The sequence below is a fragment of the Sorex fumeus genome, unplaced genomic scaffold (genome assembly GCF_029834395.1).
Source record: "Sorex fumeus unplaced genomic scaffold, SorFum_2.1 ptg000123l, whole genome shotgun sequence".
NCBI lineage: Eukaryota > Metazoa > Chordata > Mammalia > Eulipotyphla > Soricidae > Sorex > Sorex fumeus.
Window position 1 is genome coordinate 1,551,009 of NW_026606180.1, and position 288,358 is coordinate 1,839,366.

Here is a 288,358-nt window from a genome sequence, read left to right on the forward strand (position 1 = left end):
CATTTACTTTTTATTTTAAATATTTGTTAGTGAAACTCCATGAGGTACAGTTGTAGATTTACAATTTTTTGTGTATGGTTTCAATTGTGCAATGATCAAACACCCATCCCTCCACCAGTGCCGATTTTTCACCTCCACGGGTCCCAGTCTCCCTCCCACCCCCCATCCCCACATCCCTCCATCCCATCCTGCCTCTGTGGCAAGGTATTCCCTTTTGTTCTCTCTCTCCTTTTGGGTGTTGTGGTTTGCAAAAGAGGCATTGCGTGGCAATCATGTTTGGTCTATAATCTACTTTCAGCATGCTTCTCGCATCCTGGGAGGATCCTTTCAACACCTTTTATTTGGTGCTCCTTTCTCTATCTGAGCTCCCTTTTCCCCTAGAATATGTGACTGGCCTCCAAGACATGGAGCAAAACTCCTGGTACTAATCTCATCCACTCTTGGGTGTTAGTCTCCTGTTTTGTTACTTTATGCTCCCCAGATGAATGTTATCTTTCTATGTCTATCCTTCTCTTTCTGACTCATTCCGCTTAACATGATACTTTCCATGTAGTACCACTTGTATGTAAATTTCATGACTTTGTCTTTTCTAACAGCTACATAGTACTCCATTGTGTATATGTATCAAAATTTCTTTAACCAGTCATCTGTTCTCGGGCACTCAGGTTTTTTCCAGATTTTGGCTATTGTAAAGAGTGCTGCAATGAACAAACAAGTGCAGATGTCACTTCAACTATACTTTTTTTGCTTCTCTGGGATATATTTTCAGGAGTTGTATTGCTGGGTCAAATGGGAGCTCGATTTCTAATTTTTTGAGAATCGTCCATACTGTTTTCCAAAAGGGTTGAACCAGTCGGCATTCCCACCAGCAGTGAAGGAGGGTCCCTTTCTCGCCACATCCACGCCAGCACGGATTACTTTTGTTCTTTTGGATGTGGGCCAGTCTCTGTGGTGTGAAATGATATCTCATTGTGGTTTTGATCTGCATCTCCCTGATGATTAACGATGTAGAGCGTTTTCTCATGTGCCTTTTAGCCATTCGGATTTCTTCTTTGTGAAATTTTCTGTTCATTTCTTCCCCCCATTTTTTGATGGGGTTGGATGTTTTCTTTTTGTGGAGTTCAACCAGTACTTTGTATATCCTTGATATCAACCCCTTGTCTGATGTGTATTCAGTGAATATCCTTTCCCATTCTGTAAACTGTCTTTGTATTTTGGTCACTGTTTTTTTTTTTTTGAGATGCAGAAGCTTCTTAGTTTAAGATAGTCCCATTTGTCTATCTCTGTTTTCACTTGCTTGGCCAGTGGTGTGTCATATTTGAAGATACCATTAGCTTCAATATCATGGAGGGTTTTGCCAACTTTGTCTTCAATGTACCTTACGGATTCCAGTCTGATGTTGAGGTCTTCAATCCATTTTGATCATACTTTTGTACATGGCATTAGGCAGAAATCTGAGCCCAGTTTTTTGCATGTAGCTGTCCAGTTTTGCCAGCACAACTTGTTAAAGAGGTTTTCCTTGCTCCACTTCACTTTTCTTGCCCCCCACCCCTTATCGAAGATTAGATGATCATATGCTTGGGGGGAGATATCAGTATATTCAACCGTGTTCCATTGGTCTATAAATCTGCCTTTGTTCCAGTACCATGCTGTTTTAATTATTACTGCTTTGTAGTAGAGTTTGAAGTTAGGGAGGTTGATTCCTCCCATTTTTTTCCCCAAGGATTGCTTTAGCTATTCATGGGGGCTTATTGTTCTATATAAATTTCAAGAATGTTTGCTTCATTTCTTTGAAGAATGTCATGGGTATCCTTATAGGGATACAGGGATTGCATTGAATTTGTACAGTGCTTTGGGAAGTATTGCCATTTTGACAATGTTAATTCTCCCGATTCATGAACAGGGGATATTTTTCCATTTCCTCACGTCCTCTTTTATTTCCTGAAGCAACGTTTTGTAGTTTTCTTTGTACAGGTCCTTTACTTCCTTAGTTAAGCTAATTCCTAGGTAGTTGATTTTCTGGGGTACAGTTGTGAAAGGGATTGTTTTCTTCATGTCATTTTCTTTTCTCTCACTATTTGCGTATAGGAAAGCCATGGGCTTTTGGGTATTGATTTTATAGCCTGCAACTTTACTATACAAGTCTATCGTTTCTAGGAGTTTCTTGGTAGAGGTTTTAGGGTTCTCTAAGTATAGTATCATATCATCTGCGAATAGTGAGAGTTTGATTTCTTCCTTTCCTACCTGGATGCCCTTAATATCTCTTTCTTGCCTAATCGCTATTGCAAATACTTCCAGTACTATATTGAACAGTAGTGGAGAGAGTGGGCATCCTTCTTCATCCCTGATCTTAGGGGGAAGGGTCTCAGTTTTTCCCATTGAGGATGATGCTTGCTGTAGGCTTGTGGTAGATGGCTTTGACTATATTGAGGAAAGTCCCTTCTATCCCCATGTTGGCGAGGGTTTTCATCATAAACGGGTGCTGGATCTTGTCAAATGCTTTCTCCACATCTATTGATAAGATCATATGATTTTTATCTTTTCTTTTGTTGATATGATGGATTATGTTGATTGATTTCCGAATGTTAACCATACTTGCAACCCCGGGATGAATCCCACTTGGTCATGGTGTATCATCTTTTTGATGAGTTGTTGAATCCTATTTGCTAGTATTTTGTTCAGAATCTTCGCATCCATATTCATCAGGAATATCGGCCTGTAGTTTTCTTTTCTTGTGGTGTCTTTGGTATTAGGGAGATACGGGCTTCATAGAAACTGTTTTGGAGAGTTTCTGTTTTTTCAATTTCCTGGAAAAGGTTGAGAAGAACTGGCAATAGATCCTCTTTAAATGTTTGGAAAAAATCGCTGGTGAATCTATCTGGACCTGGGCTTTTGTTTTAGGGAAGACTTTTTAAAAAAATTTTATTAGTGACACATCATGAGGTACAGTTTTAATTTTCTTGATGTTAATAGGTCTATTCAGGTACTCTATGTCTTCTTGATTCAGCTTTGGGAGATTAGAGGTATTCAGGAATTTATCCATTTCTTCTAGGTTCTCTTGTTTCATGGCATACAAACTTTCAAAGTAGTTGCTGATGATCCTTTGAATTTCTTTGATTTCTGTTGTGATATCCCCATTCTTATTTCTGATTTGCTTTATTAGGGTTCGCTCTCTCTGTTTCTTTGTGAGTGTTGCGAGTGGTTTATCTATCTTATTTATTTTCTCGAAGAACCAGCTCTTGGTTTCATTGATCTTTTAGATTGTTTCTTTGGTTTCCATGCCATTGATTTCTGCTATAAGTTTTATGATCTCTGTCCTTCTGCCCTATTTGGGCTCCTTCTGTTGATCCTTTTCTAAGATCTTGAGCTGTGAAGTCAAGTTGTTTATGTGCATCCTTTCTTCTGTTCTGAGATATGCTTGCAGAGCTAGAAATTTTCCCCTTAATACGGCTTTAGCTGCATCCCATAAGTTCTGGTAGCTTGTGTCTTCATTCTCATTTGTTTCCAAGTATCTTTTGATTTCGTCCTTGACTTCCTTCCTGATCCACTCATTGTTCAGCATTGAGTTGTTTAATTTCCAGGTTTTTGATTTGGTTCTCTGGTCTGTGTGTGATTCACTTCTATTCTCTGTGCATCGTGGTCTGAAAAAGATTGTTGATACTATTTCTATCTTCCTGATTCTATTGAGGTATGTTTTGTGGCCTAGCACATGATCTATTTTGGAAAATGTTCCATGCACACTGGAGAAAAATGTGTATTCTTTCTTTTTGGGGTGTAAAGCCCCGTATAGATCTATAAGCCCTTTCTCTTCTATTTCTTCTTTCAAAGCCAATGTTTCCTTGCTGAGTTTTGTTCTTGTTGATCTATCCAGAGGTGATAAGGTGATGTTGCTACTATTGTATATATATATATATATATATATATATATATATATATTGTATATACTCCAGCTACTATTGTGTTGCTACAATGTCCTCCTTGAAATCGGTTAGCAGTTGTTTCAAGTATTTAGCTGTTCCCTCATTAGGTGCATATACATTTAAGAGTGTGATTTCTTCCTGTTGTACGTTTCCCTTGATGAAGAGAAAATAGCCTTCACTGTCCCTTCTAATATTTTTCAATATGAAATTAATGTTGTGGGATACTAGTATGGCCACCCCAGCTTTTTGAGGGAGTTGTTTGTTTGCAGGATTGTTTTCCATCCTTTCACTTTGAGTCTGTGTTTGCTCTGGTTGTTCAGATGAGTTTCTTGTAGGCAGCAGAATGTTGGGTTCTGTCTCTGACCCGTTTTGCCACTTTGTTTCTCTTAATTGGTGAATTTAGATCATTGACTTTGAGAGAGAGTATGGTTATGGGGTTTTGTGTCATCTTTCCGTAAGTGTGTTTTGTGCTTGTAGGGTTTGTCTTGTCTTGTAGTAGCCCCTTTAGCCCTTGTTTTAGGTTTGGTTTTGAGTATATGAAGTTCCTGAGCTGCTGTTTATCTAGAAAATAGTGTACCGTTCCTTCGATTTTGAGTGAGAATTTAGCTTGATAGAGTATTCTTGGTGAAGCATTCATTTCAGAGAGTTTTTTCACTATATCCCGCTATTGCTTTCAGGCTTTGAGGGTTTCCTCTTTTAGGTCTGCTGTGAATTGAAGGGGTGCTCCTTTGTATGTGATTTCCTTCTTTGACCTTGCTGCTTGCAGTATTGTATTTGTATCAGCAGCATCAATCATTCTAACTATGATATGTCTTGGAGTATTTTTGTTAGGGTCTCTTTTAGCCGGCACCCTTCGGGCTCCTTGAACCTGAATGCCTGCATTGTCGAGCTCTGGGAATTTTTCAGCAATGATTTGTTTAACCATGGTTTTTTCATTGGGATTGCTTCCCTGAGCTTCTGGTAGTCCAGTGATTCTAATGTTGTTCCTCTTGGAATCATCTCCTAGGACTCTGATTCTCTGTAGAGCTATTTTGAGGTCTCTTGCCACTGTTTGTTGTTGCCTGTTGGCTTGGTGCAGCTGAACTTCCAGCTCACTGATTCTTTCCTCAGCTGCGGTCATTCCACTGTTGAAGGCAGAGACTGAGGTTCTCATTTCATCTACGGAATCTTTTATTCGTGACATTTCTGCTCTTATTTCTTCCCTTAATTTGTCTATTTTTTCTGTCATGTTACTGGATATCTGTCTATTTCACTGAGTTGATTGAACATCTTCATGACTTTATATCTGAATTCTTTGTCAGATAGGTCACTTAGGTGAGCAGTATCTACAGAGTCTTCTGGATTCTTTTCGTTGTCCTCCCCATGTGGTGGGGATTTGTGTTGTTTCTTCATGTAGGTATAAGGACTAGATTTCTTGGTATGGGTAAATTATTTGTGGCTGCGTGAGCATTGGCCCACTGAAAAATAGACCACGCCCACTTCCACAGAAGCGACGCCCACTTCTGAAGAGGCCACTCCCCCACGGAAACCTGGTGTATGTGGGGAGGAAAGACTAGGTGGTGGAGAAGATCAGTACAGCTTGGGAGACGAAGAGGAAGAGGCAGAGGCTCAAAGCTGATTTTCTCCCAGCATCTGAGAGGACACCTGGGGGACTTGTAGGGAGAAATCCAAGTCCCGGGTTCGAGTGTTGGCAGATAAACTGACCTGGGTGGCGGAGAAGATGAGCACAGCTTGGAAGAGGGGGGAATCTCATTTATTGAGAAGAAACTGGGTAAGTTTAGAGCTTTCTAGAAAGTTAAAGAAGGCTAGTGCAGTCATCAAGAGAATGATAAATACAAGTTCAAATCCCAAGAAAGTATGAGGGGGCCACAAAAACACGAACTGTCATGGCCTCATGAACTCCCCAACCATAATGCCAGAGCTCAGCAGTGGTGGTAAAGGGAAAGAGAGCTGGAGGTAGGAAGATGAACTAAACAAGAATTTCAAAGTGCATTTTGACAAGGTGATGCTAGGTATTCTAGAAAGGTGTATAGATGTATAGAATGCTCTTTCAGAGCTGTTTCTTAAAGACTATTCAGTCAATGGTGTGTGTGGTGGGGTGGGGGGTGGGTTGAGTATGAAATACTCTATTGCCTAATAAATAAGTTTATGTTAGTGGAATGGTATGTAGTTTACCCTGAAGATAAACTGTCCCTGGAACATCTTTATGCCCTACTTTTGTTGCTCCCCAACTGTTCCCCCTGACTCCTGGATATTTCTCTCTTGTCTGATTCATCAGGGCTCAATGTAATTAACAAAAGTACACCTGCAACCCCATCTCTCCCCCTCACAAGTGGCTTTGAATTCAATCTACTCTCAAAATAGAAATTATTTTGTATTACATGCTGTTTGGAATTCTGTGAGCTTCCTCTTCTCTTCCATTGACACAGGTAATCAAAGTCAGGTTATATTTGATCTTCTTAAATAGCAGATATAATCATGCCAGCGGAGCAATCCTGTCTGCCTTTTGGATTTCACATCCTCATTTGTACCACAAGGGATGCAAAATAAGCTTTTGCCCAACTCTGATATTGTTTTCAGTCTCAGAACTTCAACAGACTTATCTAACACAGCCCATTCCAGTCCATTAGCCAGGAAAGTCCAACTTCCAACTCTAGCCTACACTCAACAGCATCAGAAGCTTCTGGAAAAGGACATACAGCATCCTTCCCGGTCTTGGATGCAAAGCTTATTTTAACCTCTCTGGTTGCAAAGACTCAGGAGAGCTGAGCAATTAACCTGGGTCAGAGGCTATAGATCCCTGCTTCCCACAGCTGGCCAGATAAGTCAAAATGGTGTGAAATTGTTGACAGACAAAGTCCAGGGAGGAATAATAATGAGATTTATGAGCTATGGGATTTTTTTTCACTCATTTACTCTTTTCCTCCACTCCTTACTCCATCTCCCACCAATTCAGTTCCACCAATTTCTGGGGGTGCAATCCACTGATAACAGCTGCTGGTGGTTGCAGAATGCGATCTTAGGATGGAATGGGAGCTAGGAGTTTCACTAAGAGATGAAGACATTGGTGGCTTGCAGTCCAACTCTGCCAAGTGTGACCTTCTCTAGGTCACTTCCCTTTCTGGGACTTTAATATTTATGTAAGATGGTTGATACAGATGAATGTTGTAGTTCCAAGCATATTGTCTTAGCCTAGATTTCCCAGAGGTGGATGCTGAGAGTAAGATTCAAATGCAATGCTGAAAGTAGACTATAGACCAAACATGATTGCCACTCAACGCCTCTTTTGCAAACCACAACACCCAAAAGGAGAGAGGGAACAAAGGGGAATGCCCTGCCACAGAGCCAGGGTGGGATGGGGGTGGGTGGGGGATGGGAGGGATACTGGGATCTGTGGTGGTGGGAAGTGGGCACTAGTGAAGGGATGGGTATTTGATCATTGTATAATTGAAACCCAAGCACAAAGTTTGTAAGTCTACAACTGTACCTCACGGTGTCTCACTAATAAAAATTGTAAAAAACGATTCAAATGCAATAGACTGTTGGGAAGGTAAACAGGGAAAGAAGCAGAAACAGTAAATAAGCCATCTACCACTATGTACAACTGGGGTTCAATCCCCTGGGAACTTCTGTGAGATTATGTAAATAGGGTTTCAGACTGTCTCTCAACCAGTAAGGGAGGGGGTTAAGGAAGTTAACCACTCTCACTCACTAATTTTGTTTGGGAGCTCCAGGTAGTACTTACTCCTTAGTACTTACCGTCTCCCATGTATGTATAGGTCGGGATGAACAGTGCAGGCATGGAGGCACTGCCAGAGCATGTCCTCATTCAGGAAGATTCAGGTGCTTGATACTCGCAATAGAAATGAAACCAAAAGGTGCTAGGGAACTGGGCCAGGACACTAATAGCATCTGCCATGTATATTTAATCTCCTTAAAATTTTATAATTTATTTTGGCCAAATCAAAAATGAAAAGAACCATCCATCTTGGAAGGCCTAGTAGAAAAAAGAGTTCTGGCCCTCTTCTATCTCAAGCGAGAAGCCCGCATGTTCTGAGAATCTTTCCTGGATTGAGAAGTAGAGGCTTATGTGATGGCCTCTGATTGCTAGTTACAAATATTTCCACCTTCCACACCTACAAAGAGAAAATATCAATACTACCTTGAAGAGGCAGCATATAATTAAAGCAGTGGCTGAGTAGGTGAAGAGGGTTAGATTGCTTTGGGGCTGGACTGACAGTACTTGTCTGACTCCTCCATTGAACTACAAGTAGTCCATGTGACAATAGAGAGGGGGAGGTAGGCAGCTGGAAGCAAATATGAGCAGCTTCTATGCCCAAGGTGACCACTAAACGTGACAGTGGGATACAACTGTAGACATCTGGTATTGAATTCCTATAGAGGTCTAACTAAGGCTCTAAGTGAGACGTCTTTTATTTTTTAAGCATTAGACATCAAATAAGAAAGTTCATAGGAAAAATAATTCTTAAGAGAGAGAAGCAACCATCAAAGTTGGCAAGCATGAGCTACAGAGATAGTACCATAGGAAGGAAACTTACCTTGCATACAGTCAAATATGCCCCAGCACAGTATATTTGATACCCCAAACACCTCCAGGAGTGATCCCTGAGCACAGATCCGGGAATAAGCTCTGAGTACAGCTGAGTGTGGCCCTAAAACCAAAAAACAAAGTTGGGAAGCATGATCCAACTTATTTAGTCCCCAAAAGAGAGCCACCCCCCACCCCCAAAGTAATGCTGGGGAGAAATGATGGACTTTGATGCAATATGTTGAAGTTTCTCGTCCAAAACTTTGCTTATAACTCAAGTATACATAAAAATTTTAACTGCGGGTTTGTTGTGGAAAAAGAAAGGAAAGCGCGAGAGGTACCGGAGCTGAGTCCTGAGACCCCAGGACTTGTTCAAACACAGTGGATTGTTGAAGTTCTAGGGCTGCAGATAAGCATCAGTTGAGCTTAGGAAAAAGGGTACCGGAAACCAGCACTGTAGTGGCATCCAGAGAAGAATCCCGAGAGTAAAGAAGCAGCAGGGAGAAAGCTCCAACAGGTGGCTGAGGCCTGTGAAGTGCTTTCAGATGCAAAACCAGGAGGTGGAGGAAGGTCTCACAGAGAGGGGCTGAGCTGCTGGCGGGGACCTTCTGGCCTTTGAGGATCCGGGCTGCGAGGCCTCGCCCATCCCGGCCTGGGCAGACCTGGGCGGGCCCTGAGAACGGGCCTGTATTGCCCTTGAGGAGGGGCCTGCGCTACCTCTCCCTGCCTGGCCTGGGCCGGCCTGTGCAGCCTTTCCCTCCTGGGCCTGTGCGGCTCCGAGGGCCCAGCCCCTCTGCGGCCTCTGCCTCCCTTGTCTGGGTGGGCCTGGGCGACCCCTCAGGACGGGCCTGGGCGGCCTCTTCCTCCAAGGCCAAAGGCAGCTCCGGGAAACTGTGCAGACTGGACGTTTCCACTGGCCTCCCTGAAGAGGGGAGGCGCCCCGACAGGACTCAGCCTGCAGCCTTTGGACCTCGCCTGGGGCCTGGAGGCACTCTCCTCCTTGCCTGCGGGGTAGTGGGATGGGCTCCCCCAGATCTGTATCGACTTCTACCAAAATACCACTGAGAGAAACGTAGGGAAGGGTCAGGGGAAAGTCGAAGGCGAAGCAGCTGGGTCAGGGAAGCTGCTGCCTCGGTCAGCAAGGAGTTCGACCCCATGCTGGACAGCAGCACCAGCTCCCACAAGCACCGAGTCAGGACCAACAGGAACACGCGTTGGATGATTTCAGACGAACTCGACTTTCGGTGTGACTCTCTTTAAGTGTTTATGAACAGCTCGTTGGAGCCCCGATTCATCATAGACTTTGAAGTTGATTGTTGCGACCACATAATAGACTTTTTTTTTTGCCTTTAAAATAGTTGTGAATCTCTGTATGCACTTTGCTTTTTTATTAATCGTGACCCAAGGTGCCATTGACTGTTTCATACACTAAGACCAGCACTGACCTGCTTTCCATTGTGTCCAAACGTGAGCCAAGTGGTGTCACCCTGCTTTGACGTTAACATTACCAACCAGAATGAATCGTCCACACAATAATTTCAATTTTTCAGTATTTAGTAGTGGAAGATATTAATGCATTGTTAGTAACACATTTCTGGTTTAATATAAATTGAGGATGTTTTTCTAGTTGTGCATGAATGCTGGCAATACAATAAGTCTTGACAATTGTTTAAATATGTAATGTTAAGCCTAGGTTTAAAAAGTAAAGTTGGTAAACTGGGTCTTTGTCATTTGCAAAAGAAAAGAAAAGAAAAAAGAAAAAACATTAAGTTCAGATATTATTTTTAGAAATATTCACTGTATCACTGTCATCCTGTTGTTCATCAATTTACTGGAGTGGGCACCAGTAACGTCTCTATTCCTCCCAGCCCTGAGATTTTAGCAATCTCTCCTTACTCATCTTTCCCAATGCTGCTGTTTAGGAGGCTCCTTCAGGGTCAGGGGAATGAGACCTGTTATTGTTACTGTTTTTGGCATATCTAGTACTGCCACAGGGAGCTTGCCAGGCTCTGCTGTGTGGGCGAGATACTCTCAGTAGCTTGCCGGGCTCTTCGAGGGGCATATGTTTGTGTGTGTGAGTGTGTGTGTGTGTGTGTGTGTGTGTGTGTGCGCATTATGGAAAATGGGTAGAGAGTGTCTTATGATGTGTTGCATGGCCACATGGTTCAGGAATATGTTCCTCATATGTGTGCCTCGTCATAAGCATGTGGAAAGCAGCCTGGAGCGTGGCGATGGTTGGGTCGCAGAGGTTGGCTGCCGAGGCTGGGTCCCTTGGGGTGAGGAGGGCTCTCACCCACCCCCCTATGGAGTGCCCCAAGGCAAAAACAGCCTAGTGTGGAGTCCAGGCATGGCTAAGGGGGACTCATTTTATGCTCCCTTCCAGGAGAAGCAGCTGTGAGAAATATTACATTATAAAATAAAGTTTGTTTAAAAAGATGAAAAAGAAAGAAAATTGTCTTTTCTTACTTCCTGCATGAAAATTAACAGTTTCATTCATACGGGGAGTAATATAATCACTTTGATCTAAGTAACAAAAAACAATCCAGTGCCAGATAGTGAGAAAGAATTCTCCTGTCTTATAATAATGTGCATGGACTTTTCCGAACACTAAAAAAGTAGTAATTTACTGGGAAGGTTCTAGAAGAGGGTCTCTAACAGTGTGACCCCTTGAATAAAAGGAGGGATAGGGTAAGGGATTAGGAAGTGGGTATGCCTATAGACTCTACCCTATTGAAAATGGATGTCATCGGGACAATTATATGTGAGAGAAGAACAGTGTCACTTAATGAATAGGCAAAAGAGAGAAAACAAGATAAATCGGTAGATTAAGGTTGAAAAGACTTGATATTTGCCGAGGAGTGAAGGAGTCTTCTCCAGAAGGACTAGTGAACAATACTGAGTGAATTTGGGAGCATCTCCTGATGAGAACTTTGTTGCCAGAAGTCATCTTTGCTAATCCCAGCACCTCAGCATGAAACTCGCCTAAGAGGCACTGGAATCTGATTCTTTGTAGTAGAAACCATATAAAACTGTGATGTATCATCTAATTTATCTTTTTCCAGGAGCTTTTTCACAAGCAGCAACAACAAACTACACTTGGCACAGATGGCATCAAGCAGATAAGAACAAAGGATGGATTTAGGAATAAGACCTTACCAATGTGGAGTTGCATATATAAGCAGGGATGGGGAACACCAAGGGAAAGAAAGAAAAACAAAGATAAGTGGGTAAAAATTAATGTTTTATACCAAAGAATAGATAGAGGAAGTTCTTTTTGGCAAGTCAGGTGTCTCTTGATATTTCATGATGAACAAGCAGAGCAATTATTGCTCTACTTGGCAGTGCACTATGCACCACACAGATGGAGCGTTGCCCATGACACCAAGGAAACTGTGCATAAAGAGCCATGCAGCACGCTCAGAAGAGACAGCCTTGCCCAAGGGTGGCAGACATCTGCCCCATTGTATGCGCACACACCATGAACCTACCCATCTGTGCTTCCACTAAACTCAGTGAGGCACCCTCACTGCTGCCCTCAGTACTCTGCATACAGCTCACTGTCAGCCTGTCTTCCCCGATACCAGACCTCTTTGAAAGCAACTGCCTTCCCTAAAATATTGTTTATTGCTGAGATGCTGAAATAACAAAGGCCTCCCTTCAACACAATGAGTGCTTAAATAGTCTTGAGAAGAAATAAGTCATTTATGCATATTTAAGGAATTCTGTGTGTGTGTGTGTGTGTGTGTGTGTGTGCACGTACTTGAGTGTGTGCATTGTATCAATGTGAGGGTGGGAGATGAGAGGGCAGAGATGTCATGGGTGAGGGCTTGGAAACTCAAGAAAAAAGTGATGATCCAAGGCAATATTTCTCAAACTCTACATCTGATGCACAAGAGCCAACCAGCTATTGGGGACACCTTCTCCTGGCCCTGTCCCAGGAACACTGAACTGGACTCCACAGTTGGCTCTGAGAGTCTCCACAGAATCCCCCGACAGGTGGTTCTGAAGGACAGCCAGTCTGGTCACCACAGTTCTACAGGCATCTATTGCATTGACAACACTTTTTTCATAGGAAGCCCCAAACACTGAAAGTTCCTTGTCAGTATCTGGAACAAATCTTTGCATTATAAACAAAACAAAAACCAAAAACAGGCTAGCAAGGAGATGGGTTTTACTGCAGTGCCACCCTGAGCCTGGGTCCTCAGGGAAGATTTCTCTATTATCAGCATAACTTTCTGGGTCCAGTTGAGATGGTCTCCCCCAAGACCTCGAGACTTCCCTGTGAAGCAGTGCTCTGTCCAGCACGGGGTGCCTCTGAAACACGCAGCCTTGCAAGTAGACAGACTCCTGCCACTGACACTGCAGTGCCCAGAGCGTCAGGGGCGGCCCCGCAGTGCAGAAGGGGGCAGTGCCAGCCGCCTGCCTCTGCCCTGCCCCAGCGTCCTCAGCACGCGGATCCCGCTGGAGTAGCAACCTAGCTCTTTCCTGGCACGTCCTAGGGCTTCAGGCTGGTTATAAATGGCCAGAGCGCCGAGATGGTGACCTCTGTCCCTGGCACGTTAGTCGTTAGTTTGCTGCTCGCTGATCGATTCCCCTGTTAAGGGACCACACCGGTAGAGGAAGTAGATTAAAATGTAATGTATTGCATTGAAATTTAACACAATGCTATACATAATTTTCAGCCAGATTTGCATATTCACATTTCCCCCCTCAATTTCTCCTGAAGATTCCCAGTGGGCCTTTCTTGATAAGCCTGCATCACCTCCAGACAAAAAATGTAATGACATGAGGGGCTAGATGGATGTTCAAAATGTCACATAATCCACCTCCAGGTTTCTGACCCAGGCATATTGAAATTCTGAACTCTGCCCTTAATCTTGGGGAAAAAAGAAAGAAAGAAGGCTAACATAAGATCTGCTGGGGTGGGGGGGGTCCATTCCATTTTTTTCACCCCTCTGCTGTGTCTTCTTTGCTAGGGTTTGTTCACCATCAAACCTTCTCTGAACTAGGAAAAATATCCTTCCTCCTCTTTGTCCTCTTCCTTGCCCCTCCCCCACAATTGCGCTCCTGGCCTGCAGACCACCTTTCTGAGCTCATTAGCACCTCTCTCTCTCTCTTTGCTGGGAACCAACTTATAGGAGATAATGTTAACCACCAAGTCCCCAGAGGCTTCAAATAGTGATAGGGCAGACACTGGAGAAAAGAACTCAGTGTGTTGAAAAGAATGACAGGCAAAGAATTCCACTTAATTTGACGGCACAATGAATATTTAAGGTTTTATAAAGAAATACAGAAAAGCAATCAGGCTTATTCAGGCATGTGCTCTGGGGAACAGAGTACTCTCCCCATGTGTTGGCAATATGGGGATGAGAGGAGAGGGTGGGGGTGGGGTGGGGAAATAGTCCATAGTCTTTCCCCTGAGGTGAAAAGGAGCTTACGAGCTCGGTTCAAGAAGAAGAGGGGAGGGAAAATCCTCCCAGATAATTATCAAAACGGTCTGACATCCTAAACAGTTTCTTCTTAAAATTGAATTTCTAATATCATCGCTTTGGAGATTATAATATTGAGACATGAATCCCTTGGCAAATGATTCAGGAACCATCCACGCTATGATAAAGGCACCTGTCACAGAAACAGGAGGAGACATAAATCTCCCACCGTGTGTGCCAAATGCTGAATGGTATCACCCCCTTCTCCCCACCCCCCACCCCAGAATGAGGTCATCAGAAGCTGTCACAGTGGCTCCTCTGAGGGCAGTATACTCATCATGAACATGCATTGGATATTTTCATCTTGCTTCCTCCCTTATGTCAAATTTCAGTGTCAGAGAACAAACGTGAGAGACAGCTCTACCTTCAGAAAGCTTCTAGTTGTAGAACCAGAGGTACAACTAGAAGGATGTAGGGCATTGCCTTGCATATGGTCTGGTCCTACCCCTGGCACCACAAATATTCCCCTGAGAGCCACCAGAAATGATTCCTGAGCATGGAGCCAAGATTAAGTCCTGAACTTTTGCAGTTATGACCCCGAATGCAATAAATAAATAACATAAGATAACATCATAAAGCACTTCCAGTCCTCTGGCAAGATAGGTGTATATGTGTGATGCAGGCACAAAGCCCAGACGTGACGAGAAGCTTAGGGTTAATGAGGCAGGGAGTAGGAAATCTGTCTATGCTAGTGGTGGGGGGAAAGGAAGGCATCATCTTAGTCACTGTGGTAGCTGCTCTCAGGGGCCCTGCTATTATCTCTGGAGCATCCACCTTTATACAATGGAGTTGCTACTCTGAGCACCTAAGATGCTCAGCCTCAGGGATTGTCCCTGACTGAGGGATCCAGTTATGCTGGAAAGTTAATATCCCTTGGAAGTTCTTAGTCAATGATAGATGGCAAATAGGTGGATATATATTTCAGTACCATGCCCTGGAGGGAACAATCCAGGCCATGCGTCTCGCTGCATCATATAGATTCCCATTGGGGATGGGCACTCTCTGAAAATACTTGTTTGATAATATACCCTTTACTGGTCCTTTGCCTTTTTAAAATTTTTCACTGCCTTATTGATAGTTTTAGATCACCTCCCCCCCCAAATACCTGCATTAAAGCACCTTCCTAAAAGGCTGCTTCTGGACTCCAAACTAGTTTAATACCAATAGCTGTCATTTAGCAAAAATCAACTGGATCAGACTCTGAGCTGGCTTCGCTGTGCCTTCTAATTCTCACTATTACTCTGAGAGGTAAGGGTTATTGCTTCCATTTTTACAGATGCAGAAACTGAGACTTGGGCAAAAAAAAGTATTTTTTCAAGGTTACAAAAATGGAAATAGAAACCTTGAAAAAATATTTTTAAACTCATCAGTAAGTGTTCTTTGACTCACCCGTGAATCTCTCCCAAGGCAAGGGATCAAGGATCTCTATGAAATTGTGACAAATAATTGTCTCCCTTTCTTGAAAAACAATTTTAGCACATATGCCCATGAATGGGAAGTTGATTATGAAAATTCAGGTGAAACATAGCTACCCCTTTAGAAATAACCCAACACCCGTGCAGAATCCATAACCTGAAGTATAGTGGAACAATTACTCTGTGGCTTCAACCTTTGACCTCTCAGTGTTTGCCTTCAGTCTCCCATGTCCCTCCTCCTCACTTCAGCCACCCATGGGCCCAGCCACTCCTCAACTTTTCATCAGATAAATTGCCTCACAGAGAAGAAGTTAATACAGGGGAATCACTATCAAAGATATCCAAAGCATTTTCAAAAGCAAAAATTATAAGGTTCTCAGAAATAATAAATTATGCAGAGACTGGAAACTTAAGCACAGACTGGCTTCTTTTTACTGTTGTTCCCAGGGTGACAAATTGCAGGACAAAATCCATAGACTTCCCGATGGTTTCGCTAGAGCATTAGCTGAACACCACCTCTCCCTCCTGCCTGAAATTTCTTATACTTTAGTGGTCTCTTCCCCAAGGGATGCCCCAAAGTCTCCCCTTAAGACCTCTTTCTTGCTTTTGTATCACTCAGTTTACAAGGTCATATAACATGTTCCTCTCCCATCAAGATCTTTATGCCTCTTTTTTCTCTGGATCATTTCCTCTGGTCTCTGCAGAAAGCCCTATCCTCTCTCTGGATTTGTGCCTACACCTCCTGCCCCTCCTCCCTCCATCGGAAGTCTCTTCTATCTTCTCCTAATCCGGTCTACTCAGCTCTGGCACAGCCCCAAGGTTTCCCACCCCCTTGAGAGTCTTTTCTACACTCTGATTTCTCCTGTACTTCCATCCCACCTTCCATCCTCCTTTCACAGCTAAACTTCTCAAAAGAGTATTATATGCTCACCGCCTCTACTTCCTCACCTCCTACTCAAATCCCAACCACTAGCAATCTGGTTTCCACACAGATAACATTTCAGAAATTGTGCTCATGGTGGTCAACCTTGATCTATGAACCTGCACAAACCAAAGAAATGTGCATCCCCCATCACTGCCCTCTGAGCCAACCCTGGTGTCAGGTCAAATGCACTATTCACCCAAAGCCTGAGCCACTCTCACTCCACCTTGGTGACTGGTATGTCATGATCACTTTGTGCTAGAGATAGGTCACAGGGAGGCTTGGGATGTACCATTGAGTTAGGACAGTGATTAAAATAAAGAAAATTGTTTCTAAACAACTGCTTGACCTTCTCTGGGTCCCCTTGTACGACCTGACTGCCAGGATGGACCTTAGTATGATGGACAAATTGGACAGGGTAATGATTAATATGGTGGGGGGGGGGTCCTGGATGTCCCTGGGTGTGCCAGTTGTTAACTGTTTCCAGTGGCCCTCTCCTCTTACAGGGCTGAGTGAGCCAGTGCTTGGAATAGTCTCCTGGACTCAGGAGAGGATGGGGGTTCGGCACAGCTACTACAAAACCCTCTGCAGAACATTTTCTGACAGGGGATGTGGCTTAGCTGGTATATTACAACTTGCTCAGCGTGTATGAGGCCTCGAGTTCCATACTTAGCAACGAATGACCACAAGCATCACTGGAATGGCCCTGATATAAATAAACAAATGAAATAATTTCCTTTGGGGCATGATTTTCTTGGCACTGTGACCTCAGAAAATCTCAAGCCCCCTCACATTCTTTAATTCCTGTGATAATATTCTGGTCCTTTGCATCAGTGTAGACCTCTACTCTGTCTCCCTGTCAGGGGCCTCTGATAAGGTGGCCTAGGACAAACTACTCCATCTGTTCGTCTGTTCATCTCTGAAATGGGATTAACTGGTGTTTGGCAGTGAGGATCACAGGGTAGCATGTGATTGTCCAGGCTCATGTGTGGAGTAGAGCTTAGTAGATTCTGAATCCTGTCCCTTCTCGCACCTCACCTTCTTCCTCCATGAGGATTCCCTCCATCCCCTGACCTACTGCCTCCATTCTACCCCTTTCCTCTCAAAATATGGCTTAATTTGTGACCTGCACATGAAGACATACATGTCTGCTGTGAACTCCTCATTGCTCACCTCTTCACTCTCAACTTTCTTCCATCTTCCCAGCATCTCTGAAGGACACTGACCCTTCTTCTTGTCACGAAGACTTCAAACCTCCTGTTCTTTGAATCCCAGAGTTGGTTCACTCGGGAGTCTAGTGCACGCTACTCTTCACATCCACCTCCTTCAAAAGTTGTCACTACTGTGACCTTTGGTCTGACTCCTCTCACCCATCCCTGGACTATTTCAGTCAATTTATAAAACCTTTCTTTTCCCTCAGGACCTTACCCAAGCAGCTTAGCTATCAACACCCTAAATGGGTCTGTCCCCGACACTGATTTTGGCCTGGCTATCTGCACAGAGCACTCAGAGCTGTTCCTTTCATGTTTAATCAAAGCAATGTACCAAGTTCTTCTTTCATTTTCTGCACTGTTTAATAATAATGACATAACAATAGCACCATCAACAAATCACACTTCTTGAAAATATGTGATATATCATGCAAATATTCTCAAGTATGGCAGCACCATTTCACTCTCTCATCCATCCCATGGCATGGTGCAGCAAAGACCCCATATTGCTATCTGAAAAATGGAAACACAGAGACAATTGCAGTGACTTACTCAATGCAAGTCATTTCCCTTATAGGTGGGATAGAAGTGAAGGTCCCAGTCTTTATTCAGGACTCACATTCCTAATCACAAGACAGCCTTCTGTCCCGGCTTTGATCACCCTAGATAGCTCCTCCACTCAACCCCATACTTAACATTGTGTTTCCCTGCTGTTGCCTGTACTATCCCCCTCCTGGCTTATTATTTCTTTACCTTCTCAAATGCAATCCATCTTTCAAGTGTCACTCAAATGTCAACATCTCCTTGAAGCTTTGTCTGATTCCCTTGCTCAGAAATGATCTCTATATTCTGGAAACACCGAATTTCCCCAGATTTTTTATGTTTACCTTTTGCCCTTCCCCACCATCATTTCAATATGTGGCTGGTTGGCTCCACTAGTCGTCCAGATGGGACCACCACCAGGGTCTCCTTTAATCCTTTCTGAAGTTTGCTCGTGAAAACTAAATAGGCACTTTTATTAGACATTGTTGAATAATTTCTCTGCTCAGGTCCAGGAATGAGTCTTATTCTGTTCTGTGCTTGTCTCTCCAAGTCCCTTTGTTTTATAAGCCTTGTTTCATGGTCACATCCCATGGTATTCAAGGATTACTCTCAGTGTGTTGCTGGGGATCCATGTTATGTTGGGGGTTTCTGCCTACAAAGCATGTGCTCTAGTCCTTCAAGTAATCTCCTGTCTTATTCTAGTCCCTTTGAAAGAATAGCCCAGGGCTTGATTAAGGCAAGGAGAGAATTTTGGAGTCAGTCAATTCCTGCTACAATAAATCTTGTGGGTGAAGGATGCTAAGGCAGGAACATAAATGACAATAGCTGTGCTTTCCAGAGTTGACTGGATTATAAAACAAACCACACACTTAGGATTATCACTTCCAGAAAATGCATAAAAGGCAGACAGAGTCAAGGGCTGAGAGAAAGGGAAGGTACTTGCTGTCCAGTTTCGAGATTAGAATAGTGGTTTGCCCAACCTGGGTTCTCTACATTACTTTCCAACCAACCCATCTAACATAAACTCTGAGTGGAAGCTCTGTAGTTAAAATTCCTCTGCTCCCTGACCACAATTTGGCATCACCAGTTACTCAACGTCTCTGGGCTTTGGTGTATAAATCTGAAAAATGCAGATCACATTAGCTACTCTCTAGACTTCCCTGAGAGCACACGCAATCACCTTAGTCCAGGGCATGAATGGCCAGCATCCAGTGTACCATAAATATAAGTGTCAGAGATAAGCCTGGGGAGTGGCACTGCAGTCTGGGGAAGTCCTGGATAAAGATACTCCAAGTAAGGGTCTTCATTGCTCTTCATTAGCTCTTAGAGAGCTTCTTAGTACTGACACTCCCATTTCAGAGATGGAGAGGTTGAGACTCAGAGAAAGAGAAACAAAGAGCATACATCCAGGTAACATGAAGGACAGAAATTAGATCCACTATCTTCCCCTTTGGTGGTCTTTCTCCCATGCTAAACCCCTTCCTCCCTGTTAGGTCTCCCAACTCCACAGTTGCAAACCTTCATGGTTCTTGCCTGGGCTGCTTTGGTCTCTCTTTTACTAGTCGTCCACTGCATTTGAAGCACCATCCTGTAATTCCCCACTTAAAGGCATTCAGCCTTCTATGTAAGCAAGAGGCCTGGGACAGCAGAAGGCTGAGTTTGAAAGCCAGTGTCCAGCCACTCCCTGAGCTACTCTGATAACTGATAGGACTTGGGGTATTTGTGAATGGGATAAGGTTGCTGTCAGGCAACTGTGAGTAGCATGGTTGCATCTGGTAGGGCTCATTCCAGACTGCTAGAGCTGCTCATCCTCAGGGCTCTACTCTCCAGAGAGAGGTTGTCTTCCCTTACCTTCCCTCTCCCCTACAGTCTCTAGCAAAGTGCTAGGAGATATAGAGCAGATACTCGGGAAGGAGTTCTTCAGTGGCACAAGGCCTCCCAGGATGGTCTTATCTTTGGATGCCTCTAGAACCTACCCAACCCTGGGACTGTAGCCAGAAAATGGTGGTGCTGTGGCAGGAAGCAGTGGGCCTGGGGGATGGGGAGAGGTAAACAGGGGCTAGATGACACAAAGTAAACTGGATTTAGAAAACAAACTTGAGCTAATGACTGTAGGTGGTGTTAGTCATTCTGTGAAGGAATTTGGGAATACATATGCATACTAATAAGGACGCATTTTGGATGCTTCTTACTCTAGCACTGGAAAGGGAGGAGGGGAAAGGGCATTGCAAGTAGCAGTTACGTTTATTCAAAATTCTCCCAAGGTATGTGGGGCATCAGATCAGATTGACTGTTACTCCTAGGAGTGTTGAGTGAAGGGGATAATAGACATTTGGAAGCAACTCTCAGATACTGTAGTAAACTAGGTGCTGGGTAATCTGGAGCTAATGGAAGACTGTACCTTAGGATTTGTCTTACTGCCTGCTCCACAATAGTCACTTTTTAGGCTGTGATGAGCCCAGGGAGACTCTGAGAAGCATCTACTGCATTCCAGAACTTTCTTTACATTGGAGGATTGGAGTTGTGTTCTGATGCCAGGGTTTGGCTGTGATATGCAGCATGCCATCCAGGCCCTGTTTTTTGTGCTGCATAGAGACATGTGTGTGAAAACATCCTTGAGCACCTGCTCGTAACTTTCTGGGAAATAATGTATCTGCCCTGTACCTTTGGTTTTACAGTGCTTTGACTGTAAAACCAAAATGAAGAACTATGTACAAGGAGCCTTGGGATGTCCCCGCCTTTCTGCCCAGTGATCCCACTTCTGGGAATCATCTAGCCCAAGAAAGAAGAATGCAGCCCAAGGCTTGAGTACTAAGATATTCATCACAGGGAAATTTAGAAATGTGAAATATAGAAGAATACAAAGGCCCCTCATTCCATCTTTTGAATAACTCATGTCTCTCTCTCTCTCTCTCTCTCTCTCTCTCTCTCTCTCTCTCTCACACACACACACACACACACACAAACACACACACACACAGAGCTCGGATTCCCTCATCTCTGTGGAAGGCCACCAGTGACAGCAGTCAGGTGGTCTAGCTGGTTGTCTAGTCTTTCCAGTCCACTCCAGGAAGTGTCGTTACTGCTGTCAGTTACTCTTCCAATTTTCCCATTGCTAAGTGTGGATTACTTTCTGGGAATGTCACATGGTGAATGGGGTCTTCAGACTGATTCTCTTGGCCTCCTAAGATGCATCTCTACCTTTCTCCATCTGCCAAGATCACTCAGGGTTCCTAGAGTCCAAACCCTTTGAAAGAAGTGACTTGCCACAGTGCTCAGCACTATAAAGACATGGTGAGTTTGGGGTCTATTACCTCACTCCCAGACCAATGCTCAGTTCTGGTGAAGTCCATATAATTTGAAAAGCAAACTACCGATCTTTACAATGACCTAAGATAGCAGATCCAGGTCTGGCTCTTCATGAAATTTCCACATTTCCTATTCTGAACTGAAAAAAAAACTTCCTAAAGGGGCTCGCTTTGAGGCAGTAACTAGATCATTCTTGGGTGTGTGGCCCCCTCCATGACGCCCTAATGTACATTTGGCTTCTGAGAGCAGCTCATCTCTGTTCTGAGCCCACTGGTTCTTCCATTGCCACAGGCTCTGGTGCTTTAATGGGGTACTGTGAGATAAGGAGCTAACAGAGCTTGCTACCCATGACCCTTCATGGGGACTCATACTCCAAGGAGCTTGCCGTCAAATTCCTCTTTTCGTTTCCACTCCCTCTCTGGGAGTTCCTGCCTGTGGTATTTCAAATTATAGGTAAGCAAGGAAGGAAACACTCTCCATTCTGAGCTGTCCTTCCTCCATCCTTTCCATTTCTGCTTCCCTTCACCACCTCCTCTTTCCAACCCCGACCTCCTTCTACTGCCCTCTCGCTCCCTCCTTGCTTATTTCTTCTCTTCTGCATGGCTGTGATTTTCAATCTCACTTTTCTTGTGCTAGCCCTCTCTGACACACATTGCCCTTCACCCTGGCCTCGCCTTTCATCTCCCAGGCTTTCTATAGGTAGTTCCATGGGGATCCAAACAGGCCGTTTTTCTTCGTGTCTTCCCATGATTGGGACCACGCTGCCCATGGAGAGGATGCCCCGCTAGGAATCTGCCCGCCTAGTTGTGAACAGACAGAGAAGAAGCAGGGTTTTCTATTAGACAATCCAGTGGAGCAATAACTGTGCCGAAGACACCTTCACATGTTCTCCTGGCTCTTCTGGATGTCTGGGTAGGGGGGAGAGTCATGGTAGCCACTGGGGGAGGACAGATGGATTGAGACATTCACCCTGGATACCAGCTGGAGTCCCAGCAAGAATTCTAACACTTCGGCTTCTTCAGTGCAAAAGGTACAGACCCCGTTGGGAAGTCCCCAGACAGAGCCTTTTCCACACTCTTCCCAGACACTGGTTGCTGATCCCTGTGGGCAGAGAGGAGAGCTACACCCACAACCAGCGGGAGTTGGGATCCAGCAAGCCACCACTTGCCTCAGACAGGTCCCTCTTCTGGGCCTCAGTTTCCTGATATGTCAAAAGGAAGTCAATGGAAGGTTGCAGCAAGAGGTGAGCAAGCCACTGCATATCTCTGGGATCCCTATGATATTCCGGAAAAGTCTAAGTGTAAGCTCGCACTGATTCCTCTTTAGAGTGTGGGAATGTGAGAGGGCTTAGCTGGAATTGATTCTCACACACACGCACACACATGCACACATGAGGACTTAATTCACACAGGGACTTAATTCACACACACACATACACACATGCACACACGCACACACACACATACACACACAAAGGCACACACAGGCACACACACAACACATACACTCACGTGCACACACGCACACGCAGGTACACACGCACGCACACACATATACACGCACACACACAGGCGCGCACACACATATACACGCGCACATACAGGCACACACACACACACACACACACACACACACACACACACACACACACACACACACACACACACACACTCCCCGCCTGCGGACCCAGGCTGCAGGGCGCTCTCCGCACGTGAGGCGGCAGCACCGGTGCGGGTTGCGGGTGGCTCGCCTGGCGCAGGGCTGCAGGGTTGCCCTCCGCCCGCCTGCCCTCTGCGGCCTCAGCCCACGCCCCGTCTCGCGGGTCCCCCCGGACACCCGCGGCCCTTCCCGTCGCCCTGCCAGCCCCCGCCCACGCCCCCCGGGACCGCGCGTCCCCGCAGCTTTCGCGGCGCTGGTGGCCAGCGGGGCGCGGGGCTCCGACTCCGGCGGATTCGCTGGTCCGGTAGCGGGAGAGCTCGGCCCCAGGCCGCTCGGCGTGCCCAGCCGCTGGGCAGTCCCTGCCGCCGTGCGCGCGGGTGTGCGCGGGGGCGCGCGGGCGCGCGGGGTGCGCGGTGCGGGGGAGCGAGTGTGCGCGGGGGCGAGTGCCCGGCTCCGTGTCGCCGACACGCACACACCCCGGCCGGCTGCTCCGGACTTGAAGGCACCCACGTTCCGAGATGTCCGAGGTTCCTGGGGATGCCCGGGGTTCTTAGAGCTGCAGAATCGCCCCGGAATCTTCCTAGGGAGGAATTGACTGGGTTTGGGGTTTTTGTTGTTGTTGTTGCTTTCTGTTTTTCCTTTTGTGTTTTTTGTTTGCTTTTTCAACCTGGAAAAGAAGAGAACAAGTTGTGCTTCTTCATTCCTCTTGCTCCATGCCGTGGATATAGCTGAATAAGCCGCGCCGGGCTCCCCCGGTGTGGCCGTCCGAGGCCACCACCCGCCTGCATTCGCCCGAGCGCGCTGGGTCTGGGAAGGATGCGAGGCCGAGCCGGGGAGCCCAGGCGCCCCGCAGAGCCGGCCTCCGCGCCTCCCAGCCGGGGCTAGATGCCGCCTCGCCCAGGTGAGTGGTCCCGGCGCCGCGTCCCCGACCCGGGCTATGCGTGGGGGGCTGGCGCTGACGGCACGCACCCGACAGAGCCGCCGAGCCCGGAACTTTGCCTCCTTTCCCGGTACCCCTCGAGGGCTCCCCTCGCCGGGTACTCAGCCTGGACACTGTCTTCTCTTTCCTCGTCTTTCTGCGGGAGGTTTCCTTTCATTTCCTGGTCCTGCTCCCCAGGCAGTGGCGGGTTCGGGGGGAGGGGGGGACTCTGGCGAGGGGCCCGAGGGCAGTCCCTGCAGGGCCGGGGCGCGGGAGCCAGAGCCGCGAGCCGCACGTACACGGAATGTGGCGAGCAGAACTTTGCCGCCAGACCACTGTTGCATCTCCGCACGCGAAGGCCTGGGGCAGTGATGTCTGGGGGACGGGGGGGCTGGCTCTGAAGCCAGGGCGCCCCAAGCTCTGTGAGCTGGGTGGGGTGGTGGGGCGGAAGGGCTGTTGATTCAGCGCTGATGGAGGGAAGAAAAGCTTCATGCAGTTTGGGGAGGCAGCTTGGGCGAATCAGCAATCAGCGACTCCCTCCTGGTTCTCCACGGAAGGCAGGGGCATCAGAGGGGGTTTATGTGGGATCGGCTTGGGCATCAGAATGGCATGATGAAGCAATATGGAAACTGGCATTAGCCATGCTTGCATGGTAGGTCTCGTGGTACCCACCCAGTCCTGCCCTGGTTCCAGAGCTGGCCTGGGCATGGAGGAGGGAAATCCCTGGACAGCTCCTTAGCTCTGCACGGAAGGTGAGGGTGGGTGTCCTGCCCCTCTTCCGTTCACCCCCGTACAAAAGCCCTGGCAGGGAGTTGTAGCCGGAGCCAAAGAGGGGGTGAGGGGGAGAGAGAAAGATACTCTGGAGGCTGAAGGGAGCCTGAGCAAGACTGCAGAGGGACTGAGGGAGCCAGGCCAGACCCAGTGCACGCAGAAGCACCACCAGACCCCTTCCAGGAGAGGGAGCTGGTCAGAGTTTGTCAGACATACTCTGGGCTGACTGGAGTTACAGGCATCACAGCCACACAGAGCATGAGCATGGGGTGTGTGCCTCTGTGTGTGTTGGGGGGGGGGGGCTTAGAAGGGGGGAGCTGGCCTGCTGTGACTACGATGTGGAGATGGCTGGATGAGACCTCCCCTTTCAGGAAACTGACACCCCCAGCTTTGGGCTGGGGGATGAGAGCTGGGGAGGGAGTCACAGGGCTCTATGATCTGAAGTTCCCAGGGACTTGCACAGAAGCTCTGGGTGGGGGCTGGGTCAGAATCCACCATGGGGAGACCAAGAAGGAGGAGATCACAGGGAGCGCGAGGGAGAAGGTCTGGTTCTTGTGCTTGTGTCAGAGCTCCTGGCCATCTGCTGTAAGTGGCTCTAGCCGACTGTGGGACTTGTTTGTGGGGTTCCCTTTGGAGGATGATGGGGGGGGCAGCGTTGTGCAGGGAAAACTAGGAAGCTCGGGAGGGCTTGCGCTTGGCGCCATCAGCCAGGCGAGCACTGTGCTGACTCTGGAATGTCATCCTTCCCTCGTTCCAGCTCTCCTAAGGCATCTCACATGCTCCTGCTCAGGCCCCAAGCCCAGCCCTTAATTTAGAGTTTCTGGTCTAATTCCTGCTCAGGAATGTGATTACTTATCTTCCTGCCCTGGCCCTGGGGAATACAAACAGCAAGCTTGGCGTTTCTGGCCCGGCTCTGGCCATGGTTCTTGGGGAGTTTGTCCATCTCCCACCCTGCTGATTGGGTCCCTGCCAGTTTCAGGGGCTCAGTTCTTTCCCCAGATCCAGGAATCCAAGGAGTTGGGGCATGTGGCTGGGGGGAGGGGGGAGGGGGAGGGCAAAAGGGGGAGAGCAGGGAGCTTTCAGGAGATGGAGATGAGGAGAAAAGGAAAAGTGAAGGGGCTAGGAGATGTGGCTGGAGGGCTTTTGGGCCACCAGTCCTGGTGTGACCATAGTTGGACTCGCCTTGCTGGTTTCAGCTGTAGCTCTGAAGTCCAGTCTCGGATCTGGGGGACTCTGGTCTCCTGGCAGGGCGTCAGGGTCAGGCTGTTGGATCTCTTGGGCCTGTAGAATTGATCCAGCAGGAAGGCTCACCTTTAGAAAGAGCCCAGCCAAGAGAGGAGACAAGCACAGTTCTGGGCCACTGGGACTTTGCCATTCTGAAGGGACAAAGGAAACATCAGCCAGAGACATCGAACAGGAACTAAACTCTGAACCAGAGCCACAGCCTATTGTGTATTTTGGCTGAAAAACAAAAAAGAAGCCAAAAAGAAACATGAGTCTGAGTAGAATTTTGGGGTCTGACTGGCTCGAAGAGATAGCGCTGCTGGAGAGGGGAGAGAAGAGCCTGGGTTCAAATCTGTTCATGAGTACTCCTAAACTCAGGATCCACGCTGGTCCGACATTGCTCCTGGCCCTGCTGCCAAGTAGGGGACACAGCCCAGGGCGTCTGGCTCAGATTTGGGTCTGATGAATGAACCCACTGAGAACCCACTGGGATAGGGATGTAAGAAGGGGGATCTAGCCATAAAAGGAAAGCCCATAAAAGGTACATTTTGGGACAGAGAGATGCAGCTGCTCTGGTTAAATCTCCAGCACCTTATAAGGTCTCCCAAGCACTGCTAGGAGTGATCCCTAAGCACAGAGCCAGGAGTAAGCCCTGAGCACTTCCGGGTGTGATCCCCAAACAGAAAAAAAAAAATTCAAGAACTGGAAGTCAGGTCTGAAAACAGGGACCAGGAATCAGGTCTGAAAACAGGGACCAGGAATTTTCAAGGATTGGGAAGTCATGTCTGAAGACAGGGACCAGGGAGATTACCCATATTTGGCCTGCTCAGAGTGAGGGAAACCAGGAGGACTTCCTGGAAGAGGCAAAGATATCAAGTGTTGCACCATCCCAAAAAGTCCATAAAAGGTGGATTCTGTTTTCTCTTTAGTGCTCAGTGGTGACAGGGGAGAGACTGAACAAGTAGAGAAGCTGTTGGGAGAAATTTCTTTAGATTTCACAGTAATTGGCTCCTTCAAAAGAGTCCTTGCTGAATGTCTTGCTCCGTTGGGCCTGCTTCCATTCGAGACTGGAGCCAACCAATGGAATGCCAGGCCATTCAAGTAGACCCTGGGCACTCTGGGGAACAAAGCAGGTGCAAAACATGCAGAAGAGAGATGGATGGAACGGGGAATTGGGGCGCTCAGCGATGGGACTTATGAAGGAGGCACTTTGGTTTCTAACATGCTCATTCTGTGATCAGGGGCCCCCCTTGAAGCTCTGGCACCGGAGTAGGCCAAAGGCATTTTCCTTGGTTGTTTCTCGACTTTCTGTCATTTCCAGCCAAGGAATCTTGTAGACACCTGCTTCCTAACTGTACTCCTATGGCATTTTATGATTCCTGATGTGGTGTATGTCTTTTCCTGTGCATTGTAGATGCCCCTCGCAGCACACATGTTTGCACCCTGGGGGGCGCTGTTGCCTCCACTGAGGAAGGAAGGCTTTTGTGCTGTAGACAGGATTAGAGAAGGAAGTAGACTAAGAGGCAGGGAGAATCCAGGTGTCATGGTGAGGAGAATATCACTTTGGCAGTTTACTACCCTAAGTGTGGCCTATTGACACACTAGATTAGCTTTGTCAAACACCGGCTCCCCCTGGGCGTCCTGATAAAATGGTAATGTCCATTCAGCAAGCTGGAGCTGGTAGACTACTGGAAGAGGGGAAAAGTGAAGACCAGAGGCAGCTATGCCCTGGGGCACCAGGTTGTTCAAACTCGGGGCTCAGGGGCTAGAGAGACAGTACAGTGTGCAGGGTGCTTACCTTGCATGCAGCTGACTCTGGTTCATTCCCCACCACTGTGTTTGGTCCCCGGAGCACCTCCAACAGTGACCCCTGAGCACAGAGCCAGGAGTAAGCCCTGAGCACTGCTAAGTATGGTCTTCAAAACCCAAAAGACCAAAGGAAGAAAAACTTTGCATTGTAAAAGCACTAAGCAGATTCAAACAGTACCACAGTCTCCATAGTCAGGTGACCATACATGTTGCTCTTTGTTCTTTCCCTAGTCCTATCCTTGTGTGGCAGCTGAAATTTGCGTCGAGTATGGGGTCTGCAGGGGAGCACAGGCTGGATCTGCCCTGCTTCCAGTTAGCAGCAGCCCAGAGAGTCTTTTATTTGGACAAACCTGGGCCTTCTGTCTTCACTCTCTGCCAGAGCCATGGCTCAGGGGGACCAGACTATGCTAGGGGAAAAATTGGGGCTGTGGAGACAAAACTTGGGTGGTAATCTGTGTGCAACTGGATTCAGTAATAGAACAGGGCTCTTGTCAGTTGCTGAGCTGCATGGCTTCTTCTGCAGTAGACTCAGGACTTCTGCAGTCCCCAAACAGGAAGGATGGAGACCCCAGAGTTGGGATCTTCAGTATTCAGTACACTTACTATTGGCATGTCCTCTGCTAACTGGGTCCCAGCCAAGCCCAAGAGGCACGCCAGTCACTGTGACCAGACCCAGCACAGAAGTAGGAAGCTGAGTCTCTCTCCAGCCCTTTACTCTGCATTTCTCTCCTGGGCACCCCCTCTCAACACATCCTTTCCTGTTGTACCCCGTTTCTGGGTAGGCGTGAACTGTCTTCCATCTTGATTTAACACATGTTTCAAGTGAAACTTCCAGGGATGCAAACTTGGGTCCCCCCACCTGTCTCCATTTCCCTGACACCCCCTTCCTGCCTCTCCTCACCCCAGGCTCTCCTCCTCAACTGCCTCTCCTGATCCAGTCCCCTAGCATGGCGGCGTTAGTCAAACAAGCAGGCAGTGGAGAGCTTGAAGGCCCAGAACAATATCGGGGAATGTGGAGGATCCTATTTTAGAGTAGTTGTAAGGCGTGTGTGTGTGTGTGTGTGGTGTGTGTGTGTGTGTATGTGTGTGTATGTGTGTGTGTGAGTGTGTAAAGGGGGCTTCACTGTTACTCAAATCTCTTGTGTCCTTCCAAATGTGTGAGACTTGGTCACTCAGCCTGTGGGACAGGAGCAAGCAGTGGCAGAGGTCTCTATGCCCCAGGAAATATGAGCGGCTCTTGGGAGAGTGGCTTTGTTGGGGGGTGGGGCGGTGCGTCTCTGAGCTCCTAGAAAGCTCTTCAAGGGCCTGTAGTCTTCCAGAGTAAGGGAGATTCCTGGAGGCCCAAGTTGACAGCGTGGCTCAGTGTCCCGCATACTAAGGCCCCACTTGGAGAGACTTCTTGGATAGCACAGGGAGGAGTAGAGGGGGGCCACAAGGTGAGTGAAAGGTTAGAGGTCATCACAGGGCTTTCAGCCCCAGGGCTGGTTGTGGAAGACTTGTGGAGAGCAGGGCAAGCTGACATGCCTTCCCGCTTCCAGTGTGGGGAACTTACCCTGAAACCTCTGTCCTCAAGCCCTTTCCAGTTGGGGCATTTGCAAATTTGACTTATAATTCCATCAACCAACCTTTGTGGGAGAGCCCTCTGCTGAGCCATCGGAGGCTGAAAGTGGGGTGTCTCCCCCAGCTTCCCTCTCACCTGCCCTCCTTCCAGACACTGCTGACCTGCTTGCTGTAGCCTCGGCCTACCCTTGGCTCTCACACACCCACCCCTTGCTCCTGCATGCTTACAGAGCTGCTAGTCAGACCACAGAATCCCAGGCTGCAGTGTGAACAGTGTACATACCCCCAACATGTGGTTGGATAACAGACACACACACACACACACACACACACACACACACACTATTCCCACAATGAACACATTCCACACATACACCCTCACACCCTCATGTACACATATACATTCCAACATGCTCACACATGCGCTCACACCCATGCACAGCGCCCTATGTCCCCCACCCTGAAGTATACACACATTCTTCATGCTCACACATGCATGCATGAACACATGCACTCCACTCCTACAGGCCTGCATACTCATACCCTCAACAGACACATGCTTGCATTTCTGCATGCTCAAACATGCACACCCCCCACAAGGACACAGTCCAACATACCACACTCAGCCACACACATATCCACAAACACACACATATGTCCACACTCTCAAATATATCCTACACTCAACACACATCCACACTTAACCATATGCATAGACACACCTGTCCAAAAGACAGCATACTCTCAGGTGTGCGTTTACATATTCACATACCCAGACACACATGCACACATTCCTGCACATGTGCAGGCACACACACACACACTGACATGCTCCTGTTGTCCACAGTCCCAGCTGATCCCTGTGCCACACTTACCTCACTTACCACAGAGAATTTCTTTTTCTTTTTCATTTATTTTCTTTTATGGGGAGGTGGGGCAAACATACCTAGCAATTTTCAGGGCTTACTCAAGGATTACCCCTAGTAGGGCTCAGGGGACCCTAGTGATTGAACCCAGTTTGGCCATACACAGCAAGCGTCATACCACTGTGCAATTGATATGGCCCCTCCCACAGAGCATTTCTATGCATGGTCTTACACAGTGACCATTTCCTTGTGAGCCCTGCAGGTCTGGCTTTGCCCTTCTTCTCCTACCTGTCTTGGAGAAACAGGATTAGATTCAAGTAAGGTCAGGTGGGCAGCAGAGCTATATGGGAGCCTGGATTTCTGGCCCCAGCACAGGAAGAATCCCTCATACCACGGAGTTTTGATGCCCCGGAGGACATGACTGAGGAGCAGTCTGGGAGACAGGATGACTATATTTCCTCCCCGTGGGAAAGGTGAGGAGTTGGGGCCTGGAGTCCCACAGCGGGTATGGGGGCTGGCACGGCTGCCATTTCTGCCCAGCTCTGTGCACAGTCCCATGGCTGCCTCCTTCTTGAGATTTGATTCTCACGATCCTCAGCAATTAAGAGGAGTTGAGGTCCTTCCAACCAAGGTCAAGTTCAGGAGAATACAGAGCTCACAGGGTCAAGGAAAAGTTCTCCTGGCCATTCCAGAAAGTCCATAGGACCCAGGGATCTCTGCCCATCATACCCTGATGCTAGAAGCTGGCTTCACTCTGGAAGGAGCTCCCTTCCATGCTTTATTTGGGGATGGGGGGTGCACAACCAGCAGCGCTTGGGATTACTCTGGCTGTCTGTGCTGGGGCTGTGGGGTTGGAACTGGTGGTGCCAGGAATGAAATCCTGGCTTCCTTCATGCAAAGCAGTGATCACTGAGCTGTCTCTGCAGCCCCCTTGTCTCCTATCTCCTGCTACCACTTTCAGCTGATGACAGGGACTCCTGCCTGAAAACCTGGTGATCAGGCTACACTGTCTCCTCCATCCTCTCTATCCTTGGCTGGCAGATCCAGTTTACTTGGAGCACTGATATAGAACACCTACTGTTTGTTACTCAGTTGGTGGCCAAATGCTTTAAAGACAAATAATTTCCCTAGCCTGGCCATGTACATAACCCTGCACTGCATCAATTATTTAATTTATCCTTTTGCCTGTGTATTCTGGGTCTTGGTGTAGGTGTAGGTGTGGGGTCATGGCACCCCCCCCCCCGTCTGGTTTCTGACTTGTTTTTAGAGCCCTCCCTCACCTGAATTTTCACATCTATGTGTGTACAGCTGAAGGTGACCCCTGATAAAGCTTTGCTGGGAAACTGACCATGGCAGTAATAAGGGAGATGTGTGGAAAGGCAGATATTGAGGAAATACAAGCTGCCCTCTGGTCTCTTCCGCCACACATAACCACGGCTAAGCTGGCATCCTCCCTCTCAGCCTAATACCAACTGACAGGCTGATGAGATTTGGGGGTTGTGGTCCCAATTTAGGGACAGCCTACCCTAAAGGAACCATTTAATCTTCCTCCTGGACTGCTCCTTGAGTCACTAAGGGATGAACCCAGGGGAGACTCTAGAATAGACATAAATCTGAGATCTTCTTCCTAAGGCAGGAGAGATAATTCAATGAGCTGAGTATAGGTTTTTCCTGCCGGATACCCAGGTCCTCACCCCAGCACCACAGGATTCTCTTGAGCACCACCAGGAAAGACTCCTGAGCACAGAGCTGAGAGTGTCCCTCCCCCCTCCCCCCAAAAAACCCATTTAACCTTTTCTGCTTGGTGGGCAGGAGATGTTATGATACTATCCATTTTCATTAGGGGAAACTGAGACACAGAATGTACCAAGATGTTCCTGGTCCAGTTGGGTTTTTTGTTTGTTTGTTTGTTTTTGTCATAACTTGGAACCACACTGTTCATTGGAGCAATTAGGGGAATTTCAGGAGGATCTTTTGAGTGAAGGTTGGGTGGTTGACAGGTTCAAGTATGGACAGCCCACCTGAGTCCTATTTGTGTGTCAGATGGTGAAAGATGTGAGCTACAGGGAGCAGGACGGTCCAGCCCTCTCCTGACTAAGCCTGCCTGGAGGATAGAGCACCATAAGGGAAGCACCAGGATATCTGCAGTGCAGGGCCTCTGGGGACGACACTGCTGGCAGATCCTAAAATAGGCTTCTGGGGATCCTTTGGAAACCTTCAAATGCTCTGGGACGGGGCTGGGGTGGAGTTGGGTGGGACTGTGCTGAATCCTGAAGGAGAATCAGGAAACCTCCTTCTGTCAAAGATGGAGGGAGAGGGTGCAACCTGGCCTGGCCATGGTGAGGGGCTAGAAAGGGACATCCACCAACCACTCGATCTCCCGGAGGGGTGAGTCTAAGGGGCTGAATCTGGTGGTGTGAGAGAAGCACCTCCTGAATGTTCTGGATTGACGGAGGCAGGAAAGCATTTTAGAGCACTCCAGCAAGGAGCACCCCGAGGAGAGAGGAATGCCAGGGTGTAGGAATGGGTTTGGGGTAAGTAACCAGAGCAGAAGCATGAAGTGGCCATCAGGGTTAGGGGGGTGAAGGGGACAGCATGGGTCAGAAGTCACAAGGGGTGGTTGTGGGAAAGAGGGCTGGATCTCGGCCAGCACAGAGACAGGCTGCCTGGAGCCCCGGCTGGTGCCCTTCTTTCAGGGGGAAAGGCCACCCCTTCTAGGCTGTGTCATCAGCCTGTGCCATAAATCTCAGGCCATGTAAATACCAACCCATAATTGGCAGGCACTGCAGGTAAGCCGGCTCCAGGAGAACCCCGGGGTAGGGAGAGAGGGCAATGGATCATGGCTTATGGCCAAGACTGGCGGGGGTGCGGGGACTGAGTGTGAGTTATCTCTGGCCAGGCCACCCTGCCCTGCTGCTATGCTGTGGTGCCCAGCTGATATTTACTGTATATTGGTTTTTAAATTACAGTACAACATTGATTCCCTGCTCTTGAAGTTCAGCCCTTGCTTGCTGCCCCCGTCTCAGCCTCTCTCTGCCTCCCTTCCTCTTCCCCATCTGTCTTGTCTCTCTCTAGCTCCAGTCAGGTTTTAGTGCAAGGCATTATCTTCCATCAGCCCATACCATCATATTTATACGGCTGTGTATTTATTAGCATATATGTCGTATCTGTCCCTGCCACATCTCCAGCTCTTGGTGGCTTGGAAAGCTGGAATTCAAACTATCCCTTTCTGTTCTGTCGGGGACCCCATGACCCTGAGGAAGTGGAATAACAGGGGAGCCACTGGAGCTGGTGTTCAGAGATGCTAATGGGCTGGGTCGGCTTCAGATTGGATTCTCTTTTATTAGGCCATCATAACTGATTAGTCGTGGGTACTGGGTATGCGCAGGGCTCCCTGCCTGTCCTTGATGCAAGATTTCTGTAGAATTTTATTTTTATTTATTTATCTTGCTTTTTGGGTCACACCTGGCGATGCACAGGGGTTAGTCCTGGCTCTGCACTCAGGAATCACTCCTGGCGGTGCTCAGGGAACCATATGAAATGCTGAGACTCGAACGTGGGTCTGCCACGTGCAAGGTAAACTCCCTACCCGCTGTGCTGTCGCTCTAGCCCCTTCTGTAGACTTTTAAACCTCCATACTTACTCTGGTGCAGGGGCTCCTACACTGTGATCAGCTCATTTTACAGGTGAGAAAAGAGAAACCCAGAGAAGTTAAGTCACTTGAGCCAAGTCATACAGCTAGTATGTATGACTACTAACTAGTATGTAACTCAGAGGACAGAGCTTGGACTTCACTTCCAGGAGCACAGTTCCTAAGTCCATATTTATACCCAGGATTCAGGCTGCCCCAAATTGGGGCCCCTACGTTGGGTGGGATGAAAGGCTGAGGAGGGTGGGGGGGGCCTCCTAAGTTTCCTGTAGTAGTTTCAGGGCACCCAGGGCAGAGCTAAGGAGTCCCTGGAAGCTAGAAATGTTCCCACAGTGAGGGGCACTTGCCTCAGGAACTCATGAAGCCCATTATCTGCAGGTGCATAGCAGGGCTGGGGGCCTGGCTGAGGGCTGGGAGTTCTGTTCCTCTCATTGTCCATGAGATGGGGTGTGGGTCTGCCCAGGAGTGGCTACCCCTCACTACTGTCTGCACACTTACTCTTGGCCTTTTGGGCTTCGTCTCCAAGCCAGGGAAAGCTACTTGGATCCGGCCCTGGGCTGAAGGTGGAGATTCAGGGGCCACAGCAGGCCAGGGGGCATTAGAGAAAGCCACAGATCTGAGGTCCCTGCCTGTTCTTGGGTCCAGCAACCTCCACCAGGGGGCTGTGGTCAGTGGGGAGCCCCTGCTGCATCACCAACCGGGCACTGGGAGTCCTGACTGAGCAGACATCAGGGACACGTGTCAATCCGATTCGAATGAGGCACCCTTGCTCTCTAGGCCCCTCACATCCCTTGGTCACCTTGTGGGACCAGCCCCAGCTCAGAGCCCAGCTCCCGGACCGTGAGTCTCACTCCTGGGGGAGAGGGAGACGATGTGGTGGGATGCAGGGACACCTTAGCAGCAGCAGGAAGGTCTGGGGGCACACTGAGGTGGCTGAGAGGTGCTGAACTGCAGAAGCCTTCCCGGAAGAAGGGCTCCACCTGTCTGCATTGCTCCGTACCTGCTCGTGTTCCTGTGCCTTGGAGGCCGTGGCACCTGCCCTTGCTAAGGGGACAGCTAGCAGGAACAGTCTCACGTGGGAGTAAAGGGACCCTGAGACTCTGTCACATGCCCTCAGAGTTATTGCTCAGACACCAAGCTGGACAGAGTTTGGGCCACCACTCAGTGGGGAGGTGGGTGTTTGCTTTCCTTGTTCATAATGTCTTCCTAGAACTCTTGTCTGTGGCTGTGGTTGGTGGTTTGGATTTTTTTAATCTTTTTTTGGGTTTCTCCCAGCAATGCTCAGGGGTTATTCCTGGATTTGGACTCAGGAATCACTCCTGGCAGAGCATGGATGGTGGGATCAAACCTAGGTCAGTCAAATACGAGACAGTTGCTCTCCTCCCTGTACTGTCCTTCCAGCCCCAAACTGTTGTCTGTGAAGGGAAGTGTGAACCCATGATTCGGGCCCAGCGACCAGGTAGTCTGAGCTTACATTTCAGTGATTCCATAGGGAAGCTGTGTGACCTTGGACAGGTGACATCTCCTGTGCCTCAGTTTGCCCATCTGTAAAATGAGAAGACTAGTACTTACCACCAGTACATCTCTCAGGGCCGTCAGCATGGTCCTAAGCAGGAAATTAAGGGCTGCCTCCACACGGTCAGTGTCTGGCCTGGGGTCTGTGAGCGGGGTGTTTTCTGGGGCCAGATCTGATAGTGCTCTTGTGACTCAGCCATGAAGCAACCAGTTGTTGCCTCCTTCACGCAGGTGTAGAAACAAGCTCATCACAGCCCTGGATTTGCTTGGGGTTCAGGAACTGAAGGGATCAATGGATGCAGGACCTCAGGTTTAAAATTTGGAAGGTCAGCTGGGGTAAATTGGCACCCTAAGGGACAGGGCTGCCTTAGTCTCTCCTGTCCAGGTGCCCCGCAGCTCAGAAATACCATCCTACTTCATCTTTACAAAACTTTATGAATGAGGACTGGAGAGATAGTACAGAGGGTAAGGCATTTACTTAGCACGCGGCTGACCCCAGCACCAAATATGGACCCTCCAGCACCACCAGGGGTGATGCTTGAGCACAGAACCAGGAGTAAGCCCTGAGCACAGATGAATGTTGTCCAGACCCGATGAATAAGAGTCATTTGTCGTGGGGGTTGGACCACACCTGGCTGTGCTCAAGGTTTACTCCTGGCTCAGTGCTCAGGGATTACTTTTTTTTTTGGAAGACCATATTCAGTTCCTGGTCAGCCACATGCAAAGCAAAGGCCTTACTTGCTGAAATATCTCTTTACCCATGTATTAAACATTCTTTCCCCATGTTCCCTAAGAGGAAACAGATATAGAAAAGGAAAGTAACTCAGGGTCACCCAGCCAGGAAATGGCCTAGCTGGCACTTGAACTGCCCTTATGACCACACTGTTCCTGAAGCTCCCCTGCTCAGAATATGGTCCTGTTTCTTTGCCCCGGGGTCTGTGGGGTAGACCGGGATAGACTCATTGAAACCAGGTGGCTTAGCTGGCACCACAGAGCATGTAGATGACAAAACAGGATGGGGCTCATCAGGGTCCTTGGTGGGAGCTTCTACTGTGCTTCCCTGGTCTGAAAACCAGGCTAGGAGCAGCCTCCTAATCTTGCCTTGTCCAGATTCCTAGAGAGCCTGGGGTTGCTGACCTCCCTGGTCCTACAGGCAGAGGGCCTCTTCCGCCTGGACACAGATCTGGTGGCTGCCCCCTGGCAGGTGGAGGAGACACCTGCCTGCTGTGAGGTGGCCCCCTGCCCTCCCTGGCAGCAGTAGAGTAGCCTTCCTCTTCCAGGGAGGCTGGCAGAGGCTCTGAGCAAGCCAGACTCACTTCGAGGCAATTAAATAAAAGAGTTGGGGTGGACAATGACAAGAGTCTATAATTCTCAGTGTTGTCCACATCTCAGCCTGGGCCCCAGGGCCCATAAAACCAGACAGTCAGCAGGGTTAAGGGTGATTTATAGGAACCGTTGTCATCTGCCCTACAGGTAGGGGATTCTTTTTATTTTTTTTAAACTTGTAAATTCTTGCCCTAGTTCTTGACCATGCATGACAGCCCTCAAGCCACTTATAGGGAGGAGCTACTCCTTTATTTAACCTATGGGGAGACTGAGGCACAAAGTTGGTGGATAATCTTCTAAGTTCTGTTGACTCTCGCCTAGGATGTTCTCTTTCAAACTTTGACCAAGTATTTAGTCCTTGTCAGGAACCATCCGGAGCCCATAGACCGAAACTTAGCGCCCCCAACCCTGGGACCTGGGCCTTAGTGTGTCACTCTCATTTCTACCAGTGATAAGAAAACTGAGGCAAAGTTGGAGTAACTTGACCAGACCCGTATCACTGGGAAGGGGCAGAATGGGGCTGGGTGCCGTCCTCTCACCATTGTACTACTCGCCAGAAGCAGGGTGCCTTGGGGTGGGAAGAGGGGCTCCCATACCCCCCAGGTTTGGAGTGTCTGCTTCTTGCCAGCACACAGGGGCACTCCTGTTTTAGGGGATATGAGTAGCTGCAGCAGCCCCCGATGGAGACATTCCCAAAGGGACAGTGAGAGCAGGTGAATGGTGGGAAGGGGGAGACCTCAACCTCAGGCTTGGAGTGCCAGGACCTGGGGGTCATCAGGCCTAACTCTGCCACTGGGTGATCTCTCTAAGCCTCCTTCTGCTTCTGCCTTCAAAGCAAGGTGGAGCCTTGCTTGGCTTCGGAGTCCCCCCAGTTGTGGTGAGAGCTGCAGGAGGACCGCAAAAGGGCCCGCCCTGACCCTGTCCTCACTATCAAACCTGGAGTAGCAGCCAGCACTGAAACAGCAGCAACACAACTGGGCTATTTAAAGCTTCTGGCGCCGCCTGGAATCTCGGGCTTGGCTATTTCTGGCAGGATCGAGGCTGTGGCCTTCTCTCTCCCCACTGCCATATCTTGGGCTGGGAAAGAGCTCCAAGGGCTGGATTGTGTGCTTTGCATCAGAATCCCTGATGCAAAATTCTGAGGAAGGGGGACTGAATGTGCCCCCAAGCACAAAAAGATGTGTGGGCTGCCCCCGCTAAAAGAAAAATCACCCTACCTAGTGGAATCTGGGTTTTTATGATCAGTACAGACAAGAAATGGAGTTTAGAGGACCAGAGCAATAGTAGGGCAGGTAGGGCCCTGGTCTTGGCATGTGGCCAACCTGGATTCAGTCCTAGCACACATGTGATCCCCCCAAGCCCTGGCAGGAGGGATCCCTAAGTGCAGAGCCAGGAGTAAGCCCTGAGCGTCACATCAGGTGTGGCCCCCTATTTTATTTAAATAAAACTAAAAATAAATGGTGTTTAGTGTGAGCAGATTAACTCTAGTCATTGCTCTTCTTTCCCATTAGGGTTAGAATTGGTGGGTGCTCAACAAGGAGGGGAGGGGAGGGATGCTGGTGGGTGTGGGCAGGGGGGGCCTGTAGCATCTACTCTGGCCAGAATCTTTGAAATGTCCACATGCCTGTGGTAGATGGTAGAAGGATGGCCACTTGTTCTCCCGCTTAGTTCCTTAGGCTGCTGGCCTGCCTTCCTTGGGGCAGCTCCATTTAGCTCACACATAGCCAATATTTAGCCAATATTTGCAGGGCATCTGGTATTGCTTAACTGCTGGATGATGTGGCCCCTGTCCTCCACTGCAAAGAGAGAGGTAATCCAGCTATTTAAACGCACTATGGCGGTGCTGATTGGAAGTGAAGAGCCTGAAGGGCTTCTAGAGGGAGGTGAGTTCATCCTGCTTCACTCCAGGTGCATCTAGCCAAAAGACAGCAACAGCGCCCTAAAGATCCCACCTCCCTGGTCTCCTGAATCCTGCTATTGAAGGCCTCTGCGCAGAGCGCTAAAAGCTCATTATTGCTTTCAGGGAAGAACCTCACTCGTTGGTAGCATGTGTAGTGCTGGTCTGTCTGCTTCTTGGCCTTACCTGCATTTCCCCATGACCCTTGTGGATTTCCTGTTTGTTGTTCAGTCAGGCATGCTCTTTCCCAGCTCTCAGTCTGCCTGAGCACTGGGGTACTGTGAGCACACCATCTCCCCATCCCTGCTTGCTGGTCCTTCTCAGGATCCAGTCTTCAGTTCCAATATTACTTTTAGTGTGGCCTAGGCTTGATCACTGTCATTTAGCTTTGGTGGTTTCCTTATCTGTCCTTCCCTGCTTCTGTCTTGAATCTGAGAACAGGAAAGGTACGGAGTGAAAGCTCTGGAGCCCAGTCGGCCTGTGTACTGTGTGAATCTGGGAAGATCGATTTACCTCTCTGGGTCCCAGGTATAAAATAGAAAAATAATAGTACCTACCTTCGCAGAGGTATTTTTTTTTAGTGAGTCATATATGCAAAACACTTGAAACAGTGTCTGATATAATGCAAGTGCTTAGTAAATATTAGCTCTCATTATTATTTTTATAACCAGTGCTTAAATAGTGGCCAACTCAATAAATACTTGATGATTACAGGAGATACCGTAGGCTGAATCTTCAATGGAAAAGGTCAGGGTTGGTAGAACAGAAAGCAGATTCTTAGCCCTGACTGCACATTCAATTCACAGAGTGGGGGTGGGTGGGGGGCTTGAAAACCCTTGATGTCTGGCCCCACTCCCAAAAAGGTCTGGGATTGGAGGTTTGGCCATTGGAGGTTTAAAGCTCCCCTGAGGTTCTGAACGAGAAGGGAAATGGAAGGCTTCCTTGATGATAACAACAGGCACCTGGGAGGGTCTTGCTGGAAGGAGTTTTCCAGGAGAAAACCACAGCTTGAGGGTGCAGTGTCGCCAGATGGTAGTACAGGAAGGCAGGGCCATGCCAGAAAGGGCGCTGCTGCCCTGCTAAGTGGTTGGACTTGGTGGGAAGCTGATGGGGACCCTGGAAGGCTGGGAGTGACATGGTCCGATTTGCCTTTAAGGAAATTGATTTGGGCAGGTGGATGTGTGGAGGATGGATTATTGCAAGTGAAATCAAGTGAAATTGAATGCAAGGAGTTATACCCAACCTTCTGCCAGGGTCAGAGCTGTTCCCAGCCAGGAAGCTAGAGAGAAGATGACTTGCTGGTCCCTTGTTCATTACTTTTTCCTCCTTGGTTTCTGAACGGGGCAAGCTGGTGGGTTCAGGGTTCCCCTGGTCCTTGCCTTACAGTGCAGTTGTCAGTGTTGTTGCCACCTATACTGTGGGATCACCTCATGGGGTGAAAGGACTTTTCCGCCAGAATTTTCATGATGGCACAGCCCTGACCTGACCCCCAAACAGGTTGTTCAACCTGGAAATGCTGTTAGCTCCACTCCCTCATGGCCTACTAGTTCAAGATTCTGACTCTTGTTATTGTTGCTGTTGTCAATTTCACCACCAATGTCGCTTCATTTTCCTAGTGTCTCAGTGTCCACCCTCCTTAAACTCCACTGTACTACCCTCACGTCCCACCTCCCCACGGAGTAAGCTCCTTTCTCTAGACCAGTTCACAGATTCTATTGCTTTGGGCGTTTGTTATTCTCTTCCTGTGCTTCTTTATATCCCACACATGGGAGTCACCACTCTGAATCTGTCCCTCTCCTCACTGACTTCACTCAGCCTCATACTCTACAGTTCTCTTTCCCCAGAGTCACTGGCATTAGGTCAAGCTGGAAGCAACAGGCTCCTCCCTACCCTGCCCCTTTCTCTGCATCCCCCCACAAATCTAAAAATCCCCCAATTTATCTTTTTGTTCTTTGGAGCTACCACACCTGACTGTGCTGAAGGCTTCCTTCTGCCTCTGTGCTCAGGCAGGGATCTCTCCTGGTGCTACTCTGGGGACCATGTGTGGTGTTGGAGGGTCAGCTATGTGCAAGAAAAGCGCCTTCTGACTGTACTATCTTTCTGGCCCTATATGAGTATTTTCTCAACCATCCTCTGTAGCTACCTCATCATAGGGGTTGCGCTTGCTACCTCCCATCTGCTAAGCTTGTTTCCTCGGATGGGTCCGTTGTTCTGCTTCTCACAGATGTGGGTCTCAGCACTGCCCTGAGGGGATGTGACACCAATATGAGTGTCACATCCCCTCCTCAGCTTCGAGGCATCGTAAATGGGTGCTCCAACCTGATTTTGCATGATCTGGGGCAAGTCATTTCATTCTCCCTCCATGCCTCATTTTTCTGATCTGTGAAACAGGAGTGAACGTGCAGAGACGGAATTAACCCATTGCTGCCAGTGACGACCACACACTGGTGGCTTTGTGGTTTGGAAGCTACAGCAAGCTGTCCTCTAGCTCCCAGGCAGAATTGGGGGCAGGGCAGTAAATATGTGTGACACAACCCTTTCCTTGGACCCTCAAAGGAGGCTCAGAAGGGAGTTTTGCTCTTCATCTTTGTGGGGCATGTTGACCAGCACGATGAGCTAAGTCCCACCTGAGCCTCCTCGGTGTAAAGAAGCTACAGCCATAATTCCCACCATTGTGAACAATTTTGTTTTATTGGGGATGAGGATCCCACGTTGTGCTCTGGAAGCCCAGGTGCCTATACTGGTGACTCAGCCAAATTGTCTAGGCAGTTCAATGCAAGGGCCTGAATATTCGGTGCTAGTCAGGCCCTGTGGTATCAGGATTCTAGAATCATCCATATCACATTACAGGTGGTCAGGACTCCAGAGGAGCTGCACCTGTTTGGGTATCCATGAAGTGTCAGGGATCAAACTAGGGTCAGGTACGTGCAAAGTCAACTCCGTGCCTTAAGCCCTGTACTATGTCTTTGGCCCCTGCTTACCATTTTAGATGCCCAGAGTACCCACCCAGAGGTCCCTGTGCCTGGATTGGGAGTTCCCCCTAGCTAGATAGTCACCAATACCACATGCCATATATACTATGTGTTATATGACATGTGCCTGGGATGGGGTCATCTTCCTGGGCTTCTCAGTCAGCCCAAGCTGCTGAGTTGATTGAGTCCTGATTGAGTCCTTGGTGCGTTTCTCTTCCGAGGGGACGGCAGACTGCTTCCAGCCACAAAGACCATCACCTGGTTTGTAAGACAGAGTAGTGAGGGAGCAGTTTCAGACCCTCTGGAAACAGTGAACCTTGCTTTCACATGTTGGGGGGTGTGCACATATCAGCTGGCAGCTGGCACCCTGAGTCTGGGGTGTATTCTTGCTCAGGCTCTCTGGGACCATCCAAGAGCTGAAGCACATTGTTTGAGATTTCCCAGAATAACCACAGACGTTCACCTTGGGGAAGGGGTATAGTTTTGTTGGGCACCTGTCAGTGCCACTTGCTTCTACCCACCCCCATGCCCAGGGCCAGGTCTGTACTTTTGGTTATCAGACCATTGCGGGAGCAGGGGGTGGAGAGGGGTGGCACTCTGGGGTTCCCTGGGTAAGTGTGAGGTCCTAGAAGAAGTGAAGAATGAGTGTTCATATGGAAATCAGTTCCCAGGAAGTGTTCAATAAATCCTAACAACCACCATTCTTTTCTGTCTCTGGGTCCCTCTCTGCTGGCCTCTCCAGCTGGCTTGCCAGGTGCCCTCCTTGGAGCTGAGAGGCAGAATGGGAAGAGGAAGTTGCGGGCAGCAGAGAAATCTAACCACCCCGGCAGCTTTGAAATTGTTGGTTTGAAGCTATAACCTGGTCAGCTTGCTCTCCTTGGGCCCTTGAGGGCCAGGCATGGAAGAGTTTTCTTTTTTCTCCTTTTAGTCTAGAAAGACTCTCTCTTAGACCCATAGTTTCCTGTCTTTTTTTTTTTTTGGTTTGGTTTCTAATGTGGAGGGTGACTAGAATCCCCAAGAAAGATGTGCTACTCTGTCCCTATTGAAGATTGCCTTTATTTGGTTTTGGTTTGGGGGCTACACCCACCAGTGCTCAGAGAATACACCCAGATCTGTGTAGGGAGTTTTTATGGCAGTGCTTAGGGATTATACAGTGTCTGGGGGCAATCCTGGTATTCCTGCATACAAAGTTCAGCGCGTTGAACTCTCTCTCTGGTTCTGAAGTAATTCGTCTAGAGGGGCTCTTCTCTCTACTTGCTTTTTCCCAGAAAGCCAGACAGCTAGGGAGGACTGAGGTGGATCCTGGCTGTTCTGGGAACTTGCAATTTGACTTTGATCAAAGAGGTCTTCTTTCTTGACTCTTCTGTTTCTTGTCTTTAAAATGCTCCTGCAATCACTGGAAATTTGTAATGTGCCTGTCAAGTTGACAGGTGGGGATGGGGTTGGGGCTGGGGAGGGACTATGGGAACACTGGTGGAGGGAAGTTGACACTGATGGTGGAATTGGTGTTGAGATATTATATGCCTAAGATTCAGTTATCAATAATTTGTAAATCACAGTTCTTTAATAGTTTTTTTTAAAAGTAAGGTGCCATTGCTGCAGATGCAGTATTCCAGGGACTCTAGAGCAGTGCTGTCTTCAGCCATCAGTCCACAGACCAGACGCTAGTTCAAAGGTATAAAAACTTTAAAGAAAGCCACTCTAGGGAAGTGGGCTAAATCCCTTCTTCTTAAAATATGGTCTTTGTGTTTCTTTCTAGGACTGTTCTCAAAGGTCATCATCCCAAGATTTGACTTGACTGTAAATGTTGAGGGATCCTGTCCAGTGATTGTCTTGGTCTCCACATTGTCCTGGTTGTTATACTTTCTGCCTTAGGGCAGGATGTCCAGTGCTCCCTTCAGCTCTGCCTGGAGTACTTTTCTTAAAGATAGAGGAAGTCTGGAAACTCCAGGTCAGCCTTCAGGCTCTTTGTATGAACAGACAGATGCCACAATGATGTGCCTCTGAGTCTATGTCTCTGATACTTAGAGCTAGCTGTCCCTGTTTTTGTCACAGGGATCAGTTCAGCTACTGTGGAGAAGATGCCTAAGGAAGGTTGTTGAGATGGTGAGGACTATGTGGTGGTAGAGGGACTGAATCTGAAGTTAGCTTAAGGGACATCAGCAGTGGTTCAAACCATGACTTTGGGCTTAGGAAGACCCCCATCTTTCCATCATGTATACTGACCTCCATACCCCAGGAAAGGCTCCCCTGCAGCCTGTTAAGGTGGGCCTGGTGAGGAGATATGGTGGAATTACAGTGGAAGTGGTGATTGTGGTCCAGGCATAAAAAGAAACTACAGATGAGACGCTTAAATGTTTTTGTTAGGAGCAATGGAAATACATTGGAAAATTAGAATTTAAAGGAAGGTAAATATGATTTACATTTTGAAAATCATGATGAAAAACTCCATAGTGGATGGTAAGAGTGTGCGGCTATGGACCAGTTAGGATGCTCTGGGAATGGGTCTGGGGAGACTTTGGTGGTTTGAAGGGGGATAGAAGCAAGGTAGAAAGAGTTGAGCAGATGCTGCAGCCAGTGGTGGTAAAATCAACAGCACTTGGTATTGATTGTTAAACACCTTGTTCAGGACTGGAGAGATAGTACAGGAGTAATGGCACTTGTAGACCCTGATTCAAATCTCCAGTCCTACATACAAGTGATCCCCCAGGGCATCTGTGATTCACACCCAGAAACTGGCCATCATACAGAAGGGCCACTCCTAAACACAAAACCAGGAATAGCCTCTGTATATTACGAGCTGTGGTCCCCAAACAAGAAAAAAAAAAACTCAAAAGAAAATGCCTGTTCAATTTGGGGGCAGGCGTTATACATGAATTTACTGTGAACAAGTAGGTCTCAAAGACGAGCCTGGGTTTCTGGCATAGATGGATTGTTTAGATTATGACTTCATGAGGACAGGACATTGGATCGGGGCTGAGCATCCTCCACCCAGATCCTCCAAATTCCAGTAGGCGGGGGTCACACCCACCAACTGGCCCCCTGGCACCGTGTAATCCCATCAACGGCCAAGACTCAGAGATTATAAAACCCAGCTCCCAGAAGAGAACAGCGCAGAGTCTCCTGCCCCGGCTCCTGGCTGTCCTCTCCGGGACCCCTTGGAGGGGAGCGGGTTGAGTTTTCCTCCCCGCCCCGACCAGGGCTCCAGCATCTGAAGACCTCCAGAACCAGCCACCACCATGCTGAGACCACTCTCCGCACACATGAAGGTACCGGCAGAGGAACAAAGGCACGCGGATCCCAGGGCTGAGATCTCCAAGCCTACTTGGATCGGGGCTGAGCATCCTCCACCCAGATCCTCCAAATTCCAGTAGGCGGGGGTCACACCCACCAACTGGCCCCCTGGCACCGTGTAATCCCATCAATGGTCAAGACTCAGAGACTATAAAACCCAGCTCCCGGAAGTGCGCAGCCGCATTTGCGGCCGTGCGACATCTTATCATCTCATTCCTACTTTGGACAAACTGGCAGGCTACCAAATGTAACCTGCCCACACAGCTGAGTCTGGCAAACTCCCCATGGCATACCCAGTATGCTAAATACCAGTAACAATGAAGGGTCTCATTCTCCTAACTCTGAAAGAGCCTTGATTATGGCACTTTTTAAAAAAATCTCAGGGCTAGGACGAAGGAGACGTTACTGGGGCCTACTCGAGGCAATTGACGAATAACAGGATGGTTGTGATTGATTGTGAGGACAGGACCTTTGGTTCATTTATGTCCCAAGGTCCTCAAATAGCAGCTGACACACAATGGAGCCCTTAGTGTCACTTGGACAACTTTTGCTGTTGATTCTTGGTCCTGGCTATGAAGGAAACTGCCTATTGCAATGTTAAGTTCCCATGTTCATTGGTCCCATGTCTGGACACTACAATCGCTCAGAGCAGACATGGAGTTGTTCATGGTTTACAGACTCGAACTCAGATCCAGATAAACCCCACTTTGCATCTCAGCTCTTTCCCATTACTAACTGCATAATGTGTGGGAATTTTTCTAAGCATCCTTAAGCCTCAATGAGGTCACCTCTAAAGTGGAGCTGGAAGGAACACTTCCCTCACTGGGTTTTCATCCTGATTAGTTGACACAATGCAGTGATTTCAATGTTGTAAAGCACTTAGCCCAGTTCCTGGGCTGGCACTGGTAAGTGAGCAAGTGGGGTGGTGTCATCTGTGATTCACACCCAGCATCTGACCAGCACACAGAGGGAGCACCCACAGAGTATCAGGAAGAGGAAGTAAATGAAAGCAGGGAAGCTATTGGAGACTTGGAGGTAAGGGCTAGGTGGGGGGAGCCCAGTTCATTTTCCACTTCCATTCTGTAGCTTCCACCTGATTTCACATTTTTTGTTGTTTTGTTTTGCTTTTGAGTAAGCCATGAGCACTCAGCTGTGCTCATGGCTTACTCCTGTTCAGTGCTCAGGGATCACTGCTGGCAGTGATAGGGGGACCACATGTGGTGCTGGGGATCAAAATGGGGCTAGGTACCTATATGCAAGACAAGCACTTTATCCTTGTGCTATCACTCCATGCCCACCTTTTCTTTATGCTAGTTTCTCCATGGTCGCAGAGATGAACCTGCTTGTGACATTGTCCCAATCCCTCTGCCCTCGAGGGAGAATGTCTGGGGACTCAGCTGCTTCACTCTCCACATTTGCCTCAGCCTAATCCCAGTTTAGTCACCAAGAAGTGTGTTTCAGAGAAACCACAGGTGCTCTTCCTGCGGGCGGAGCCCCTGGAAGCCCTTTTCCCTAATGGCCTTTGCACCAAGATATTGCACCAGAATTGACAGGGAGCCAGTGGCAGCTGCTGCTCCTGGGGCTTCTTTTCCCTTCGATGACAAAGATAAGAAAAGGACTCAGCAAGCCCAGGACTCTGCAGGGCTCCCAGAGGAGGCAGTGGAGGAAATGGGCAGACTCAGCAGCTGTCTCTGAGTGCTTTGGGGCTGGAGCAGGGAGTTAGATGACCCAGACACGAGCAATTCAGGCTACATAGAGAGAGCAGGGCACAGAATGCCGGTCGATGCCTGTGTCATCGGTGGGTACCCAGTAGTCATGGGCAGGGATCTGTGAGCATGGGGCCCTCAAGCCATCTGCTAGCTTGGAGTTAATCGTCAGGGAGACACCTGTGGAGCCAGGAATTGGCTGGAGGGCTTGGGGGGGGGGTTGCTCATCTGACCATTACTCTGACTTACTCTGCAACCCATGAAAAGGTAGCCTCTCGAAGGGTTCGGTTTAGGAAAGTCCCAAAGTGGGCCTCTTGGGAAAGAGAGAGAGAGAGAGAGAGAGAGAGAGAGAGAGAGAGAGATTATGCACCAGTGTTACATGAAAACATATGCCTTTGTATGTACTATAATTCCTTAATAGTCAATTATTAATGCATCATAGTACATACAAAGGCATCCCAGTAGTGACAAATCAATGGTTTTCCTATGGACCCACACCCATGTGTGTTTGTGAGACTAGGAAGCCCCTTTCTTGATGCTTCTCTGGGTCTGGGGTCCTACAAGGAGGCATCAGGGTAGACTCTCCCAAATTCCACCTCTGTCTAGAACCAGAAAAATGACCTGCGCTCCAGGAAGACTCCCCTTCCTCCTGGGGGTCTTGTCTCTTAGAACAGGGTCCCTGTCTTGCTGGCCGCCCCCCTACAATCTCCCACCCCCGATCTCTGTCCCATGCCCAGCCTGCCCTGATGGCCATTGGGAATCTTGTTTCTTTCAATGTCCCTCCTTTCTCTTTTCTCCTTTCCCTCCCTTGCACACACAGTTTACCTGGCAAATTCCCAGGGATTCCTACCTGTCCAAACCAAAAAGCCCCCCAGAAATGTCCCAGCTTTACATGTATGAACATGGTTCCTGCTGCCTGCTCAGACCTCATCTGTCTCTAACCCCCATCTCCAGAAAACCTGTGATTGCTTTAGCTGGACTTATGATTCCACCTCCTGTATCCTGTAGGCCCCCCACTCTGCCACTCCGTTTTGTTCTTATTGTTTAGGAGGAGCTTACAAGCAGTATTCAGGAGGCCCAGAGTCTCCTCCTTGAGATTCTTGGTCAATCAGTCCAGCAGTTCATTGCATGGGCCTGAGAATATGGTGCCGTTCAGGCCCTGCAGTGATGGGGTTCCCCTAGTCCCCCTGGCAGTGTTTGGGCGCCTCCAGAGCTGAAGTTGGCACATACAGCACATGCTCAGGGAACCATGCATCCTTCCAGAAACCAGACTGGGTCCTGGTGGTCACGGCAAGCACCTTACCTGCTGCTCTACTATCCCCAACCCCAGATGTTCCTTTGCAAATCATCCTTTTGTTTGTCACTGGCATTATCCTTAGCTAGCTGTGGGCAGATTCTGCGCTCGCTGCTCATTCATCTGTCAATCTATTCCTCAACTGCTTCTTAAATGCCTTGTCTTCTTTGGGCAGACACTGCTCTAGGCCCTGGACAAAAAAATAAATGGTTCTTGTTAGGGACTCCTCAACTCCAGGATAGCAGGAGGGATGCAGAGATGCCCTTGCTTGGGGTTCGGCAGGGAAAGTCCTGGATGAGAGAAAAGCTCCCCAGGAAGGTTGGAAACGTAAGCAGCTGTAGGTGAGCCTCTCTTCCTCCGTACAGATACTCATGAGACTGGCCTCTGCATCCTGAACCCCCAGCAGGGCAGAGCTGCGAGAGCTGGGTCCATCTTTCACTCTTGTCTGTCCACTCTGGAGCAGCATCTTCCTCTAGTTAGTCCAAGAAGAGACTTACAGTGAGTCCTGCCCTTCTCATCCCCCATGAGTTGGCAGAGCCCCTGCAAAGGAAAAGACACTGCCGTGTGGCCGCCACGGCAAACTGGGCATGGGACAGAGCTCAGGGGGAGTCAGCGATACAGGAACTCTGCTCTAAAGAGGTCAGTCTCCTGCCAACAATGATCCCCTCTGCGGGGCTTCAGTTTCTCTGGCTTTTAGAGCCCTCGGTGTCTCTGTGGCAGCACTCTGGTGTCAGTCCTAGCCCTGAGGACTAGGGACTCTATGGGTGAAATCCTGGGAAAGCTTGCCAAAAACCTCGGATACCTCATCTGTACTTTTTCTTGCCCTGAAAGTGAGAAACTGACTGCAGGGAGCATTAGGAGAGCAGAGGTTCTAGCTCCAGCTGCCCTTTCCTGAGGCCTGGGCTCCCAGAAATAAACTATAGACTGTTGGCTGTGTGTCGCTGGCTAAGAGCTCACAGATCATGAGCCCAGGAAGGACCTGGAAGGATGATCCTTAATGCCAGGGTACTCCAAAAGTTGCCAAATCAAACCACAGGGTGGGAGAAGGAGGCCCAGCAGATTAACCTAGGCTAGATGCAGACCACTTAGCTGAGTGACTCCAAATGTCTTTAATTTTAAGCTGAAAGAGCGCACAGGCCAAACGCATTCTCTTCATGTTGGCTCGTCATGCAGAAGCCCTGGGTTCGAGCCCTCAGCACTGCCAAGCACTGCACTAACCCCTGAGCACAGTACTGCAGTTGCCTTTGAGCACTGCTTCGTCAAATGGGATCGCCCAAATCCCAAACCTTTCCCTTCTAAAGAGAAGAAAGGCATTTTCAATGACCACACACCATGTTCTGATGACAGTCAATATCCAATACTTGTATTATGAAAATGACAACCTAAAGTCGTCCTTGCCCAGAATGCTGCCCTATTGTATCCCATCACACCTAGCTGCTTTCCTGCTGAGCTGCGGTCAGGGACTCCTGCACTGACTCCGTGACCCACCAACTGCTCACGAACTGCAATTTGATCCATACTGATCTAAGTGGTCCACAGCCAGTCCCTGGGCCTGTGTGGTCTGTAGAAACTCCTGCCACTTAACACATGGTATGCCTGGATCGCGTAGCAGAACATTACGAGCATCGATATATAAAATGGATACTTATATATTCTTACTATAAATAATGGTTTTTATTTCTGCCTTAGCAGCCTATAAAATAACTCTCCTATTTTCACAAGCATACAGGATTACAAAGATTGCAAAGCCCAGATCAGGAGAGATTGAGTGCTGTGGGGGAGGGCTGGAGATGCTCTGTCCTGGTGGCATGAATGACGGGATGGCTTTCCTGTCCTGCACCTTTGGGGGACCATCATGACAGAGCACTCCATTAACAGTGCCGGTACGTCAACCTGCAGAGATCCATCCCTTTTTCTGCTGCTTCTTTCCCCAGTGTTTTGGGCATTTCTGGATAGGGGGTTCCTGTCTCTAAGGGCTCCATTACCCAGTGGTGGGGTCTCGGCACTGTGCATCCCTTTCTGGTCCTGGGAGACCCTATACCTAGAGCTTGGCGTCCAGCTCAGCATGGCTTTTGCTGAGAGTACTGAGATAGCTGGAGCCTCGACCGGGCTCCCTGGGAAACCACCTCACAGACCATGGGTCACAGCCCATTCACAAACATGTCCGCAAGCGCCCCACATGTTCCCCTCACACACTGTGTCCTGGAAAGGACAGCACTTCCCCCAGTGTGACAGTTCTCCTTGAGCATAGGCTGGGCTGGCAGGGCAGTCGAGATTTAACAGCCCCAGGCCAAGCCCTGGGTACTCAGCCTCTCAAGATACGGGGTCAGAGGGTGCAGAGTGAGCTTCTTCAGCTCTGACTGGGGTATCCCTTGGGCATTGTGTATGAGGGGGGTCAGGGTGAATGGCAGGAAGGGATGGAGGGCCTGCAGTCAAGACTCAGGGAAACAGTGGGGATCTGCGGGTAGCCTGGACCCTGCACGTGGTTCTGAGGGAGGGTTGTGGGGAAGCGCAGAGCCTTGTCCTGAGCTGCTGCAGTCCAGCCCTTCCTGGACCTCCGAACCCTCACTCTTCCCAGAGGCTGCTTTGCAGAGTCAGCATATGGAGCTAACGGGGCTAAGGCACTTGTACAGGACTTGAGTCACTTGCCTTGCACACACCGCGTTTGACTTCCTGCACCGCTTAGTCCCCCCCAAGTCCCGCCAAGAATCAGTCGTGAACACAGCCAAGAATAGCCCTGAGCATGACTGGATGTGACCCCGAAATAAATAGCTAAAAATAAACAGGTACTTGAGGAGTCCTCAAGCCCTCTTGCCAACACCCCTGCTTCTACCCCCAGCCCAGCCCAGGGCCGTGTGGATGAGCTGTCCACACGCTCAGGACCCAGCCAGAATGGGAATCCCCAGGGCCGAGTGGGGTGGGGCTGCGACGTCTGCTGGCCCAGATCCGCTCGAGACAGGATTTACAGTGGCGAGTCATAAACTAAATTCGAGTAATGTCTCCAGCAGTGGCGTCACACAATAGACTGAGCGTGCGGAGGCCCTGTAATGGCTTTACTTAGGAGCTCTGATTTACAGCATCATCAGGAAGCTCACAGCCCCACGCTTCTCAGGAGGCTCAGTTAGACGCTCTTAGAAGCTGACCCCTCCTACCCAGCGCATTCCGCAGGAAACGCTGCAGAGTGGGCAGGCAGGCTGCTCACCCGCACCCCAGCCCACCTGGTCCCCAGGTACTCATCTCTCACCACCCTGAGAAGCTCCCCCTCCCCCATACACTACTTTTCCTGCTGCATTAATCCTCTTTCCTCCCCCACCCCAGCCCACCACTCCGCCCCCGGTCTCCTGGGCTTTTGATGCCAGCACAGCTGTGGATGGGTACTTCCGGGTCAAGATTAACGCTAGTGTGGTTCTTCCATAGTCATGGGTGACACTTGTGATGAATGTTTCTAGGTCAAGGTTAACTCCAGTGGGGGGGGGGGGGGGGTGTCTCTAGGTCAAGGTTAACCCCAGTGCTGGAGGTGTCTGTAGCTCAAGGTTAATTGCAGAATAGAGATGTCAAGGCTTTTCTCCCTTCATACTGGGTTTATGGGAGTAAATGAATAACTGCAATGATGTGTTTGGCAGGCAGTGTGGGGCCATTGATGCAGGGAGTAGCACTGGCAGTGATTATCCTGGACAGACTCTGACATCAGTAAACCGGCATCCCTCTCCAATCCCATGCTCTCGCTCCTGCCCTGCACCCGTTACCCATCTGATGCGGGAGGGCAGCCCCTTGCTTCTCTCAGCCCCTCCCTGCTTGCCTTCAATGCTGTCTGAGCCCCACAGGATGTAGGTGTCCAGATCCAGGAAGAGCCAGTGACTGACCCTGGCTATGGCCAGGGCTGGAGAGTTGATGGTGGCGTGGGCCACAGCGAGTGGTTCTCAGAGCTCACTCCTGACTCTGCACTCAGAGGTTCGCTCATGCCTATGTTCAGGGAACCATCCGTGGTGCTGGGGATCCACACAGGATTGGCCACATTCTATTCCCTGATGCATTTGCTCTGACTCTCCAGAGGGTAGAAGGACCCCAGTTTTTCTCTTCTACCCCCACCATCCTGGGAAAAGGCAGTTATGCCTTTGTGTCCTTCAAACGTGCAGCAGGGCTCTGAGTAGACAACCGTCCAGCCCTCTTAGAACTTGGGCTTGGAGGCCCGCACAGAGCAAGGCCATGGCTGGGTGGCAGAGGGCTGGGTGGCACAATGCAGCGTAGGGTCCCCCAGGATACTCCTGGTATCACTCCTGAGTGTTCATTATGACCCTGGCTATTATTTCGTCTCTTTTTCGTAAGAAGCTCTGAGTGCTTAAGCCAAGTTGAGAGATGCCAAGACCTGAACTGGGGCTGGGTTTGTGCCTTAGGAGATCCAGAAGCTGTAGTATCGGGGTTTCTCAGGTGGGGCCACACTCAGACACAAGACTGAGAGGTGAAGAAATCACCCATTTGGAAGAGAGCCTGAAGCACTTAGAAGAGTGTGTGGGGGGTGGGTGTTGGAGGTTGTGTGTTTGTGAGCATGTATGAGTTTATGAGAGTGTATGAGTGTGTGAATGTGCAATGTGTAAATTGTATTTATGTGTGTGTATGTGGTATATAGATGTGAGTATGTGTTTGAGTGTATGTTTTAAGTATTTATGTATTTAAGTATTTATGTATTTATGAGTATTTAAGTATTTATGTATTTATGAGTAAATTTAAGTATTTATGAGTGTCAGTATGTATGTGTATATGCGCGCATGAGTGTGTATATATGAGTGTATATTTGTGAGTGTGTGTGCATGTTTGTCAGTGAGTGAATGTATATACAAGTGTGTGTGTCAGTGTGTGTATGTGTGTTCTTATCTGTGTGTATGTGAGTCTGAGCATATATATGTTTCAGTGTGAGTGTATGTATGAGTGTGTATGTCATTGTGTATATATGAGTGTGTATATATAAGTGTGAGTGTACATGTTTGTCAGTGTGTGGTTGTGTATGTGAGTGCTTTTCAGTATGTGTGTATATGTGAGTTTGTGTATGTGAGAGTATGCACTTGTCAGTGTGGGTATATGTGAGTGTGCACATTTGTCAGTATGTATGTATATATGCGAGTGTGCATTTTTGTCAGTGTGAGAGTGCATTGTGTTTTTTAGTGTGTGCATATTTAAGTGTGAGTATATGCAAGTGAGTGCACGTGTTTGTCAGTGGTTGTGTATATGTGTGTGTATGTTTGCCAGTGTGTGAATGTGTATATGTGAATACGTGAGTGTGTGTGTTTGCTAGCGTGTCCATTTGAGTATGTGTGCATGTGACTATGTGTGGGTGGGTATGAGTGTGCGTGTTTGCCAGTATGCATGTGAGGGTGTGCGTGAGATGGAGGCTGGGTTCTTGTTTCCACCCATAGACCTGGTGCTATCCTTGTACCTTCCTTCAGAGTCACCTCCCGCCCTGAGGACAGGAAGTTTGCCTCCTGGGCACCAGCTCACTGTGGGTGGCATGTCCTGCAGTCAGGCAGTGGCTTGTAAGTCCATCGCAAGTAGGGAATGGCCACACTCCAGTTTTCTCTCTGCCTCTTCTGTCCAGCTTCTGACCCCACCTACTTCTCCCCTACCCTGGTCCCTCAGCCCAGCTCTAGATCAGCAACCCCTGGTGAGGCACGCAGGCTTCTGTCCAGGGCCCAGAATGCCTCCCTGCAGGGTCTGGCTCATGGTCTGTCTTCTGGAGATCCTGACTCTGTAGGCTGTAAAATTTGGCCAGACAGGAAAGCTGGCCACATGGGTGGTGGCAGTTCCAGGAAGGAAGCCTGGGAACCCAGGGAGCCTGCTGATGCCCGGGGATACCCCAAACACTCCAGGTCCCAAGGTTCACCAAGGTTCCAGTCCCAGTTCCTGCAACTGGTGGAGTCCTTCCCAGGAGGCCCAGGGGGCAGGGTAATTACAGATCAGGGGCATTTCTGCCCAGAGTGGAGGGCACAGCCTGGAACACAATCCCTTCTTGAGTGTCTCTTGAGTCATAGCTTGTTCTTGTTTTACGAGGGTCCCGGGCTGAGACGATTGAGGGGCAGGCAGAGTGGCACAGACAGCACAGCAGGGTCCCCAGGCTGAGGAAACAGCTGAGGCACAGCCTCCAGGTCCACGAAGCTGGGAGTGGGAGGGAAGGGAGAGTCCAAGCAGGGCACAGAGGCTGCTGCGACAGAGTCCCCACAGGAAGGAGGGGCTTACTAAGTCCCGAGAGAATGGGAAATGGGCTGAAGAGGAGAGGCAAGGTGGGGTGGGGGTTGTTGAGAGGAAGGACTTGCACACACAGAGCCCGAGGTCCTCCTTCTGGTCCCGGAACAGAGACCTGTGAGCAGAGATCTGATGTGGCGACATTTGCCTCTTAGTGCCCGGATATGGCCCAGACAGCCCATCAGCGGCCACTACTGTCCCTCTAAGATCAATACTCTGGAAAGCTTCCTGTATGCTGCAGTCTCAGTTTCACATGTGTGGGGGGGGAGCGGTGGGGGCTGGACCCCCACTCTTTCCCAGCAGGTGAGGTCATCTCTGTCCCAGTCTCCTCCCCAGGGTGGGGGCTGTCCTCCCCCCAGAAAGCTTTGCATTTTCCTGGTCTTTCTAAAATTGGCAAAGACAATGCCCCCCATTCCTGGAGCAAAGAGAAGGGGAATGATTTAATAGTTGTAAGGAAAGGGACGGAGCTCTGTAAGATGTCAGGAAGAACTTTCCACCAGCATGCAAGGAAAAGGCCTTTTCCTTTCATTCTAATTAATTATACATTATTGAAAATGGCTTTGTTAGAAACAGAATGTCGGCCTCACCTCCTGCTTTTGCTGTGGAAACCACTGTGCTTGTGGGTTGATTTACAGTGGGGTGAATTTTAACCAAGAAGCTGGCTGGAGGCAGAGAGAAAATATAGCTGGGAGAGATGTAAGTGAAAATCAGGACAAGATGGTTTTACGGGAAAAGGAAGTGGGGAGAGACAGAGGGAAGGAGACATGGAGAGAGGAAGGGAATGGGAGCATTCAGAAAGAAACTGAAAAATGAGTCTTTGGGCCAATTATCTGGTCTTCTGGGACTGCAGTTTATTTATATAAATAAGAGGGACAATTTTGGATTCTTCTTGTACTCTTATTCAAAATAGTTCGTTTTCTTTGCAGCTATGGTCATAATTTGATGGCCAGATTATAGGGTGGTGGTCTAGAGAGCAGTTATTGGGTCCCCTTTGCCTAGAATGATGGTTGTTTATGGAAGACAAGTGAAAGAGTGAAAATAGGTACCTATGCCCTTGGGACCTCTCTGCTTTCTCTCTGTCTGGCATGACTTCTCTCTATCATGCTGTTGCCCCGCCTACCTCTTTTTTATTTTTCCATCCATTCAGAAATGCTTGCCCTATTTATCTACCTACCTGTCCTATCACCCATCCATCCACACATACACCTATCCATTAACTCATCCACTCAGATCCTGCCCATTCCCTCACCCATGCACCCACCTGTACACGCACCCACACACCCATCTGTATACCCACCCATGCCTCACCCATATTCTCATCCATATACCCGCCCATACACCCAATCCATATGAAAGATGTAGGGGCTAAGGCAGCACCATGGCAGGCTCAGTAAGGAACCAGGCCTAAGTTTCGGTTTCCTAAGCTAAGTTAGTTTCCCAAAATGGTCTGGTCAGCCAGGACAACCAAACAGAAATGGCCACCAGGACAACCAAACGAATGACTGGGAAAGTCCCCAGCAGCAACCGCCTCAGCCTGCCTCCAGCTAATCAGAATTTACCAACTAGCTAGAAAGTCCCCAGACTGTTCCCAAAGACAAACCCCTGTTATGTAACTCTGGAAGATAAAATCCCTGCGCACCCATGGCAAGGAGCCACTCACTCCAAGGAAGCCGCTGTGTTGGTGGCCAGAGGGGGGCCCTAGTTCGAGCTAGCCAATAAAGAGCTAGCTTGTTACATCGCAGCTTGTCTTTGTGTGATTCCTCTGGGGAGAATTTGGCCTGGTTTAACACATATACCCACCCATGTACCCACCCATTAGTCCCCATCATGTTATCCCAAGTCTACTCTCTTGCTTTGACATGGGCCTCTGAGCTTTGTTTTCTTTTAAAAACACTTCCTTTTGCTTTGTGTGTCCCTTAAACCATACCTCTCCCTTTTAGAGCAGTCAGTGTAGGGACCTCTGTGTGTGTGTGTGTGTGTGTGTGTGTGTGTGTGTGTGTGTGTTATTCGGAACTATGATATTCATGATGCTGTTGAGACAGACTGGTGCATGGTCTCTTGCTGGGGTCACATAACAGAGCAGGGCTAAACCAGCATTTTTCCTAGGATACAGGTGCATGGGGAGACTACAAATGCGGACGGGGAGAGCCTGTGGAAAGGGGGTTGCAGGATCCCTGGGAGAAAAGACAAAAGATCGTTGTGTGCCCTGAGGAACAGGAAGGGGCTGGGCAGGAGAATGCTCGGGGGTGCACTGGAGGCACCCCTCGGATCTCCGCAAGAACGATCAAGCGAGGGGCTTTCCTGATTAGGAGAAATGAGAATAAGATAAGAGCACTCCAATATAGAATTATTCTAGTTCAAAAAACCCTATTGTACATCACAGGAACTGGTTTTCATCCTCTCTTTTTAAAAGGATACTTATGGATTGGAAAAATTATGCAAATATAAATAGGGACCAGACTGATTATGCTCAAGTGTTTTCCTTCCTTTCCTGTGCTAAAGATCCTTTAATTATTGTGGTTTTGTGGTTTTTTATGATGAAAAAAATGTTTTTGAGACAGGAAAGTAAGTTTTGAGATGTTATAGTCCTTTTTTTCCCTATTTTAGTGAGCAAACGTTTTCAACTACCAATGGATCCCCTTTTCATGGTGTGGGACTTTTCTGGGATACTACTTTGTCAGAGTGCCACGTGAGGGTGTCTGTCCAGCCATCTCTAGCAGCTCCCGTGGGTGATGGTGGGAACAGTGGCAGACAGCATTGAATACCAAGAGTTTAGAACTTCAGATGTTTGTCATAGGCCTTCAGCAGTGGTTTCACGTGAGAACCAGCTAGAAATAAAATTTCCTACAACCCCCGCCCCCCTCCAGCAACCCACTAAATTTGCACTAACATTTTAGCTGGATCCCCAATTAAACTGTATGCATATAGAAGATTAGAGAACCCTGGCTTGAGCCCACACCGGTGTCTCTGGAGGGCTGAGGAGAACCTCCAATGCTTGCTTGGGTACACTGCAGTTTCGGCTTCAGTGGTCTGGAGAACCTGCTTCACGCTGGGCTCCCTTTGTGTACTGCTTTAGCAGTATTCTCCTATTAGATGGATCCATGAACTTGGGCATTGCCTTTGGGTTTGAGTAATCAAAGGCCTCTGTCAGCTGGGCTTGACAGTGTAAGTCTCTCTAAAGACCTGAGATTTCCAGTCTGTTTACCGCCAAGTCAATACCATGTGCCAGTAATCACAGCCAAGAGATAGTGCTGAGTCAGTCCTAAGTTTGATTGTCTCCTAGCAACAGTCCTGCTTGCTGGCTAGTGCCCAGGCCCTTCTTCAGGGGTCCTGTCCCCAACAGGCTGTAACTCCTGAGAACCTGGGGAGGGGGAGGGGCCACACATGTCCCCTTTGCTCACTGCCCACACCTCACCTGCAGCCTTCCAGAGGCAGAGATTGATTGTTCTCCTGACCAGGAGGGGAGTTTATTTTAGAGCATTTGTGTGTGGTCCCAGGATTTAGACTTCCCGCGGATCCCAATCTCAGTTTGCACTGTAGTTGCCACCCCTTAGCTTTGCTCACACACAAGCTCATCACGACTCCTCCCCTGCCGGGCTCCCGATTACCATCATTTCAGGACATTTGGATTACAGGCCACAGGCAGCAGCAATAGCCTCCCTTAGCAAAGACAGATTTTCTTTGTCTCTGCTCTCAGTGGGCCACCTGGAACCAAAGGCCATCTTTTGATGGCAGAGCCTTCATTTTATTGAAGGTCACTAGCAGCAGCCAGAATATTCCCCCATCCGATTTCTTCTATTACTGCCTTCCACTGTTGGGTTGTCAGGCATGGGAGACATGAGAGCCACTCAGCCTTCCCTCCACTGCTGCACAACAAGCCTTGCTGATTCCCTGTCTGGAATGATAACTCTGCTGCCAGTCCCACTGAAATCATTGTGCCCGTTAGAAAAGCCTTCCCTAAATATAAAGTAACAGATTGGGAGACTTACACCAAAGAATCGTAGAGATGAGTACTAGGAGGATTGCTCCACGGCTTGGAAGCTGGCCTCACATGCTGGGGGAAAAGACAGCTCAGCTAGAGAAGGGGTCACCAAGTAAAGGGTGTTTAGAGGGCCCGCTTGGGATGGGAGATCTTAGTTGAAAGTACACTATAGACCTAACATGATGGCCAATCAATACCTGTATTGCAAACAACAACACCCAAAATGAGAGAGAGAGAGAGAGCAAAATGGAATGCCCTTCCATAGAGGTGGGGTGGGGGAGGATGGGGTGTGGGGGTGGTAGGATCATTGGTGGTGGAGAATGGGCACTGGTGGAGGGATGGATACTTGATCATTGTATAACTGAAACGTGAGCATGAAAGTTTGTAAGTCTGTAATTGTACCTCACGGTGATGCATTTAAAAATTTTTAAAAAATTCACTTGATCACTTGACATCCTGTTACTCAACGATTTATTTGAGTAGGTCAGTAGCATCTCCATTCGTCCCTGTCGCATGCTAGTGTAGCCTAATGGTGTCTGCTCGCTCCAGGAACACGAAGAGCCTCAAACCGATCGTTCAGGGTCTTGACAAAGAAGTCTGATCATCTTGTAGGTGGGTGGCCACGCAATCCTTTGACATCCCATGGAATCCAGTCAGTAATGGATCTAGTCAAGCAGTCATCCCCAAATCACATTACATGTCCAGCACATCTGATATTTGACGCCTTGGCAAACGAGATAGCATCCCTGATTCTCAATCATCAATGGAGGTCGGAACTTCAGATTCTTTCTCTCACTTGAATGAAGTGTGATACTCCAAGCATAGCTCTTTCGATTCTTCTTTCAGAGACCCAAATAGCGTTCTCATCCTGTTTTCATAGGGCCCAGATCTCTGAGGCATATATTAAAGCAGGAAGAATGGTAGAATCAAAGAGATGTGTCCAGAGCCAGAGGTTCTTCATCCTCTTAGCTATTTGTGCAACTCAGGTGCCGGGTCATTCGTCATGTTAAGTTCTCAATCTAGATACACATAACTATTGCATTCGGAGATGTTCATTCTGGTGGGAGTGAATGGAACGTCAGGAACAAGTCCGTTTCTCATAAACATTGTCTTCCTAAGATTCAGATGCATTCCAACCTTTCCACATTCATGGTCGAAGTTGGCCAGCATTTGTGCCACCTGGAAAATATTTGATGTTATTAAAAGAATATCATCAGCGAAGTGGAGGTGGTGTAATTGCCGACCGTCTATCTTTACTCACATTCCTTCCCATTCCAGTTGTCACATAACATTCTTGAGGGTGGCACTGAAGACTTTCGGTGAAATGGTATCACCCTGCCGAACCCCTCTCTTGACATCGATTATCACTTCCTTGTAGAATGGTGAATGAATCTGTAATACAACTCACAGAGGATCCTGATGTATTGAGTTAGAATACCCTGTTTGGCTAAAGCTTTGAAGACTGCTTCAGTCTCAACAGAATCAAAGGCCTTCTTTAAATCAATGAACGTTAGACAGAGTGGCATCTTGAACTCCCAAGAAACCTTAATGAGCTTGGTTACCGTTTGGATATGGTCGATCGTGCTGAATCACTTTGGGAACCCAGCTTGCTTGCGTGGTTGTCCTTCATCTAGTGTTCTGCCAATCCTATTCAGGATGACTTGAGTGAACACTTGTAGACAACAGACAACAGGCAGATCGGGCAATAGTTGCCAATGTCATGGATGTCTCCCTTCTTGTACAGTAGAACAGTCCTGCTGGTTTTCCATTGGGATGGAACCTTGCATTCAGATAGGTAGCGTATGAAGGGCCGAGCCCAGTGTATTGATGAGTACTGACGGCAGATTCTTCAGGTGTTCAGGTCTGACCTTGTCTGAACCGGGTGCTGTTCACTTCTTTACTGACAAAATGGCGTGTCGAATTTCAGAAGGGAGAACATTGGGAATGACATATGCATCCTGCGAAATTTGGTGTGTGGGCAGGTGGACGTGACTATCAAAGAGATCTGAGTAGAAATCATGGATAATCTTCTCCACGAAACTTCTGGAAGATGTGATAGATCCATCAGGACATCGAAGGGCAGTCATCTTGGTCTTGTAGTTGGCGAGGGACAGACGGGCATTATGAATACTTTTCCCGGCTTCTGCCACATCTACCAGCACTTCTGCTCTTCTCTCTTTGAGGTCTTCCTTGATCGCATCTCTGCACTGCTTTGTGAGCTCGGACGTGTGCTTGCGGTTGCCTGAGGCATGGGCCAAACCACGTTGGCGAATAAGCTCAAGAGTTTTTGAAGACAGGCATTTTTTTGTGGCTATCTCTCTCTTGGCATTCCTCGCACAATCATGGAGGTGCTGAACCAGTCGATCCTATTCCTTGTCAATGTTGTCAACAATGGCATCTTGCCATGTTGCCACAATAGTGCCAAAGAGTTCCCAGTTGGTGATCATTCTGGTAGTTCTCTTCTTAAACTTTGCATCCCTTTCTCCCCACTCTGTGATGTAGAATTTTGCACGAAGGAGATGGTGGTCCGATCCCGTTTGGAATTTTGGGACAGCAGCGACATCAGTCAGGCAAAACCATCGATTGAATATGATGTGGTCAATTTCATTGTGGAACTGTCCACCTGGAGACTCCCATGTCCAACGTTTAGATTCCAGCCTTCTGGAACTGTGAGTTACCATGGATGATCTTGGTTGACATGATGAACTCAGTCTCTCACCCTGTTCGTTCCGTTCTAGGCCATCGGTCCTGATATGGAGTTCCTCGGCCAATCTTCTCGGACCTATCTTGGCATTAACATTACCAACGATGATCTTATAGATAGTGTGATCTTCTTTATAGAACTTCTAAAGCTCCATGTAGAACTTATCAATTTTTTCTCATCATAGTTGGATGTTGGTGCATAGACAAGGAAGATAGAAACTGCTGGCAGTGAAACACATCTATTCAAGTGTAATCATCCAATTAATGTTGTTAGGCATTCAAATGAATCAATGCTAATGGCCAAGTTCATATTGACAAGGACACCAACACCACTGATGCCTCTTTTGTTGCATGTTCCGTGGAACAGTTCTTCTCCAGTGTCTAAAACTGCGTGATGTGACTGATGCCTTCTCGTCTGGGTCAGACCAATGATGTTGTACTCGATCTTTTGTGCTTGCACTATCAGGCCCTTGATGGATGCATCCGATGTCAGCATATGTGCATTGAAAGTACACATAGTCATTTTAGTCCTTCTTTGTTTTGTCAACCTAGTTCGGTCCTGAAATTTTATCAGCCTCTCCTTCCTCATCCTTCTTAATGCTGTCATATTGGGGGCTCTTTCAGGGTAAGGAGAATGAGACCCATTGTATTTACTGTTTTTGGAATATCGAGTAAGCCACGCATAGCTTGCCAGGCTCTGCCTTGCAGGCGGGATATTCTTGGTAGCTTGCCGGGCTTTCCGAGAAGGATGGAGGCTTTTTTTGTTTTTTTGCTTTTTGGGTCACACCCGCGATGCTCAGGGGTATGAGATGCTGGGAATCGAACCCGGATTGACCACGTGCAAGGCAAATGCCCTACCCGCTGTGCTATCACTCCAGCCCCAAGGATGGAGGCTTTTAGGGCAGCCTCTAATCGCCCTTGCAGGTGTTCCCATGGTTAAAATCATATTTGAACCCCATCAAATATGGTGTGGTAATCTTGGAAGATGGGTATTAAGTATCTTATGTTCATGGCTGCGTGGTCCAGAAAGGCTGGAGCATGGCGGCGACTGGGTAGTAGAGGTAGTGGAGATAGTGAAGGTCGGTCAATGAAGTATTTATCTGGTACCACCAGGGTGAGGCTTCTGGATGTGACCTCTGGGTCGCTGGAGATTTATGGAAGCAGGCAGGGCAGGGCAGGGCAGGATGGGGCTTCTGGGTTTGATACCTGGGTTGCCAAAAAAAAATTTTTTTTAAATAAATAAACTAAAAAGAAAAAAAAGAAAAGAAAAAAGAAAAGCCTTCCTTAGTCTGTCTCAGCTGCTGTGGGAGAAAACAGGTGGGATAGAGAAGGGACCACTATGACAAAAAAAGTTGGAAATGATCACTCTGAATAAGAACTGCGTGCTAAAGATGGGTAAAGGAACAAACATGATAACCTCTCAGTACCTGTATCATGAACCATAGTGCCCAAAAGGAGAGAGAGATGGAGACAGACCGGGGAGGGGGAGGGAAACTGGGGACACTGGTGGTCGGAAATGGAAATGGTCATTCATGGTGAACTGGGTGCTGGAACACTGTGTGACTGAAACCTGACCATGAATAGCTATGTAACTCTGTATCTCACGGTGGTTCAGGTTAAAAGAAAAGTCTTCCCCTTCTTCTTCCCTTTCTTCAGTCACTTTACTGCCATTCGCTAGAGAATTGCAAAGTTACAACTCTCTCCTGACCACAAATGTCAGTGCTGCCTGGGGTTGTGTAAGGCCAGATCTACAGTGGCCTAGGAAGCCCCTTTTTTGTGTGTTTACCAGCCCACCTTTTTGTCCTGTTCTGCCTGACACTGTAGGTTAAGTCCTTCAGCATCCCCGCTCTGCTACCCAAGTCTCAGTCTGCTACTGGTAGAGTCTGTGACCTTTAGACAAAACCCCAATTCCCACTTTAATATATAGGGAGTTACAGGGTGTTGTACAATACTAACAGCGTTTGGAAGATCAGCCGACTCCTGGTTCTGTCTGCGTCAGTGTTCAGAGGTACTAGGAGAACCAGGTGGAATCAAACTCAGGATTCAAGGCATGCAAGATCCTATGGCAACTCCAGTCCCCAAACTTAATTCAATCTGACTTCTGAATATGATTGGCTGGTCTAACACGAAGAAGGGAGATGTTAGGCACAGATTCCCCAGGGTGGGTCTCTGTGCTGGCTTGATTCTTTAATTTTTTATTCTTTTTGGGTCACACCCGGCAATACATGCGGGTTACTCCTGGCTTTGCACTCAAGAATTACTCCTGGCGATGCTCAGGGGACCATATGGGATGCTGGGACTCGAACCCAGGTCGGCCCCATGCAAGGCAAATGCCCTATCCGCTGTGCTATTGCTCCAGCCCTGCTGGCTTGATTCTTATACCTGCCTTCCTCGTGCAAGCAGTTCCACTGCAGTAGGTAGAGGCTGAGCATCTTGAAGAATAGTCCAGACTCTCCTTCTGATTGGACCTGTTTAGATCACGTGCTTCTCTCATTACCTATCACCACAGTCTCTGGAAGTAGATGTGACAATTGGACCCAGGGTGGGGAACTGATGTTCAACACCACATATTCTGTGCCCAATCTTCAACTGAAACCAGAGGCTTTGCTTTTGGGAAGAGAATCATATAGCTTCCTGATAAAAATATAAGGAGAACGTGCTGATGGCTATCATTTCTTGGGTCCTGTTACCTGTTGTATTGTGTTAAATTAACATCTAGTTACCCTTTTTTACCCATAATTTTCCTCCCATATAAAAAATAGATAAGAAGGGATGAAAGGAGAGGAGAATGGGTGAAGAGGCAAAGAGCCTGTTGGATTCCTGGCACCCCATATAGCCCCGAACACCAGAGGGGCTATCCCTGAGTGCAGGACCAAGAGTTAGTCCTGAGCACAGCTGGTGTAGTCATAAAATGAAACAGAACAAAAAATAAGAAAGTTTGAATTCTGACCTAAGTCATTGGATGGTAAAAGAACTAGATTTGCTTCCAAGCCTGCCTGACTTTAAAAATGTGATGCTTCTCTGGCTTTATGCTTCCTAAAGTGGCCAGTACCACTAAGAAGGTAGGAGGTGGTGACACTGATCTGGGCATCCTAGTAGTCTACAATGGAACAAGGGTGCTTAACAAAATAGAATTCCAGGGAAAGCAGAGTAATTCCTTTTTGTTTTTTGTTTGGTTTGGTTTGGTTTGGTTTGGTCTGAAAAGGTATCAGGAGCCAAACTAGTTTGCTTTCGGCCCAGGTAAAGCTGTGTGTTGATCCTGGTCCCCTCAGGAAATATATGCTTTCAAATGAGTTATCTTTTAAAAAACAAAAAATGGGGCTGGAAAGATAGTACAATGAGCAGGGTGTTTGCCTTGCATGCAGCCAACCTCAACACCTTATTTGGTTCCTGGAGCACTGCCAGGAATGGCCCCTGGGTGCAGAGCCAGGAGTAAGCCCTGAGCACCCCTGGGTATGACTCCAAAACAAAACAAAACAAAAACATGGAAAGATGCAGGGATGGGATGGAAATAATGCAGTATCCTGTGGCTAGCAAGGGTGGAGAGCTGTCGTACTCTGAACTGGAAGGGATGGAGACAGTACTCCTTGAGCCCCAGGGGCATGGCCACAGCACCAGAAAGGCTCTCCTACTACTCTTGCCTTTAACAGGGCCAGGTCGATTCTGCTGGAGGAATCTGGGATGGGGACAGAGCCTGAACTCTCTGATCCTGCCCAAGTCTCACTGTCTTCCCTGCCGACCTGCCCTTGCAGGGACAGCGAGCCTCTTGGATGGGGTCTGGGATCTGCATCTGTCCCCAGGGCTGTGGTCAGGAGAGGATGAGGGAGCAAGGGGGAGGATTAGCAAGACACACAGTCAGCCAAATGGCAGCACCAACAGAGGAGGATTCTGAACAGGACTGCTGCCAGGCTTTGGGGCCACTTGCTGACATTAATCAGGATTTGCTTTATTGCCATTTTTACCTCAGAATTACACTCGTAAATCAGGGAGAATGTCACAGCGTAGTTGATTGGCTGCCGCCTTTACAAGTACTTTGCCTGTGTTATTTCAAATCAGCTCACTAATTCTAGGAAGAAGATGCTGGAAGAAGGAGCCTTGCTTAGGAAGTGAGAACTCGAGGCCCCCAGAGATAGTCCTCGGACTGGGGTCGGCAGGAGACCCTGGAGGTGCCTTTTGAAGGAAAAGTCAAAAAAGAAAGAGTGATCCGCAGGAATCACCCTGCCCTTGGGTGCTGACATTTTGTTTTAGTTTATTTTTTTACTTATAGGCACTATGATTAATTATACTGCTAGTGATAGGGTTTCATGGATAAAACATTCCACACCGCAACTTACACCAGTCTCTGCTTCCCTTCATACTATTGTCCCAGTGTCACCCAACTCCTGCTTCCCCCAGCACCTCTGCTGTGGCAACACTTGCAGTCTTCGAGGAGGGTTTCCTCCTCCCTCAGCCCCTGCTCACTTTCCCTTTTTCCTCTTTTCTCTCCCTGCCCTTCCTGAGCTCCTCTTGAGAAGGACAAGGGGAAACAGGCCTGGAGAAACGACTATGGCCTAAAGAAGGGGTCACTGGCCCAGAATGTGCCTGATAATCTGGATGACTAACATCAGAAAATAATCATTTCAACACCAACCTACCTGCTTTAATCTTAGTTAAAAATGCTCACCCATCCACCTTGGACAAAGGGTTTTAAAAGGAGAAAGGTTTCTGCTTTTCTCTGGAATCCTGCTTAAGGAGACTCCTGTAGTCTGGGAACTTCCTGGCCTTTTCTCTTTCTTCTCTTTCTCCTAAATAAAATATTTTCTGTCCTGAATGCGGAGCCAGGAGTAATCCCTGTGCATCACTGGGTGTGACACAAAAAGCAATATATATATATATATATATATATATATATATATATATATGTGTGTGTGTGTGTGTGTGTGTGTGTGTATGATTTTTTTTTCTGAATCCTCCATTCCATCTCTGGTCCCTTGTTTTCAATTTTGACTTTAGAGGACAAGCCCCCAAGTGACTGACATTATACTCTCTCCCTACCTTCTTCATCTCTTCCAGCATCCTTCCATGACAGGGTGCCTAGTCCCACCCTCTCCAGATGCTGTGACTTCCTACCTCTACGTACTGCAGAACACAACTTCTGAACATGCTCTGGGGGAGTCCCAGCACCAGAATGTAGGAGCTGGAGGGAATATAACACAGGGATTCCCAGAACACTCTGGCTCAGTTATTGTTTCTGAAGTTGGGCTTTGGGGCAGGGGGTGGGGACTGAGATTCGAAAGCTTTGGCCGAGAGTAGAGTCATGAGTATGAGGCCCTACAAGGAAACACAGGTCCACGTCCAGGGTGTTGACTTAAATTTTCCCTGAAATGCTCAGCTGAAGGAACCCCAGGACTGTGGTTTTATTGCTCCTTGGGTTGCCCATGTAAGTTTGTGCTAAATAAAAAGCAAAAGCAGCTATAATAAACCGTCCTTTCGGGGGACTTCCAGGCCCAGCCTGTAGGAAGGATCAGACCCTACAGATTCCTGAACCTGCCCCCCTACCAGACCCCCACCCACCTCCCACTACCGCCAAATTGCTTCCTCCTTGGGAAGAATAGCACCTTCATGTAGGAGATCCAAGAAGCCCAGCATCTTACAGCGGGAGTGCAGGGAGCCATCAATGCCAGGTCCTGGAAGGAAGGCTAGAGTCCAGCGGGGTATTGGGGTAGGAAGAATGACAGGCCAGATCTCTAGGGTGTTTAGGACCTAGTTGGGGGTCATTGCTAGACCATGGACGAAGGACAGGAGGTGGCTCAGAAGCCAGGTCGGCCTCTCCCAAGGACAGGACTTAAGGAGAAGATACAGAGGCGGGAGCCCAGTTGCAACCCCTTTCCTTTCTGGCAGGTGTCTGGGGCGTGAGGCTGTGCTGAGGAAACAGAAAGTGTTCAAGCAAGGAAGACCCCCAAGGCCTGCAGCTGCTTCCGGCTCAGGACTTGACCCATAATTATAATCCCTTCACTTTGATTCTCTGTAAAAAGCTGCCACATTCTGGCTAGGCTTGGAGCTGGCAAAAAAAGCACCATGTAGAGCTTAAGAGATTTATAAACACAATGCGAAATCAAAGGCTTGTTTTTCCCCAGCTCATCTCCCCAGGTGAGTGGGGGTGGGGTAAGAGGGCTTCAGAGCTGGGTGGATGGGGTGGGGAGAAAGGAAGACGTGTGCCTGGGCCAGAGGCGGAAAGGAAGACGAGAACAGATCAGCTGTCAGCACCTCCGGCCCTGCCCCCGTAGGCCACACATAAGGCTCTGCTGCCTTGGCGAGTATGCAGAGGTGTAGACGCCCAAATCTCTGTCCAGAATGGACGGGTGGGGCTGGTGTACACCGAGAGAGTGTGCAGGAGGACCCGCCGTCCCTCTGGGTGCTGAACTCCTTGAAGTCACCTTGTACTCTCAGCCTAGGGCCATGTTCACATCTGGGAGGAGCCCAGCTATGCAGTCTTGCCCTTGCACCTGGCTGTGTCTGAAGAACATGGTTGTGGAATAGCACAGCCTGTGAAGCTTGCAGGGACGCAGGATGTTGAGAGACTGAGACTTGGGCAAGTGGCTTAGTACTCAGTCTGGCATCTAAGTAGCCAAGTAAGGGAACCAGGAATCAGCATCCCCCTTGCTGTGTCTGTTCGCTCTGCAGCGCCCCCTAGGTCTCCTAAGGAGAAAGGCTGACAGGTACCTTTGGAAGCAATAGCTTTTGTTGTGCCTGCAGGGATTTCAGGATCCCCTCCCTGAGGGCTGAGGTGGGCTCTGGGTAGCCTCACTGACGACCCCCCCTATTCTGATTGGGGTAAGAAAGCATGGAGAGGCGTCAGGACCACTTGCAGTTGTTGCAAAGGTCAAAGTTTGGGACAGGTCTAGAAGCCTCTCTCAGAGGCTGCTTCATACTCTCAGTCCACCCCACCTGGCACACTCAGTGGGGAAGGCATGCAGGGACACTGGGAGCTACTCTGGACTACTACAAGTGTGGTCTGAGGCCACACCTCTCTGGCCAGTGGCCAGCATTCCCAGTGGACACTCTCAGTCTGCAGCTCCTGCTCAAGTATCCCCAGGGCTTGGGAAGTTCAGTGCAGGGAGTGGGACTTCCCTGGCATGGTCCACCCTTGCCTCATGTTAGAACTGACTGAGTGCCCACAAGCATGCAGGCCAAAGCAGCAGGTGCAGGAAATACCGTGTGTGTATGTACATATGTGTATGTGTGTGTTTGTGCGTGTGCATGTGTATGTGTGTATCCATGTATGCATGTGTGCATGCATGTGTGGGCACATATGTGTGTGCCTGTGTGTGTATGTGCATGTGTGTGCATGTGTGCATGCTTGTGTGTGCACGTGTGTGCATGTGTGAATGTGTACGTGCATGGGTATGTGTGCATGTGTATGCATGTATGCGTGCATGTGTGCATGGACGTGTTTGCGTGTGTGCGCATGTGTGCACGAGTATGCACATGTGTGTGCATGTGTGTTCACGTGTATGTGTGTGTATGTGTGTGTATGTGTGCATGCCCTCCTCCTGAGTGCACATGCATGAGCATGTGAGTGCAGTCTGTAGGTGGACTATTGCTGATACTCCACAGGTGGAGCTGCACAGTCATTTCTGTAGCTATCATGGGCCTCCCTGGGGTCCATAGACAGGCTGGGTTGGCCCCATGGGGGAGGCGCATCTCCCCTGGCTGGTTCCTGCAGCATCTGATGGGACATGTGTTGGATGACATGAGACTCTCTCCATGGGCTGGAAGCCAACCTTTGGGTTGGGAATGTGGAACATGGTGTGCTGGAGCAGGGTAGGCTGTGTCTCTCTGGGCTGGGACGGTGTTTCAGCAGAGCCAAGTTCTCCAGCATCCTTTGCAATAAAAAGCATTTGTATTTGCTGCCACTGAGGCCTGTCCACTGTGCCTTGTTGCATGTGTCCTGGAGTTGGGACCTTGTTCATGAGCTCTGCCCCACTCCTTGAATCTTATCTGTGCCCCATTCATGTCCTGGGTGGGCACCAGAAGTCCCTTGTTTCCCTGTTTCATCAATACCTGATGTCTGCCCACTCCCCCGCACTCCATCCTGGATCTCAGGCACCACCCCCAGCCCTGTGTCTAGTCAGTGACCATCTCTCTAAGTCCCTCAGTTCGTGGTAAAGAAAACTGGCAAAGACCCCAGGAACACCTGCAGCCCTACACAGCACTGGCCCAGTAGGTGCTCCCAGGGGACCCTTTCCCTGTAATGGTCACAGGAGTGCCACTGCCCAGCTGTAGGGAGAGCCTTGGGTTATGGCCTGTCCAGTGTCAGTATCTGGCCTTGAGTGACTCTGGTGCATGAGACAGCCACAGAAGTGTTCTGCTGCTACTGCAGACTCAGGTCAGGGTATGGCATCAGGGGCCAGTGCTCATGGGGAACTAGCCTTGCCACCTCCAGTCACTAAAAGCATCTGGACAGAGCTGAGAAAGAGCTTTAATTTGCCCAAGTACCTCTCCCCCCCCACACACACACTCCAAAATGGAAAAGGAGAGGGTGATCTCCTCAGGCATCCCAGAGGCCTGCTGTGCTTGGCGTCTCTGGGGTGCAGGCATTTGTGTGTGGGGACAAGCAGCAGGAGCTTCCCCGTTTGGGAAAGGGAAGGAAGGAACATTACACTCTGCAGACCCACAGCCTCTCTCCCAGGTTCCCTTTCAGTGTTTGCTGCGCTCAACAATGCACCCCCCAGAGGTAACTGGCAGCCCCTGGGGGTGATATCTTCCTTCTTGGCACTGCCAGTCACAGTGAAAACCAGAAGTCCAAGCCTCTGCTGTCAGCTTCTCAGACCAGGCACCCCAGCAAGAGGCAAGAGGCTCCTGGCAGGAGGGAAGAGAGGCGACCAAGGCCCTGAGGTTTTCCACGCACAGGGCACAAGGGGAAGAAGTCCAGAGTTAGCAAAGCTTGGCGCCCAGAAGGGAGCCTCGATCTGCCCTGCTTCTTTTATGCAGGGAACCTCAGGAGCCAGGGAGAGCTGGGCTGGCCCAAGGCCACTTAGAAGCTCATCACCGCGCAGGTTTACAGAATTCTGAAGTGCCAGGCATTACATGGGCACTACATTTGATTTGTAGTAACTCCTAGGTGTTTGGTAGTATTTTTCCCACATTCTCCATGAGGACACTGAGGCAGAGAAGAAGGCTTTTGCTACCTGGGCAGTCATAGAACCAGGATTGAGACCCAAGCAGACTCCACGTCTGCTCTCTGGGCAATGTGGTCCCCTCTGCACCGCAAACAGGACTCCTGGCCCACGCTGTTTCTCCACTAGTGGAGGTTTGCAGAGTTCTGTCCCTGAATCTCCCAGCAGTCTGGGGAGGTGAGAGAGGAGGGAGAGGAGAAATGGAGGCTTACTCACCCCTGGATACAGGCAAGGAAACTGAGTCAGGAGAGCTATAGCCTGACTTGGGGTCAAGGACAGGGCTAAGTTCAATCTAAGATCCTGGCCTCACACACATTCGAAAGTGTTCTATCCAACACAGAAGTTCCCAGCATCATTTAAGATACAAAGATATCCCAAGCAGTTATCCTGGTTGCTAGCACCCTGGGACCCGCAAATCCTGTACTAATGAAGGAATGTGTGTATATGTGTGTCCAGGTTTACGTGAGTTGGATTGTGCCTCTCCCCAGTGGAAGTTTCTGGAGCAGCATTTCGGATCAGTTCTGAAACTGCCCCTGACAGAGCCTGGGCTAGGGTGACCTTTGTTGAATTGGTGACTGAGTTGAAACAGGGAGCTTCCAAGGCTGGTTCGTCATCACTGAGAACTCCCTGTCTTTATTTATTCCTCTGTTCTCCAAACAGTTCTGGCGTGCTCTGAACCCTTGTCAGTAGCTGTCAGAGAAGAAGCATCAAGATGATTAAAGTCGGGGAAATGGCACCTCTGGGGCACTGTTGACAGGATAGGGGTCAGTGACCCCTGAAGAGGGAAGGAGCCTCAGAGCTGTGTTTAGGAGGCTTGAAATGTTTGTTCTCCAGCCGCTCATCAGCCCCTGCCCTCTGAGGGGCAGGCAGGTGGGGAGGTGTTGTTTTTGCGGGGGCGGGGGGGGGGGGGGTTGGTTGGAAAACAGGTGGAGGCATTTCAGGCTCTCAGCTGCCCTATGTCCGTGGGCATGGAGGTGCCGGGGGCTGTTCTCAGACAGAAAACCACTTGAGAATGCCTGAGCACACAGGAGCTAGGGGCATACTTTGGGCACTGTTGGACAGAGGTTCCCAAACTGACTTGATTGACGTGTGGCCCCCTCTTCAGAGGAAATGAAAATGACTCATGGGACTGGGAGGTAGAACAGTGGCCGGTCAGGGCACATGCCTGACCTAGGTTCTATTCCAAGTGCCACATGGTCCCAGATCATCCTCCAGAGGGGTGGTGCTGGAGGCCCCATTACCACCAGGTGGTTTGTGTACCCTTGGTCCACAGGACCCAAGCAGCTTTGCATCCTCAGGCCATTGTTGAAGCTGCGGCCTGGTTGTCTGGGAATCACTGGATGGCATCCTGACCTCCTGAGCACTGCCGAGGAGGATCACTCTCCCAATTAAAAAAAAAATTCAGCGACCTTCCGGAAATGTGCCTTCCTTAAGTGATCAAGCAGTCACTGCCTCCCCATTGCACTGGAGGCTTCTGTAGGCCCCCAGGATCATTCCAGCAACCTCCAGGCTCTCAAGTTTTCCACTTTAGGAGACACTGATCTAAGGGGTTACCACAGGTAACTAAAAAGAAATAATCTTTCCATGCAGTATTTAATTTAATAAAATCCAAGCGGCTAGTTACAGTGAACGATGAAACGCAGCATAAAGGTGGCCGCGGTGCAGGGCTGCTGAAGATCAGCTTCTTTCCCCGCCAGGCTAGGCCTGCTCCTGGGCCAGGGAATGATGGGGTGTCCCAGGCTGTGGGGGAGGAGTCCTGGGCAGGCACAGCTGTGAGCTGCTCTGAGGGAGGGTTGTGCCGGGATTCCCTCTGACTAGGAGTTGTGGTGAGGGGCAAGCCAAGAGGTGAACATGGTCCCCAACTCACATGTGACTGGGAAGGAGGGGCAGAGGCAGGTTTCTCTCTGTGGGTCACCCAGAAGGAGCCGTTGTGTTTCTGGTAATCACACTGGGGTGCTGGAACCCTGAGCTGGGGTGATGGGGTCTTTCTGAGGGGAGGCAGTGCAGGGAGGGGTGTAGAGGGGGAGCTTGCAGAAAGGGAGTCCTGGATAGGGATCATACTGGGCCTGTGCGTCCATCACCCCACTCAGCCTCACCTTTTTCTTCTGCCCTCTTGGCAGCTTCTAGTTTCTGTCTCCTCACAGCCTGGAGGGCCCCGAACTCAGGTAATTGTTTCTCCTAGAACCCTTTCTCTAGCAAATAGCAAAAGAAAAACAGAAGAGTCATTCTCCCCAAGGCACAGAGAAGGGAGGGTAGGATCTCAGTGTTGGGGTGGAGCGAGGGTGTGTGAGAGGAGGTGAGAACTGGGGAGTGAGGGGGATCAGGATGGTCACTGCGCCCTAACCCCTTCCCTTGGCCTCAGAAGGCCACACAGGGAGTTTCCTCCTGAACTGTGCATTGTGACTTTGAGGCTGAAGGCACCGTGTGACCAGGTCTCAGCCTCCAGGGAGTGTATGTTTAAGTGCGGAGGTAGGTCACTGCCACAGACAAGAACAAACTCTGGGGCTGGAGCGAAAGCACAGTGGGTAGGGCGTTTGCCTTGCACGTGGTCTATGCAGATTTGCGGGCATCCCATAAGGTCCCCTGAGCACCGCCAGGGGTAATTCCTGAGTGCAGGAGCCAGGAGAAAACAGCTATTTTGAAAAAGAAAGAGGATTGCGGTAGGTACTCAGAAATGCTTCCTAGAGGAGGGAACCTTTGAACTGAGACTTGCTTTCAGAGTTGACAGCAGCCCCCTCAGCTCCTGGGGATTTTCTTTTTTTCATTTGGATTCCTGATACTCCTTTAAGCAGTTGGCCTTGTTCTGGAGTGGGTGGACGCTCAAGGGATGTTCCTACTGAAGTGTGCTTGTAACTGGTCATCGGTAAATTGTCCTCAACCATAAACCAGGTAGTTCTCAGTGTTCAGGATTCTGCTCTCTTGGGCCTTATACTTCTGGGGTACTACTAGTTGATCTGCAAACCACTGCTCTGGTTTGCAGATCATTCTAGAATGTTCTAGCAGTCAATCTAGCAAGCACCCCCAATCTTTCAGAGTAGTGAGTTCCTGGGCTATGGAAACAACTAAGTGGAGACTAAAGGACCACCTTCTCAGATGCAAATCCATGCTTTCTTCTGGACAGACTTCACAGCTCGGGAGGGGATAGTCATGCCTCTCTGTGCCTCAGTTCCCTCACTGGGAAAAACGCATTCTAGCACCAACTGCCTCGTGAAATGAGATGTTTCAGTGCCTTCATATGCAGCATGACAAGAACAACAGCATGATCCCCTGGAATTTCTCTTCGCCCCTTGTTTTTGTTCAGTACTTGGGAGGTACCATACCTTGCAGCCCCTGGCTTCTAGGCTGCCCTCTGGAGTGAGAATTTCTCCCGTCTCCCTCCTCAGCATGAATGCAGCCCCACAGAGTTCTTCCTGGGTGGCTTCCTGTTGCTCTGGGTGGGGTGCTCAGTCCCTGAAGCGATCTGCCTCCAAAGGTTCCCCAGGCCCCAGAACTGGCTCCTGTCATTCCCTGGACTCCATCCCTCCTATTTTCCACTGTCAGCTAATGCCCCAGTCTCCTCCACACACCCATGGGTTCATTCCATCTCCAAATTCGGCATAGCTGAGAAAAATTCACCCCTCATTCTTGTCATTCCGTTCAGTTCTCAGCACAGAAAGGTCACAGTGACCTTGGGGAGTAGTTAGCACAGATTTGATACATGCCTTGGGAATCTTCGGAGGGATGGTAGTGACCCTTACTCTTCTCTCATACTCAGCTCCCTGGAACTTCCTCCTTAACTGGGACTTCAGCGGATAGGGTTGAGTCCCCTCAGGCTGGGGCTCCCTAAGGCAGAACTGTGTTCTCTCTCAGGCTATTTCCTTTGGAGCTCTGGGGGAAATGTGATCTGCTTGCAGAGACAGTCCCGTGACTGCTCGGGGTGACTGCACAGGGCCCTTCGATGCCTTTCTTCCTGTCTTGTCTCCTGGTTCCTCCTCCAGGCCTGCAGGCCATCTATCTCCCTGACTTCCACTTTGGCCAGACCCATCTGCTTCTGCATCGCTGAGCCAGCTGCAAAACCAGGTCACCCTCCTTCTCCTTGTCTTTCTTGTCCCTTTTCCTTAATGGAATCACAGTCCTCTGTATTGTGTGTCAGACATTTACCAGAGGGGTGTGTGGGGGAGGGTGTCTCTGCTCACAGGAAACGCAGAGGCCAGTGATGAGCTGGGCAGAATTGGAGTTTGAATCAGCAAAGCACCTGTGCTCCATCCTGACCCTTTGTTAGCTTCAGGGTGACACACCTGACCACCACGAGGTCCCTGGGACAGTGGGAGCTGCCACCCCTGCCCCCTACTGAGAAGGTAACTGGCTTTCGGCAGGCAAATGGAAGCCTCTCACATGATGTTCGACAGGCCACAGCAGGCATGCCTCAAGTCGGAGATTCCTGTTCTCCGCCTTCCAGCCACCTCAGGGCACAGACAAGCCGGGTCCTGGCTGCCCTCCTCCCTCCCTTTCGACCTTTGCATCCAGGTCACGATTCCTGTTCCTGTTTCCCTGCACCTCCAGGCCTCTTCTGCCTGTCCACTGCCCTCGTAAGTCATGGCGAGCTGATGATACTAATCGCATAGTCTGCCTGGACAGAAACCTTTCATCATCTCTGTCTAGTTTGTTTATGATCACGTAGCCGGGCAGTGGTCACCCCAGCCTCTCTGTCCTCACTCATCGTGCTTTCTGGAGCGACTGGGAGTGACTGAAGAGAGGCAAACTAGAGGGGTGATGAGGAGCCCTTGGAGACAGACAGACCTCCATCCAGTCCCAGCTCAGCAGTAACCAGGCTGTGGCCCAGGTGAGGTGCTGAGGATGTGAATAGCACTGCTGGTCTAGGATTTAGAAGACAAGTGCAGAGGGACTAGTGCCTTGGCAGGTGTATCTTCCCAAGGCAGTCAGGCATCCCTCTTGGTCTGGTTTGAGAAGTCTGTTGTCCCTTCCTCTTTCTAAAATGCACCCATCAAAGTGGCTTATGCCCAGAGTCCCAAGATGAGTTGCTGCAGATGGCAGACGGTGGATCCAGACAAAAAGAAAAGTAATTCCCAGGGTTGGAGCAATAGCACAGTGGGTAGGCATTTGCCTTGCACACGGCCAACCCAGGTTCGATTCCCAGCATCCCATATGGTCCCCTGAGCACCACCAGAAGTAATTCCTGAGTGCAGAGCCAAGAGTAACCCCTGAACATTGCCAAGAATAACTCAAAAAGAAAAAAAGAAAGAAAGAAAAAAAGAAAAAGAAAGGAAAAGAAAAGAAAGAAAAGAAAAGAAAAGAAAAGAAAAGGAATTCCCAGTTTATAGGGTATCTGACTCAGATACATCACTGTCCCATGCAAGAGACAGTATAGAGATCTAGGCCCTTGCCTTGCAAATAGGTGGCCCAAGTTAAAATATCCAACAGTTCATATGATCTCCAAGCATCATCAGGGTGGTCTCTGAACACAGAGCCAGAGGTAACCCCTGAACATGATAGGGCATGGTTCAAACCTCCTCTAGCTCAAATAAAAGAAAAACAAAAGCAGTTGACACACATTTTCTTTGGGATTCTCAGTTTGGCACCTCTTGCTGTCTTAGACTCTCTGTGTAGGAAGTGAACTGACCATTCCTACTTTTTCTGACTTAACAGGGGGTGTGGAAATGCTGTTATCATTCATTTATATTGAAATCTTTGTGAAAATTCCCAGATTCTCCCCCAAATAATCTACCAAATAGAAGCCCTCTACTTTCAATATCAAGGGATACCTCATTCTGTTTCTTCTAGAAAACCCATTTTCTAGAAAGGAAACTGAGGCAAAGGGAAGTAACACAGTTGGCTTCAGAACCTACAGATGTCCTAGTGACTTAGGGGGTGGAGCCCAGGGAGTATGTGATAGAGCATATATTGGATCTTGGGACTTGCAGCCCTTGCAGGAACCAGAGTGGATCCTGGTTGAAACTGTCTGCTCCACCAGCCATGCTACCATGAGCAAGGGGCATGGTTCCCCTGTGCCTCTCTTTCATTTGGGAATGGGGAGAATGGCTGTCGGAACACTTGCAACAGGAGAATTCACGGAGCTGCTCCAAGCTAAAAACCCGAAAGGTGCTGGCAACCTCAAAGCGCTTGGCTAATTTGGCCACTCAGCATATTAGTGCAGCAACATTGGTATAATCGGGGCTCTCGGTGCTTCTTCTACCTGGCCCCCTCCCTCTTTTCCTTCCTCTATCCAGACTGAGTTTTGTCCACACCTTGACCTGAAGTCTCCTTCCTCCACATCTGCTTCCTAGCAACCCAGTTCCTAAAGGCCAAGTACCTCCCCCTCACTTTGGGTCTTTCAGGCTTGGGCTAATCGGTCCTTTCCTTTCCTCCCAAAGAAGGTTCGCCTGCACCTGTAGCATTTGGTCTAGCCAGCTTATCTGACATAGTAAAGGTAAAGGTAAAGGTAAAGGCCCTCCCGTTGATCGTCGATTTGCTCGAGCGGGCCCAGTAACGTCTCCATTGGAGACTTTGTTGTTACTGTGTCTGGCATATCGAATACTCTCGGTAGCTTGCCGGGCTCTCCGAGAGGGGTGGAGGAATCGAACTCGGGTCGGCCATGTTGGCCGCTTGTAAGGCGAACGCCCTACCGCTGTGTATAGTGTGTAAACTAAAAATAGGACAGCACAGCAGTGGCGGTGGCTGTCTCTCCTGCCGCCCACCTTCGGTAGTCTCACCCTGCTTCCCCGGGGTGGTCGATGGCAATGGGCAGGCGAAGGAAGGAAACGAGGGCCAGGCTGGTTGGTCTTAGTTGCAGTTTTTTCCAGTCTTCTCTCCATCCACTCCAGTCTCTCTCCTCTGCCTCCCCTCCTGCTTCTTCCTCCCCCACGCTACTTCATTCTCCTTCTCGATCTCCCTTCATCTTCCTTCTCTGGGGTCTGATTCTGATCCTGATCCCCCAGCCCACTCTTACAGTCTAATTAAATCCCAAAGCATGAGGGGTTGGGGCTTACACATAGGTGTGGTCACAACCAATAGGGTAGAATTCTTTCCCTCAGGGAAAGCCACTCCTAGGACAAATTCTCTCTCAGCAGGACGACCCACCCTAGAGCGAAATCCCATGGGTGTGTTTCTCCTCTCCTTGTCTGACAAGCATATAAGCATATATAATATAAATCATTTTGTATAGATACAGTAAGAAATATCTTAAACTTATAGAATTTCCCTCCAAGGGCCATCTCGATCTCAGACTACAGTGCTCAGGCCAGATAGTCTTTCACACCCCTAGCAGGATCCTAGTCTCATCGTTACTTTTTGATCATGACAGCATTTGTCTATGATCAAACTCTTAGCTTATAGTTAAGAATCTTGGCACTTTGGCCTGGCCCATTTCTTTGCCAGGGTAGCTCACCGCTTGCCCTGGGTTCATTCAGTCCCTCGTTGGGACCCTGCTTTTGGGGTATTAGGAACTGGGGTGTTAGGAACTGAGGGCAACCGAGTTAGGAACTGGGGTGTTAGGAACTGAGGGCAACTGAGGCTTAAGTCGAGAAAGCAGATGCCCAGGAGTGAATAATATTCAAAGCCAATTAAATCTTAAATTACAAAGCATAATGTTAACAGTCTTCATGTATCTATACAAAAGGGACATTGCTTTAAAGTAAACTATTCAAAAGATATAAGGAGAGGAGAAAGGCAATATTTCATTCATACATATAAAATTATAGATTTCTGAGGAATCTAACCTTACAAGTTAACAGAGTCTGATTAGGGGGAAAGCTGATTAAATGGTTGGGGAGGAGAGCATAGGAAAGAATTTACAGATAAATACAATGGAATGGAAGTGCCTCAGGAGCACTGTGATGGGTGTAACCAGATAAACCTAAGCTCCTTGTGGAGAAAGGGAGAAAGGACAAAGCAATGTCATCCTACAGTATAGGAAGTTTCACCTCACTTTTGGAGGGGCAAATGGAATGGAGGATCTTGCCTCTATCAGTAGCCCGGCAATGAACAGAAAGACTTACTGAGGGGTCCTGAAGAAAGGAAACCCAGTATATCTTTATCTCTGCCTTGTGTCTGTCTCTGTCTCCATCTCTTGCTCCCTCACTTTTCCCAACCACCCCCCGTGTATTTCAATCATGAGAGGAATAAAGTAGAAAACATCCCACTCACATACTTTTTAGAGCAGAGTACAGATAAAAAAAAATTGTTGGTACAACAAGTAATAGAAAATGTATTTTGGTCTTGTATTTTGTCCAATCGAGGGAAAGATAGAAAAAACTAGAAAGATGGAGAGAAGGAGGAAGAGAAGGAATAGGAAAGAGAGGGAGGCACACAGCAGGCAATATTAGTAAGTGATTACTAAGGTGCCCCAAAAAGAAGCATCTGTATCTGGTGGGAGTTTGACACTCTATCACTAAACACAGAACCATCCTCTGCTGCATTCTTAAAAACATCAGTGACCATCACCTCTTTGGTACCAGTCCAGCTGTCCCAGGTACTGAAGCCAAGCACTTGAATCACCCCAAAGTCCAAGAACACCCCCATGTCCGCTGGTCCTCTAGTACCAGCTGTTGGGCATCTGCTACTAAATGGACTGCCTTCACCCTTCATGAGCGCCAGCCCAGTGAGCGATGCAGACATGTAAATAACGGTTATAATAAAAGTCAGGCTGCTCTAATGACTCTCATCAAAGTTAAAACAAAGCCCAAAGAGGAGAGATGAATTAATCCTGACTAAGAAGTCCAGAATTACTTTGGAGAAAATATTGAATGAGGCATCTTGGAAGGAAGGGTGCAGGATTCATGTCTATGTGGCAGAAGCCATGGGGATGGGATGTATTTTGCATCAGACAGCTTAGATTCCTTTTTTGCCTGTGCAGATTTCTAGCTGTGTGCCAGGGATTCACTCTGTATCTATTCTTTCCATAAAATGAGAAACACAGTACATCTCTCGAGTGCTATTGCGTTCAGAGATAAAGCTTATGACAGTCTTGTAAATAGCAGCCAAACATACGAGTTCTGTGGACTTAATACAAGGCTCAGGGCTCATTGTGTGAGCCTGACCTGGGTTTGAGCCCTGGCACCACTACAAGGCTTGTTGAACATCTCTGGGTACAGTTCCGGAGACCCTTGAACCCTGCTGGGGTAGCTCTGGTGGACCCTGGCCCTTCAGGACCTGAGCAGCTGCATCCTTGGGCTGAAATTAAAAATGCATCCTGTACTCTTAAAAGTGACTCTGGAGCCCCTTGAGCACTATTTGGGATCCCCCAGCAAATAAATAACATGAGACACATGATTGTCAAAGTGTGATTGGTATGGTTGGTATACTCCATGTAGTACATAACAGGAGGTGGCATCTATGGGACAACGTTACCAGCATGTGCTGTTTTTAAGATTGCTGCACAGAGCTGGAGTCTCCGTGGCCCTTAGGTGGTTCGACTCTCCAGACCTTTGAGTTTATTTCTAGAATATGTGCAGCCCTTCCAGAGACCTGCAGACTCAGAGAGAGTCTGCTCTGGCCCCCAGGAAGCCAGATCTGCACTACTGGTGAAAAGAGGGTCTCCCTCTACACCAGTGGTTCTTCGGCTATTTTCAGGGGTGAGTTTCAATGCCAGTGGCACAATCTATATATCAGTCTTATGGTGAAGCTCCTGACCAAGTAATAATCCTCAAGACAGACATTCCTTAGCTGGAGGACATAACTGTCTCTTGGCAGACCATAACTTGGTGTTGGCATAGGGTGCTCAGGGTTTCTGGAGATCACCACGGCTATCACAAGCAGCGGGCTCCATTGTGCCGCGGATGGAATTTAGAGCCTCTCCCATGTTAGGCATGTGCTCTACCCACTTGCACGTGTCCTGGCCCCTTGTTCTGAATGCTGAGTGTTTCTTTTGTACAAGTCCACTGAGTTTATGAGACATAGACTTTATTCTCTATCATATTTTATTTTATATCATATTTTAGTCAACTATCTGCAGAGTATTCCTCTTCTTTGCTCCTCAAGAAGCGTAGTTCTGTACTCCAGAGCAAAGACAGTGATCCATGTCAGGAGCACGAAGGAGGCTGCTGGGGCAGAACTTCCTGGAAAAGGGAGCGGGGCTTGGATCTGGCTTTGCTGAGGGAACTGTAAGGCAGTCGTGGGATGGTGAATGGGGTCCTAGAAATCTGAATGGGAGCCTAGGCCAGGGCAGGACCCAGGCGGTGCATGACTGCAGAAGGTGGGGACCTGGGGAGCATCATAGTTCAGGCCAGAGGGGGTGAACCTCAAAGGCCAGAGTTGGGGGCACAGGTGATCAGGGGAGACCCAGGAGGGGCATTTCACTCTCATAGCATTACCTTTTGCAGAGACAATAGTGCTACCATTTGGGGGGTACTAGTCCCAAGCAAAGGTCATGAACTGGGGGATATACTCGGGGTTACTATAGAGGGATTAGTGCTTCTTTGCCTAGTGGTTTTGGGGGCTACCAAGTCCCCCTGGTGGTGCTGTGGGGGCCGTCCAGTGGTTTTCAAGGTGCCATGTAGAGGAAGGAATTAACTTGGGCCCCTGAGCATGCAAGACATGCATCAGTACCTCTCCACGTCCCAATGCCCCGCTCCACACTTCCCTCTTGCTCTTCTGGAATTGCATGGATCTAATGTGTAGCAGAGTTTTCTACATGTTCCTATTGCGGAGCACCTCCAGCTGTCTGAGCCCCAGAAAACGCCTAGGTTTTCCTGGACAGCCAGGGGTGTTGGTTTCTGTGTCCTAAAGCTCTGGATGGAATAGACGGCCTGCACCCTAATGAGAGGCCGGTTGCAGGAAACGATGGGGGTGGGGGGAGAGGTAGGTAGCTCGGTTCACACATTCAGGTGAGCAATGAATACCACACTTTTGTTTACTCTGTCCGCCCCTGAAACCCCATATCACCTCTTCTGCTGATGCTTTAGGAATTTTCATTTCTTCCCTGAAATGGAGCAGAATTTTATTCCCATGCAGCTCAGGGTGATGTCAAGGTCCTGGGGTACTCTGAAGAGCTGGCTAACCTTCCTCTTGGCCCTAGTGCCCTTTAAATTGCTCTATTTTTCCTGATCCCCATCCTGCCCCCTAAATTTCCTTACCAGAATTAATCCCCTTTTCTAAAAAAACGACAAAAAGGTTAGTGACCTCAGCCATCCTCTTTTCCCCTGAAGAACATTCCTGAAAGTGGGAAACCTGAAGAAAAAAAGAGGAGGCTCAGCCCAGTGTGTGTGTGTGTGTGTGTGTGTGTGTGTGTGTGTGTGTGTGTGTGTGTGTGTGTGTGTGTGTGTGTGTCCCCTGAAGGAACAGGAGCTGATAATACAGAGCCCTCCCAGATGGCAAGTAAAGCCCAGAATTCTGTGTTCTGGGGTATAGCTAAGGTGATCAGTTGGGGGTGACTGTTTTAGGAGGTATCCCCAAGAGTCCATGGGTATCTTGGGGTAGAGTGGACAGCCTAGAAGTCTGAGCTCATGGAAGGAGAAAGGAGCTGCTTTGACCTGAGCTGGGAGTTCTCCACACTGGAGTAACCATGCCTGTGACTTGCTGGGACTGAGGGGGTCACACCATGGGGCCCCCAGTAAAGCAGCAGTAAGCCTAACCCCTTGCTGTCAGAGAGAGGATAGGGGACAGAAATCTGGGCTCCCAGTATGAGGATGTGACATCCTTGAGGGTTTCAGGATGGGGAGTTCAATTCTCAGCTCTGGTCTTTATAAGGGCACTTAATTCCCTGGTTGATCAGCTAGTGACCTGCTGCTCTTTGAAAGGTCAGGGAGGAACAGTAGTGCCTTCTTGTTAGATCACTGTGTGGGGCTCACAGGGGTGTCTGAAGTCTCAGAAGCCTTCTGGTCTGCCACAGAGCTGGGGTGGCGAGCTAGGGTCCGGGATGGGGGGGTCTGTTTGGGAGATTGTCATAGATGAACAGGACAACTGAATAAAATGGATTCTGACAGATGATTGGTTAGAATAAACGTGAACCATCCATGGGAATTGTATTGCCACTGGTTTAATAGATTCCCTCTCCACAATGCTGCATGGCTCCTGGAGGTTGGGGCGGGGGGGGGGGGGGGGCGTGGAGGATGCAAAGGAAGTCAGGAGGAGGGAAGGGCTTCTGATCACCTGGGCACACCGTGGACAGGAGAGGTCAAAGGAAGAGAAAAAGTAAAGCTGGTTTGGGGACCCGGGAGCTCAGAGTGGGATGTGAGCCAGTATGCAGGACCTGATGTGCTAACGTCAGAGATCTGACAGGCAAGCTCAATGCCTTCCGGGAAGGCAAGTCAGAGGGAGAGACCATTTTCTGTTTTCTGTGGTCAGTTTGTGGCCTTTTGTGGATCATTATCAAACGGATTCTGCTTTGCTTCCATACTCATAAGGTAAGAAAAAGGCCTGTACTGCTCGGATCGGAACCTGCTGGCCATTTCACACCAATCTGGCAGATAAACCCTTCAAAGAGCCCTGCTTCATCTCCTGCACCAGGCAGGGGACCACAACTGCATCTTCACTACCAAGGTCTGAGCAGGCATGAAGGGCTCCGTGGGCAAAACATTGCTGTTACAGAACTAGAACTCTCTTAAGGACTCAGCCCTTCCATCTTCCCTCATGCCTGCTCTGATCCAGCATCTTTGCCTGCATGCACCTTTGAAATGGTGTCTTGTAACTGGTCCTTGGAGAGGGAAGAGTCCCACTCAGAGTGGAGAGAGGAGAGGGTCGAAGTCTAGTGTGTTCTGGGGGCAAAGTGCCAGGGAGAGAGAAAGGCCCAAGCAGTGACAACCCGGTCTCTGGGCAGAGACTTGACAGAGCAGGAGTGTTGGAGGGGCAGTGGGCTTCCTAGAGGGAAGCTGCACATGGCAGAACAGAAAAGAGGAGAAGGTCTGGAAAGAGGAATGAGATAGGAAGGCGTCAAGGGGCAAGAATGGGCCCAGAGTTTGTGTAAATCTCCTCGCTGCTCTGCAAGTTCTGCAGACTGTAATTCTGTCACTTTGGTATTAACATTTACATAACAAGGAGATTGAGAGATGGCATTATTTACATATATATGGAGGCTGGCTGGAACTGGGGATCCTCCTGCCTGTTTATGACGTTTTATTGATTAATAAATTAGACACTTAACAGATCAGGCACAGATCAAATCCATCCATTTCAGACACCCATCAGGTGCAAATGCATGTAAATTGGGGGCTCATTTGCATACTAAAGGCAAGCCATTTAGTCCTCCTTTGTCACTGGCACCCTGGAGGCTGCAGTTTGCCTGGTGGGGCCGCCCTTGAGCTCTGCCTCTGCGCCAGTGCCTCTGAGTACTGAGATGTCAGAGGGGAGCAGTCCAGCTCCAGAATGTTTGGGCAGTGGAGTGCCCCAAGGCTTGCTCCAGCTTCTGCCGCTGTGCTCATCTGCAATGCTGGAAGTCAAGCTGGGGCAACTGGGACCTGGACTGCTGCCGAAAGAAGAGTCCAAGTGGCCTGTCTTGTGAGGAGGAGGAAGTCAGTTCAAAGAAGGGAGTGACTTGTCCTGGTCACACAGCAGGATAGCCTTGGTGACAAGTCCTGAAGCTCGTTCTTTTTTTGGGGGGGGGGGGAGGTCACATCCAGCGATGCACAGGGTTACTCCTGGCTCTGTACTCAGGAATTACTCCTGGCGGTGCTCGGGGACCATATGGGATGCTGGGAATCGAACCCGGGTTGGCTGCGTGCAAGGCAAATACCCTACTCACTGTGCTATCGCTGTAGCCCCCTGAAGCCAGTTCTTACCCAGGCCAGAGGGTGCTTCCTAAGTGGAGGGAAAGAGCACTAACAGAGCTTCTGGCCCCTGGGGCCCTGACTCTCCTGGGCCTGAGAGAAGACCCCTGTGCCATAGTCTGGGCTGCCCACCCATGGGACCCTGTCATCCTGGGCTTTCTCCTCCAGAGTCCTGGTTTCCCAAGCACCTCTAGGGTGAAAAGGGAGGCGAGAGGGAGCAGGAAGGCCTTGGGGTGAGCCAGCCACTGAGGTTGAAAAAGGTGCAAAAAGGGAGAGCCAGATGTCTAATTTTGACTATCTGGCCTGTAGGGTGTCTGAGTTTTGATGTGCATGGTGTCTGTGTGTACAGTCCATGTAGTGTGTGGGGGCAATTCAGGACACAGAAGCCACTGACCGCAAGCAGGAGGAGATCCTGATGGACACTCACTTGTCCTGTTACTGGACCTGATGGAGGCAGTGAGTGGTAGCCTAGCTGACCTCAAGGGATGTTGTTTATTTCTAAATCTGCTTGTGTTTGGGGCAGGTTAGAATATCAAGGTTTGTTGCAGAGTGAAGGGTGAATTTTGCTCTTGGACCACATCTGGCACTGCTGGTGGTGCTCAAGGGACCACATGCGATGCCAGGACTCAAGTCAGGCTGGGGCATTTGATTGTGGACTTATGTTATTCATATCACTCTGTCTTCTGTATGCTGAGAAAACAGACTAACAGGGTGTCATCTCAGGGCACCTGTGTCCCCGTTGACCATCATGAGCAAAGCACTGTGTCCCTTTCTGTCCTTCTTCTGTAGCTGCTGCAAAGTGGCAGGAGCTGTGCCCCACACCCCCCACATACAGACCCCACTTGTCCTGCAAACCCTGCTGGGGAGTCTGGGAGAGGCCAGGCTGGCTGGCTGCTAATTTCGGTCTAACCAGCTCTGAGACCTGGGGTGAGACGACACCTTTCTGGGCAGTGGAGGAGAAGTACTGAAGAAGGGCTAGGCTGCTGGGGTTAGGGTCCCTGCCTCTGCCGTGACGCCTGTGCACCAGAAGTGCTTCCTGACCTCGTATCTCTGAGCACACAGCTGATGGCAGCACTGAGCTCCCTATCAAGCATGTCAGCCCCTGACCCTGGCAGGACAGTAGATGCTCATGGACAGAACCTATTGTTCATGAGGTAAAAGAAAGTCAGTGATGTGTCTTCTGACCCCTATGGAGACTTCTGTGTCAAAACTGTAAGGAAAAAGTTTGAATGCTACTCTCCCACTCTAAAGTTCGGTCCCACTCTGGGAGGCTCAGGGTGCTGAAGGCAGGAGGAGGCTGGTTGCCCTGGGAGCTGGTCCAGAAGGATGGGGCGCTTACTTCATAGTGAGACCCCCCTGGACTCCATCTTCAGCACAGCTAGGCCCTTGGTCATCCCCAGGTATCAGTGCCCCTCACCTCGCACCCCTCTAAAAGACTGTCTAGCATGAATGAGGGCAGGTCATCAGTGGGCATCAGAATAGGCAGGTGAGGAGCTCAAATACTCCAGATACAGAGCATTTATTGAACACCTACTGCATGCCAGGCACTTTCATAGGCATTGTCGTGTTTATTAGGGGCTTCCAAAGACCCCTTGGAAGTAGTAAGGGCTACTTATAAACCAAGTCATAAGAAAGCAGTCACTGTTGACCCCTGTGGACATGCACAGGTGCTCCTGTCCTTGGACATGTATGGCTCCTCCTATGTCCCTTAACCCAGTCCAGGGCCCTTACTCCCACCCTTGTGGTCCATTATGCGCCTCACTGGTCACCCAGCTCCTGGCTCAGCACCCAAAATGAAGAGAAGCAAACTCGGAGGTCTGAAGAGACAGAGCAGCAGGTAGGATACTTACCTTGCACACAGCCAACCTAGGTTCAATTCCCAGAAACGCAGTTCGTCCTGAGACCCACCAGGAGTGATCCATTAGTGCAGAGCCAGGAGTAAGCCTTGAGCGCCACCAAAATTTAAAAAAAAAAAAAGCAAAAAACTAAAGGGAGATATAAAGGAGGGAGGGGAAGGGGGAAATAGAGAAGGGGTGAGAGGGAAGGGGAATGGAATGGAGGGGTGGAGAGGGGGAGGGGAGGTGAAGAGGAGGAGGGGAAAAGGGAGGTGGAGGGTAGGGGTAGGGGGGATTGAGGAGAGAGGAGAGGAGAGGAGAGGAGAGGAGAGGAGAGGAGAGGAGAGGAGAGGAGAGGAGAGGAGGAGAGGCAGACCAAAGGCAGTCTCAGAAAAAGCACCTTGACTATGGACCTGGCCCTTTTCCTTCAATGCCCTGGGCCCTTTGGATGCCGTTGTCTTTCTGAGCCAGTGTCTTGGTGGGCAGCACTCACAGCTTCCTGTCCCTGAGCACCACATTCCCTTGGCCATGGCCCTGTGTTCATGGGACTCACCCTTCCCGGGCCCTCTTGGTCTTGCCTGACTTGCACCTGGTCGTGTGCCTCCTTCTGTTGAGGCAGCTGCTCAGCTGAGGCCAGTCAGATTCCCATCTTCCTCTGCACGGAGGGCCTGGCGCAGTCGCTCACCTCTCCCCATCCCACAGGATCTCCACGCGTGCCTTGCTTCACCTCCCACAGCTTGTGCCATGCTAAGGACCCCACTCCCCCTCTGAAGCTGCTCCATCGGTGTATGGCACCACCACACCCCACAGAGATGCCCTGCTCCCCTCTTGTCATGGGCATGTGATCTTGAAGCCTAAATCACTCAGCAGCCTGCCCATTTCACAGATGAGAGCACTAGGCCATTGTGGAGACTGTGCACCTTTAATCCCAAAGACACGACTACTTTAGTCTCATCATCATTCCATGAAGGGTGCTGGAAGCCGTCCTGGGAGATAGGTGTGGCTAGTGAGGGGAGGAGACACGTCAAGTGAAAGTTGCCCACATGCACACACACATGCACACATGCACGCACACATGCACATACACACATGCACGCAAGCATGCACACACCTGCACACACCCATGCATGCATACATGCACATGTACACACATGCACACATGCATGCACACATGCACACATGCATGCACACAGACACACACACATGCACGCACACATGTACACACATGCACTCATGCACACACATACACACACATGCACCCATGCATGCACCCATGTACATATGCACACATGCACACATATGCACACATTTCAGCTGTGTGGAATCTTCTGATCTCAACCTTTTGCCCCAGTCCCCTTCCACCCTACCCCTGACAGACCACCATCCTTCGAGTCCCTCAAGGGCAGAGCCCCAGAGCATCTTGTTGCTGTTTTGTGAATCTCAAGTGATAATTATATGTATAAAATTCGACTGCTTAAACCGTTCAGGATTAATCGGCACCAACACACAGAAACGCGCCTTGCCTGTAATTAGCGATTCCCTGGCAAATGCATTTTGCAAAATAGCACTTGATTTTAATAACAGGCTGTTAGTATTAGAACGCGGTGCCCGTTTTATTTCCAATTGTCAAAGAAGCCCCCTCTCTCTTGGCTGCCCCCCGGCCTCCACTTGCAGGTGCCTTGGGCTCTGAGTGTCTAAGAGGGGGCGCTGGTACCCCCGGAAATGGCATCTTGGATCTGTCCTCCCTCTGCACACCTCACTGGACCCGCCCTCTTCCTTGGATCACACCAGGATCTCAGCTGCCTCAGGTTGGCTGGGTGCTGGGGCCCCTCTTTCCCCTCCTCCTCCTCCTCCTCCTCCTCCTCTCTCTCTCTCTCTCTCTCTCTCTCTCTCTCTCCCCACACACACACCGGTACTTGACAGTGCAGTCCTCGTTGGCTCTCCTACCCTCAGCTCCAGGGCCCTCCCTGTCCAGTCCTGCCTCTCCTGGGCAGATTTACAGGTCCCTGCCTGCCTCCTTCTGCTCCCTTGTCTAACAGGCGACTCCCTCCTGCTCCATTAGTCCAGCCCTACTCTTATAGCCATTCCTCAGAGCAACTGCCTTAACCAGAACTGGACGTTTTGACTCGTCCACAACCCTCCCCCTTCCCAGCCTCCACCCGAACTCATGCCTACTGGGTAAGCCCTGCCCCTCTGAAGACTAAAGGAGGAAGAGGGCAGCGTGGTCCAGAACTAGCAGCCTCAACCTACTAGCCTCAACCTACTAGCACAGCCAGGCATCTGTAGAACACCCCATATAGCCAGGCCCAGTGGTGGTGGAGGGGCTTATTCTGCTTTTCCTCTTCCTGCAGTTCCCCCGCCACCCTGCCACTCCCCCAGCTTTGGGAAGCCCCTTTCCATGCGGGCACCCCTGTGCCAGTGCAGAGCCAGCTGCTTGTGGTTATCTGGTATGTGGACAGCAGCGCCCCTTAGAAGGACACGAGGGAGTTGGTGGGGAAGACCAGGCGGCACGTTCCAATCCAAGGGAAAGGTCTGGGCCAAGGAGTTGTTCGGAAGGCACAGGATGGAGGACACCTCCAAGGGGTCCCACTCCAATTCGTATCCATTCCTTCCCCCTCCCTCCTCCTCATACCCTTCCAGTCTACATCTGTCCTTCCTACCTACTCCTCCCCTGCCCCCCAGGGTGCTACCTGACACTCCCCCAGATGGGGGCTGGGTGGTGTGTTGGGACCCAGCCTGCAGGGAAGAGATCCCTCCTACCAGGGGCTTAAAGGCAGGCGGCCCCTACCCCCACTCACCTCCACAATCGCCTCCTACCAGTAGTGAGCTGGGGCCAGAGCAGCCTCCAAATTCTTCTCTCCCACCCACCTCCAGACCTCCCTTCCTCCTCCCTCTACTCCTCCTCCTCATAGCCCTCCTGTCCACATCTACCCTCCTCCCACCCCCTCCTCTCTACCCCATCCACATCCACCCTTCCTCCCCCTGCTCCTCACCACTGGCCTCCAGTCTGTATCTCACCCATTATCTGGCTTACTTCTATAGGAGCTTCATCTCCTGACCGCCCTGCCAACCTCTTGCTACCCAGTTCTCCTTTTGCTGTCAGAAGGTTCCGCCTAAAACCCAAAACCAGAACTGGAAAGATAGTCCACTGACTGGTTAGGGTGCTTGCCTTACATTTGGTTCACTTGCGTTTGATCCTTAGTGCCCCATAGTGTCCCCCTGATCCCACCAGGATTGATCCCTAAAAGCAGAATGATTAGTCAACCCTGAGTACCACAGCCAGTGGCCTCAAAATTAAATAAAATGAAACCAAAGCCTGATCTTGTTGACATAGTTTATTCCAATCCTTGACATTCTCTGCCTCCCTGCCCTGTGGGGTCCCTACTCCTCTGTCAGGTCTTCTGGGCTCTGCAGCCTTGCTACACCCCAGACCTACCCCACTGTGTCAAGGACCCTCAGCCCCTTGGTGAGCTGCTCTCCCTGCCCCTTATCCAGCTCAGTGCGTACAGTCTGTGCCTGCTGTTTGCTGGATAAACAAAGTTTCTTCACATCATTGCGGCTGCCTCTCCAGTGTCTCCTCCCAGAAGCCTTTCCACCCTGTCCTCCATTTACCTGCTGCTCCAGTGAGAAACAAGGGCTCCTATGAATTACCGTTCTTGCCCGAAATGAAAACAGCCTGTCAAGTTGTCAGTACACAGTCATCCAGGGTGATCCAAAGGCAGACACAGTGACCTGAGGCTGAAGCAGAAAGAATCGGAGACCCTCACAACACTGCTTCTGCCTGAGCCAGTAGAAGCTCCCTAAGGCCTGGACACACTCTGCTTCATGACCAGCTCTGAGGTTGAGTGGGACGATGCTGACCCCCCCTTATGGGAATATCTTCAGAGTGAGTTTGCTGACCTCAGATTAGATGGCCCCATATCTAGCCCGTGAAACACGGGTGAGCTTGGCACTTCATTTGCCTTGCCTCCGTTTTCCTCTCTGGAAAGCTGGGTGTCACCAGCACTGGCTTCACGGGGCTGCTGGAAGGATTTACTTGACAAGTGTTTGTTGGCCCCTAACTATGTATAGGCACTAGAGAGAGAACACAGCACAAAACAGCTTCCTTGTGGGATTGGAGGAATTGCTACAGGGAAGGGAGTGTGACATGGCTTCCATGGTGGCTTCTGTGTCACTTGGCCCAGGCCTGTGGCAGCAGGGAAGAAAATGAGGCCCCATGAATATTAGATCTCCACCCACAGTCACTGAGCACACTCGGGATCAGTTAGGACTGGAAATCAGGTGACCTGGCACCTAGGATGGGAGAGAAGGATTCAGAGAAAAGGGGCCAGAAGGACTGGGTGGGAGTTGGGGAGGAAGGAGGAAGGACCTGATCCCCCACCCTTGTTCCACCTCAGCTCATCTCAGTGTGGGCCCAGGATAGGCACAAGTGTCCGAACTGCCCTCTGGGAGGGAGGATCTGTGGCATTTGCACCCCATTTGCAGACATCCATAGAGGACCTCAGCATTGGACATAGGCGTGCCAACTGGCTGTAGGGTGAGAGATGCAGGGATGCGCCAGGGTATAAAGATGCAGGCGTGGCAGCTGGAGGCGGGCACTGCCATGGAGCGGGCAAGGGCACAGTGTTAGTGTAGCCACAGCTACTGTTGTGTCCCCGACCCCACTCAAGGTGACATTGAGCCTCATGCCCTGAATCTCACTGACCCACAGTTTTCTTATTCACTTATTTTATTTATTTATTTTGTTTTATTTTATTTTATGTTATATTTTCTGGCTACACCTATCAGTGATCAGGGCTTACTTCTGACTCTGTGATCAAAGATCTTTCTTGGCAAAGTTTCAGGGATCAAATGGGGTGCTGAGGGATCAAACCTTTCTCTGGGTCGGCAGCATGCAAGGCAAGTGCCCTGCCTAGCTCCTCTTTTCTGTCTTCCTGAAGCCACTGTTTCAGAAACCAGAACACCCCCTGGTCTCAGACTGGAGTGATTTCCTGCCTGCTCTTGGGGAAGGAGACGCACGTCATAGAAGCAGAACGGAGGCATTCTGGAGTCAGCTTCCCCGAGTGGTTTCCCCAGGAGTGGCTCCGGGTCCCCTCCCCCTTCACTCAGAGTGTGTTCCAAAAAGCAAGCTCCTTTTAGCATGTGTCTCAGTGAGGCCAAACCAGGAAGGTAAGGCTGAAGTAAAAATAAACGCACTTAAGTGTGCCCAGAATAAATGGCTTTTGGATTATCTGCTGCTTCGGATGTGGGATCCCTGTGAAGACCATAGCTGCAGGTAGGGGGTGGGAGAGGTGTTGGAGTGCAGGCAGGGGAAACTGCTGCCCAGGAATTTAGGAATGGGATTTGTCCTCAGCTGCAGACGGGGTGGGGTGGGCTGCCACCGGGAGGGAGAGTTTGGGGCCTGGATCCAGTTGGACCCCCCATCCCCCGCCCGCCATCTGTTACTTCTCCAGCAGGTTTGTAGGTATTATGAATGAATGCAATAAGAAATAGCATTTTGTGGTAGAGCTGGGTTGAAATGTTTGCAATCTGACAAAGTGGCAAGTTTATTTACTACAGGGTTTGTGGAATCCTAACTCAGACCAGTAAGGCTTATGAACTTCCAGAAGGAAATATGATAGACAATACAGCATTCTTGTGCTTATGTGTGTATGTGCATATGTGTAGCACTGCACTGTCCTCCTCCCGTTGTTCATCAATTTGCTTGAGCGGGCAAAGTAACGTCTCCATTGAGAGACTTGTTACTTTGTTTTGGCATATTGAATACATCATGGGTAGTTTCCCAGGCCTTGCCGTGAGGGCGAGATACTCTCGGTAGCTAGCCAGGCTTCCCGAGAGGGGCGGAGGAATCCAACCCAGCTCTGCCAGCCGGCCTCGTACAAGGCAAACGCCCTACCGCTGTGCTATCGCTCCAGCCCATGCATATGTGTAAACGGTGATAAATGCATGTATGTGGATGGAGACTCTCTCTCTCTCCTCTCTCCCCTTTCCCTATCTCATTCACTAGCACTATTTAGAACACAACCGCTTTCTTTGACATGGAGTCTTAAGACTTGTGTCAGCGTCCTTGAAACATTTTGGGAGATGCCATTTGGCCTCTTCTTCCAGATTTTATTCTCATCAGATTCCTGTTCAAACCAAGCATAAGCCCACGTCACCTCTTAGCTTCAGATTCTTCCGTGGTTCTGTGCTTCAGCCCTGCCACTTCCTCTGCAGCGCAGCTTTCCCTCAGCATCTCCTGGCCTTGGCCGCACTCCTGCCCGTTTCAAGATTCAGCCAAGACCTCGCTTTTAGAAAGTTTTTCTAACTCTTGTCACCCTCTGAATTAGGAGACCTTTCTGGTCACTCTGAAAATCGAAGTCCTTGCCTGTCCCCTTCTCCTTGGCATTTAGCCCACCATCTTCTTTGCTTTGCTTGTCTTGTCATCTTTCTCAATCCTCCAGAATGTGTGTTCACTCTGGGTGGTGGCACAAGGCTGCCAAAGGTGACTGTCTATGTCAGACTCGGGCATAGTGCTCAGCTCATAGTGGGTACTCAGAGACATAGTGAGTGGACCAGGCAAGGCTGAGATGTACTTCCTTGATCTTCTTTTGGGGGAGTGCTGGGCAGTGGAACACACCTGGGGCAATGTTCAAGGGCTTTGTGGGGCTCGGTGCTCAGGGGTGGAACACATGTCAAATGCTTTCCAGGAAAGGCTTTAACTCCTGTGCTCACCCTCTGGCTCCCAGACGTGACTGTGCCATTATTTATTATCCAGCATGGGCTTGTAGGGGCTGGAGCAATAGCAGGGCTGGAGCGATAGCACAGCGGTAGGGCGTTTGCCTTACAAGCGGCCAACATGGCCGACCCGATTTTGATTCCTCCGCCCCTCTCGGAGAGCCTAGCAAGCTACCAAGAGTATCTCGCCCGCACGGCAGAGCCTGGCAAGCTCCCCGTGACGTATTCGATATGCCAGACACAGTAACAACAAGTCTCACGATGGAGACGTTACTGGGCCCACTCGAGCAAATCTATGAACAACGGGAGGACCGTGACCGTGATGGGCTTGTAGATCATTGCTCAAGTGTCCTACCTTCACTGAAGCATGCTGGTCCCACGAACAGTACACAGAACCTGTGGCAAGTGTCTCCTCGGGACCCAGCCAGGAGACAGGCAGGGTAGTATGGGCCCTGAACTCATCTAACAACTTCTCTAACAACTTCTCATTTGTCTCCTTAGTTTGCTGCTGCCCAGTTTGTGGAGAAGCTAAGTGTGACTTCTCCTTACTCAGAAAGAGGCCGTCCTCTTTCTTCCTTTGGGGGCTCTGAAGAAAGTTGGAGGGCTGGCATCCTCCTGCTGGGTATTTTCTGTGCCACCATGACTGTAAAAGTAGGGGGGAGTCCATGTGAGGTCTCAGAAGGGACCTGAGGTCTACTGAGTTTACATCTGCCAAGGGGTGCCTGGATGAGGGAGCCTCAGGGTGTGACGGGCTCAAGGGATAAAGGACAAAGGACCTTCTTGTCCCTGCCTTTTCCTTTTCTCTCTCAATATTGTCAGTGGCAGTGACAATCATTGAAACAACCCCCTGCTTTATACAAAATGATTCTTTGGAATGGAAAGGGTCTTCCGTGGATACTTCCCTCCCAGCCATCTCATCTCCCTATACCTGCTTCTCACTGTCTGCTCTTGGCTCTGCACACCTGACCCCACTTCTTTCTCTCCAGTTTGTTCCCATACTGTGTAGCCTGGCAAGATGTGAGGTAACATTATGGGTTCAAGTGCCTTCATGCATCACTACGGCTTGGGGGAGAGTTCCTAAGCCTCCCTCTACCCCCACTTAGGGGACTAGCGATCCCACAGCCCATCACTCCTGATCTCTGAAATTGGAACCACCTATAATCTTTGACATATCTAAGCCATGACATGTCTTTTGAGGGGTGTTAGAGGTCCAATCCTTTGTCCAACCCTAAGAGACTTAGAGGTGATGAACTGTGGTAGAGTCAAATTCAAGAATTGTAAGGATTCATTGGTACATCATGGCACATGAAAATCTGTAACACACATAGCACACTAATCAGCCTAGTCTCTGGCAGGTATCCATAAATGTCATTATGATCAGGGACAAGAGAGGAAGTGCCACCTCACCTTCCCATTTTCCCTACGGGTACCCCTCATTGTCTCCACCTGTTGTCTTGATAACATTGGGCTCTATCCCCTCCGACAGACCGGTTGGGGACCTCCTCCTGAAACACTGCCCATGCCTGTTCATTGGCGAACACCCTACCCTTCCATTTTGCAGAATAGTCATTCCTGACCATGCTCCAGCTGGACATCTCTGCAGTTAACCCATCACACCTAGAGCCACATCACTGCTTATTCTATTCTTATTTCTGATCTGTGCTTCTCTCCCCTATACAACTAGAGCACTGTCATTTTCTGCACTTACACCCTGAACTCTGCCTATCACCAGATTGGGCATGAACAGACCATTAAGTCACTCCCCAGCTTGGCACTCTGGGTATGCTTGCCTCGAGGGATTACTCTTTGTTTCCCAGAATGTCCTCACCTGACATGATGGAGGTGTCCTATGCCTCTCTTTTGGCTCCTTCACGTGTTCTTATTGACTTGCAATTGTTCCAGAACTGTTTGTGGGATGCATACCCGAGTTCTTGCTCCCTGGTAGCCTTGTTAGATGTATGAGGAAGAGGATTGTGGGATGACAGGTTCAGAATCAGGGAAAGGACAAGGGCTCTGTACTGCACCCCTACTTTGGGGGTCTCTGACCTCACTTGGTTTAAAGGTATTCTCAGTTTGTTCTTACAGAATCCCTTCTTAGCTGATAAAACTATGTGCTCTAGGCATGTGGCTTTGTTTCTGTTTCACTTTGGGACCACATTTAAAAAAAAAGGTTTTGTTTTCGGGCAGTGCTCAGGACTTACTCCTATCTCACTGCTCAGGGATCTGTCCATGCTGTGTGTGTTTGGGGAACCATCTGCAGTGCCAAGAAACCTAACACAGGTCGATTGCATGGGAGACAAGCACCTCAGTCTCTCAGTTATGTAACTTTGAAACTTACTGCGCTGTGTCTCAAGCAATACATGCATTAGGTGTGTGTCAGAAATCAGTGCGCACTCTGGTGTGTCCCCCTGTTTGAGTGCACTCACTCCTGTGAGTGAGTAGGTGTGTTATGCTTGGGTGTGTTATGCTCCACTCTGCTCTTGCACTGCTTTTGTGTCAGCCACCACCCACCACATCGAGTTCATGATACACACGAGGGTCATGACCTATATTTGGGGAACATGGCCCGAGATTTCAAGCTGGTGAATGTGGAAGGTGCTGAACACACGGCCTGTTCTCTGTCCTGTGCACAGTCCCTCTGGGAGGACAGGGCCAGAGACTCTTTGTATTAACAGAAACACGTGGGTAGGTGGCTCCACAGGAGCCCAGGATGGGGAATCTGGCCACCTTCTCTTCTCAAGAGGAGAGAACTCACTTTGTTGGCGAATGCTCCAAAATAGCTGGGATAGAGTGAGCCAGTAGGTAAGTGAATGAAACTGCCCTCCTCATGCCTGGCAAGGCCTCTGAGGGTGGATAAGGAAAATGGGTATCAGGGTCCTCAGCAGGAAAGGATCGCAAGTGCCCGGAATGGAAAATCCCTGGAGATCATCTTGCCTACCGTGTTCTTGCACAGATGTGGGAACGGAAACCTGAGAGGCTGCAGAATCTCCGAGCTGAGCCCGGAGCTGGAGTCTGTGGTGTGCTGGCACTGTGCCACGGCCGAGCAGGCGGTATGGGGTGGGAGAGTCCAGATTTGGGATCGGAAACGCAGTGCTTGTATCATGACTAGCATTCTCAGAATAACATCTTCTTGCATGTGATTTTGATTTATGTTTTGTAATTATAATTTAGGCCTCCTGGTTACAATAGTGTTAGTGCTTATGGTTGTGTGGTAAGCACATCAAAGCTCCCAAGACCCTACACCCCCAGTCTTATGTTATCTCTTAGCCTCCTCTCATTCCTCTAAGGCCCGCTCTCTCACCCCTTGGCAACTTCAGTTTTTGGTAACCCCCAAATCTGAAGTTATTTGATAACCTCAATTTCCAAAGAGGAAACATACCCAGAAGAATGGAAATGACCCCTCCAGGTGGTACGTGCAGGATTTGAAGCAGACCCCGCGGCCTGTCCTGCTGGAGGTTTGGTTGAAGGTTTGGTAGGGAAGGTCAGAGCCTCTCAGGACACAGCGGGGCTCTCGGGAAGATTTCCCCTGAATCAGTGCAGGTCACATCCTGGAAATCCCTGTGCCACCAGTATCCACTAAGAAGAGGGGAGAGTACTGGTATGGATGCCACTAACAGTGGGAATCCAGGGCGGGTGACAGGCAGAGATGGGGCTTGCATAGGGCAGAGCAGGGTGCTGGGCAGGAGAAAGGCCTGAGCCAGGGGCAAGGACCTGTGCTGCTCCCAGGCCCAGAAGACTTCTTGGTGTCAGCACCACGCTCTCCCTCTGGGATCATAAACTCTAAGTGTGGGAGGAACTGGGGGCTCAGAGGGCAGGTCACTGGAATTTGGGGATAGGATCCTGGGGGATAGGAGATAGTCAAGTTTAGTGGCTAACATCACCCGATTTCCATACCTTGTCCGACTGTACTGCTGGCAAATGGCACTCTCTATGCCTCAGTTTCTTATTCTTTCCAGTATGGGAGAGAGTCCAACTCAAGGAATACTGCTGTGGGGGAACCAGAGAGATAGTACAGGGAATAGAGACTTGCCTTGCATACAGCTGACCCCGGTTGGGTGATCCCCTGATCCCACTGAATCCCCTAAGCATTCCCAGGAATGAGCACAGAGCCAGGAGTCAGCTTTAAAGCATAGTTATATGTGGCCCAAAATGTCCTCATGTCTCCCCCTAAAAGATAGCCTTGCCAACTAACCATCCTTGGCCTTGCTGATGGCAGGTGGCAGAATCCCAACGCATGGCTCATAGCTATGGCTTGAGGACAAACCAAATTCAGGTAAAATGGGAGACTTCGCAAGGTCTGAGCATTTTGTGAGGATAAAACATGAATAGAGTCCTAGAAGCAGATAGTCCAGTCTAAACAAGACCTGAGGGCTTTCCTTGGCATAGCTGATCCCACTTCCCCCAGGCCCTGAAATCTGAGGACTTCAGAGGTCAGTGGGAAGCATCACTCTGTGTGATTCTCATGTGACTAGCTCTCCAGAAGTTTCCCAGAAATGAAGGTCGGCAGCAGAAGCTCCCATGCCCCTCACTTAACTGGCCCTGCCTCTCAGTTGCCTAAGCCCCCACTTGGAAGCAACAAGGCAGAGCATTGAGATAAGAATACTGTGTGTTGAGGGGCTTAGCAATGCTTGACCCAGAGCAAGAATTCAGAAGCAGTGAGCAAAAGTACCCTTTGTGCTTTGTAACAGAAAACAGGGAAAATCCATCTTTGGATCTTGGACTCAGGAGGGAAGTAGATTCTGGCTTAGGGGTTCTGAGGGATTCTGGCTGAGTGTGTCTGTGACAGGTGCTCAGAGCCTCTGAGCAGAGGGGATAACAGGCTCTTTCTGTGAGCAGTCACAGGCGCTGGACACCGGGGCCTAACTGCACATCCTGGCTTCAAGCCATCACACACAGGGCTGGGGCACAGAATTTTCCCCACCAAACCACAACCACCTGGCCCACTCATGCCACACTTCCCAAATGAATAATCACACTCTCTTCAGGGCCTTATCATCTGAAGACCATGTTTCCTTTCACAAGTATAGACTGAAACCGTCTGTGGTCTTTTTCTCCCCAAGTTCCATCTCTACCAGACAAGTTAGAGACAGTTGGCGCACTGGCTTCTGAGAAAGCTGACACGTAGGGGACGGACAGGAACTGCCCACGTGCCCAGAGGCTGGCTGCTAGAAGTGGGAGGAAGGAGTAGAGCTTGATCTTCTGGTGAAGGGATTTTCTTTATGCCACCTAGGTCCTTTGCAAAGTGTGGCATGGCTATCACTGTCTCAGATGCAGCATCTTTCAGTCAGGCGGGGACACGGACAGTTCCCTGCTTCCGAGGCCCATCCATGACCAACACCTCCCTAGAGGCGATGGCAGAGATTCAGAAGATCATTTGGGCTTCCACTGCCTTTACAGAAAGAAGACTCACTCTGTGCAAATGGAAATATACCAAAGTGAACGAAATAAAGTGTTCCCTAGTTGCACCAGAGACTAATACTACCCCTTCCCATATCATTCCAGTGTGTCCCAGGGAACATTTTGCATTCTGGGAAACAGTGGACTACACTAATAGCAATTCCCAAGTTAAGGTTGGAGACTAGTCTGGGCTCCAGTTTGATCCTTCACAGTATAGAATAGACAGCCGCAGACTCCAGTGCTGTTGGGGGTGGGGGGGTGGGAGAGCCCTTAAAATTTATATATTCCATACATGCTTCAGAGAGCCAGCTAGCTGTCTCATTCTGGCCAGAATGCTGACTTCTTTGTTCAAGTCTTGCATGCTTCTCTGCATGGAGAAGCACTGTAGCACTGTCCTCCCATTGTTCATTGATTTGCTCGAGCGGGCCCAGTAATGTCGCCATTGTGAGACTCGTAGTTACTGTATTTGGCATATCGAATACTTCACACGTAGTTTGCCAGGCTTTGCCATGAGGGCGAGATACTCTCGGTAGCTTGTTGGGCTCTCCAGAGAAGAATCCAACACAATTTGGTTGGCTTTTCTTCCAGTTGAGCATTGACTGAATAGTAAACCGGTGGGCCGCCAGGTTCTGTGGTGACATCCTCTGAAGGGGGAGGGGAATCTACCCCCATCCTGCTACATCACCCTTTATGTAGTTCATCTTGTGACTGTATGGAGACAACACTCCCCAAAGTGACTGTTCTCCTGGGGTCAGACAGATAGATCTAGTCCCTGATAGGGACTGGACCCCTCAAAGACTCGAGAGCCTAACTGGGGGCTCCTTTGATCCTAGATAAGCCTGCAAGATGTTGGGTCTCGAGACTGGGGGTCATTTGCTCTGTTGGGCAAATGACCACACCCTGGTCAATTGGACTCAGCACTTCCCCCCACATATATCTCTGTGGTTTGGGGTTTCGCTCGTAGCTGGCAGAGCTGACAGTATTGAGTCTCTGTTGGGAAGTATGAAATTCAGTGCAATGACATTTGCCTTTCCTGGCTGGCGAGTGCCATGCCCAGCCCCACTGAGTACTGCCTTTGGGGCCACCAGCCTGCTCACTGAATTTAGAACAGCTGCCTGTCAGTCATGGCTGGGGAGTGGTAGATGCTCTTCCCTCTTCCCACCCAGGCAAGAGGAGGCTTTTGTGTGGTAACTTCCTGATTTCACATTTTAATTTTCAAAAAGGAAATAAATTCTCTCCAGCCTGTAGCTGTAATTGACTTTGGAGTTGTGACTTTATCATGCAAATGGTTATTTGTGGACTTTTAGAAACCTGCGTCATGGAGCGAAATTACATACTTAGAGCTTTCCGAAGCCATGGATTATGGTCCCAACAGATCCTAATGATTCTCTGGGTGCCATTAGGGTATAACGTGAAAATGCATATTTGGAGGATGATTAAAAAGCAAACGAGCATGCACGGTGAAATTCCTTGTGCAAGTGGTGATTAGATTCATGGAGGGCTCTTTTCTAATGGGAGGGATCTCATGACCACCCTGTCCGCCCCCTCCCTCCCCCCGCCCCGGCAGAGCCCAGGGAAGCCCTGCTAGCGGTATAAACAGTCATTGACTCAAACCTGAGCTGGAAGGAAGGACCTGCCATGCTTTGCGTCCCAGGAGTGCATCCCCACAGAGGGACCTGGGGGCATCCAGGAACCATCACCACATCCCCACCCAGACGGCCACTCCTTGGCATCTGCTGGAAAGAGTTCTCTCTGACCTGGCTCTGGTAATCTGTGAAATTTCCCATACCCAGAGGGAGAGGAAAGTTTGTAAGAACGAGAATCTGGGGAGGGTTTGAGACCTCCCTCTGAATGTCTCTGCTAAACTGTTGCTTGTGTGCGTTTGGTCATTGGAGCTCACAGTCATAGTGAATGAAGACACTCTGTGTGATGCTGTTTGTAAGAGGTTTCAGAATTGCAGAGGGTGGCAGGGTTCTCGCAAGGACTCCTGCTACTGTGTCCTGGGGAAAGCAGATGCTCCTGGCTGGGCTCCAGTCTCACCTACAGGGGCCTGTCCCTCAGCATGATCCCAGCACATGCTTTCAGCTACTCCCAGGCTCCAGCAGGGGCTTCTTTGTGAACTGTGTCTCCACTGTGGCACGTCACCACCAGCCCACTGTCTCTGCATGCCCCGTGGTACTGTGTCAGTTGTGTCCAACTCGATAGGGTCACTTAGGCCATGGCAGGCACTTACTAGGGCTTGCATCACATTTATTATTTTTTTTAAAAAAAAACTTTTTGTGTGTGTTTGTTTGGAGGCCATACCCAAGCAGTACTCAGGGCTTACTCGTGGCTCTGTACTCAAGGATCACTTCTGGCAGTGCTCAAGGTCCAGGGATTGGACTGGAGCAGGAAAAACAAGTATATTACCATCTGTACTATCATTCTGACCTTGCATCTCATATAATATTTATCACCACCCTATGATTTGTCCCATTGATGTAGTCACTAAATTCCAGGCAAGTTGAGTAACTTGTCTAAAGTCAGCAGCTGTTAAGAGACGCATCCAGGACCTACCTCAGGTAGTGCAACACCCAGCATTAGTCAACCCAGTCAAATGTTTCCATGCTGGGGTCCTGCTGTGTCAGGGACCACGCACCCACTCAGAAATTCCTGAGCCCTGTGCTATCTCCCTGGCTGTATCTGTTTATTTTTGGGGGGAGGAGACCTCCCCAGTGGTCACTTGGCAGTTCAGTGCTCAAGCCTCCCGGTGTTGAGGGCCACAACGGTTCCCCTCTATGGTGCAGCTTGTAGCCTCTGCAGTGTCAGGGATTGAACTTGGGGTCTTGAGCATGCAAGGCTTGTGCTTCACCTCTGAACCACCTCCCAGCCCCGGCCTTTTACCTTTATAGCAATAGGCCCTCTCAAGTGTGTTAGTACCAGAGGCAGATTTGGAGATGGGAAGATTTGTGGTGTGCGTCCTGTGTGTGGGTCCTTTCTTTCCTGGGGAGGCCCTTAGCACAATGCCAGAGACACTCATTCCTGCCCCTTAACTCCCTCCCACACCCCAACCCACCACTGCTGTTTCTTCAGCTCTGAGGGTAAATATTCCTCCCGAAGTCCCCGAACCCTGCTGCCCGTCCTTTCCTACCACTCTCCATCTTTCCTGCATTGTCCCCATGACCCCCACATCTGGACCCCGTGTGGGCATTAGACATTCCTCTTTCTGGGTCTGGAGCAATAGCACAGTAGGTAGGGCATTTGCCTTGCACGTGCCCAACTGGGTTTAATTCCCAGCATCCCATATGGTCCCCCGAATACCATCAGGAGTAATTCCTGAGTGTATGAGCCAGGAGTAACCCCTGTGTATCGCCAGGTATGACCCCCCCAAAAAAAAGAAAGAAAGGAAAGAAAGGAAAGGAAAGAAAAGAAAAGAAAAGAAAAGAAAAGAAAAGAAAGAAGGAAAGGAAGGGAGGGAGGGAGGGAGGAAGGAAGGGAGGAAGGAAGGAAGGAAGGAAGGAAGGAAGGAAGGAAGGAAGGAAGGAAGGAAGAAAATTCCCCTTTGCATCTAATTTCGCCAAGCCTTCCACTCACTGCTTGCTGTAGCCTTTGTGGGCATCCCGTCCCTTTACCCAGCTGGGCTGGCTTCCTGACTCTCTGGCACCTCCTTTACAGTCTTCTTAGTGTTGGGGTTCTGCAGAGTCAGCTCCTTGCCTCTCCAGAGACCGTCTCACTATGCTTCTCTTTATCATCTATCCACTGTGGATTGCCTGATCAGGTGTGTCTCTAAGGCATTCACTCATGGACTCTCAGCTTCCTGCTCAGCATTTCCTTTTGGGCATCTCCGGGGGACCCCAAACTGCCCACAGAGGCACTTGTTCTCGTTTCAGTGTTCTCTCCTAGCCAGTGGCACCACGGTCCTTGCAGACACAAACGCTAGAAACTGGGGTGATCAGGGGAGTGTCCTTCCACCCCGGTTCCACAGTCCGTCTGTCACCGTGATGGGGTGATGCCCCCTACGTGGAATGGTTCCCCACTTTCCCAGAGGCCGCTCTGGCCTTCAGGATGTTCATTCTCCCTTGAAACCCTTCCCTCTACGTGTCCTCCCTAAAGGGCTATAATGGTCCACACCCCCATCCCTTGGCACTGCCTGTGCCCACTCTGTCTGAATGTTCTGGGTTTTCATGTCATTCCCCGACACTCCGCTCCTCAGCTTCTCAGGATCAAGGGGAAGATGATACCTCTTTGAGGTTTGCTTGGAGTATTTAAAAAAATCACACTCAGGGTACAGTGTGATTTGGTACAGTACCAAAGCAGGTACAGTGTTTGCCTTGTAACAAGACCGACGTGGGTTCAATTCCTGGCACCTGTTACAGTCCCCCTGGTGGAGCACCACGGAGTATGATTCCAAAACAAGATAATCAGTCACACTGACGAGGGTGCTCTGGCTGGTTGCGGCTTTTTCTACACTGTAGTCTCGCCCACTGGTCTGCTTTCCATTGCAGGTGATTCCGACAGCCTGTCTCCTAAGTGGTGAGCACAGTTTGGACCTGTGTGGGACTCAGCACAAGGCCATGGGCCAGGACAGACTTGCTAAAACAAACATGCACAGACAGGAGGGTCCCAGTGCCTGGAGACGGGGGCCTCTCTCCCCCCTGTTTTAATCAAACTGCTCCCCTGGGGCCTGGACCCTTGATTCCAATAGGCCTTTTGCTCTCATCTCACTGCACTCATCGTGGTCCTGCCACACCACCCATGGCCCCAAGGTTGGGGATCCCTATGCGAGCATTGGGTGCCAAGAGCAGCATCTTAGTTTAGGATTGAGTATTTGGGGAGTATTTTGGGCTAAAATGGCCCAGATTTCCCAATTTGCATTTTTTTAAAAAATATTTATTTGTTTTAGTTTTGGAGGCATACTCAACTGTGCCAGGGCTTCCTCCTGGCTCTGTCCTTGGGGATCACACTGGGCAGGGCACAGGAAGTGTATACAGTGTGAAGGACTCAACCTGCCCAGCCTCACCAGTCCACGTGCACTGCCCACTCTCCCATCTCCCTGCCCCCATTTGAATCTGATTATTTTAACTCTAATGTTTATTGTTTTGAAAATTTAGAAAATGCAAATAAGTGTAAATATTATCTATAATCTCATCATCCTACTTAAGTTTCATTAACATTGTGTGCATCTTCCTAGCTAACCTCCTTAATGAAAATATTGTATACAATAGTAAATAAAATTTGTATTGTGTATGTGTGTATACGTCTAGACACATTGTCAAATATACAGCTCTGCACATAACCAACATATAGCTTGCTTTTTTCAGAAGAGATTTAGCTTTTTTTACTTGACATTTTGTGATCATTATTTTCCATGATATTAAATGTAACTTTAAAAGCATTATTTTTAATCATTGTTCCTGAACTATAGTAACATCTCTTCTAATCAATAACGTAATTTTTGCTCAGTGCAGGAAATGCATTTTAAACAACAGACCCATAGGATTGCACAAAGGAAGACCCCACTCACAGTCCAGGTTCAAACCCAGCCAGTCACCCCACTGGTATACACCAATGCTTGCACCCCTCCCCCCTCAGGGTGCCTTGTGTGATGGCATCAAGCACCCCAGGTATGTTGTGCTCCGTCCCAGAGCTAAAGGAGCTTCAGCATGGGGCACTGGAGTTGGCAGTAGCTTGGGTTGTGTCTGGTCGCTGAATGCTTGCGGATTTGATTTACAGTACCTGCCATTTCCCCTCTTCTTTGGTGGTGGTGGTTTTTTTTTTGGGGGGGGGGCACTTCTTTTTCCAGCTGGGGAAGGGATCAGAGTGGACAGTATCTAAATCACATCTAAAATATAGGGCCTGGAGCGATAGAACAGCAGGTAAGGTGTTTGTCTTGCACGCAGCCAACATGGCCAACCCAAGTTCCATTCCTCCGCCCCTCTCAGAGAGCCCGGCAAGCTACCAAGAGTATCTCGCCCGCACAGCAAAGCCTGGAAAGCTACTCGTGACGTGTTCAATATGCCAAAAAACAGTAAAAACAAGTCTCACAATTTTTTGTGAGATGTTCCTGGTGCCCGCTCGAACAAATCAATGAACAACTGGCGGACAGTGCTACAGTGCTACATCTAAAATACAATTCTGACTGGTTTGCCTTCTCACAGCTCCACGTGGTTTCTACCCCTAGAGCCTCCCCCCACCATCCCCATTGTAAGATGAGGAAACTGGGACCCAGAGAGGCTCTGGAAATTTTAAACCTGGGAGAGTAACGGGCCTATCTGGGATCCAGCCCTGGAGTGGTGGCTTCCAGTTCACTGAGTTTGCACCGGGTGGGGTTCCAGGTCAGTCAGCTCCTCCGGGCCCAGTTCCCTGCCCAGAGCACCAACACTCTGACTTCTGCTGCAGCCCTGCGTGGCCAAGGAGGAGAAGCCAGCAGGCGTGCCCTCACACACAGCCCATCCAACACCCCGAAGAGGAATCCCGCACAGCCCTAGATCTACTCTAATTGTATTTTCTCTCTATCCCTTGGAAAATAAAAATTGCTGAGCGCCTGCTATTTTTCCTGAAACTGTGTAGCAGAAATCTTCTCCTGGGCTCTGACCCCAGGAGTCAGCTTTCCGCCCAAAGCACATTTTTACAGCCAAGTTATTTCTGATTCTTTAAAAGCAGACGCAGAAGCAAAAAAAAAAAAAAATGTCTGGAAGAAGACTCTGTGACTCTGTTGTAATGTAATGTCTCAGCAAAAATCGGCTGGAGCTGCAGGGCAGGGCCTGGAGCTGGGGAGGCGTCCCGAGCAGCACAGGGGGCTGCAGGCAGTAGGCAGCCCTGGTACTTTAATTATTCCACAGACACTATTGAGAAGAGGGGGGCCAGGGGATGCTGAGAGAAGAGGAACCATCGCTAGGAAGAGAAATAGACCATTTACAGACCCGACAGGTCTGGGAAGAGCCCCCAAATCATGCTGAGTGCTTCCTGGGGCCATAGAATGCTTTGACTTGGGATTCATGTTTAGAATATTCCAGGGGAGTCAGGGGATAGCCGAGAGGGAGGGAGCATGGCAGATTCCATCTCCTCACTGTACAGTTCCTGGAGAGCCTCCGGAATGACTGGAGGTCCACAGAAGCACAGGGTCAGCCTGAGCAGTGCCGCACCCCTGGGCCCCAGCACCTGCCTCACCCAAACTGGGGGACAGGATATCACAGGATATGGTCCTGAGCACTGCTGGAGAGCACCTCCCAATCAATGAAAATAGAATCATCAAGATCTATGTGTGTGTTGGGAGAGGGTGGGGGGAGGGAGGGAGAGAGAATGTGTTTGTGTGTGTGACTGTGTGTGGTGTGGCTTGGGGCCTGTATTTGTACATGTATCTTTATGCTTGATCAGGAGCAGAACTGGTCACCTGTGTGTCTTGGGCACCAAGCAGGTTTCCTGGAATGAAGCAATTGCCCCGTTCATGTGTTTTCAGACTGCAGGAGGTGCATGTGTGCAGCTATGTGGATGGTGCAGAACATCCCTTATTGATGTGGGGCTGCCTTCCACAGCTACTTCTCCGTGCAGGGGTGTAGAGTTGGTGATTGAGTGCAAGATGTGGAACAAGACCACAGTGGGAACAAGTATCTGGGAATATGAGGGTGCCTGGCATATCGTGGTAGGGGGTGTCTTCTGCAGTTGGGAGGAGGCATGCATCCTTTTTGTTAAGATTTGGGCCAAGACACGTGAGCAGACAGCAGCAGTCTGAATGGCTAAAAGCAGAATATCAGAGAAATATCTGCAAATATCTTCATAAGTATGTGAGAGCCTCTGCTGTAGGTTCACATATCTTTGCCTCTGGCCCTAGCGTGTCTAGAATTAAGTCTTTATTGTACACATTTCTGCCCAAAGAGCAGCTTTGACGCAATTATTATAAGAACCCATGGACAAGACTGTACTTTTTGGCATAAATCTATAGCACCCACAGCCGTACCCACCCTTCAGGCTGTCTCCTCCAGACACACACTCAGTATTCCCTGTTTCTGATGGTGATGAACCCCTTGGTGGGTACACAGGCCCACAGAGACACTGTCCTCCTTAGGTCACCAGACTGTCCAACATCATGTGTCCCCTTTGCAGGTCTCCTTGTGTCCTGGTTCCTCAGCACCCCCAGGAGGCACCCCCTTAAGCGACTCTCCTTGCTCAAGGTCAGAACATCTCAGGATTACTCCCCAACAGCAAGCCTGATAAATGACCACTGCGGCCAAGACTGGGGAGGTGGCATTTCTTCAGCCTTCTGAGAATCCCCAGGTGCCTGCTGTGGTGGTCCTGATAGTGTTTTCTTTCTGATCATCCTTACTTCCCAGGGCACGGCAGACCCACTCAGCAAAGGCCATGCATCAATCCTGAGCTGGGCAGGAGCAGGGCCCAGGAGATGGGGTGTGGGGGGGGGAGACTTCATAGAAAATAAAGACATCCCTGCCACGGAGCTGCTCGGCTGCAGACAGAGACTGAGGCACGCCCTGGCTTCCTCTTCATCCCAGCCCCGTCCTGCTACCAGTGCCTTCTTTCCTCTTCCTGCGGATGTGGTGTCACTGTAAATTGTGCACTGTGTGAGGGACTTATCAGATGCGAAAGTAGGAAATGGAGCACTCACACAACTTTCTCTGGCCATCAGAGCCAAGAGAGGCACCCGGAGGCAGGTGTCTGGGAGGGCCAGAGTGGAGAAGTTAGGAGGAGATGCCTGGGGCAAGAGGTGGTCCCACCTGACTTGGAGGAGCCACTATAGGAGTGTAGTGCTGGGCCCTCCATGAGTGCGACATGGAGGAGTGTTCACTGGGGAGGGTCAGCTAGGGACATCCTGAGGGGCAGCCTAGAAGGACAAGAGACAAAAGTGAAAATGAAGATTTCTGAGCCGGACAGGAAAGTGGAAATGGTGGGGGTAGAGTCTCACTTTGGGGTGCTCTCAACTCTCCTCTGCGACACAACTCTTTATGCAGAGCCTGATTGGGGAATATGAGGCCTTCACAGGGCAAACTCAATTATCATAGGCCCTGGAGGTGTCGGCATGGACCCGCCCCACGTGACCCAGACTGGCAGTAGCAAGGACTCAGGTCCGAGAGTTGCAGGCTGTGCAGGTGCATTTCAGGTGCTGGGATTAGAGTTAGGGAGCGGCATGATGGAGTCTTTGCCCTCCAGCATTTTATAAGCCAGCGGGAGGAAGCAGGGGATGACTCAGTGCCAGGAAAATGTTTCTAGGTGCCTGCAAAGATGATAAACAGGTCTGTGGGGAAAAAATGGGCACTTTTTGACACAGAAAGTCGATGGGGCTTTCTCAGAAGGTGATACAGGACAGCTGATGTGAATGGTGAAGAGCAGGCAAAAGGATATGAGGAGGGAGAAAGAAGAAGACTCAGATTGGAGCAGAAAGTTAGTTGAATGGAGAGACCCCAGATCTGGGAGGGGGAGCCGGCCAGGGGCTGGGGCTTCGGGGTGAGGGCACCAGGGAGCTTGTGTGTCAGGGAGGTGGGGTGTGTCCTGGAGGCTGGATCCTGCTGGGCCCTGCAGGCTGCTGAGGGGACCGTGGCTTTTCCTCTCAGTGTAGCTGAGCCTCTAAAAGTTTTTCAAACAGCGGCTGAACTGACCTGATTCTGGTTGTGATCGATCCCGCTGGTGGCTCTGTAGAGAACAGGTTGGAGGCAGGCCAGAGTTAGGGAAAGGGAATACATTAGGGGGTAGGCTCTGGTTTTTGAGGAGAGAAGATGGTAACTTGGACCAGGCAAGAATGGTCACGGAGGTGAGAAGAGATCAGCTTTGGGCTATATTCCCGGGCTTACTGGTGGGCAGAACATTGAGCATAGGGATGGAGAGGAAAGGGAACAGCCGGCGTGGGAAGGGAGGAGGGGAGTGGGGAGTGAGACATGGGGTCTGTAGGTTTGTTTTAGTTCGGGTAGATGCCCAGTTTGAATAGGCACGTGGTAGCAGGATGTGGATTTATGGTGGAGATCTACATTGGAGATGAAACTTTAAGCATTCCCAACCCCTAGAAGGTTCTGGAAATACTCATAATGCTGACCATCTGGGAAGAGAGACTGTGAAATATGGGGTGAGGAAGGAAGGGCAGGGAAGTAGTGTGATGCCAATAGTGGGAGGCGAATGTGGTGACCACCACAACACGCACACTGCCGATGGTGGACTGCAGGTCAGGAGGGGTGGAGGGCTGGGCTGATCAGACCACAGGACTTCAGGGCAGGCGGGTTCAACAAGGGGGTCCTGCACTCAAGAGTTGTAAAGCCTGGGATGTGTCCGTGTGTGTGGCAGGTTAGAAGAAGGTGGAAAGCGATCTCTGGCATGAAGGGGGACAATTAATGGACTGTGAGTCTGAGTGTTGGGCTCTGGAGAGGTTGCCAGTGGCGGCAGGAGGGTGGTAGAAAGGACAGTAATCCTAGGGTCTGGGGAAGAAGCTCCCCTTCTCGGGACTTCAGTCAGTGAGTGAAGTGGTTTTAAACCCGTTTGTACATACCTCAATTCTTAACAGAAAGTGTGTTGCAGGAGCTTGAATAAGTATCAGATGCTGCGCCATCCACCCAGGACTGTGGACTGGTCACTGGCTTGTGCTGGAGGGCCTCGGAATTCTGTTTGGCCTTTGCCAGAACACCCTCCTGTGGGATTCAGACTCAGATGGACCATGCCGGGAGGGCGAGCACACCCACATATGTCTACCCTGGGGGATGGGTGCACGGCCACACGGGGCAGAGGGATCAGGTCCGGCCTTAAGAGCCAGGCTTGACATGGACAGGGCAGGGCCGTTTCACTGGACAAAGTGATGAAGTCAGTGTCTGGGGTGAGGACGGCATGTAGCAGTGGCCCACAGCAGAGAGGACCAGCAAGGAGGCGGGATAGAAACCCGTGTCCAGGAGGAGGTGGCGAAAAAGATTCAGCGTTGCTGGAGGGTCCCCATGGGCTCAACCACCAGCTGGGTGGGGCTCTGTGTGGGGGCATGTCTGGCCCTTAGGTAAAGCCCAGGCCTGGGGTCATGCAGGCCAAGGACAGTCCTCAAGCCCGCTGGCAAACCTTACTGCTTTGGGGGCCGCTGCTGTTTGACCCCCCAGAGAAGGGGGTGGTGGCCCGTCAGCAGTTGTCCTGGGTTCAGTGAGATGAGCCAGAGCTCGAGCCAGACCCCCAGGTATAGTGTGGTGCTGTGGGGGGGATGCTGGGATGCGTGTCCTCTCCCCGGGGGCTGTGGGGGTCCCTGTGCCCCGCTGACACCAGCAGCCCAACTTGATCACTGCCCTTCCTTAGGAGCCTCCCCAGGTCGGACAGAAGAGCGCCTCGGCCTCATTCCTTATTCCCCTCCCAGCCTGAGCCTGTTGGGTTTCCTTGAAGCACTTATAACACCTGACGTCCCAGAATAAATGTTTCCTGGCTGGTTGTCAGCCTCCCACTCCCTCTCTGGACGGGGAGGTCTCCAGGCTGAACCTTGTGTGTTCTGTTGCCCCCAGTGTTGGCGAGGAGGACCCCTCTCCTCTCCAGCTTCTCCTCGAGGTCCAGGCTGAGGCAGGGCCACTCCTGAACTGTGTCTGGGGCTGCAGAGAGCCCCATCACTCCCCTGCCAGGGTCTAGAGCTCCTGCCCCCAGCTGAGAGACCCAGCAGCCTGGAGGACATCAGTGCTGGGGGTCTGCACCACTCCCACAATGGGGCGGGGGGAGGGGGTGTGCATACGGGCCCTGGAAACCTCAGGCTCTTGTGTCCAGGTGGATAAGCCTTAGTAAGTGACTCTAAAGATAATCAATTGTTTTCATTCTGAGTGAAACAACCGACTCCAAGAAACTCTATTTAAAAACCACGCACATCCACCAGATCCGTCTTTTGTTAAATTGTTGCACACGCTGATCTGATTTGAGCTGGCGTGTTCAATGCGCTTTCAGCCCAGTGCCCAGAGGAGGGGTGGGCAGGGGGCCACCGGGCAGGAGGGCAGCTGAGCGGGCAGGAGAGGAGAGTGTGAGCACTGGAGAAGGAGGAAACTTCACCTCCTGGTGAGAGGGTCCCTCCCTCTTGGCAAGTCCCGCCTTGACCCTCCTCTTCCCCTGCTGGACTGGGGGACCTGGCAGCCAGAATGGAGGGGCCAGGCTGCAGGGCCCAGCCGTGACATCACACATTCTTCAACGAGCCGGCTGGAGAGCCACAGCCACTCAGCAGAACAGTGTCCCGCAGAGCCAGGCTTGGGCGCCATGGGCGCACTGCCCCTTTTCCGAGCAGGGCCGGGGCCGTTCCCCCTCCATCCTGAGGGGACAGTTTGAGCTGATAGGGCCCTGAGCATCGAGGAGCACCATCTCTGCGACCCTCAGGCTGACCCTCAGCCTGGACCTCTCTGTTGCAGCTCCTGCTCAGCCCACCAGCACACCCAGACTGAGAGCCAACCGCAGACACGAGGTTCGCGGGGCAGCACTGGGCACTGCAGGTGCCCAGGCAGTGGGAGCCAGGGAAACTGCTGGCCAGCGGGGTGCCTGCCGACTCAGGGAGGCAGGGAGGCAGGGGCAGCAGGGGGCATGTCCCTGTTAGGGGGGTCTTTGGGGCATCCCAGTCCCAGCAGGCAGAGACCTGGCCTCACCAGCCAGGGGGAGTTCTAGAAGGAGGGCGGGAATGAGTGAGGAGAAGGGCCACCGGCGGAGGAGAATCATCACAGCAACATTTTACACACAGCCTTGGGGATCAGCCCCAGGAGGGCACAGGTAAAAATCAGCTGCCAGGGCCTGTCTCGGCTGCCTCTGGTGGGACCCCAAGACCCAACTGCTACCCCCAAGTCCTCCCCCTCCACGGGGCAGCTGCACTGCCCGCCTCGCTGCTTGGGTCTCTAACCCCCTCAGAGGCCCGAGGCCGGGATGTGGCCATAAATAATAGTAATAATGAGAGAGTCTGTTTCAAGTGAGATGATTTTATGAAATTACATTTTTGAAAAGGTTAATTCTCCCATCTCCCCACTTGTACCACAATCTGGAGAGGCAAATGTGGATTAATTGGCCCTGCTGCCTCCCGGCCACCATGAAGCCTGACTGGACAGACGGCAGCTGCCCAGGGGCCTGACCTCTCCCAGGCTGCCGGAAGGCCCCTTCCTCCCACACAACTGACTGACCTGAGCTGGCTCAGCTAAGTGAAGGGGCGCAGAGACCAACAGGAGGGCTCCCTGCTCACCTGTTCACAGGGGAGAAGCCGGTACAGGAGCGGGGAGCTGGGGGTGGACCGGGAACAGATGGGATGTGGGTGCCCAGGTATGGAGGGGAGGAATGGAGCCAGCAGGCGGGTGAGTCAGAGCGACGGTATGGCCGCAGGGAGGAGCCAGCGTCGGTGACCCTCTCTCTGGGGCCTCTACCTTCCACCTTTCCATTGTCAGTTTTTTTTTTTTAATGTTTATTAGTGAGACACCATGAGGTACAGTTGTAGACTTACAAATTTTTGTGCTTGGGTTTCAGTTATACACTGATCGAGTACCCATCCCTCCACCAGTGCCCATTTTCCACCACCACGGGTCCCAGTATCCCTCCCACCCCCATTCCCCCACCCCACCCTGCCTCTGTGGCAGGGCATTCCCTTTTGTTCTCTCTCTCCTTTTGGGTGCTGTGGTTTGAGTGGCAATCGTGTTCGGTCTGTAGTCTACTTTCAGCATGCATCTCAACATCAGACCGCAATCCATAAGGTACATTGAAGACAAAGTTGGCAAAACCCTCCCTTGTTAGTTTTCACTGCCGCAGGCAGAGGGAGTAGGGTTGGCAGGCCTTGGCGGGGGGGTGGGGGGCATGAGCGGTGAGTGGACCTGAGACCCTCAGTACTCGTCTCTGCCTCCCCCACCCCATCACATGACCCTCCCCTCCTTCACAGGCCCAGCGAGGGTCACCTTAGCAGGTGCATGGTCTCCCTGACTGACCATCACGAGGAACTCTGGTTGTTTACTCGTGGGCCTCCTACCCCCCGCCACTGCCTGCTCTGGGCCTCAGGGAGTGAGCACTCACTCCTACCCCTTCCCTACCCCGGCTAGCACGAGAGCACTGAGCAAGGAGTGAGCTAGTGTTGGGCTGCGTCATCGTGGTGCTGTAGTGAGAGGCCTTGGTGGTTTCTGATATGAAATAGCGTCCGGGGTGGAGGTGGGGCGTGACCAGATGAGGCTCCGCGTGGACTGTCCCATGCCTGTGTGTTCTGTGGGGGCAGCACATCCTTGGCCAGTGTCTGTAGAAAGAATGACATTTCTGCCTGAGCCTGTGCTTGATGCGGTGTGAGATCTCACTCCAGCACCTGAGGACAGAACAGTGAGAATGGATCAGTTTGACTCTCCTCCAGCAGGTGCAGCAGGTGTTTTTGAGGGGCCAGCTCTGGTCTAGGATCTGCCTCTAATGGGTAACATTTCCCCACCTCGTGTTCCCTAATTTTAGTGATCTGAAGCCTGGGGTGCTGAACATGACCCTGTCTTCCTGGGAAAGAGGAGGGGAGGCAACATCCTACCAAGAGTGTGTCACCTTCAGACCTGGCCAAGGAGTTTGAGAATCACCACTAATCTGCAGAGTATGGGGAACATGTTTACACCACAAGGCCTATAAAATCAGGGTGGGCTTCCTGAAGAAAGAGGCATTGAAACATAGCTTGAGTCACTAGCGACTGGAAAAAATGACTCTACCAAGGGTGGAGCGGCAGATGGGTGCCTAGAATCAGGTGGAGAGCTGACTGCTGCAGGGCTGTAACTGTCAGGTTCAGAGAAGAGAAAGGTACTGGAAGGCTTCCTGGAAGAAGTAAGACTTAGAAGTGAGATGACTTGTTCCTGTGGAGGAGTGGAGCTCTGCAGAGAGGCTGTTGAGTGCAGCGGCAAGGGGTCGGCAGGCAGAGTGTGAGTGGGGAGGACAGAGGCAGGCAGCCGGGGAGGGGGTCCCTGCTGCCCGGTCTGACGAGAGATTCGGGGTTCCCTGGCAGTGCCCTTCAGGCTGCGCCTGGCTAGGCGTCCTGTCCCTGGTGGAGGCTTCTGCTGTCAGGCCTTCTCCTTGTTCATTCCTGTTCAGAGAGCACAGAAGACCTATTTCCCTCCCGGGAGCGTATTTATTCCTCTTTCTCATTTTCCAATCCAGCGGCTTTACAGCTTTTTATTTTTATTTTTGGCTTTGTCTTACCAATAACAAGAGGAACCATTTCCTCTCCTCTACCCCTAACTGGGGAAGAACTGGAGCGACTGCCCCAGGCTGGGAGCCGGGGTCCTGGCTTTGCTCATGCACCAGGCCCCTGACCCTGGAGATCCCCTCTCCACTCTGGTCACTTCAGGCTGGCCTTGCAACTCTCTGTGTGAAGCCCTGGGGCCAGGGAAGGGATGGATGCAGGGTAGAGTGGAAAAGGGGCGCAAGGAGAAGCAGGGAGCTGGCGAGAGTGATACAGTGAACTGGGGCTCCCTTATGCTGACCCCGTTATACTTCTGGCCATGAGTGGGGAGGGAGCTCCCTGGTTCCACCCACCTGCAATGAAGCCCAGACTCCCTCTGCTTAGTGATTCCATGAGTCTTTTTGCATCCCCTCTTACCTTTGTCTTTCTGGAAATAAGGTTGTGCTGGGCGTGCCATTGACCACATGGCTGCCACCTGTGTCCACCCACAACCCTGGGATCACTGTTCCTGGAGATGAGGAGGACTGTGAGAGCTAGTTCACTGCAACTCAGGCTGGGGTGCCTGTTAGGACACCGAGTGGACATGTGGGGGCAAGCTGAGAGCAAATCTGGAGCTCAGGGTGAAGCCAGGCCCGAGTGCGGGTGCTCTGGGTCAGCTGGATTAGTTGGCACTGCCCCTGAGAATAGAATAAAATCCTTAGAATAGCCAGGAGTCCCCAGGGAGGGCAGGAGCAGTCAGTGTTCTGCTGGAAGAAAGAGCAAAGGATGGAGCAGGACCAAGCAGAGAGATGGGCAGATCAGAAGCAAGTGTCTCTCAAGTGGCATGGGTCCTCAGAGGTCTTTGGGCCAACCCACAGTCTGGAGCTGTGTCATCAGGGAACCCTCCAGAACGAAGCAGATTAAATGTGACTCCGGGCCCAGCCCTTTTCCTCTCTGTGGCCTTGGGTGCCTGGTTGAGTCTTTCTGAACCTCACGTCTTCTGTCTGCCGATAGAGAATTTAACGAAGCTAGTGGAACCCGGGCCCCTCGTAGCCCCTCCATAAATGTCAGCCCCCTCCCCCTCCTTCCTCTCCCTAAAATAAAGCTGCCGTGGCATGCATCATCTCAGAAGGAAGTCCTTCGAGCCGGCGATGTTGGTCTTTAAATACACCATCTTCCCCTTGCCCACACCACGCTCATCTGTCACTTTCCTGCCCACTCACACACCCTGTGGGCTGCGGTGCTGTATCCCCATTGGCTTGACATTTCGCTTCCCCCGAAAAACTTGGTGCCATTTGCAGACTCAGGCTCTTGGCGGGGGACTCATCTTCCAAAGATTTCAGTAATGTCTCCAGTGGGACGGACCTGTCAAACCCCAGTGCCCCACCCCTGGCCTCTGTCCACCCAGAGTGGTGTTAGTGTGTCTTCCCCACCCTGTGCCAGCCTCCTAGTCCTGTCACTCAGGTGCCCTGCTGCTGTCTGGAAGCCCTGATGGGTACCCCAAGAGTCCTTGCACTTTGGGGGTCTGACCATTTTGTTTTCTGGGGGAGAGGTCTCTCAATAAGTCTTGGGGGTCCTTGATGATACTTACCCTGAGTGGGCCGGACAGGTCAAGATAGTTGGCCTGTGCCACTCAATGCATGAGCCTGGTGATTTGGTGCTGCTCAGGCCTCGCTCTGCTGGGGCCACCACGGCTCCACCCTGGTTAGGGTTAGGAGTCAGCTGTGCTGAAACTGGAACTCAGGGCCTTGTGCATACCAGGCTGCACGCCAGCTTTTCGAGCTACTTCCCAGCCTGGCCCTGTTCTTTATAGACATGCATCTGGTTCTTTCGGAGGGCCAGAAGGGCAAACAGGTTCACCTGTGGGTGCTAAGTCTCTTCATAGTTGGCAGTTGTGGGAGAGGGTGAAATGGGAGAGCTTTTGGGTTCTTATTGCCTGAAGAGGAACAGACACTCTCTCCTCCTTCAGTACACATGCCCACCGTCTTCACCTCCTTTGGGCCTGAGTGTCTCCTCTGACTACTGGAGCCCATTTTGTCCCTGAGACATGCAGGGCCTCGAACTTCCGAGTCATTCTAGAACAACCCTCAAACACTGACTGACTCCCTCATCCCTGCAGGTCTAACACCATCAGTGGTCCAGTGGGGCCGGGCTGCAGTGGTCTCCACTGAGACTGGCTGGAGACACCTTTTCTCAGCTGCCTTCTCTGTCTCTTCAGAGACTGCCCACCCCCCGGATTAACTAACTATGTGCCTTAATCATTACCCCAGGGATGCTTCCAGGGGGAATTGGATGCTGACACTGGTCCCCTCCCCCTGTGATGGAGTGCCACTGCCTGATTTACCCCATTTTTGTGGGGCTTTAAATCCAGACCCCAGGAGCCTCCTCTACCTCAGGACTTCCCCAAGATCTCATGGAGTGCTTATCCGGACACTTCCCTACTGGACCAGGGCCCCTGGGAGTAGGACAGTGGGTATTAGGGAGTTCATCTTGGCCATAGCTGTGCTGGCTGCTGATCTGTCTCCATCCAGGGGACTGGGGCCCAGCTGCAGACAGCAAACAGATTGAGTCGATTCCTAATGAACTGATTACTCAGCTTAGCATTTTAACTGCAGCATTAAGAAGCCTCTCACCCTCATAAACATGTTGAACTACTGAAGGGATTATGGCTTATGGCCGGCCAGTCTGTCACAGGGAAAAATTAATCTTGAGATTTAATCAAAGCCAAGACTGATCACAAACTACAGTAGGGCAGGGGCCTCTTCTGTCCCTGGTGCCCAGGAGATACTAGGGCATTCGTGGCTTCTTCTGTCTTGACAATGACAATGTCCTTGGAATGCATCAGGTCCATTCTCCTGTGTCTGAGTGCCCACAGACCAGCTGGACTTGAATGTGGCAAACTTTCTGAGACAGGACCTGTTGGGTTTATCAGAATAAACTCAGAATGATAAACCCGACAGGAAGTATATGACTGATCTTTGCCACACAAGACTGTAGTGAAACAAAACAGGGTCCTTATTTATTCTAAGCTTCTTCAGCTTGTGATTCACTGGGGCCCTCAGAGCATCACTTGGGGCCTTTTAAAGTAGCCAGAGCAATGTTGGACTCTGTTGCTCTGCATCTATGTATCTGATGACCACAAAAAGACCCGAGCATGGGTCCCCCCACCCATCTACCTGGACAGCACACATCCGCTCTTGTTGTTGGTTGTAAGAGGCTCAGAGGGGTAAATTCCTCCAGGGCAGGGATTAGATGCAGTATCTGGTGTATGGAAGGTTGTGCACTGCAGGCCTGAAGGAGTGGGCAGCGCACAGAGAGCTTTGTCAGTCCCGAGACACCTCAGGGGAGGCAGAGACATGTGTGGTTCCAGAGATCCCTAGAACCTTTCCTTTCTGCCGCACTTTAAGAACATATTTGTATTTTTGAATGCATTTACATATACTATTGTATAAATTTAATGTAGGCAGTACTTTAGTACATTTAGATATTCTGAATATGATTGCAGTTGCCTTGATCACTTGATCACTTGACATCCTGTTACTCATTGACTTGCTCGAGCGGGCACCAGTAACGTCTCCATTCATCCCTATTGCGTGCTAATGAAGCCCAATGGCACCTGCTCATTCTAGGAACACGAAGAGCCTCAAACCGATCATTCAGGGTCTTGAAGAAGAAGTCGGACCATCTCATAGGTGGGCAGCCACACAATCTTTTGACGTTCTGTGGAATCCAGTTGGTAATGGCTCTAGTCCAGCGGTCATCTCCAAATCTCATTACGTGTCCAGCCCATCTCATTTTCGATGCCTTGGCAAACGAGACAGCGTCCCTGATTCTTGACCATTGATGAAGGTCGGAACTCCGGATTATTTCTCTCATTTGAGTGAAGCGTGATACTGCAAGCATAGCTCTTTCAGTTCCTCTTTGGGAGACCCGAATAGCGTTCTCATCCTGCTTTCATAGGGCCCAGTTCTCTGAGGCATATGTTAATGCAGGAAGAACAGTGGAATCGAAGAGATGTGCCCGGAGATGGAGGTTCTTTGTCCTTTTAGTTATTTCTTTGACGTTCTTGAAGGCATTCCAAGCCACTCTCTTCCTCCTGCACAACTCAGGTGCCAGGTCATTCGTCATGTTGACTTCTTGACCTAGATACACATAACTGTTGCATTCAGAGATGTTCATCCCATTGAGAGTGAATGGAACATTAGAAACGAGGCCATTTCTCATAAACATTGTCTTCGTTAGATCCAGCTGTAGTCGACCTTTCCATACTCACGGTCGAAGTCGGACAGCATTTGTGCTGCTTGGCTGATGTTTGGTGTTATAAGAACGAAGTCATCAGCAAAGCAGAGGTGGTTTAGTTGCCAGCTGTCTATCTTCACTCACATTCCTTCCCATTCCAGTCATCTCATGACTTTCTTGAGGGTGGCACTGAGGAATTTTGGTGAAATGGTATCACCCTGCTGAACCCCTCTCTTGACGTCAATGATCACCTCCCTGTAGAATGCTGAGATCCTGGTAGTGAATCTGCAATACAGCTCACGGAGGATCCTGATGTATTGACTTTGAATGCCCTGTTTGGCTAGAGCCTTGATAACTGCTTCAGTCTCAACAGAATCAAAGGCCTTCTTTAAATCAATGGACGTTAGAGTGGCATCTTGAACTTCTGAGAAACCTCAATGAGCTTGGTTATCATGTGGATATGGTCGATTGGGCTAAATCCTTTTCGAAAACTGGCTTGCTCGCATGGTTGTCCTTCATCTAGTGTTCTACCAATCCTATTCAGAATGACTTGAGTGAACTGCTTATAGACGAAAGACAACAGGCAGATCAGGCGATAGTTGCCAATGTCGTGGATGTCTCCCTTCTTGTACAGTATTACAGTCCTACTGGTTTCCCATTGGGATGGAACCTTGCATTCAGACAGGTAGCGTGTGAAGAGCTGAGCAAGTGTATTGATGGGTATTGACGGCAGGTTCTTCAGGTGTTCGGGTCTGACCTTGTCTGGGCCAGGTGCTGTTCACTTCTTTACAGACAAAATGGCATGTCGGATTTTGGAAGGGAGAACATTGGGAACGACATATTCATCCTGTGGAATTTGGTATGTGGACAGATGGATGTGGCTATCAAAGAGATCCGAGTAGAAGTCATGGATAATCTTCTCCATTGCCCTTCTGGAAGATGTGATAGATCCATCAGGATGTTGGAGGGCAGTCATCTTGGTCTTGTAGTTGGCGAAGGACAGGCGGGCACTGCGAAAACTTTTCCCAGCTTCTGCTGCATCTGCCATCACTGCTGTTCTTCTCTCTTTGAACTCTTCCTTTATCCCTTCTCTGCACTGCTTTGCGAGCTCCGACGTTCACTTGCGGTTACCTGAGGCTTGCGCCAAGCCCCATTGGAGAATGAGCTTGAGAGTTTTCAAAGATAGTCGTCTTTTTGTGGCTATCTCTCTCTCGGCGTTCCTCACACAATCATGGAGGTGCTGAACCAGTCCATCGTATTCTTCATCAATGTTGTCAATGACGGCATCTTCCCATGTTTCTGCAATAGTGTCAAAGAGCTCCCAGTTGGTGATCATTCTGGGAGTTCTCTTCTTAAACTTTGCAGTCCTTTCTCCCTGCTCTGTGAAGTAGAATTTTGCATGAAGGAGATGGTGGTCTGATCCCATTTGGAATTTTGGGACAGCGGCAACATCAGTCGGGCAAAACCTTCGATTAAATATGTGGTCAATTTCATTGTGGAACCGTCCACCAGGAGACTCCCATGTCCAGCGTTTAGACTCGGCCTTCTGAAATTGTGAGTTACCATGGATGATCTTGGTCAACATGATGAGCTCGGACAGTCTCTCACCCTGTTCGTTTCATTCTAGGCCATGGGTCCCGATGTGGAGTTCTTTGGCTGATCTTCTCGGCCCTATCTTGGCATTAAACTGCCCTAGCTTATTTATCATCCATTAACAAGTGAAATTCCTTAAACACCATCAGTCTTGTCCCCTAGTCCCTTTTACTCTCTGATTTTTATGGATTTGACCTTTTTCTAGATTGCACTGCTATTTGTCTCTCATTTTTCCAATAAGAATTCTGTGCATGAGACCAGCTGTGTTTCACAGATGGTGGGGCAGCCTCCTTTCTCAGGGTTGAGTAATATTCCTGCGTGTGAATATGAGTGTGTGTGTTTGTGTGTTTGTGTGTGTGTGAGAGAGAGAGAGAGTGAGAGAGAGAGAGAGAGAGTATACATGTGCACCACCTCTTCCATGCCCAGACCCCTTCACATGTGCACTCAGCCCAGCTTCTCTGTGTCCTGGCTGTCATAAACTAAGCTGCAGTGAATAGAGGGGGGATACTTTTGGAGCTTCTGTTTGCATTCTCTTAGGAGACAGATCCAGAAGAGGCATCACTGCAGCATATGGGAGACCTGTCAGTCTCTTAAATCTCAATCCAGGGCCTTGGGAGGTGGTTCAGGGGCCTCTAGTCCCAGGTAGTGTTCTGACAGCAGAGAAAGACATCAGGCTCTGCTCGCTTTCCGGGTCCTTGAAAGTGTGTGTGTGTGTGTGTGTGTGTGTGTGTGTGAGAGAGAGAGAGAGAGAGAGAGAGAGAGACAGAGACAGAGACAGAGACAGAGAGAGAGAGAGAGAGAGAGAGAGAGAGAGAGAGAGAGAGACCCAGCCTCCAATGAAGGATTGTTTTGGATTTTAGAAGGTAATGGACAGGAGCCATCCAGGGGACCCTTCCCTCCTCAGTCACCAACAAGGAGGTAAGCACTAGTCTAAACAACAGCCAGAGAGTGGTGGGGAAAGCTGATGAGTCTCAGGAAGTGAGAGCTGTTAACTAGCATTCCCCCCTCCCCCCCACTACACACACACACAACCACACACACACACACACACACATAAACACACACTTCTGTCCGTGTTAGGTTATGGTCTGCTGACCTGGAGTTGCTTATCCTTGTTGCCATATTCCTTTGATAATGGACACAGCTTCTGCAGTCTTATGCTGAGGGGAGATCCAGGGTGCCAACCTCTGCCCTCAGGAAGTGACACCAGAGGCTTTTCAAGCCTCTTAGCTAATCCCTGGGCAAAATTTTTGCCAAAGCAGACAGATTTCTGTCCATTGAACTTCTGGAGAGCTAGCTGCCCTGGGTGAGCTGGGCACACCAACAGGTTGTGGCAGTGGCAGGACCCACTTGGTGGTGACATTGAACTTGGACTTGGTGGTATTCAGACCCTTGGGAGTATCTGGGCTGTAACCGAAGACCCTGAGTCAAGGTGTGGGAGTTAGAGTGGGAGGGCGCCTTCGGGCCTCTGGGCCAGCAGCTCTCCTTGTCCCTCTCTTGCTCTGCCCCACCTCCTGGGATGGTGGTTCCTTCTTTTGTGCCTCTTATGGCTTCTCTAGACATGGGCATGACGGCAGCGCAGACAAACCCCACAGAGGGGTCATGCGGTGATGAAATGAGTTGATCCCTGGAAACTCCTCCAGCAGCTAACAAGTACCGAGCCAGGGGCCTATGGCCTTTTCAAGGGCACCCCTGAGGCTTCCCATCTGAGGCCGGGCCGCCCTTCTGGAGCCCTGGTGTCGCCCAGCCCAGCTTCCAATGAGAGCCACTAGACCCACAGACAGCTTGAGAAGTCAGGGGTGGAGGCAGGAGAGAGCCAGTGCTGTTACTCAGCGAAGACTGGGGTGGAAGGGGGAGAGGAATGAAAAGGCAGTGACAGAGGGGACAAGGGAAGGGACAGGACCCTCGTGTCTTGCATGTCCGAGTCAACTGTTTTCTCTCATTTATGCTCCTCCTCAACAAACATCCTAGCCACCCATTGCTTGTAGGGGGTGATATCAGGGTTTCTGAGGTGGAATGAATTGCGTATGGTCAACTTGGCAAGATTCTCTACTTCCCTGGAGTCTTATGGCCTTTGATGGAAAGAGCACAGGGTCAGAGGGGTCAAAAGTGTCAGTGGGGATAGAGAACCCAGAGAGACTTTGGCCAGACTCCTGTGGGGATACCCCTGGCTGACCAACTGCCCCAGCTCAGCTGCATCCCTGTAGCCTCCCTCCTCTCCCTGGTACAGAGCCAGCCTGGCTGGGTGCTGGATGCAGGGACAAGGGGACGAGAAGGACAAGGCACGGGAGAGTGTGTGGGGTGGAGCTGGGGTGCCACGTCACTGGAAGGAGTGGAGTTCTGGCTCTGGAGACATCAGTAGGTATCTCCATGGCAACCACACACTTGCTACATGTCTTTGAAAAAGAAAAGTCCTCATATTTGGAGGCTTCACTCGCTCTCCTTGTGCCCTTTGCCAGAAGCAGCCAGGATTTGGGTGTGCGGGAGAGGGCTGAGCTGGTGGGCAGGAGTCAGAGCAACAGAGGCAAGGATGCGGTTTGGCTTCTAGGGAGGGAGCTGAAACCTCTCCGTGTGGGTCTGGCACGGGGCCCCAACACCAGTCACTACACCTTCCACATCCTGTGTGGGGAGTTGCAACCCCTGCAGTGTGCTGTCCAGGTTGGGTTCTATGCAAGCCCTGCCAAGTGACCCTCAAAAAAACCCTCTTTACACCCTCTTTACACCTCCCCCGGGAGGATGCCAGTTCCAAGGCCCAGCTCATCTCTGTCATTGTCTCTCATAAGACGCCTGCAGGTGCCCCCTTATCACCCTGGCCATTGCTACACACTCCTGGTTGTGTAGTCCTTCTCTGTAGTCCAGAGCTGCTTGGGCAAGCTGTCCAGTACCCGCGAGCCTCGTAGAAATGGGGCTGGTGTTGGTGAGTCCTAGGGCGAGTCCTGCTTGCTTTGGTTGTTGTGGAAGCTCTGGGTGACAGGGTTGTGGGACAGAGTGTCTGACACCCTTTACCCCCAACTCTCAGAGTGCAACCTTGGGCAGTGCTATCCCAGTCACACCCAGAGCACCCCAACAGATGCACCAGAAGTAGGTGTGAGGGTGTGCCATTCACATGCCTCAGTTTCCCCCTGCTACTTTCCACCTCTGGCGTTTCTAGGATTCTGAGCAGGCAAACAAAGCCAATGCAAAGCAAAATGATTTCCTGATACTTGGGAAGGACCTGTGTGCACTGAGGGGAGTGTGAGCCTGCGGCTGCTTCTCAGTGGGCAGCTTCCTCCCTCAGCTCCAGCTGTTGGGGCCCCGCCTGTCCCATCGGACAGGCAGGCTCACAAGGGGCACACCAGTAAGGGCAGAGCAGTGGCAAACAGGATTCAGAATGGCTCTCTGTGGATGAGTTCCCCTAAATTTTCTCTCATCCTCTCCTCTCAATGTATAGGAGCCATGATTTTAGGCTCCTGCTCAGTGACTCTGAATTTCAGAGTAATTAAGCCTTGCAGTAAGTGCCCAGTCAGCAGTCGCATATTCCTTTAAATCAGCACCACTAAGTACCACTTAGGAGCATTTTTGTCCCCCGTGATATACAGTGCCAATGTTTCCCCATCAGGGCTCTGCAGGACTCTGCCCTGTTTCCAGGGGAGGAGTTGGACACCCATGGACACTCATGGACCCACTTCAGGTTACACAGTGGGCCTGGCAAGGAGTCAGGCTTCAAATCTAAGATGACCAGCTCAGAGTCTTGATCCCAAGGGAGTGGGACATGCAGGGTGGTGATGAGGAGATAGGCCTCCTGACCAGTGCTTTGGACCCACCCTGGATGCTCAGGCCTCCAGCTGGCTAAAACAGCTTTCCGGGTCTCCTTTCCCTCCTCACACCTAAGCTAAAACCAAGCTGGGCCTACTGCTGTTAACAGTGGGAAATGAGTTACCCCTCTTAGAGGCGGGGGCCCAGCAAGCTTATGTTAGTCTTTGCTTGTCTTTTGTTTGAGTACGGGGCAGGTCCGGTGAGGGGGGAAGACAGGGGGATGCTTGGGGCACGCCTGGTGGTGCTTGTTCCTGCTCTGTGCTCAGGGGTCACTCTGACCTGGTCTCAGGAACCCAATATGCAGCATGGGGATGAAACCTGTCAGGCTGCATGCAACACAAATGCCCTTCCTGCTGTGCAATCTCTCTAACCCCTGCGTGCATCTTTGAAACCTTTTTAATCTTTTTAACCATGACACTTCCACGGAGACCAGAAGTAGAGGTTTCCCTGTCCAAATTTCAATTCTCAAAAGTTTTTCTTTTTCCTAGAAAAAACTTTTTTTTTCCTGGAAATTTTCTGGAACCTTCTGGAAATTTTCCTGACCGCTAGCCCCTAAAAACACAAATAATGATGGTGGGGTCAAAGACATAGCTCAAAGGCTAGAACACATACTCTGCATGTGGACGTGAAAGGCCCAGCTTTAATCCCAGTGCCACACGGTCCCCTGAGCACCATCAGGAGTGACTCTTCTCTCCCAGAACCACGCAGGGAATAGGCTTCGAGCACCATCAAGTGTGGCCTAAAACCAAAACAAAATAAATCAGAGGTTCACACCCTAACTCTTATCTGCAGCTTAGAGAGGCCAGGGCCTCTGGAACCTCAGCAGGAGAGGGGGGTTGGGAGCCAGGAGGGCTGTTGGAATGGGCTCAGCCTTCATCAGCCACCTCCCCGCTCCCACACACACACACCCCTCAGGACCCTCCAGGCCCTAGGTGAGCACAGTGGTGAGCACAGTGATGAGCACTCAGAGCTGCAACCCCAGGCCCAGTCCTGCAACCATTCAATCAAGCACCAGCTCTGGAAGGTTGGAGCAACACGATTTGAGGTTGCAGGACTCAGAGTCCCCATCAGGACCCTGGGGAGCAGTCTCAGGTGCTCTGAGCAGGAAGGAGAATGGAGAGATGCCTTACGGATTACAGACAGTGAGAGGAGAGAGGAACCTAGCGTCCTGCCCCTTTTACACATGAGAAAACTGAGCCCCCCCCCCACCCCAGTGCAGGAGGGGCGGGCTGATGTCAGAGCTGGGGCGAGGAGAGCATGCACACATGCAAGCCCTGGGCTGTGAAGGCTGCACCCCCACCCACGTGGAGCAGAATCTTTGTGCTAGGTGCGATTCTGCATGAAGGTGCAGAGAAATGGGGGTCTTGCTCACTCCTGCGCTTCTCACTGCCCTGTCCTCACTCACTCCTGGAGCTGGGAATCCTTCTCAGCCCTCTGGAGTGTGAGCCTGGGAGCCCAAACAGAGGAGCCCCAATGGCAGGTGTGGGGATGGGTCTGGACCAGAGGAACTTACAGAGCCTGCCTTTCAAACCTCTGTTGACCCTCACTCCTGGATGTCACTTTTTCTATACCCCAGTCTGTGGAAGAGAAGGGGCTGGGCTCCTTTCAGTTACAGCCTCTAGGACAGGGGCGAGACCTACACTGTGAGCAGCCAGAGAGCCCCAGAGAGGCTAGGTTCCAGGCATTGTGCTGGGATAAACTAATTTCAGGACTAGTCTGCCATCGCTGTATGTATGATCACGGACACATGTACACACACAATAGCAGACACATGCATTAGATAGGGCCAAGAGTATGACCTAGCAGAAATAAACTGGCTCCACAACTGCTCAGCAGGTTGGTTCACCTGCTCGATGAGGGGTGGGCTGTGTATTACCAGTGCTCTTAAACCTTTACATCTGTGGACCGGAAGCTGTCCTGCATGCTGGAAGTGGATTGGCCATTATAAGAAAAGTGCTGACTGATGCTTTTCAAGCTGCAGACCAGTGTTGGTCCATGAGCTCGTTGTTGAAGAACATCACTCTGCACCATTTGCCCCTGAGTTTCCAGATGCTCTCACTCAGCAAAGGAATAAGTAGATTATTTCCTTAGTTTGGTTTTTTAATTGTGTGACCATGGACAAGTTACTCAATATCTGGTCCTTAGAACATCATATCTATTAGATAATCATATCTATAACAGAAGGAAGGATAGTAACTACTCATAGGCCTTGGCAAGGATGAAATAAATTGATTTGCATAAAGGACTTAAAGTGGGACACAGAGTAAATTCTCCATGAAGATATAACCATTATCTGTGAAGATGGTGATGAGCTGACTATTATTAGCACCTTTTGGGCTGCACAATGTGCCAGTAACAGCATGTACACCCGGAGTTACTCTAAGGAACAAATACAATAAAAGATCAGATCATTGGCTCCATTTCCAACTCTGGACCTGGTGATAGAACAAGAAGGTGTGCGGCCACCCAATTGCCCTACCCCAGAGAAAGAGTGGGAGCAGGTAGGCCCCAGCTGGGAGTGGTTTAGGCGTTTTGCCCCTGTGCTAGCGTGTTATTCCCCCGGCTTCCCACCCTGCTGCTGCTACTCTGTATGTGTGACCCAAACTGTCTCTTTAATTATCCTGTGGAGGAGGCACAGCCCCAGGCAGGTTAGGGTACCCACAGTTAGCGGCATCCCTGTTACACCGCTCGTGCATATAACAACATCTTGTGGCATTGTCTGATAAATTAAACATCTTTCCTTCGCGGGCTTGGAGAGGAGCGGCGGGTCCCGAAGAGGGGCGCAGGGGAGTCACGGCCTCAGCCACTGAAGAGCTTTCTCAGTGCTTAGCACCAACTGCTCTGGAAGAAGCACTCGGCGCATGGGGAAGGGGGTCTCCAGACGGTACCCCAGGGAGGTAGAGCCTGCAAAAGGAGATCCCATAACACAGAGGTGTGAAACCACTGTTTCTTAATGAAAGCATGGTGATTTACAGGACTGTTCATAACAGTGTCAGGCACAGTGTTTGAATACCATCCCACCACCAGTGTCTCCTTACATATCACTGTTCCTAAATTCCTTCCCACCCCTCCTCTCCCCAGCCTGCCACCATGACAGGCATTTTTAAGTTTGGCTGCCAAAGTTTGGGTCTCTTGCTTTGTGTTTTTTGGATATATACATATACCACACCTCTGTACTACTGATGTGCCCAAAATTACTTTGTAAAAAAGAAATTCTGAGGAAACCCTTTATCTCAGCATGGGAGGAAAGGGTTAGGGCCCCAACCTTCTCAGTCTCCCTCATTCCTTGTATACTTCATCCTCTCTTCCCACTGAGACAGAGCTGAGGAATCCTCAATGCCTCACACCTGTGTCCACTCCCAGCCCCTCCTATTTTCGGCCCCTCTCCAAGCCGTGTGATCCTACTTTGCCCATCTCACGATACCCACCCCTCCGCTCATATTCACGGCTTAACTTCACATGGCTTAACTTCCATCTGTGCTGGACTGAGGGATGGAGCTGCTTCCCCACATCTTTACTCCTCTGCTCATCCTCTAGGGATCTAGCTGGGATCCCCTACTCTGGGCTCTGTCCTTAGCCATGGGTTTCCTGTGCTAAAGCAACCATCTCAGCTACTCTGTCCCCTGCTCGCTAGGGACATGGGAGCTGGCTCAGAGGCGCCGGTGTCAGGGTCCCCAGCTCAAAGTCCCCAGTTCTGGGAGCTCCTTCACCATGTGGGTTGCATGTGGTTGTTTACTCATGGAAATGCCATTTCCAGCCACCATGAGAGGGTATGTCACTCGGGCTGACCCCACAATCCATGGTCCTACCGCAGCGTGTTTGGACACAGTGTTCATCTCACCTAAGTCCAGAAAGGCAGAGACTTATATAGTCTCATCTTCTCTTTTTAAGAGCAATATCAGAAAGGTTGGAGGGTAACTCAGAGGGCCAGAAATCATGCTTTGCATGTGGGAGGCCCAGGTTCAATCCCTGGTGCTAAATGGCTCCCCAAGCATTATAGGAAACCCTCTGCCACGCTGAAAGTAGCCCCCAGGCACCACTGAGCAGGGCCCCCTAACCAAAACTAAAATGAAATAGACAGCATTGTGGGCTGGCATGTGGTTCCGTAGCAGAGCAGGTATCTAGCTCCCATGAGACCCTGGTGATGCCCAGCACTGCCGGCTATAGACCCCAGAGTTTAGGACTCAGTGTCACCTGACGCCCCATCCCCACTGGAAGCAGCCTCAAAAGCTAAAGTGTGTGCAGCAAGTGGGTTCAACAGTGCTCCCTGCACAGATGCTTCTATCCTGAACCTCAGAAAGGGATTTTGAGCTGTAATCTCCTGAATTAAAGGAAGCCCAAAGCCCCAGATGCATGTCCTTGTATGAGACAGAAACCCTGAGAAGATCCGCCAGCAGTGGGAGCATTCTGCCCAGTCACCCTTGTTAGACATGTCTGAAGTAATCCAGCTTTGCTTTCCAGGCCTCCGGATGTGACCAGTGCTTCCACCTTCCCTCCAACTGTGACCCTTTCTGTTTGATGCCCCCAGGCACACCACCTTCACCTCTGTCCCCCTTGAAATATTCTGAATGTGCCCCCCCCCCCAGTTGAGAAATGCTTCGTTAGAGTAGCTCCAGAACACAGAGGGTTGGGATGACCTTCAGGGGATTGTCTCCCTTTTCTAGGAACGTTTTCCTCCATGCACCTCATCCATGCTCTGGTCTGGTCTGAGATCACCATGTGCTCTTTGTGTGTGTTTGTGTGTGTGTGTGTGTGAGTGTGTGTGTGTGTGTATTGGGGGGGGGGGCACTGAGGTTTGCGGTTTGCACAGCAGTGGGGGAGAAGCTTCTCCTCTCCTTCCACTTGCTGTCCTTTGACGATGGGTGGACTCACAGGCTTGGCCGGCCTCAGTCAGTGTGCTCTGTGGTGCAACCAGGACAGCACCTGACAGGGAGGGCAGTGCCAGGGTTCACCCCTGCCGGCAGGGGCTTTGCTGCTGCTCACATTCCCAGGTCTTCTGATTGGACCACTCTGTCTCTGTGCTTTCGTTTCCTCCCAAGGGTGAAATGCTTTGCTCCTCAAGTGGAGACCCTGCCAGGTGGGAATCATCCTCTGTGCGGTGTGTGAACTAGTCTCACAGGTGCTTAGCAGCCTGTGCCTGGGCTAGTGCACCCCGACCCCCACCCACTGGCCCAGCACAGTAGCACATGACCAGCCGGGCTTCAGCCCAGGTTTCCCTGACTTTAAAGCAAGGCACTTGCTAGTGTGACACACAGTGTCTCCTTTGCAGTTGCTTCTCAGAAACTTGACATTTAGAGGGAGAGGACGCCCTCCTCCAACCCTCCCCCCCCCCACACACACATACTGTTACCTGAAATGCTTCATAAGCCTCGCTTGTGGGGGTAAGCTGGGATTGCTTGTGAGTTGAGAGCCATCTGTGGAGCTTAGCACCTGGCAGAGAGGGCAGCCTGGGGAATGGAAAGGACACCCCCCAGACATGTGGGACGGGGATGAGGAGGGATGTTGGGGATGGGTGTATGGTGCCCTCCAGGGCACAGAAAGGACCTTTGTCCCAGTCACTGGGTGACTGGTTTCGGGATATCTAGGGTAACAGGCACTTGTGGGATCACTGGGGGTGCAGCCCGGAGCGAGTTGTATGTCTCAATAGGGCGGAGAAACAGAAGTTTCCAGACGGGAAAGTTTCCACATCCACAAAGAGAGCCAAGAAGAGTGGGCTTAGGACACAAGGATCCTGCCAGTCACCTGCCAAGGTCCCCGAGGCAGGACAAGGGATGTGGGGAGACAGACGAGATCCAGCAATCCATTTTGTGTGAAATAATGTTCAGTCGTAACCTAGCCAGGATTCCTTCAGAGCTTTGGCCCACAGAAGAACAGCTGTGCACTTTGTGACCTCCATCTAGGAGTCAGGAGGGGTGTCTGTCCGCAAGGCTTTGTGGGGTGTGAGCCGAGAGTTCACAGCCAGAAAATCTGGAAGTCATCCTCAGTGACTAAAAATGGGCCTCTCAGCTATCTGCCCTCATATCCCACTTCCTTTGAGTGGCTTCAGATAGCAACTCAGCTTCAGCAAAGTGAAAATGGGAGGTAGATACTGGGTAATTCTCCATATGGCAAGAAAAAGTCTTGGACTTTTGGTTAATGCCAAGACCTTCATGGTAAGGCTGGAAAGGTAGCACTGGAATTAAGACTTTGCAAGCAACCGACCCAGGTTTCATTCTAAACCTGGGTCCCTTGAGCATTGCCAGGAGTGATACATCAGCACAGAGAGACGAGTAATCCCTGAGCACTTCTGTGTGTGACCCAAAATCCAAGAACCAAAACAATACCAATAGCTAGAATTTTACGTGCACTTCAGTGTTCATTGCAACGCTATTTATGTTAGCCAACATATGAAAATAACTCATTCTCAGTAACAGGCGAGTGAATATAAGTGTGAATATACAAACGGCTTCCCTGCTAGCTCTCTGAGTCAGTGGCACTGACCGGCTGTTTTCACCTGGAGACAGCCCTACAGCTCTGAGGAGGAGAGCAAGCAGGGAGGGAAAAAAGGAGGAAATGGAACCAAAGACAGGGCACAGGTCGGGGGAATGTGGGGAAGTTATAGGGGCTGGAGAGTTACTGGGGCCTGAGAGACAGTGCAGTGGGTAAGGCTTTTGCTTTTCTAGCATGTAGCCCACCCCAGCTTGATCTGCAAACACCACCTGGAATGATCCCTGAGCTCAGAGCCAGAAGTAATCCCTGAGCACAGCTGGATATGGCAACCCCAGCCCGCCTGTCCCCTTCCAAAAAAGAGACTCAAGCTGTACACACGGTACATTCATACACATGCACAGACATACATCTTTATCTTCAGTATCACCAGTGTGGAGTGGGAGCATCTGATTGGACGAGATACTGTGACTAGGCCCACCTCCTAGTTAGATCCTTGGTGACTAAGTATTAAGAAATGGACCCTGATGTATGGAGATGGCATCACCTCCTTGAGAGGCAGGCCTTTCTGGGATAGGGCCCTGCCCCCCTGCCATCTATAGGCAAGTCTCTGCAGAGAGCAGGGGCAAGCTGTCTCCCCAAGGGCAGCATTCTTACTGCACTGCGGAAGGAAGCTGGGGGGGGGGGGGGGTTGCCATTTCACAGCAGGAGCCTTTATGTGCCCCGGGGCCACACCCTCCTCTGTTGGTGTCAGCACAGGTTCTATCAAGCCAGCTGTAGCCTCCACCCAGGCAGCTCGGCTAGGTTCTGGATGGAGAGCAGTTGGGGGCAGACCCTTGTTCCACCTAGCACCCACAGCCCAGTCTATACCTGGCCCATCTGCCAAGTCTGGACTTTGAAAACTTATTCAGAACCCCCAACTTGCCTCCCTGAATCCCCCAGACCTGGCCCCAGTTCTGAGCCTCCAGTACTCCATCCCTCTGTCTGATGCCCCTTAGGTATTTGCAGCCACGGTCCCCTGTGTAAACACACAAAAATGGACGGGCAAGGGGGCCGCAGCGGCCTATCTCTCCCGTCGTCCACGTTCAGTAGTCTCAGGCCATTTCCCTACTCCAGGGAGGTCGATGGCGATGGTCAGGTGAAGGAAGGAAACGGGGGCCAGGCTGGTTGGTCTTAGCAGCAGTTTATTACATGGAAGAGATGTATGTCATGGAGGCCCCAGGATCTCTCAAGTATGTGCTCCTTTGTTCTCTCAGCTTAGGTCCTCAGCCCCATCTTCCCAGGTTCTCTGACGCACGTGTTCCCCCTCACCCCAGAGCCCTTGAATCACCCTTATGTAGATCATGGTACCTCTAAAGGGCCGCAATATAGTGATGTCATCAAAATGAGTTACAGAAAGAACATTGAGGCAAACCATACATTGTTTCTTTACATCCACAGGTCAGTAATCCTGGCTTCACCTTTTACAAGCTATAAGCACTTGGATTTGCATCCCAAAGACCAGCCTGGCTAGAGCTGGGAATCTACATCCCAAAGATCAGGCCTGGCTAGCACCTGAGATCTGCATATCCAAGACCAGCCAGGTTTCTGTGAGAAAAGGGAAACTGCCTCAATATACTGAAATCATTTACTGAAGGCAGTTTGAAGGGGAGAAAGTTCAGTCTCATCCAAGCTAGTCAGGACACACAGGAAAACTGCTTCTAGGACAGATTCTCATTTAGCAGAGCAACCCACCCTAGAACAGATTTACCTGGATGAGTTTCTCCTCTCCTTGTCCGAACAACATATAAGCATACATAATATAAATTATTTTGTATGGACACAGTAAGAAATACTTTGAGCTTATAGAATTGCTCTCCCAGGGCCATCTCAATCTCAGACTGCAGTGCTCAGGCCAGATATCTTTCCTATTCCTAGCAGCAGGGTCCTAGTCTCGTCGTTACTTTTGGATCATGACAGCATTTGCCTATAATCAAACTCTTAACTTATAGTTAAGAATCGTGGCACCTTGGCCTGGCCCATCTCGATGCCAGGGTGGCACATAACTTACCGGCTTGCCCTGGTTCCATCCAGTCCCACGTCGGGACCCTGCGCTTGGGGTGCTAGGAAGTGAGGGCAACTGAGGCTTAAGTTGAGAAAGCAGATGCCCAGGAGTGAATAATATTCAAAACCAATCAACTCCTAAGTTACAAAGCATAATATTAATTAATTGTCTTTCTGTAACTATACAAAAAGGACATTGCATTAAAGCGAACTATTCAAAAGACATAAGGAGAGGAGAAAGGCAATATTAACTTACAGTACAAGTTCAGTGTCCTAGAAGGATGAGACCTTATAAAGTGGTTGGGGAAAAGAGCACAGAAGTGGTTACGGACAAGTAATGGGAGTGACTCGGGAACACTGTGATGGATGCAACCTGATAAACCTAAGCTTCTTGTACTCCAACAGTCCCCGACGTTGGTTTGCACAAACTTGGGGATCCCTGGACCCTCAACCCATCCTTCCTCCCCTTAGCCATCAGCTACCATGCCCTTGTCAGGGTCATGCCTTATGTTCCAAGAAGACCACTGAAGTGGGAGCAGCTGCTCCTGACTCCCCCAGCCCAGGGGCTGAGTCAAAATCTGGAGCTGAACATGCCAGAATGAAAAGTAGATGTTGATGACTGGCCAGGGACAGTGGGGGTGGGTTCTGAGTCTGGGAGTGTGAAGATGGGCTGAAGGAGCTGCCAGACCTTCCGTGTTTCTCTTCCTGTCTCCCTCAAGGTGATTCCTCTGAAAGCAAGCAATAAAAGAGCTGATTCATTCCGTGGGAAACTCTTGGCACCATTCCACATTATTGCACGAGGAGGCCAGGACTGGGGTTCAGCCCTAAAGCCCATGCCTTGCATGCATGAGCACTGGATTCCATCCCTGGCAAGGAATAAGCAAGCCTTTTTGCTGGGGAGGTGAGGGGGAGAGGGCTTGTTTTTCCTTTAGTATTCTTCCACCCCCCACCCCCCATGATCACTCCTTTTCCAGAACTCCTAGAGAAATTGGGTTGGGCAGAGTCAACCTAAATAGAATTCTGTGGAGAAGATGAGAAAGAAGGAAGAAACAGGTGAGGAAACAGACCCAGACACATATTTCTGGTGCTGCAATGTCTATAATCACTGAGTTTGTATGTGTAGAAACTAAAATCCACCTTGAGGATACATATTGGGGATATTCTTGGTAAGATTTCCACTCGAGGGTCAGAGTCTTCCCAATCTCAGACAAGTGAAGGCTGTGAATGGCAAGGCCCAACATTCTGGGGGATAAGCCTAGGAACTGAGTAGAGGGACAGTCCATAGACCATGGAAGGGTTAGGGCATCCAACAGGGGGTGGTACACTTCCAGGCCTAAAAAAGCAGCATGCAGTTATCTTCCCTGCAGAGCAAGGCAGGGGTGAGAAAGCAGAGTTGCCCCCGACATCTACAGTCAGTGAGAGGGCTGCCCTCCAGGAACCGTGAGAACCATCCCCTGAAGCAGGCATGGAAGGAATTCCCTGCCCTCATCCCCTGCCCCCATCCCCTGCCCCTCTCCTATCTTCCATGGATTCCTCTCAATGACAAGCTCCAAACCCCTAGATGTCAAGGAGTCCTGAGGAAAGATGTGGGTGGCAGCCCTTCCCAGTTCCCTGATGTCTGAGCAAGGCCAGGAATGCCACTCTCTCCTCTTGTCTTTGTGTCTCTTTTTCTGTCTGGTCTTGGAGGAGGGGCTTGGAGGAGGACTTCTCCTTTGAAGAGTCACCATGCAGCCTCTATGCTGGTTGCCCTGGGTGGGCCTGTGTTTTCTTCAGACCCTTCCATACAGCTGAGAAAAGAAATGCCTCACACAACTCCCACTTTGCAGGAAAATCCCACGTGGGTGGGAAGTGTGCCTTGGCATAGGGGTGTGAAGCTGAGCCCACAGGGGACCCCTCTTCAAGCCCTCCTCAACACTGCCCACTCTTTCCTTAGGATTGAATTCACTGTATACTTTTTTACCCTCTTTGACCCAGAAGTGGTTTCAATATCTTAGTGGTCTCCTATGATCCACTTTTATCTTAAGATTTCATGTTTTATAGCACAGCGGTAGGACATTTGCCTTGCATGCAGCCAACATGGCCGACCCGAGTTCGATTCCTCTGCCCCTCTCGGAGAGCCCGGCAAGCTACCGAGAGTATCTTGCCTGCACGGCAGAGCCTGGCAAGCTCCCTGTGACGAATTCGATATGCCAGACACAGTAACAACAAAGTCTCCAATGGAGACGTTACTGGGCCTGCTCGAGCAAATCAATGATCAATGGGAGGGCCTTTATGTTTTGACTTGGGGGTAGGGACTCACAAGTAGCATTGAGGCAACCTGGAGGTCAAACCTAGTCATTCTTGACAGCTGAGTCAGTGGTCCAATGCAAGGGCTGAGGATGCAGTGCTGCCTGGGACCAGCAGGGCCACCCCCAGGCTGCGGGTGTACCTCCAGATCTCCCTTAGTGGTGCTGAGGGGCCTTCAGACATGTACCTTGAGACATTCAGGGGACCAAGTGGGGCCCCAACAGACTGTGGAGAGCCATGTGCCTATTAGTATATTATCTCTCTGGCACTAGATTTCATATATTTTTCCACACAAATGCTTATTTACCATTAATTAAATATCTCCTTTAGACATAAGGAATGAATTATAAATCTTCATAAATGAATAAAAATTAAATCCCTCCATTATAGGATCTTGTATATTTTAAATAATCAATATATTTATATATATAAATAAATGAATATATTCACAGACAAAATGCCCTTAACCATCACCTATCTCTGTGTTCAGCCCATCTGATCCCACACCCCTGTCCCCCAAAGTTGACTCTGTCCTCCTCTGCATCCTAGGCAGATTCCTGTGTTTTCCCTACTCTGTGCTTTTTTTTTTTTTTCTTTTTGGGTCACACCTGGCGATGCAAGGGATTACTCTTGGCTCTGCATTCAGAAATTACTCCTGGCGGTGCTCAGGGGATCATATGAGATGCTGGGAATTGAACCCGGGTCAGCTGTGTGCAAGGCAAATGCCCTACCCGCTGTGCTATGGCTCCAGCCCCCTACTCTGTGCTTTCTTGACCTTCCTTTCTTATGACCTCACTTTCTATTGCAATTTTTATTATTATGAATATTTCAGATGAGCAAATATAGAAAATAGTGTCAATGTTGCTGCACTGTTTAAATCTAGAAAATTCTTTTGGGGCGTCAACTTTGAGGCCGATTCTATGTTAGAGATGGGTTGCCAGAAATGTCCAAGGTGTGCCCTTCTGTCCAGGATAAGAGACTTGGAAGCAGGACATTATAAGGATCTCATTATCTGGTGAGGAAGGACAGAGGCCTGGGGACCGTTCACCCAAACACTTCTTATCAAGCACTGGGCAGTTCAGTAAAGCAGAGAGACTTGAGTACCTACGGCCTGGATTAACAGCAGGAGGGTTTCTGGGTAGACAGAAAACCATCACTTCCATCTCAGTGGGGCCTGTCAGACTCCTGAGGGCAGTCATGAGCACAGCTGTAGGTGAATGACTGGGAGGCTTTGCAAGGGAGCACCCACTTCAGGCCAATCCAGTTGGACTGTCCCTGAAGAGCCAGTATGTCTTTCTCTTCCTGGTGACCCTGGCAGTGACCATTCTTCACAAAAATCTCTCCTGAAAACAGAGTTACCAAAGGACAGAGTTACCATGAAGGATATTTTTAGATACTGGTCAGATGGCAAGAGGAGGTGATAGTTCCAGGCTGAGGGGATGGCATGAGCAAACAAACCTGGGCAAAAATTGTGTTGTGGGTGCAGGGAGTGGAGCCAGTGTTTGCCTGTCTGAAACACTGGGTGGGCCAAGTGAGGACAGCTATAGAGTCAGGCTGGGGTGTGGGTACGGGGCCACTGGAGCATCTTGCAACAAATGAGAAGTGTTGAGTTGGGGAAGGGAGTAGAGGAGCACGCATGGTAGTGCTATCTGTCTCCATGGGTATGAGGCAGTGAAACCAGAAGAGGGGTGGTAGGTCAGGAGCTATTATAGTCATGGTCTTTGACTTAGGATTCTACTTGTAGAAGGCATCTGTCTGTAGTCTAAGCCCAGATCCATTTGAGTCATGGTGAGATTCCATTGGACATGACCAGCCTGTAGTTGAGGCTTTGTTACCTTGGGCCTCTCCTCTCAGCCTTGGCACCTTCGTCTAAAATTGAGAAGGAGGACTGTGTGAAGACTAAATGCAAGATTAGGTAAATAAAACACGTTTGTAATCTGTGACTAGCTGCTACTTGTAATGTATCATTATCATGGTGATTACATTCATGATGGTCTACAGGAAGATTAAGAATTGCTTTACAAGTACTAAAGGAGCACTAGAGATCTAGAAAACCCTTAATTCAAAGATAACCCGGGACAGGGAAGCTCAAGGCACCTGTGGGATGTCCTGAAATGGGGTCCACATGTCTCTGAAGAAGACCTCTTTAGTCTAAGTTCAGAAGTCATTCCTAGAATCTTGGAATCAAATACTGAGAATCCTTGTTGTCAGAAATTCCTTGTTGTCTGGAATTCCAGACACCCCTCCTCCCTTCAAGAGTTGGACCCATCTGCATCTCTCTTCTTGTACCAAGATAGCTTTAAGAAGCTTGCACTGAGGAAGCATGTCCAGATTTGGAGCTGAGGCCCCATTTTTCTCTTCACTAGCAAATGAAATCATTTCTTGACTCCAGCGGAGGTGAAAGTTTGTTCGTTTTAGCAATTATTACTCTCTCCATAAACAGAAAGGTTTTAATTTGACCACGGTTTGTGCAAATTACACATTTTGCATTTGCTCAGCTGTAATCAATATTCTAACAGAATTAGGAGGTCCCAGAAAGGCCTGTGATGTAGCCTGAGCTAATAAAAAAGGAGTTCATATAACTACAAAGAGGACCTTAGTTAATGGATTTAGAGACAACTGGGGCCACAGTTTTCTCTCTGGGCTCAAATTTTCTCTAGTCTGGTATTGATTCCAGAATATGGTGGTGTTTTTTTGTTTGTTTGTTTGTCTGTTTGTTTTGTTTGTTTTTTAGAGTGGGAATCCTCTATTACTCCTAGAGGGGTTGATGAGGAGTTTGTGTTTTCCTTCATGTCACCCAAGTTACATTAAATTTTAATCGCCCAGGGCCTGTAATCTCTACCCCCCCAAAATAATTCTGTTTCATTGTCCCCCTCCCCCCCTCAGAACTTTTCACCTTCTATTATGCTGTTTATCTCATTTGTCCTTTGTCTCCCTGGGCCAAAATGTGAATGTGAGAAGACAGGGATTTTTTTCTCCCTTCAGCCTGTTTATTCACTGCTGTGTTCTGTGGGCCTAGAACAGTGCCTGATAGGGGAATGGAAACCCAATATAGTGTTTTCTACGGAAAAAATGAAATCACTGGCACTATTGTTTTACATACAGTATGAATCATTCCTATCATCACTTTTTTAGCTCTCAAATCATATATTTCCAGATGCCTGGCATCTAATGTCTGCTTCCTGGATGCCTGGTGGGTTGATTAAATAAATGTACAAATCAAATTTTACATTACAATGATGGAAAATAATGTCATTGTTTCATCCAATAGCCTCTCTTCTCCCCCTTGCTGGTCCACAGGCCCAGCTGGCCAGAAGGAGAGAGATGTGGAGAACAAGCCCTTATCTCTGAAGTACACGGCCAATTTCTAAAATAGCAGTTAATGACCATCTCATAAAGATGTCACTGCATCAGCACGTCCCCAAGCAGCTGGGGTACGGCGGGGGACTGTGGACAGCCCCCACCATCTCACTCTATGGCAGTCAGTCTCAGGGACTGCAGAGGGGGCTTCCTGGGCTGCCTCACCTCCCTCATTTGTACTCAACTCCCTAGACAGGATAGTGTGTTAAACACACCACTCCCTTATCTTCCCCTCCTACGGTAATGCTCTTGCTACACAAGCCAGACAATTAGAGGTAATTGGGATAATCGGCATTTATTATGGCAATTTGCATTTCTACAGCATTGCAACACGGGCTTGGGAATGTGCTTTTTTGGGTCTAGGCTAGATTCATCTCTCTTCTAAAGCACATTTTAGAGCCGCGGTAGGATTTGCCCCTCTTCCATTCCAGAGAGGTCCTTCAAAGTGGTGTGAGGCGTGAGTCTCATCAGCCAATCAGAGGGGAGCATGCAAATTAAGGGTGGGAATTAGGAAGGCAGCCTAGGGAGAAAATCCGTGCCTAGAAGGAACCCTGGGTCTGTGACCAGACCCGGTGACTGATTTTTCACTACATTGACCAGATGTTTGATTTAATTGTCAGAATTGTTTTGTGGTCTCAGCTGAGTAACTCCGAGCTCTAGCTGCTGATGGGAGGAAGTTTAGCAAGCCAGGCCCTGGGATGAGGCTGCTCACAGGAGCTTACGCAAGACCCATCTGAACTGGCCACTGCTCCCACTGGTGGGCACTGCCTTGTGCCCAGCATGCCCGGCAGCTGCTCAGCCCACTGATGAATGAAGACAGCATTGTGCAGTAACTGCCTGCTTGCAACGGCCACTCCCAAGCTGGAGTCTCCTCTATTGGTTTTTTCTGGGTAGCTTTACTTCTCTGCGGGCATCTCCTCATCACTGGTGAGCAGGACGAGAAAATTTGATATCTTCAGGAAAGTGAATGTATTTGACTTCCCTAGAAGAATGCCAGGGAGAGTGTTAGATGTTCTCTCTGCAGCCACTCCACAGCCTGACTTACTCATCTTCACCCCAACAAGGCACAATAGGTGAGGTGTATCCAAAGAAGCCCCTATAGAAGTGTGTTTTTATCTGGGCCCCTAATGTCTCTATTTACACAATTTCCTTGCAATGTGAAATTTTACTGCAAGTTACAAGGGGCTAGAGTGATAGCACAGTGGTAGGGCATTTGCCTTGTACTCAGCCAACCTGGCCAACCCACGTTTGATTCCTCCATCCCTCTCAGAGAGCCCGGCAAGCTACAGAGAGTATCTTGCCCATACGGCAAAGCCTGGCAAGCTCCCAGTGACGTATTCCGTATGCCAATACACAGTAACAACGAGTCTCACAATGGAGACGTTACTGGGCCCGCTCAAGCAAATCGATGAACAACGGGAGGACAGTGCTACAGTGCTACGAGGGGCATTATATATCACCTGTTCAAGTCAAGCTCTTCACCCCAGTACTATCTCTTGGTTCCAAGTTTGTCTACTTTGTTGAGAAGGTGGTGACCAAGATGCTTCACAGACTGCTAGGTCCTTTGGGGCCACCCACCATCCCTGTACAGAAGAGATGCCAGGCAAGGCAGAGATCATTAGCCAAACTCATAAGCAAGAAAGAGTGCTTGCTTGGCTGTCATTTTTGTGGGTTCTCAGAATGTGTGTGAAAATGATCCAAAACATTTGTAGCAGTGTAAGGATTAAGGTGAAGGTGCCATGAGAAAGAGTCCCCAAGGAGAGCGGCTAATTGGTAGTCAGATTGTAGTGTATCTTTTAAGCTCAGTCACCTGAATTGCTGGTTTAGGCTGATGGAGCAGCTGTCATTGACTTCCCCTCTAACGCAGATCCTGGCTCTTTGCATCTGTGGCTCCACTCCCCTGGAGAATTATGCTCCTCTACTTGGTTGGAGTTGTATGGCTACCATGACTGCTTTCAACTCACAGGATCTGGAAAGTGCAGCTGTATTTAAGGACTTGCCTTCCAGCAAGGGACAAGGAAGTTGCACTCATCTCTTTGCTCCCTGTTCCAGGGCCATTGGCATCTATTAGCATGGGAAGCAGGACCTTTGAGTTTCTGCTTTGCCCAACTATAGGGGAAACAGAGCAAGCAAGCTGAGTTATTTCTTTTACCCTGAACCATCGCCTGCCAATGGAGCAAGACTTCACACCCAACAGGCAGATTCTAGTGGATAGCTGAGCCGTGAAGGGAACATTTTCTGAGAACTCAAGGTTTTTTTCCTGCTCCTGAGCACTATCTGTTCACACAAGTGTGTGCTCTGCCCAGCCTTCCTGCCCCTCCTGCATGAGGGCTGTTCCTGCTTTTACATAATAGTAGCACAAGTGGGGCCAGAGAGGTAGTACAGTGGGTAGGGCATTTACATTGCATAAGGTCCACCCAAGTTTGACCCCTGTTGCAACATATGGAACCCCTAGCCCCCTCCAGAAATAATCCCTAAGCACAGAGCCAGGAGTAAGCTCTGAGCACAAGCAGGTGTGGACCAGAAAACAAAACAAACAAAAAACCCCAATAACACAGGTAGCTATTGCTGGATAGCACAGTGGGTAGGGCATTTGCTTTGCATGTGGCCGGCCTGGCCGATCTGGGTTCGATTCCTCTTCCCCTCTCAAGAGCCTGGCAAGCTACCAAGAATATCTCGCCCGCACAGCAAAGCCTGGCAAGCTACCCATGATGTATTTGATATGCCAAACACAGTAACAAGTCTCACAATGGAGACTGGGCCCGTTCGAGCAAATCGATGAGCAACGGGAGGACAGTGCCACAGTACTACAGTGCTATAGCACAGGTAGCAATAAAGCTACTGTTCCATTGAACAGTCCTGGTTCGAAGGGATAGATATATTTATACTTATGGGCCAGTCACCTATGGGTTCACCATTCCTCACATAGTGGGGGACCTGGGGCTGTTTTCTCCACATGTCACAGAAGAGTTTAGTGAAGTGGAGCAGTGGTTGGTTAGAATAAACTAGCTCCATCTTAGCAAAGGCACCCTCAACCTCTGTATTTCAATTAACAAAGGCTTGTTTGTCCTCCACACAGTTATCCACTGGAAGCCTGAGAGACTGGAGCCCTGTCCCACGGTAGATCTCAAGCATGTGGCAGGTGATGGCTCCATTCCTATAGCTTCATCCTCTGGAGACTGGTTCTTGTGGAAGACAGGAGAGAGACTCGATAATCAGTTCTGACAATGATGCTCATCACTGCTTCCTGCCCACTGTCCACTGGCTAGACAGAATCTCTGATTCTACAGCAGGCAGGGGGACAGGACAGAGAGAGCAGAATACCAGTGGGTACTAGTCAGACCACAAAAATCGTGGCCCCTGAAGGAGCTGGTGAGATAGCTCAAGTAGTAGAGCAGGTGCCTGTCCTGAGTAAGGTGCTCTGAGCTCAGTCCTCAATAATGTATGGCCAACCATGGAGCAATCTTCCTGGGCCCTGTCTCTACTGTCCTTGGGTATTATCTGATATTATATTATTTTATATTCCACAAATAAGTGCAGTCACTCAGTATCTGTATTGCAAACCATAATGTCCAAAAGGAGAGAGAGAGAGTAAGAGGCAAATTGTCATAGAGGCAGGGGGTGGGGTGGGATGGTGCGGGGATATACTGGGGACATTGGTGGTGGAAAATGTACACTGGTGGAGGGATGGGTGTTCGATCACTGTCTGACTGAAACTAAAACATGAAAACTTTGTAACTATCTCATGGTGGTTCAATTAAAAATGAATAAATAAAGACAAAGAAAATAATGTATGGCCCTGAACATTGCTGGACTGAGCACCACACTCTAGTTTGTGGAAGGCCCCAAGCACTAGTAACTGCTCTCATAGACTCCTTTATCTTCATGTGTATATGGAAGGGAGAGACCCACAACCCCATAGCGTTGGGGGTTTATTCCTAGTGGTGCTCAGAGATCAAACTTGGGCCTTGTGAATGTAGAGCAGGCAGTCCTTTCCTTTGCACTATCACTCTTGTCCCACCTTTAGCTTTTTAAAACAAGTTTTTGAGGTCAGAGAAATAGTGCATGGTGTTAGGTGCTTATGTTGCACATGGCTGACACTGGATTGATCTCCAGCATGGCAGATGGCTCCCTAAGCACCATCAAGAGTGACTCCTGAGCACAGAACCAGGAGTAAACCCTGAACACTGCCAGATGTGGTCCCCAAACACCAAGAGAAACTTTTCTAATATAATCCTGGGCTGGAGCGATAGCACAGTGGTAGGGCGTTTGCCTTGTACACGGCCCATGTGGCCGACCTGAGTTCGATTCCTCTGCCCCTCTTGAAGAGCCCAGCAAGCTACCGAGAGTATCTCGCCTGCACGGCAAAGCCTGGAAAGCTACCCATGATGTATTCGATATGCCAAACACAGTAACAAGAAGTCTCAAGATGGAGACGTTACTGGGACCACTCAAACAAATCGATGAACAATGGGAGGACAGTGCAGTGCAGTGCAATATAATCCTATGGTGACAGTAAATATAATAGTAAATATTTATATATAACATAGTCATTTTGGGAACAAAAATGGCTAATTCCATATTCAGAACTTCCTGGTAAGATGCTGGGTTTGCTTCCAGAGTAGGCATCTTAACTCCATTTCAGGCCCCAGCCCGCATAAATTTGGATCTCCTTTTGGATGTTGGCTGTGGAGACTCTCCTCAATGCTCACTTATTTCCTCTTTACTTGGAGGTGGGATCACCATGCACGTGTTGGTGGTGTTGTTCTTAGTGGACAGACACTGGGGATTATCAGGATTATCAGGCAGACACTGGGCAGGGGGAGTCAGAGAGGAGGCTGAGGAAGAAAGAGGGTGGCGGAACCAAAAGGAAAGTGAAGTTGATGAAGAAGAAACAGCCTGATCCTTCTAAGCTAGAGGAAGGCCTGCCGGTGATGAAGATTCTCACATTCCAGGAATTCAGTTTTCAATGGCCAGAGTCACACTGAAAGCAGGAGCTCTGCCTTGCAGACTTTGTGACTTCTGTGACTTTGACCCATGGTCCCAGGTCACTCCTTCTTTATCTTCTTTTTCTGTCCTTCCTGGGACGGAGGGAGTCATAAGTCTTAGGTCTGGGTCCAAACCTGCTTTGGAACTAGAGAGATGGCAGTGATCAGTCTCCCCCTTCCTGGTAAACTGAGAGATACCTTTCTGTGGTTCTTAAGAATAAGATAAGTCAAAACTGTGCCAACTCTATTGACTGCAACAGGCAAGATATTGTCACTGCACCCAGCCACTACCATCAAGGTGATCTTACTCTGTAACTCCACGAGAGTAGACCTCCCCCAGCTCCCCCTTAGCCCACTCCTCCTCCACACTCCCCAGTCCCAGGTCTCAGAGGAACTGCAGAGTCTGGCTCTTCCCAGCTTAGTAAACAAACCTGCTTGTCTCAGCCAGGTTGCTCTCTGTTTCTCTCCTTAGGTCATGGCCCAGAGTTGAGGGTCTTCCACTACAGAATTTTGGGACTTCTAGCTGCCCCCTCCTTTTAGTCTGAAGTGAATCCCCCCTTGCCATTATCTGGAAGCTTGGGCACAGCCTGCCTCACAGAGTTCCTCTGAGCCCATTTGCTGTAGCCTCCAGGTCAGTGTGCGAACACTCTCTAAGGTTCTCACAGCAATGCCATCACCTCATGACATCTCAGAATTCATACCTGTCACTAAGATGTGTGACCACATCAGCTTGTAATGTTGCCTTCCAGATTACTTCAGGAACGGCAGTGTAGAGAAACAAACACATAAGGCCTCCATCGCTGCTTCTGCAGTGCCTCTGCCCAGGGTTCCACATAAGTGAAGTAAAACCCTCTTAATTAAGGGCTTAGCTAGGAAACTCTCCCCTCCCAACCTTTTGTGGATATTGGCAGAATTTAGTTCTTTGTGCTTGTAGATCAGAGACTGAACAGTCCCTCTCCCTGTCACCAGAATCTACTGTTGCTTGTCAGTGGGGAGCCTTCCATAGTCCCCTGGGGCTGCCCACCATCCCTGACCACATGTTCTTCTTTGTCTTAACTATTTTGCTTATTCAAAATTTGCACTCAGGAGATATTTCTCACATCTGTGAATTTCTGATTGTATATTGAGCTGAACCTCTCTTTTGGGGGGCTGGAGCTACCAGCTGTGCTCAGGGCTTGTTCCTGGCTCTGTGCTCAGGAGTCACTCCTGGAAATGTTCAGGGGACTTATGGAGTGCCACGGATCAAATCTGGGTTATTCATGCACAGGGCAAGTGCCTTACACTGTGTTCTCTTTCTCGCCACATTGGTATGCCCATTTTAAGATCATTCCTGATTAAGTCAGAGCCCTGCAAGCCTGCAAGACAATCTTTCTTTTGCCGAACTCCAAGTCAACTGATTAGAGATCCTCCTGATTAACATAGGAAAAATCCCATTTGATATATACCATATGATATGTCCTGGTACCATACCAGGACAGGTGTGGGTCCTGTTACACTGCAAGTCCCCACATCCCATTCCTCATCCTGAGACTCTCCTGGTGATGGGATTCATGGAGACTCTCTGGGTTCTACCTTGGTTTTCAAGAATTCCTTCGAGAGGCCAGAGAAACAGTGCAGGTGGTGGCAGAGTGCTTACCTTGCACATGGTCAGCCCCAGTTCATTCCCATCACATATATGGTCCTCCTAGCCTTACCAGGAATCACCACTTGGCACAGCTGGGTGTGGGCCAAAAAAACCAAAAAGTTATGATTCCCCTAATATGGTATTCATCCTACCATGGCATTCTACTATGGTTATTTCTATCTTCAACTCTTCCTCGGGTCAAGTTGGGTTCTAGCCCAAAAGAATGGATCAGTTCTGGTACCTCAATTTAGAATATGCAAATGTCTAGAGCAAATAAGTACCAGGAATTATCATAATCTGAGGTGTCTGGAATAGGAATTAAATGCGGATACTTATTTGGGAGGTACAGTCCCCAGACGGTGACAGAAGAGTGGCCAGGAAGAATGGAGAGGCCTCTGCCCTTTTCCTGACCCCTCAGACAACCACAGGAGGGCAGAGCCAGTCATTTATCAGAGTACAGCCAAGACATTTTCTCCGGACTGGTTGGATGGGGAACCTTCACTGTGGAGGAGCCGGAAAGTCTCCTGTTCTTCAGTGACTCACATCAGCCCCTTGGAGGTGGGGCTCGTTTTCTCCCAGCAATGGGTTGTGTTATGGATTCTTTGGGAGTTTTCTTATAATCCAGGACTCCTTCCATGAGATGTAGGGTCCATGCCTGTCTTCCTGGAAGAGTTACCCCAGTGACTGGTGGCCAGGGAGGGAGGGGAGGCCTGAGACCAGAGAGGCTATGATACACAATGCAGGGTACCACAAAGGGAAGCCCACATGGGGGCATGGGAGGGGCCCTGGGAGCTCTAGCCACAGGCTAGTGGTGGTGGTGGTGGTGGTGGGGGATATAGCAGGAGCAATGACAGTGCAGAAAGAAGCAGAGGGATGCACTCATTTATTTAAGGCATTTCCTTTATAACTACTTCTTAATTACAAAGATAGTACACTTAAATAAAAAATGGAAACAGTAAAAAAAGAATAGAAGTGGCTATAATGAAGTTAAAGTCTTTTTATGCCCCAGATTCCTAGTTACAGTTGCCCAAGAAATCATAAGCTTTTTGTCCTTCCAAAAACTTTGTGGCTTATACAATCAGAGACAGAAAATAGATATTTAAGATAGAACTGATACAACTAGAGAGGGAGAAGCAGATGTAAATATAGATATCATGTGTGTATATCCTTTGCAGAAGAACAAATAGAAGCTCATGGTGCATGGACTTTGCAACTCAGAATTTTTCTTTGGTTAGACTGAAGGTGAACATTTGCATCTGTACAGTATTTGGCTATTTTTAAACAAAGATGTAACAAGATTTTGAATTGAACCTCTGTGTACATGTCTATGTATCAGATTAGAATACATTCCCTTTTATTGGGGGTGTGTTATCAGGACTGGACCTTGTCTTCTAGAAGCATGTGTCTTACCTGTAGGTCTCATCCTCAGCCTCCAGAATAATTCCTTTTGCGGGATTGTTTTTTTTTTTTTCTTTTCTTGGTTTTTTTTTTTTTTGGTGGTGGTGGGGGCTACACAAGTGCTTGGGGAAAACTGACAGTGCTTGGGGGACCAGACAGTGCTAGGAATTTATCCCCATGCCACTTACATGCAGTGCATGCACTTCAGGCCTTTAACATAACTCTCTAGTCCCTAGAATAATTTCTTGATATAGACTAATAAATATACTGAAATTTCTATACATATTGGCAAATATTCTTCCAATACTTTTTTCACAATTTGCACTTTCCTCCCCCTACCCCAACTTTATTGATTAGTCATTTTTTATATTAAGATTTTGGCCAGTGTTTCAATGAAAAAAAGGTACTGGATTGTAGTCATTTATGTTTCCTTGATCAATTACAATGTTAAGCTTGTTAGTCTTGGAGGGATTTTTTTAATTGAATCACCGTGAAATAGAGTATTTCAAAATTGTTCATGATTGGATTTCAGTCATACAATGTTCCAAAACCCATCCCTCCAAGGTGTATTTTCTCAGCACCAGTGTTCCCAGTTTCCCTCCCACCGCTTCAAGCCAACCCCCACCACCCCCAATCCAGCCTGCCTCTATGGCAGAAAACTCTTCTCTCTTCTCTATCTCTGTTTCTCTATCTCTGTTTCTCTCTCTCTCTCTCTCTCTCTCTCTCTCTCTCTCTCATTTTAGGGATTATGATTTGTGATACAGATGCTGAAAGTTTATCATGTGTATCCCTTTACCTGCTTTCAACACTCAGTTCGTGTTCGGAGTGATGATTTCCAACTAGTATTCTCATAATAGACACTCCTCTATTTTAACTACCCTATATCTCCCACACCATTGACTAACCACTGTCCAGTCCACCTGGCCCGTTTTCCCTGGCCTTGGATATTAGTTTCATACTTTTTTAAAATATCCCATAAATAAATACAGTCATTCTATTTCTGTCCCTCTCCTAACCATTTCACTCAACATGATATTCTCCAGTCTAACTATTGATAGACAAATTTCATGATCTCATTTTTCCTAATACTAGCTGTGTAGTATTCCATTGTATAGATGTAGTGTAGTATCTTTTTAAAACTTTTTAAATGAATCACCATGAGGTACAGTTACAGATTTACAAACTTTTGTGCTTACATTTCAGTCATACAGTGATCGAATACCCATCCCTTCACCAGAGCCCATTCTCCACCACCAATGATCCCAGTATCCCTCCCTATCTTTATCCATATGTCTGTTCTCAGGCACTCAGGTTATTTTCAGATTCTGGCTGTTGTAAATAGTGCTGCAGTGAACATAAAAGTACAGATAGTGTTTCTGTTGTGTATTTTTGGACCCCCCAGGGTATATTCCCAGAAGTGGTGTTGCTGGGTCAGATGGAAGCTCAATCAATTTCTAGTTTTTTGAGGAATGTTGCTTTCCAAAATGACTGAACCAGTTGGAATTCCCACCTGCAGTGAGTGAGGGTCCCTTTCTTGGAGGGAGATTTAAAATAGTGTTTTTCCAACCGTAGCCTTGGATCTGGCCATCTGTCCCTTGGTCTACAATATACCCCGCTGGGCCCAGGAACCAACTGTAGAAAGTAAAGTATGGCTGCTAAGATAGGATGGAGCAGAGGGATACTCCCATCGAAACTTCACACAGGGTACCTGGACCTGGAGAAACTGATGTGACAGGTTTTTTGAGCTAGACATAGACAAACACACTGGCTTTGAACTTGGACGCATCATGAGGAACTTTGGAATTAATTTGTTGTAGAGGAATGTCAGTATGAGTGATCCTGGAAAATTAAAAACTCTGAAACATCTATAAATGAAACTTCATATCCCTCTGCTCAATACCCAGTCCTGACTCTCTTTCCCTAGGAAAAAAATGATTTTGGGGAGAAAATGAGGCCTTGTTTTTTAAACACAGAGAAAACAAAGTTCCTAAGTTGACTCTCGACATCAAAGTCAACTCAGAGTTTTGTGTGTGTGTGTGTGTGTGTGTGTGTGTGTGTGTGTGTGTGTTAGCCTGGAGGTAGAAAGTGTCTTTCACTGTGTTGGAGTTTGAGTGGTCATGGCTTTGCCAGAAGTGTCCATGGATGATACTCCTTGTCCTTCTTAGACACTTTTTATCTAGAGAGCTCAGGAATTATCCCCCCATTGCATGATATAGATGAGATACATGACAGCTCATCTTCCTCCACCCTTCTTGCCACATCCACATTGATCAGCTCTCCTCCTTCTCTAGAGTCTTTCCCCTCAAGTAAACTGATATAATCAATAATATTTTCAAGATAACAGTTCTTGATAGGGGACTCACATAGAAGCACCCAGGTTGCTTGCTGTGGTAACCCGAGGCCTCCACTGACAGACATGTGCTCTCAGTGTGGAAAGGGCCATTACACAGAGGATAAAGTAGCCTCCTTCACGTGGTAAGCACTCACTCTTTTTTGCACAAGTGGCTCAAGGCTACACAGTCTGATGTCATAACGGGCTGAGTGAAATAACAGAACTTCAGGTTTTAAAGTTTCATAAGTTGTCCATTCTTCATTCACATTCTCCCTTTACTTTCTGCCTTCTTTCCCTTCCTCCTCCCTTCTCTTCCTCTCTCTTCTGTTCCCTCCTTCCCTCTCCTTGTGTTTCCTATCCCTTTGCATGTGATACAGCAGTGTTCCCGGATAATAATGCCCTCCAGTCTATGGCACTGGCTCCAGGGAAACTTCCTAATGTCAGAAGCAGTCATTTCTCTCCTTGTTGCCGGCTGTGAGCACCACCATAATTTGTTAGACCTGATGGAACAATCGGGTGAGTTTAGTTTCTTTTTTCCATTAGGAGAAAGTAGACTGAAATATACTTCTCTCTCACACACATCAGGGTGCACTGAGATAAGGAAGTACTTGGGTTAAACTCACCAATGCAAACATTTCCATCCTTAGACCCTACTTAATTATGTCATTGGTCATTGTTGATTTGGCAATGGAAGTGATTAAATCTGATCAGTGATCACTAACCATTTGGGATGTCAGTAAGTATCACTGGAGTGAACCAGTGGCTTGATTGGCCCAGGATGTAGCTAATCTTGAAGTTTGATGCTGACCAACTCTGACTGACCTTGCACCACCATAAAGGTAAGCAGGCTTAACTCTCATGTGCATAGTTACCTTATATAGCAAATCTGTCTGTACCTCACTCTGGGATCCCAGAAAACTTCCACTGGGAAAGAAAGATTTAACACCATGAGACCTCCTAATTTGACTAATGTTCCTGGGCTCTTCTCTGTACCTCTTTCTCTCCGTGAAAAAAGGTAAATCATGGTGATCTTTGTGGCGACTTGTGGTGCCCATTCATGTTGATTAAGAGAGAGAAGCTTACCAATAACAATGGAGTGATGCTTCTGGATGACTGTCTCATTTATGCTCTGGGAGGGAGCAGTGCTGTGTTTTCTCATCACTCTGCGGCCATAGTGGTCCTGATCCGAGGACACATGCAGACAGGGCCTTTTTCTTTGTGCTTTGGGATCTCCTACAAGGGGCTTCTTGCCTTCTCTGGTCACGTAGAGTGACACATACATGTCAGGAGCGGAGGAGAGTCTGTTTGTGATGAGCCAGACAAGTCTCACACGAGGATGCTGCTCATCACACGGACTTCTAATAATTGCCAGGAAACCAGGATAAACACAGTGTCACTGAATTCCCATTAATGAAATGTCTGCTTTCCCTAACACGGGCCTTGTGACCAGGCTAGAGAGATGTCCATTAAGTGGAGGACTGATAATTTAATCACCAAGAAACCAGGTATAAGCAGAAGATGCTGTTCTGGAGAGAAGCTTGCTTCCTCCCTTCCCCCAGTTCTCTACAAGTTGCTGATCTTTACCCCAACCTGGAGTGAATTGGTATCCCTAGATCTGGCAGATAATGCAAGTCTTAGGAATCAAAATTTGTGCAAAAAAATCTAACTTTGGGGCCAGAGTAATAGTAGAGTGGGTAAGGCAGTGGGTAGTACAGCAAGTGTACTCTACCTTGAACACAGCCCACCCGGGTTCTATCTCTGGCATCCCATTTAGTCTATTGAGTGCACCAAGAGTGATTCCTGACTGCAGAGCCAGGAGTAACCCCCTAAGTATCATAGGGTATAGCCCAAAGCAAAGCAAAACAAAAAGAAAAAGAAAATAAATTAAAAAATATAACTTTTAAGTTAAGAAAGATCTAACTTTTCTTCATGGAATGAATAGATTCAATCAGATCTGTAATGTTCAAGCACCAGGAAGATCTTACTTCTGGTCAGCTTCTGGAATGGGAACTCAACTTTGGAGGGAGAAGAGAGGAAAACTTTTCCCTTCTTCCCATATAGGTTACGTTTTGCTTGTCGAAATAAGATTCGATGGAAATAATACAGATTAATAAAAGTAACAAAAGCATGGCTCTAAAAGAACCAGAGCACTGGAATCTATGTGCTCTTTCCTTCCCGAACTTCACTGTGAAGTGAGGAGAGCCTGGTGCCTCAAAGGGGAGAAAAGCAGGTTGGAATATGGGAGGAGCAGGTGCTACCTGCCACATCGTGCAGAGCATTGCTGATGCAAAATTTTCTCAGTAACTGCTTTCTTCTTAGCACATAAATTCTCTGTACAAATTCATTTAGGTGCTTAAAGAAGAGGTTAAAAAATAAAAAATTTCCCCAGTCTCTTGATCCCAAATTCCTTTAAACTAAAATAATTCATAAGCTATCACTATATCACTGTATCAGTGTCATCCTGTTGTTCATTAATTTGCTCAAGCAGGTGCCATTAACGTCTCTACTCGTACCAGCCCTGAGATTTTAGCAGTCTCTCCTTACTTGTCCTTCCCAACGGTGCTGTATTGCAGGCTCTTTCAGGGTCAGGGGAATGAGACCTGTTATTGTTACTGTTTTTGGCATATCGAATATGACACGGAGAGCTTTCCAGGCTCTGCCGTGTGGATGAGATACTCTTGGTAGCTTGCCAGGTTCTCCGAGAGGGATGGAGAATGTATAGAAGAGAATACAAGCAAGTATGTTAAAATAAAACACATGTGTGCTGCTTTAGGTACACCAGTGGGCTAGACTATAAGAGGTTGTGGCTCTCATATACTATAGGGATTGATTTTCAGGATTGATAATCCTCTTTGAAGGATTATCTCCATTTTGGAGATCCTGATGAAGGCTGTGAACAGTCTTCTCAAGAAAAAAATGTATGATCACATGGAATTCAGCACTCAATTTCAGTCCATTCACAGGTCCCAGACATGCTTCCAGAGGCTTAAGAGTAAAGCTAGTAGGGATAGTGGAGAGACCTCAGTGCTCAGGTGACATGAACTGTGCCTGCGACCCACAGCTTTGTACATCTAAATGTCTACCTGTCAGTCTATGGAAGAGCCTCTGAGATTACACCTGATTTGTCTTCAGTTTCATTCATCTGAGAATCCAAAAACCTTCATCCCTAATGATGAGGATCCCTTTCTTGTTTTCTGTTTGTGTGCTTCCTGAAAGAGACTCTTTTGCATCAGGGAGGGTCAACTTCATCATGAGTAGTCTCAGCACAGATGGTCCTGGTTTTTGCATGTAGTGTGTGCTCAGAAACTGTTATCTGGATGAGTAGACAAAGGAGTGTTCTCATTTGGGAGTTAGTTTCTAAGCAGATCAGAGCTGCTCACAGTGCAATGAAACTGGGCATGGACAAATGCCACCCACTTGTCCTCCTTGCAGCTGAGATGCATGTCCCATGGACATGGAGAAGCCTGCCCCTGAGAGAAGATTCCCCTCCCTCCCTCCCTTGCAATCTGCTCAGGGGCCTTTGACATTTAACTCCAGTGCAATTTGTTTGTTTTCACCCGACTTGAAAATACCAACAAATGTCACCCGCCTTCACTCCTCTCTCCCAACATGAGACTTTGATGGGCCAGGAGCCAGCAGCTCTAATGAGCATCTCAAGTCTCCGGGAACTAGTGAGGAGAAGCAAAGTTTCAGCTGACACAAGGTGGGCATGGAGAGAAATCTAGCAAGGGGAGGGGGAGCACAGGGTTAGGGATGGGCCAAGATGGGCCAGTGTGGGAGCTCCCACATCACCCTGGGGAAAAGTCTTGTGGTGTACTCCCCCTTGCTATTCTAAAGTAGTCCTCACTGCCCTGGGGTTGCTTGGTTATCCCAGCATCTGACTGGAGTTTCTGCCTGCCGTGGGCTAGAGGTAGGCTACCATCTTACCCTTTGTAGAGATTATATCAGTTACAAATATATTTTAATGTTAGTGATGATAGAACAGGAGTAGTCCAAGTGAGGTAGGATTTCATACCTCTTCATGTCTAAAATAGAGGAAGATCTATATTTGCAAATATGACAGCATCGCTCCTGCTGTGACACTGTACTGTGGGTATGTATGAGCTCAACCCTGGGGTAAATGAGAATGCTTGGTGGTCTATAAGAACGCTTACATTTTTTGCAACTTCTTATGGAACTATTTTTAAAAAAATTATAATTAAAACAAAAATCTGTAGGGAGTAGAGCTCTGTGTGGTGATGCTGTGAGCATTAGGTATCAAGTTCCTTCTCCAACACACACATTCTACCCCAGTGTTCAAACTGACTGCTAGAGCACTACCCATGCATCTCCTTCCAGTCTAAGAAAGGGAGTCACATTAAAAATAGGTTCCTTTCCCTTGAGGACTTTCCTTGGCATAACATGTTTCTTATAGCCTATTGGCCAGAGCTTATTCATATGACCACAGAGTTAGCATGAAGGAGTCTGGGAGATGTAGTCTTTATTTGGCAGGGCCTGATGGCCAAATAATTCTTGGGGATTATGTAATACTTTTCTTTTTAATGGGGAAGAAATAATAATTCTTGGAATTATGTAATTCTTCCCTTCCTAATGGGGAAGAAGGTATTATAGGCTACCTGAGGTTCTGATCCCTCTCCCCCATCATAGGGGAAGAACACTATGCTCGATGTTAAGGAAGAGCTGGTTGATTTGATTCCCCACCCATCTTTAGTTTAGATTCCCATGACTCCTCTATTCTACTGCAGCAAGATGCCTTTATTTTCTTATTTTAGCAAAACATACTCCCCTTTCCCTGTTCTACGAGCCTTTATCCAAGCTTCCCTCCTCACATGGGAACTTTAAGCCAGAGGCATTCATTTTCCCTGGCTCTGTTTTATGTCAAATGGCAGGAGGCACTTATGTGATATGAATTAGGAGAAGCTATTAGACTCTGTCAGCCTTGCAATCTCTCCAAACCCACCTCCACAAGTCAGGGGGTAGTGCCTACAATTTTATTAGGAGCACAGCCCATGGTTAAGGCAGTGCAGAATTCCCCTTCTCAGAATCAGCCTTTAATATTTTAACCATTGATTTATTTGACCTTTTTGAGTGTTGCAGCAAAGAGAGGCCCCTGAAGGCTGGAAGAGAATTAGTCATTGCCCTGTCCCCAACACCCTTCCCTTGTACATCTGAGGCAATGAAGCAAGGAGTAAGGGATAGATGTGTTCACCCCAAGACAAGGACCAAAGGCTTTATACTTACTCACTACTGATCCCCAAGGCTGGTGGAGATAAGGGTGGGTGGGGAATGCTTGCTGGCAGACTACTTATGGGAAGAAATATGAACCTCAGGGCCTCATCCAAGCATCGCTTACCTATGCAGAGAAGAAAGCTGTGGGTCTCTTCTCCAAACCAGCAAGCCCCTCCGTACTGAAGCAGGGATGTGAACTAAATACTGCTCCAGAGCACAGTCCTTGCAGCCCTCCCTGTTCTCTCATTTATCGGAGCCCTCTGAACTTTCAGTGGGGCTCTAGACCCCAAAATTAAGGTGGCTCCCTCTGCTCTCTCATTTCAGTGTTTGGTAATGAAGTGACTCCTATTTGACTTCAGGCTTGTGCTTGTTATAATGGTTTTCTTGCAAGCATGGGTTTTCCTGGGGTTCTGGGACTCAAGTGAGCCCCAGAGCTCTCTAATCTCCCAGAAGAGTAGAGTCCTGAGCACCCAGAAGAGTAGTGGAAGGACAGGGTATGCCTGGCTGGAATAGCAACTCAACTTTTGTCAAGTCATTGAGCAAGTTATGTAGCCTACCGAAGCTTCAGTATCCCCTATTGTAAAATAGCAAGACGTCCCCACGGCTTGCAGTGAGCTACTCAAGAAGGTGCCAGGCTCATGGGAGATGCTTCCTTCTTCTTCCGGACTACAGCCTTTGTCGGGTTCATACACTCTTCCTGAGAAATGGGGAGCTGCCCTTCTAGGTCTGTCCCACTCCCACACCCTGGTGCTAGAATAAAGCAGTGCTCAACTGTATCCTGATGTATGGCTGGGTCTAGGCAGTGGGTCCAGTCACATCCCAATGGAGGATGTGGGGAAGGAGGGTGTGTGGAGGGAAAACTCACTGTCATGCTCCAGCTCTCTCCAGGCTAGTCCCCAGGGAGGAGGCCAAACAAACAAGAAAAGGAAGAAAACAATCAGGTGGAATCAGAGGCTTTCAAAGAGAGGATAGAAAAGATGATGAAAAGGTTCACAGAGATTGTACAGTGGGTAGGATTCTTGCATTGCATGTGGCAGCTGACCCTGGCTACTAGAGTTTCAATCCCTGGTGCCACATATGGTCCCCAGCGTTCTACCAGAAATAATCACCAGATATGGCTCAAAAATTAAAAATATAAGAAAAAGAGGTGGGAAGGAAGGAGTAGGTGTTAAAGGGCAGGGGCAGAGTCAAGTCTGAAAATAAAAAAATGTAAAGGAACCCAACATGCTTTGTTTTCAGCATTGAGCACAGAGAAGGAGCCAGCAAAGGTCTTTCCTATCTCTATTTTGAAGTATTCGGACAGGAGTGAACTGGGATAGTAGGAAGGTCTGAGTCTTCGTTGTTCCCCACCCAAATCTCTAGAAACTTGTGTTGGAAATGAGTATGAATCGATAAAACATGCACACACTTTTATGTGGATTTAGATACACATACACATGTCCAGTTAGCTTCTCCAGCAGAGGAAATTGAGGCACAAAGTGTCTTTCTGAAGTCCAGAGCATGGTGAGCTTTGTGCCCGACACTAGGACCCCTTGACTACGTGCCTGCTCGCAGGCTGGAGCAGGAGTCAGGGAGCTCCCGTTCCAGTATGAAAAGAGATGTTATTAGGAATGCAGAGAGCAAATCCCAGGGTAATGGAGCCTGGTGTTTGCAATAAAAATTTAAATGTGCCGCCTTGGTGGCAACAGCGACTTTGATCTGATCAGCCTGTCAGTGCTTAAGAAGACTGGGTTGTGTGAATGGCAAGACCAAATTGAATTCATGTTTACTGCCCTGGAGTCTGTGGGGCTTATTGTTTCCTGTGGATTAATCTCTCTTTCTGCTGCCTTTTCCTGTCCACCTCCACCTCTTCCCCTGCTCTTTCCTTCACTTCCGAGTGAGTTTATGATCCAAACTGAGGGAAGTAGACAACAGGGAGGGCGCCTCTCCTCTCTGTGAGAATTATTTTACCTTTGTTCGTTTACCTTTACCCCTGGGTTTCCACCCCACTAGGCTGACTTGTCTGGACAGCTTGATGCAGGCTCCCGGGTCCTCTGGTTTCTGGAGTATGATCTTTGGAGGCCCTCGCAGGTGAGAGGACAGGATGAAAGAGGTGCTTATTCCCTCCAAACTGTATATTCTCCCTGCACACACACACACACACACACACACACACACACACACACACACGTCACACACATTGCCTACCCTCAGAGGACTTAGAACTCCTAGACACCCTCTTAGTATTGGTTTGGCTGAGGCATGTAATGGGACAGCTGTCTCAGAACCCCACAATAAACCTTGTCCCTATTGTGCTTTGCCCGACTGACTCCTGGGGAGAGAGTGGCAGCTGTAAACAGCAAAGGCAGCTCCAACAAGAAATGTCCTCTTGTTCCCACATCACTCTGTCAGGCAAGGCCAGTCAGCAAGTGAGGATTCTGTTCCTCAGTCAACAGGCCAGACCTTGGAGGGGAGAGATGTGAGATTCTTGGTAACTCTGTTTCCTTTTCATAGGAAAGAAGAAATTAGCAAAAAAAAGGGGGGGGGGATTAGCAAGTGATCCCCCATCAAGAAACCAATTTTAATTTTTTTCTTTTTGTGTTAATGATTAGAGATGTTACTGGGAGCCAGTGCCTGATGTACCAGATGAGTAAGAACAGGGCAGAGTGAGCAGTGCAGGCCTAAGCAGTGAGGCAGTGCCCCTCAGGCAGGCCTGTGTGCTTCCCTGCTCTCTCCTGACAGACTGCCCTGTGGAGCCTCAGTGCACAGCCCAGCAAGGGACGACATCAGGAAGACCTGCCCTCACCTGAACCCCGGAGGTGGGCTAAGGAGAGCAAACATGCTGCTGCTTATCAGCCTCAGGTATGGGAGGCACAGCTGTGGATTGTGCTTGGCACAGAGTCCAGACATAATCCTGGTCTCAGGGTGGCCCTGTCTGAGGAAACATAGTCTGCCTCAGGGAGCCCCAGTCTGAGGGGGCACAGCCCCTTCCTCAGGGAACCCCAGTCTGAGGGGACTACACAGCCTTGCCTGAGGGAGTCCCAGTTCAAGTAGGGAGATAAAAACCTGTGATCTTTAAGTCTGATTTCCTGTTTAGATATAAACCCACAATTATGTCCTCTAGCCACTGAAAACTTTTAACACTACTCAGCCATTGCCTACCTTATAACCTGAATGGCCTGAAGAAGAAAAGCCCATTTTAATTTTCACTTGAGCCAGACATAATGAGGAGAGTAAATCATAGAGTGAACATTCCCTAGCCAAATGAAAATGAGTTCTGGATAATCTGCTGCCTTGAATTATCCACCCCACTGCTCCCTTCATTAGCCCAGTCCTAGAGAGTACCCCACAATGACTTGCTTCCTTGAGTGGATGTACTGCAGAAAGGCCAGAGGTGCATTGAGGGGGTGCTGGGGAGTCAGTGAACCTTGGGATGCTCTGTGATTTGTAGCAGGAAGGACAAAAGGGTTAAGATTAGGGCAAGATTGGGTCCTTGGATGTGAATCTGCTAGGGAAGACCTTGGGTCTGAGCCAAAGGACAGGGAAGGGCCCAATGACAAGAAATATATCTGTGTCTTCATTCTCCGTGGTCGCTCCAGTACCCAGGTAGCTCCTGCTCGAGGCGACGGACTCTAAACGATGATTGAAATGGGAGCAAAGGGCTTTTGAGAGAAAGACTCTGGTAAGTCAGGATTGAATCAAAGCATAGAACTTCTCTGCATGAAATCAGAAGCCCCACACTCACACCCGAGGGCTGGAGAGGAAGTTGACAGGAGGCAGGATAGTGGGAGACCGAGGCCTCGGTGGGCGATGTGAGCTGTGGCTGACTGAAGCAGGGACAGATTACAGGCAACCATGGAGATGAATGCATTTGTAGCTGATGACGAGGCAGCAAAAACGACATTTGTTTCCATGAAAGCCAATCCCACAACTCTGCTCCCTCGCCTTCCCTCACTCACCCTCCCTTCACACACAGCCTCATTCACATCCAGGCCCTGCTCCTCAAACCAAGCCTTCTCACCCACACAACCTTCCATTCAAGCAGACGCATGGCTTGCTCGCTCACCTCCATTCATGTGACACCCCCTCACTCTCACACGGAGGTGCCTCAAGACACCAAGTCAGACATTCCTACTTCCCTCCACACACACACACACACACACACCTCTACATTCACTCCTTACCCCTCCACATGTGGGCTTCTCTAATTCTGTCACACACACTCATGAACACAGTGGCTCTCAATGATACAGGCAAAAGTGGGCTAGCAGGCACTGTTTGGGCCACAGGCCTCCATTGGGTGGAGCCAGTTTCCATACAGTGGTGGCCTCCAATTATTTTAGAGGGAACTAAGGGCTCCTTCCCTCACTAAGTCGCCAATTTTTTTATGCTGTTTGAAGTAGCATTGCTCTACAGTCATACCATCCTGCATGTACCCTTTCTTGTCTGAAGTTACATTGCATATGACAGAAGGTTTCTGATGTGTGTCATTCTAAATCAATACCTCATATACTATATTAAGTTCACCACTAATAGCTTAATTCCATTCTCACTATACAGTTGATCCCTCTTACCTGCTCAACTCACCTCTGTCCTCTTTCTTTCTGGTCTTTCTTTTTGATCTTATAGTCCAAAAATCTATTTTTATCATATCATCCCCAAAGCATAATTTATAATTTTATTTTTAATATTATAATCCCCAAAGGTTGACAATTTTATTTTACAATCAACGCACCTATATTTTTAAATTTTATTTAGTTCATGGGTTTGGCTTCTCTGTATACCACTCATGAATGAAGTCCTATGTTTCTTTCTGTCTCAGAGTAGAGAGTTTTTTCTTAAAAATTGACAAGCATGTGTCTCATTTTTATTTCCATCATTCTGACATTTCTACAGTGGCCCAGCCTCAGTTGATCTTTTATTGAAATGAGTTATAATTAAGAAGTTGCCTTGGGTGGAATTCCCTGAAAATGAACCTAAACCAAGAATTTTGAGTGTCAATGGTTTATTAGGGAGAATTTAGGACACAGGCGAGGAGGTATAGGGCATGAGAGGAGGGAAGAAGCCAGCCAGTGTAAGATGTGTCCGGTGCAGGTAACTTCAAAGGGCTCAGTGTTCCTGAGAACCTCAAGGATATGACACAGAATTGCCCAGCGGGTAGGGACCAGAGGGATTAGTTAATCCAGCATCCTTGCACTAGCATATTTGGGCCAAGGGGAGCTACAGTCTGTGGCATCGCTTCTCTGGGATTCTCCAGAGAGGTGTGAGCACGCTTCTGCATCAAGTCCATGTGGACAGAGTAAGGACAGTGACAGCAAGGTGTGTCCATGCCAGAGAGTGTGTTCATTCATTCTCTCACCCACTCACTCATTACACATGTCCCAGCAGTCTGCTCCGAGTCAGACAGGACTTCTTTCTATCAGGATTTGGAGCTGAACAAAAACATTTTCTGCCAGGAGGGGGGTTGCCAGGTGAATGAGGTGGAAGAAAGGAAAACACATAATTAAGCTGCAACATGATGAAGACCATTATAGATGCATTAACACAGGATAATGCTGTCATGGAGAGGAGTGACGAGTCGGTCTGCACTTAATAACAACTTCTGATCACACCTGCGTATCTAGCACAGTAGATGTTTCAACAGACTAAATGGGTTCTTTCTGCCCTCCTGAGGTCACATCATTTCCCTTTTCCCTCCCTGTAGTCCTAGGTTGGATCATCCTTTTTTATGAGCTGCTGTGGGAGTCAGGGTGTGGTCCCTCTCACATGGCTTTATTTGGGGACAGCACAGGGAATACTTTTGTCCATTGGTGAGCTGGGAGCATTTTTCTACAGTCAGGAAACTAGGAGAAGGAAATTCCTGGGCATCTGAGTCTGTCTCTCATCATCAGAGTCTGTCTGTCTGTCTGTCTATCTCTCCCTCCCTCACTCCACACCTCTCAGAATCCAACAACAGGGTTACCTGACCTTGCCAGAGGCTCCTGAGGGTCAGAGACTGTGCCTTCCTCATCACTGGGGAAGTCAGGAGCTGATCTCCCTCACAGACACACAGACACACTTTGGGCATGATGATCCTGAGTTCAGGATTCTAGAAGGATTCCAATACAGTGCAGCATCAAGGCCTTAGGAAACCATATCTCTGATACTAGTTCGCTTTTCTCATTTTAGAATGAGAAGTGTTATTGCCTGGGAATCTGGCAGAAGGAGGAACTGAGTTTGGTGGGGGTTGGGCCATCATCTAGCAATTCCTAGAGCAGAGTAGCAGCCCTTCCAGTGTCTGAAAGTCAAGCATCCTTCTCCTTGCAACCCTGGCTCCTTCCCCAGTCTGTCCCCCTCCCCTGCCCCCCACCTCCCAAGCAGCTCCCTGCAGGGCTGGCCTTGGGTGGTGTGATTTATGGGGTGCAGCCAGTGGCCTGCAAGGGCACGTCTGAAAGAAGACACAGGAGCTGCCGCCTCTCCTAGTGGACCGAACCCCTCCCACTCTTATTAATTCACACTTTGCTGGCCCTGAGCACCCTGGAGGAGCTGATTCTTTTTCACCCAAAGCAGAGACAGGCATCTCACTTGATTTACAGGCTCCGGGGCGGTGGCTCCTCCACTGGTTGCTAAGGTATCTTTTAAATGGAAATCAGGGTGGAGAGATATCACATACATCCTGCCAACCATCTGCTAAATGTTGCCTCTTCTGTCTGGAAACAGCTCCCAATACTCCAATGGGGACAGGGGAGGGGAGGGAGCCCATCCCCAAGTGAAGGAAGGAGCAGGAACTTTCCTGGTCGGTCACCAAGCCTGCTGGTTTGCTCCCCAGCCTCATACCCCCACCCTCCAGGGCTCCTTTTGTTTTAAATATAAAATCCCATCTGGAGAATTTGATTGCAAACCCCCAGCCTCGTTCTACAATTCTATATTTACTGCCAGCATATTTAAAGTGTGTGTGTATGTGCATGTGTGAGTATGTGTGTGAGTGACTGCGTGTTTGTGTATGTGTGCATGCATGTCTGAGTGTGAATCTGTGTGTGAAAATGTGTGTGCATGTATGCACGTGTGTGTGTGTGTATGTGGGCGCGTGCATGTGTGGCTGTGTGTGTGTGTGTGTGTGTGTGTGTGTGCATGTGTGTGACAGACTCAGCCCCATTCATGCCTGACCGGCAAGTATATCTGAGCTCAAGAGGCTTTGCTTCTGAGACCACCAGCACCTCTTCAAGGCACACCCACTCCTGCTGGTATTCAGTGGAGTGGCCACTCAGTCAGGAGCCAACGCCATGGTGGAAACAACCATCCTTCTGCGGACACCACCCAGGGACCGCTTCTACTCCTAAGAGCCTGAAGCCAGAGAGGCTTCATGCTAAATTCACATCTTGGATCTAACTGGGAGGATCTGGGCAGAGCCTGACCACTTTCTTCCCTTCATGCTGGATCCAATCAATGGGCAGCAAGCAACACTTGGGACCAAGGGGTCTAAGAGAGCAGGTTGCCCACTGCACATGATTGTTGAAATGAGGGCAACCAGAGGGCAGGGGGCAGGGGCCCTTCTCCCTGGGACCAATGCTCCCTGTAAATTAGGAGCCCTATGAGGGCCCTGGACGAAGCCAGGGAAGCCCCACACTCACCCTGCTCAGCTCTCTGGACCTCACTTGTGTTTTCTGGCACCGCAGCTCCAGAAAAGCCTGTTCTTTCCTCCCCAGTGCTCTGTTTCTCCAAGAAGTACAGCCAGTCCTCCATTCCCCTCCCCCACACCTACTCTCAAATGCAGATAGCCCCAGCAGACAGGCTTCCTACATTGCCTAGGCAGCTCCTCTGATCCTGACATTTGATAGCAGCCTCCGTTTCAGAGCTTCCATCCCCTCCACCACTCTTGCTTGGCCAAGGAATAATCCAAAGGCCCCTCCTGCCTGTCACTTTCATCTGCATCTTTGTTCCTGATATCAGCCTCTCCTCTCCACTCTCCTTGCTCCTCTGCACCACCCACACTTTTGCCAGGTGAGACCCAGGTGACCCTTTGTGTTTGTTCAAACCCCTGCTCAAGATTCTACCACCCCAGGCCTACAGTAATTATGCCTCTCCAACCAATCTTCCCATCCCCCCCACCTCCACCCCAACTTGGGGTTTAAACAGCTTTTTGTTTGGCTATTAGGGTAATATTTTAAGTGACAGTTCTTGGAAGACAATTTTAATTAAGATTCAGTAGTCACTTCTCTGTCAGTAATCTTCCATGCTGATTACTTAAAATATATTTACCCAGCTCTATTATGTCACAGATTTGAATTCATTAGACATTTGTTAATCCTCAACAAACTCCTTTTAAACACACACACACACACACACACACACACACACATACACACAGATGTGGTTTGTTTCACATAATCTATTATAGCAGGTGTTCAGGATCTTGTCCTCACACAGTCAAGACAGAAAGCAAGAGGCCAGAGATACAATGGGCCAAATTCAGAAAAATATTTTATTTGCAGGAAGGGAAAGAAGGGAGATGGTGGTAAGAAAATTTCCAGTTTATGGGAAGGGTCTCCTGAGGAAGAATTTGAGAGGAAGGCAGAACTATTCCCCCTTACTAGCCCTTTTAACAACACTGGAGTGAGTGAGCATTTCTTTATTGAATTTAAAGCAGGAATAGGATATGAGATGAATATCCTCTGATGTCCCCCCATCTCAATTACTGGTCAGAGCTCATCAAAGTTATTATTAGGTACCTTCCACACTATTGATTTCTTTTCTTAGGACCGTATTCCTAATCTTATTGTTGCCCTACTCCCTGTAAAATCACAGTGTTGTAAGGGAATTTCACAAGAGACAGCTGAGTATACCTGACAGGGCTGAACTGGGAGTCTTTATTAAAAGCCCGGCAACTGCAAGTAGACTAGCATCCCAAAGAGCTTGCAGTCTGAGGATAGTCAGGGATGAGTTTATAAAGGGAAAAAGTGTATCCTAAGTGGCTGGAGAGATAGTACAGTGGGTTGGGCACTTGCCTTCTGTGTGGCTGACCTGTGTTCAATTTCTGGCATCCCATATGGTCCCCTGAGAGCCAAGGGTAACCCCTGAGCTTAGTCAAGTGTGGCTCAGAAACCAAAATAAATAAGATAAAATCACATAATAGTAAGACAATGAATATAATAGGTGAGGGACTTTAGGAGCCTGATCGGCTAAAACAAGTTATGGAAGCAAAACAAGCTAGTTAATGGTTAATCTGGCTATGGTCATGGAGAACAATTGGCCTGTGGTTATGGGAGACAATCACAATTAGGGAGAGATGATTCCAGGAGCTCAACAGTTTGTTTATGGGCTGTCCTTGTTAATGGGTTTCACCAAATCCTTGGAACCATGGAGAGGAGTTTCCTTCCTGCTGACAGACCAGGAGAGGAATAAAGATGGAGTTCCTGAAATCAGGATCTCCCAACTCAGCAGGACAAAGCTGCTGGAGAACAGAGAGATCCTTCAGCATGGGAATTCTGCACCCCAACCCCCACCCCAGGGGCAGATGACAGAGATAGGACAAAAGGGCCCAAAGGACACTGGGGGGCAAAGCATGGGCTCTAGACTGAGCTGATTGTGTGGACCATCCCCTCAATACACACACACACACACACACACATACACACACACAGGTTTTGTTGTCATGGCAAAGGTGACTCCCACTTGAGGTATAGGGTTAATACAGACTCCCACTTCCAGGGTGGTTTATGTGAGGTGAAGAGGAGAGACATGGCAGCTCAAGATGGGAGTCTACCTTTTCTCTCTCCACCTACCTCCATAACCTCGGAAAGTGCATGGGAAGTCCGGGACCGACAAAAACCTGCTCGAAGCACCTGAACAGTACAGACCGCCCGCCTCACCAGCCCCACAGGGTGGATGTTTGTCAAACCTAACCTGGGCTTCACTTGTTCTGCCTGGCATGGAAGATGAACCCTACTACCTGATTTCTGTTGGGTAGTCTTGATTGGAACCCAGACTGGAGCCAAGGAATTGCTTTTTGCAGGATAGGGAAGTCAGTTCTAAAGCTTACCTGGGCTTTCCAGATGTGTCACCTTATCTCAGAGAAAACAATTTCGAGAAGAGATAGCTAGTTAAGTGAAAGGAACATTTGACTAACATTTACCTAATTTAAGTAAAACATTATTTGGGAGAGAAAGAGTGAAATGTTGCTCAAGGGAGAGTCTGGGCTTCTCAAGAGAGAACACGGGCTTCTCATAAGTACACATCCCACGTGAGCTGCAGTGGATCACTGCAAAGAAGTTCAGCCATTCTATGTCTGCCCCTCTCCCTCTGACTCATTTCACTCAGCATGATACTCCCCATGTCCATCTATGTACAAGCAAGTGTTATGACTTCATTTTCCCTAACAGCTGTGTAGTATATTCCATTGTGTAGATGGACCCTAGTTTCTCTATCCATTCATCTGGTCTCTGGCCTTTGGGGTGTTTGCAGATTCTGGCTATTGTGAATGATGCTGCAATGAACATAGGAGTGCAGATGGCTTTTCTGCATTGTGTTTTGGGGCCACTAGGGTATATTCTCAGGAGCAGTACACTTCGTAATGATCACTCTGGAGAAAAACTGAGTGCTGAAAGGAAATACAGTGAGACGCATGATAACCTTTCAGTAATGTAGTGCCAAATATATGTCTAGAGAGAGAGAGAGGAGAAAACTGTCTGCCATAGAAGGAGGTGGGTAGGGAGTGGGGGGGAGGGAAACTGGGGACACTGGAGGCAGGAAATGTGCACAGGTGAAGGGTTGGGTGTTGGAACGTTGTATGACTGAAACTTAACCATGAACAAGTTTGTAACTGTATATCTCGCTGTGATTTAATTTAGAAAAAAGGTTGTTGTTGTTTTTTTAAGAGATAAGGACTCAGTAGATAGCTTCTTAGCTATCTACTAGTTGAGACCTAATAGTCGAGGCCCAGTACCCCAAGGGATTTCCCACTGGGTCTGTCCCACGAAAGGCTCCACCTGGGCTGAAATGAAGATGGGGGAGGGGTATATCCATCTTTTCAGGGTCAAAAATAATGTTTGGGGAGTATAGGAGAATAGTTCAGCATGCCTTGAATATAGCTGGGAGTCCTGAGTTCCCACGGGAGCACCCACACCATTGGCATATGTGTATATATGGAATATGTATGTTCCCCACACTGCAGGGCCAAGCAGCACCACACCCCGACCCCATCCAGTTGAATATCTCTTGAATCCCATGAGCACCATTTGGGAGGAGTGGAGGAAAGGAGACTTATTTCTTTATCAGTGACAAAAAAAAAAAAACAATCAAAAAGACCTCTGTGAAATCACTGTGTCTGCAGTTTACTCCACAAAGAGAAGCTATCCAGCACAGGCCACTAGAGGCCCTGGTCCCAGCCAGTCTCCCCACATGTCAGATGCCCTGTGTGAGCTCTTAGCAGCTCAGCCTGGCCTTCAGCGTTGTTTTTTCTCTGGCACCCTCAAGAGGGAGTGTCCAGGCCTTCAGAACGCCACCTTCCTTCTATGACATACACTCCTGCGTGTGCTATCATTATAATCAGTGGGGGTATAGGACACTATTGAAGGGGACTGATGTGAAGTGGAAGAGGAGAGATAGTAGCCTTAAGAAAGAAGGCTGCTTTTCTCTCTCCACCTTATTCACTTGGGGAAGTGCCTGGGGGAAATGTAGGTCTCATGAAAGTGTTACCAGCACTTGCATGGTATGGACCTGTCTCACCAGCCTCATGAGCTGGTCCTCCAACCACCATACCTACGTTCCATTTGTTCTGCCCAGTGTGGGAAATTGTCCCTGCCACATCCTATTTCTTGAAACTTAGACTGGAGGGAGGAATTGCTTTGCTAGAAAGGAAAGTCAGTCCTAAATTCTTACCCAGATTTTCCAGGTCCATTGTCTTGTCTCATAGAAAAGAATTTTAGGAGGCAATGAATAGTGAAGTAAAACAGTTTCAGTATAGAGATTATGAGAAAGAAAAGACAGAACTTAGCCTTCTCCAGAGGGGAAAACTGAGAGCACATATCTTTTTTTTTTATTTAGTGAAACACCATGAGGTACAGTTATAGACTTACAAATTTTTGTGCTTGGGTTTCAGTTATACAATGATCAAGTACCCATCCCTTCACCAGCGCCCATCCTCCACCACCATGGGTCCCAGCATCCCTCCCACTCCCCGCCCCCCCCCCATCCCACCCTGCCTCTGTGGCAGGGCATTCCCTTTTGTTCTCTGAGAGCACATATCTTAAGTGGAGATGTGGGCCACCATCCAGAAGGGGGACAAAAGGTGGACACTTGTTCCTCGCCTTTTCAGAGTTAGTTGTTTTTGTTTCTTTGGTTTGTTTCCTGTTCATTTGGTTTGGTTTAGTTTTGGTTTTGGTTTTGTGAGCCACACCTGACTGTATTCAGGGCTTACCAAGATCGATGCTCAGGGATCACTCCTGATGGGCTTTGGGAACAATATTGGGTGCCAGGGATTGAATCCCAGTCAGCTGCATGCACAGCAAATGCCCTGCCCCTTCTGGGACTATAGTCCGACCCCAAAGCAGAGTTGGTTTTCTAGGTTTTCTCCCAAACTTCCCACACATGAGACTTTCTGCATAAATAAGAGTCTGTTCATTGGGGAAGAGCTTGGAAATTTTGGTGTCCACCTTCAGATCTTTATCACAATCCTTTGTTCCTGCTGGAGCTTCTCTCCAGAGAAAGGCATCCAGCCTTCTCTGGGCCTGTGCAAGCACCAATTAGGGGTCTTATCCAACCTTAGTTCCTATGTCCACAATAAGGGTCTAGCTATATATTTTTTTGTTACTTTAGGACTAGTGACTTCCTAGTTACTAGAAACTTCTTCAAATCCCATCTTGGTTTTATTACTGTCCAAGAACTCATCACTGCCCCCCCCCACCTCTCTGCCCCAATCTACCTGCCTACTTTAATAACTTTCATTACTACAGCAGTAGGGGCTGGGGGAGCAGATCAGGACCCAGGGAAATAGGGTCTAACTCTGACTTGGTTCAGGAAAGCACAGCTGATGATGGCCGAAGCTTCTGAAGCTGTGATCAAGATGATCTTTTCTGCTAATTAGTCCAGTGAGCCCTTGACCTGGTGGACACAACACTCAGTGCCAATGCAAGAACCTCATTCATTCCATTTATATTTATTGGGTACTTCACTGAGTAGGGGGTAGGGCTGGGTATTGTGGATACAGTGACAGGTAGACAAGACAATTAAGTTTCATGCCTTCTGCAGGTCAGAATAGAGGAGGCAAGCAGATAGAGTTCAAAGCACAGTGAGTGAGATGTAGGGGGAATGCTAGGCTGCTTTTGGTAGTCAGCCTCTAAAGAACAGAAGGGCCTGACTTGATCCCATTATGGAGAAAATTTCTAGAAGAGGTGGCATTTCCTGGAATAGGAAGCAGTGGAGGTGATAGAGAAGCCAGGAAGAGAGCAGTGAGGGTAAGAAGTTGGGGGACAGTGAAGCACAGTGTGTGAGAGAGGCTTCATGAGTATGTGACATGCAGAGCAGAGGGAAGCGGGGCCCAGAGAGAAACCAGGGCACTCGGAAGGGCACTCTTGCAAATACTTAATCCTGTGCTGAAAATTCAGAGGGTGGCTGCAGTGAAGGCGAAGGTCCCTGTGATTTCACCAGGACCCATAAAGGATGGAGTTGGAAGACCTTCCAGAACAAGTTCTGAGGTGTTGCCAGTAGCAGATGTGACTCCCACCAGCTAAAATGTTGTTTCCAGGGTTGCTTTAGTGAAGTGGGGAGGAGAAAGAAGGGTTCTATAGCTGCCCTCTTCACCCATTCTTGGTCAGGTGCCTGGGGAAATCTATATTGATACAAGTCTGCTCTGAGCGCCTGCATGATTCAGACCTTAATCTCACCAGCCCCATGAGGTTGCTGTCAAACCACACCTGGGTTCCATTTGTTGTGCCCAGTGTTGGAAATAATCTCTGCCACCCGATTTTGCAAAGAGCTGAGAAGCCAGGCTCTTTCCAGGAGGGGACACTCCTAAGTTCTTTACCCAGGCTTTTCAGGTCTGCTACATTTCTGGAAGTGATGAATAGTAAAAGTAGTAAAAATAGTAAAAGATGAAATTTTAAAAAAGTTTATTTGGGAAATAAGAGAAGGGGGAGAGAGAGAGAGAGAGAGAGAGAGAGAGAGAGAGAGAGAGAGAGAGAGAGAGAGAGAAATACCTGCTCAGGAAAGAGTACAGGGTTCTCCAGAGTCACGTCCCAGGCAAGGATAGGGAGCGTTTCACAGGAATGGAGAAACCCTTCCCCAAAGTAAGGAAGGGCATATCTCAGATTGCACAGGCAGGACCCCTGTCTGTGGAAACTCTGCCAATGCAGTTTATACAGTTTTCCCAATCTGCCCACCCCCCAGTCCAGTTCATTGCTAGGGTATTGCTTAGGGGGGAATCTAGGAGCTGTTAATGGTCTTCTGAAAGGAGACTTTGTTACAGAGGTTGGATGGGCGTCTCCCAGCAGGGGGTAGCAGCGCACCTGGCCTGGAATTCTGCATCTCAGTGGTTTCCTAGGTTTCTGAAATGGATCTTTTGCGTCAAATGCCTTCATGACTTTGGGCATGTTTTGGGTTTCAGACAATGTTTTTCTTAATTCACATTACCAGCACCCCCTATCTTCCTTGCTGCGGAGAGGGGTGGCACTAAGGGAGGTTGCCCTACCTGCACTCCCCCTCTCCCCACCCCCACCCCACAGGCAGCATTTGTACAAAGTGCAGGGACAGTAGCACCTGCCTTGGTACTGGGCAGGCCGTCGTCCTCCTCTTCCCTTCCTGACAAATCACTCTCTAAAAGCCCTCCACTAATTACTTATGAGTGGCAAGTGGTACTGGATGGGACAATAAAATCTGTTCATGAGACGATAAACTGGGTCATAGACCAGACGATATAGACTTTGGTTTTCCACAAGCCTCTGCCCCCTTGAAACCGTCATTCTTACTCCCCTTGGGTCATCAGCCTGGTGGAATTCTCCCCGTGTTGCTTTCCCGGGTTCATGTATAAGGCCCTGTCAACTTTTTTAGGAGAAGAGTTCTCAGTTCTGACCTCTTATACATTTCTATTTCTCCAGAGCCAAAGAACCTTGGTTCTGTACCAGTCTGAGCCTGGAGAAAGATGGTAGGTAGAAATATATCTTCCATAGACCACTTTGGGATATATATGTTGGGTAGGATCTGGGACAGAGTGGGCTGGGACCCAGAGTCAAGAAGACGAACTGGCCTATGGAGCTGAATTATGTGGAGTTGGGCAATCAGCAAAGGCATTTCCTGAGGCATCCACAATAAAGATGAAAAGAAAAATCCTCTGATACAGAGGTCAGCTCTTTCTATAAGGGGCAAGTTAGCATATAAGCCAGGCTTTGCTGGCTACGTTTTATCTGCTGCCACAATCACCCCTGTCATTGTGGCATGAAAAAAGCCCACAAATAATAGGTTAATGAGTGAGTTAATATTACTGACTGTGATTTAATAAAACTTTATTTACAAAAACAGGTGGCAGACTGAAGCTGGCCCTCGGCTTTAGTTCACCAACACCTGCTCCCCCAGAACTGGCCAATATGGTAGCCAACAGCCCCATATGGCTACTAAGCATTGGAAATGTGCTCTATGTGTTAAATACACACCAGATTTTAAAGCTTCAGTACAAGTAAAAGAATGTTAAATATCTCATTAATAATTGTATTGGTGGCATGTTGCAATAATATTTTGGGTTAAACAAAATTGATCATCAAAATGCATTTCACCTGTTTCTTTCTAATTCTTACCGTAGTCACCAAAGTTTTAAATTAAATTTTAGCTACTATTATATGCCAATGGACAGAACTGTTCAGGAATAACATTCTCTGGACTGGCAAGATAGTACAATAGGTAAAGCTCTTGCCTTACATGCAGGCAACCCGAATTTGATCCCTAGTACCACATATGGCCCCCTGAGCACCTTGAAGAATGATCCCTCAATGCAGAGCCAGGAGTAAGTCCCAAGCACCACCAGGTGTGGTCTACCTTCCACCCCCACCCCCTACCCCCAAAGAATAACATTGTCTATTTGAGAGGGTAAGTCTCTGACCCTGAAGAGGTTCAGGCAGGAGACTTATCCTTAAAGAAGAGCAACCATGAAATTCCAATCTTCACAATAAAGCAAACATCCGATTGGAATGAATAGGTTTTAATATTTAAAATGTCTTTGCCCTCCTTATATGAGAGCTGTTTTGTCTGCATACATGTTCCTTAAATTGGGAGCTATGGATCTGTTTGCTTGCTCAAGATGATAATAAGAATGTTTTTAGTTTTATTTAAGTGGGGAGAAGGATTACAGAATTAAACATGGATTAATCATTCATCCAGTTTCTTTACTGCAGTAGAATTTTTCAACCTTCTGAACTTGCTAATGTGTAGAGAAAGTCTTTGCACGAGAGAGCTAGACTAGGCAGAACCTTAGCCTTCAATGCCTTTCTTACAGAACACTTATTAGCATCCCTAGAAGACAATTAAAAAATCCTGGTCTGAGTGATGCTATATAACCCATGTGCTTGATTTTACATTGGTCCAATTCAGTGAATGGTCTTGGCATGACATAAACAGCCACCAATTATGAACATGGCCTTGTGTAAAATTTGGAGGCATAAAATTCCCAGTCAAAATCCTTTGATTGATGTTTTGGGGCCACACCTGTCAGGACTCAGTGCTTACTCCTGACTCTTCATCAGAGCTCACCTACCAGAAGGTGGGGATCAGGAGACCATATGGAATATGGGGATTGAACTAAGGTTGGCTGTATGCAAGGCAAGCATCTTACCCATGGTACGATCTCTCCAGTTCCAACTTAGCCAAAGTCTTGTTCTTCTTCCCAGTATTATTCATTCAATGTGTTAGCCCATGTTTTCAGTCTTCAGTACTAAGAATAACCAAGTCCTGAACTTTTGGGTATTTTTTGTTGGTGCAGGAGACAAATAGTCAACAAGACAAGTGGGTAACTGATGCAGTAAGTTCAGTATTATCAGGGCCATAGAGAAGACCCCAAACAGGGAAGAGGGATCTGCTAGATTGATGGGACATTGGGCGGGAGGTGACTAGTGGAGGTAATGAGGTTGAGAACCAGATTTCATTTATCTGCACAGATCAGCTTTTCTTCATGAAGGGTGTTCCTAAGATAATATTTGTGAAGAGCCAGGAGGAGGCGTCAACAGAGATTAAAGCCTTTGCATTTCATTCTGTTTGCCATTCCATTTCTTTTAACTCTCAAATAGACATCTGCCTTGTGGATTCTTAATGGAGAATAACTTAGCCAAAGTCAATTTCCAGAGTCCCTTGGGGCCAGTTCTCTCCTTGTCCATGTTCTTCATCTTAAGGAACTCTGATCTCATTTCATTTCCTGCTCAACCTAAGCCAATTAAGGGAAAACTACTTCCAAATACATAGGTAACACACTTCTTGGATCCTGTGATCATTAGATGAACTACAGGCATGGAGTTATTATCTATCCATCCGTCCATCCATTTGTCCATCTATCCATCCTTCTGTCCATCGCTCTCTCTATCTGTCTGTATAGTCATTCATCCATCTAATAAAATTTTTAGAGTACCTACTGTGCTTCTTTCAGGTACTGTGCTAGATTCCAAAATATATGCCCTTATGGTAGTGACATTCTAGTAAGAAGAATAGAAAGTATTCCAGAGACACAGTGACCAAGTAAATGAAATCATCTATCAGAATGTGATAAAGCTAATAAAAAAAGAAAAAGTGGACATGTATCAAAGAGATTAGTAGGAGGGATTCTTTGCTTCTCCTCAAGGTGGTGTTAGTGAGAGGGAAAGGGCTCTGGGCAAGGACTTTGGATGCCAACTCCTCACCATGACCTTGTGCCTGTCTTTTTCAGGCGCCGTGTCCTGAGTGACCAGACCATGGAGAGGCTGCTTGGTGGCCTGCTGGCGTTTGGCATGGCGTTTGCTGTGGTCGACGCCTGCCCCAAGTACTGTGTCTGCCAAAACCTGTCTGAGTCATTGGGGACCCTGTGCCCCTCCAAGGGGCTGCTGTTCGTGCCCCCCGACATTGACCGGCGGACAGTAGAGCTGCGCCTGGGTGGCAACTTCATCATCCATATTGGCCGTCAGGACTTTGCCAACATGACGGGGCTGGTGGACCTGACCCTGTCCAGGAACACCATCAGCCACATCCAGCCCTTCTCCTTCCTGGACCTCGAGAGTCTGCGCTCCCTGCACCTCGACAGCAACCGGCTGCCCAGCCTGGGCGAGGACACGCTCCGGGGCCTGGTCAACCTGCAGCACCTCATCGTGAACAACAACCAGCTGGGGGGCATCGCTGACGAAGCCTTTGAGGACTTTCTGCTGACTCTGGAGGACCTGGACCTCTCCTACAACAACCTCCATGGGCTGCCCTGGGATTCGGTGCGGCGCATGGTCAACCTTCACCAGCTCAGTCTGGACCACAACCTGCTGGACCACATTGCCGAGGGCACCTTTGCTGACCTGCAGAAACTGGCCCGCCTCGACCTCACTTCCAACCGGCTGCAGAAACTGCCCCCCGACCCCATCTTTGCCCGTTCCCAGGCCTCCTCGGCTCTGACCGCCACACCCTTTGCCCCTCCCCTATCTTTCAGTTTTGGGGGGAACCCGCTGCACTGCAACTGTGAACTCCTCTGGCTGCGGAGGCTGGAGCGGGAGGACGACCTGGAGACCTGCGGCTCCCCCGGGGGGCTCAAGGGTCGTTACTTCTGGCACGTGCGCGAGGAGGAGTTTGTGTGTGAGCCTCCGCTCATCACGCAGCACACACACAAGCTGCTGGTGCTTGAGGGCCAGGCGGCCACCCTCAAGTGCAAGGCTATCGGGGACCCCAGCCCCCTCATCCACTGGGTGGCCCCTGATGACCGCCTGGTGGGGAACTCCTCCAGGACTGCCGTGTATGACAACGGCACACTGGATATTCTCATCACCACATCTCAGGACAGCGGGGCCTTCACCTGCATCGCTGCCAACGCCGCAGGGGAGGCCACGGCCACAGTGGAGGTCTCCATTGTGCAGCTGCCACACCTCAGTAACAGCACCAGCAGAACCGCACCCCCCAAGTCCCGCCTCTCGGACATCACTGGGTCCAGTAAGACCAGTCGGGGAGGTGGAGGCAGTGGGGGTGGGGAGACTCCCAAGAGCACCCCAGAACGGGCTGTGCTTGTGTCAGATGTGACGACCACCTCGGCCCTGGTCAAGTGGTCGGTCAGCAAGTCAGCGCCCCGAGTGAAGATGTACCAGCTGCAGTACAACTGCTCTGATGATGAGGTACTGGTTTACAGGTGAGCTGGGACCTGTCTGCTTAGGGGAGGGGGAGGTCATGGGGAGAGGACTGAGCTGGCCCCACCTAGGAAACTCCTCTCCAAAGGTGCTGGTGGAGTTCTTGGTCACACTCTGCCTTTCACTCAGGAGAGAAGAGAGAGAAAGGACAGTAACTGCTAATTGTCAAGAGAGGAGCCCATCCACACAGCATCCTGAAAAGATGTGTTCCCAGGGAGCTTGCTTCTTGAAGCTGGGGTTATGTGAGGTGGTCCTGTGGCTATGAGTGTGCAAATGCCCCAGGACAACAGGCGAGACCCAGGAGCAGATCTAGTTAAAGTTTTGGGGTCAGGAGTAGTGGAATTCGGTTATAGGTCTGCAACTTGCTCGTCGGTTCATGTTCCTTAGTATGTTTTTCTCCTTTGTCAAATAGGGATTAACTCACAGTTCACTTAGTCTGGACTCTTGGATGCAGGGAGCTGTACTCAACTCAAACTAACTTTAAAAATGAAAGAAAAGAGGAGAGGATGTATTGGCTTATATGATTGAAAAATCAGGCTCAGCTTGATTCCTCGGCCCCCATTACACTGTAATCTCACTTCTTCAATTTCTCAATTCCCATTTCCTTCTGGGTTGTCCTCAGGTAGCCTCTTTCCTCTGAGAACACCTAGAGAGGGAGAGTGCAACCTTCTCCAAGTTGGAGTGCAGAAGACTGTCCCACAGAAGTCCGGAGTTTTGACCAGCCAGATAAGGCCCTTCACTTGAACCCCCAATATGAAAGGCGACGAGTCCCCCTGCCATTTCTACTCACTGCTCTAGGTTCAGTCTTCTTGTGAAGCAAATGTAGACAATGTCATTTGTAGACCTGGTATTCTGAAGATCAAAGGATCAATTCCTTGGCCTGGTTGAGAGGGAAGGAAAAGCTTCCTCAGACTTTCAGCTGTTGATCAGAGGAAAGGGGCACTCATGGAGGGATACATAGAGGCCAAACTGGCCTCAAACCTGACCTTTCTTAATGAGCTCTAATTTCTTTAAATATGAGGAATATGGCCTAGAACCTTACCAGATAAAGAGCATATGGTTTCTTCTAAAACCTTGTGTTTTATTTTATGCATTTAAAGCCATTATTTTGAGAAGGGATCTCATAGGCTTCATCAACAACTGAAGAGTTCCAGATGCAAGAGAGGTTAAGGCCCCAACACATCCCTGAGGTTCCTTCCACTCTCACCTGAGTTGATGAGTCTCTGGAGAGAGCAGTGGGGAGAAGGCACAGAAGTATCCACTCAATTGAGGGGCAACCATGTGGGTGGGCTACCTCAGAGATCCATGGAGCCAGGGCATGCCCTGCCCTTGGCCTATCTGGAGAGCAGATTCCTTTCTCCAAATGCAAAGGAAGCAGAATTAAAATTTAGCATGGACACAGGCATATATTCACACAGAGATGGAGTTGTAGATATAAAGCTATTGATATAAAGTCAACCTATATATACACAATTGCATTTTCATTATAAAACTAACATTCTGTGAAATATTTAAAAATAGAGATCATGATAAAGAAGATAAAAGGTTCCTGTCACCTCATCACCTAAAGTCAATCAGAGGCTTTTAGTCTTTCTCTTTTCTTCCCATTCAAAAGAATCCTTAGGATCAATATAGTATATGCTTTTGTGTCTCAAGTTCTTCTAGTCAACATTTAGGAGGGTAAGTTCCTATGCTATTAAATTTTCCCCCACTTGTTTACACCATAAATATCTAACCAGACTTCTTTTGTTAGATATTTTAATTGTTTTCCATTTCTCTGTATTGAAGTACACAAACACTCAACTCAGGGGTAGCACATACCCCCAGGCTGTGCAAGGCTCTGAGTTCAATTCCAGCCACTGCATGTCCTCCAGCACCACAGGATGTAGCCTGGCCTGGTGACTCTCAAGAACCTCCAAACCCTAGATCCAAGTCTTCAGGTTCACATTCACAGGAATAGCCTCAGCTATCCCCAACACCCCCCACCCCATACCACTAACTGTGGCCTTTATAAACATTAAAAATAATTAACGGAGAAAAAATAAGTATTGCAACAATGGAACTCTGTACATAAATATATCGGCGCAACTTCAATGATTTTTCATAGCATATTTCCTAAGAGCTGAATTTCTTGTCTAGTGAGTAGAATAAAACCTTTATACTGTGCATAATACTTATTTATCCATGGGCCAGTGGTAAGAAACAGTACCCATTTGGCCACGCCTTATCCCATTACTGAATATAGCCTGGATTTTATCTTTTACAATTTCACAGGTGAAAATAGAACTTGTTATCATTTGCATTTTTTGATAACTTGTGAGGTTGACCTTTTGAAGAAAGTATATTTCATTTTTCGAATTTATTATGTCATTTGGACTTTGATAAAAAGTGGAGGGTGAAATGCTTCAGTTTGTGAGAGGGGAAAACGTGGAAACTGAGGAAAGGGGGTCAAATGTGACTCTCCCCGGGGCTCACAAAAACCCTGGACAGAATAGAATGTGGACTCAGCACCTAAGTCCCTCAGGGTGAGAATTCACATTGCTTGTATTTGAGACTGGGAAGCTGGACACTCTAGGTTTCTGAATAGAAGTAAAATGGAAACATCTTTGATGGATGGACATCGAGAGTATCATGTTGAGTGAAATGAGTTAGAGGAAGAGAGACAGATAAGATGTTTGTACTCATTTGTGGGATATTCAAAAAACAAGCAAACATAGTATGAGAATAATACCAAAAGACAGTAAAAACAAGACCCAGGAAGACTGGTCCATACAAGGAAGCTTGCTACAAGTTGTGGGGAAGTGCAGTTAGGGAAAAGAAGGGACCACCATGACAGTGATAATTGGAAATGATCACTTCTGACAAGAACTGAGTGCTGAAAGGAGGTAAAGTGATATACATAATAACCTTTCAGTAATAGTATTGAAACCACAGTGTCTAAAATGAAAGAGAGGGAGGGAAAGAGTGAGAGGGAGAGAGAGAAGGAAAGAGAGAGAGAGGGAAGAGAGAAGGAAAGAGAGAGAGAGAGGGAAGAGAGAGAGAAATACAGAAAGAAATACAGAGAGAGAAGTGTCTGCCATTGAGGTAGGCTTGAGGTGGGAGTGGGAAACTGGGACATTGGTGGCAGGAAACGTACACTGGTGAAAGGATAGATATTGTACCATTGTATGACTGAAACCCAATCATGAACAAACTTTGTAACTGTGTATGTCCCGGTGATTTAATTAAAAATAATATATATTAAAATAATATAATATATATTATACTGGTCAAGGAGAAAGTTCAAGGAACTGAGCACATGCTTTGCTTGTGGGAAGCCTTGAGTTTGATCCCTGGCAATGCATGGTCTCTTGAGCTAAGTGACCTCTAAGTGACCTCTGAGCACTGAGCCAGGAGTAGCCTCTGAGTACTACTGGGTGTGGCCATCAGACAAAGCAAAACTAAACAAATAAAAATAAAATGCAGATGATAATGCCGGTTTTCTCTTAGGCTGACCATGAGAGCTAGAGGAGACAGAAAGTTTTGCAAATAGTGCAACACAGAGCAAATGTTCAAGGACTCTGCTTTATTTTTAGTTTGGGGGCCATATCTTTCTGTGCTTAGGGCTTACTCCTGGATCTGTCCTCAGGGATCACTCCTGGCAGACTCAGGGTACCCTATGGGATGCTGTAATTCAAACCCAGGTCAGCTGCATGCAAGGCAAGTGCTCTCTCCACTGAACCATCACTCTGGTCCCCACAATTTATTTTTATATCTTGTGAAATGAGTAATTGTAGCTGCAACATAGAGAGTCAGAGTCTTTGCTTTTTTGCTGTCCTGGGAAAGGAGAGGAAGGTTAGACACAGGTTCAAACTTTCAGAAGATACATTTTCAAAACTTTAAAGAAAAAATGTTAGTGTGAATCTTAGCTAGAAAATGATAACTGCCATGGCTGGCTGACACTGTAGCTTCCTGTTTGCCTGACACTAAGCTTAACAGACAGCATCTCATTTCATTCTTCCAGACATACCAACAGGTACAAACAGGTGAGAGAATTCATCAACTCTATCCAGGTTAGATAGTCAGAATCAGGCTGGACTGATTTTACCTCTGAACTCTAGGGTCAGTGCCAAGATGCTCACTCCATAGTCCTACTTCCCTGGGCCTAATATCAAATCTAGCTGGAGAGAAGTTAGAAAAAAAAAGAAAGCAACTGGGAAGTTTTAGAAAATGAATAAGAGAGAAAGGACAGCAGCTCTCTGACATGCTTTGACTTCACAGGAAGGGGCTGCAGAAGAAGGGAAGAAAGGTCTGTCCACAGATGAATATTTAAAAAGAGTGCATATCATACTTGGAGAGAGGGAAGCAGAGAGAGGGAGAGAGAGAGGAAGGAAGAAGAGAAGGAGGGAGGAATAACACCAGGAGCAGCCAAGGGGCTTCTGTAATTCATGGTCAGAACAAGGAGGAAAAATGACAAAGATCTGCTGGTGAGGACCAACGTTGCAATGGGCATTGATGGGTGACACCAGGTAAAGCCAAATCACTGCCATTTTGCCTTCCTTCTCCTGCAAGAGGAAGAAGAGGAGTGAAGGCTTGCTTTGTCTTCAAGGCTCACATGCCTGTTATGCATTCATGTACCTTCAATGCATAGCACTCAAGTCACTTTTGAAAACCCTGAGAAGTAAGCTTTCCAAACATCCCTCTTTCTATTTAGAATCTTGCCCATGATTTGAATCCAGCATTTGAATCCATCAAAGAAGGTCCACATCCATGTTGCCAAGAGAGAAACAATAAACTCCAATGGAGACACTTCCCATCACCACTGTCCTCAATGATTCCTAGTGCCCACTGCCAATGCCATGTCTTGGGTCTGGAGTAGCACATATAAGACCTTCCCAGATGGAGTTAGTGATTCTGAGCATCATGACTAGGAGATGGTGCCTAAGAGAGCAGAAGAGTGGATATTCTGCTTTGTGAAAACTAGGATCCGGAAAGCATGGTGTACTAGCACAGGTTTTCTAGAAAGAGTTTCTCAGTTAAAAGCTAAAAGTTTCTGAAAAGGATTCCTGGTTGTTAAGCTCAACATGGATTCCCAAGGACAAATGCTTCCCAGTTACTACTCAGTCTTCAGCTGTCGCCCTCTTTGTCTGTCAGGGGCAGTACTCCTCAGTGACCTCCCTCCTTGCAGAGTGACTATCCACTTTCCCACCCACAAGTGTCTCCATGTGGGAGTGAACCACACTCCGGGGGAAAGATTTCTCCTTAGAAAGTTATCTGGAGTTTGCACGGTCCAATGTATCCTTACATCCATGGGTGAATATGGCACCATTGAACAGGGCATCTGTCAGAACCCCACACAATGCTTGGTACACACTGGTGAAAGATTTGTGATGGGTCTGATAATGAGACAAGCTAATACATTGGAGTGGAGATGCGAAAAGCACCTGGATCCCAAACATTTGTCTCAATGGCTCTTTGGGCGGATATATTTTCCTACCGACACTGGACACCCCACTAAGGGTGCATTTTTTTCCTATAGGACTCAAGGGTTGGGGGCAAGGAAGGCAGAATATGACTTGATGAGAATTTTGTGTGGCATAGACTTGAGTTTGGGTTGATTTGGGGGACATCAGGGTCACAAGAATGTGAAAGACACAGGCTTTGTTAATAGATGTACAGTGCTTAGATGGTGGAAGTCTTAGGACTCTACTGAATCATTTACACTGGTCAGAGCGGACCTGTAAGTTATTTCATCTGGTTGGCACATTTGAATTAAGTGTCGTCTTTACAACCTGCAGTGTATCCAGAGATCAATTGATGAGTTCAGGGTTCTGGAAATTTATATGGGCAAAGTGACCTTGAAAGTCATGGCTTCTTGAACTGATTCAAACTTCTCAGGAGAGAAGAGAGGAATACACACACACACACACACACACACACACACACACACACACACACCCCAGACCATTACAATAAAAAGCTCCAGGGGCAACATCTTTGCATCCATCCTCTTACTCTCCATCTGTGTCTGGCTCTTTGCTCCCTCCCGTTCAGTCTGTGCAATGCCTGTGCATGCGTGTTCAGTTCTGTATCCTCAACTCCTAGGAGGTACAACCCACAACAGCAAGAGAGGCTACATTTGGTGATAAGAGCAGGACGAAAATGAGCATCAAGGCTGCCCTACAGCGGAGTGAGTGAGAGCTGACACAGTGTTGGAAGCTCTGTTCAAAAAGAAGAGTTTACCAGACAAACAGAAAAGGACATTCCCAATGATACTAACAGAGAAATAAAGGTATACAAATTGGTTATGTTGCAAAAAACCAAACAAACAAACAAAGAGAAGTGTTCAAATAAAATCTGGCAACTCAGTATCGGGACAGTGGGTGAATAGCCCCACATCTGGGAGGATGGAAACATTTGACTTAAGTGGTCCTTGCCCTGAAAGTCTCTGGCCATTAAAAAAAAGACATATAAGAACTGGAAAGACAGTATATGGTTGCCAAGGCACTTGTTTTGCATGTTACAGACCTGATTCCACCTGGCATCACTAATGGTCCCCAGAGCACCACCAGGAGTGACCCCTGAGCAAATTGCCAGGTGTAAGTGTATCTGAGTTTTCAAAAATAATAAAATAAAATTAATAATAAAGACTCACAATCTTATGACCAAGACAATCTGGGTATCGTTTGTGAGACCCACCGAGTTGCCCTCTGGAGCATCTCGTTATCTTCCCCCTGGTTCCTGTGCCTGTTCTCCCCGGGGTTTAAGCTCCACAGCCTCCACGGCCAGGGTCTCTTGGCAGAGTACTGGTTGTCGAAACAGATCTGATGACAGTCATTAGCAGATCATCCATACCAGGAACCCCAGAAGCCTTAGGCAGGTGTGTGCAGGCTCTGAAAAAAGAAGGTTCCTTTTTACATAGCAAGGGAAGGGTAGCGGAGACAAAGGCTTTCTAAATCATTGGTCTTGCTGACTTTCCCAGGCTTTCCTCAAGGCCTTCCTCAAGGTCACAAGGCTGAGCCCTGCAGGCAGATTCAGGACAGGCTGGGCACACAACGATCCCACTGGGGCTCCGGCCTGGTGTCCCCTCGCTCCACTAGAGCAGGGCTGCCTTTTCAGGAAGAGGCCAGCACTTGGGGGCTGGTGTCAGGGGGAGAGTGACTGACAAGGGGAAGAGGAAGGATCTGGAGAGAAAAGGTAGCCTGAGAGAAGGCACCTCCCTTCCCCGCAGAAGAAAAACAGGATCCTCGCCTAGCTCGGCTCCTTCCCTGGTGCGACATGGAGAGTGAAGTGCCCTGCATGTCATTATCAGCCCAAGTGACATTCACAAACACTTGTCTCCAAGAATCATCCAGAACATCTGTCACTAGGCGTGATGTGGGAACGGGCCCCAGGAGGGCTGGGGGAGGAGCCAGCATGCTTCTAGCACACAGAAAGGAATTAGGAAGATAAAACTCAGTTTCAACTTGCTTATTATTAGCCCATCTCCACCCAAAGGCTGCTAGGGATGAAGAGAAGAGAGATCCCAAGGATGGGGAAGATATGGCCAATCTCTGTCAACACCTGCCCTATCCCTTACATGAATGGTCTGTTTCTCCATGTTTGTCAAGTACACCCCACCCTGAGCAGACTTATGGCAGCTCTATGCCCCATTGAGAAAAGCAAAAGAAGTGGAGTCAGCCAGTTTTATCCCCATCATCATCTTTTGTGTGTTTTTGGAACAGGTTGTTGAATTTGGAGCCTCATAGATGCAAGACCCGTGTTCTAGCACCGGGCCACAATCTCTAGTCTCTGTCAGGATCGTAGCCACTCAGCACTTCAGGAGCTCTGCCTGTTTCCCATGAAACTTCAGTCATCTACACTACAGGGCAAATTTTCTAGTGAGCCTGGGGTCATGTGGCTATGGAAAGAAAGAAGTAGGTGTGGCATTCCCTAGTGGGAGGGACCTTGCCAGGCTCAGTCTATGAAAGGGAAAGTTTTATTTTTTAGATTCTTGGTTTGGGCTGGGCTGGAGCAATAGTACAGCGGTAGGGCGTTTGCCTTGCAAGCCAGGTTCGATTCCTTCGCCCCTCTCGGAGAGCCCGGCAAGCTACCGAGAGTTTTTTGCCCGCACAGCAAAGCCTGGCAAGCTACCTGTGATGTATTCGATATGCCAAAAACACAGGAACAACAAGTCTCACTATGGAGATGTTACTGGGCCCACTCGCGCGAATCGATGAACAAGGGGAGGACACTGTGCTACAGTGCTACGGTGGTTTGGGGTCACACCTGGTAGTGCTCAGGTCTTACTCATATCTCTATTGTCAGGCGTTAGTCCTGGCTGTGCTCAGGGAACCATGTGAGGTGCCTGGGATAGAACATGGATTAAATGCTTGTAAAGTAATCTCTCTTGGTCTCGGCGGAAGTTCTTTAACTCGGCTGTCTCTTCAGATACCTCTACCTCCTACTGACAAGGTAGACAACCCTCGGTGGCAGAGGAAGGAAAAAAGAGTAAGAGACAGTTGAGAGGTGGCTGGAGGTGCTCCTTCCATCAGAGGGAAGCTCAGAGTCATCTTGACTTGGATTTTTTACCTTTTCCTATTTTCATTCACACTGCTTGCCTCTGGAAACCTGAGCTCCTCAAGTGGGGATGGGCCAAATATGCCCACTTTCTAGATGGTGAAAGTTTGTTCTAGAAATATTAGTCAGATTTCCCCAAGTTCCACACAACAGACCAAAAACGTGGCTCCCACAATGAGTGCAAGTTTCCAGACACCACCCTGGAAAGGGGAGTCTGCTCTAACTTCTCTCTAAACAGAGAGGGCTCCTCTGCAGAAGTCTGCTGGGATTTTATCCATCAACTTTAGTTTTCTTTTTGTCTCTAATGTCTATATTTGAGTAAGGAGAGAATGGTACCCCTCAGAAATAGCCACCTAGGACTAGCTAATAGAACATATTTGCAAGTTGAGGGTTTCTGGATTCTATACCTCACCAGTGAACAATTGTGACATCACAGCATTGCTTAGATGCATCTCACAGAGAAAAATGAGTTTCAAGTCAGAAACCTAGAATCACAATTAATATGAACTGAAATATCAACCTAGGTTGACTTAAGCCCAGAAAAACCCATAAACATGTGTTTATGTGCACATGTACCTCTTTCACATAAAAGACATCCAGTAAATTTTTCTGAGCTTCATGACCCATTGCTTAGTTCTCTCTTCCTCAGCAATACTTTTTGTACTTAAAATAACCCCATCATTCTAAAAGTTTGCAGGAGCTCTGCCCATAACATCTCCCTTCTAGGTAGCAATAAATTTTTTAAAAAGCAGGACAACAGGACAAAGGGAATGGAGTAGGGGATTCCCTCACATTTCACCTGCCAGTCTTCTCTGCTAGGGTGGCAGAGAAATGTGTTGATTTTCAGTTTTGTATGAATGTTTTTGTTTAAATTAGGCAAGTAAGTAGAGATAAAATAGACAGCCCTCCCAGAACATAAGTTTGCATCCCAACTCCACCTAGAGTAGGTGGTGAACTCATGAGTGCTAACCCCGTGGCAGGTCACTTCTAAGTTCTCTTTGTTCTCTGGTGTTCTCATAGTTCCATCTGTACCCTGGAAATAATTTATTTTTGCATATTTCATGATGAGATCACTTTTTTGTTATCACCCTTTTCATAGTCGAAAATTCCACGTACATGCATTTATTTATAAGTTCTGATTGCTGCTAAGAGCCTGCCCATTCTCCTTTTCTCTGTCCCTCTTCTTGGCCCTGTTATATGCATCTTATTCTTCAAAATCTTACCCAAGAGAATTTAAAACCCAGAAAATGATCTGATAGAATTTCAAGAGAACAAGGTATAAGGTATAAGGTATAAGGTATAACCTCTTTTGGAAACCTTTGTTTTTTCACTTGAACTCTTATAGACCAAAAGTGATAAAACTCTCAAGGTGGAATTTCAAACTACAGAGTAGATTTATGTTTAGAAGACGCATTCTTCAGTAGATGTTTGCAAGAGTATCTCTGAATCATATCATTGCCTTCTTTTCCCCATCTTGCTCTATAAAAGAAGATGATGCCACTCGGATTCAAAATCCTTCAAGGCATCTGTTCAGAGCTGACTAATTCCTTTACCTATCAGTCCCTCTTTCATCTCAAGAAATTTCTGTCTGGAGATTTCTCCAACATAGAAATAATTAGCAGGAGTAAGGAATAATAGTATATATCTGGTTGGCTTTTTCATAAATGTTTCTGATAAGGGAGAATCAGAGAGCCAGTCCCTTGCTAATGTTTTGGTGAGGGGAGATTCACAAGTGTAATTCAGGGGGCCCCATGGCCATTCATTAGACATTTGTGATACTCTCAGTATGTATTGCCTGCCCCAGTGAGGAAACCAGCCACAGAGGTGAACCACAGAGATCGAAGGGTTCTTTCACTCTTCACAAAGAAGGACTGGTTCTAGCACTGTATGTGTGGTGGTGGTGGTGGGGTGGGGAGTGGTGGCGGCGGGGAGCTTACCCGGATGTGTGGAAGGGTTTTGTAGCTGTCAAAAGAAGAGAGGGATTTGGGACTAGAACATTGCTGGGAGCTCTAAACAACTCACCTTCTGACTTGGTTCCAGTTAGCAAAGGCACTAATTTACAGGACTTTTCCACATATTAGCTAAAAACTTTAAAGGCAACATGAAAATGATTTCTTGTTGAGGTGGAGTCATGGACTCTCACAGCACCGAAGGGATATGGATTCAGGACAAGGTCAGGAGGGGCTGTGGGGCTGTGGACTTTGGGATGGGAACAGGGTTGTGTGACAGCAAAGAGAGGATGACCTAAGCTGGGGGATTCAGGGAGAAAAAAAACCAATGAAGAGAGGCAAGAAGATCTCCTGGTGCATTTATGATCCACAGCATCATTAGTAATTACCACTGGAAAACAACCTGAAGTTAGAGATGGCAAACAACCATTAATATTCCATTTTCTGATGTAATTTTTTTACAATAACATACTCCTCAGAGACCTGGGCCCTACAAAAATAGGACAAGAACACTACTCAGGTATCCCAAAGAGGAGTCGAAAGAGCTATGCTTGAAATATCACATTTCACTCAAGTGAGAGAAGGAATCTGGAGTTCTGACCTCCATCAATGATCAAGAATCAGGGACGCTGTTTGTTTGCCAAAGTGTCTAAAATCAAATGGGCCGGACAAGTAATGTGATTTAGAGATGACCACTGGACTAGAGCTGTTACTGACTGAATTCCACGGGATGTCTAAAGGACAGGTGGCTGCCCACCTACGAGATGGTCAGGCTTCTTCATCAAAACCCTGAACAAATGGTTTGAGGGTCTTCATGTTCCTGTAACGAGCAGATGCCATTGGGCTACACTAGCAAATGGGACAAATGGAGATGTTACTGGTGCCCGCTTGAGCAAATGGAAGATCAACAGCATGACAAATGACAAGTGACAAGTGATGTAGTTTTGGAGCAGGGTCTGAGAATCTGCAGCTCCAATGTGCTCTACTAAGATGTTGCTGCTGGCAATTACATTTGAGAACCTCTGGTGTAGGGAATAGGAGGTGATTCAGAGAGGATGGGAGCCTATGGGTGGCCTTGAATGCATATGTGATAATGTACTACCTGCCAGGAACTGTTTGAAAGCCTCCTTTGAGGAGTCCCCTTTGTTGAGCTTTTATCCTGTGAGGAGGGATAGTCCCACTTGGCAAATTAGGTTTGAGCCACCATGTGGGGTGTGTGTGTGTGTGTGTGTGTGTGTGTGTGTGTGTGTGTGTGTGTGTTGGAGCTGAAGCTTGTCTCCAGAGTCTGTCACAATTTGGGACTTTCTCCAATTGGCAGCACGGACCCAGTACCCAGTTGGGAGGGGAGGAATGAACTGTGATGGAAAAAACTCTGATTTTGGATCTGAATGGTTCTGGCACAAACCGCACTTTGACTTCCGGGAGCTAGAATTTTTCCCCCCTTCAATCAACACATGCTGATTGTGGGTTGCTCTTGAGCAGACTCTGATCAAAATTCTAGACCAACACTCTAGGCAAACAGGTAAAGCCCGTACTCTAAAGGAGAGGGACAAAAACCTTCTGTGCTTGTTTGCTAGTGGTGTTGTATTATGGTGGTATTTGAAGTGGGTAGTTTGTGATGGGAGTATTTGTTTTTGGTTATGCTGGCTGTTGGTTGGTGGGGTGGTTGTTGTTGCTGGTGGTTTTTTTTAGGGGCCAGGCAGTGCAGGGACGGGGCCTACAACATCACACAGGCAAGGCCTGTGCTCTACTATTTGAGCCACATCCCTCGGTTGAGGACAAAACAATTTGAATGGTGCATTACAAAATAAGATAAGTGGAATAAAGAGATCAAGAAGGGGAACTACATTTTGCAGGGGTGGCTAGGGACGTATCTTTCAAAAGAAGGATCACTGGAACAGAGTCCTGGATGGAGTGAGAGTAAGACCCAGATGGCGAGCACATTATAGGCAAAGGCCCTGGGGCAGGAATGCCTTTGCTTTGCTGACAGAACATCTAGGACTGCTGGGGTGTGATGAAGAATGATAGTGAGTCCAGATGACAGGGCAGAGATGGATCTCACAGGGTCTCACAGGTCATGGCAAGGCCTTGGGTTTTCTCTCCTGAGAGAGAGGGAGTCATAGAAGCCCACTAAGGAGTGGCCAGATGTGATTTAGAATCTCGATTCAGGCTGCTGTGTGCAGAAAAGAAGGACAGGCTTGGAAACATGGAGACCAGATATGGGATGGTCCCGGGGGTCTGCAGTCCTGCTCTTTCGTATCCACACCCAAGTGAAGAGGGAGGTCACCGTCCAACCTTCCATCATTCCCTCATTATGAAGATGGTAGTAGAGATGGGTGAGCAGGAGACTCCCAGGAGGGAACAGAGCTGCATTTTTTGTAATTTTTCTGGCAAATTCTTGGGTCCATGTCCACCTGGCCCATGGATACTGCAGTGTGCTGTGGAGAGAGGGACTTTCCTCCCACCTCCCTGGCCCTGCCACGCTCAGCGCCCCAGCTCTCCCTGCGTGCGTCTTCTTGCTCTGCTGGGGCGTAATTATTTATGTTCTTGTTTAATGAGCTCATTAGGCATGTGCTGCAGCATTTCGGTAATAAATCTTTTCCTCTACTGGCTCTCTAGTGAATTTTTGCTGCTGCCCAGCTGCGGCCATGGAAGTGTGTGGGTGGTGAGAGGTCAGGGGTTGGGGGATCCTGTGCCCTGTCTCTGGGTGGTGTGTGGACAGGTGGGGAGGCTGCCAAGGCCCTTGCAGTGGAGACAGGATTTTGGAAGCTGAAATGGCAGCAGCAGCCGGCACTGAACGCCAAAGAGATATTTTTACCGCCTGTCAAAATACCACCGTGTGTGAGCCAGTGCCAAGGGCTGCTTCCCCAGGCTGCATCGCTCTCCTCCCCCAAGCTCTGATTGTCACTCAAACGGTCTTAGGGGAAGAAAGGCTTTGAAAATCTCCGGGTTCACCAGCCTACTGCTTACTTGTCCTTTCCCGTGGCTGGGAGGCTGGAAAAAAGCTTTGGTCTGACAGTAAAAATCAGTGGGTGAGGCAATCTCCTCCTGGGGAAGCAAGTGTCCTGGTTTCAGCCCTATCCCCTCTTGCCCCCCTCATACCTAGTGAGGGCTTAGGAAAAGAAACCCATGTCAAAGGACCAGCTTCACAGAAGAGCAGAGGGCCTGCCATGCTGCGTTCAAGATGCATCTCTCCGTAGCTACCATGAGCAGATGCACATGGGAGAAACTGAAGAGGTTCCCTCTGGAGTTGGCCAGTAGAGCAAAAAGATAGGATGGATGGAGGACATTGTGGAAGACCCAGCAGAGGGAGCAAGGGTGGGGGCTGGGAAGGAGTCACAAGGCACCCCCAAAGAGTCTTCCCTCATGACTTGTATTGCCTTAGGCTTGAGACAGCTGAGGGAGAGAAAGCAAGTCAGGATCTTGGGGCCTCTCCAGATGTTGTTCATCACAATACTCATGGGCTCTGTCTATCTTTAGAATGGGACCTTATTCTTGCTACTGTCAGAAACTGAAAAAAATGCCAGAGCACAAAATGGAGTGTTCAAGGCTCTCCAGGCTAGCCCTCTTATCTCATCAGAAGTCCTTAGAATGCTCCCCATCCTTCACAAACCCCCATTTGGGATGTTGACTGGCTCTGAGTAGAAATAGTCTCTGGGTATCAAGAGACTCCCCCTTCAACCATGCTTAATGCCTTTTGCTAAAAACGCATTCCTTAATAAAGATGGCTGAATCTATCTTCCACACCCACTACCCCTAGATTCCATCTTTATTCTTGTCAGAAGTAGCACTGTAGCATTGTCCTCTGTTGTTCTTTGATTTGTTTGAGCAGGCACCAGTAACGTCTCCATTGTGAGACTTCTTGTTACTGTTTCTGGCACATTGAATACGTGACAGGTAACTTGGCAGGCTTTGCTGTTGGGCGGATACTCTCGGTAGCTTGCTGGGCTCTTTGAGAGGGGTGGAGGAATCAAACCCAGGTTGGCTGCAAACGCCCTACCCTCTGTGCTATTGCTCCATCCCCTTGTTAGAAATAAAATAAATTATTTTTCCATACTATGTCCGGTTAATATTTGCAGATTATTCTCACAATTCACCATTTAAAAAATATTCAACTTTCTTCTTCCCAACTTTCCTTCCTTCTTGTCTTTACCTTTAACCATTCTGGATTTATTTTTATGAGCAGGTCAGGGCTGGGCCACTTGTTGGGAGACATAGCCATGAATAGGACCCCAATGATCTTTTGCTTCTCGTTCCCCAGGAGACGTTAGAGGTATGTGAAAGGGAGTAAAAACAGCTATACTGAGTGTTGCATGAGCATATGTGAGATAAGGTGTTGGAGAGATTGGGATAGTCTTCTAGGAAGAGGTAGCCTTCAGGTCAAGTAGGAATTCAACTGAAAAGGAGATGAGGAAGGAATTATGGAGTGGAAAGGATGCTGAGGTGCATCCTGGTGTTGTCTTAAGCACTTGTTGCCAGGCACACCCGGATATGCTGTTCTGTGGCAGCCGGGTTGCTACCTTGGATGTCTCCTGGTCAACTAAAGTGGACCGAAGGAGCCACTTCAGGAAGGTTGGGGTCCCGCTCATCTCTGGGTGGCTCTCTGGCCTCCCCTAGTTGAGGTCTCGGGAAGGCAGGGTGCCCTATAGCCACTTCCTGTCTGAGGTCACCAGGCACCTCCTCCCTAGGCTGTTTCTCAAAGAAGTTGATCCCAGCAGTGCAGCAGTTTTCTGGGCCATTGGTTTCTAACTGGCGTTGGCATTTGGGTTTCACCATGGGCCATCTGGGTTTGGTAGTCCTGAGCCCTAACCCCTTCCCAGCTTCTGATCTGCTATATAATGTGTGGGAAAAAGTTTATAAATAGATGCTTTTACCTCGCTTTGTATGTGTTGTTGTAGTAGTAAGTCATCTTTGATTGGAAGTTCACAGATCACAGATCATCCTGTTACTCGTCGATTGCCTCGAGCAGGCCCCAGTAACGTCTCCTTCATCCTAGCCCTGAGATTATATTCAAGGCTCTTTAGAGATGATGAGACCCATCATTGTTACTGGTATTTGGCATATTGGGTATGACACAGGGAGTTTGCCAGACTCTGCTGTGTATTGATTGGAAGTTAACAATTATAAATCATAAAACAACAGATGGAATTAAGTGAGTAGTGCCAAACTTTCTGAGAAACAATGACCTGCCAGTGGTTTCTGTTATTAGTTCATTTAATTCTTTGAGCATCCTGATGAAGATGATTCTGTTCTCACCTAGGTTTCAGATGAAAATAAGGATACAGTGAGCAGCAGAGCAGCTTGACCTGAAGTGTCCTCCTAGGACTGATCACAGGTGGACTAACACAGGGCCAGACCCTTGACACCCTGAGAATAAGTAGCTGTCCCACTGTTCTGGGCATGGGGACATTCATCCTGGGAAACAGTTACTAGGCCTGCCTTCTTGGTTAGGTTTCTCCAGGAACAGATATAGGAAGGAAACTGCCTAAGAAGCTTAGCTTGGAAGTGGCCAGAACCAGAATTCCCTTCCCTACCCACTAGGTTGGGGCTGGAGCGATAGCACAGCGGGTAGGGCGTTCGCCTTACAAGCAGCCAACATGGCCGACCCGAGTTCGATTCCTCCGCCCCTCTCGGAGAGCCCGGTAAGCTACCGAGAGTATTCGATATGCCAGACACAGTAACAACAAAGTCTCCAATGGAGACGTTACTGGGCCCGCTCGAGCAAATCGACGATCAACGGGAGGGCCTTTACCTACTTTTACCTTTACCCACTAGGTTGCAGACCATGCCCCCTCTTTCTTTTGACTTGGAGAAAGCGGAAGGAAAACACAGGTGGTTTTTAAAAAAATTTACTTATTTATGTATTTTGTTTTGGGGGCCACACCCGGCAATGCTTCTGCACTCAGGAGTCACTCCCGGTGAAGCTCAGGGGACCATATGGGAGCTCAGGGTGGAACTCGGGTCAGCCACATGCAAGGAAAGCACTCTACCCACTGTGCTAATACTCTAGCCCAACAGGTGATGTATTTTAAATGAACCTACTTAGAACTTTCCTCCTAGATGATCCCCTTCCCAGCTGCCTCATCTGTTCCCAAACTCAGATGTCATCCCACTGTCACTCAAAATCGCTTGGCAAATGTGAGTCCCACATCTCACCCATCTGCTCACACATGAGAAAGAGACAGGTGGGTGCTCTAGAGGGTGGGGTCTCGGACAGGGAGAAGGTGACACAATGCTGGAGTGTCTGATTAAGTCTGTTGGTTGGGAGCAGAGGATCTGGACTGCCTCTATGGCCTGGATGGTTCCCTGGAAGGCAGAGGGCTGGAACCTCCCTTTCCTTCTCTTCTACTGGGAAAGCTAGTGGCCAGGCTTCCAAATGCTCTAATTTAGAACTTGCTTTGTAATCAAGGCTGTTCTGCTCCCCCCATTGCTGTTTTATTCCAGATGTAATGAACCCGGATTCTGGGATCAGTCCCTGTGATGGAGAGAGTTTTGGGCTTGGAGTAGGCCCTGCCTGTGGCACCATCACCCAGAGCTCCCAGACGTGCTACCTCCCGACCCAGCTGGGCCATGAATCTCCCAGAACCTTATCTCCGCCCCCCGCTCAGGGATATCCAGCCCAGGGAGCTAATAAATTCCTGCTGGGCTGTTGACCTTGAGCTAAGCAAAGCGAAGACTAAAAGGTCATCTTTATTCCTTCAGAACCCTGGAGCCCTGAATTATCTGTGGGTGTAGAAAAATGGTGTAAATCAGTCTCTCTTCTGGGAATCCTCTCTGCTCTGTCTTCTGACCCTCACCCTCTGGGCAAGCTCGGCGTCATCCTGAGCTGAAATAGAGAAAATAAAGAGCAGCGGAACTAAAGGAAACTCCAAAGGATGTTCTTTCTGGAATAGAGCAGCACCAAGAGCCCTTGAGACCCATAGGTGTCTGGAATGTAAAATAAGCCTCAATTGGATGTCACTTTCTTAGGGAGTTATTGCTGAGGAACCCCGTGGAGCTGAGCTTGCCTCCTCCCTCTGCCTTCCCTTAGCCTGTTCTTCCTCTCTCCACTGTGTGCTCTGTGCTCAGGCCCAGCCAGTAGTGGTATTTGCCATGACCATCTGCCCTCTCCTTCCCAAAATGGTAGCTCTGTGGGATAGGGACCCAGGTCACTCACTCTCGCTGTTGGACCTGCAGTGCATCGCACAGTCTGGTCCATCACAGGTGACCTGGGAGGGTTCTCCTCGAGGGTTCCTGGATATACAGATGCTCCCTGAGGATTGCTAAACAAAGCTGGAAACACCTGAGAAATGATGCCATATCCCTCTGACCCCCAGGGAAGAGCAATTTGAGGCAGCTTCCCAGTCATGTGTCCCACAGGGCCTTGCAGAGCTGGGAAGCAGGCCTCCGACACCCTTGACAGAGGTGAATCTGCACAGTCCCAGCTGTCCTCCTACCATCTGAATTTGTTTGTTTTGCTAATGCCACATAGGACTGAAGGACTGAACAGTCTAGGACAGGATAGGCTAGGGCTGGTATGTTTCTTTCCTTACTGTTGAGGACTCAGGTCCAGTGATGTTCATGGGCCACAGGGGTGTTTGGCGACCATGCAGTACCGGGCGTTGATCCCTGCAGCTCTCCAACCCTGAGTCATCTCCCAGACCCCTTTCCAGGAATTGGTAAGGGGTGATAAAAATGAGACAATAAGTGTTTATCTGACTTATTTTTTAATTTTTGGGGTCTCCCAACAGTACTCAGGATTCTGGGAGTTCCTCCAACATTTCAACATTTCTCAGGCAACTGGTCTAGTGGTTCAATGCAAAGACTTAAGGATCTAGTCTTTCTCAGGCCCTGTGGTTTGGGGGATTACCTGGATGCCCATGAGGGCTCTCCCCTGTGATACTTGGGGGACCATGTGGTACTGGGGGTCATACAGGCATGTGCTCTAACCAGCCCTAGGGAGTGTTATTTAGGGTCTTCAACTCAGATGGCCTTATACCTGCCAGACTCTTCCACAGAGCAACCATCATCTTTTCCTTTCCAAGCTGACCCGTCAGTGATCACTGCTACCATCTGCTGAGCTATGTGCCCAGTCACCATTCTTGGTACTCTTAGACATTGGTTCACTTAATCTGCCCAACAGCTCGATGAAGTGGATAGCTTTTATTATTGTTCCTGTGTTACAAATGGTAAGTAGCAGCAAATGCGCCATAAAATAAATGCAACTGTTTTGGGTGCTGGGGATGCCTCAGTGAGCAAAGCCTCTGGTGAGCCTATACTCATGAAGCAGCAGAAATAAGCTCTATGTGAGAGTAAATGCCTGCTGTACAGGAAGCAGGGAACGATATTCACAGAAAGTGCAGAGCTGAGGGCTGGAGGGCCAGGAGCACTCACACAATGGGGGCAGGGGCAGAAAGTAAGTTGTGACAGAGATGCAGTTAGGAGGGGTGTCAACAGACCCTGTAAGATGACACTCTCATACCTTTCCAGGTTTTTCTGGGCCACTGATCCTGTGATCTGTGCTCACATACCAAGAACACCAGCCAGGAGGCTCATGGTTACACTCACTCAAACATAGCTCTAGACCTACAGCCCAGACAATAAACATACATATGGGTGTTCACACCGGCTAAAGATTGAATATACTCAGGCTCATGCATACATGCACACAAACACACACATACACACACGCACAAACACACACATGTGTCAGGCCTCCCCATCCATCCCCACATTAGCACCTCTCCTCAGCCTTGTCCCACCTGAAGCCCAGCATCACCACTCCCCAGTCAGATCAGCAGCTCCTTTGACCCCCAGAGCCCAACAGGCAGCACAGAGAATTACAACTTGAATCTGATTTACTGACAAGGTCACCTCCACATCATGAGAGCGGGAAAATCATAGACACAAGACTGAGAAACTAGCCTGCATTAAGGGACTTAATTCTGGGCTAATGGTGCTTTAGAAGCTGTTGCCCCCAGGCCCATGGCAGACAAGAGAAGAGGCAAGAAAATAATAATGGCACCTTAAGTAAAATCCATGGTGTTCTCCTCTATTCCAGGCCAGCCTTTCCTGGAAGTGTCCAGCTATGGAGTTCATCTTCCCAGTTCACATAGAGATCAAATCCCAAGGCAGCCTCTCTGTGCCCCCAGTGGCAGGTCCTGCTGGAGGATGAGTGGCTTGGGAGATATTGATGTACTCTAAAAACAAAATACGGATATATCACAGATAGATGCTAAAGATAGGTAGGGAATGGACAAATGGGTGATTGTGAATACATAAAGAGGAGACTAAGTAGGCAGCAGGTGGGCAGCTAGAGTGGATGGGTAGATAGGTGATAGACACAAGACCGAGAAAGTAGCATGCATTAATGGACTTACTTCTATGCTAATGGTGCCTTAGAAGCAGTTGCTCCCAGGCCTATGGCAGGCAAGAGAAGAGGCAAGAAAATAATAATGGCACCTTAAGTTGATCCTTAAGAAAGATAGGTAAGTGGCAGATCAGATGGACCTTATATACAAATTCTCGAGAGAGATCTGTAATTCATGAATAGAGGCTAGAAACTAGACAATAGGTTGGTAGGTTGGATACTAGATGGTTAGGTGATATATTTGTCACCTATATATTATACATCACATAAAATTTATATTATTTTTAACTCTCATATGATTGCCAGTTTGCTTCACAAACTGTCTTTACAAACAGAAAGGCTGAAGCTCTAGGGAGCTAAGGAAGTTTAGGGTACAGAGAACTGATCAGTAAGTCGTGAGCTGGGATTTGAGCAGCAAATTAGGTTGAGCACCAGCCCTAGCTTGGTGCCTGCTCTCTTATAACCCTTACATGGCTCTTTCTCACCTACCTTCCTGCCACCTCCCCCTTGCTTCTGCCAGCTCTCTTTCAGTGATATTCTTGCCGTGTTCTAGAATGTCAGCATTGTACACTGAAGCACAAAGAAGGAAAGGGACTTGCCCAGTCACACAGCATGTCCTGGACAGAGCTGGGCTTGGAGCTTTGTTCCTTCAAGCCTATTTTGAGACAGCTTACTCCCTCTCCTCTTGTCAAAGCCATTCACTAGGTGGAGGGAGTGGTCCTCCACTGCTCACCTGAGGCTTCAGTCCAGGATCATTTCTCTCCTATTCTGGCTCACTTTCCCAGACAGCAGACTTGTTAAAAGCAAAAGAGTCTGGGGATGCTCAGCAGAAAGGCTCTGCAGAGAGGCCCTGATCAATCTCCTACACAGGGCTCATAAGGGAGGATGGGGCGGAGGACTGGCTGATTCTGCTGCTCTGCACTCGATCTCCTGTGGGCTGGTGGAGTCAGCACCTCCCCTCTCCACACCAGACCTGCAAGAAGAGCTGGTTTGTTTTTCATTCATTCAGGCAGACATGAGATCTGAATGTCCCCACTGTACACAAGAAGACCTCATATCTATGAATGACACAAAATGGACTATTTTCACTATTTTCAGTGTACCATCCAGCAGTGTGAACCCATTCATTCTATCTACAGCCATTTTTACCATCCATTTCCATAGCATTGAAGCTCTCCCCCAAATTGAACTCTGGGGCCAGAGCAAAAAGTACAGTGTTTGCCTGCATGTAGTCAACCCAGGTTCGATCATTGGCACCACATATGGTCCTCTGAGCCTGCCAAGAGTGGTTCCTGAACATAGAACCAGGACTCAGTATTAGCACTGCTGTGTGTTGCCCAAATACAAAACAGAGGGAACCAGGAAGAATTAACTTTCCCTTCCCCCAGCCCTGACCTATTCCACTTCTGTCTCTGAGTCTGGCCAGTCCAGATACACCTGTAAGTAGTAGACACAGATAGTATTTGGCCTTTTGCCTGATGTATTTCCCTTGGCAGCCTGTCCTGTAGGTTCATCATATGGTAACATGAGTCAGAATTTCACAAAGTTGTTCCGGCTTCATGGCTTTCCTCAGCATCCTGTGCAGGAGTCATACTGATCTCCACGCCATGTACAGCCAATGCTAGGTCCACCATGTTTCCAGGAAGTTGGTGCCATCAGTGACGGTGAGTTTGCCCCTGGGGGTCACCCCCATGGATTTATGCGTCTTCCAACTGGGGTGAACCATCTGGTCAGTTTGGCTGTGACTGGTGGTGATGGTAAACAGTGATGCCACACAATCCTGTATTTATAACAAGTATAATTGGTCTGACACCTCCTCTGTTTTTGCTGACAAGTGATAAATTGTTATCGAACTTGCTTTTCTCAGCTACTCAATGAGTAAATGACAACTCACCATCATTATTATCATGTTTATTGGATCCTTAAGGGTCCCAAGAAGAGAGTAAGAGGACAGTCATGTTTATTTCCATTGTACTACATTTCTCCCACTCACCACAGGTAGTTGATGCTGCTGTCCTATTTCACATATAGATGAAATGACGTTCGGAAGAATAGTCCTGGTGCCCACATACTGGTGCCAGGGGAGATTGAGGGTGTGACTTCCAGGATCAGGGGCTGACTGGAAGCCAGGATGGAAGTGCCCGGCCCAGCACCTCCATGCAGTTCAGAAGAACAGTCCTGGTGCCCACATACTGGAGCCATGCTTGTAGAAACTCATGGTCACCGGGATTCCATCTGGAGACTGCACCTACCCCATCTGGGACCTCCCAGTGATATCGGCTCGATATGGGGGCCGGAGAATTCTCCGGGTGTTGTGGTGCCTGCCGGCCAGTTTTCTTTACCTCAACTGCATCCTTGATGGAAGTGTTAAGCATCTCACTCAAGGTCATACAGCTGATAAATAATAGTGCTGGGCTGGAAGCCTGGGAACCTCTGGACTTATTCTTTCTATGAAGAAGTAGAGCAAACTCCTTCTTGATATGGCCTTCTTGGTTATACAGAGATTGGCGACGTTCCCAGATCCTCGTTGACAGCTGAGTCTGCCCTGCATCCTGAGTCAGGGAGCAAAGGCAGCTGTCCTGCTGTGGTCCCACCTGTGTCCAGGTGAGCCCTTCTTCTGGGCAGATGCATGCTCCTTTAACTTATCTCCCAGTAATCATTTCCATCACTTAGCCAGAGCTTAAAGAACACAGTCCCCATGTAGCTTCTGAAAAACTCCTTCCAGAGTCCCCGGGAGGGGAAGCACATCCTGCCTTGAGTGCCTGCTGGCCCCGCAGTATCCTCGTGATCTCCAAGCTAGCTGGCAGCTGTCAAGCTCTAGCTGTGAAGACTCACTCTTAGAGAGCAGCTTCCCCCTGGTTCAGCAGCAGCTGCTCCTTCATTTTACAAGCCCTAAAGGGAGCATTCTAGGTGCCAGACACTGACCTGTGTCCCTAACGACTCATTCCTCTCTCAAACCTTAAAGCAGAGATACCATGTCTATTAGCAGGTGTGCAATGTATGTTTCTGTTTTTACAACAATGGGCCCCTAAGGTACAGAGAGCTTCAGAAAGTGGCCAAGGTGAGCCATTGCAGCCACTAAGCAGAAGAATTGACATTAGACCTGGGAACCAGACTACTTCCTGACTGGTTCCTTAGAGAAGCCTAGCTACAGCTTGTATGGGTATTTCTGAGGGTGAGAGTGGAGACATTTATTACTGTGATCAGATTTATCAGATCTTTCTCCCTTCCTTCCTTTCTCCCTCCCTCCCTCCCTCCCTCCCTCCCTCCCTCCCTCCCTCCCTCCTTTCCTTCCTTCCTTCCTTCCTTCCTTCCTTCTTCTTTCCTTCCTCCCTCCTACCCTCCCTCCTTCCTTCCTTTCTCCCTCCCTCCTTCCCTTCCTTCCTTCCTTCCTTCCTTCCTTTCTTCCTTCCTTCCTTCCTCCCTCCTACCCTCCCTCCTTCCTCCCTCCTTCCTTCCTTCCTTCCTCCTTCCTTCCTTTCTCCCTCCCTCCCTCCTTCCTTCCTTCCTTCCTTCCTTCCTTCCTTCCTTCCTTCCTTCCTTCCTCCTTCTTTCCTTTCTCCCTCCCTCCTTCCTTCCTTCCTTCCTTCCTTCCTTCCTTCCTTCCTTCCTTCCTTCCTCCTTCCTTCCTTCCTTCCTTCCTTCCTTCCTTCCTTCCTTCCTTCTTTCCTTCCTTCCTCCCTCCCTTTCTTCCTCCCTCCCTCCTTCCCTCCCCCTCTCTCTTTCTTGCGCCCTTTCTTTTTTCTCATTCTTTTTTGGAGGTGGGTGCCATACCTGTCAGTGCTTAGGGCTTATTCCTGCCTCTGCACTTAGGCATCACTCTTAGCAAGGCTCAGGGGAATATTTGTGGTGATGGGGATTAAATCCACGCCTGCCACCTCCGAGTCAAGTGCCCTATCCCTGTGCTCTCTCTCCAGTCCCTATTAGGGAGCTTTCACTGAGGCACAGACTTATGATGTGTACCTGGAGACTGGGCAGTGAATAGCAAAAACACATCTATAGAAGAAGAAGGACCGAGGGGCTCACAGTCTCAGACTGGGCTCCTGCTAAGTGAGCGGCAAAGAGTCAGCGCGCTTATGGGGGTGGAGGAAGCTGAAAGGATCAAAAAGAACTGAAGACAAGGCTTTGCAGAGTCAGAGAGTGAACACCATGGGGAAACAGCTCAGTCTAAATCAAAACCTCCAAAACCAGGAGTCCCTAGGCCTGAGCTGACCCCGCATTAGCTGCAACCCCCTGCTTGCCTGCTGAGTATGCTGGGGTCTCACAGGCAATGGGATATTTTTCCCACTCACTGAACACCCGCCTGGCCTGACCCTTAGCAGGCCCAAAACAGCCCGGTGGAGCCCTTTGATGGGAAGTTCACGCTAGAGTGATGCTGGCCATGTCTCACCGTTGAGTGTTTGAAAAATGCCCAGAACTGCCAGAGAACTAAACGTCCTGGTTGTATTTCATTTTAATACATTTGAAACTAATTGGAGTAGCTGGATATTGTTAGTGGTGGGGTGTAAAGTATAGAGCTTTTTTTTGCCGTCTCCTGACTAATGAGTGTTTGAGGGGGTTGACATGTGACAACTGCTATTCCAGACCCTGGCCTCTTAAGTGGGGTGTCATGGTCTCATGGTCCCTTCTGAAAATATGTCACTAAATGTGGGGGTTTGTGAGAACTTGGGCAGCAGTAAAAGGTTTCTGATCACACACTAACCTGAAATTAATTCAAAATGCACTGTAAGACGCATCTGAGGTGTTTCTAGAAATGCATGTCAGCGCTGCATTCCTAGAAGCAAATGGAAGCAAATGGAATCAAAAATGGGATAAGTTAAGTGGAAATAACTTTATACCAGTTTTTTTTTTTGCAGCTGGCAGGAAATTTTTGTGAACTGGCACTAGTTCAAAAACTAGTGGTTGAGAAGAATTGATGTGGAATATTCAGGATGTTGTTTGACTTCTAACAAGTTTTCAGTAAAGGTCAGTAGGTATTATAGGGCTGGGGGCTACACATGGCAGTACTTAGGGCTACTGTCTCTCTGTGTAGAAGTTATTCCTGGTAGTGCTTAGGGGACCATGCAGTGTCAGGGATGGAACCAGGTTTCCTGTGTTCAGAGCATGTGCCAATCTGCAGCTCTGTCTCTTTCACAGGCTCACCAAGAGGCTTCCTTCTTGTTGAAATCCAACACTGGTCAGGGGTTCAAGGTGACTTGTGTAGTGAAGATCTTGCCCGAGAGCCTGGACCACCAGGTTGATGATGTGGGCTGTGAGCTTATGAGAGATGGCCTTTATGCCTGAGACTCAGTTTCTCCTGCTAGTATGTGTCTCACTCTCCCTCCCTCTGGTCATCAGTGTGGACACAGACCCTGCCTGCCAAGTGCCTGGGCAGTTGGGAGAGAGCTAAAAGCAGTCATGTTCCTGGGCAGGGACACACACAGGTCCTGTGGGGCTGGCAGTCAGTGGGAGGGCAGGGTCTCTTGCCTGTGTGCTCAGGGGGGTCCTTTCATGTCCCCGATGCCTCTGATGGGTCACAGAAGCTGAAAAACATGTCTGTAAAGTTCCAGTAATGAGGGTACAGAGCTGGGCAGGGGAGCAGGGAAGTTGGCAGTGACTTCTCCAAACGAGTCCTGGGGCCAACAGATCAGGGTGACTCACTAAATGGGAGAAATTCCTCAAAAATGGAATTTCTGAGGGACTGAAGGGATAATGAAGGCTGGAGGTAAAAGAAGGGAATTTGTTGACAAGAAAGCAAAAATTGCATTTGGCAGGGCACTCTAGCACCAAGTGTTTCCTGTTGCACAAATACACTGTCACTGTCACTGCCCTCCCGTTGTTCATCGATTTGCTCGAGCGGGCCCAGTAACGTCTCCATTGGAGACTTTGTTGTTACTGTGTTTGGCATATCGAATACATCACGGGTAGCTTGCCAGGCTCTGCCTTGCAGGTGAGATACTCTCGGTAGCTTGCCAGGCTCTCTCTGAGAGGGGCGGAGGAATCGAACTTGGGTCGGCCATGTTGGCTGCGTGCAAGGCAAATGCCCTACCATACACATCTCTCATTTAATTGTCACTCCCAACACACACAGACATACACACACACCCCACACAAACTTTTGCACCTCATAACCCCCACCCCCCCCACACACAGACCTACACATAAAAAAACTCCCCAGTTTGAATCCTTCGGCTCTAAGGGGAATAAATTGGGCTAGTCAGGATGTCTTCTTTATGAGGATACTCAGATATGAGGCTCCATTCCCTCAGGCCTTAGTCTAATCTGACTGGTTAAGAAGTGTCACCATACCCAGGGCCCAGTCTATAGAAGAAACCTGGCCTGCAGTCTTCATTGCTTCTGCCAGAATGGACTCCTTGGACACCTCTGTGTCCAAGACACCTCTTGGATACCCTGCAAGGAAGAGCAGGGTCTAATCTGGTCAGGGATAAAACAAGGCAAGGAAAGTGGCTGAGCAAACTTTGCTAGTCAGCTCCAAAGTAGAGGCCCAGGGGGGCCACTTGAAGTCCTTCTCGTGCTACTTCCTGAAGCCCAATATATATTTCTTGTCAGAAACAGGAAAGCACAGAGTTCAGAGTTCACTCCAAAGTGTCAGAGCACACTGGGGCACTCCTGGTAGAATTGAGGAGCTAGAAAATGGGTGAAAGAGGAACAAGGCAGAGATTCACCTTGCTAAGGTCTAGAACACTTTATATATGCACATATTTCTGTGTGTGGTTCTGTCTCTCATAACACATTCACACAATCATATCCTCAAACCATACTTGCACACCCACACCTCAAACATACATCTATATGCACATTCATGAAGAGCCATCAGGAATTTGTGAGTCGAGCCTCAATACAGAAAAACTCCTCTGTAAAGATATAAACTCCTCCCAGCCAGAGCCTTGCATCACTGGACTGTGAGTTAGTCATCATATTTAGCTAGTAATCCCAAACGTTGAGTAGAGCACTCTTCCATTGGCTCCTCCATCCTTGGGCTCAGTATTTACTCAGCAGTTCTCAAGGCTGGCAGTGGAGCAGTGAGATTCGAGTCAAGTAAGATACAGCCTGAAGCCTGAAGGGAAAAGCTGTGACAGAGGAAGGCTGGAGGCAATGGAAGGAGAGGACCATGTCAAGTTTAAAGGAGAAGAGAGCCTGGAGGGGAAGGACAGATTTTAGGAAAAGGGGCTGTTACATATCCAGGGGTCAGTTGGTACATTTGGGGAATTGTGAGTGGTTCCTAGAAGATGGCAAAGCATTTCCTAAAGGTGTCGGTCTCTAGGAAGGACCAAGTTGTGTTGTTGCCAATATGAGGTGAAGTGCATTTTCCCAAAGAGCAGGACAAAATGATCTTGAAGGTAGAATAGGCTCAGCAGGTAAAGTGATCTCCTATGCCACGTAGGGTTCAGCCAGAAGAAAAGAAAACACTCGTAGTCTAAGAGAGACATTAGTAAAGGCATTCAGGCATGTGAGAGATTGGGGGGTTCGCTGGGGAAAGCGAGGCACCACAGAAAGTAGCAATAGCAGAAAACCACTTCCACCCATCCAGCCCTCCCCAAGGATGGAAGAATGTACAGAGTCAAGGATCCAAGTCTCTCTAGCAGGAGCTAGAACTCTGAGGAGACTCTGAAACTAACTGGGAGACAAGGTTTGAAATGGACAGATGAGAGATACCTGGCTTTCCCACTCCTCCCACTCTCCAGTCTTCCTTCATGTCTTGTTGCATATTCCACCTGGAAGTTTAACATCAAGAGAGCCTGGGAAATATAGTTCCTCATCATATCCTGGCAGAAGGAGAGATGGGTGACTAAGTGGGGGAAGGCAGAGATCCAGTGCCAACACAGATCTGATAACAAAGAAAATAGCCAGTAAGCTTCTTTGACTACTTCTTTTATTCTTTTCCCACATTTTTTTTATTAAAGCACTGTGATTCACAAAGTTATTCATAGATGAGTTTTAGACATACAATATTGCAGAACTGATCCCACTCATCACCAGTTTCAACTTTCCTCCACCAATGTCTCCTGCTTCCCTCCCATATCCACCCTCCATCCCCTGCAGCCTGACCTCCTGACAGCACCTTTCTACATGTGTTTGTTAAAGTTTGGGTCTCTTGATTTCAGTGTTGCTGATTCTGTTGTTTGGATATTTTGCTTGTCATTCCTGAACACAACCTCTGTACCTGACTCCCCTGACCTGGCCCCAGTTGCTTCTCATCTGTCTCTTCTCCACCTCCCCTCCATTTCTTTCGTTCTTCCTATACTTTGGTGGCCGAGGATGATCAAAGAATTTCCCCCCTTTAAAACATTTGCTTTTACTCCGATAGCACAGCGGGTAGGGTGTCTGCCTTGCACGCAGCCAACATGGCCGACCCGAGTTCGATTCCTCCGCCCCTCTCGGAGAGCCCGGCAAGCTACCGAGAGTATTCGATATGCCAGACACAGTAACAACAAAGTCTCCAATGGAGACGTTACTGGGCCCGCTCGAGCAAATCGATGATCAATGGGAGGGCCTTTACTACTTTACATCCAGTTATTCTTTAAATAGCACATAAAAGGGATATCATCCCGTGTTTATTCTTACGATTCTTGCTTACTTTATTGAATCTGATGTTTTCAAGTTCTATTCATGTTTCCATGAATTGCATGGTTTCAACATCCCTTACAGCTCCATTGTGCATATATACCACATCTTCATGATCCACTTAGTGTGTTGTTGGGCATCTAGGTTGATTTCCAAATACTAGAAATTTCACTGAGTGCTACAATGAATAATGGTGTGCATACTTTCTTTTGAATGAATGTTTTACTGTTGTAAGGATAGATACCCAAAAACTGGAATTGCTGGTCATAGGGGAGATCAATTCTGAGGTTACTGAGTAACTTACATTTTGTTTCCCGTAGGGGTTGAATCAGACAGCATTCCCACCAGCATGGATGAGGGGTCCTTTTATTGCCACATCCCTGCCAAGAGAAATGTTTTTGATATGTGCCGTTTTCACTGCTATAAGATGATATCTCAAACCATACATAAACTTTATAATAAGTGAAAATGAGCATTTTTTTCATGTGTCTGCTAGCCATCCATTGGTCTCCCTTAGAGAAGTATCTATTCATTTCCCCTCCCCATTTTTTGATGAGGCTTTTAGATTTTGTTGTTGTTGTTGTTAATACTTGTGAGTTCTTAATAGATGCTGGATATCAACCCTGTATCTGATGTTTTGAGTGGAAATAATTTGTCCCATTCAACTGCCATTTATTTTTTAGCATTTTTTTGTCATACAGAAACTTTTAAGTTTGTTGTAGTCCCTTTTATTTAGTTTTTATTCTGTAGCCCTTGCCAGTGGCATCGTATTGTTGAAGACTCCTTTGAGGTCTAGGCCTAGGTCTAGGCCTTCCTCAGTGCATTTTGTAGATTTGGGTCTAATCTCAAGGTCTATGATCTGCTTTGAGCTGACACTTGTGTAAAGTGTAAGATATGGATCCAGCTTTAATTTCTTGAATGTGGTTATCTAATTATTCCAACAATATTTGTTCAAAAGGCTTTTATTCCATTTCATACTTTCAGCTCCTTTGTCAAAAAATATATATGGGTGTTTGTCCTTGAATACCTAGCGGTCATAGAGTCCTTCTAGATTCCATAGTTTTGATAACTATGATTTTATAGGATAGATTCAACTTAGGTAGTGAGTTCCCTCCCAGTTTCTTGTTTTTCTGTATGGTTTTGGCTATTTGGGGTCTTTTATGGCTCCACACAAACTTAATAATTGGCTGTTCTAAGTCCTTGAAGAATGTCATCTGAATTTGCATAGGGGTTGCATTAAATCTATATAGTACGTTAGGTAAGGTAGTCATTTTGACAATGTTGATGCTTCCGATTAATGAGAATGGCATGTTTTTGCCATTTCCTAAGATCTCCTGTTTATTTCTAGAGTGTTTTGGAAATTTTTATGGTATAGGTCTTTCACCTCTTTTGTTACATTGATTCCTAGGTTCTTGATGTTTTCTAACACTGTTTTAAGTGGGATAGACTCTTTGATCTCTTTATTTTCTGATTCATTATTTGTATTTAGAAACACAACTTATTTTTATGTATTGACTTTGTATCCAGCCACTAAGCAATATGTTTATTGCTTCCTGGAGTTTTTAAGTGAACTATTTAGGGTTTTTCATGTATGTCATCATGTCATCTGCAAATAGAGATAATTAGACTTCCTCTTTTCCAGTTTATATCCCTTTTATTTCCTTTTGTTCCCTGATTACTGTTTCAAAGACTTCTAATACAATGGTGAATAAGAGTGGGAACTGTGAACATTCTTTTCTGGGCCCTGATCTCAGTGGAATGCTTTCGGTTTTTCACCATTAAGAATAATATTAGCGGGGCTGGAGACATAGCACAGCAGGTAGGGTGTTTGCCTTGCACGCTCCCAACCCGGGGTCAATCCCTGCATCCCATATGGTCCCCCGAGCACCACCAGGAGTAATGAGCCAGGAGTAACCCCTGTGCATTGCCAGGTGTGATCCAAAAAGCAAACATATATATATGTATATATATGTATATGTATATATATATACTGCTGATGGGATTTTTATTGATAGCTGTTACTAACTGAGGAATTTCCTTCCACTCCTATTTTATTGTTTTGTTTTAAATCACGCATGGGTATAGGATCTTGTTGGAAGCTTTAGTAAAGACACAAGAGCCCTAAATGAGTAACTAAAGAGCTGGGCCTAATGGATTTATACAGGGCCTTCCATTCTCAAGACTATACATGTTCTTCTCTAGTACACACAGAACATTCTCCAGGTTAAATCATATTTTAGGACATAAGTCTAACTTACATAAATTCACAAACATAAGAATCATAACAAGCATCATATCAGACCACAAAGCCATGAAGATATAAATAACCATAAAAAGAAGATGGGGAGAAACTGTAACCACTGGATACTGAATAGCATGCTACCACATAATACTTGGACCAAAGAAGAAGAAACAAAAAGATTCTTTGAGAATAATGATAATGAAGAAACAAGTTAGCAAAATCTATAGTAACAGAAAAAGCAGTATTAAGAGGGAAACTCATAGCAATACAGGCCTACATAAGGAAAGAAGAAAAAGATAACATCAACAACCTAAATGCATACTTTAGATGTCTGGAGAACCAAAAACAAATGAACTCCAGGACTAGTAGAAAATAAATAATCAAAACCAGAGCAGAAATCAAAATATAGAAACCAAGAAAGCAATACAAAGAATCAATGAAACCAGGAGCTGGTTCTTGGAAAGAATAAACAAGATCAACAAACTTCTTTTCTTTTTTTCTTTTTTTTTTTTGTATTAGGGCCACACTCAGTGGTGCTCAGGAGTTATTCCTGGCTGGTTTTGCACTCGGGGATCACTCCTAATGACATTATGGATGCCAGGATCCAACCCAGGCTGGCTGCGTGCCAGGCAAATGGCATATCCCACTGTACTGTCTCTTCAGCTTTTCCTGTGATTACTTTTTTAAACCGCTGGTATCAGCCTTAGAGTTGTTTGCTAGTGATAAACTGAATGAATAAATGACAAACAACTATTAGCAGGGGGAAAAGGAGAAGAAAAACAATGTAGTAGCAACCACTTATACTTGTTTCTTCTGGGTAAGTTGTTGGGGTTACAGTTTAAATTGTGGTTTGGAGTGCACTTAATTAAATTTAACACATTGGAAAAACTTAAAATAGCAATTCATTCTTTCTGCTAATGGAGATGTCACTAGTTTATTGTGAAGAAAAGAAATGGATCAGGATTTTAGGATGTGTCTCCACCAGGAGGGTTGGGACCACGATATTGTGCCACATGTCCTCTCGCCTTTTGGATCTCCATTATGTTTGCCATCCCTTTTTTCTGATGAGTTTTTAATGATAAAAATAAATTAATTAATGAATAAACTATCAGTGCTACGTAAAGAAAAGGAAGAAAAAATAGCTGACTAACTACTTCCCCTGCCGCTTAGGGGTGGGTTCCAACTTACCTGCAAATTGAATGACATGGTGGTAGTGATTCTTGATAGAAGAAAAATGAAATAAATGATTATATTATATAACAATTTAAGTAATAAAGATTCATCATTGATGGGCTTATGGCAACTCCTATTTGTTTCCTAGGTGGACAAGATTGAGTATATCTGTTTTTATCTGTTTTGTTTGTTGTTTTTGTTTGGGGCCCATACCCTGAAGTGCTCAGGGGTTACTCCTGGCTCTGCACTCAGAGATCACTCCTGGTGGTGCTCAGCGGACCATAGGAGATGTCAGAGGTTAAACCCAGGTGTAAGGCAAGTGCCTTACTGGCTGTACTATCTTTTCTACCCTAAGATTATATATATCTCTTCCTTATTTCTAAGGCAGAAACCGTCCCAGATTCCAGGAGAAGCAAATGAAGAGATACTAACTTGTCCTAAGATATTTGGCTTTGTGGGTGGTTGACCTGGTCTTTCAGTCATGTCATGGGTCTAGTGTTTTTCTTGTGGTTGTAGTAGCAAGTCTGGAAGACAGATGAATTTGGGCCTCAGGGCTGATAGGATGGCATTTTTATCTCTATGATTAACACTAGCCTCTGCAGTTTCATATACCTCCATGTATAATTTTAATATTTCCCAGGAAGGCTGACCAGTGTGAATCCATGAGTCCTGGTTTGGGGTTGGGCTCAGCAAGGGAGAGAAGTTGGAATGTTGGTGGCAGGGAAGCATGTATGGTCAGGATTCTTGTCTCCCTGGTCTTCCTCTGGTGGTCTTTGTCCCCTTACTCCTATCTTCAATGGTGTGATATCTCTCTTCAAGGGACTCATGGCAAAGAGTAGAGACATTAGACATTATTATGGTCACTTCTGGGTGTGACCCTTCAATTTATGTCATAAGACTCTCAGGGTTTGGAATTAGCTCCTGGAGACTGGCCATAGAGCTACACGGACCTGGGGTCCAGCTGTTGGAGGAGTGTGAATCCTGTGGGCTCTCAGCTTCACTCCAGGAATCGATGTGGCTGCCCTGCCTCAGGCCAGTGTGGGCTTCCCACTGAGATGAGGAGACATACCCCATGTTTGTCATGTGTTTAGGGCTTCTTGGGTCCAGAAGCCACTGTTCAAGTCCTATGCCTCCCTCCTGGTGTGACTTCAAGGAAGTGACTTAGCCTCTCTGTCTCTTACAGTGCTTCCTCTGTGTCATGCGAACACTTATGCCTTCTACCAGAATTCGGTGATGTCCGGAGTGAAGACTAGCTCCCAATACCTAGAGCTTGGGTTGACTGTGAAACAGGGACAAGCCCCCACCCCAACCCCCCCTACCCTGGCAACTGAGTCAGTCAGGAAGGGGAGGAGGCGGTCTGCAGCCTCTGGGCTGCTGCTGACAGGATGTCAATATCTGCCTGTCAGCGCCAGTCCGCCCAACTAAAATCCCAGGTGGAAGTTATCAGGCTCTCGCATTTCATAGTTGAGATCTTAATTAAGCAGCTTGGCGCTGAGGTTGCAGGGCTGATGAGTCCTGAGTTTGTCCTTGAGCCGGATGGGACAGGAGTGTGGAGGGCTCTCCAGGAACAAAAAAGTTGTAGCACCCTGGGCTGAGGTGAGGGTTTCTGCAGGTGAGCTATGGGGTGACATGGCATTGTCTCTTGGGCCCCCAGAGGCATGATGGCAAAGTACCCATATTTCCTGAAGGTCTGAGTTGAGAGGCCCAGGACATGCAGGTGGCGTCCTTTACCAGGACCATGCTGCCTGCTTGGTCACAAGAAAGGCATTTGACAGAGAACAGGTCAGCACATTTGGAGAAAGAGTGCTTACAGGCTGACGGACACCGGAATGTTCTATGAATTTCAAGGTATGAGCCACCTTACCAGCAAACCAAAACAAGAGTAGACTGTCCTCCTCTAGGAGAGCTTCTATGCCTTACTTCTTGGGTGGTATTTCAAATGTGGGTGTGGGCTGCCAGACCCTGCCCAAAGGTGTGGGGTCCAATTCAGGTCCTTGCAGCCAAGAGACACTCTCCCTAGGTGTTCTCGGTGAGCCTGGCTGGCCCGGCAGTGGGAGGGTTTGTCCTTGTGCTCTTTGGGCTTCGTTTCTGCGCTGCCCCTCCTCCTCTGAGCAGCACCTCCAGCCCTTTCGACCCTCCCTCTTTGGAGACCTTAAGTCCCAAGGATGCGCCTCCCTTTCTGCCTGTGGAGAGGTGGGTGGCTTTGGCTACGTGCCAGCACAGCCTGTGGCCAGCACGGCACGGGTTGGTGCTCCTTGATACGGAAACATCTCTGGGGACATCACAGCGGGAGCTCGTGTCTGGGCTGGGTTGAAGATGGTCTGGAACAGACCATCTCCACCTCCGAGATGTCCACCTCCTACTCTCATTCCCATTTGTATTATGTATTATTTGTATATGGGTAGTGTTTTCAGTAGATGGGGGAATGTGGGGCAAGGGGAGCAGTCCCTTATTTAATTGCTTTTTATCTTCATGCTCTTAACCTCTGTCTCTCTGTATCCCTCCCTCTGCCGCCCACCCCATGTTTCCCCTCTCCCCTTGCCTGAGTTCCTTCTTCCTTCTCTGTACCCCCACCTCTAAATGACAACGTCATCTCTACTTCTCCTTCTTTCTGTTTTCTCCCTCTCCTTCCCTTCATCTTCACACTCACTGTCCATTCACCACTGCCACATCTTTGGGGTACTCTCCCTGCCTGCTTTCCGATTCTTTCCCTGGGTCCTTCTGTCTCTGTGTGTCTCTCTCTTGCATGCCCCTTTTCTCCTATCCCGCTCCCCTGCCGGTCCCTTTCTCTCCTCACCTTCTCTCCCCTTCCCTGGGCCCTCCCCATCATCGGCTTTGCTTTGTTCTCCCTGTGTCCTCCTGTCTGTCTCCCCCACCGCCCCCCCATCTTCTCCCATCTCTGCCCTGTCTCCACTCACCACTGCTCCCTCTCCCGCTCCACCCCCTACCCGTCACCAGGATGATCCCGGCTTCCAACAAGGCCTTCGTGGTCAACAACCTGGTGTCCGGGACTGGCTACGACCTGTGCGTGCTGGCCATGTGGGACGACACAGCCACCACGCTCACTGCCACCAACATCGTGGGCTGCGCCCAGTTCTTCACCAAGGCCGATTACCCGCAGTGCCGGTCCATACACAGCCAGATCCTGGGTGGCACCATGATCCTGGTCATCGGCGGCGTCATCGTGGCTACCCTGCTGGTCTTCATCGTCATCCTCATGGTGCGCTACAAGGTGTGCAACCACGAGGCGCCGGGAAAGGCAGCCGTGGCCACGGTCAGCAACGTGCTCTCGCAGACGGACGGGGCGCAGCCGCAGGCGCCGGGGCCCCCCAAGGTGGTGGTGCGCAACGAACTGGTCGAGTTCAGTGCCGGCCTGCCCCGAGGCAGCGACTCCTCTTCCTCCAGCTCCCTGGGCAGCGGGGAGGCGGCGGGGCTGGGCCGCGGGCCCTGGCGGCTGCCGCCCCCCGCGCCGCGCCCCAAGCCCAACCTGGACCGCCTGGACCGCCTGATGGGGGCCTTCGCCTCCCTGGACCTCAAGAGCCAGAGAAAGGAGGAGCTGCTGGACGCCAGGACTCCAGGCGGGAGGGGCTCTGGGCCGTCGGCCAGGGGCCGGCACTCGGACCGAGAGCCCCTGCTGGGACCCCCGGAGGCCCGGGCCCGTGGCCTGCTGCCCCCGCCCCTGGAGGGCAAGGCCAAGCGGAGCCACTCCTTCGACATGGGGGACTTCGCCGCGGCGGCCGGAGGGACCCTGTCAGGGGGCTACAGCCCCCCTCGGAGGGTCTCGAACATCTGGACCAAGCGCAGCCTCTCTGTCAACGGCATGCTGCTGCCCTTCGAGGAGAGCGACCTGGGGGGGGCCCGGGCCGCCTTCGGTAGCTCCGAGTGGGTGATGGAGAGCACTGTGTAGGCGGGGGCCCTCCCCGACCCCGCAGGAGGGTGGGGATGGAACCTTTGCTAGCCATCCTCCGAGTTTCCACGGTGATGTTTACAGCCAGGGGCAGTCCGCTCTCTGTCAAGGCCTCCTCCCCCAGCCACCCGCACCCCTCCCCAGGCCACCGCCCGCCTCGGGGCGCTCAGGGACAGGGACTCAGCGGCGGGGCCCGAGGGTCGGGAAAGGCGGGACTCCTGCCTTTCGGGTGGAAACAAGTGGCTTGGATGGCCCTGCTGCCGGCTTTTATTTAGGAATTGATTTTTCCCACTTCCCGGGATCCCCCTCCTCATTCACGCCAGATAACGGGGAGTTCTCAGCGGCACGCTGTCTCCAACAGCTCGGGAGGGGTCGCTACTGCCCACTGAGGAGAGAAGGAAATCCTCCTTCCTTACTTGATTGGAAACAGGTTCCCTCTGGTCAGACCCTCATTACTCCTGTCAGCCGTGTACCAGAGCTGTGGGGGAGGGGCGCATGTGTGGCCCCCCAACATCTGCCCAGTTTCCTTTGCTTCTCAGACTGGCACCTACATCTGCTTAACCACAAGAGTAACAACTTCCAGGACTCTGTGTGTGAGGGGGAAGGAGAGGCCTTAGCGTAAGGCCAACTGGATCTCAACGTTTAGAATTAGCTTTGGAATTGTTGCCTCTGGAGAGGGAAGCTGAGGCTGAAAGTTCCCATGAGCAGGGGATAGACCAAAAGTGCTACCCTGCGGGAGAGCAGATTGGAGAGTTAAGATGAGCACTGTGCTGGGAGTTCAACCTCTGAGTTAGGGTTACAGCACCACCACTGTAGTTAGTTTGAGCAAGATGCTTTCTCTTTTGGGATCTCATTCTCCTAATTGCAAAATATTGAGATTGCCAAAGGTCCTTGCTTCCCTTCCACATCTCAGGATTAATGACAACTTCCTGACTCTCAGCATTATGGTTTCTCCTTAGCTTAGCAGCAGTTGGCCGAAGAGCAGCTTCTGCTCTGCTCACTGCACCTGACAGGAGAATCTTAGAGGCTTTGGAGGGGCAATGCTAGTCTCGGGAGAGTCCTAGGGTTTGGGAGCTTGAACAGACATTTGTAACCCTTTCCTCCCCTGTCACCTCTCTACTTGAGTCGGACCAACTAGCCCAAGGTCTTGGAGTGAGTCACTGACAGGTTATGGTAGGCCCAGTCCATCTGCCTGGGGAGGGACTGATGTAACCCAGTCCATGTCTCCACATTTCCAATCTAGGGGGTTTCTGTGTGCAGTGTGTCCCTTGTCTGTCCCTAAGGAAGGAAGGCGGCTCAGGTTGGAAAGTGGGGGGATATCTACCACAGATGGCTCTTGTAGGAGGATCCATCCATGGAAATATTGGGGAGGTGATAGGAGGGTCCACAGGGCTCATTTTCATCCAGGATTAAGCTCCGCACCCCCTGACGGGGTGGAAAGGGTCCAGAGAACGGGTGGCTGGGGAGCTGCTGTTTTCTAGGAGCCTCTGACCAGCTTCCCTGCATTGCTGCCTCTCCTGATTGCCACCTGTTCTGGGTTGCTCCTCATTTACCAACACACTACCTCTCTCTCTCTCTCTCTCTCTCTCTCTCTCTCTCTGTCTGTCTCCCCCTCTCTCTCTTCCCATCCCTCCAATATTCTTTTCGCTCTCCGGCATTTTTCATGTCTCTCATCTGTCCCCTTCTTTAGATTTGCCAATATCACAGCAAACAAAGCATAAAGGGGAGGCCACTTCAGGCCTAGAAGGTCTGAGGGGCTCTGGCCAGCAGCCGTGCTGGCCCCACCCCACCACAGCACCTAGAACTCTCCAGAAAAGAGTGCAGAGTTGTCCATTCAGGGCTGCCTTCAGATTCCAGTGCCTCCAAGGTTCCTGCCTTCACCCTCCACGCCACATCCCTTCCTTTCCCCTCCCCTTCCTTTCCCTCTACTCTCCTTTTCTGTTCCCCCACCTTCCATGACTCTGCTTTCCTCTGGCCCTTTCAGGTCCTGAAAAGGTAATAAACATATCAGATGAGACCCTCTCTGGGATTGCAAGTTAATTTTCCAGGTCATCCCACTAGCTGAGCACACACATTCACTGCTCAGGTGCCCCCTCCACAGAATGAAAAAAAGCATTTCCCATCTTCCCTCTTACCCATGCCCACGTTCTCTCTTCTCCCTTTTCTCTCTGCACCTTTCTCATGCAGCCTTTTAAAATGTAGCCATTGAGGAAGTGACCCCAAGTACTCCCTTAAGTTCAAATGTCGGAAGGGAAGACACAAGCTCCTCGGTGCCCTGAGCTCTTGGTGGCTTGCGATGTAACTGCAATGTGTTTGTTGTGTTTCTGACTTGAAGTTTTGGAAAGCAGCTTCCCTGTGGTCAGAATATAAATGCCAATCTTTTCTGTTGCTAAAAAAAATATGTACAGTAAAATGTACAGTTAAACAAAACCACCACCAAGCATACTTCTTGGAAGGGAGAAAAAAAAGAACGTTCTCGTGTCTGTGAATGTCTGCTGTTCATTTCTTTGAAAACTGGGGTTTTCTAAAGGTGGCTTTGAAATGGTGGAGTTTTCTTTGCACCTGTATTTGTTTACTACTTGGTGGAAGCTGCTTCCTGCCAAGTCCATGTTTGAGATGGGAGTCTTCTGAAATGGGGGAGAACGAGGCAACCTCTTGGAATAAAAACCAGTGGTTACTTGTGCAGTGAAAAAAGCTATCGGCTAATAACAAATAGTTCAACCCCAACTAACCTGGATCTTCTGTTCGGGACCCCCAGAGAGCTGTCTCTCCTTTGAAAAGTCAGCAAGTCACATCTGGACCGGGACAATACCAGGTATATCCACTAGGGGTGCACAGGTACCAGGTACCACTTTGGGCTGGTCATTACTTTAAAGTTTTTGTTTTTTTGTTTTGTTTTTTGTTTGTTTTTTTTTTTAACGTGGGGAAATGGGTCAGCAAACGGAAGTACAAATCTAAGGTATAGAAATAAATAAACTTCTCAAACACAGACTAGGCTTCATAAATTTTTCCACTCAACACCACTTTTCATCCAAGAAGTGAAACCCACGTGAGCACTTCCAGAAACATACCAGATTCATTATGTGGTGGATTTGGAATTAATTTTTGGTCACTGCATATTCGTAAATCTTTTACTGTTGACAGTTTTTTTTGTGGAGTCCTTTATTCAGTTGTATGACCCCATATGGATTTGTGACCCAAAGTCTGAAAAGCTGGCATCTAGCTGCACACTGTCCAGTAGGAATAAAGTGTGAGCCAGACTGTAATTTTAAATTTTCTAGTAGTCACAGGCTATCAAGTATACAGATATGGGAATTATTTTAATAACAAGTTTTATTTTCCCAGCATATCTAATATCATTTCAACATATAATCAGTATAAAATTGTTAATAAGACATTTTTCTTATCTTTTTGTATAAAATTTTGGGAACCTGGTATGTGTTTTACATGATAGGGTATGTTTCAATTCCAACCTGCCATCTTAAAAGTGCATGGGGTCATGTGGAGAGCGCTGATCATTGCATAGCTTGAGACACACACCGACTTGCAGGGTGTTTCTAGAAGAGAGGAGATCAACAGTCATCATTTGATAGCTGAAAAACTGTTCCTACATTTTCCAGAGATTGTCTTGGTACTTCTGTGCATTTATCACTAACCCTCACCTCAGCTTCTCAAGGTAGCTGTATTTATGGCCGATTTTACAAATGAAGGGACTGCGACTCAGAAGAGTTAAATGATTTGTTTAAGGTCAGCTCTGTCCTCCCACTGGCCTTTTTGGCATTTCTTGGCTCTGACCACCTCCTCTCTCTGCTCAGGAAGATTCATTCAGCCCATGTTAGCCCAGGTCTCCGGCACAGGCCTCCTGATGATCGGCCCCACTCCTCAGGATTCCCCTCAAAGAAGACATTTTGTTTTGTTTCCTTTTGCTCTCAGGAGGTTAAAATTTCAAAGGAACCCAGACTTTTTAAAAGATAGAATCTAATTCCCAGGCAGACCATAGCGAAAGCACTAACTCAGCTGCCCCATTTTCCAAATGGGAGGTGACTTTTCAACCCACCAAGTTGGCCCCTGAGTGCTTCCAGGTCTGCGTTCCCTAGCATGTCTGCTCTGCAGGGAATGCCAGAGGGTTCCAGTGACTGGACTGAACTGGGGTGGGGGACTTCCTCTGTCCTCGCAGCTTTGATGGTTTCTGCAAATATTTGAGGGTAAAATAGATCCATTATTTTAAAAAAACTAGTGTTGGCAGGCAACAAAATCTGAACACTTTTATTAGTATTAGGACCACCTATGGCTGTGCTCATGGGCTACTCCCAGCTCCGTGGTCAGGGGACCATGCTGGGCAAGGAATTGAACTCAGGCCTCCTGCATGCACAGCGTGAGTACTCACCCTTTGAGCTATCTCCCTGATCACACTGTGTTGTATGTCACACCTAGATTCGCCAACCCAGCAATGTTCCATATGATATTGCAAGCAGCAGGAAGTTTGTTGGGACAAGCAGTGCTCCTCAAAGGTAAATATCCGAGGTTTCCAAAATAGAATCAGGCCTCTCCAGGCTTCTTTCCCACATCTAATAGGAACAGTACGGAGCCGAGGAGATAATTCAAAGGGCTAGATGCAAGGCATGCAATAACACATGAGCCCCTAACTTTGATGTCTGGCACTAACTGGCTCCCCCAGTTTGACTCTGGTGACCCAAACACTGCTGAGTTTAAGCTCTGAACTGTGATGTCAGTCAGCCCATCTAATCAGACTATACATCATCCAGAGTGTTCCTGGGTGCCCTAAGAATCACTTGGAACACAATCCCTCCACCCATATAAAAAGACTAATGCTCCTTTCACCGTTTAAAAGTATCTATTTGTGCTTTTCGCATTTAACCCACAGACCTGAGGCCCTCAGCTTCCATAATTTCCTTTACGGTTCCCCATCTCATGGTCAGTCACTGTGTACCACCTGTCTCCAGGGATCCCTTTCCCTAACACAGGGAGACTGATTTAATTCCCAACAGACTACACAGAGGAGCAGGCCACACTTCTTAAGCTGTCCTGGGACCACCCCCCACCCCGCCACCATCTTGCTCTTTTGCCACTCTTGCCAGCTGAACCAATCTTGTCCCTGTTCTCATTTTGGACATTAGGCTTTCTTATGTTTCCAACTAGGGGAAATAGGCCCAGAGTGCATGTTTTTACCCAGTTATTTTTTAATTCTTTTTATTATTGTAGGGTTAATTGAGCTTCCGCTCCCTTTGCCTACAGTACCTAAATGTGCTCCTCAGGCATCAGAATTTACCAGATTCTCTTTCATCATCAAGCCTATAGGCTCATGGAGGCTCATCACCACTGTGGTTACGGGCTCACTTCCCTATTGAAGAGAAGGTGAGGCCAGAGTTCCTCCCACCTCCATAGGCTCCCAAACCCAGCTGGTCCACAGCCACCAGCCCACTCACTGGCGTCCCACGGCCGGGCCCCTCCATCCAGCACTTAGCCCAGATGGTTAGGTGATGATGAGCACGCCCCCCACTTTTTGTCACCTCCTCTGCAACATGTGTTCATGGGTGCTCCCTGGCATGCCCAGCACCAACTCTAGTATTTATATATTTTGCTTATATACTTTGATAGATGAGCTCGCTTTCCCTTGAGTGCTATTAACAAGATATTCCCTAAACTGTGGTTACCTTTATTAGCTGACCTCCTGATATTTCTCCCTTTTGCTCATGAAGAAAATCCTCAGTGCCCTACTTCTCTGCTGCCTACCCCATCTTCTTCATCTCCCCCTACCCCCGGCTGTCTATCACTTGGTGTGTTCTAGCAGGCAGGTATCTTGCTCGCCTTGGAGAAGGGATATAATCAAAGAGAAGACATGGAAGTTGTCAGTTACAGCCATTAATCCAGTGCGATCCAAACCCGACCCGTCAGCTCTGGCTTCCCAGTCATCCTCTTTCTGAGAATTCCATTTCTTTAGAAATCTCATTTGTTCATTTTTAATTTGGGATCTGTAATTTACAGTACTTCATAGCAATATTTAAGAAATATGATGTTGTCGTACCCACCTCTGAGTGGCACTGTCAGCATCCCTCCCCCTCTGTCCCTGGGTCATTTCTCATTTAGTATTTTATTCCCATTTTTTATTGAGGTACTGTTTTGTTTAGGAGCCTCACCCAAAGTTGTGCTCAGGGATCACTCCTGGTGGTGCTAAGGGACTGTAGGTGGTACTGGGAATCATTCCCAGGAGGGCTACATGCATAGCAGACAGCTTGTCCGTTGTAATATTTCTATGTCCCTAACAATACTGTTCATAATAGCTTTGTGCAAAGCTTGTCCCAACACTATACCACACCAGGGTGCCTGTTTCTCTACCGCTAACTTCCCTTTGAGTTTTGTCCCCAAAGTCCCCTCCCATGCAAAACCCATCTCCCACCTCCACAATAGTGGAGGCCTGTCAATCAACTCTGCAGTTTTGTTGCCTTTATGTTAGGAATATGTTAGGAATCTCTTAAGGGTACAATCTGCTTCTTTACCAAGGTATGCTGGTTTCCTTACCTTGCCAGGTAACTAAGTTCTTATTCCTTTGCTAGATTGACCCGAGGTTGGCGTTATCCAAATGAATTGAATTGAATGAATTGAATTCAATGAATTGAATAAATTGAATTCAAATAAATTGAATCACAAACTTAAATTGATAATGATAGCCAGTATTCATGGAGATTTTTCTAAGTGCCAGAAACAGTTCTAAGAACTTCATCTAGATTGTGTCAATTTGTATGATCAAATCTTGACCAAGGTCACTCATCTAGTGAGTGACAAAGCTGAGCAAACAATAAATGGATATATTCTTTTGTGTTGTGTGTGGCAGGGAGGGTTCTGGCTTTACTCAGATGTGATCAGGGATTACAGGGATTACTCCTAGCTCAATCCTCAGGGATCACTCCAGCAATTTTTAGGGGACCATATATGGTGCCAGAAATTGAACCTGGGTCAACCATGTGCAAAGGTCTTACCCACTGTACTATCTCTAGTCCAGGATTTGTACTGAAGTTACCTATGGAGCCGTAGAGGTGATCCGCATTGCAGAGTTTTCTGAATTTCACATCAAAGACCTGAAATCTGGCAATGAGCCTTGGGCTTGAGACAACCTCCAGCAGAAAGTGGGAGAAGTGACAAATCTGTCTTTTACACATGCAGCACGGACTGACTGGTCACCCAAATACCCTGCACTATGCCTTGAGACATCAAAGCAAAATGGAAGACCCTGTGCTGCCCGTGAGGGCCTTACATACTTTGCCATATGCAAGAAAAGAACTTAAACTTGTTTGTATGTGTCTGGTTTCATAAAGACAGAGTTGGAGAGCACTTATAGCCCCTGGAATCTCACTATCCTCAGGATGAGAGATGAAGGTATGGATTGGCTGGAGAGATCATCCCTTGGTGCATTACTGGATGGAAGAACTTTATATTACAAAGGGGCATTGCCCCTACTCAGAGATGAGAGAATTAATACTCAGCCTGGGGAAATGAGTGGCTTGAGGCAAACAGGGAGTCAGAACTCTGCACCTAGACCAACAGGAGGAGAAGCAACCACAGCTGTCTCAGAAGGTTTGGACATGGCTGGGGATATTGCGTTCGAAAGAACAAAACGTGCTTGTCTGAGTAGCAGTTGCAGAATTCTGGGTTAACCCAAGGGTGCTTCATTTGCTTTGCAGGGTCATTCAGTAGGAGAATCAGATTCAGAACCAGTTTGTTGACCTGATTCTTTTCCAGTTGAGAATCAACTATATAGTCTTTTTTACAATGGTGAATCTGCCTGCAGAGTACTAAGTAATTATACTAATCACACATTGGATTGGAAAAGTCAGAACGATAGCAGTCATTATTATTAATGATATGCATCATTGAAAACATTATGATAAATGATGGCATATTAGTGATAATATTAGGTATCTTGGGAGCATAGATGCTCAGGGCTGGCAAAGCTTTGAGAGGTCATCCATTCTAGCATCCCTGGATAGATATTAGAATCGCCAGTTCAATATCCATGGAAACTGTTATTCATCTCATTACAAGCAAAACTGTGCATGATGAACTAGAGAATTCACCCTGGGAGGGGAACAACTCCCCATATGCCAATCAGATCAAGGCCTGATGGTTATGACTCTGTGTTCTTGGTCGGCCCTAGTGGAGTCATTATTGCTGCCTTCATGAGCTATTCAGTGCCCAGACAGACAGCATGTCTTAGAGACTGCAGTGCCGACAGAGTGTCAGAAGGCTAAGAAAGAGCCAGGACCTTGTTGCTGAACATCCAAAGGACCTTTCTCTTCTCTTATTAAGGAAGCTCTTGGTCTCCATGGCTTTAGGAGAAGGAAAAAGTCAGGAATGTATCTGGTAGTCTCAGAAGACTCTGATACTTCCTTATGTTCTATGAGCCCAGAAGCCGCTAGAAGGACCCAGAAAATTCTAAGCCTCATCATTGGGCTTTACAATCCCCCTCATTCTTAACTGTCATTACAAATATGGCATAATAGCCAAAACATCTCAGAGTTCAGAAATGATCCAATTTCCCTCATTCCTTTGACACAACAGACTGTTTGCTTCTAGAGTATGAACACCAATAGAAGACTCTGCCAGGGGACAGTAAATCATCCTGTTCAGAGACTTGAGCACCCTAGAAGGTTCCTGCTTAAGTTTGGAGGTGAGTACTTCCCAAGGGGCAGAGTGGGAAAACCCCTGAATCCTACTTAAGTGTCCTCTCTACTTTAAACACCATCTACCTGCTTGAGAAAGAGAAAAGTTGTTCCTGGTTTGGTCTTTATTTGGGACTCATTACGTTATCCCAACTTGAAGAGAGATGGAATCACAGAGAAGTGTTTCACCCCTTCTAGGAGTTGGAGCCAGAGTAGAGCTGAAGCCTCACAGTTTACTTCAGGGAGAAATGGGGTATTCCAGGATGTGTGTGTGCGTGTGTGTGCGTGTGTGTGTGTGTGTAGTAAGAGCCATGCATACAAGAAGGTTGGCTTCCGTGTTGACAATAATAGAAACAACTGTGTGGGTCACAGAAAAGCATTGGGAGAGAGAGAGGATAACTTCAACACAGATGAACTTAGGGGGCCAATTTCCCCTGGGTCTTCACAGTTTAAAGAGTTTTGGCAAGATTCCACCATCTAAAGAATCCAGAAATAATTATAGAACCTGTGAGAGAAGCATAAGCTCAGTGTTTTCTCAGGACTTTTCTCTTCTGCTCTAGGGTCTTTCATCCTGCCTAAGCCTATGGGAAATAAAGAACTGTGGCCAGAATGAGGGAAATAGATCCTCTTACCAGAAAGCCTCTGATCAGGGTAGGAAGCAAGAAGGAGGGAGTTCAGTGAAGAGTATCTCATTAACTAAGGTTCCTTCTCTGGAACAGTGGAGAAGAAGCGTAACTAGAGACAACAGATATACAAAATCGATAGCAGAATTAGAAATTTTATAGCATCTCATTTTTCCTGGTACATTTCTTGTGGATTATAATTTTTTCCATTCTTTACCTAAAAACTTTCCATTTGCATCTTACTGTTTTATAGATTTTACAGATTTTCCCTGTTTTATAGTTTTTCTAAACTGAGGCAAAAGATGGGTTTTCTTCCTTGCTTTAATAGAGCTGGTGAAGTAGAAGTGGATCTCAAACATTATTAAATATTCTAACATCAAAATGGCTCACAAAACACTACTTTTTTTCTCCTCCATTTTTATTTGGGCACCATAATTTACAATACTGTTAATAAAAGAGCTTCTTTCAACACAGCCCCCATTAATGTCAGTGTCCTGCACCAATATCATTTTTCCCTCCTACCTCCTAAATCCTTAGTGCAGATTCAGCTCTGTAGGGAAATTCTCAGAATCTGTTAGCTTTCTATTTGTTATTCATCTATGAGGTTTCTTTATATTCCACACATGAGACATACCTTTCTATGTCTGTTTCTATCCCTCTACTGACTTCACTGATATGATTGACTTCACCCTCTTATAGTATCCACACAGCAGCATATTGCATGGGTTCATTCTTACAGCTTCTATTCTTACAGCTGAGAAGTATTCCACAGAGCATATACACCACAGTTTCTTTATCCACTAAGCTGTGCTTAGGGTTGTTTGCAGTTCTATTTTTTCTTGCTGAAACAAAGTAGGTTTTATTCAAACTAATTTTGAAAGGTGTAAGGAAAGGGTGGGGAGGGGAGGGGAAAGAGAGAGGGAGAGGGAGAGAGAGAGAGAGAGAGAGAGAGAGAGAGAGAGAGAGAGGAGATAAGAAGTACATGTTTGAGAGAGAACACAGGCTTCTCCACAGGCTTCTCCAGAGTGGAAATAGCCAAGCGAAACTTCATAGAGACATGCAAGTGAGACTCATGTTTAAGGGAGGAGCATAGGCCTGATGAGCAAGACTCTTTCCAGATCTTGGTCACTGTGAATGATACTACAATGAACACAGGAGATAGAAATGCAAATATCTTTCAAAATAGTATTTTGGGGTCCTTGGGTTATATGTCAAAAGGTGAATTTCTAGGTCATACGGAAACTTAATTCTTAACTTTTTGGATGTGCCTATATTGTTTTTCACAGAAATTTAATCAGACAACATTGGCACCATCGTGAATGAGGGTTCCAGTTCCTCCACCTTTCTTTCTTTCTTTCTTTCTTTCTTTCTTTCTTTCTTTCTTTCTTTCTTTCTTTCTTTTCTTCCTTCCTTCCTTCCTTCCTTCCCTTCTCTCTCTTTCTTCCTCTTTCTTTCTTTCTTTCTTTCTTTCATGTATATGCCAATCTCACTGGTCATAATATACATTAGAAACTGAATTATTACAGAGCCATTCACCGTCAGGGCAGCAATAAAGGACACAAACTGAAGCAGAGAGAGAGAAGCCAGAGTTAGGAGTTGGCCTGGGATGTAGCCTAGTCATCAAGAATATGCTAGCAGGCATGAGGCCCTAAGTTGGATCCCTGGTCTTGCCCTATATTTCTAAGCATAAGTGCCAGCAACAATTAAACAAAAGTAAAATTAAATTTTTAAAAAATTGAAAGAAAATAAAATATGTACCGGAAGTAGGAGAGTCAAACCTGAGAGAAGGCCTTGAAAAGCAGAGGAATGGTGCCAAGAAGGATTGCTCTGCTACGTGATTTTCTGAGGACATAGTTGCATCTCGGTCCTCCGGCACTGAGGCAATTGGGAAACTATCATCCTCTCCAGGCTAACTAAATAAGGAGAGACCAGAGAGATAGTACAGGGGTTAAGGCATTTGCCTTGCACTTAGCTGACCCCAGTTCAAATACCTGGCAACACATATATTTCCCCAAATTCTGTCAGGTGTAACTCCTGAGCACAGAGCCAGAAATAGTCCCTGAGCATTGTTTGAGTGTGCCCCAAATACAACAAATAATTAAAATAAAAATAAAACTTGTCAACTTTTGGAGGCCAGAAAGACAGTGCAGAGGTTAAGGTTCTTGCATTGAGTAGACTCTGGCTCATTTCCTGGCCCTTATATGGTCCTCCAAGCATCACAAGGGATGACTCCTGAGTATGAGCCAGGAAAACCCTTAAGCACCATTGGGGGGTGACCCAAGAACAAAAACACAAAATAAAAATTAAGAGCAAGAGAGAGGGTCCAGGCAAGGATGAAAAGCATGGGGAAGGGTCAGACAGAAAGTGTCTGGGACAACAGACAGGCAGGTCCAGCAAATCCACTATCTAGAACACAGGAGGGAGTAGGCTGGGGCTGGGGTACACTGGAACATCCTGGTGGACCCTGCACAAAGGTTCATTCACATCCATCGAAGACTTGAATACCAAGAAGTTTGAAGCCATTTTCAGGATTCAAGTGTTTTCCTCATATGTTTCAAAGCACTTATTCTTCCCAATTGGAAGTTAAAGACTCCAGACCTCACATAGGAAGAGAGGCACACAAAGAAATCATGACCTAGTCTATACCTGAATTTCAAAATCTACTGAAAGAGAAAAGACCAGGCTTCACCAGGAACACTGGAAAGTTAAGTTCAAGGTGTTTCCCCTCCCTTGGAATTCAACTGTCTTCTAGGTTTCCTTACAGGATGGCTGGAGATTGAGTAGAGAACAGTTGTGAGGAATGACTCCCAGATCTTCCAGATATGAACCTGCCGTATCTGGATTCTTTAGGAGGAAGGTGCTTGTGCTAGATAGTGATGTCTTTCAGAAAATGTTATAGAATCTGAGATGGCAGCTGGGGAAAGAGGAGGACTTAAGTCTCTTCCCTTCAGCAATGACATCAACCATAAGTAGATCTGCTCTTAGCAAAATACAAAGGTCTTTCTAAGAGGTAGAGGCAACCGAGGTTATTTATCAACGTAAAACATCCCACATGCTTCATATATTATTACTGTGATATGGTGAACTGGATTAACATTCTTTATTTTTTTCACACTTGCATACAGGTACCTGTTCAGAATACCTGTTCACTGACCAGCAGTTATAACCAAGGAGGTAGACCAGTGGTTTTCAACATTACTACACCTGAAGATTACACTGGTTTGGTGACTGAAAAATACTGGGTTAGATTATATATTATACCCATTTGTTACAAAGAAAACAGTGGTAAATTAACTTACCACAAATCAGGTAATTAGAGGTGATTAGATTTGCTCCCAAATTATTTATGGAAAGCAAATTACAGACATTCAGTGAATTTCCTCAGTCATGCAAGTAATGATGACTATAAGGGTTTAAGAAGGCATGGGGACAGAGATTGTAATAGGGATTAAGACACCTGCTTTATATGCAGCCAACCCCAGTTTGATTGTAGCACCATATATTACCATTTTATGGTATCTTGAACACTGCCAGGATGTAAGCTCTGAGCACAGCTGGGTGTGGCTCCAAATCCTTCCTCACAAAAAAATGGAGAAAGGCATTGAGCAAATATTTAGTGACTACTCCATGCCCTGTTTTGTCTTTAGATAGAAATTAAAGTTTGCTCTTAAGATCATGAAGTTTGTCCTGACACCTGAAGCATTTTGTAGCTCCCATGTGCCTGTTTGCTTTATTTATTTTTCCTAAAGTATGAAAGTTGCTGGAGAGGAGTAAACTATCAGGCCTAAGAGGACAAGTGCACTTTAACCCTTCCTCCCTTCAAAGGAGTTATCTTTTCCCAGCTCTAGGAACCTCATCTGTAAAGTAACCCTGAAGCTAGCTACCTCATGGAATTGTTTAAAGTTGTCACTGTCACTGTCACTGTCCTCCCATTGTTCATCAATTTGCTCGAGCGGGCCCAGTAACATCTCCATTGTGACACTTGTTACTGTGTTTGGCATATCGAATACATCACGGGGACCTTGTCAGGCTTTGCCGTGCGGGCAAGATACTCTCGGTAGCTTGCCGGGCTAGGAATGGAAAGATCAGAAGTCTCTGAATAAACCCATTCATCAAAATCTCTGTCAGATGGCTTTGTGATTATAAATGATTTTTTTTTCCCTATTAATAAGCAGCCCCCCTCCCCCCTGGAAGAGAATACACGAATGCAATAAATATAAGCCCACACTAGAATTCAATGCTTGATTACACTTCCAGGTTTGTACAAATTCTATGCTAACTTTTTCCAAAGACCCCAGAGTCATTCATTACAGGTGGAAATTGCCCCACTATTCTTTAGGCACTACAGGGGTAGAAAGAGGCAGAATCTCAGGTGGAGAGCCTTAAGCGTGATTATAGTCTTGCCAAAATTACCGCTGATCTCTTCTCACAAAGAAGGTACAGGGTGTGAGTACTTGGCAACTCAGTGGTTTGATGTTCTAAGACTCATGTCCAGGAATATTTCCCACCACCTACCTGGCATACAACACAGACAAATGATGGGAATAGACACCAGAACTCAGACCTCTGGCCAACCTCTTTCCCCAGTAATTTTTTCCTTAATTCTTCCTTTGTCCTCCCTATCACACATTAGAACTGTTATAAAAATAGTAACTAATAAAATTCCAGTATCTCAAAATGAATCACTGTTTACCCTCTCCCACATACCTCTTCTAATGACCTGACATTCTGTTAGATGAATGTGTTCCTTTAGTTTTTGCCCTATTACAATGCAAATATTCAGAGAAAACTCTGCCAGGTGTCTAGTAATCTTGTTGGTGTTAGGTCTGCACCTGAGAAGGTGATGATTAATATTCAGAGGATAGATGGGAGGCCCACCACACTTAAGATGTGCCTCTACCTCCCCCTCCATGGCATTTCCCTGGGGGATGCATACACTTGCCATGACCTGGCTACAAAGGGAATAAAAGCAGAATCTTTAGAATGAACACTTCAACCACAGGTTCCAGCAGTCAAGGAGACATGAAGCCTTCATTCAATTTTCCAGTCATTGTGGGGGATGAGGGGCTATATCGAGGCCAGAATGACTGACCAGGCAGGTATCCCCTAGACTATCCCCAGGAGGGCAGTTTTGAGGAAGAGGATAATGTGCAAAAGAGACTACGCCCAGATAAAGAGCCAGGTATCAATGTTATAGTAAAATAGAAAGCCTCTGGGCCAGAGTTGAACACTGGGGACAAAAAGTAAGAAAGCAATGAAGGGAGGTGTGCCCCATCCTCCTTACTGATCACGATCACGATCATCCTGTTGTTCGTCAATTGCCTCGAGCAGGCACCAGTAACGGCTCCTTCGTCCTAGCCCTGAGATTTTAAAAAAGTGCCATATTCAAGGCTGTCCCAGGTTTAGGAGAATGAGACACATCATTGTTACTGGTATTTGGCATATTGGGTACGCCACGGGGAGTTTGCCAGACTCTGCCATGTGGGCAGGCTACATTCGGTAGCCTGCCAGGTTGTCCAAAGTAAGAAAGAGATTATAAGATGCCATGCAAATGTGGCCGCGCCATTCTGGGAACTGGATTTTAGTCTCTGGGTCTTAGCCGTTGATGGGATTACATGGCGCTGGGGGTCAGTTGGTGGGTGTGACCCCTGCCTACTGGAAGATGGAGGATCTAGGTGGAGGATATGAAAGACTATAGGTGGGCCGACTCCCAAACCAGCCCTCTCTACTGAGAAGCCCCTTCCCCAAACCTGACACCAAAGTCTCTCCTACTTGGGGAGAAGACAGGGTATGTCCAGAGGGAGAAAAAATTCAGGTGCTATAGGAAACAGAAGCCCCACGTCCTGCTGGCAGATTCTTTTCCTGGTAGTTAAAGCTCTGTAAAGACTGAGAAAGTGGCCAATGGGGTTCCCTGTTGGGAGTGTTGGGGGAACTCCTACTGGGTGGGATCCTGGTCACTTATCAGCTGGCCTAACAGCACCTGTTGTTGGAGAGTGGCAGGGCTATAAGCACCAGGCCTTCTCGAATATACTCAGCCCGCAGACTGGCCTCCTAGAGCAGAGGTCTGCATGTGCCACCATCCTTTGTTTTCCACTGACCAACAAGCCACCAGGATCTCCTCATGGCAGAAGACTCACTTTTTATTTACTACAGAGGAAATCACACGTGCAGAAGGAATCTTTAAGGATTAAAATATGTATGGATAAATAATAATAAAAATAACACCATTTATATAGCAAACGAAAGGAGGAAGGAAGGAAAGAAGGAAGGAAGGAAGGAAGGAAGGAAGGAAGGAAGGAAGGAAGGGAAAGAAGGGAAGGAGAGAGGAAGGAAGGAAGGAAGGAAGGAAGGAAGGAAGGAAGGAAGGAAGGAAGGAAGGAAGGAAGGAAGGTGGGCAGAGTCTGGACACTCCTGGAGGAAACCCGAATCGGGAAGCACTGTGCTTGGAGAATGCTCCACCTGCACAGCCTTTGCCCAGCTGTCATCGTTCCAGCTGTCCCTCACGCCCAGAGGCTTGGGGAGTCTTTCCTGAGCTCCACCTGCTGCAGGAATGCCAGCACTGGCCACAGTGTGGAGGGAGTCCAGCTGCCCACAGCCATAGCAGTCCTGGGGGCAGGACGGCCTCTGGGGTAGGGAGGGGGGTACACTCGAGATGCCGACCCCTTCCAGGGCAGGGATGGAATTGTTTCTGAGGGCAGAGGCCAAGGGCAACAGTGAGGGACAGAGACAGGATGGCCAACTAAGTCAGCTAGGCTCTCGCGCTAACAGGGCTCTCTGGAGTCGGGGTGGGGCTGCGGGAGATCTCCAGGCACCCAGGGCTGGACCACAGGAGGCTGTGCCCTGGCATCACCACTGTCCCAGTCAGGGGTAGCCCTGATTCAGCCCTCCATCGAGTGAGTGAGATCGCCGCCAGCCACATTCCCAGCTTCTGTCTCTGCTGCAGTTTCCAACACAACAGCCAGTCCTGGGGCTTCCTCAGGCCAGCCCAGACACATCTGACAGGTTTAACTGGACACATCTTTATAATGACGCCAAAGCCCACTGGGGTACCAGCTAAACCAACAGTTTATTTTTCTTTTCTTTTGTGGTCACACCTAGCGATGCACAGGGGTTACTCCTGGCTCTGCACTCAGGAATTACCCCTGGCTGTGCTCAGGGGACCCTATGGGATGCTGGAAATCGAACCTGGGTCTGCTGCATTCAAGGCAAATGCCCTACCCGTTGCTCCAGCCCTTAACCAACACTTTAAACTGTCTGGGGAGAAATGGGATCTGAGGGAGGGAAGGAAGGAAGGAAGGGAGGGAGGGAGGGAGGGAGGGAGGGAGGAAGGAAGGAAGGAAGGAAGGAAGGAAGGAAGGAAGGAAGGATGGAAGGAAGCTGAGAAATTCTTCCTTACAGCAACTCTGACCTTTCTCCTCCAACCAAAGTCACTCACTAGAGAGAAACCTCTATCCAATCTCCATTATTCTGGGAGAGCCCATTCCCCACTAAAAGGATTTCCTATTGTCAGTTGCAGCTTCCCCTGCTGAAGGGGCCCTGGGTTCCCAGAGCCTACATAGCAAGGTTCTAACCCCTGGGCCAGAGTTTCTGAGGGAAGAGAGAAATATCTTGTCCAGTTGAGGGAGGTTCATGTGCTAATATCCATTGTACAGCTGTTTTAAAATAAGCTGCCCTGAAAAGCATAAAACATAACATACAGAGTATTTCTTTTAAAAAGGTGGCAGATCTCACATCCATAAAATTCATTATTTTAAGCATTTTAGGTGTATAGTACAGTGGCTTTTCCTATATTCACAATGTTGTCTAGTCCTTAGTAACTGTATAATTTCAGTTATACCTGGGAAAGATGTCTCAAACACATTAAAGCACTCACTCCCCATTTTTCCCTCCTCTCTGTAAATTTTTAGAAACAATTTATCTTCTTTGAGCTTTGATGGATTTGTGATTCGGAACATTTCTGATAAATGAAATCATAGACTATATGACCTCTGTATCTGGTTTCTTTCAAGTTTTTCTCTTAGTGCATGGTGAGGGGCTCCCAAGTGGCACTTTGGAGACCTCAGAGCCCCAACAGTGATTCTAGACCAATTGGGCAGGCAATTCTGTGCAAGGGCCCAAGCAAGTTTGGGCCTGTGGTGTAAGAGATTACGCCAGACACCATAGAGGTGCTGGGGGCCAGCAGAGCTGCACCTAGAGTTGAATCCAGGTAGAGTGCATGCACCCTAGCCACGCTACTATCTTGCAGCATTCTTTCACTTCATCTTCAAAGTTTAATCAGGTAGTAGCTGAATCAGCATTTTAGTATTTTTAAGGCTAAATAATAATTTCACTTTACCAAGATGCTATAGAATGATTATTTATGTGTTGATATGTGGGCAGCCCTAAAGTGAGAAGGGAGCCCCTAGGGAGATTCTCTGCTACCACCCTCCTGCTTAGGCCAGGCAGGTCAAGACTTTCATAGTCACAGGAGCAATCAGTCCCGACTTCCACCCAAGGTTCCCAGGTTCCTTGTTTACTCTTGTAGGGAAGAATTTCATGAGATAAATAATATACCAAACAATTTTATTTAAGAGATAGGAAAAAAGAAGAGAGGAAAGAGGTGAGAACTCATTTCAGGGTGAACACAAGTTTCTTGAGGTGGGGAGATAAACTAAGAGTCGTCATATGTTGGCAGCTTCTTTTTTAAATTGAATCACTGTGAGACACAGTTACAAGCTTTCATGATCAGGTTTTAGTCATACAGTGTCCCAACACCCATCCCTCCACCAGTGCATATTTCCCACCACCAGTGTACCCTGTATCCCTCCTATCCCCCAGTCTGCCTTTATGGTAGTGTTAGGAACTCTTACTTCAAAAACTGGTCACACCTTAAGGTCCACTGTCAAATCGTAAGGTATTATCAAGGAGGGACTGTGAATTACCCCTTCATCGGTCCTTTTGTGGATTCTAGATGTGCTTGAGATGCTTACAACTTTATGAAATTCACCTGAAATTCATAGCCAAGGATTCCCCCTACCTATCTACCTCATTCATATTTATGTTGATACACATTTGGGTCATTGCCATTTAGGGGGTTATATAAATAATTGTTATAAACCTCTGTGTGTGCATGTTTTTGTTAGAGCATATGTTTTCAGTTCTTTTGGATATTTACCTAGGAGTGGAATTGCTAAATAATGATAGCTTCATAGTTGTTTGAGACATTGACAAATTACTTCTCACAGCTAACACACCATTTTACCTTCCTAACAGCAATGTATGAGTGTTCTAGTTACTCTATATCCTTGCCAACATTTGTTTTGGACCACCGTAATAAGGATCAAGTGCAGTCTCACTGTGGTTATGATTTGGTTTCCCATATTGTTGCTTCTTTAGCAGTGCTCAGGGTTTATTCCGGGAGGCTCAATGGTATTGGGGATTGAACCTGCATGGCTGGATGCAAGGCAAGTGCCCTACATGCTGTACTATCTCTGTTTGGTTACCTTTTGAACTAGTTTGCTCAAGTTTATATCCTTTATCACAGTCATTAAAACCTGTTCTATTAGGGTAATGATTAGTGATATTAGATTAATATAAGCCGTTGACTTGACTACTTGGGACTAAAATGGAAAATCCTTGATCTTTGCAGGCTGTATGTGTAGATTGGAATGTGCATTCAACATTTTGATAAATCAGTTATAGTTTTTCCTTCACCTTCACTTCCTGCTTGTGCTCAGCTGAGAGTGGAAGCTGAAGGCCTTCTCAGGTCTATGTGTGGACTTTGATTTTCTTTTAAATTTTCCTTTAATATTTATGAAAGTGTACTTTTTATAGTAATTATTCTGGCGTTGATAAATTTTAAAAATATTTATATTTGGTTCCAGATAAGTAGTTGGGAGAGTGGGTGAGGCATTTTTGCATGCAGTTGGCGTGGGTATGATCCCTTGCACCTCATATGGTCCTCAGAGCCCACCAGGAATGAGCTCTAGGAGCCAGAAATAAGCCCTAAGCACAGCCATGTGTTGCCTAAAAACCAAACAAAAAAACAAATCTAGATTCACCTTAGCTTTATGGATTGTGAGTTCTAAATGGCGTTGTTTGATTCCTGTTTCCCCTGCAAAAAATGACCCTATTTTGTTTTTCTGTTTTCCTTAAAGGCTCAAATTATTAGTTGTAATCGTTCTACTTTCTCAGGATATGTGATATATGCAAATTGTCTTCCACCCTTGTCTCTGATCCTTATTTTTAGATCCTCAGCTAAATACAATACTCTTTCCAAAGGTCCCCTAGTCATCTCTTGATTGAGTAGAATTTATGATCTAGCAGATTATTCAAGAATGATGCATATATAGAGAATTCCTCACTCAATGCATATATAATTTATTTTATAGTCAATACTTGAGTAATGGCCTTGTCACGATGAAAATCCTTGTTTTACAATGTATTTTCTTTCTTCTGGTTACCTATGAATAAAGTCTCATTATTGCCTTGTTCTGAAGGTTGCTTGTGAGCATCCTGATTCCAATACAATTCTCATAGTTTAATAGCTAATTACAGGTATTGTGACTGGTGGCCTTGAGAATTGTTGCTGTCTTAAAATATAGGATTTTTATAGTTGATTAAGAGTTGATAGTTCTCAGTTTCTCCAGTCACGAGGTTGGCCCACATATAAAGTTATTTTAAAATTATTATGCATGTGTGTTTAAATGTACTAATTTAGCTCATGGCAATATTGAGATAGTACAGGAGTGATATGTGACTTACCCAGGCTTGATAGTGGGAATCGTATATAATATATATAATTGTATATAATGTGTATTAATATATATGTATATAATAATATCATACACCACACACACACACACACTTAGTACGTAAAATACTCACTATCCCCTGAGTATCACTAGGGGTCACCCCAGAGCTGGGAATAATACCTGAGAACCTCCAGATATGGCCCCCAAATCCCCTATAATTAGTTATTTTCCATTTTTGTTTTAGGAAACTCCATCAGTGTTCTTGAATATGGGAGAAGAGATGGCTATGTTAGAAAGTGGGATAAAATGGTTTTCATTTCAAGTACAGAGTTCATGTACTATGATGGCAGGAAATCAGAACGTATGGACATGCTTACAGGTGGACTATTTAAAAAAACTCTCTGCTCATTGATTTGGTTTACTCAGGGGTAAACATGAGTCATGATAATGATTTAGTTTAGGCTAACTTTCTGATTCCACCACCTGTAAAAGACTGGAGATGATTGCATATGCCAAGCTTCGATCTGTGGGTGATTCATTTACCAAGATCTGTGAGTTCTGGACTGAAGGAGCTCAGAGGACAATAAGTCTTGATCCTTCTACTTAGAAGACCTAAGTTGCTTCTTCCTGAGCTCTGTTCATATCTAGGGGAACTGTAAACAGCATCAATGGGGCATGTGAACCGAGGAAGATGCTAGACAAATTGCTGCCAGGAACTGGAGATTATCTGTGGAGGTGAAGATACCTGTTATAGAAGCAGGAGGAAAAAAGTGCAGGGATATGGGCTTATTTATTTATATTTTTATTAATTTTTACTATGGCACCGTGATTTATAAAGACACTCACAGTTGCGTTTCAGGTATATAAAGTTTTTTTAAAATTTTTTTATTAGTGAAACATCATGTGGTACAGTTGTTGACCTTACAAGTTTTTGTACTTGGGTTTCCATCATACAATGATCGAGTACCCATCCCTCCACCAGTGCCCATTCTCCACCACCAATGATCCCAGTAACCCTCGCACCCCTCCCATACCCCCATTCCATCCCACCTCTGTGGGAGGGCCTTCCCTTTTGTTCTCTCTCTACCTTTGGTTGCTAAGGTTTGCAAAAGAGGCATAGAGTGGCAAACATGTTTGGTCTATAGTCTACTTTCAGCATGCATCTCCCATCCTGGAAGAATCTTCCCAACACCCTTGACTTGGTGTTCCCTTCTCTGTTTGAGCTGCCCTTTCCTGTAGCATGTGCGGCTGGCCTTATCTCAACTATTCTAGGATGTTAGTCTCCTATTTTGTTACTTTATATTCCCTAGATGAATGCAATCTTTCTATGTCTGTCCCTCTCTTTCTGATTCATTTCACTTAGCATGATACTTTACATGTATCAATTTACCATTTGTATGTAAATTTTGACTTTGTCTTTTCTAACAGCCGCATAGTACTCCATTGTATAGATGTACCAAAGTTTCTTTAAGCAGTGTTCTGTTCTCTCGCTGTTCTGGACCCCCTCCACCGGGCAACCAGAGAACACTTTGGGGAACATCTGCCCAAGCACCGCTGTATTTACCATCCACCTCTTGGGGCCCCTCCCTTCCAGGTATATAAAGTTTCAACACCAATTTTTGCTCTCCCAGTGTCAAATTCCCTCCATCCAATGTTCCAAGTTCCCTTCACCCAACCCCCCACTCTCCACCCCCAGCCTTCCTCTTTGGCAAATTTTTTAAGTTTGGTTGTTACAGCTTGGATTTCATGTTCTCAGTATTATTGGCTTTGTGGTTTAGATATATGTATGTACCACACTTATACATCATCCAGTTGACCCTAACCCCCACCCCTCTTATCATCCACTCATCTCCTTTCCCCCCATTGATTTCTTTCCTTTCCTGACCTCATTTCTATAATCTAGGTTCCAAGGTAATCTAAATAACCTTACTTTGATACCTTGCATTCCATTGTTGTGTTACTCTATAATAGCAAAGATAAAGTGAAATAGCCTTCCTATGACTTCTTCACTTAACTTTCCCAGCAGTTCTATCCAAGTTGCAGGGAATAGCATGATTTCATGATTTCTTGTAGTGGTGTAGTTATTGTATACATATATACCATGCCTTCACTATCCACCCACCTTTTGTTAGACACCTTGGTTGCTTCCGTATCCTGGGAACAGATACCAAAAAGTGTGATTGTGAGGTCATATGGAAGTTCTATTCTTAACTTTCTGAGACTTCTCCATGCTGTTTTCCACAGTGATTGAACCAGACTACAGTTCCACCAGCAGTGAATGAGAGTTCCTTTTTAACCACATCCACACCAAAACAGATTTTCCCGGTTTTTTTTTTTTGGATATGTGCCATTCTCACTGGTGTGAGATGATCTTTCATTGCCATCTTGATTTGGATTTTCCTGATAAGTTAATGATGAGCATTCTTTCACGTGCCTATTGGCCATTCATGTCTTCACTGAAGAAGTGTCTGTTCATATGCTGGAAGAGCTCTAGGGACCATATAGGATGCCAGCGATGGAACCCTGGTTGGTGACTGCAAGTGCCCTAATTGGTATGCTATTATCTTTATTTTCTTGGAAAATAGCCCTTTATCTGATGTTTTGAATCCCAATATTGCCTCCTATTCAGTTAGAAGTCTTTTAGTTTTAACCTGTCTTTATTTTTAACATACAAAACTCTTCAGTTTGATTTAGTTCCATTTGTTTTTATTGCCTTTGCCAACAGAATAATATAATTGAAAACTCCATTGAGGTCTAAATATTGGAGTGTTCTGCCTATATTTTTCTCAATGCATTTTATAGATTCTGGTATGATCTCAAGGTCTTTATCAACCTTGAATTGGCTTTTGTGGAGGGTGTGAGATACATATCTGTCTTCTTTTATTACATATGTTTATTTGGTTTTTCCTAGACCATTTCCTGAAGAGGCTATCTTTACTTCTGCATATCTCCTTGATTGTAAATTAGTTGGTGTGTATTTGTCTTTGGTGACTCAGTTATAAACCACTGGTCAGAGAATCTACTCTTGTCCTACTTCCATGTTGCTTTGATTACTATACTCTAAAGCTTATATACTTTATAGTGTAGTTTTAAGTTGGGTAATAAGATACCCCTAATTTCTTACTTATCAGCATGGCTTTGACATTTCAGAGTGTTTTATGATTCTCCACACACTTTATTATTGACTGTTCTAAGTCCTTGAAGAACTTCATCAGAATTTGGATGGGGAATGCATTGAATCTATATAATTTAGGTAGAATGGTAATTTTGACAATATTTTCCAATTGATTATAATAAATGTTTTTCTATTTTCTAAGGTCTTTTTCTATGACTTTCTTAAATGACTCATAGATTTTATGATACAGATTTTTCGCCTCTCTTGTTATGTTGATTCCAAGTTACTTAATGTTTTTGGATCTATATATGCTCAGGGATCACTCCCGGCAGGGTTCAGAAGGACGTATAGGGCACTGGGATTGAACCTGGAGCTGGGAGTTGCCTGTGTGTAAGGCAAGCACCTTGCCCACTGTACTATCTCTATGACCTTCTAGGAGATTTTTAGTGAATAATTTAAGGTCTTCTATGTATATTATCATTTCATCTGCAAATTGTGATAATTTGATTTCTTTACAACTTCAGCTCTCTTTAATTTCTTTTTCTTGTCCGTTGCTGTTGCTAGGACTTATAATATTAATCACTTAATCACTTAACTTCCCGTTAGTCGTCGATTTGTTCGAGCGGGCGCCAGTAACGTCTCCATTTGTCCCTGTCTCGTGCTAGAGTAGCCCAATGGCATCTGTTCGTTCCAGGAACATGAAGGGCCTCAAACCGATCGTTCATGATCTTGACGAAGAAGTCTGACCATCTGGTAGGTGGGCGGCCATGCGGTCACTTGACATCCCGTGGAATCCAATCAGTAACAGCTCTAGTCCAACGGTCGTCTTTAAATCTCATTACGTGACCAGCCCATCTGATTTTCGACACCTTGGCAAATGAGACAGCATCCCTGATCCTTGATCGTCAATGGATGTCAGAACTCCGGATTCGTTCTCTCATTTGAGTGAAACTTGATATTCCAAGCATAGCTCTTTCTATTCTTCTTTGGGAGACCTGAATGGCGTTCTCATCTTGTTTGCTTAGGGCCCAGGTCTCTGAGGCATATGTTAATGCAGGAAGAACAGTGGAATCAAAGAGATGTGCCCGGAGCCAGAGGTTCTTTGTCCTCTTAGCTATTTCTTCGACGTTCTTGAAGGCGTTCCAAGCCGCTCTCTTCCTCCTGCGCAGCTCAGGTGCCAGGTCATTTGTCATGTTGACCTCTCGACCTAGGTACACATAGCTGTTGCATTCGGAGATGGTCGTTCCATTGAGAGCGAATGGGGCGTCAGGAACAAGGCTGTTTCTCATAAACATTGTCTTCGTAAGATTCAGCTGTAGTCCTACCTTTCCACACTCATGGTCAAAGTCGGCCAGCATTTGTGCCGCTTGGCTGATGTTTGGTGTTATTAAAACAATGTCATCAGCAAAGCGGAGGTGGTGTAGTTGCTGACCATCTATCTTCACTCCCATTCCTTCCCATTCCAGTCGTCGCATGATGTTCTCGAGGGTGGCACTAAAGAATTTCGGTGAAATGGTATCACCCTGCCGCACCCCTCTCTTGACATCAACGATCACTTCTTTGTAGAATGGTGAGATCCTGGTAGTGAATCCGCAATACAGCTCACGGAGGATCCTGATGTTTTGGGCTTGAATGCCCTGATTGGCTAGGGCTTCAATGACCGCTTCCGTCTCAACAGAATCAAAGGCCTTCTTTAAATCAATGAACGTTAAGCAGAGCGGCATCTTGAATTCCCGAGAAACCTCAATGAGTTTGGTTATCGTGTGGATATGGTCGATGGTGCTGAATCCTTTGCGGAACCCTGCTTGCTCGCATGGTTGTCCTTCATCTAGTGTTCTGCCAATCCTATTCAGGATGACTCGAGTGAACAACTTGTAGATGACAGACAATAGGCAGATCGGGCGATAGTTGCCAATGTCATGGATGTCTCCCTTCTTGAATAGTAGTACAGTCCTGCTGGTTTTCCATTGGGACGGAACCTTGCATTCAGACAGGTAGCGAGTGAAGAGCCAAGCCAGTGTATTGATGAGTACTGACGGCAGGTTCTTCAGGTGTTTAGGTCTGACCTTGTCTGGGCCGGGTGCTGTTTGTTTCTTTACCGACAAAATGGCGTGTCGGATTTCGGAAGGGAGAACATTGGGAACGACATACCCATCCTGTGGAATTTGGTATGTCGGCAAGTGGACATGGCTATCGAAGAGATTTGAGTAGAAGTCATGGATAATCTTCTCCATTGCCATTCTGGAGGATGTGATGGATCCATCAGGACGTCGGAGGGCAGTCATCTTGGTCTTATAGTTGGCGAAGGACAGGCGGGCATTACGAATACTTTTCCCGGCTTCTGCCGCATCTACCAGTACTTCTGCTCTTCTCTCTTTGAGGTCTTCATTGATCGCATCTCTGCACTGCTTTGCAAGCTCGGACATTAGCTTGAGGTTGCCTGAGGCATGCGCCAAACCACGCTGGCGAATTAGCTCAAGAGTTTTGGAAGATAGGCGACTTTTTGTGGCTATCTCTCTCTTGGCGTTCCTCGCACATTCATGGAGGTGCTGAACCAGTCGATCGTATTCCTCGTCAATGTTGTCAACAATGGCATCTTCCCATGTTGCTGCAATAGTACCAAAGAGTTCCCAGTTGGTGGTCATTCTGGGAGTTCTCTTTTTGAACTTTGCAGCCCTTTCTCCCCGCTCTGTGAAGTAGAATTTTGCACGAAGGAGACGGTGGTCCGATCCCGTTCAAAATTTTGGGACAACAGCGACATCAGTCAGGCAAAACCGTCGATTGAATATGATGTGGTCTGTTTCGTTGTGGAATCGTCCACCGGGAGACTCCCATGTCCATCGTTTAGATTCTGCCTTCTGGAACTGTGAGTTACCATGAATGTTCTTGGTCGACATGATGAACTCAGACAGTCTCTCACCCTGTTCGTTCCATTCTAGGCCATGGGTCCCGATGTGAAGTTCTTCAGCTGATCTTCTCGGTCCTATCTTGGCATTAAAATCACCCACGATGATCTTGTAGAAGGTGTGGTCTTCTTTATAGAACTTCTCCAGCTCCATGTAGAACTTCTCGATTTCTCTTTCATCATAATGAGATGTTGGTGCGTAGACAACGAAGATAGAAACTGCAGGCAGTGAACCACATCTATTCAAATGTAAACGTCCGATTCGGGTTGTTAGGCATTCGAATGAATCAATGCTCTTGGCCAAGTTTGTGTTGACAAGGACACCGATGCCTCCAACACCTCTTTTATCGCATGTTCCGAGGAACAATTCTTCTCCAGTGTTGAAAACGGCATGGTGAGATTCGTGCCTTCTTGTCTCAGTCAGACCAATGATGTCGTACTTGATCATTCACGCTTGTACCATCAGGTCCTCGATGGATGCATCTGATGCTAGCGTACGTGCATTGAAAGTACAGATGATCATTTTTGTCTTCCTTCGTTGTGGCAGCCTAGGTCGGCCTTGAGATTTTGTCGGCCTCTCCTTTCTCATATAATATTATAATATTATATAGCATAAAAGTCAACACCCTTGACTTGTGCTTCATTTCAGAAGAAATGATTTCAGTTTTTCATCACTGAGAATGATAGTCAATTGGGCTTGTTATAGATCACTTAATCACTTAATCACTTAACTTCCCGCTAGTCGTCGACTTGCTCGAGTGGGCGCCAGTAACGTCTCCATTTGTCCCTGTTGCGTGCTAGTGTAGCCCAATGGCATCTGTTCGCTCTGGGATCATGAAGAGCCTCAAACCGATCGTTCATGATCTTGGTGAAGAAGTCTGACCATCTGGTAGGTGGGCGGCCACGTGGTCTTTTGACATCCCATGGAATCCAGTCAGTAACAGCTCTAGTCCAGCGGTCGTCTTTAAATCTCATTACGTGACCAACCCATCTGATTTTTGACACCTTGGCAAATGAGACAGCGTCCCTGATTCTTGATCGTCGACGGATGTTGGAACTCCGGATTTTTTGAGTGAAACGTGAAATTCCAAGCATAGCTCTTTCTATTCTTCTTTGGGAGACCTGAATAGCATTCTCATCCTGTTTGCGTAGGGCCCAGGTCTCTGAGGCATATGTTAATGCAGGAAGAACAGTGGAATCGAAGAGATGTGCCCGGAGCCAGAGGTTCTTTGTCCTCTTAGCTATTTCTTCGACGTTCTTGAAGGCGTTCCAAGCCGCTCTCTTCCTCCTACGCAGCTCGGGTGCCAGGTCATTTGTCATGTTGACTTCTCGACCTAGGTACACATAGCTGTTGCATTCGGAGAGGGTCGTTCTGTTGAGAGAGAATGGGGCATCAGGAACGAGGCTGTTTCTCATAAACATTGTCTTCGTAAGATTCAGCTGTAGTCCTACCTTTCCACACTCATGGTCAAAGTCGGCCAGCATTTGTGCCACTTGGCTGATGTTTGGTGTTATTAAAACAATGTCATCAGCAAAGCGGAGGTGGTGTAGTTGCCGACCATCTATCTTCACTCCCATTCCTTCCCATTCCAGTCGTCGCATGATGTTCTCGAGGGTGGCACTGAAGAGTTTCGGTGAAATGGTATCACCCTGCTGCACCCCTCTCTTGACATAAACGATCACTTCTTTGTAGAATGGTGAGATCCTGGTAGTGAATCCGCAATACAGTTCACGGAGGATCCTGATGTATTGGGCTTGAATGCCCTGATTGGCTAGGGCTTCAATGACCGCTTCCGTCTCAACGGAATCAAAGGCCTTCTTTAAATCAATGAACGTTTAATATAGCAGCATCTTGAACTCCCGAGAAACCTCAATGAGCTTGGTTATCGTGTGGATATGGTCGATGGTGCTGAATCCTTTGCAGAACCCGGCTTGCTCGCATGGTTGTCCTTCATCTAGTGTTCTGCCAATCCTATTTAGGATGACTCGAGTGAACAACTTGTAGATGACAGACAATAGGCAGATCGGGCGATAGTTGCCAATGTCATGGATGTCTCCGTTCTTGAACAGTAGTACGGTCCTCTTGGTTTTCCATTGGGACGGAACCTTGCATTCAGACAGGTAGCAAGTGAAGAGCCGAGCCAGTGTATTGATGAGTACTGACGGCAGGTTCTTCAGTTGTTCAGGTCCGACTTTGTCTGGGCCGGGTGCTGTTTGTTTCTTTACTGACGAAATGGCGTGTCGGATTTCGGAAGGGAGAACGTTGGGAACGACATATCCATCCTGTGGAATTTGGTATGTCGGCAAGTGGACATGGCTATCGAAGAGATTTGAGTAGAAGTCATGGATAATCTTCTCCATTGCCATTCTGGAGGATGTGATGGATCCATCAGGACGTCGGAGGGCAGTCATCTTGGTCTTGTAGTTGGCGAAGGACAGGCGGGCGTTAGGAATACTTTTCCCAGCTTCTGCCGCATCTACCAGTACATCTGCTTTTCTCTCTTTGAGGTCTTCCTTGATCGCATCTCTGCACTGCTTTGCGAGCTCGGACGTTAGCTTGCGGTTGCCTGAGGCATGCGCCAAACCACGCTGGTGAATTAGCTCAAGAGTTTTCGAAGACAGGCGTTTTTTTGTGGCTATCTCTCTCAGAAGTACTGGTAGATGCGGCAGAAGCCGGGAAAAGTATTCGTAACGCCCGCCTGTCCTTCGCCAACTACAAGACCAAGATGACTGCCCTCCGACGTCCTGATGGATCCATCACATCCTCCAGAATGGCAATGGAGAAGATTATCCATGACTTCTACTCAAATCTCTTCGATAGCCATGTCCACTTGCCTACATACCAAATTCCACAGGATGGATATGTCGTTCCCAACGTTCTCCCTTCCGAAATCCGACACGCCATTTCGTCAGTAAAGAAACAAACAGCACCCAGCCCAGACAAAGTCAGACCTGAACAACTGAAGAACCTGCCGTCAGTACTCATCAATACACTGACTCGGCTCTTCACTCGCTACCTGTCTGAATGCAAGGTTCTGTCCCAGTGGAAAACCAGCAGGACCGTACTACTGTTCAAGAACGGAGACATCCATGACATTGGCAACTCTCGCCTGATCTGCCTATTGTCTGTCATCTACAAGTTGTTCACTCGAGTCATCCTCAATAGGATTGGCAGAACACTAGATGAAGGACAACCATGCGAGCAAGCCGGGTTCTGCAAAGGATTCAGCACCATCGACCATATCCACACGATAATCAAGTTCATTGTGGTTTCTCGGGAGTTCAAGATGCTGCTCTGTTTAACATTCATTGATTTAAAGAAGGCCTTTGATTCCGTTGAGACGGAAGCGGTCATTGAAGCCCTAGCCAATCAGGGCATTCAAGCCCAATACATCAGGATCCTCCATGAGCTGTATTGCGGATTCACTACCAGGATCTCACCATTCTATAAAGAAGTGATCGTTGATGTCAAGAGAGGGGTGCGGCAGGGTGATACCATTTCACCGAAATTCTTCAGTGCCACCCTCGAGAACATCATGAAACGACTGGAATGGGGAGGAATGGGAGTGAAGATAGATGGTCGGCAACTACACCACCTCCGCTTTGCTGATGACATTGTTTTAATAACACCAAACATCAGCCAAGTGGCACAAATGCTGGCCGACTTTGACCATGAGTGTGGAAAGGTAGGACTACAGCTGAATCTTACGAAGACAATGTTTATGAGAAACAGCCTTGTTCCTGATGCCCCATTTGCTCTCAACGGAACGACCATCTCCGAATGCAACAGCTATGTGTACCTAGGTCGAGAAGTCAACATGACAAATGACCTGGCACCCGAGCTGTGCAGGAGGAAGAGAGCGGCTTGGAACGCCTTCAAGAACGTCGAAGAAATAGCTAAGAGGACAAAGAACCTCTGGCTCCAGGCACATCTCTTTGATTCCACTGTTCTTCCTGCATTATTATATGCCTCAGAGACCTGGGCCCTACGCAAACAGGATGAGAACGCTATTCAGGTCTCCCAAGAAGAATAGAAAGAGCTATGCTTGGAATATCACGTTTCACTCAAATGAGAGAAAGAATCCAGAGTTCTGACATCCATCGACGATCAGAATCAGGGATGCTGTCTCATTTGCCAAGGTGTCGAAAATCAGATGGGCTGGTCACGTAATGAGATTTAAAGACGACCGCTGGACTAGAGCTGTTACCGACTGGATTCCAAGGGATGTCAAAAAACCGAGTGGCCACCCACCTACCAGATGGTCAGACTTCTTCGTCAAGATCATGAACGATCGGTTTGAGGCCCTTCATGTTCCTGGAGCGAACAGATGCCATTGGGCTACACTAGCACGTGACAGGGACAAATGGAGACATTACTGGTGTCCGCTCGAGCAAATCGACGACTAATGGGAAGTTAATTGATTAAGTGATCTCTCTCTTGGCGTTCCTCGCACATTCATGTAGGTGCTGAACCAGTCGATCGTATTCCTCGTCAATATTGTCAACAATGGCATCTTCCCATTTTGCCGCAATAATGCCAAAGAGTTCCCAGCTGGTGGTCATTCTGGGAGTTCTCTTTTTGAACTTTGCAGCCCTTTCTCCTGCTCTTTGAAGTAGAATTTTGCATGAAGGAGACGATGGTCCGATCCCGTTAGAAATTTTGGGACAACAGCGACATCAGTCAGGCAAAACCGTCGATTGAATATGATGTGGTCTATTTCGTTGTGGAATCGTCCACCGGGAGACTCTCATGTCCAACGTTTAGATTCTGCCTTCTGGAACTCTGAGTTACCATGGATGGTCTTGGTCGACATGATGAACTCAGTCTCTCACCCTGTTCGTTCCATTCTAGGCCATGGGTCCCGATGTGAAGTTCTTCAGCTGATCTTCCCGGTCCTATCTTGGCATTAAAATCACCCACGATGATCTTGTAGAAGGTGTTGTCTTCTTTATAGAACTTCTCCAGCTCCATGTAGAACTTCTCGATTTCTCTTTCATCATAATGAGATGTTGGTGCATAGACAACGAAGATAGAAACTTCAGGCAATGCAGTTTTCTTTTTATTAGTGAAACACCATGAAGTACAGTTGTAGATTTACAATTTTTTGTGCTTGGGTTTCGAATATACAATGATCAAATACCATCCCTCCATCAGTGCCCATTTTCCACCACCATGGATAATATCCCCCGCACTCCCACCCCCCCATCCCACCTTGCCTCTGTGGCAGGGTATTCCCATTTGTTCTCTCTCTCCTTTTGGGTGTTGTGGTCTGCAAAAGAGGCATTGAGTGGCAAACATGTTCAGTCCATAGTCTACTTTCGACATGCATCTCCCCTCCTGTGAGGATCCTCCAAACACACTTTATTTGGTGCTCCCTTCTCTATCTGAGCTGCCCTTTTCCCTAGAATGCCCGGCTGGCCTCTAAGCTATGGAGTAATCCTCCTGGTGCTGATCTCAGCTATTCTTGAGTATTAATTTCATATTTTGTTACTTTATATTCCCCAGATGAATGCAATCTTTCTATGTCTATCCCTCTCTTTCTGACTCATTTCACTTAGCATGATACTTTCCATGTTGTACCACTTGTATGTAAATTTTATGACTTCATCTTTTCTAAAAGCTACACAGTACTCCATTGTGTAGATGTACCAAAGTTTCTTTAACCAGTCATCTGTTCTTGGGCATTCAGGTTTCTTCCAGTTTCTGGCTATTGTAAAGAATGCTGCAATGAACAAACAAGTCCAGATGTCACTTCGACTATACATTTTTGGCTCTCTGGGATATATTCCCAGGAGTGGTATTGCTGGGTCAAATGGGAGCTCAATTTCTAATTTTTTGAGAATCGTCCATATTGTTTTCCAGAAGGGCTGAACCAGTGGACATTCCCACCAACAGTGAAGGAGTGTCCCTTTCTCACCACATCTGCGCCAGCATTGGTTGCTTTTATTCTTTTGAATGTGGGCCAGTCTCTGAGGTGTGAGATGGTATCTCATTGTGGTTTTGATCTGCATCTCCCTGATGATTAATGATGTAGAGCATTTTCTCATGTGCTTTTTTGCCATTCGGATTTCTTCTTTGAGAAAGTTTGTGTTCATTTCATTACCCCATTTTTGGATGGGGTTGGATGTTTTCTTCTTGTGGAGTTTAACCAGTATTTTGTATATCCTGGATATCAACCCCTTGTCAGATGTGTATTCGGCGAATATCCTTTCCCATTCTGTAGACTGTCTTTGTATTTTGGTCACTGTTTCTTTGGAGGTGCAGAAGCTTCTTAGTTTAAGATAGTCCCATTTATCTATCTCTGTTTACACTTGCTCGGCCAGTGGCGTGGCATCTTTGAAGATACCATTAGCCTCAATGTCATGGAGGGTTTTGCCAACTTTGTCTTCAATGTACCTTATGGTTTCTGGTCTGATGTTGAGGTCTTTAATCCATTTTGATCTTACTTTTGTACGAGGTTTTAGGCAGAGTTCTGAGCCCATTTTTTTGCATGTAGCCATCCAGTGATGCCAGCACAATTTGTTAAAGAGACTTTCCTTACTCCACTTCACATTACTTGCACCTTTATCAAAGATTAGATGATCATATGATTGAGGGGAGATGTCAGTGTATTCAACCCTGTTCAATTTGTCTGCAGTTCTGCCTTTGTTCCAGTACCATGCTGTTTTAATTATTACTGCTTTGTAGTAGAGCTTGAAGTTAGGGAGGTTGATTCCTCCCATTTTCTTTTTCCCAAGAATTGCTTTAGCTATTCGTGGGGACTTGTTGTTCCACATAAATTTCAGGAGTGTTTGCTCCATTTCTTTGAATAATGTCATGGGTATCCTTATAGGGATTGCATTAAATTTATACAATGCTTTCGGTAGTGTTCCCATTTTGACAATGTTAAGTCTCCCGACCCATGAGCAGGGGATATCTTTCCATTTCCTCATGTCCTTTTTTATTTTCTGAAGTAGCGTTTTGTAGTTTTCTTTGTAAGGGTCCTTTACTTCCCTAGTTAAGCTGATTCCTAGGTATTTGATTTTCTGGGGCACAATTGTGATCGGGATTTTTTTTTCATGTCACTTTCTTCTCTCTCACTGTTTGCGTATAGGAAAGCCATGGACTTTTGGGTTTTTCATTTTTCATTTCATCATCCTGTTATTCGCCCATTGCTTCGAGCAGGCCCCAGTAACGTCTCTTTCATCCTAGCCCTGAGATTATATTCAAGGCTCTTTAGGAGAATGAGACCCATCATTGTTACTGGTATTTGGCATATTTGGTATGCCACGGGGAGTTTGCCAGACTCTGCCCTGTGGGCAGGCTACATTCGATAGCCCGCAAGTTTGTCCAAAGTAGGAATGAGATAATAAGGTGTCATAAAAAGATGTCCTGATAAGATGTCGCGCGGCCGCAAATGCGGCCACGTCGTTCTGGGAGCTGGATTTTATAGTTTCTGAGTCTTGGCCGTTGATGGGATTATATGGCGCCAGGGGGCCAGTTGGTGGGTTTGACCCCCGCCTACTGGAATTTGGAGGATCTGGGTGGAAGATGCTCAACTCCAATCCGAGTAGGCTTGGAGATCTCGGCCCCGGAACCCGCGTGGCCTTGTCTGTAGTTTTGGGTATTGATTTTATAGCCTGCAACTTTACTATACAAGTCTATTGTTTCTAGGAGTTTTTGGTGGAGGTTATTGGGTTCTCTAAGTAGAGTATCATATCATCTGCGAAGAGTGAGAGCTTGATTTCTTCCTTTCCTACCTGAATACCCTTAATATCTTTTTCTTGCCTAATCGCTATTGCAAGTACTTCCAGTACTATATTGAACAGCAGTGGAGAGAGTGGGCATCCTTGTCTAGTCCCTGATCTAAGAGGGAAGGCTCTCAGTTTTTCCCCATTGAGGATTATGCTTGCTGTAGGCTTATGGTAGATGGCTTTAACTATGTTGAGGAAAGTCCCCTCTATAACCATTTTGGCTAGGGTTTTCATCATAAAGGGGTGCTGGATCTTGTCAAATGCTTTCTCTGCATCTATTGATATGATCATATGGTTTCTATCTTTTCTTTTGTTGATATGGTGGATTATGTTGATTGATTTCCTAATGTTAAACCATCCTTGCATCCCTGGGATGAATCCTACTTGGTCATGGTGTATGATCTTTTTGATGAGTAGTTGGATTCTATTTGCTAGTAGTTTGTTGAGGATCTTTGCATCTGTGTTCATCAGGGATATCGGCCTGTAATTCTCTTTCTTTGTGGTATCTCTGTCTGCCTTTGGTATCAGTGTGATATTTGCTTCGTTGAAACTGTTCAGAAGTGTTTTTGATATTTCAATTTCGTGGAAAAGCTTAAAGAGGATTGGGAGTAAGTCCACTTTAAATATTTGGAAGAATTCACTAGTGAATCCATCTGGGCCATGACTTTTGTGCTTGGGGAGACTTTTTATTACCATTTTAATTTCCTTGATGGTGATAGGTCTGTTCAGGTATTCCAGGTATTCTTATTTCAGCCTTGGGAGTCTATAGGAGTCTAGGAATTTATCCATTTCCTCGAGGTTTTGATGTTCCGTGGCATAAAGCTTCTCAAAGTACTCCCTGAGGATCCTTTGAATTTCTGTAGTTTCTGTTGTAATGACCCCCTTTTCATTTCTGATTCGGTTTATTAGGGTTTTCTCTCTCCCTTTCTTTGTCAGTTTTGCTAGAGGCTTATCGATCTTGTTAATTTTCTCGAAGAACCAGCTCTTGGTTTCATTGATCTTTAGAATTGTTTTTTGGGTTTCCATCTTGTGAATCTCTGCTCTGAGTTTTATTATTTCCTTTCTCCTGTTCGGGTTGTGCTCCTTTTGTTGTTCCTTCTCCACGCTCTTAAGCTGTGAGGTAAGGTTACTTATGTGTGCTCACTCCTCCTTCCTGAGGAATGCTTGTAGAGCTATAAACTTTCCTCTTAACACAGCTTTTGCTGTTTCCCATAAGTTTTGGTAACTCGTGTCCTCATTTTCATTCGTTTCTAGGAATCTTTTGATTTCCTCTTTGATTTCCTTTCTAAGCCACTCGTTGTTCAATAGCGCACTGTTTAATTTCCAGGTGTTTGATTTAGTTTTCTGTTTTTGTGTGTGATTTACTTCTAATTTCAGCGCATTGTGGTCTGAGAAGATTGTTGATACATTCTCTACCTTCTTAATTTTATGGAGGTATGTTTTGGGGCTCAGCATATGGTCTATCTTGGAGAATGTTCCATGGACCCTTGAGAAGAATGTCTATTAAGCATTTAGAGGATGAAGTGTCCTGTATATATCTACTAAGTCCCTTTCTTCCATTGTTTCCCTCAGGTGAAGTATGTCCTTGCTAAGCTTGAGTCTGGTTGATCTATCAAGAGGTGACAAAGCAGTGTTGAAGTCTCCCACTAGTATTGTGTTGCTATTGATGTCTTTTTCCAAATCTATGAGTAGTTGTTTTAAGTGCATATACATTTATTATTGCAATTTCTTCCTGTTGTACAGATCCTTTGATCAATAAGAAATGGCCTTCACTGTCTCTTATAACCTTTTTCACTCTGAAATCGATGTGGTCTGATATTAGGATGGCTACCCCAGCTTTTTTATGGAGCTGTTGGCCTGTAGGATTGTTTTCCATCCTTTGACTCTGAGTCTGTGTTTGCTTTGACTATTGAGATGTGTTTCTTGCAGGCAGCAGAATGTTGGGTTCAATTTTCTAATCCATCCTGCCACTCTATGTCTTTTAATTGGTGCGTTTAGCCCATTGACATTGAGAGAGATTATTGCTATGGGATTTTGTCCCATTGTTCTGTTGAAATTTGGTGTATTTGGGGTGCCTGTCTTGCCTTAAAGTAGCCCATTTAGTTGTTCTTGTAACCATGGTTTTGAGTCTATGAAGTTTCTGAGCTGTTGTTTGTCTGTGAAATTGTGTGTTGTTCCTTCTATTATGAATGAGAGTCTCGCTGGGTAAAGTATTTTTGGAGAGGCACTTATTCCATTGAGTTCTTTCACTATTTCCCACCACTGTTTTCGGGCCATGAGGGTTTCATCAGAAAAATCAGCTGTGAATTTTAACGATGCTCCTTTGTAAGGGATTTCTTTCTTCGATCTTGCTGCTTTCAGAATTTTGTCTCTGTCTAAGGTTTTGGTCATTTTGATCAAAATGTGTCTTGGGGTATTTTTATTCGGATTTCTTCTAGCTGGTACCCTTAGGGCCTCCTGAATGTGGCCACAGGTTTTCTTCAGCTCTGGAAACGTTGTAGCAATGATGTCTTTGACAGTTTCTTCTTCATCAAGGTTTTCTTCCCGTCCCTCTGGGACTCCAATAATTCTTATGTTACCCGTCTTGGCTTCATCACGGTCTTCTCTTGACATCTGTTCCCGAATTGTGAGTCTCTTTTCCATTTTCTGCTCTTTTCTGGAGAGTCTCTGAACTTCATCTTCGAGCTCACTGTTTCTGTTCTCAGTAGCTATTACTCTGCTGCTGAGGCCTTCCACTGAGTTTTTCAATTCACCTACCAGGTTTTTCAGGACTGATATTTCCGATTGCATTTTCCTCATTTCTGCCTTCAAATCCTCTTGTCTTTTATTGGCATTGCTTTCCATTGTTTCTTTTAGTTCCCTAAGCATCCTAAGTAGCTCCCTTCTGAATTCCTTGTCATAAAGGTTGTCTAACACTACATGACTGTTGGTGTCTTCTGGGATAGACTCTTCAATAAGAAATTTTGGTGTGCTTTTTCGTTGCTTTATCATTGTGACCAGTGTGGTTTAGTCCTTCATGTTCACTGTTAATACTCTGCTTGATATGCAGTGTGATTTGAGATAGGCTTATGAGTTATTGGCTACTGTGTTTCTAGTAGCTTAGCTAACCTAGTGAAGGTTCCATCTAAGAGGGTAGCTTATGGTTCCTATGGAATATGTAATGGTAGAGTATTTCGTGGCCGCGTTAGTGGCTGCGGGTCTGGAAAAGGGCACAGATCAAGGGAAAGAAAACCGGCTGTTCTAGGGGATCGAGCTAGCTGCGTATGCCCAGAGAGACTCCCAAGTCCTGGGCGCTGGGCTGTACCTGGTTAAATAAGGAGACAGACCTGGAGAAGTTCAGCTTTGTTGCCGAGAGATGGGATGGGCTTTGGTTCCCGTCCCGTGCAGATCAGGGGAGAGAAAACCGGCTGTTCTAGGGGATCGAGCTAGCTGCACATGCCCAGTGAGACTCCCAAGCCCTGGGTGCCGGGCTGTACCTGGTTGAATCGGCTATTACTATCTTAAGGAACATTTTTTTTCTATTTTGTTGAGTTTTTTTGTTTGTTTGTTTTTCTCTGTATTGTTCAGAGCGATAGCACAGCGGTAGGGTGTTTGCCTTGCACGCAGCCAACATGGCTGACCCGAGTTCGATTCCTCCGCCCCTCTCGGAGAGCCCAGCAAGCTACCGAGAGTATATCGCCCGCACGGCAGAGCCTGGCAAGCTCCCTGTGACTTATTCGATATGCCAAACCCAGTAACAACAAAGTCTCCAATGGGGACGTTACTGGGCCCGCTCGAGCAAATCGATGAACAACAGGAGGGCCTTTTTTGTTTTTAATGGGAGAGGGGTGTTGGATTTTGTTAAAAGCTTCCTTTGCCTCTGGGGCTGGAGCAACAGTACAGTGGGTAGGGCACTTGCCTTACATGCAGGTGACCTGGCTTCAATTTATGGCATCCTACATGGTTTCTGGACTTGCCAGAAGTGATCTCTAAGCGCAAAGCCAGAAATAAGATCCAACACTACCGGGCATGTTCTCCCCCGCCCCTGATTTTTATGTTTCCTTTTGTTGATGTAATTTTCTACTTTCTTTTATTATGTTAATTGATTTCCATATGCTTGATTTCCATATGAACCATGCTTGCATTCCTAGTATGAAGGCCATTTGATCATGATGTGTGAATTTTTTATGTGTTGTTGGGTTTGTTTTGCTAAGATTTTATTAAGGATATTTGCAGTGATCTACATCAGGAAAAAATGGTCTGAAGTTTGATTTTCCGGTAATTTCTCTACTCATTTTGGGTATTGGTGTAATGTTAGCTTCACAGCGTTATTAGGTAGGATTCTTGTTTCTTCAAGATTTTGTAAGAGAGGAAAGACTAAAGGCAGTAAGTCTTTGAAGGTTTGATAAAACTCACTGGTGAACCCATCTGGATCAGAGCTTCCATTCTTGGGAAGATTCTTAATTTGTGCTTTATTTTCCTTCTTGTGGTTAGTCTATTCAGGTTTTCTAGTTCCTCCAAATTCAGTTTTAGAATATTAAATGATTCTAAGGCTCTATCAATTTATTTTAGGTACTCCATCTCAACAGCATAAAGATTTTCAGAGTAACCTCTCATGATGTCTTGAATCTCTGACGGACTTGTTATAATATCTTCCTTTTTATCTCTGACTCACTTTACTTTAGCATTTTATTTTTTCCTTATAAGTCTAGCTAAAAGCTTGCCTATATTGTTCATTCTTTTGAAGAAGCAGCTTCTGGTTTAATTAACTCTTTATATTGCTTTCTTCTTTTCTTTTATTTTTAATTAAAATTTTATTTCTTTATTATTACCACACCATTACCTACAAAGTTATTTATAGTTGAGTTTGGGGCATACTAGGTTCCAGCATCTGTCCACCACGAGTGTCAATTTCCCTCTGTGAGTGATCCCAGGATCCCTCTCAATGCCCCCTCCATTCCCTAGACTGCCTCTTTGGCAAAGACATTTTTTTAATAATTAAAAAAATGTAATTAAAAAACTGCGATTTACAAAGTTATTGATAGCTGAGTTTATGCACATAATATTCCAATATACTGTTTCAATACCAATCCTACTACAGAGACAACCAGCCCGTGTTCCCATAATCTTCCCCAATCCCAATCCCCTCCCCATCCCTGTTTGTCAGCTCACCTGGAACATTACAAAGTCGCATAAAATTTTTAAGTTTGCTTGTGGCTATTTGGATTTCCTGCTTTCATTGTTTTTGATTCCTCAATATGGATATTTAGTTTTGCCACTCCTCTATACCACCAATGAAACACAGGCTCTGGAACCCTGTCCCCCACTTTAAAAATTTTTTGTTATTGATTTCTCTTCTAGTTTTTATTACTTTCTTCCCTATGATAGTTTTGAGATTTATTTGTTGTTCCTTCTCCAGATGTTTAATATGTGTGTTTAAGTTTTTGATTTGATTTTCTTCTTTCCTAATGTAGGCCTATATTGCTATGAATTTCCCCTTTAATTAAGACTTTTCTGTAACATACAAATGTTTGTAGTCTGTTTCATTCTCATTAGTTTCAAGGAAACTTTTATTTTTTTTCTTTGATTTCCTTTTTGAACCAGTTGTTACTTTACAGTTTTTTGTGTGTGTGTTTTGTTCAACTTGTAGACATTGGAGTTTTTACCCATATTTTTCTTCCTTTTAATGTTAATTAAGGCTCCATGATTTACACAAAATTGTTCATAATGGTGTTGTTTCAGGCATACAATGTTCTAACACCAAATACCACCACAGTATTTCCCTTTCTCCAGCAATATCCCCGGCTTCCTCCCCACTTCTCAGCATGCCTTCTAGGCAGGCATGTAAAAAATTTATTTCATATTGCTTGAACCAACAAAACTTAAAAGAAATTATCAGAAAATAAATCAATAATAGTCAATTTGTGATAACTGATTGCTAAGTGATTTTAACCAATATAAATGTTAATTTATTTATTGGAAGTGCATAAAATCCCTTATCAAGCCAAGAGTATACATAACTTTCTTATTCTAGTAGAGGGCAACCATACGCACCATTAGTGAATGCCACACACAGTGCCACATGTTGGGAAGTTTGTCCTGTCCTTTAGAGAAGCTTTTCAGTGTTTCTTGCAAAACTGGTTTCAAGGCTATGAATTCCCCAATCCTGTCCATTAAGCTCTATATAGTTTCTTCAAATCTGAATGATAATGTAGCTGGACAGAGTTATTTTTGGTGACATGTTCATTTCATTGAGTTTTTTGTACTCAATACTTTTCTGGCTTGCAGTGTTTCATTCGGTAGATCTGCTTTATGTACTTTCCATTGTAGGCAAGTTCCTTTTTTGATGTTGCTGCTTTCTATATTCTGTCTCTATCTTTGGATTTTTTCATTTTGAGTACAGTGTGTCTTGGAGTTTTCCTAGCTGAGTCTATTTTCACTGGGGTCTTCAGGCCTCTTGGATCTTTGTGCCTGTAAGTCTCAACTCTGGGAAATTCCTATCAGTGATTTCGTCAACTATTGGTTCTTAATCAACTATGCCTTTCTGACTCTGGTGATTCTTCTATTGTTTCTTTTGAACTCATCTCATAGTTCTCTAGTATGCTGTTCATTTCTTTTCAGACTATTTTCCACCTTCTGCTCTTTCCTAGTGATTTCCTTCTCTCTGGTGATTTACTTTCTCTCATCTTGGAGCTCCTTTGTACTTTATTCATCTTCTGTTATTCTAGTATTCAGTTCTTTATACCACCTATCATGTTCTTTATATCTGTCATTTCTGACTGTAGTAGGTTTATTCTTTCATTTGTTTCATACTTTCTTGTGCTTTGCTGACTACTTGTGTCATTGTTTCTTTGAGTTGTTTATCATCCTCAGCATGGTATCATTAAGAACATTATCTAAGTATTTTCTGGTATTGTTCATGTCTTCAGTGATCTTGTTTTTGCTCATTGAGCTTGGTGGACTTCTATGTGTTTTTCCCATTGGTTTTCTTTCTAATGTTCTTTCTGTGCTATATGACTCTTTGTAGTTACACCCTCTGGAAGATGTTTTAGACTTAGGTTGGGATTGATTTTCTAATATTTTTAATCTCTACCTATCTTCACCAAATGACAGGAAGAATAATTGTCATCAGCAAGTAATTTGTTAAGTAGATCTGCTGCTTCAGGAGCTGTATATAAGCCTGGGGCAATACTTTCAATACACTCTAATTTTTTCTTCCCTCTTTTTTTTTTTTGCTTTTTTGGGTCACACATGGCAATGCACAGGGGTTACTCCTTGCTCTGTACTCAGGAATTACTGCTGGTGGTGCTCAGGGGACCAGATGGGATGCTGGGAATCAAACATGGGTCGGCCTCATGCGAGGCTGTCCTACCAGCTGTGTTATTGCTCCAGCCCCTCTTCCCTCTTTTTTAAAAGTCCCACAAGTATTTACCTATTTTTAGTATATATAATTCTAACTATCACATATTTTTATCTCAATGTCTCATGGGCCCTATAATCTTACCATCCTATGTACAATATAATATTTCCTATATATTTTATCTTTATCAGAATTAAAAATGAAATATTCTATGATACTATTTCACAGGAGTGATAGCACAGCAGGTAAAGTGTTTGCCTTGCACATGGCCGACCCGGTGGGCCCAGGTTTGATTCCTCTGCCCCTCTCGGAGAGCTTGGTAAGCTACCGAGAGTATTTCGCTGGCACAGCAAAGCCTGGCAAGCTACCCGTGACATATTCAATATGCCAAACACAATAACAAGTCTCACAATGTTACTGGGCCCGTTCGAGCAAATCGATGAACAACGGGAGGAAAGTGCAGTGCTATAGTGTTAGAATGATTAAAAATGATACTAGAATAAGTAAAATGCTCAACTGTTGCTGATGGATATATTAAAATACATAGTCATTCTGGAAAAAAAACCTGGGGCTGGAGCGATAGTACAGCAGGTAGGGTGTTTGCCTTGCACACGGCTGACCCAGGTTCGATCCCCAGCATCCCAGATGGTTCCCCAGCACCGCCAGGAGCGATTCCTGAGTGCAGAGCCAGAAGTAACCCCTAAGCATCACTGGGTGTGACCCAAAAAGCAAAAATCAATAAATAAATAAAATCCACAAAAAAAAAATACTGTTAATATGATTCAGATTGGGTGTGGAGGCTGCTGGGACTGGAAGGAAGGAGCTCTGTCTCCCATTCCAGATTAAGTCCAGTGATGTCAGCCATAGGCTTGCCTTACAATGGTGGTGCGTAGGATAACACTGTTTTGTCCTTCCTGCATAGCCTCAGGTAGTTTAGGTTTATTGGGTTGCTTCCATCACAATGCTCCCATTCCTCTGTGTTAATTTGTAACTTCTTTCTTTGTGCTCTATTGACTTGTAAATATTGTTTTTCTCTTCTCCATAAGTCCTTTGCATAGTTTATTCAGAGCAATGTCCTTTTGTATGGACATTAGAAGACAATATATGCTATGCTTTTGTTATGTGACTCTCAGTGATATTTTCCTTCTGGGCATCTGTTCTCTCACTTAAGCCTCAGCTGCCCTTTCTTCCTAGTGCCTCCAAAAGCAGGGTCCTGATGGAACTGGATGGAACCGGAGTAAGTGGTAAGCTATGTGCTACCCTGCCATTGAGATGGCCTGGCCAAAGTGCCATAATGCTTAACTATAAGTTAAGAGCGTGGTCATGGACAAAAGCTGTCATGATCCAAAAAGTGGTAACTAGATTCAAACCCTGCTAGGGTTAGGAATGATTAATCTTGCCTGAGTGCTGTAGTCTGAGTCTGTGGCAAGATGTTCCCAGGAGAACTGCCCTACAAGCCTCAATGTTATCTCTTACTGTGTCCATACAAAAATAACTAGTATTAAGATGTTGATTGGGAGTATGGTGCCGCCAGCAGGTCAATCTGTACCTGTGAGGCGAGTTCATCAGCAGCCTGATGGCTCCTTAAGACTTCTAGATACCCCCAAATTGCTGCTGTGCCTTTGGCCAGACCACCAAAACTTGGGGCAAAATTTACCAAGAAAGTAAACGGCCAAAAGTTAGGTATGTGGGAGACACACCCACAAACCACCTCCGGCTCAGCTATATAATTGGAGGCGTGGCCTCTCTGGTTCCTGATTGAACTGCTTAATGACCATGATCCCAGAGACTCAGAAACAAACCTTGAAACCCAGCGGCTTTTGGCAGAAATGTGTCTAGTCCCTGCAGTAGGTTACCGGTACTGGGCCAACCCAGGTGGGAATAGGTTTCGTGCCTTGGCCTGTTCCCCCTGGCGGCTCAGTGGCTGTCATCCTCCAGAGGCCATTGGACAGTCAGGTTTGGGCCCTCAGTGATGAGACATTTTGGGCCTCACCGGATGGGGGTGGAGCTGGTCCTGTCCTCCCCACCCCAATGAGACCCAAGTCATGGCCCACGAACAGCCTTTCTGGCTCCTGATCAAGCTGCTGATCCATGATCTGGCCATGATCCCAGAAACTCAGGAGCAAATCTCGGAACCCAGCAGGTTTTGGCAGAAATCCCTCCAGATTTAAGTGTTAAAATTTAGGAATTTCAAAATTTCGCAGCCACTACTACAGCCACGCGACATCATATGTTATTCATAACCAGCAATAGAAAACAAATTGTCTACTGTTGCCTTTTCAGCAGATCTGAGTGTTGGGGTAAAATCTCAAATAATAATGGTGAGTCTGGTGTCAAAATATTGAATGTGAACAAAGTAGAGAGAGTAATGTGGAAATCATCTGCCCCACAGGTAGGGGGAGGGTGTGGGATAGGGGTATACTGGGGTTGTTGGGGGTGGATAATGGGCACTGGTGAAGGTATGGGTGTTTCATTGTATGACTGAGACAGACCCAAAAGTTTTGTAACTGCTCTCATGGTGATTCAATAAATAAAAGTATAAAAAATGAAAAAAAAAGTAAGGTGGAGTTCATGCACAATTCAATCAGCTAATCAGTGCCTGAATAAATAGCAGTACTCTTACATAAAAAAAAAAAAAAGATGTTGATAGAGTTATTGGATTGAGGAAAGGAGAAAAACACCTTAAGAGGTATTTTGCCTGAGGCAGTCAGGAAGGGCTTTGGAATACCTCTTAGGTGGTGTTCCCTTTGAACTTTTGGTGGGCCCTCAGGAAGTGCTTTCTTATGTTGATTTGGCTACCAGACTGGGTGTAGTGTCCAAAGTGCTGGGGAGTTGGAGAGAGACAAGAGAGCTGGAAAGAGAGAGAAAGAGAGCAGGGCAGCATGATGGACCATGGAGAGGCTAGCAAGGGGGACAGAGAGAGAAGAATGTAGAAGAATACAGGAGCAGGCAGGTGGAGAGAGAGAGCCCAGGCTGTGAGATGGAGTGCAGAGAGAGATGAGGGGAGAGACAGGAGAAGATGGAAATGAGGGTAGTGTGAGACCAGAATGGGAGGCTCAGAGAGACTGGAGCAGGTGCATGGGGAAAATGGAATAAAAGGCAACTGATCAATCAACCGGTTTGGCCCTCATTTTGTCCACTGTCTGCCCCATGTGCCAGGCTGCCCCAGCTGGGTGAGTGGCTTGGACCCACCCCGAAAGCGGGTAGCTAGGGGAAGAGCCATTGGAGCCTCCCCCAAAGTTTACACAGTGGTGCAACAACCTCATATATTTTTTACATGGTTAATTTTTATCATCATGGCATTCCAGTTTAAGAAGATGCTTAGTATAATTTCTATTTGATAAATCTGTCTGTTTGAGTTATACCACAATATATGTTCTATTCTTGAGAATGTTTCATGTGCACTAGAAAAGAATGTGTAGTATTCAGTTTTGGGGGATGAAGGCCTTATGCATGTCCATTTATCCCAGCTGTTCTAACTCTTAATTTAGGACTCATATCTTTACCAATATTCTGTCTTGTGGAAAAAGTAAAGTGTTAAAGCAGAGTATTTCCATCAGTGCATTTCTTTAGGCCTGCGAGCAGAAACTTTATAAACTTTGTTGACCATTCACTTGATGCATATATTTTAATAAAAGACTAGTACGTTTTGTTATATTGTCTCCTTAATCAAAAAGTAGTGTCCATCCCAATCTCTCATTTCTTTATTTAGACCAAGTACTACTTCGAATATCAGTGTTTCTGTCCCAGTTTTTATTGTCTACTATTGGCTTGTATGATTTTTTTTTGCAACCTTTCACTCTGAGTCTGTCTTTGTCCCATGAATTTAAGTGCTTCCTATAAGCAGCAAGTGGACACATTTTTTTCCTGATCCATCCAGTTACTATAAGCCTTTTAATAAGAGTTTATATAGAGTTTAGTCCATTGACATTCAGAGATATTATTGAAGTAAAGGAAGTTAAGTTGTATTGCCATGTTCTTGTGTGGGTTTAGTTGTTCTTACAGTTGGCTACTTGCTTTTACAGGCTGCCTTTCAGTAATTCTTATAAGGTTAGTTATAACAAATGACACCAGATCCTGTCTGAAAGGTTTTTATCCATCTCTCAAATGTAAATGATGATTTTTCAGAGCAGTGGGATCTAAGTTGAAAGATACTTTTCATTCAGTATTTTTAATATACTATTTCACTATTTTCTTGCCTGTTCAGTTTCATACGGCATTTCTGTTGTCATCCTTATGTCAATTCCCTTGTATTTGATCTTTTTATTCATTCTTGATGTGGAAGTAGTTTGTCCTCTCTTTGTTTTGCTATTTTGATTAGTGTGTCTTGGTGTTGTTCTGTTTGAGTCTCTTTTGCTTAATACTCTTTGGGCCTCTTGAAACTGTGTGAAGCCTCCGTCCATTGACTGGGAATGTTCTGAGCTATTTCACTAGTTTCACTAGTTGATCTTCCCCTTTCTTTTTTTCCCTTTTCTTTGGGTATTCCTAAATTTGGAGATTATTCCTCTTGATTAAGTGTCTTACATTCTCTTCTACTACTTTAATACTCTTCTTGCTTTTTTGTTGTTGTTTTTTGTTTTATTTTGGGGGCACATCTGGTTTTCAGGGCTTACTCTTGGGTCTGCGCTCAGATGGGGTTTGGGGACCATATGGGATGTCAGATATAGAACTTGAGTGAGCTGCATGCAGGGCAAGCTCCCGACCCACTGTACTATTATTCCAGCCCTTAAAATATTCTTTTCTTTTGACATGTTATTATTGGTGTTGGCTTATATTTTATCTTCCAGTTTGCTGAAATGACTATCCATTCAGAATTTTGTTACTGTGACTTACTATTCTGTCTTTTTAGCTCTTTCATATTCTAAATCAATTCTTCTTTGAGTTACTGACTTTCTCTTTCATTGATTCCTTAATTTCCATTGCCATTATATAAAGTGTTGATTTTAGGTCTTCCTTTATCAGGGTCAAGAATTTTGATGAAATTGATGACTTACCTGTACTGTTCCTTTCTATAAATTCAGTAATTCCTTCCCCCCCATTGTTGTTAAATTTTTGTGGACACTAATGTGGAAGTTTAAATTCCTGATTATCTGAGTACTAATATTGTCACTATTAGACTGATTCTTATGCCACTCTCATTAAACTATTTCCTTTACAATATTATGGTATTTCAATGGGACAGACCAGTGTAGAGATAATTCCTCCTATTTAGTTGCAGGGTTTGTATGGGAATATTCTGGCACTGATATTGGAGTGTATAGGATGGGTGGAGTATAGTAGCCATGAGGATTCATAAAAGTCTAGTGAGTCTCTGAGTGTCAGGCCACTGGGAAACGGGATGGTCTCCCCTGGTTGGGCATACAGGTCAGGTTCTCAGTGCACTTGATTGGATTGACCTCTCATGGCTGGGTCTCTTGGCTGGCTGGTGGGAAGATGCAGGCATGAGGGGGACACCTGAACTCTTGGTGGCTCAGGGAAGTCTCCCAGGATGTGGCCAAGTGAAGAGACCTATTTTAAAAACATTTTGTTGAAATAATATTGTGCTACATTATATGTTTTATTTCACATATGCTTCAATATGAATCAACATCTGTAGATACTAACAGAAAAGAATGTCCTTTTCTTACTTTTAGATAAAAATTTCAGTAGTAGAAATCCCCCCATATTGTTTTATATTTTTAATGCTACTTTAACACCCACACACCAATTAATAACCCTCCATGGGACATGAGTTTTGACAGATTGGAGGAATAAACTTTACATGCTGTGATATCCAACTTAGATAGCGTCTTTATCATGGGTTAAGGAATTGTGATGGGGGAGCAGAGGTGTTTAGAAACATAGTTTGTTTTTAAAAGGGTAATATGAGTGTCATAGTAAGTACAGGGTGTTCTATATCTTGACTCTATTTATGTCAACATCCTGATTTTGATATTGTTTTGTTAAAATTTTATTTTAAGCACCGTGGTTTACAAAACTTATAGTAGTTTACAAAACTTATTAGTACCCTCCACCATAGTGTCCCCTCTTTCCGCTGTTGCTGGAGTGGTTCCCCCCTTCCACTCCGTGACGCAAGCTACCTACCAGTTCTCAGTTTCTGTTACCTTTGGACATTTGTTGTTATTTCCTACTGCAATTCTTTATAGCTCATATAGGGGAGAGATCATTCTATGTTTATCCCTCTCCTTTTGACTAATTTCACTCAGCCTGATACTCTGTACACTACAAAGTAACAAATCACATGATTTTTTTAATCTTTTTATGGTATAGTAGTATTATGTATAGTTTGTTTTTGCCCAGTCATTTATTCTTGAACACAGGTTGTTTCCAGATTTTGGCTATTGTGAATAGTGCTGCAATGAACACAGGAATGCAAATGTCTTTTCTGAACAGAGTTTTTGGGTCCTTGGGGTAGATAGATGTCAAGAAATCAAATTGCTGAGTCATATGGAATTAGTTTTGATATTGCATTAGAATTTTTTTCAGAAGCAACCAGCGGGGAATTAGGAATAAAGATTTATGGAATGTTTCTGTATTGTGTCTAACAAGCTCATATGATTCTATAGGTATGTCAATAAAATAATAATAATTATTTAAAATAATATAATTATTTGGGGGCTGGAGCCATAGCACAGCAGGTAGGGCCTTTGCCTTGACTGGAGTTCGATTTGTCCACCCCTCTCGGGGAGTCCGGCAAGCTACCGAGAGTATCTTGCCTGCACAGCAAAGCTTGGCAAGCTACCCGTGATGTATTCAATATGCCAGACACAGTAACAAGTCTCACTGGGCCCGCTTGGGCAAATCATTGAACAACGGGAGGACAGTGACAGTGACAGTGATAATTGTTTGGGTGGAGCGATAGCACAATGGGTAGGGCGTTTGCCTTGCACGTGGCTGACCTGGGTTCAATTCCTCCATCCCTTTCAGAGAGCCCAGAAAGCTAGCAAGAGTATCCCGCCCACACGGCAGAGCTTGGCAAGCTCCCCGTGGTGTATTCAGTGTGCCAAAAACATTAACAAGTTTCACAATGGGGACGTTACTGGGGCCCACTCCAGCAAATCGATGAACAATGGGAGGACAGTGCTACAGAGAGTGCTATAATTATTTACCCCATTGTTTAAGGGGTGAGAGAAGGAAGAAAATAACATTATATATTCACTGGGCGAATGAATGATTAGAATGTCGGCTCCAATGAATTGAATCTATCTGGCTTAAAAATACATATATAAAACTTTAAATGGCAGGCTATGATTGTTATGTGAATACCCTGTCCCAGGGACTTATTCATTAAATATCATGATGACAGGAATGTTGGGTGGGAGAGTCCTTGGCCAGTAAGGTGAATGCCTGATCATTCTCAGAGCAACTTGAGGTTGACCATTCACCTTCTTTCTCTACCCCAAAACCCTTTGTCAATAGCTCTTTGACACTTTGCAATTCAGGTATATCATAGTCAAATAATTTCTCATTGCCTCCATCTGCTTTGCCTTGGGCCAACACAGATTTTCTTTTGCCCTGAATGATCTCAACAGCCTCTTGATGGTGTCTTGCTCCATTTTCCTTACCTCAATCTATTTTCCAAACAAACAGCAGTCAGATTGATTTTATTAAATTCGGAATAATCAGTTTTCGGTGTTGAACTCCTCATTGATGCCCCAAAGTCCTAACAGTGACCTATATCGTAAGGTGTGATTCATGACCCTCCCTTGCCTCTGACCCCATCCACTAGGATAATCAATCGTGCCAGACATATTCTCCCTGCTCCTAAGGCCCTTGACAGGCTTTTCATCCTGGGCTGCTTCTGCCTCATGCATTTAGAGAGCTCACTTTTTCTACTTTCTCGTCAGATTCCATCATCTATTCAGAGTCTCTCCCTGTCCACTCTTTATAAAATAGGCACTCCCATCATTTTACCTTCCTTCATTGTTCACAAGAGTGCTTATCGCCTACATATGATATATTTAATTATTTGTTTGTATTCTGGCTGCCTTGTCTGACAGTGACTTTGTCTGCTTTTTTGTTTATTTCTGTACTCTCAAAGTCTAGAAGGGGCCTGAGTACAGACTAGTGCTCAAGAAACATTTGTCAAAGAATGAATAAGTGAATAAGTGTGATTGTGTTCTCATGAGGACACAGGACAATGGGACAATCAGTCAGGATTTCTCTCCCTCCTCCTGGTTAAAGGAAAAGAATAAAAAGTGTTTTTTTTTAACTTAATGGATCTTTAAAAATCTATGGTATTCTGTGGTCAGGATATAGCTCAGTGACAGAGCACTTTCTTTGCCTGTATGAGGCTTTGGGTTTGACTTTCCAGCAGTGCAAAAACAAAACAAAACAAAAACAAAACCTATGGTATTCCAGTTTCAGATAAAATGAAGTAATTCAAGACAGCCTCTCTCTTGCTGAATATAACACCTCAACAGAGAGCTAGGTGTGGTTTGAAATCTCTGAAGAGTAAATATCAGTAAGTGAATTGGGGGTGAGTGGGGGGTACTTATATTTCAAGGATCACCCAACTAGTGATCACTGTATCATTATCATCCTGTTGTTCATCCATTTCCTTGAGCAGGCACCAGTAATGTCTCCTTTGTCCTAGCCCTGATATTTTAGAAAGTGCCACATTTGAGGCTCTTTCAGGGTCAGAAGAATGAGACCCATCATTGTTTACTGGTTTTTGGCATATTGAATATGCCATGGGGAGTTTGCCAGACTCTGCTGTGCAGGCAGGATACTTTTGGTAGCCTGCCAGGTTCTCCAGAGTAAGAACTAGATAATAAGATGTCGCTTCTGGGAGCTGGGTTTTATAGGTTTTATAGTCACTGGGTCTTGGCCGTTGATGGGATTACACGGCTGGGGGTAGTTGGTGGGTGCAGTGCCTATATACTGGAAGATGGGGGATCTGGGTGGAGGAGGCCCAGTCCCGATCCGAGCAGGCTTGGAGATCTACGCCCCAGGTCCCGCACACCTAGGTTCCTCTGCCGGTTTCTTCAAGTGTGAGGCTCTTCTGAACGTGTGGAGAGTGGTCTTCACATGGCTGGAACCAGAGGTCTTCAGCTGCCAGGACTCTGCTGGGGGCAGGGAGGGAAACTCAACCTGCCCTCCTCCAAGGTGCCCCAGTGAGGACAGCCAGGCGGGCTGGGCCTCCTCCACCCAAATCCCCCATCTTCCAGTATGTAGGCATTACACCCACCAACTGACCCCAGCACAGTGTAATCTCATCAACGGCTAAGACCAAGAGACTATAAAACCCAGCTCCTGGAAGAGAACAGCGCAGAGTCTCCAGCCTCTGTGCCAACTAGTGATGGGTTGAGCAAATATTTATTTCAGGTATCCCCTGAACAGATCTCAGCAGAGTCTGAAATATAAAAGTGAGCACTTGGTGCTCACAGAAGAAAGCCTTTGGTTCTGTTTTGAGCAGTAGAACTGGGGCTGGAGGCTTGGGGTACCCTCCTAAATTTTCCCTTTCCTTTATTTTCATTCTCCTGTTGCAGTAATTATGGAGTCCATGACAAGAGAGGCAAGGGCAGCCCATAAGTCTGAGGTCTGCATAAACAGTTAGGGGTAAGAACTCTGAGGCATTACACCTGCCATGGCTCACTCTTCCTTCTTTGGGGCCTCATAAGAAGACTTTGCATTGCACATCGCAAGAACTCATAAGACCTATTATTCTTACCTGTCACTCAAGAAATATATATGGACCAACTCTGGTGGTGTTCAAAGCATACTCTTGTGCTACACAAGTTTGTGACATCTGAGACATGAATTCTGGCTCCATATAAAGCGTTTGGCTGGACAAATGAGCTGAACCCTACCCACAACACCAAAGTGCAAAGGAAGAGGTAATAAGCCAACAATGTCCCCAAGTGAGCCTTTACTTCCCTGGGGGTAGTGCTAGGACTTATGGGGTTAAAGATGGAGCTTGAGATCTCACCTTTAAAATGTTCTAAGGGCACTGAGTAAGCAAAACCAAAGCACTTGAGGTGAGAAGTTGGCATCCAAGATCCCTTCTAACCATATTTTTACTGCTTCATGAAGAGAAAGTAGGAAAAGGAGAGACTTGTGTTTAATGACATCACTGTTAGTTTTTAAGCACTTCATATGTGGCATGCCAACTAATCCTCATTCAGTGACAGGACTGAGAATGCCTTCCACAAATGCATTTGTGTTGAATTGATATAAAACCCAGAAAAAAATTTAATTGCTAAATTTCTGAAGACAGAGGTTGAAAAGCAGTACTTGGAAGTGTGTGTGTGTGGGGGGTGGAGGGTTAGATATCAAAACAATGACCCTTGAGCAAGGATCTGTGCCATTTTGCTATGTGACCCTTGCCCTGTGGTCTTCTCAAGTTTCTCTTAGGAATTTGTCTCTGGTCGTAAAAGCCAAGTATGTTTATCATAATTCTGTGTTGGTCCTTTTGTGTCTGAAGAACACACATGCCTAGACAAAGAGGCCAAATTACAGTCCAGCTACAGTGGCCTCCACAGCTGTGAGTCTTGGTGACCAAGTCTCCAGATCTACTTGTTTCATAGGCCAAGCCACCATGGGCTCTAAAGAGAGATCTTAAGGGCAGCTACAAATCAGTAAAGATTGGACTGAGGTTTTTTAATAAAAGGAGCAGTGAGGGAGCAGACACCAACTATGGACTTGAGTAGATAGACTTGGAGCCAGGAGAGAGCTAACAGAGTGTATCAAAGGGCACTGAACCATAGAATGGGAGGGTCTTTGGGATTCTCTCAACACCCCTCATCCCCAAAGAAGATTCCATCCATTTGTCAATGGCAGAAACAGGGCTTTAAGTTTGGGGCTTCAGTTCTTTCATTGGCAAAATGGCAATGGACAAAACTAGCTCAGAGGCTCTGCATTTATAAGCTGATAAGTACTATGTAATTAAATACAGAACACACAGAACCAGAGAAGTGGAAGTGCTAACAGGCTCCATTATATTAATTATCTGCATCACCAGCCACATTATAATCAATTACATCATATTAATGATAATGCTGGGTATAAAGGGTTCTAGAATCACTGGACTAGCACAGGAACTACCTCAGAGGCCATCCAGACTAGTCTCCCTTAACTGACATTAGAATTATCTCAGTAATCTGTGTGCCAAGGAATTCTGATATCATCCTGACTCAGACCAGGAACCTCAGATTCCATTCAGGGAGGAGAGGCAACTTCTTGCACCTACTGACTGTGTTCCAGAAAGTCACGGTAATGGGAAAGGGAAAAGGGGAACAGGACTGGTGGAAGGGCTCCACTCAGCCCATAAGCTTTCAGTTGCCATCCTGGGCCTCCCCCTGAGGAATCATGACGCCCAAATAAGGGAAGAGGAAAATGGTTTTTTCTCTACATGCCTCAGCTCTCTCTACTCATTTAAGTTGGGAATCTGTCAATTTGGTGGACACGGGAGAGTAGAAGGGTCCTGAATCTTTCAAGCATATCCTTCTCAAGGATTCTGGAGCTCAGAGGGTGCAGGGTCTGAAGGACGGAGGGATGAAACCCAGGACTAGAAAAGGTGGAATTTTCACATTCTGTGGGGTTGGGACTGCTTGCCTGCCTGTCACACTACCTGTTAATCATGAGCTTTGATTCCAATGCAAAGAATGTTTGGAAGACACTGAGAGGGAGGCAGCTGCAGAGAGACGCATACAGAGGCAGTGTCAGTGACCTGTGGAGCATGCCCCTCTGTCCCCACCTTGGCCAAAAACCACAGCAGCATCCTGTCCAGCAACATGGTTAGGGGCATTGCTCACCTGGACATTCAGTGATCTTGAAAGAGAATCCAGAAACCTGGCATTTTGCTCCCTGTCATCCATAGCTTGAATGACAGAGCCAAGTCTGGGAATCAGGGGCCCCCTGGGAATCAGGATCCCTGACCTGCAGTTCCAGGTGACAGACCTGTCATGGAAGCAGGATGGGAGGTGAGAAGAGGAACTGGGAAGAACATGAGCTAAGGAGGACTGTGCCTGCAAAATCCAAAGGCAAGTTAGGCCTGGGAGATGCAAGATGAGGCACAGGTACCCACAAGCTCTGGCCAGGCTGATAGGACTGTTCTGACAGGCACAAACTTGTCCTTGAAGCTCCAGGATCCTTTCCAGCCCTTCAGAGCACAGTGATCCTTGCCTCAGAGGGGAGGGAGTTATTCCTCTTTCAGAGCAAAGCAAGTCCAGAGGTACAGAGGAAGGGAGGAAATAAATGGATCTGGGGAAGGGGCTCCAGAGCCCCTTTGGAACCAGCCTCTGCAAACAGCCCATCTCTAACCTACTCAGGGATACCCCAGGCAGGAGCATTAAAGTGAAGGAAACAATGACAGTTTTTTCTGGGGAAGCTCCTGGCCAGCTTGCTCCCATCCTGTTGAACTACCAGGAATTAAGGGAAACACCCAGTTACAGTGGCTGCAAATCAACGGAACCCTGACCTATAACTGAAGTGTGTGTGTGTGTGTGTGTGTGTGTGTGTGTGTGCATGCGTCACAATGGGGGGAGGGTGGCACAGGGGATGGCGGCTAACCCCAGGTCATGGCGTCATGGTGGCAATAAAGAGAGTGTGGATAGCCAGAGAAATTGTACATGGGTCAGGGTGCTTGTCCTGAACACAGTAGGCCTAGGTTCAATTCCTCGTACTGTGTATGCTTCTCCAAGCACTTTCAGGAGCGATCCTTGACTACAGAGCCAGGAGTAAAACCTTAGCCCTGCAGTTGTGTTCCCAATCCCTGTTTTCCACGACCACCCTATCCCCTATCCCACAAACAAAAGGAGAGAGTGTGAGCAGGCAGCTCCTCGGGAATCCAGGCAGGTCGAAAGGAACAACACCCAGTTTGGGGTACTATCTTCTCATGGGAGGTGCCAGCTGATGTTTTCCAGAGTCCAGAGAAAAGCAGGAAAGACCTGAGGAGATGATCACACACCTTCTTGCTGTTCTTCGCTGCCATCAGTGCATGGATTGATGTCTCTCCTGCTTTTCTCTCTCTCCCTCCCAGTAACTCTGAATGGGGCATTGGCACCAGGATCAAACGGATTGTAGAGCATGAACTAATATGGAAAATCTCCAGTCACAAAAATAGGAATTGTCCTTAACAAAAAACTCCTCTTTTGGCTTCAGGTCTTCAGAGAGTCTAGTAGGAAGAGTCACAGAAGCTTAGAGGTTGGAGGGACAGAAGGCAGAGAACATGTTTGCACCTCTGAAAGGATATCTCAGAGGCATACGTCCTGCACTTAGGCCTCGGACTCTACCTGCTTCTGCTTTGCACATGATGTTAGGGGTCTCTTCAAGTGGACTTTAGGGACTGCCCAGGCCAATGAGTAGTCCTTTCCCATGCTGTTAGTGATGGTTCTAGAAGATACTCCTCTTTGTTTTGCTCCATGTCCTCTGAGGAGGCATCATACTACTAACCTTTTGTTCTGTAACCATGCGGTGGGTGAGAGGGTGGGTGTGAGTATTCTGCACTTCCGACACAAATCTCACCTGCACAGATACTACTCCTTCTCCCCACACATGTATGTGCACACAAGCATAACGTGAGCAGCATTGAGTGGGGAAGCCTTAGTGCCATAGCACAAGACCCTATCTGCAGCACGTTGGCTGTGCCCTGCCCATCAGTCGCCACATGCCATTCAGGCCCTGGCTCATCAACTTAAGTCTCTGCAGCTTCCTTTCCTCTGATGTGCGGAAATGCCTCCTGTCCAGCATGGGCTGTGGGTTGGGAGTGTAAGGGAGCCAGAGTGACACGCAGTCCTGCCTCCTCAGTACCCCATACCAGGTTTGCTTCCATTGCACACGCTCAACTCAGTAACACGAGTGACTCAGTGCTCCAGCCTTTCTGACCTCCTAGGAGTCTGATGGGACTCCTCACATTTTCTTCATTTCTCCAGGCAACCAGCACAAAAGGCTCTGGCATGTGGTGAAAACGATTGAGGTCCTACACAGAGATTTTGTTTTCTCTTCTTCATTCTTCCAGCCTGGGTAAGTGTGGATTTGTCGTCAGAGACATCCTATTTCTTAGTATCTGCTTTTGGAAGCCCATCTATGTCAAGATGATCTCACCATATCTCTCTGAGAAACTGTGTCACAGACACTTGGCTGCCCGGTTCTGGTGTGAATACATTTGTGTGCACACTGCTTGCAGGTCTGGTGTTTATCTTTATTGAGAACCTACTATGTGCCAAGCCTACATAGTCTAGGGGCAGGCAAGCCATGGTAGGTAGAAAGGCAAGACAACTGTGCCGGGGAAGTTACATTCTAGTTTGCAGACACAGGAAAGCAAGAGGTAAGATCATTTCGGATAGTGAGTAAAGTTGATGGATGCCTCGTGGAGGCAGAAAGGGTGAGTGGGTGTCAGGGGGTCTTCCTGTGGGGCCCTCTGTTTGGGTCTTTCAGGGAGAGAGAACCGAAGAGAGAGCCCTGGGATAGTATTAGCGCACATGTTTGAAGCTGAAGCACAGTGGTAAGGTAGTGGAGGTGGGTGATGTAGAGCTGGTGGATCTAAAGTCTGACAGGGTTGGTGCTTGGGGCGCCTTGGCCTCAGTGTGGCCTTGGAGACTGGAGTAGGTCATGCCTCATTCTCTTCATCAGTCCTATGAGGGTGTTGGTGGAATTGATAGTAAGATATTTTTTAGACCCCACAATGTACTGATTTCTAAAAATGTACAGAAACATCAAATTTTCGTAAATCAAACACTATGCTCATACACTTTGTTTGCTGACTATGTAAAGAAGCACTGTTGCAAGTTCCTTTGTGAAATCCACCCCCTCCACTCCCCGACCCCAGTCCCATAAATACCAATGATCTTATTTAAGCTTTCAGAGTAGAGGTGCTCCTGTCTGCTAGAGTATGCCAGGATGCACAGGCACACTTACATTCATTCAGACACATAAAGGATCCATGAAGAAAAAGGTTTCCTTTCTCTCCCAGGCTTTGTTGTGTTATGTTGTTGGGAAAGACACACTGTTCATGCAAAGAGCAGGCCCTGCAGGGCTCAGATCTGTGTCTGCATCTGTCGGCTGTCCTTCCTGGCATCTGCTAGCTGCTCCCAGAGTGAAGACACTTCTCCACGGGGCCACAGGGGAAACTTCTCATTGAGGGAAAATCAAAAATCTCCCCTTCACCTAGAATGGGACGGGGATGGGAAAGAAGAAGGAGGTGACAAATTCTCCAGGAAGTCATTCACAAGATTGCATTCTACAAGGAAATATTCATCACAGAACATTCAGGGAATCACTCTTTTATTGTTTTTGTTTTTGTTTTCTGCTTGTCTGAGGATCTAGACTGTGGCCCTGCCCATGTATGGTTCAGTGCTCACAAGAGTGGCTTAATCTTCCCTGGGAAAGCCACCCCAAACTGCCACCTGTCTCCCCACTACCCTCTGAACTCTGCGTGGGGGAGGGTCTCCTCAATCCTTGAGCCTACAAAAGCTGGTGTGGGCCATAAGAAGTCTCTGGAAAGATTCTCCTTCATCATTTATTAATGGTCCTGTCCTCATCTGTGAAATAATTAGAGTCAAGATATTTTCATATCGTGCAGTTAATTGCCATCTGCACTGCATAACAAGTTGGAGCACTAGGTGACAATCTGGATGGTGGATGGCATGTGAGTCATGGTGATGGCTGCCACCGCCTGGGTGTGGGGGAGGGGAAGGAGGGAGCCTTGAGTGGGATGGGAGAGGTGCCTGGGCTCATGTCACAGGGACCGTGCTAAGAACTTGCTTCTCTTCTGGGAGGAGGAGGGATAGGAAACCTCAGAAGAAAACTACCTTCTCACCACCACAGACACCCACAGGCTGCCCCAGAAACTCTGAGCGTTCATATCTGGGATCAGAAGCCTCATCTTCCAGCCCTTCTGCTTCTCTTGAGGAGGAGACATCTGAACTGAGGATTCCAGTGTGTGTGTGCTCACAAAAGTGTGCTTTCTGTGCACGTTTGTGGTTTTTTGAGGGAATGCTCTTAGCACAGCAGGTAGGGCGTTCGCCTTACACGCAGCCAACATGGCCCACCAGAGTTCGATTCCTCCGCCCCTCTCGGAGAGCCCGGCAAGCTACCGAGAGTATTCGATATGCCAGACACAGTAACAACAAAGTCTCCAATGGAGACGTTACTGGGCCCGCTCAAGCAAATCGAGCTCGAGCTCTTAGAAGAAGGTCTAAGGGAGGGATAAGAGCCAGAGAAGGCAGGAGAAGAATCTAGACCAAGATGCCACTTCAGGTGGGATTTGGTCTCAGGGACCTCTGGAGTCCCAATGGCCTAGGAAATTAGTCCCACTCTCAGACGGAAAGCTGACTTTTAGCTCCATATTCCAGTTATTCCCCAGAGGCAGGATGGAATCAAGGCCTTAAACTCCTCTCTTTCTTTGGGAAATGGCTCCAGTGGTCAAGGACAATCTATTGGAGAAGGCCCAATTTTGACTGTTAGCAGTCAATCACTGCTCCTGGAGTGGTGCCCCATGTGGAGAGAAGGTGTGGGTATGACACCAGCTGCATCCTTCTGGCCGGAAGACCGACAGCCATCTAGCTGCTCTGAGACCCATCAACTGCTCTGGGGGAGAGCAGCACGCTGCCTTGTGCTGGTCTCCTGTGGTAATAAGGGTGAGCCTCTGATAGAATGTGGGGAAGGCATCCTTTGACTGCAGTGCCCACATAAGTGCCCATCAGTTTTACTGCACTAACCATGCATCAGAGGGAGAAGCCTCACGTACTACTGCTTGTGGATGCGGATGGAAGAAGGTGGTATTCAGCTGATTTCGATGGGGAAAGAAACCCTACAAACCACTTTCTATGCAGTGTTTTTGGATACTCTTCAATTCTTTCCTGTGACAAAGTCGAGATCCTCGACTCCCAGGGCCAAGTCTTTGTGGCCCTGATCAGTCCTTTCTATAACAGATGGAGTGAGCTCACAGACTGGTGCTTACCTAGATAGATGGCTTCTCCTATCCCTCTGGCCTTACCTTGCCCTAGGAAGGCATTATTCTCAGGAATGGTTTTAAAAAAATTGTGGAGAGGGTTAATTTTGGGCTGTATCATGATTGCTAGAGTGACTCTTAGACAAACTGGGAGGAGGAATGAGATCCAAACTCATGGTCTTGTAGGGGCTGTACAAGGGTCTTACCCATTTGAGAGGAAGAGCTGACTTGGTGGCTAGAAATGAGCACTTTTGCCTTAGCCATCAAGAGGGGACAATAAGTAAAGTCAACAAAAGGGAAAGAAAGGGAGGCGTGTCAGCCAGACCCTCTGATGAGCCCAGGACTGAGTGTGAGATCATGAGTGTGTATCACTCAGCCAATCTCTAACTGGCCTTCAGCAGACAGAAATGATACTTAGAGCTCCTTCCCACCTTAAGAAAGGGCTCCAGTGCTTTGGAAGCATCTAATTGAGCCTTGTAGCCCCTCATCCTGCTTACCCTTTTGGGGGGGAGGGATAATGTGCCCTACTCTTTCCTGGATTTTCTACCGTGCCTCACTCACTGGGGGATTGTGAGATCAATGTCTCTGGATGTCTGTTAGAAAAATCTAGCAGAGGTTTCTGAAAAATTCAGAGACCATCTGGGCTTGGGAAAATTAGACCCACTTTTTGCTGTCATGGGTGAGAATTTGCTATTGTTTCTGGGGAGTAACTTCTTCCCTAGAGAGCATAAGCACAATAAGTGGGGGTGGGGGAGGGTGAATCGCATAATTCTCATCCAAGGAAGGTCAAGAATCAGCAAGAACAGGGCTGGAGAATAAACCATTGGGTTCAAGTTGTTCACCCCAACATAGTTGTGCACCTGAGGTGGGTGGGAGAAATGGACTAGATGAAGCACTTGATTCAGGGTCTGGACACAAGAGAAGTCATGTCTGGATCAGACGCAGGGGACTGAAAAAAGGATGCAATGCAAAAGGCATGGAGCTGGTCATGGAAATGGGTCTTCAGAAGGTGGATTTGGATTTGAACTGGGAAGAAGAAGGCAAGAAGGAACTAACTATGCTGGCTTAGGTGTGGAGGCAGGAAACCTGGGTGGAAGAAAAACCATTAGAATCATTAATAGCACGATCTTTATTTTTTAATGTAGGAGTATCGCTGTATCACTATCACTGTCATCCCAATGTTCATCGATTTGCTCAAGCGGGCGCCAGTAATGTCTCTATTCATCCCAGCCCTGAGATTTTAGCAACCTCTCCTTACACGTCCTTCCCAATGCTGCTGTATTGGAAACTTTTTCAGGGTCAGGGGAATGAGACCCGTTTGGGGCTGGAGCGATAGCACAGCGGGTATCGATATGCCAGACACAGTAACAACAAAGTCTCCAATGGAGACGTTACTGGGCCCGCTCGAGCAAATCAACGATCAACGGGAGGGCCTTTACCTTTACCTTACCTTATTGTTACTTATTTTGGCATATCGAATACACCACGGGTAGCTTGCCAGGCTCTACCGTGCAGGTGGGATACTTTCTGTAGCTTGCTGGACTCTCTGAGAGGAAATACTGTGTCGCTGTCTTTTCGGAGCTTTGTTTTATAGTTTCTGGATCTTGGCTGTTAATGAGATTACATGATGCCTGGGGGAGTTTGTGGGTGTGACTGCCAAACTATTGGAAAACTGAGGGTCCGGGTGGAGGAAGCCCAGCCCTGATCTGAGCAGGTTTGGAGATCTCAGCCACGGGTCCCACATACCTGGGTTCCTCTGCCAGTTCCTTCATGAGTGAGGCTGGCCAAGCATGTGGAAAGTGGTCTTGAGCATGGCTCTGGCTGGTTTCTGGAGGTTTTCAGCTGCTGGGGTTCTGTTTGGGGCAGGGAGGGAGACTCAATCTGCCCCCCTTTGAGGGCCCCTAGTGAAGACAGCCTGGCATGGGGGCAGAAGATTCTGTAGGAGCACTGCTATTTATTCAGCCATTGATTAAGCTGATTGAATTGGGCAAGAACTCCACATTACTTTTTTTCAGAATGTTAATTTTGGCTGGAGCGATAGCACAGCGGGTAGGGCGTTCGCCTTACAAGCAGCCAACATGGCCGACCCGAGTTCGATTCCTCTGCCCCTCTCGGAGAGCCCGGCAAGCTACCGAGAGTATTCGATATGCCAGACACAGTAACAACAAAGTCTCCAATGGAGACGTTACTGGGCCCGCTCGAGCAAATCGACGATCAACGGGAGGGCCTTTACCTTACCTTTTACCTAATTTTATTTTATTATTATTATTTTTAATCACCATGAGATACAGTTACACAACTTTCCTGTTTGAGTTTCATCCATACAATGATTAATCACCCAACCCTCCACCAGTGCACATCTTCCACCACCAAGGTACCCAGTAATCCCCCCCCATGCCACCCTTCCCCCTGCCTCTATGGCAGACACTCTCCCCTATACTCTCTTCCGTATTGCTTGTTATGAATAGCATAAGATGTCAAACTTCAAAAATTTAGATAATTAGGTCTGGAGAAATCTCTGCAGTGAGCTTCTCCGTTTGAAGATTCTTTTTTGTGTCTCTGGATCATGGTCGTTAAGGAGCTTAAGTAGTAGCCAGGGGCAGTTTGTGGGCATGAACCCCAGGGTCCGGGGGGGGGGGGGGGTTGGGGGATGGGAGGGACTGGCCCATCCTCTATCCCTTGAGGCCTGGAGTTTGCCATCACTGAACCCGCGTACCTGCACTTTTCACTGGGTTCTGGAAGTTGGCAACTGCTGGGGTTCTTAGGGGGCAGATGGATGGACGACACCTACCCCTGGTGAAGTCGGCCTGGCTTAAAGTCTGGAGGCATCTCTGCATCGAGCTGCTTGTTTTGGAGATTAATCTGTGTGTCTCTGGATCATGGCCCTTGTTTCCATCTTTTCCAGAGAAATAAACTATTGGCTTATGCCCTGCAGGGTGCGCCCACTCCCCCACAGAGAGCCATGCTGCTAGCCCTAAATGTGTTTTTTTTTAAATCTCTTTCGAGATTTATGAGTCTATGAAACAAGGCCAAAATAGCTGAGTTGGAGGTGGTTTGTGGGTGTGACTCCCACATATCTAACTTTTGGCCATTTAATTTCTTGGCAAATTTGGCCCCAAGTTGTTGGGGTCTGACAAAGGCACAGTGGCACTTATGGGGTACTAGGAAGCCTGACGGCACCATCAGGCTACTGATGCACTCACTCTTCAGGTACAGGTTGACCTGATGGCAGCACCATACCCCTAGCACCATCTTTATCATCATCACCATCATTATCATCTCAATCATCATCTTCAGAGCTAACAGAGCATCTGTGATGGAAACCATTCTTTTTAAAAAATTTTATAAATTTTATTTTTTTTATATAAAGTCTTTCACAATAATTTATTGCATTCAATATTCCAATAGCAATTCCACCACAATTACATTTTCCCACCACCATTATTTCAAATTCGATCACCCTTGCCCAAGCCTGCCCCCAAAGCAGGACCTAAATAATTTATTTTGTATTGCTTCTTATGAATAATCTGCTAAAAATGATCTAGAAAAGTTTCCTTAGAGGAAAGTGTGTGAAGATTGTTGCATCTCACCCTGGAGACATTAAGCTCTTGTGTAAGAGATTACCAACATGTTATGGAAACCATTCTTATTCTTAATATGTTCAATCCTTGCAACTTCATGAGACAAGGACTATTACTATCTCCCATTTAACAGAAGAAGAAACTAAGGTTAAGTAACGGGCACTCAGTGACTGAGTGTTGAGTCAGGAAACTTCTACTTTGGATTACTAATCCTTTCTATCCTAGCACACAATGTGCAATTATTGATATGCTAAGAGAGTTTTGAGCTATTTACTCACGGACCCCCAATTTTACAGATGGAAACACCAAGGAATAAAAAGGTCACACAGGATAACTCCCGGTCACACAGGGAGCAGTGGGGCATGCAGTTGACTCAGGTGGCCTGAGTCCTTTGTGAGCGTACCACATAGCCATGTGGAGTGTGCAGAGGGAGAGACAGGTGTCAGCCTTGGATGGTACAGGGTGTGTGGACTTGCCTCAGACACTAGAGCTCCTGTGCCTTTTTCAGGGAGGGACCCCCCAAGCAGTGCTCAAGCGGTATGGGGGTGCCACTGACATTTCCCAGACAACCAGGTGACAGTGCAGCACAAGGCCTGAGGATGTGATGCTCTTCAGGCCCAGCAGTGTTGCAGCGTTGGGGATACCCAGGCCACCCCAGTGGCACTCACAGACCTCAGGGCTGTGCCTGGTGATGCTGGGCATCTCTGGGTGGGGTGCATGCTAGGGCTGCGCCCTGTCTGTGGTGCCATCTCCAGGCCCTCTTGTGCTTTCAGTGGGAACATGGGGACATGCCTGCAGCTGACACATGTGCCAAAGCACTGTTCCTTCCAAGTGGGTGGCATATACATCCTGGAGACAAGCTTATTTGGGAGCATGAGAAGCCCTTTCTGGGAGCCTCATTCATGCAGGGACTGGGGACACGTTTCCAGCTAGGGTGGAGGGGTTCTTCCCTGTATTTCTTGTCCTGCTCCCTGGGAGCCCTCAGGGATGAGAGCAGTAGGCAGGCCTGTCTTTTCAGTGGCTTCTGTGGCCTAGTTTCCAGGCAGCTTCCAGGTACCAGGCTGGCAGACAGGTTAAAAATATCTCCAGTGACAGCAAGGTCTTCTTTCTGATGCTGATGGGGATTAAGCTGGATGGGCAGCCTCAAGGTCACTGGAGGTGGAGACAGCCACTGTGCAGGTCTAGTTAAAGGGGTATAGGAGGCAACAACAAGGGGCCAGACTAGGGCTCCCCGGTCGACAAGGGCCCAGAATTTCCTCATTCCATGGCTAAAGCTTTGGTCTGCCAGAAGACCCTTTCTCTGAGCCTCCTCTCCTGAGCTTGCCCGGAGACACTTTCCTTGGCCAATTTGGGGACAACGGCCCCCAGATCTCATTGCATGGTGGAAGTTCGGTATGATATGAATCGGGCTGTTGTCAGACAAGGCAAGTCTCAGGTAGATGGTTTAAAGGAGGGGGCGGGTGCCCATGGGGGCAGTTCCTCGCCGGTGTGGCCCTCTGCTTCAGCAGAACCTCCCAACCCAACACCCTTTTCCAGCTCCACTTACCTCTACCATCTCCTGAGCGCAGTTGACCAATGACCCAGTGTTGTCTCTACAAAGCTGTGCCCGGCTACGTGAGGAACTCACTTATGCATGTGTGATATAGAGGAGGCAGACAGAGACACAGAGACCAAGAGAGAGGGAGGTAAAAGATGAAAAGAGGGAGAGGAGGAGAGAGCACTGTGATAGTGGCAGAGCTAAGAGTACCTACCACGCACAGCCCATGTGCAGCCCATTGCAACAAAGACAGCAGCACAAACAAACCAAAAGAAGGAGAGCTGTTTAGAATTTGCGCCTCTCACATCAGACAGACTGAGGGAAGGGTTTGTTAGTAGGGGGGAGGTGAGAATCAGGTAATGGGTTTGTATCTGAAGGCTAAAATTTCTGAACCTTTGGAAATCATCTGTATCAATTCTCTGAGGTTAGGGTATTACTCCATAGCACAGATAGAAAAACCAAGGCTCAGAGAATAGGACTTGCCCAGGTCATTGCACGGGACAGGAGGCCACAGGATTCCCTACTACTATCCAGAGCTGGCATCTGAGGGTTACTATGTTGTGGACATCCACGAGAGATGAATTCCTGGAACTCCCCTCCTGGCCAGGAGCGAGGCTGTATCCAGCCTGGGCCCCTGAGAAGTTTCAAGGTTGGAGAGGCAAGAGAAGTCTCTAACTTGCAGATGTGGGTGCTGAAATATTCCCTCCACCAACCCAACATGTATGTGGAGAATAGTTGAGACCAGGAACAGATACGAGACCGTTCCAAGTAACTGACCCGGAAACTGGTGCCAAGCGCTCAGAGCACCAGCCTATCTCGAGATCATTGCCAGTATGAACTGCGCAGTAGCCCAAACTTTTAGCTACCTTCTCTGTTATTTTTTATTCATTTTATTTTTTTTTTTTGTAGTGCTGGGCTTCAAACCCAGGGCCCTTCACAGGCAAGGCAAGACTCTAGACTGAGTCACAGTCTAGCTCACGCTACCAGGGCTCAGAGAAGTTGAATAATTTCCCCATTGCCACACAGCACAGCAATGCAGAGCCAGAGGTTTTTCTTATGATTTTACCTCGCTGAGATAAGAACAAAATGCTACAGAAGCACAGAAGAGGGACAAACTCCTAAAGAAAACGGACTTGCTGCTCCCAGCAGGTTCAGGTATGTGGAGAAAAGCTGAGACCTGGAACAGATACGAGACTGACCCAAGTGAAAAAATGGTGGGGCTGACATTTCAACCCAGGAGTTCTGCTCCAAAGACACCATCAATCCTTTTGCCTCTGTAGGCTGAGCAGACCTGTTTGCACCTCAGAAGGCAGTGATGTGAAAGATTGCCCGGAAGGAGCAACCTGAGTATTCATCCCCCTGGAGGCTGACGGCTTCCATAAATTCAGCATATGAGGTGTGGGACCTGCTGGACTTGGGTGAATGTCCCCCCCATCCCCCTGACAGCCTCGCCTCCGCTTGTGATGTGCGGTTTGCTCTGATGGATGCTGTCTGAATCTCTCAATCCTCAGTAGTGACTCCATCTCATGGATGAGAGCCTCCGACATCTGTACCTGTCGTGCGACAAATCCAGACACACGCTCCCTGTCTGGGGAGGGATGCACCGGGTCCGATTAGGCCCACACAGCTGCCTGCTGAAAGAGAATCCCTTCAGATGGAAGCCCGAAAGATAAGTAGAAATCAGAATGCTTGAAAGCAGAGAGCTGCCTGGAGAGCTGAGGTCCAGCTAGTCACCGGCCTGGAGTTGAGGCTGGAGGTGACCTGAGGGGCCCACTATGCTCCCGTCAATGAGGAGTGGCCCAGCCTGAGCATCTTTCATCACTGGGGGCTCCAGAGTGTGGTTGGGGATCCTGATTTCTGTGGTCCCGTTACCCTGCTCGGTGGTCCCTGAGAGCTGCCTGCTTTGAACCTCCTGGTGCGGAGTCTATTCCCTCTCTTAGTTCTCTTAGGTACAAACACACCTGAAAAGGGCCTCCCCTGGCTGCCTGTCCCTGACTCTCCAGCAGCACTGTGTGACTCCGAGGCAGAAGGGGAGTTGCAGGTGGAAAGACAAGGACAGCCATACTTCCTGCAGACCATGGCTCTCCCTGCAATGTGCCCGTGTCATCCCCGTGCCCCCTCCTCCCTGCTTTGGGCGCTCATAGCTGTGACTCCACCAGCCACAGCGGACTCCACACAGAGCTGCCCAGTCCCCTGGTGTCACATTCCTGGGTGCCTTTTTGTGTTTTTTGTTTTGTTTTTTGCTGCAGGGGCTCAGGATCAATGTGGGGCATCTGCCCACACAGCTCCTGTGTTCGGTCACCCTGGGCCCAAGCTGAGTGCATCAGAATTTCTGGACCCTGCATCTCTCGGGTACCTCTCCTCCTTCTGGGAACTTCCCACCCAGTAAGTCCTGCCTTTCTCTCTCCTTGGCCTCTGCCCTCGGTATCCAATGCACAGGGGTGGACTCCAATGGGCCTGCTATTATCTCAGGGGCCATGTGGTGTGGTGCGCCAGAGCAGGGCAGGTATGTCTGTCTTTGGGGACAGCAGGAGTGAAGGATCCTGGACCCGGAACACTGCATGGACAGGTGGAGTTTGGAGATGACCTAAGGGAACAGAGCCCTTGGCCCTGGGAACAGAGCCAAGGGCTGGCTGGGGCATTATTCCCCCACGTCTAAGTTTGATCCCCTGGTGTGTCTGCGTGATTGTGTTTGTGTGTCTGTGTGATTGTGTGTCTGTGTGATTATGTGTTGTGTGACTATTTGTGTGTCTGTGTTATTGTGTGTCTGTGTGATTGTGTTCGTGTATCTGTGTGATTATGTGTTGTGTGACTGTGTTTGTGTGTCTGTGTGATTGTATGTCTGTGTGAGAATGTGTGCATAACTATAGGTAAGCCCCTGAAAGAGCACCCTCAAGGATGATTAGTTTGTGTGCGAACAAGAAGAGTGAGGTCAGTGCAGGCACAGACACCGACCATGACCTCAGGATTCCTCAGGATTCTGCATACCAGGTCACCTCTGGAAAGGGAAGGGCAGAGAAGTAAGCAGGCAGGTCCAGCAGGGAGAAGGGGAAGATGGTGTACCAGGCCTGCCAGCTGCCGCCCCCAGGCTGAGCACGTTCTGACCAGCCAGTTCCCAGTCCTGCTCCCAGGAGGGTCCCTCAGATTGATTCAGCTTCCAGCAGTCCCCAGGGTTGCCCCCTTCCAAGCAATCCAGCAGGCTTTCCTGGCAACGAAAAGTGGGGGTTCAACAGTTGGGGGGCAGGGTCTCACGGGGACCCAGGGAGGTGGCTGTTGGGGGTCTGCTCACATAAGCACCATGAACCTCACAGCGTTTGTTTTGTTTTTTGCTGCAGGGGCTCAGGATTGATGTGGGGCATCTGCTTTCTCTCCCAAGTTCTTCTCATCCCTCTGCCCCAAATCCCCCTTTCCCCTCTCCCCTTTCTCTTCTTCACCCTTCTTCCCCTGCCCCTAGGTTTATCCCCACAGCAGATCCCGTTTTCTCCCCACCTCCCACCTCCCCTCTCTCTCAGTTACTCCTCGGTTGCCCATTTCCATGGCCAGCTTCACCCCAAACCTATGCTCCTCCTCCCTGCCAGCTACTGAGGTCAGGCCAAGGCCCCTCCCTGCCTTATTGCTCACTTTCCTGAACCCCAGAGCAGGACAGCAGGGGAGCCCATGGAAGACACCCCAGTGAGCAGGGTGCCGTACCTCATACTATGAACAAGGACACAGGATGGTAGGAGAGTGGAAGGGGGAGTGCTGACCCCTGCGAGCTCAGACTCAGCCGACCCTCCCCTTGGAGACTGGGAGGGAGGCAGCATGGCCCAAGGGGCAGCCATGACTCCGAAGGGTGTGTCTGCTTCCTTCTGGCTCTCTGTTCCTGCCCCTGTCTCCACGCCCTCTTCTTCCAGCCTCCAGCTCTGTGCTGCAGCATAGGGGGTGAGCTGGAATCACTTCTCGGCATTAACCACTGCTTCTGTATGGGGGAATGTTATCTTAATTGAGTCTCAGCTTGTTCACAGCCACTCAGCTGCCATAAATAATGGATGTCCAGGCTGACTGCACTGTGCAGCGCCCCCAGATGACTCCAGCTTGGGCCTCAGCACCGCCCCCCCCAACCCCTCCCCTTCATGCATTGTTCCAGATGCCCAGGGATTCTAATCAGGAGCTCTGGGGCTCTGAGGAGGAACTGAGCCCTGCCCCTGTCCCCTACAGGGGTACTGAGGGTGAGGATATGAGGGGCAAGGCTGTAATGAACCCCTCCCTTCTTTTTTCTGAATGCACAAGCAGGTGGCCCTTGAGTTTGTGACTTTAATCCTGGGGTAGGGATCCTGTGGCCATCACTTGCTCAGCCCTTGATGAGGATGACTCCATTCGTCTGTGTGCAGAGCAAGCTGTTGTTTAGAGTTTGGAGCTATTAACACGTTTGTGCTGTTTGCAGAACCTGCCTCTGTTTGCAGAGCCTGCCAATCACAGCAGGTGGGGGCGGGAGGGGTGTTTGCAGATGGATGCTGTCAGCTGGAGCTTGGGGTTCAGTCCATGCCTCTGCTCACACACAGAGGGCCTCCCGGGTCCCCACACCCCTGGCTCAGAGCCCCTCACTCTGACCCTTAGCCTCGGCCAGGTCAGGCTTATCCTCCGCTCATTACTCACCTAGGAGAGACAGTGTTAGAAACATCCTCTGATAAAGGGCTCCCAACAGCTCCAGATCTCATTTCTGGAGTGGGTGAGCGGGGGAGGGATCCTCTCCTTCCACTTCTCTGCCCCCAACCCCCCACATCGCTCACCATGCCTGGAGGAGGTGGATGTTCTCCATGCCCGAGGCTCACTCTGAAAGCTCTGGGTTCACCCAGGGATTAATCCATCTCCGTGTCTGCTTCTGCCTGCACGTTCTTGTTAGTTTTGTTTTGGATGCCTGTGGGGTGGATGATGGGAAGCCAGCTGCGGCAGTTTAGTGGTTTTTAACTTTAATAGCTTTGGTAATGTCACTGCAGCCTGTTCACCAGCCCTCACGACTATTCCCCAAGGCAAGCTGTGGCCAGGCTCTGCATTAGCCAGGCAGGAGGCCACAGGTCACGGCCCCTCAGCCATCCACAGGATGGTGGAGCAAAGAAGGCCCGAAGGAGATACAGGTAACTGGTTCTTTGCTCAGGGGTAGTAAAGCTGCCTCCAATGGTGGACCTTCCTTAGCTTTCCATGTCCATAGGTTTTTGATGTTCTCAGTTTTTTTTTTAAACCTGCCTGTTGGTGATGATGAAGCTGCAGACAATGGCCAACATTCCTAGGACCCAAGTATCACCGTATCAGGAACTCAGAGGGTTGTGGGGGTCTCCCAGCAGTCAGCCCTCCAGAGTACTGACTCCACATTTCTTTCTACCCAAAGCCCCAGTTCTCTAAGCATTTCCTAAGATGACTACAGATTTTTCAGGCACCTCTCTAACAACCCTGAATCATTCATGAAATACTGCTCAGATGGTGTGTGTGTGCATTGGTTGGGCAGGGGGAGGGGACTGCCGCTGGGGCCAGTCCTTGCCAAGGAGGCTCAGAGACATCGAGAGACACAGAAGCATCCTTGAGCCGCCCAGAGCCAGGTGTGTGACACCAGAACTTCTGCCACTTATTTCTGGGGTGCAGGCACCCCTCCAGGCGTTGCAGATGTGAGGAAGGCAGAGGAGCAGAATGGAAAAGGCCCCTGCTCTGGAGTAGATGGCCCTCTCATCGAGAAGCAGGCAGGCAAGTGAGTCCAAATAAGTGGAAAAGGACCAACTGAGGGAGGCCCTGAGTTGAATCCCCAGGACCACATGGTACCTGAGCACTGCCAAGAGTGGCCCTGATGGTCTCCTAGCACCTCTACGGTGGCCCTCTGGTAATAAAAGTGGAAAAGAAAGTATTCAGTTGTATGAAGTGCCACTAGGGAAGTACATGGGGAACCTCGAGAGATAGGAGCAGTGTGGGTTAACATATATGAAGAAAGAAACTTCCTTCCCCATTCACCATACCTGGGTCGGGAAGGGAAGGCCCTGAAACTGCTCACCAAAGCATGAGATGTGAGGGTGAGTGGCTGGCAGCAGGTAAGGATGTTCAGCTATTCTGTCATCTTGAAATGTGAACGAATTTGGCATGCTCTTCAACTGGTTTTGCTGACTCAGTTACTTATAAACAACCTTCCCAGGGTTGGGGAGATAGTACAGTGGCTAAGGCACTTGCTTGTACATGGCTGACCCATGTTCGATCCCCAGCATCCCATAAGGTTCCCTGTTCACTTCCAGGAGTGAATCCTGAGTGCAGAAATAGGAGTAACAGCTGAGCATTGCTGGGTGTGTCTATTTTCCCCAAAATAGAGAGAGACAGGCATCTTTTGCTGCCAAAGTTTATTTCCCCTTCCCATTTAAAAAGGGCAACATACTTCCTCCCATCCAGAACGTGGCCCTCGCTTTGCTCCTCTCCATGCCCAGCACCCCTCTTTCCACCCGCTGGCTCCCTGTTTCAGAAACCTCTATCAGCCTGGACCACTTCTCCTTCACAGCCGAGCACATAACCAAAATTGGCTGTTGTAATGGCAAACTAAACGCTGCCCTAATACCCAGATCAATCTTCCTGGGAAATAACTCATTATTCAGGCTCTGATTGTAGGGGATGGCATAAAGACAAGAACAGTTGGAGGAGGAAGGGCAGTGTCAGGTAGCGCCCAGAAAATCAGGAAGAGGCTCGGGAAAGGATGGAAGATTATACTGGCTATGTCTGCAGAGAAGCCTCACAGGCTTACTCTGGTGGAAAGATGTGAGATCAAGGTTCCTATCCTCTCTTGGATGGGACCCACCTTTGCAGCTGATATATGGGTGGAGCCAAACAAAGTATGGGGTTGCACTAGGAATAATTTTCTCAGATATTGCTGAGGTCAGAATATGCAAGTGGGAGCAGAAGGTGAGTCTCAGGGACAAGCTCTTTCTTCTATTGCCACTTGGACACTTTGGGGGGCAGCACAGGAGCCAATTCTGGATATTCCCAAAAAGCAAATCGGTATTGTTGGATAGCTTTTCCCCAGATGCCATCCATTTATCCACTCATCCTCATCATAGATCCATCAATATCCCCCAAACCTAATATTCCCACCCCATCTTCTTATCCATCCACCCACACATAGTCCTTGGTTTCTTACTGCATTTCTGCCAACCTGCATCAGAGGATCCTTTGAGAATAAGAACTTACAGCACTGAGAGTTGGAAGATCACATTTTGTTCCTCACTCTGGGACAAAGAGGATGCATGACTGACAGTGAGACAGTCCCCTATGTTCTCATGGAAACAGTGCAGCAGAGCGAGTAGGGCTGGCTAAGACCACCTCCCCCACCAACCCCGAGGCATGAAAGAGTCCTCAGGCAGGGTGGGGGGCTGAACCTTGCTGCGAGTCTGCACAGAGTCATTTGGGGTGTGGTGTGAATGGGACAAGACTAAATGCACCTGCTCAGAGTCTGGAGCAGAAGAGTGGCAGGAAGAAATGAGGAGGAAGGGTAACGTAAAAATTGAAGGACTGTGGAAACAGAAAGACAAATGCAGTCAGTCAGTGAGACAGAGGGGAAAAGAGAGACGGGCAGATGATGCTAACCTGAAAAGTGAGGAAATCGTTCCGTTTTATCCAACAAATTCTTCCTTGAGTACTTCCCATGTGGGGGCATGTGACTGAGCTCCAAAAGAACAAAAAGGAACAAGAAAGCTGCTCCCCACTCCCAAGAACTGAGAGGACAGGGTAATAGGTCAGATGTCCCATGTCAGCCACTGTCAAAGGGGAATCATAATATAGCTCGTAGGAAACAGTTACAGGTCCTCTCTGGGATCTTACTGACTAATGCAGTCTATATAATGTCCTCAGGAAGTAGCTATAAGTGACTGTCTCCTTTGGAGGTGAGGAAACTAAGGCCCAGAGAGGTTTCGCAAGGAGCTCTGGGTCATCAGCAAGTGGCAGAGACAGGATTCAACCTGAGCAGCTCTCAGACCCCTGTTCAGGCTCCACACAGAGACTCAGAAGATGGGTTTGAGAAACCAAGCCATTCACCTCTGTTGGAATATAGCTCTAAACATTTTAGGTTTAACATTGGTTTGTCTAACAATACAAAATATATTATTTTGGTTCTGCTTTGGGGCCGGGATCGGGGTTTGGGGTGGAAACATCCAAAATACAGTAGTGGGAAGGTGTAATGGTGGTGGGATTGGTGTTTGAATATTAAATGTAATCAAATATTGTGAACTACTTTATACAATAAAAAAATTAAAAAGCAACAACATTGGTTTGTCCTTTCTCCCTGGCTGCAGGGAGCTTAGTTTATTGGGTTACAGCCATCACAGAGCTCCCAAGGCACTCCCATTCCTTGTGTTTATCTGTAACCTCTTCTCTGTGCTCTGCTTCCCCAACCAGTCAATCACCTTTAACCCCAAATCAGACTCTGTTTACCTATACGGTCAGATTCTTCGAAGGACTCTGGTTTTGTATTTGTAAGTGAAATATTGCTTTTCTCTTTCCTTATGTCCTTTTGCATAGTTTACTTCAGAGCAGTGTCCTTTTTGTATAGACACAGGAAGACAGTTAATGCTATGCTTTTAAACTTGGGAGTTAATTGACTCCGAATAATATTCACTCCTGGGCATCTGTTTTCTTGACTTAAGTCTCAGTTGTCCTTAGTTCCTAGCACACAAAAATATGGGTCCCGATGAGGGATTGGATGGACCCAAGGCAAGCTGTGAGCTACCCTGACATTGAAACAGGCCAGGGCAAGCGCCATAATACTTAACTATATAAGTTAAGAGCAAAGTTATGGACAAATTCTGTCATGATCCAAAACAACTGGACAAGGACCCCGCTTAGGGTTAGGAAGGACTCATCTGGCCTGAGCACTGTAGTCTGAGTTCTATAGTGAGATGTCCCCAGGAGAGCCACCCTATAAGCTTAATGTATCTCTTACTGTGTCCATACAAAATGACTAATATTATTTAGAAGTAGAATTAAGATGAATGTTTAAATCACTGTTGGACTAAAGGAAAGGAGAAACGCTCCCCCAGATAGTATTTTGTCTTTAGGCGGGTCATCTTGCTGGATGAGAATTTGTCCTAGAAGAAGTGTCCCCTGAGGGAAGGACTTTATGTCTGTTGATTGTAAGGCCACACCTGTGTGTAGTTGCTGCTCCCAATGCTTGGAGGTTGGGGATAGATGAAGGCTGTGAGATGGAGCAGCAGAGAGAGTATCATGGGGGACAGGAGGAGATGGGAATGAGGGGCAGTGTGAGACTGGAATGGGGAGCTTAGTGAGACTGGAACAGGAATGTGGGGAGAATGGAATAAATTGCAATTGATCACCAACCAGCCTGGTGGCTCTGTTCCCTCCATGCGTCTGTTGGTGGCAGATGCAGGGCGGGGGAGCGGGGGGGGGGGACAGGGGGGAAGCAACTCATGGCCACCAAATGCACGTGGTGGGTGAGAGAGACAACACCCACCATCGCTGCTCCCTTATTTATTTTGTGATTATACAACCTCCAGCCCAACTCCAGGCAGTTTCATCCAACAGGATGATTCTTTCCCTGCCCAGTTTTCTGAGTCTGATAATAAGTACAAGGGCTGCACTTTGGAAATCAAGGTATGTCCTAATAGATGGAGAAAGAAGCGGGGATATGTAGGGCGGGCTCTGATTTGGGAGCTGGCCATACTTGTCTGAGGTTCCCACACTCCTTGGTGGTAGTGGAGAGGTGAGTTGAATCTGTGGTGCATTCTCCCTGAAACTCAGTCTTTCTCATATGTAAAGTAAGCAGAGAAGATGAAAGCCACACCCTTCCAGCCTGTGTCCCAGGACCCTTTTCCCTTGCAGTGTACTTCTTGGGAATGTCATTGGTATCAGGCATCGTTTCCAGAAACACCGAGTGAGAGGTGACGGCTGTGGACTCAGCTCCACAGGCACATATCCCCAGCAGCAGATCGAGACACAGCTAAGTGGTTGAGTCTCCATCACTTAGGCATCAATTCTACTAGCCCTCTCTCTGCACAAGACTAAATTACCTTTGATTAGAACAAGAGAGAAATGTTTTGCTATCATACAAGAAATTCAGAGATGAAGCCAATTACGTGTACACACACACACACACACACACACACACACACACGAGATTCTTCACAGTCAGTGTATCATTCTCCTCCCATTTGAGTCTCCCCTGTCCTCAGATGAGCCTGCCTCTTCATGGTCCAAAAAGCCTGTTGTAACTCCAGCTTTTGTACTCAAAATACAGCTACCAACAACGAACAGACTTTGAAAATGGCTTCAAAGAATTCCCATGCAACATGTCCACTTGGGTCTCATAGGCCAGAATCTAGTCTCACGGACACAGCTAGTTACCAGGGAGGGTGGGCAGAAGTCCAGTAGCAGCTTAAAGTATTTACCTAGAAAGCAAAAGTCCAGAAGCTAAGTCCCCAGTGTGGTTACAGGTCCACAGGTTTTGAGGGAAAATTGACATCCTCAAACTCATCCCCACTGTATGATGAGAGAGAAAGAGAGGAGGGGAAAAAGGGAGGGGGAGAAAGGGAAAGAGAGGGGGGAGGAAAAGAGAGAATGGGTAATAGTAATATTTGCTTTACATGTGAGTTTGATTTCAGCCAGGTGCACAGCTAAGGGTTTTGTTGCTACAAAAGGAAGGCAAATGAATATTTAAGATCCACTCAGCCATCTTTGCCATTTTCTCTTGATTTGAAATAATGCTGCTCTTTGGGACAATGAAAATCATCATCCAGGAATGCAAGCGTGGTCCCTGGCTCAGAGACAGGGCCCTGAGACTTGTCTGTGCTAGGGAAGTTAGGGGGGTCCTGGGATGAGACAGGAACCGCAGGGTGTAGCTGGGTCAAAACCCAGCTACCTCCGACACCCTGTGTCCTGAGCCAGGCCAGTATTGGAGGGGTTCAGGGTTCCAGGTTCTGGGTTTAGGAGCCAGGGGTCAGAGACAGAAGGCAGGTGGTCCCCACGCTCACAGGGCCTGGGAGGGAAGCAGTGTTAAGGAAATGGGAATGGCTGGCTCCTGCAGCAAGGACAGAGAGGACTCTTCGTGAGCAGCTCCTGCTGACTCACAGTCCCAGGGTGTGTGTCTCCCCCCCTCCCAGCCCCCCCCCCCCCCCGTCCCCGCCCATCCACACACACAAAGGCAGAGCTGGGCCAGGGTGGGGAATGGGAACTGAACGGGGAGTCCTGGAAGCCTGCCCCCTCCCCCTGCACTGGAAATGCTATTCTAAACAGAATGAAGCTGGGGCGGCAAAACAAAGCTATTCTGCTGAATAAATGTTCTGCATTAAAGCAGCCAGAACTGCGATGAATTAAACATCAGGTCTGAATGAAGGGAAAATGCCGTGATTTATAATTGCTTCAGGCAGGAGGCAGCCTGTGAGTGAGGCTGAAGCTTCACCAGGAGCCCATTTCCCCCACAGAGTTGTGGCTCCCTGGAGAGGAGCTGGGGGCTGCCTTTGGGGTGGTGGGAACAGGGTGGAGTCTTCCAGAAAGCGGGGGAGACGGGCCAAATGAGAGCCATGGGCAGTGGAAGCCCAACCTTTGGCCAGGCCCATGTGCCTCTGATCTCCTTGCCGATCACAGGGGCTGAACACCTGCCTTGTCTGGCTGGTGCTGGCAGGAGGCGAGAATGCAGGCGACTAAGTGCTCATGTGATGGGAGGTGCTGCGGTCACGTGCCTCTGGGTCTCCGATGCTGCGCTCTGGGCTTTACCTAGGTCCTGGGGAGGAGGAAGTAGGTGGAGGTCGGGAGGGGATAGACGATAAACAGGATGTATTGACAAGTACTTGGCAAAGCTGCTCTGGAGATGCCAGTCACAACAGTTCTGCTTCTTACAGGCAGTGTGGGGTGGGGGTAAGAAAGATCTTGGGGACACCTGGCTTAAAGCCCCAGCACATCTGAGTGGGGGCACAGGACTCCTGGCAAGCCAGGTTCTGCACCTTACTTCCTTCTTCTACATTATTATTATTATTATTATTATTATTAAGAATCAGGGATGCCCAAAAGGAGAGAGAGAACAAAGGGGAATGCCCTGCCACAGAGGCAGGGTGGGAGGGGGGGTGGAGGGGATATTATCCATGGTGGTGGAAAATGGGCACTGGTGGAGGGATGGGTATTTGATCATTGTGTGACCGAAACCCAAGCACAAAGATTTGTAAATCTACAACTGTACCTCATGGTGCTTCACTAATAAAAAAAAAAAGAATCAGGGATGCCAAGGCATCAAAAATCAGATGGGCTGGACACGTAATGAGATTTGGAGACGACAGCTGGACTAGAGCCATTACCGACTGGATTCCACGGGACATCAAAATACCGCGTGGCCACCCACCTACCAGATGGTCAGGCTTCTTCGTCAAGACCCTGAATGATTAGTTTGAGGTTCTTTGTGTTTCTAGAATGAATAGATGCCATTGGGCTACACTAGCACGCGACAGGGACAAATGGAGACATTACTGGCGCCCTCTTGAGCAAATCGATGATTAACGGGAAGTCGAGCGATCAAGTGACTATTTTGGTTGGGGGGCCATACCTGGAAATGCTCAGGGGTTACTCTTAGCTCTGCACTTAGGATTCACTGCTGGTGGAGCTCAGGGTACAATATGGTACATTGGGGATTGAACCCAGGTCAGTCTCATGCAAGGCATGCCTTCCCTGCTGTACTATCTCTTCAGCCCTTGGTTTCTTCTGAAAAAATTAAACCAGTGTGGACAGTGTGGCAACACCTGCCTGAGAAATATAAGTGATTCAGTCACTACAGGGAACATGCACGATGCTGCCTGGAACCTTCCCTGTGAATGTCAGCTCTTGTTGAGTTTCTTACACTGAGTCTGTCCATGAACTAAGCACCCAGAAAGGAAATCATGAAGCTGACTTTACAGATCTCAGACGTCTTCTGAAGCCCAGTTCCACACACCTTGCAAGCTGTTCCCTGGGGATCTGGTTAAAGTGCAGTCTGGGACCAGAACAATAATAAAGCAGGTAAGGTGCTTACCTTACATGGACCAAACCTGGGTTGATCCCCAGCACTTCCAGGAATGATTCTGGGGCCCAGAGCCAGGAGTAAACCCTCAGCATAGTAGAATGTGGCTACAAAACCAAACCAAAGGCAGACTCTGAAACACCAGATCCTAGCTGGCACTGGGATCCTCCTTGCTGGCAATGGGGGCATGCTTTGGAAGAGTTGGAGGGGCAGTACTGGACCCAGGACCTCTGCTTCTCCAGTCTGGAAGTCTGCTATTTCTGGTAACGGTGATGGAGGTAGCAGGTTCTCTGCCCCCAGGAGCCCCTCTTCCCAGCGAAGCCATCGTCCATATCACTCAAGAAGGCTCTGCCTTGATTTCTCACTGACAGAACTTTATCGGTTCATAGAAACCACCCCAAACGTTCAGGCCATCTGCTTGCCAAGATATTCCTGATCTATTACAAATGACACCTAAATCCCTCTCTGAAATTTCTCAACAGCTGACGCTGGTGACAGGACTACTGTGAGAAAAAAGATGAGTGGGCGGATGTAGTTGTGGGCAGCTCCCCAAGGGGCACCCCAGATCTTGTGGGGCTGACAAGCCCATCCTTAGTGGGCTGTGTGCCTCGGCAGTATTTGGGGGGTCACAGGAGCCCCTGCTTTGGTGTGCAATCTATACAGACATGCAAAGGTATCCAAAATAGATGGTTTAGTGGAGAAAGAAAATTACAGATAAGATTTATCCCATTTAAGTAAACGTATACTAAACCACGTTTGCAAATTCATGGGAAGTCTAAAAGAACATACATCAAACTCTTGGTAGACTCTACCAAGTGTGAGAGAAGGGAGGTTATGAGGGACATGTACTATCAATGTTGGGAATTTCTAACATTTTAAAATTTAAAAATTTTAAAAACAATAGAGATGACTTTGGTTAGGAAAAAAATAAGCCTTTGTTTTAAAAAAAACGAATGCTTAAAAAGTCATGAGGGCCAGAGAGATGACAGGGTAAATTGATGACCTTGGTTCAATCCTCGGCACCTATAGCCCCCTGATCACTGCCAAGAACGGTTTTTTTGAGTGTAGGGCCAGGAGAAAGCAAGCCCCGAGCATCACCAAGTGTGGCCCAAAACTCCAAAGGAAAGTAAGAGAAAAAAGGAGGGACAAGTGCCAGGCTTTTGGGCTCTTGTAGAGAGGGGATTCAGCGAGTCACCTTCTCCTGGCCAGCACAGCCAAGGGGCCTGGAGTGAGAAGGCCTGGCTGTAAGTCTGGCTTTGTTTGATCAGCTGTAGAGGGTGGGCAGATCCCTGCATTGGGCAGTGCCCTGGGCTCCTGGTCAGGAGAACAGGAATGAGAAAAACACCAGGAACAGGAGATTAGAAGCTGAATGTCAGTGGCCCACCTCCAAACTTGATTCTCGACCCCAGGAAGGAAGAGGATGGCTGGCCTTGTGCTAGCAGCCTGCGTAGAACACATAAGGGGCCTCGCTATGCCAAGGCTCCACTCAGCCTCATTCCGTGCCTACTATTTGTGCTCTTGGGTGCCCCTCTCTCCAACTGGGCCTCCCACTCATCCTTGTCCTCTCTGGGAATCTTCCCTTGCCCCACCCCTTTGGGGGTTTCTCTCAGGGTAAGTAATACAAGGTAAGGGACCACTTCCTTTTTAAGAAAGGGAGGTACAGATCCGGAAGTTCACCTTTAAATCCCCCCACCCGCAAATCTGGCACAGGACTGGGAGCATCATTTGGTTGTTGTGCACCTTTTGATTGAAGTCCCTCAGATCATCCTGGGTTTTCCTAAGGGGGTACTTTGTTGTCAAATAGAACACCCTTCCTGACCTCCTTCACACACACACCCTGTCCCCGCACACACTCCCTGTAAGGAGGAAAGAGGAGAGGATTAATGGGGTCGGGGGTGGTAAGACCATACCTAGTAGCCAGGTTCAGGGGCGGCTGCAGTTCCCTGCAGGGAGAAGTGGTGGTGGGCTTGGGCTTGGTTAGTCCATCTCTTGGAGCAGGCAAAGAAAGGATGGTCGGGGTGGGGGGAAAAGGCCCTGTATTAGCCTTTCCACTGAGCAATCCAGAAGGGTAGGGCTGGAGCTGGGCACGAAAATGTTAGAAAAACATGAGGAAGCCCAGAGACTGCCCCCATGTGGCAAGAAGTGATTTTCGGAGCGATAGCACAGCGGGTAAGGCGTCTGCCTTGCACGCAGCCAACATGGCCGACCCGAGTTCGATTCCTCCGCCCCTCTCGGAGAGCCCGGCAAGCTACCGAGAGTATTCGATATGCCAGACACAGTAACAACAAAGTCTCCAATGGAGACGTTACTGGGCCCGCTCGAGCAAATCGATGATCAACGGGAGGGCCTTTTAATGTGGAGAGGACCTGCTGGTAGGTTATCACAGAGACCACGGGATGCAGCTCCCGCGGGAGGGACCGCATCAATGCATTTTCTCTTGCAGGGAGAGGGTATTTGTAAGGTTCTTGGAGAGCAAGGCTCCTTAGTTCCCGGGAACCCTTCTGCTGCTCCACTCTGCCTCCCCCTCCCCCCTGCCATGAGATGTTTCTCTGGGGTGGGACCACACAGGAAATAGCTGAGGGGAAAGAGGGATCTTATTCCTGAAACAAACCTTTCTCTCCAGGCTCTGTGAGGTCTCCGCAACCCCCCCAGTCACCCAGGCTAGCACCCTGCCCACTTCCATAAACCAGAGCAGGAGACCCTGGTGTGGTCCTTCTCTTTCCTCATCCTAGGATGCCAGTAGTGTGGGCTGCCTCTCTTGCCCCTCCACACTTCGGGGCATCACAGCCCCCATCACCCAGGGTGTCTGCCTCTAATGGGACCGGGAGGGTTGGTCTCTTGATGAAACAGGTAGTCAAGGAAGTGCCAATGTCACCAGCAGCCAGACCATCTTCCCAAACCTCCACTGGCCAGAGTTGAACAGGGATCCTTCTGGCTGCTTATTTAACTCAGGTCCTCTCATTTTTGTTTATTTCTTCATCTGGGGTCGGAGAGGTATGTCAGCACCCACTGCTCCCACCTGCCCCCTCAGCCCCAGTTGGCCCCCACCTGCCCCGAGCTTCTCCTATAGGTTCTATTTTTTGTCCAATTTCTCATCACTTCTTCCATTGGCTCTGGCTTCTCTCCAGAAGCTCTGATCCTTCTTACATGTGACAGCTAAAATAAGCTGCCAGGAGAGGGCCAGTTCCAGTGGGCTGATCACAACTCAGTCCGCTGCTTGCTTTCTTTCAGCTTGTCCAAAGGAGACCAGGCCTGGGAACCCTCTCTCCTCACCCCCTCTGGGATTGACGAAGCTTGGGTTCAACTTTGAAGCTCCTTGCCTTTGAGAAATTATGCTATGTTTCTCCCTACTTGTGCAAATCATTTCTTCTACTCAGTCAAGGTTTCCTAAGTTGTATGACTCTTCCACACCTTAGGTGGAGTCTTTTCCTCCAGGTGCTCAGGATCCAGCCAAGATCCAGGTCCAAATTACTTCCTGGGTCTTTGTTCATTATTTGTTCATTTATTCATCCATTTAGTAAGTTATGACTTAGCTCAATTTCTTCTTTGTGCCAACCTCTTAATTAGCTGAGGGTGGTGGGTGTAGACACAGCATGCATCAAACATGGGATGCTTTAATTATTATCTCTGCCCTCCTTGGAGATCACCTACTTCACTAGGAATATTCACGTGGGACCAGGGCTGCTCAGGGACATATGGCAGAAAATGAGAGAATTATCTCTTTGGGATTAATATTCCGTCAGAGGACAACTATTTCAGTAATGCACAATATGTTGCTGCATGTATGCAAGTGCGTGTGTGCGCACACACACACAGAGTTAACAACACTAACAGAAAACTTCCAAGTATCAATATCTTAAAATAAAATAAAACTTGTTTTTTCTTCCTCTAAATCCAGGATAATTTGTGTGACTCTCTGGGGAAAATATCCTTTCCAGGGCTCCTGGTTGCCTTTGTCTTAAGGAGTCATGAAAATACATGTCAGCTCCATTCTTCAGTGGATGAGAAAAGAGGATTTGGGGAACACCTACTTTTAAGTGCCCCAGGTAGGAAAAGCCCTTCATGCCTACTGGCCTCTTGTCACTGGCCAGGACTTGTTGTCACATGGTCCTCAAGGGCTGCAGGGAGACTAGGAACTTTGACTCTCAAGTGGTTCTTTGGGAAGGCAGAAGGGACAAAGCACACCATTGCAGTGTCCCTTCTGGAGCAGCATCCGTGACTGGAGTCCAGAAACAGAAGGTCAGTGAATCCCCCCCTCCAGCTCGGCCTTGCTCTTCAGCCACCTGTCTATAAGTGATTCTTCAGTGAAATAGGACCAGAACCAGGAGTTCTGAATCTCCTTTGACATGCTCCCATCGCTGGATCAGTCAAATACGACTTTGGCTTGAACCCAAAGTCCTGGAAAGGCGTTGGCTACCTGGCCTCGCTGTTGAAAATGGTTTGGTAACCCCAGTCAGGGGCTGGTCAGGCCTGTTTTCTTTGGTCCCTCTCTGTCCTCCCCCTGCTCCGCTTCTCTGGGATGTTCCCTACAAGCCACCTTCCTCCTGTTCAGTGTGGTCCTCTGTGCCAAGACCAGCCAGGCCCCAGGTTTTGCTCAGGAAGCTTCTGGCCTCAGCTCCCATGGTGCCTTTCCTGTCAACACTAATCTTTCTTCTCCATTTCTTTTCAACCTGAGATCCAGCAGGCTTCTTCAAGTTGCTCCTTTGTAAATCATTTCAGAGCCCACTGGGCCCTGGAAACCTCCAAGGCTGGTGTAAAGAGAGCCCTACATCCATCTCCTCCATTTAGACTTGAGTTGATTTCTGGTTCCCTCTGAGGGAGCAGGGAGAGAGCCAGGGAGAAGAGCGAGTGTTCAGTGAGGCAGAGAAAACTGGAAACCAGGTACAGAGGAAAGTCTCTTTCTGACTCTTTTCTGGTTGTCCCCTCTCAGCCTCCTAAGGGCTGTGTCCTCTAAGTGGGTGCTTGAAACAGAATGTGCAGGGTGGACACATGCCTTAGAAAGCACTGTGACTGATGATCTCTCTGGGCTAGTGAAGAGACAATGGAACAACAGGCATGGTTGAGCCCTCAATCTTAGGACAGAAAGTGCAGGCCAGACTGCATTGCCTCATCCTCGCTAGGCTCTGTTCTGCGAACACTGGTGGGGAGATGTCTGGATGCGGGCAGAGCCTTGCTACAACACATAAATCAGCCCCAGAAAGGAGACCAGCTTCTCAGCCCATATCATGGGCTCACTCCACCATCCATCCTGGCCCACTCACCACAGCCCTGGCAGAGCAGAAGACAGACAGCTGAGTTCTCTACATTCAGAGGAT

At 47.8% G+C, this 288,358-nt stretch overlaps 1 protein-coding gene across 2 annotated transcripts; it reads left to right on the forward strand.

Annotated features, from left to right (window-relative positions):
- The first annotated feature begins 23,815 nt into the window (after window positions 1-23,815).
- On the forward strand, window positions 23,816-206,910 carry LRFN2 (leucine rich repeat and fibronectin type III domain containing 2). 2 transcript variants are annotated; one of them, XM_056137307.1, is made up of 4 exons: window positions 23,816-23,918; window positions 147,059-147,197; window positions 169,762-171,189; window positions 205,962-206,910. In XM_056137307.1, exons 3-4 carry the CDS (start codon window positions 169,787-169,789, stop codon window positions 206,908-206,910), a joined length of 2,352 nt encoding a protein of 783 aa, XP_055993282.1. In that variant the 5' UTR covers window positions 23,816-23,918; window positions 147,059-147,197; window positions 169,762-169,786. The 2 variants fall into 2 exon arrangements, with proteins under 2 accessions (XP_055993282.1, XP_055993281.1); XM_056137306.1 differs by lacking the exon at window positions 147,059-147,197 and having other exon boundaries at window positions 23,818-23,918.
- Window positions 206,911-288,358: the final 81,448 nt, after the last annotated feature.

What these genes read in the sequence shown, in the direction of transcription:
- LRFN2 (XM_056137307.1), top strand. Translation starts at nt 169,787, where the DNA reads ATGGAGAGGCTGCTTGGTGGCCTGCTGGCGTTTGGCATGGCGTTTGCT. An exon ending in GATGAGGTACTGGTTTACAG is followed by an intron (nt 171,190 to 205,961) that starts GTGAGCTGGGAC and finishes ACCCGTCACCAG; the next exon opens with GATGATCCCGGCTTCCAACA.